The sequence below is a fragment of the Podarcis vaucheri genome (assembly GCF_965113315.1).
Source record: "Podarcis vaucheri genome assembly, chromosome: 1".
Lineage (NCBI taxonomy): Eukaryota > Metazoa > Chordata > Lepidosauria > Squamata > Lacertidae > Podarcis > Podarcis vaucheri.
The window spans coordinates 86,714,472-86,948,420 of NC_138759.1; the positions used below are offsets into that span (position 1 = coordinate 86,714,472).

A 233,949-nucleotide genomic window follows, 5' to 3' on the forward strand; every position below is an offset into this window, starting at 1 on the left:
GAAGGGGGAGACGCTTCCCTGGCCTGACCCTGCCGGTATCGGACTTGGAGGCACCTGCTAACGATCGCCTCCATATGGGACGCCACACCAAAAAAGGGAGACAAAGGTGATGTTTTTATATTGGGCCAAGCTTCCGTTAGTGTAACAGTAGTGCAGAAACTGCCGGGATGTAGTAAACTAGCCGTAACGAACCATATATCAAACGTTATAATTTGTGGATTGAATCCAGACTACGAATTTTTAACCATTATATGGGTTAATTGGCTTACCAATTACAGGACGCCTGTGTTGTCAACAACTGTTTTGTGAGTTACCACAGCTAATTGCATGATTGCACTCTTCTGCATTTGCTTTCACTCTAAACTCACGGTGTATAATTACCCCCCTTCAAACCATGTTGTACATATGTAACATTTCATGTATCTGGTTCAATGGATGGGAGTCTTTGAAAACATATGCTGTAATAAATTTCTTAGCCTTTTAGGTGGCTAGAAAAAAAACCTTGTTTTTGCTGCAAGAGACTTCGTCGGATGAACAATTGTCCATAAAAGCTGGTTCTAGAAGAAATTTGTCAGACTTCACCTGTGCTACAAGATACGCTGCTGTCAATAATGGCAACACAGTAGATGGGCTTTGAGTGAGGATAATAATGTGCTTGACCTTATGTCTGATCTGTATGTTATGGTTCTAGGTCTGTGGCTGGATATAGACTCTGTACATTCACTTGAATAAAGTATGTTTTTAAATAATTCTTCATTTAAAAATAAAAAGGAAACAGGATTTTAAAGTAAATCCCATTAGAATCAGTGGGACTTTTTCCAGCCAAGCATTCTTAGGATTGGGCTGGAAAATGTTATGTTTCAACAAGCATTTCCAAACTACAGTAATGTCACATAGACAAAGGAAACTGCTTTGGAAAACCTATCACTTTTTATTTGACCATTTATACAATTTCAGCTGAGAGTGATGAGTTAACCACTTCAATAGAAGACCAGACTATTGATCTTGTAGTATTTATTTTAATTACAGCTGCCAGTTGCTACTTCACTCATTCACATCCATCTTTTGTTGTGTTTGGCACAAAACCCAGAGATGCCATGCCTGTCAAACAACGAATTCCACAGCTATGGAAGAAACAGAAAACTAAACCTATAACCGATGCTTATAAATGCTTAATGGATTTTGGTAAGGCAGAAATTCAGGAACTTAGAGAAGTGTGGAACAGTGAATTAGAAGATATTACACAGCCTAAACAATAGAAAATTGCTTTAGAGTCTAAACAGAGTATTTCCTTGGACCTGAGATTGATTCAGGAAAAATTAATATTTTGGATGTATTGGACTCTACAACTTCTGTATCAGATTGTACTGTCTAATACAGAAGGATGTTGTAATGCTGAAAATGCCTCTTTGAGGCATATGATGTGAGCTTATCCAGTGGTCTGAAGTTGTTAAAAGGTAAAGGTAAAGGACCCCTGACAGTTAAGTCCAGTCGCAAACGACTCTGGGGTTGCCATGCTCATCACATTTTACTGGCCGAGGGAGCCGACATTTGTCCGCAGACAGTTTTTCCAGGTCATGTGGCCAGCATGACTAAGCCGCTTCTGGTGAAACCAGAGCAGTGCACAGAAACACTGTTTACCTTCCCGCTGGAGCAGTACCTATTTATCTACTTGCACTTTGATGTGCTTTCGAACCACTAGGTTGGCAGGAGTTGGGACCGAGCAATGGGAGCTCGCCCCGTCGCGGGGATTCGAACCACCAACCTTTCAATCGGCAAGCTGTTACTCACCTCAATTTTGTATTGGCAAAATCCTTTATATTTGCTGACATTTATATACTTTTTAATTATGTCCCTATAATATGAGGTTTAATGGATGGACCAAAGTAGGTTTTGCAAGCCTTTATGGTGGTTAAGAGACTTATATTTCAAGCCTGGAAGGATAAATACCTACTGCCAAATACACAATGGTCTGAGGACCTCACTCCCCAACCTGAACATATTTCATATAGGCACCAGTTTAATTTTGGACATCTGGAGGGCTTATATTGATGTATACGTTTAATTTAAGATTTATTTATTGATGGTCACTGTATCCATAATGTGAACTGATGGTGGTTTCTGTTACTGTTACTACTACTAATAACAATAATAGTAATAATTTGTTGTCATGTTGGTGTTTTGTGTTTTCTTTCCTCTTTAATTTTCTTTCCTCTTTTTCCATTTCCTTTTCCTTGTAAAATCTGCAAATTAAAATAAATAAATAAATAAATGCCATGGGAGAAACAGGTAAACATTTTATGACTGAATACTTAGCTTTCCCTGTGAGTGGTAGCAATTTACAGTCATCTTAAATAAAGCACATAACATGTATAGGTAGGCAGGCCTGATTCTAAGTTGGTGTTACTCAAACATTTCAGCAGCCCTCAGAGTTCAAATATGGGTTGCAGATTTTTTTTTTTAAATTAACATCAGTCACTGTTTACACGACAGAAAGGGAGGAGCTGGGGGGGGGTCATTCCTGAGGACATCTGTGATTGGCACGGGATTTGTTTGAATCTATCAAGTAAGGCTTATTGTGAGTAGCAAAGCAATTTCATCCAATGCAACTATCTAAGAAATCTTTATGCACAATAAGACCTCTCCTTTGTGATTATGGTTATACACTGAAAATTAATAAAACTTCTTATTAACAAATAAATTAAAAAGACCTCTCCTATGAAGTGCTTCTGTGGTAACATACATTGAAATAAATTATTCCCAGAGACTCATGTGCTACCCTGCATTGAACCTAAGGGAGGCTGATGCTGGCCCTATCTGGTGTTTTACCCTGGATGCACAGCTATTAGTCATTATAGCTAAACAGAACCTCTATGCATAGAGACAGTATATCTCTTCATACTGCATGGGGATGACCATCAATTTTATGCCCTGCTGGTAGACTTCCAGAGGCATTTGCCTGGCTGCTGTTGGACGAATAATGCTTATTTAGATGTGCAATGATCTGATCAGGCGTGCTAGGATGTGTAGACAAAAGTATGAGAATAAAAAATGTAAAAATAATTCATGCAGTACAATATATACGTGCAATAATTTAGGAAATAAGAAGAGGCCAGGATATGCACCGTGACACTATATGATTGCATGTGGAATTATTTGAGCCAAAATAGGATGCTTGATGCCTTTTTTAAAGCTTGACTGAGTTTTCATGCGCATGTAACAAGCTGTAATCTACAGAGCTGCAAACTACCTAAATGTAATGGCAAATATGCCAGGAAGGCAAATATATCTTCCAGATACCCAAAACATGACCCAAAATACAACCAACCAGACGCAAGTTGCAGCATTGTGGGTGTCAGGCACCCATAATTTCTGGATTTAGTAAGTGTTAGAATGCAATCAGTGTTTGGAGAGTTAAACTGGTAGATACACTCTTAATAGCTGGATTCATCTTCCCTTGTTCAGGCCAGCCTGATAATGGCTGAGTCATTAAACAAACAAAGACAGGGTGATGACCCATCAAGAAAGCCATAACAAAGGCCAGTAGCACAATTCAGGTTAGTTGGAGGGAAATTGTTCCAACCTGTAAGCAGCAATGCAACAGAGAAGCAATCTTAGTGGGGTGGGAGAGCTGAGAATAATGTCAATATATTTTTATGGTCAACGTTGCAGGTGGTGGCCTAGATGACCCTTGGGGTCCCTTCTAGCTCTACCATTCTGTGATATGGAGGGGGGCTCTCCCACCTCACTATATAGATGGCTGCCTAGTACAGGGTTAGGAGTCATACAATGTAGGAGTAAAGCAACAGATTACGAGACAGAGAACCCAATGGCTGGCATCCTTTAGAATCCAGGGCTGCACCTAGGATAGAAACAGTAACCTCTGGGGGTGTAACGTGCACCCTTCCATCATAGGCTCAGGTTGTATATGTGTGTAAATAAACCATATATCATAAAGACACCACAGTCTCTTCTGTGCCTCATTGTCCAAAAAGGAAACACAAACACAGGGTAAAACGTGCCTGGAACTCCCTGGAATCTCACACAGCTGTGAAGTTTGGGGGTGGTGTTTAACAATGCCTTAATGGGCATATAATAGTCTAATTACATAGCAAGAAATGGAATATGCCCCTTGGGGGAAATAGTATATCTGCCCCACCCACCCCACTAGCTTGTTCACTTCTACAGCTGCTTTTCAAGAATGTGGAGTTGTGGACTAAGATGGAAGGATATTAGGTAGGACCTGAGAGACAAAGATTAAAATCCTCCTCAGCCATGAAGATCCTTGGGCCAGTCACTGTTGCTCAGCCTAGCCTCCCTCACAGAGTTGTTGTGAGGATAAATTGGGGAGTGGAAAACCCTGAGCTCCTTAGAGGAAAGCTAAAAGCTCACATAAATAGGTATATAACAAGCAAAAAGTTAGTAGGTGAGGGCCCCCCATTACCTGAGTATAAGCCTCCTTGAATACACATGCATAGGATGAGCATCCCTTCTCACTAGGCAGGGGGCAGGGCAGCAGGAGACAGCCCCAGACACACCATAATCTCTTCCCCCATCCACCCAATACCACCCAGGAGGAAACAGTGGCGGGGGGGGGGGAGGACTTGAAGTTAAAGAGGCAATGCAAACCCCGCTGTTTCAGATTCTGCATCTCTGAAGGTGACTTTCATTTGGAAGGTATCTCTTGCAGCCATCAGATAACTTTAACATGCATGCAGTGTTCAAAACTCCCATTGTTCTACATGCATTTTGCAACAGGGAATTTCTTAGTACTGCGTCTAAGATTTCAGATTAAAACTGCAGTGTGGAAGGAAACAAGGACCTTCCAGCTACAGGGACTTCCAGCTACTCTGAAGACTGGAGAAGAGACCCTCTTAAGAACATTAAGGGGGTGGACAGGGGAAGGACTAGGCCATACGAAAAATGAACATATATTTTAGCTGCAGTTCATTCATTTCCAGATTTGTATTCTTGTTATAAAAGTGAGCCTAGACATTCCATTGCTGCACCCATAACCTAGGTTTAAGGTGCCATTTAGCTCCTAGCTTCCATATCTCAGTTTCTAACACTATCTGCTTGTGCCCATTCATCAGGACCAGCAGAACGGTTGTCGGAGAGAAAAGGCTGAAATGCTGTAGGGCAAACTATGTGTGCCATTGGCACCTCAGCTTCCCTTGTAGACCTGATTTCCTAAATTTCCCATTAGTCCAATGGATAGTCAGGCCTTGAGAAGCATGGAACTAGAAAGGGTTGGTCAGGTACAGAGATAGGCAGTGGGAAGGTTGCCTTTGCCTCTCGCTGAGGATATGTGAAATACAGGTGGGTCCACTTAGAAGCTGTCCTGGTCCACCATTGTGCCTCTGTTCCAGCCCAGGGCCTGTTCTAGCTAGTGCCTACGTTCCCAGAAGCAGGCCTTCGTCAGCCACCTGACTGGCACAATAATGCTGCCATTCTGCATAGGAAGACAGGGTGCATTGTACAGCCACAGCCGCCTAAGAGCTGTTCATGCAGCTCTTCTGCCTGAAAGGAAGTATTGTTTGAGATGACCCAGCCCTTCAACCTCTTCCCAACACCAGGGAGGCAGAGCTGCTCCCAGCAGACAGAACAGCGCCATTCAGAGTCCTCCACATCTCCATCCCACAGCAGCTGCTGGTGGCCCTGCCCTCTCTTGGTGCTGTGAGGCCCTAGAACAACAAGGACTTCAGGAGGCAGGACAGGCTGGACCTTGCCACTGAAAGCTGCACCTTCAGCCATGGAACACACAGCAGAAGGAAGGAGGATGAAATAATATAAGTGCCAGCTGCTGGTTCTGTGCCCAGTTCCAGCCAGAGATTATTCTTGTCAGGACTGAGGGATTGCACTGGTTCATGGTAGTGCTGTCTGGAATGTGTGTCATGCAGTTTAGGGACCACCCAGAACCAAAACCTGGTTCCGAGAAACAGCTCCCAGAATAGCAGAAGAGAAGGATTGGGTAAGGTGGAGAAACTGCTTTTACAGTGGTACCTCTGGTTACGTACTTAATTCGTTCCGGAGGTCCGTTCTTAACCTGAAACTGTTCTTAACCTGAAGCACCACTTTAGCTAATGGGGCCTCCCGTTGCTGCTGCGCCGCCGCCATGCAATTTCTGTTCTCATCCTGAAGCAAAGTTCTTAACCCGAGGTACTATTTCTGGGTCTGTAACCTGAAGCGTATGTAACCTGAGGTACCACTGTAATTGAGTTTTATAGTTATTTAATAACAAACAAGGCAACAAAAAACAAACAACACTTGTTTGCTAATTATAGAAGATAATAAGGGGGTTTTATCAGCACAATATATTTCTACATGTATCATGTTGAAAAATGGAGATAACCTTGCCACAAAGTTGGATTGGTCACCAGAAGGCAAGTAGGATGTCCATTTATTAATATAGCTAATAAATGGAAACCATATAAAATAGTATCAAAACATTGCCTTTTTTGCTTTACAGTACCTTGAATAACCCCTCTATCCTGTGCAAAGCACTCAGGCAGTGCTACATGATCCCATATTTTAACATACAAACTGTGTTTTGTAGGAAGTGTATTCCCTTTCCAACAGCCTGTTAATTCTACTTGAGCCATTGCCAATAACACTGCTAGTAATTCTTTATGTTTAATTTCCTCATTAAGCACACTTTTGATTGACTAGAGTGCCAACTGAAGTTTTTTGCTAGTAATCTTAACCAGCTCTAAGAACGCTTCCTCTGAAAACTTGTTTGCAAAAGGACAGCTCCACCACATGTAGAATAGTGATCCTCTCTCAGCACATCCCCAACTGCATGATGGAAACACTTATTTGCCATGTAGGGCAGTTTTAGAGGAATCCTAAAAGGTAGCTTCCTGGATTCTCACAAACATAGTGTATAAACTGGGAGGGGGAGTTAGTCCATACACTATCTGATTCACTATCTTCAAACTCTCTAAAATCATTCTTCCACACCTTCTTAATGTCATCTGTCATGCCCATTACATGCTGTTAGGGAGGATAACTTTTGGCAGTAACTACGCCAATGGGAGCTATGTTGCAGGTGAACATATTCCAGGCTGGCTGCTATTCTTGTGAACAGAGCAAGCAGCAGGTTGACAGAAACATTGGCAGAAAACAGTATTGGAATAAGTGCTCTAGAACACTAGTAGAACAGTAGAATGAATGGGAATCTAAATTTCTGCCTTTCTATCACCAACTGGCTGATTTACAGCACTTCCTGATTTACACCGCTGTCATGTAGATTTCTCAGAAATGTTCCTAAAAACATAGGATTACCAAGGATACAGAGGTCACACCTAAGATGTATTAGAAAGCCAATATATCCTGCTGAACATATTTAGCAACAGGCACTGTCCTTAATGCTCAGTCACAGCAAACATGGGGAGAAGGTTGGATGGTTGTGGGGCAACTGTTCAGGCCCTCAGCTTTGTGTTGCCCCATGCCTGGCACAGACGGCCATGGCAGGCAGTACCACTGCAGGTCCAGCCCTACTGCTTCTTACCCACCCTGCAAAGATACCCTTCTTCAATCAAAACTCTCTCTTTGAATTCTAAAATATATTTGATTTTTTTAATAAAAAAAATAACTGCTTAACTTTGGCTGGATTGTGCCCTACCATTTTGTGACCTAAACAAACTATAGCAAACTTTAGAGAGGAAATGAATGGTCCTCTTCTCTGTTGTCATAGATAACTCAAGGGCCTCTTTTTTGTAAATGTCCTAAACTACCTGAGTTGCTCCTTTTCCCATGTATTTTTTTTTTAAAATTATAACAATAAAACAACACTGAAACTCTTATTACAGTGAGAAACTGTGATACTTCTAACAACAATGCTTCTAAGCAGACTTGCATTGGTTACATTTAGGTGGAATACAAAAAAGGCCGTAATCAGGTAAAGGTGTCTCGCCACACCTTGCAAATTAACATAGGGAAGGAACGGGACCCGCGTCTCCGTGAAGCCATCTGCTTGCATTTCCCCCTTCGCTAGCTTATACCACTGAGTTACGGTAATTTTTCATCCAAGTCTGCCTGGCTGCCACTCTTTGCCGACCTGGTGCCTTCCAGAGGACTTGGACTACAACTCCCATCAGGCCCAGCCGGCAGATGTTTCGACGGGAAATGCGGTCCAAAACATCTGGAGGGGCGCCAGGTTGGCCAAACCTGCTCCATGAAATGCCCCTTCCCTATTGCGCCTGGTCTAACTGAAGCGCGGGCCGGGTCTAACTGGACGGGCGTCTGGCTGCGCTCCTTGCCCAGCAGTCGCTCCATCTAGTCTTCACAGGACAGAGACCCCCCTCAGGCCTTCCCATGATGCACCGCGAAAGCAGGCTCGGTTCGGCCGCGCCCCCTTCCCACTATCCCGTGATCCACTGCGGCTCCGCGCGCGGGAAGGGAAGATGGCGGCGGCTGTCGGGCTCCCGGAGCGGGGATATTTGGAGCTGGTGGGCGCTGAGCGGGGAGCGCGGCGCCGGGTCCGCGAGCTCGTGTTCAGCCTCCCAGGTAGCGGCGCCCGGCCAGGGAGCGGGCGGCGGACGTGGGTTGCTGGGCGGGTGTCATTGCTGTTGCACGCGTGGTAAAAGTCACGCTGCTGCTGCTGCTGCTCCTGCCGCCTGCCTGGCTGACGTGCCTCCTTTGCCTTGTCCCTCGCAGGCGGCGGCTCGTCCCTCACGCCCGTTCGCTACGCCGACAGCGCCGGAGGATTCTGGTACCAAGAAAACGCGCAGCTGGGGTCTGTGACCAGGAACCGCTTCATCCACTGGTGAGTGGCCTTGCTTCTGCAGCCCACCCGCCAGGCAGTACCACGGATCGGATCCTGCCCTCTCACTCCACTGGGAGAGGGTGGGAAGAGTGAAGAGGAGCTGCCCTCCGCTTTGGCCGGGCTTCCCCTTCTGGCATCTTCTTCTGATGCCTGATCCCGTTTAGCATGTGACTAGGGTGATATACCCAAATAAACCAGATGATCTTTTTCTTTTGGTTTTGATCTGTTCTTCACTATTGAAGTGTTTTGAGCCGTTGGCTCTTCCAGAGCAGAACTAAAGCAAGCTAACAGTCTAAAATGCCTTTTTTTAATGCATTAACCTAGTGCAGTTATGAACAGAATGGTACAACACCAGTTGTAGCTCTGTGGGAAGAGAATTCTAAAGTTGGGGTGTATGCTAAGGAAAGCATGCAGAGGAAAGGTCCACAACCAAAAATGTTGAGGCATTAAAGTGAATGACAGGTGACTTGAGCAGTAATTGACAGTAATCTTTGATAATAACTGTATGTGACAGCAAAATGGCCATTGAATTTGAAATTAGAGAGTTCTATGAATGGGTACCTCAGTGGTGCATGGAAGGTTGTATGAATTACAGTTAGGGCATGGGGAAGCAGTTTGAAGAAACAGCTGCATGATTATGTACGAAGTGAGAAGGACGAATTAGCAAATGAAGCTGTATTGAGGAGCAAAGGCCCACAAAATTCCTTGAACCACACTATAGAACTATTGTGTTTTAGTGCTGTCTTGGTGAAATACAGGGCTAGGTCAACAGGAAGCTATGCATCTAACCATGGAGCTCAGTAGCCTCATACAATTATGTTCCCAATGTGTCTATCCCTGCCTCCTAGCAACTCCTCCAGCTGTTTGTGCCTTTTGGCACTAGGTTCATTCCCAGTCTTGTATAGTTATTCAAATATTCCCTGTTCTGGCTTTGTGAAGGGGGAGAAGATTAAAGTGATGTTGAATCTCATAGTTGTATTTTGTGTTTGTCTGCTGCAGTATTAAAATAGTTTGATTGAGATGTTTTAGTTTGATTGTGCTGTATACCTTCCTGGACTTCCAGAAGAGGAAGGGCAACCTACAGCTTTACATCCTTGTGTACCACTGTACACTGGTTTGCACTGCATGCTCTTTGTATGCTTGCAAAACCTAAGGTATATAGAAATACAGGTAGCACATATATCTTGATATTTGCTTCTTGGTGCCATTGTCTTTCCACCATGCAAATACTGGGTTGAATTGTACTCTGTAAACCTATAATTCCTCTATGTATTTACTTGTTTTCTTTTGCAGGGCTACGTCAGGTGGAACCTTGGAATTGGTAGAGGAATCCCTTGATATAAACCTTTTGAACAATGCTGTTCAGCTCAAATTTCAGAATTGTAGCCTCTTACCTGGAGGAGTACATATATTTGAGACCCAGAATAACGTTGTTATCTTGATTTCAACCAATCAGACAGTACATAGGTTGATTTTACCACACCCCACTCGGATGTATAGGAGTGTAAGTAACCTTTTTTCAAAAATTCTAAGAGTGTGAATTAACAATTAACAAGCAAATTTTTAATACACAGACAAAGCTATCATTTTGGATTGTGACTGCATATACTGTATAACATGTTCAGTTCAGGTAATACACCAAACTATGATTTGGAGTGTCAGAAACAAGCCCCAGGCTTGTCTCTCACCTTGTGTTTAGATTCTTTCTTATTTAGTGTTAATCATAGATGATTATGATGTCTGAACTGGAAAACTATGGCTAACCCTTGAACCCAACTCATTCATAGTGTAAGGGTTGATTCTGGTTTGAAGAGCAATCACTAACTGCAGGCTGCTGATTTGGACATATGGTTTTATAGATTCTGAACTGACCCTTTCTGGGAATGGGCTGTGAAATATTCTGTAATTTATTTATTTTTGTAATGTATTTTTTTTTTGGCCACATGTTTGGTTGCATTTTTTATATAGAAAATTAAAGAAAATCTAATTTTCAAATGTTTTTATTGTTGCAAATTCATGTTGAACAATTTGCTGGGTAAAATTTTGGTATGGAGCAAAATATATAGATAGTATAAAGTAATCTTGTCTAAGATAAAATGCACTGAGAAGGGTCATTGACAGAGCCCTTGTTGGCATGCACCAGGTCTTGGCTTAAATCCCTGGTGTCTCCCATTAAAAGAATTACAAGAGCAGATCATGTAAAAGTCCTGTTCCTGAGATCTTAGAGAGCCACCAAAATACACAATACTGGATTAGCTAAACAAACAGTCTGACATGGTATAAGGCAGCTTCCTATGTTCCTTTGATTGCTCGGAAGAAACTGCTTTTGTCTAATGTTTCCTTTGATACCATTTTTCAGACACTTCTAGGTCATATGTTACAAGAGGAATTTAAATAGAAAAGGCATTTCCTATTTGACTTTTCCATGTTCATACTTCAAATTTATATTTCTTATTGATAACTAAGCTTATTGGGGATTTTCTTAATAGGAGCTGATCACAGAAAGTCATGTACAGTCAGTTTTCACAGATGTTGGAAAAGTTCATTTAAGAGATCCTTTTAACTATTGCGTGATTCCTACAATCCCTGGTCTGTCAACTCATTCCACTGCTTCAGCAGCTTGGCTTACCAGTGATGGAGGAGCACTTTTTGCTTTGCCATCTGCATCTGGTGGGATTTTTGTCCTTAATCTGCCACCTCACAATACTCATGGTAAGTATAGAAGCTGATCTAGATAATTTATTTAAAGTTGCTTTGCTTTTCAGTTATAAATCTCATAAACTGCACATCGAATAAGAATTTAAAGCAGGTTTAAAATATTTTCTAATGTGCATAAGGCAATTGACTCCCCATATCCGCAAAACTGTTCTAATTGAGAAGTGTGTGCTGTACTAATTGATTAAACTAAGGGAACAAAGACAGCAGCAGAACCTGCTTTTGCAATTTTGGACACCGTCAATTAATGTCTCAAATCAGTAGTCATTTTGTCTTGAATGTTTCCACATGGAACTTCTGAAAGATTATTCATCTGATTTAGTTACTGTTGTGCGCCATATATGCATGCATTATTAATAAATCATTTTTGTTTTGTTTTTAGGAATGGTTTCAACTCTAGTCGTGGAGTTGAAACAGAGTTCAGTCATGCAGCGCTTGCTTACAGGTTGGATGCCAACAGCTATCAGGCTAGTATTTTGATGGCAAACAGAGCTCTTGAAGTCTCTACAGTAGCCAGTGGCATAGTTGGAACAAGCTTCAATGAGCACTCTGCCTGTTATTCATTGGAGGATATTTCTTTTCAGCAACCAAATGAGCTAACTAAAATCTATTGTACCTAAATTTTCAGCCAGGTCTTTGTTGTTTAGTCGTTTAGTCATGTCCGACTCTTCGTGACCCCATGGACCAGAGCACACCAGGCACTCCTGTCTTCCACTGCCTCCCGCAGTTTGGTCAAACTCATGTTGGTAGCTTCACGAACACTGTCCAACCATCTCGTCCTTTGTCGTCCTCTTCTCCTTGTGCCCTCCATCTTTCCCAACATCAGGGTCTTTTCTAGGGAGTCTTCTCTTCTCATGAGGTGGCCAAAGTATTGGAGCCTCAGCTTCACAATCTGTCCTTCCAGTGAGCACTCAGGGCTGATTTCCTTCAGAATGGATCAGTTTGTTCTTCTTGCAGTCCATGGGACTCTCAAGAGTCTCCTCCAGCACCATAATTCAAAAGCATCAATTCTTCAGCGATCAGCCTTCTTTATGGTCCAGCTCTCAGCCAGGTCTAGAAGTGTAATTAATTCTTGGAAGTGTAGTGTGCTTTTTTCTTAGGTGGCTCTCTTTTCTAAACAAGCATATTAAGTTAATCTTGAAATTGTTCCTGTCGTCTCAGATCTGGACAAAGCAAAAGGAATGAACATGTTTTGAGGGAATAAGAACCTGCAGAAGACAGTCAGCCTTTTCTTTTCCATATGAAGGCGAGGGATGCTGTTGGATTCAGTACTTCAGCTACAATTGCATGTAGCAGAGGTGTTCCAAATCTGCCCATAGTCCAGTGGTTAGAAAGTGTGTACGTTTGACTGTTTTTCACAGTTCCCTATTTTTTAGTAAGAAGGTTGCATCCTTTTTATTTCCAGACATGATGGCTATTGTTCAGAGAGCCTGTGTGGCTAGTGTTAGGTTTGGAAGTAAGAAATTCTCTACTCAGCCAGGTGACTCAGCAGGTGTCATCATTATCTCTTAGCCTAACCTATCATAGAGAAGAGTTGTGAAGAGATAATTCTGATACACTGAGGAAGTGTGGAACGGAAATCTGACAAATTCATGCCCTCAAAATTTGGAGGCTAAATGGCTGCATTGTGATTGATGGTTGCTTGGAATATTTAGAAGAGTAAATGTCATAACTTTTATCTTGAAAGGGGTATGGTTTTATATGCAAAGGTAATGCTTCACCATAAACCAGGAATGGCGAACCTAATCTGACTGGTGGGCCAGATTCCTATCTCCTCTATACCTCATGGGACATGTTTGACAAGGTGGGTGGTGGTATCCACCTCTCAATCATATGATGTCACCATGAGATCAGGTGAAGATTTGGCACTTCTAACTTTTAAATTCTTGTAAATTCTGTCCTTTTTTGTTTTGTTTATTATATATATAATTTAGTTTAAATCTTTTCCAGAGGAGACCAAGGTCCTTCAGAGCTTCCTGTTAGCTTGTCTGTCCACTGTCGTGAGCATGATGCCCTCCTCTTCGCACTCTACCAGGATCATAAACTTCGAATGTGGTCTTACAAAGTGAGTGTGAAATGCTAATTTCTGATAGAATACTGTTGTCATTGCTGATGGTTGATTATTCATATAACTAATGATACTTTCCAAATGTTGGTTTTTGGCAACATGTCCCTTTGAATATGCAAGCTATATTAATTACCTTTTCTGTGGTCTGCTGTGAACGTGCACAACCTTCAGATCTGTATCCTTTACTGTAAAGGAACACATGGTAAAGTATCTGTCTAGTATATCAAGCTGCTGTTTTGGCAGGTGTGTTTAAAGCATTTGTCCCATTTGCAGATTGTGTTACTTATCTGGCTTCTTATCTTGGCAGGATCAAATGTGCCTGATGGTGGCTGATATGTTGGAATTTGTGCCTGTAAGTAAGGACCTAAGACTTGCTGCTGGGACTGGACACAGATTACAGCTGTCTTATTCTGAGACCCTGGGGCTTTACATTGGTGTATACTTGCATGCACCCAAACAAGGACAGGTACTTGAATTGTCTTACATTCGTAGAATTTTAATTTGCTGTTAAGTTGAGAGTCAGGGAACTACTAGTAGGGGAAGAAGGGAAAGGAGAATGTTAGCCGCTTTGAGACTCCTTAAAAGAGAGTGAAAGGCGGGATATCAAATCCAAACTCTTCTTCTAGTATGACCCATCAGTTTCAGAGTTTATGTGGATAAGAAAAGTTTTCTTCAATAATTTTAGACATGTTTTGTCCAGTCCTAGAAGTTTACAAAATGACATAGCTTTTGATCCTGGATTAAAAGAGCTTGCTGACAATTTCAAATGTCTTTTGCTTTAAAAACTGGGAAATAATCGCTCCTTGATACTTGATAAGATGTATTTTGATGAAGTGCTTTCAGAAGGACTTATCAAATGCATTGTTCCAGGGAAGAACAATTTCTCTAATTCATTGGTATAGATTTTTTTTTTGGGGGGGGAACGTGGAGACTATTTTTTGGAGATGCGGCATACAGGATTGGTGCATTTCCTGTCTTGAGTCCCAAACCCAATTTTCTGTATCAGTTTTCTTAGATCGCCAAGCTTTGCAAACAAGAAAGTAAGGTGAAGAAGGCTAGAGAAAAAGGAAATGGAAAGCACTATGTAGGTGTCTGCAGAGGACAAAATTACACTTTACATAAAGGGGTACTATGTCTCCTATGCCTTGGGCATGGAAGCATTCCATTTCAAATACACCTGTGATATCTCCATAGGGAACCTATTGCTCCTCCTCAGAAAGAGAAAGTCTGAAAAGTGAATTAATTGCTAAGGATGTCCTCTTCTCTACAAGTGCTAAAACAACCAACTTAAATAGCATCTGTTCAACTTGATTTTCACAGTCTAGTGCCATTACTACATCCTGAATGGTTACTGGGTATTATAATTAGAGAACTGGAATATAAGGATTGTCTAAAATAGTTTACAGTTTTATTTTCACTAATGACGGAATCATTTTTTTTGCAGTTCTGTGTCTTCCAGTTGGTCAGCACAGAGAGTCAGCGCTATAGTCTTGATCACATATCATCACTGTTCACTTCTCAGGTGGGAATGAATAAGATTTACATTAAAATGAATGTGTCTGTCAAGAAACATCAACTCTGCACTGATAGGGGTCAGTAGAGTACTGTCTTCCATTCCATCTTCCATTCTATATGAGATCAAGCAACATGATGTGATGTTGGAGAGGAAGGGATGTGTGTACCTGCCTCCTGTATATTCAGTTACTTCTGATCCATGGGATCTTCTGTGTGTAGCCCCAGTATTTGTCTGCTAGTAATAAATTAAACAATTATTAGTTTTTATAGATTCAACAAAATATAAGTTCTCTCCATTGTACTGTTATTATTTAGTTTCATTCTCTAGAGTACATTTAGGTTTGAAAATCATATTCACTTGTTCTAATCCACTCGTTGTGGTATGTTTTTAACTTAGGAGACCCTTGTTGACTTTTCCTTAACTACTGCTGAGATCTGGGCACTCTGGCATGATGATGAAAATAGAACCACTGTGAAATACATCAATTTTGAGCAGTAAGTTTTGTCCACCCCTGGTGTAACCATGAGCAGTAAATTGGGCGAGGAAAAAGTTACTTTAAGCCCTGAATCCAAATTAAAAAGGAGATTCTCTCAACACTAAGAGATGGCAGAAAGATACTTCAAAGAAAATAACTATAACCCTATGCTGGCACTTCTAGCAAGGATTTGATACCTATTGATGAAGCATGGAGTTACCATATAGTTCTGCGTAAGGCATTTCTGGATGGCTCAGGAGGTTGAAAAAAGATCAGGGGAGCCATGTTTATAATACTTAGGATGGGCTGTGAGCAGCATGCAGGCTTGCTCAAGCAGTTAGTTTCATGCTTCACACCTGTTTAAGCTAAGAGGTGGCGACACAAGGTGAAAATTGGAAAGGAGATTTCTCTGTCTTCTGGTAGACTTGACATGTCACAGGAGCTCTTAGACTATTTGTTGAAACAGCCAGCAATTATATGTGTCAGCCGTCTTGGAGAAATGGACAAGCTACATTGTCTGGGGATGTTGTGGTTTTGAAGGGTCATACACTGGACTGGCAGGGCCAGCTTCACAGAAACAGGAAGACTTCCCTCCATTTTGTAGGTGGGAGGAAAATGACTGGATTTGGAAAGCTGCAGACCTGCTGAAATACAGTCCCTTAGATATCCCACTTGGCACTGAGGGAAGGGGACGATGATAGTCTCTGTGTGTGCATACACACATGTCCATGTAGGGGAAACCCGCATCAACAAACTTTCATTCATCTGTTTTTAGTTTATAATTGTAGGTTTGTGGTGTCATGGGTCAAAAATATGGAAGATGTTGGTTATGTTTAATTGTTCATAGTTATATATATTTATTTATTCTACTTGGAAGTAATCTTTTTTGAACTATAAATGTAAAGTTGGCTAAAATAGTCCAGTCTTGTTTTAGCAATGTTGCAGGTCAGTGGAACCAAGTCTCTGTGCAGCCCCTGCCACCTGAAGAAGTGGATATTAGAGATGACCAGGACCCAAGGGTGAGTTCTTCAAATTAATTAATTATGAATTTGAATGGCAAAACACAGATGAGTAGCACTTGTATGAATCCCTAAACGTATGAACATTGCGTATATATGGGAAAAAACAAATCTGTGTGCTCAGTTGCTAAGAAGGAAGACCAGTGAAATGATGGATCTTTGAAAGAAGGCATTCTCCTTTTTAAAAAAAATTGTTAGATTAGGAGTGTCAAATATGCATTTTGTTTGGTCTGAAGTGCAAGACTCTTGGCTTTGACTAATTGATGTGTAAACGTTGTTCTCTTTCTCTGTGTGTGTGTGTGTGTGTGTGTGTGTGTGTGTTTGATATTACTCTTGGTGCTTCTTGTGTCCCAAAGTGTCTGAAAGCAAGATTCCTTTGGCCACCAGAAGCATGCCTTGTTTTTTTAAGTTCTTTTTTGTTGTTGTTGTTCAAAACTTTGTGTTTCAGAAATGAACTGTGCATCAATTTCTACACTTCATTTTACTCTTAGTTTCAAGGTTGATTTCTTTCTTTCAAGGTTTAGGCAGTATGTGTGGACCTCTAATGTATTAACAATTTCACATAGTTAATATATAGTGCACATTGGAAATTGTCATATAAACTGAAGTTGAGCAGTTGCTAGAACATACTCATGGAACAATATTTGGACGTAGCTGTTAGTGGAAGGGAATAAAATGAATCACGTGATCTGCTTGGGAAATAATTAATTATGCTGACTCTTACAGGAAACATTTACAGAGGCCATCTTCATGCCTGGGCAGTTCACAAATGCGGCTTTGCTTAAAGCTTTACAGGTGAGCAGGAACATCATCATTTGTTGGGGAGTTTCTGGAAAACCGTTACAACTTACACTAACAAGTCAATTGCACAAAATGGCAAGATTGGCATTTGAGGCAGAAGGGCAGAGCACTCCACTGCTCTGCTCTGCTCTGCCAGTTCACAGCTACAGTGGCCTACTGTCAGCAGTCATCTACATAGAACATTCTTTTTGACACTGCTTGGCATGCTGTTAGAATTCAAGTGTGAGATTTGGTAAGTCCTGGCACTATGTGCATTTAGGTTTAAGGGTGAGAAACATTTTTTAATTTTCCCTTAGATATTTTCTCAAAGAGCTGAGCACCTCACAGACCTGTCCTGGGATGAGCTGAAAAAAGAAATTACTATAGCTCTGGAAAATGAGGTAAGAGTTCCGTTTAGTCTTTGCCCCTCTTGTTGCTTCAACAGGATTACCTTCATTCTTGGATTCTTATTTCATTGGTTCTTTGTAATAATTGTGCTTATATTTATGTGTTCGTTTTAAGATAGGTCAAATAATGCTCTACTGTTGTAATGCTAGTTTTTAGGGTGGTATCCAATCCAATGAAGTATTTCTGGTAGGGTTAGGTTTTCCATGTGTGTCTCCCTAGAACAAATTATGGGGGCACATGGGGAGAGGAGAGGGAGGAAATTACCTTTAGCAGCCAACATCCTTGATTTAGCAGAACTGCTCCTTTGGATAGCTAACCTTCGGTCTGTGTTTTTGTTCTTGTTTTCCAGTTCCAAGGAAATGTGACTGAGTATGAATTCTCACAAGAAGTATTTAGACAGCTGCAAATAGAATTTTGGTCAAAATTCTATGCTTACTGTGTTCAATACCAAGAAGAACTCTCACGCCCACTTGCACTTCTCTTGAATCAATGCACTAGCATGGTGTGCCTGCTTAAAAAGGTGAGAATCAGGTTAGAAAGAGGCAAATTTCAGATATTTATTTCATAGAGCAAAATGGGCCTGTCCAACTCAGGCAATGACCCTAACTATTGTGGACTTAAGTTTCAAGAGCTCTCAGTAGTGTGTAATTATAATTTTATGCAATAAATGTGGCAGATATAAATTTATATGGTTTATTTGTTTTACATGGGACTTTTTCCTGAGCAAATGTTGGTTAGAAATTCAGATGGTCCGTACTTTCAATAAGGATCTGAAAATCACAGAAGCTGCTAAAAGATAGCTAGTTTGAGCTTTTCCTAAATTACAGTACACTATTTTGCCATTGTATCTTTGAATATTTATGATGCTGAGAATGTGGACTACTCTATGGGCATTTCCCCCCTTCAGAATGTTGCTTTGAGCTTTCCATGTAAGTAAATCATCTTTTTGTGGTGTTTGAAAACTAAATGATGAGTGTATCTTCTCCCCACACAGGGATACCTGTCTTTTCTTGTGCCCTGCTCCCTAATGGATCACCTTTACCTTTCGCTTGATGAACAACTGGTGAATGAAGTTGAGAGCACTGGCTTAGATGGTAAGAGAGAGTGAGCGCACGAACCCACTATAAGATGTTGTCGCCAGAGCAGAATTTAGAACATAGTCTTTACATTTTTTTAAAGTGTTTTTTTCCCCTGATAAATAGCCAGGATCCAGAAAGCCACTCACATCAGGCTTGCACTACTGCAGTGGAACTTCCAAGTTCTCAAAGCAAAACTTTACTTACATGGAAAATAAACTGCTTTGGTAACCCTGCTCTGTTTTAAAAGCAATTTACCATGTTAGCATGTGGAGCTTTTGCTCAAGAAGTGTAAGCATAAAGGGTCTCTGGGCTCATAGATCTAATTTCTCACCTCTTTGGATTCCTGCCCATGTTGGTTATTTTCAGTTAGTCATATCCTAGCAGGTAACAATAATCTTGGTGCATCTCTCTCCAAGAACTTTTAAGGAATCAGTTCATGATCACTTTCCTAGAAGCACTTGCCTCATGTCAGCGGGTAAATGGATAAATTGAAAGGCTGGATTGAGAGTTTTAAATCTATTGATGTTTCAAAATCATGCACTGTGGGAGAGTAACATAACTAGAGAGCAACATAACTAGGGAATTTCATTCTTGGTACTTCTTAGGTGTCCTGTTGACTTTAGTAAGCACTAATGAAGTGATTTTTTTGTGTTTTGCCCATGGATAGAATGTGCAAGCAAGAAGAAAGTATATTCTTAACTGGTTTTATCCCTGCTTTTCCAGCATAGTTGGCTTTTTATTGTGATTAATATATATATACACACGCACACTCTCTGAAATAAGTTCTAAACAACACCTTTTCATTGTAGAATCTGAATTTTCTCATGATCTTGTGAGTCTTGTTCAGTGCCTTCGGTTAATTGGTGAATCAATTTCTGTGGAGATGGCACTAACAATGGAAATGGCTTGCTGCCGTTCCCAGCCGCCAGAGAGAGCTGCAGGACAGATCCTTCATGACTTGATTGCTAATGACACGTAAGCATGCGCTATGAGCAAAGTAGGCCATTGATAAAAAATGATTTTCTCACTCCCTCTACAGCATTTAGCTGATTGGATAAGTGTGTGTGTGTGTGTGTGTGTGTGTGTGTGTGAGAGAGAGAGAGAGAGAGAGAGAGAGAGAGAGAGATTTCTAGCCACAAGGTTCTAGTACTGTAGCTGTAGTTCTCAGAAAATGGGGGCTCACTATTCATTCTCCTCAGAGGGCAGAGGCAGCACAGTTGATAACCCTCCCTGTGGAGAAATGTCCTTCCAGATTTTAGGCCCTGCCTTCTTCAAGAGAGCAGTGTTACACACCAAGGCCTAAGTTTTTTTTCTGTCAGAGCTGAGAGATTCAGCCTTCAGTTTCTTTTTTTGTTAAAAATGTCCTCAATCTCACTGTTCCCCTCAGACAGGTAAAAACACTGTATATCTCCAGCTGAGGCCCAAGACAGTTTGAACCAAGGCCACACTACAAGCAAAATCCCTAGGGTCCCTGTGCTTAAAAAGTAGCCATATAAATTCAAACGTTGTACAGTGTTTTTGTTACTTCATTTTTCTATTAAGAGTTTTTATATACTGCCTATTACAATCTGTCTCTAGGTAGTGTACCAATTACAGTCAGCTGATTGCAATAGTTTGTTCCAGATTACTTGTATCTTACAATTTCATGTTCCTCAACCCGAGGGTGTCATAGCCCATGAGACAGTGTGTGGAAAAATTAGTTGTAGGATGCCACATATAATTCTTAATAGGGTGGATAGTGTGTCTTCTGTATCATGTTTACTCCCTCATAACTGAATAAATTATCAATATATTTTATGAAGCCTAACACATTTTTCTGGTTTCCTTGAAGAGAGAATCTAATAGAGGATATTCACAGTAAATTGCAAGAGATCAAAAACCCAATTGATGCTATTGGGGTGCTTATCCGGGAAATGGACTATGAGACAGATGCAGAAATGGAAAGAGGACTCAATATTGGTGAGAGAACAGTGGCTCTACTCTCCCTCCCCCCTAACATTTTGATTCACTGAAAGCTGCTTATGTCAGTAGATACATATATTTTTGCCTTTTCTCACCTTACTTTCTACAGTCCAACCCCTAAATGTGCACATGCATCTCTCACAGCTCTATGGTAGTAGCACAACAGTAAACATGGTGTGTCGGTGTGTGTACAAGATGTCCATGACTCGCTTTTTGCTTTGTCGGGACTTGTTGATTTTACAGCAGCTCTTGCTACGGCTTGGAGATACTGTGAGTATATTGGAACAAAGTTGACTGTATGACCTCAAGCAGTACAATTCTTACATCATTAACTGAACAGCATGCTTTTTTTGCCAGAGAAAATGGGTGTTGAATAATAACGGAATGGTTACAGTGGTTGCTGAATGGACATTACTGTTTAGCTGTCAGGGTGCACTGTGTTGCTGACGCAACTTTCTTGGCAGCCAGGAAAGAACTTGGGGGCCAAAACGTATCTTGTCACAGAGCAGCATGTCTGAATCCAAGCCATTATTCTTATTAACAAGAAGGAGCTTCAACTTAAGATCAGATAGTCATGTCATGTTTCCAACACCACCTGCTTACTTCAGTTAGATAGGCTCTGGGTTGATTTTCCTTCAGTCCCATTCAACCCACTTAAAATAGCACTCCTGTCTTTGGCTGTCTTGCTTTCAATATTTGTTGGCTTCATTCCTCTCCTTTCTAGCAACTGCTTAGGGACAGCCCTGAAGATATTGCTATAGCAAAATCAAAATGGGGTATAAATGTCTATATGTTGAAGGGGAGGATAATACCACAAGGATTTTTGCATCTTTTCTGAATAATGTGAAAATACTTGGCCATTGACAGCTATTGAACAACAACCAATACTTATGTTGTGTTTTTAGGTATTGGGCGGAGGCCAGCTATACCACACTCAACAGAACTTGCTGCATCGCACGTCTCATTTGATATTATCATATTACCTGATCAGGTGGGCAAGTCAACGCTTGGCATCAGATGTTCCAGTTGATGAACTGTAAGTTCTTTACCTATAGTTTGTAATTAATATGATGGATGAAGTAGGCGTAGCCATTCTCTTTTCCTATAGCGAAAAATAGGCATTTTGTTTGATAATGGCAAGCAGCTAATTTGGACAGGTTCTGCTCAGGACTTTTCTGTCTGACAAGTATTTTTTCTTGGTTTCTTCAGGGAATGTAACCTACAGCATCTTTCTGTATTAAAACTGACAGATTCTACAGCTATAACGCCACTCAAGCTAGGTAAGAAATTAAAAGCTTTTTGTCTCTTTTTGGTTGTAAGTATGTTCAGTGACAATACAAGGCTTTGCTAAAAGATTAATCATGTTTATAGACATCAGTTCTCCAGTGCTCAGATTAAAATACTTTAAAGCAAGATAGTGCTGAAATCGTTGCTCAGAGAACCTAAACTGCTATAGCTCAGGGGCCGTTTTTAACATTAACTCAGCCACCTTTACCGGCAGTCATTAGGCTAGATTTTTATTTTAAAATTGTTGGAATTTTCCAAATTTTAAGTATCCTACGTGCCGTATTTCCTATGCCTAGATTTTTCAAACTCGAAAGTTATATAGATAGCTAGAAAATCTGGTCTTTACCTGTCAAAACAGTTGGTGTTGTGTCTAAAAATGCAAAGTACATCTTAAGTAAGCAAAATCTAAAAATAGGCATTTAAGTTTACAGCCTTTCTTCCCTGCATCCCACTTGGATTTATTAGAAGCGGAATATAGAAGTTAGTATTAGGGAAACCATTAAATTGAAAAGTCATGTACAAAACATGTTTATGGCATTTTCTCATTGTTTAGAGATATTGATGCAGACAACATCTTTTAATCTGTTTTAGTGTCCAGCCCTCAAACTATCGTGGAGCTGTTCTTTCAGGAGGTAGCCCGAAAACACATAATATCTCAACTGTTCCCACCTAACGCAGCCTTGGATGAATCAAGTTTGAGTTGGCCTCAAATGTTTTCTGCAATTTCGAGTTATCTCCTGCAGTTCTTGTATCCTTCAGTTGCAGCTTCTGCTTGAAACGGTGGACAGGAGCCACGCTTTCTTCTGTTCCTCTAGTGCGGGGATTCTTAAACTTTCTACCCCTGGGATAAAAGTTAACTGGGGCCCTCCAGACACAATGGGCAGGGGTGGAATCAGCAGACAGAGGCACAGTTTGGCATAACCAACTGACAATTACTGACATTTTATACTAATCTTTTGCAAATTTCTGAAATTCTTTGCTCCAGTGATTCCTCTATGGCAGGGAGTTACAGTTCAGTTTTATTCAAGTAAAGTACAGAAGTTAGGTGGAATTCATCACTGTGCTCATTCAGTTCTTCCTGTGCAAGCATTCCAGCTTGCCAAATGTATCCTCCCTCCCTGCATGCTCTTCTGGGGGTTCTCTAGGATCCCCCCCAAACCAATTGTGAGGGTGCCTGTGGGGGGAGCCCCGTTGGCAAGGTGTGAAGTCTTTGTGCAGGGCTTCCACTCATGGGCCTGGCTAGCCAAATCCTGCCCATAGCTGCAGAGGCATGACTTGGCTTCCTCACTTTAGGCACAATTTTATGATCTAGAGCAGGGTAGTCAACCTTTTTATACCGACCGCCCACTAATGTATCTTTGTTGATGGTAACATTTTCTTACCGCTCACCAGTGCTCTATGGAAGGAGGATTCAGCTTCTGCCGTAGAACCCCCTACTGCCCACCTAGAATCCTGAAATGCCCACTAGTGGGTGGTCGGGACCAGGTTGACAACCCCTGATCTAGAGGCTCCTCCTTGCTCTTTTTACATTCACTTTTCACTCCTCTGAGTTTCCCTATTTTCCCCCATTCCTTTCTTCCCAGTTTTTTTTTAATGGTTCATCTTACTTGCTAATCCCCCCCTCCCTCCCTCCCTTTCCTTTCAGAGGGTTGGCAGCAAGGAAAGAGGACTGAGGTATGAGACTGTGTGAGAGAAGTGGAGGGATCAGAAGGCACAGGAGAAGCCCCAAGCACTTCTCCTTCTGTCTGTCCTTCTGCCTCCCGTCTTCCTGTTCTTCCTCTTCCTTCCCTCACACTAAGCCTGCTGCACTGCCCAACTCTTGTCTATTTCCTCTTCTCCCTTTCTGTTCCTGCCCTCCAACTCTGCATGCTACAGCCTCGCTCTCCAACCAGCTCCTGCTCCCATGCATCCCTATGATTGTACATGTGAGGAGCTGCTGTTCGTGGCATTGATTCATTCAAAAGACTACAGCACAGTCAAGGGACAACCAAAATGATCAAGGGGGTGGAGTGACTCCCCTAGGAAGAAAGATTTACGGTGTTTGGGACTTTTTAGTTAGAAGAGAAAAGGCGAGGAAGACGTGATATGATAGAAGTTCATAAAATTAAGCCATGGTCTTGTCATCCATTCAAGAACCTATATTCCTTATGCAGTCTTCAGGTGGCCAAGCAATCCTAACTTCCTCTTTCCAGAGTGTTTGATGGGAGCTTGTCAGTATGCTCAACTGCAGGTGAGATCTTTATTTGTGAAATCCTTTACATTAATATTTAAAGGATAGAAGGAAAATACTTAAGTAGATCAGGTGGGAGCCTGGTTGAAAGCTAGCCCTGGTTTTGTATGCAGGGGTGTAAAGGGGCAGCTGATGGATCATTGGTACATATGGTGGGATGTTATCTAGAGATTAACTGAGAATATGAGCAGCAACTGGGGTTCATCTAGGGCATGTCTTATGAGGAGAGTGGGAAGCCGGTTTTGGAAAATTGTATTAAATTGAACTAATTTGGCAAGATTTATAATAATTTTGAAAATCTATAAAAGTAATTGGCAAAAAGAAAACTAGCACTGGTTCAAAGCAATGGATTAGTTGCGGGGAAGGATGCTATGTGCATGCTGCCCTAAAATAATCATCATCACTCAAAGGTAGCCCAGGTAAATCAGGCAAATGGATCAAAACTGGATATTATGGCAGGGATTCTCAATCCAGCAGAGGCTCCCACTGGCTGAATTGGGGAGGCCATTTTTACCGACCCCCCTCACCTACAGTTACAGCACAAACTCCCATGTTTTTCTATAGGTTCCCCCAAAGGTATGGAGCAGAGGTTTGGGGGGCAGGGGTGTTTGAAAATGCCTCTCTTCTCTCCCCACTATACCACTGGGAGTATCCTGTGAAGAGAGTTAATCTCACAGGAACAGAGGCTCCAAGCCTAAATGTCTAGATCGGAATCCAGCCTAGCTGCTTGCCTGTTCATGTTTTTTAATTGGTGTGCGTTAAACAATGTCTGTCTGAGTACAGTGGGAAGTAAGACATAACATTGATTTGTCTGATTAGTGGATGTTTGTATATTAGGAATATATTCGTTTTCTGGGACCTTGGTGCCATGTGAATATGGGGTCATGCTGTTTTATGATGGGACGCTGCTACCTTGTTATGGGAGAAGGGCACAAGGTAAATTCTTATTTGTCTAAAACAGATAAACATTTTATTGTTTGAGTTGAGAAACAAAAGGAGAGAAGTTGGTTAGACAGTAGTCATAGCTAGGAGTGAGAGATTCTCAGCTATTTTTGAGGATCTTGATGTCTGCAGAGTGCTGTAGATTTGACAGCTTTGTTCTAAAAAGGAGCAAAATATAAAATAAGTGTCAATTGTGTTACCAATTTAGGCTTTATTCAGATGAATCTGTCTACTGCTTTCCTAGAGTCAGATGCTTTGCTGTTCATTTCCGGCCTTCAGTGGCAGCTTTGGGTAGGGGGTGTATGTGTGCATGGACTGTTCCTAGTAATAGTTTTTAGTGGTATCCATGTTGAGTTATAACGTGTAGTGATTTGATAACCATAGCATGCACCTGCGTGCCATTTTGGGACTGACGCTATTGACAGTTCCTCAGAATTCCAGATGTAACCACTGGCCTAAAAAGTTTGGCAACCTCTGACATACAGTATGGAATTGATAACTGTAGCAAAACAATATGGAAGTGATCCCAGTTTATTCTGTGCTTCGGACTAATTTGTCCCAAGCCTTGGTTTAAGTTCTTTTTTTCTTTCAGGCTCTGGACTGTTTCTGTGAAGCAGCCTCAGAAGTTGGAAAAGAGGAGTTTTTGGATAGACTAATTAGATCGGAGGATGTTGAAATGGCTTCAACCCCACGGCTACAGTACTATGACAAGGTATTTTTGTTTCCAAGCTTTTAACCTTTCTTGTAGAAGGGGGTGGCATAACATGTATTTAACATTTTCACAAATAGTTCAGGTAAAACATTCTGGGCTGTATATTCCCCTCCCTAGGTTCTGCGTCTTCTGGATACCATGGGTCTACCTGAACTGATCATTCAGTTGGCTACCTTAGCAATCACAGAAACAGCTGATGATTGGAGAAGCCAAGTAAGGAATTAAGTTTTGCTGTTATGGGATGCGTGCCCTTCTCATCCAGCATTGGTTTGTGCCACCACACTAATTTTCCAGCTGGTTATAGATGGCTTAACTACCATATTTGTATTGCAGGCTACCCTGAGGACATGCATTTTCAAACACCATTTGGATTTAGGACATAACAGTCAAGCATATGAAGCCATGACCCATAACCCAGATTCTAGCAGGTAATACTTCATATATTTTAGGCATTGGTATACCTTATTTTTATGAATCAAGTGCCAACCACAGGTGGTTGGGGTTGTTTTTGTTTTGTTTTTGGTCCTTTAAAATACCCTGAAAATATTGCCAAGGTTCTAAAGAGCTGTGTTTTTCTAATTTAAGACATTTATATACTGTTTAAATGTGTACACTGCTTTAAAATGTGAAAAACCAGTCCACAGAATTCACAGTCCATGATAGCAAAGAGTTACCTCTTTCTTTCTCCCTTCTAGGCAGCTGGATTGTTTACGGCAGTTGGTGGTAGTTCTCTGTGAACGCTCCCAGCTCCAGGATCTTGTGGAGTTCCCCTATGTGAATCTCCACAATGAGGTAAATGGTCTCCTTTTGTTAGCAGTAAGGTAGTGGTATAAGGAAATCTTCAGCTATGTCTAACAGTTGTTTGTATTATAGGTTGTGGGAATAATTGAATATCGTGCTCGGGCAGTAGATCTGATGACACATAATTACTACGAGCTGCTATATGCTTTCCATGTTTATCGCCATAATTACCGGAAAGGTATGACAGATTATATAAAAGAGAAAATTGCACCAACTGTTAAAATGTCAATTCTTGTGGCATTGAATCAGATGATTATTTGTTTCCCATTAATGAGCAGTCTGTGCATGTGGTGAAAGAGTCCAGCCATGATAGCTAATCTATGCTAGAGCAGGGATCGGCAACCTAAGGCCCATGGGCCATAAGCAGCCCACAGGGGTTATTTAACCGGCCCACAAGCCGCCCCCGAACCGAGCCACCCACTCGGCGAGACCCCACGCACTGTGCTAAACCAGCATGACGCGGGGACTCACTTCTGCAACGCTATTGTGTCTGTGCATGCGCAGACGCCAGAAATTGTGGGCACACACGCACGATCTGGCCCATGGTGGGATCTCCACTGGAGTGAACTGGCCCAGGCAAGGTAAACCTTGCAGACCCCTGTGCTAGAGAATTAGAAAAGCCAAGTCCTAAACCCCATGTTTCTGTGATAAACACTAATGTGAGGGCCATGAAGGGGGGAGTATTCACAAGGGATAATGATATGTGAGAGGATGTTCAACTCTTTTGCTGCCCACTAATTCTCTACTGCATATATGCCCCAGGTGTATGATTGGAACTATATATTTACTGAATATGTTCTCAGTTGAATGGGAAAAGTATATAATAGAAAAATATCGGGTGTTTTTGAAAGCTGAACGCCACGGTGTAGGCTATATATGCATCCACGCTAAACTGCAAAACTCAGATTACTTTGAGGGAAGGCAGGGCAGTTAAACTAATATAAAGCTGCTGTACCCTGACTTCATCCATTTATTTTCTCAATACTGACAACCTTTAAAATTAGGAATATCTCCTGTTCTAGTGTCCAGCTCTGAAGCTTTACAAATTTTAATTTCCCTTTTGGTTGGTTTCTCCTCCTCTCCACTAGATTATAGGTGATTTTCAAGTTGTTTCTACTTTAAGTTCCTACTACAACCTGTTCTGACATGAAGCTGTTATATTTCAGTTGGGGAAGAGGTGACCGTTGTATTGTCTTACTTCTTTCCTCAGCTGGAACAGTGATGTTTGAATATGGAATGCGCCTTGGCAGAGAAGTCCGTACCCGCTCTGGACTGCAGAAGCAAGCAAACTGTTACCTTGCAGCTCTTAATTGTTTGCGGCTCATTCGCCCTGAATATGCATGGATAGTGCAGCCAGCTTCTGGTGCAGTGGTATGAAACATCTCCTTTTTGATTATTAGCAGTCCCTTTTTCATGAAGACCTTGGCTGCTGCTTGCAAGTACAGTGGTACCTCGGGTTAAGTACTTAATTCGTTCTGGAGGTCCTTACTTAACCTGAAACTGTTCTTAACCTGAAGCACCACTTTAGCTAATGGGGCCTCCTACTGCTGCCGCGCCGCCGGAGCACGTTTTCTGTTTTATCCTGAAGCACTTAACCTGAAGCACTATTTCTGGGTTAGCGAAGTCTGTAACCTGAAGTGTATGTAACCTGAAGCGTATGTAACCCGAGGTACCACTGTATGTTTAAGATAGCAGCAACCTCTGTCACACTGCCTGGTTCACAGATCACATTAAATCATGTGTAACTCTAGTTTGACACAGATTTGCAGTGTCCTCATACAGAAGTACTCAGAAATTCCTGTTTTGCTTCTCCCACACTCCTAGTCATTGTGCCCTGGGAGCAACAAAGTGAAAACTTTGACTTGTCATGTCATTCAAACCCAGGCCCATGATGTGATTCTCCCAAAACCAGCCTTTCTCAGCTTTGGGTCCCCAGATGATGTTGAACTACAACTCCTATCATCTCTGACGAGCTAGCTAGGGATGTGAGTTGTGGACCCACAATTGAGAAAGGCTGCTCTAAACAAACCACAAGCAGTGGGGGGGGGGGAATTAAAAAAATTGCTTACTGCTCATGGTTTATTTGGTGGAAACAAACCATGTGCCCAGCTTCAGATAAGATGACAAGCCAATCTTTGTGGTTTGTTGCTCCCACCCTGTCTGGTGGGGAGGAGCGGTGGCGATTTTAAAGCAGTGTTCACTACAATGCAGCTTGTTCACATTAAACAGTTATTAAACTTAAATTGGTTTAACATAATGTGCAAACACAGCCAGTATGTCCACTGCTAATTCTTGTGCTGACGTCCCAATAAAAAATAATTAGAAATAAAGTAGCTTGTCTAGTACAGTGGAACCTTGGAAGCCGAACACCTGTAAACGCGAATGTTTTGGCTCCTAAACGATCGAAAACCAGAAGTGATTGTTCTGGTTTTCGAATGATTTTGGAAGTTGAACGTCTGGCACGGCTTCTGCTGCTTCCTATTGGCTGCAGGACGCTCCTGCAGCAAATCAGAAGCTGTGCCTTGGAAGTTGAATGTTTTGGAAGTTGAACAGACTTCCAGAACGGATTCCGTTCGAGTTCCAAGGTACGTCTGCATTAGCATTTCATTGGATGCAGGCAAATGGTTACACAGCTATTATAAATATTCATAGGGTTATATTCAATGTAGCATGCAACAAAATGTTCCATCAGCTCAAGGATTTCTCCTTGTGCAACTGAACTTAATCCCCCCCCCATTGCCCTCCCCCACATGCCTCCTAGATCTGTTCTGAGGTTTCCCCAAACCTTCTAGAGCAGATTTGGGGACATGAAGAGAGGGGAATCGCATTGCACTAGCACTAATCTTTGCACTAGCACAACTATTCTGCCTATAGTAATGTTCACTGAATAAAAATATGCAGAATAAGCAGATATGCAAGTTTGCTTCCTTTGCTTAATTGATTCCGACTACAGAATTTGCCATTTTCGCAAGTCAAACTGAGGATGTCACTTTGTATGTTTCTGCACTGAAATCTTGGGAAAAATAGACAGAATCCTGGTGGTGCTTAAACACTAGTGAAGATGTTGTAGAGACTGAAGATTTGTATATCCAGTTGTTTAGAGTGCTTATCCTATCTCACACTAGTATGAACGTCCAGGAGCATCCCCCAAGAGAAGTCATGATGGAGAGTGTGCTGCTGCCCCAAGTGAGTCTTCTGCTGTTCCACTTTCTCAAATGCAGATAATTCCAAATGTCTACTCTTAAATTCTGATCAACCAGCTTAATTTTTCTGACTTACTCGCTTTCCAGCTTATGTTTGGTTAGTTTTGATTCATGTTTGCAGGGCATTTGCCTTTAGTCATGTCCCTTCCTATCTTCCCATATCCTCCCATATCTTGTCTACATCTTTTTATCTGTGTTATGCTAGTTATCTGGGATGTCTCCATGATATGCGAGAGTCTGGTGCACTGGTTTCTTACCCACATAGCTCAGTATTTTGAATTGATCACAAAAATTGTGCAGTAGACAGTGTTGTCTGAGCTGTTGTTGGGGGCAGAGTAGGTATGAGTTATGAAAATACAACCACTATTCTGGAGGGCCAAAAGGGCACAGGATTGCCAAGTTAAGAAGACTCCTGTATTTTCATTAGTGCTGAGTGATTCTCATCACTGTAGCACTACAGGAAGAAAGGATATAGGAACTTTACAGCCTATGATCTTAAAGGCATTTCTTAACACAGGAAGGCAGGGAAACATATGATAGTCTTTTGGGCCAGCCATGTGACCCTAGATTCCTCCTCCAGTTCTTTCCCTGTTTTCACCCTGGACTTAACCTTTTTCTTCCAGCTTGCTTCAGCCTCCTCTGGATGTAACTCTTTACTTTGAATCTGTGTGCATTATTCTTCTATTTCTATTGGTGTTAGTTTTGGAATGCCTTCAGCATCTGTCTTATACTTTCAACTAACAAAATTAAAGGAAGAGCCTTGGGTCACATGGCTGGCCCAAAAGACTATCATATGTTTCCCTGCCTTCCTGTGTTAAGAAATGCCTTTAAGATCATAGGCTGTAAAGTTCCTATATCCTTTCTTCCTGTAGTGCTGCAGTGATGAGAATCACTCAGCACTAATGAAAATACAGGAGTCTTCTTAACTTGGCAATCCTGTGCCCTTTTGGCCCTCCAGAATAGTGGTTGTTTAATTGCCTACTAGGGTTATTGGTGGATATAATCCAGCATATTTGATGTCTTGCCCTAGTTAGAACATTCATGGTAAGGGCCCAACATTCCTATTTATGATAATACCAAAGAAAATGCTGATGTCCTTGTTCAAATAGGAAATCAGGATAAATATAAATATTAATTTGCAGATGACTTTAATACATCCAGCTAATCAGCTGCCCCCTTATAAAGTTGATGATTAGTGGGAAACCTTTTATGTTGGGGTTGACTAAAAGAAAGCTAGTATAGTAGCTGCTCATCACTCAAGAGCAGAATTTTGCCTTTATATTGCCTGGTTTAACTTTAAATTCTCAACAGTAGACTCTTGAAGTTGGCACATTGTAAATAAATGATTATTTTGGTACAGCGGGAAGTCGGATTGAAATCTTGGAGCTTCAGGATTTGGAAAAAGAATGTGTGCTGGCTCGCATACGGCTAACTTTAGCACAACATGATTCAACAACAACTGCTATTACAGGTAAGCTCAGGATTTACGTTCATACTACTTGGCTTAATAACTGTACAGAGGGTGAGCAATTTAATCTCTGTGTGGGAGATCAGTAACCCACAATAAATGTATTTCCACATCCTCCTGTTGCTGTTTGTGGGATGTGGAATCCAATCTTAATTTGTGAAACACCTGACATCTTTCCGCAGGGCCTGCTAGACAGAGTTGTTCCACCAGGCCTTTGGTTAGGGCGCAGCCTGACTCCCTCCTCTGGCAACCTGCACAGAATTTTGCTTAACGGTTGCCATCAATTTGATTTTAATTAATTTTTATAATTGAAATGTTTTTAGAATGTTGGATTATTTGATTGTTTGATTACTTGATTGTTGTTAGCCGCCCTGAGCCCGGCTTCGGCTGGGGAGGGTGGGATATAAATAAAATGTATTATTATTATTATTATTATTATTATTATTATTATTATTATGCTGCTGCTACATTTGCAGCAAGAGGAGATTCTGCTAAATAGTGTTCTGTGATCTCATATCCACAGTAGGCATGGTCTACTCAATTATGAGAGAGAGGGCTTGTGGCTTTGCATCTATAAGAACTGAATGCTGCAATTACTCTGTATACAATCGTGGCAGATAGAGTTGTATTAAATAGAGTGCTAATGTTAAAGTTCCATAAATGCCCCTTAATCTGTTCTGTGGGTTCACTCATCACCCCAGAGTGGATTTGGGGGTGGCAGCACACACGTGGGGGAGGAGAAGGGGAAATCCCCTTGTGCTTGTGCTAATCCTTGTGCTAGTACAAAAAGTTATTTGAATATCGCCCACTTATATACATATGTGTGGGGTTGAGATGATGTTATTCTGTTATGTTATCTACCCAGGAAACTCATCCCCCAAGGAGCTGGTAACCCTGTTGGTGCAGGCTGGTCGTTTTGACACTGCCATTTCTCTCTGCCAGACCTACAACTTTCCCTTAACACCTGTGTTTGAGGGACTTACTTTCAAGTATGTAACATATTATTGGACTTAAGTACATAATGTGAGTAGTGAAATATCTATTGACCTTTTGGAAAAAGTATATTCAGATTTGAAAGTACGTACTTTTTAAGTGAAATCATACACTCTTGCTTTAAAACTATGTCTAAGCCCAAGTAATATGAGAATGTGATATGAAGTGGGAGTGATTATGACAGCATTGAGGCTTGAGCATTTGATGTATTCTTGCTCATAATCTTACATTTTGCCTTGGCCAACTCTCATTTGAGAGTCTCAAATATCCTTGGAACAAATTGCTGAGTAATCAAGCCCTGAAACTATTACCAATACACGTTTTCACTTTCACTTAAGCTTCTGTGGTTGGTTTATACAACGTCTCAATCATTTCCTGTTGTGTTGATGTTACCATTTTCATAGGTATCAGTTTGATTTCAACTACCTTGGTAGCAACTAAACCAGTGACACTTGTGCTGGCGGCTAAAGTTGTGGCAGGATGTTTTAAAGATGGGTGACAGTCACTGATACAGTCCTGAATAAGCAAAGATGTTCCAAGAATAGTAGAAGTGTTCAATAAGCTCACTGATCTCCTTATCAAGCACAGCCAGGTGCATACGTAGGGTTCTAGAGCACAGCCATTACTTCAGCATCTGTAACTGAAGCAAAGAGCAACTGTAAGATGGAATGTTTGGAAAAGTAAGACCAGGGTTCAATTTCCTGCTCAGGTGAACTTGATTGTTTCTCAGCCAGAGAATCTAATAAAGTTGTTAGAACAAAGCAGGGATAACTCCATATGGGGTGGGTGGGAAGAATTCAATCAGTTTTTTAAAAAATAAATTTAAAAAAGGGTTAGAATTACTATTGCACATACAGTATCTGAGTGTACCTGGTTATTTGTATTCCAGATGTATTAAACTCCAGTTTGGAGGGGAAACAGCATTAGCAGAAGCATGGGATTGGCTAGCTGCAAATCAGCTGTCATCAGTCATCACAACCAAGGAGACCAGGTACTGTGATATATTTTGCAGGAAAGGAAAGCAAGTACTTTGTGGTCCAAGAAATCTGCATGGAAATAAATATTTCTTGCTAATAAAATACCAGAAATTGCACTTCAGGATTGTGGTTGTCCTGCTTCATTTAGTCTTCAACAAACCATCTTGAAGCAGCAGTTCATTCATGCTTTCTTTTTTGCTTTGTCTATTTTGAAGGATGGTTTAAGTGCAAATGTTAAGGACATCCTGTAGTGGCTCTTGTACTTCAGATAAAACCACATGGCAACACTTTCTAGGGGTCCAGAAACTTTGGCTTAACTGAATTAAGAACAGAAGAAAACAAGTTCACATATAAAAAGTTGAGCAAGAGATTGTGCAAAGGGGATGTGTGGACTCCCCTGTGAACCATCAAAAGATTCGGGAATGGAGATTTTCACTGGCAGCCAGAAACATGCATGTATCCACCCATCTGTTAATGGTATTCCAATTGTGTTGCAGTGCAACAGATGAAGCATGGCGTCTTTTGTCCTCCTACCTGGACAGATATAAGTCTCAGAACTGTTCATACCATCGCTGTGTAATCAACAAGTTGCTGTCTCATGGAGTGCCCTTGCCTAACTGGCTTATCAACAGTTACAAAGTAAATACCTGATCTGTGCACAATTAATCTGGTGTTCAGTGGAGGATAAATGTACAATGCTGGCTCATTACTTCCCTGTTGACTGCTTAAAAAGTGTGATAAATGAGTTTCAGTGACACTTGTTTGTAGCTTGAGTAATTGTCAAATAATAGTAATTCAGGAGCTAAAATCTGCACTGTGGTGAGTAAATTGCATGTTCCTAATGTTGTAAATGGACGCGAGTGGCGCTGTGGTCTAAACCACTGAGCCTGGGCTTGTCAATCCAAAGGTTGGCGGTTTGAATCCCCGCGACAGGGTGAGGAGCTGTTGCTCGGTCCCGGCTCCTGCCAACCTAGCAGTTCAAAAGCACGCCCAAAAAGTGCAAATAGATAAATAGGTACCGCTCCAGCAGGAAGGTAAACGGCATTTCCATGCGCTGCTCTGGTTTTGGTGTTCCGTTGCGCCAGAAGCGGCTTAGTCATGCTGGCCACGTGACCTGGAAAAACTCTGCAGACAAATGCTGGCTCCCTTGGCCTGTAAAGCGAGATGAGCGCTGCAACCCTAGAGTTGTCTGCAACTGGACTTAACTGTCAGGGGTCCTTCACCTTTACTTTTTTAATGTTGTAAATGAAATGGGAACTTTAATGTTACAACTTGTGACTTTTGCATTTTACCTTATTTTTATTTTATAGCATTTTACTTTATTGTACACTGCTTTGATGCCCACAGGCTGTGAAGTGGTTTATGAATTTGTATAATAAAATAAATATCAACCAAACATTTCAGATGATAACAAAAGCCTCTGAGAGATCTGGCAGAACCAATAGCAACACACCCTGTCTGGTGTAGGTCATCCACCATGGTGCCCAAAGTCCTTTCAACCCCAGCCAACAATTTGGATTCTTCATTTTAAGCCTCTGTTAAATAAAGGAAATAATTTGCAAATGTTTAAGGGGGTGGAAATTGGAAGCAACAGAGGGATCTGAAAGACAGGGAAGCAAGCTAGCCATGGCCTTGGGTGCAAGAAATAAAAGAGTTGTGTTTCACCAAAACAGTCCAGAATTTTACAAGAATCTCTGCAATAGGTTATTTTTCAGTATGCTTTGTGTGTCTTGTGTTGGGTTCTTATAAATCTCACCAGTAATGAGGGCTACCTGTCATCCACTAAGCTTCTTAAATATAACAAGACTTTCCAGTAAGTGTCTGCTCAGTTTCATTTGTTTCTCTACAGATGGTAGATGCTGCTGAACTTCTCCGCCTCTATTTGAACTATGACCTCTTGGAAGAAGCTGTGGATTTGGTGCTGGAATATGTGGATGCCTTACTTGGGAAAGGACCTCATTACTTTGGCATTGAGGTACAATTGGGTGTTCAGTTCATTCCACTATATTTTTTACAAATGAGAAAAAGTGATGGAATGTACCTAGCTTGAAGAATTATGGAAAAACTAAGAAAAAAACAGGTTCACAGACAAGGAGTACTCCTGGATGACCATGTGGCAGCCTAGAGACCTGGCCAAAGTGACTCATGCCCTAGTTACTCCAGACTGGAGTACCACTGTATGCTGTATCCAGCCCCCCCACCTCTACCATGTCCAATGGTTTTACATTTTTTGCACTTGGGAAGTTTCTCATTCAGCTAATGTCTCATTCAGCTATATTAAAGGTTTTATTTTCTTTTTAGTTCCCATTATCAGCTACAACTCCAATGGTTTGGCTTCCATATTCCGCAATTGACCAGCTTCTTCAAGTGCTAGGAGAAAATGCAACCAATCACCATAACACAGTGGTAAGTATGTCTGATGGAAAATAGAAATCAATGTGTCCAGTGCTATGGATTGTCATATCTTACTGTATCACTTTGAATGTAACCTGGTGATGTTCACAAGGTGCTTTCAGCTCTGTGATTGGCCATATGCCTTTTGATCCTTGGCTTATTAAATATAACCTAGGGGGGTTGGGCCAACAGATTAGGTCCAGGGTGTGACTTCATGGTGTAATGGATGGTCCCTGCCATCATGAAAATGCCATGGTGTGGATACTCCTCAAGAAACCAGGCCTGGACCCAATGCTTTGACTAGCTACCAAGCAGCTGCAAATGCACTCTTCTTAGAAAACGTGGTGGATACTGAATGTGTTTGATATTAATATATAGGATATGATATGATATGAAAATGTTTTCATATATAAATCAATTATATCTGTCTCCATGCTGTTTTGGTTACTGATTATTACAACAGTTTGTGCACTCAGTCTCCTGAAAACGGTATAAGAGCCAGCACAGAGAAATGTCTATCCTCCAGCAAATTTTTACCACAAATTAAGTTTCACTTTGGAAGATTCAAAATACTATAATAAAATGTACCTGCTGCAGGTCCCCCGTCCCCCCAATTTCATGAATAAGGGAGTTTATAAAACTTATGTGTTTATCATGAGTTGGCCCTCAATTCCATCTGCTGCCCTAATGCTTTCTGAAGGGAAGAGGTTGAAATCTGAACTATGTAATCAACTGCTGGGGGTCAGAAAATACTGCAGGAATCTTTAGCATTTTCTGTTAAAATTAAATTGTTATTAGCTGCTTTGGGAGTCAGTACAGGCTGCAAAATTTGGTATAAGGCAATAAAGGGCAGTTGTATCTCTTGCATCCTCAATCCCTCAACTATACCTATTTAACTGAAACTGATTGTACTTCTGTTCCTTTCCAGCTCTATCAGAAGGTGCATGACAAATTAGAGGTCTACCAAAACCAGGTTGATAAGGCAACTCGGGATCTTCTGTATCGTCGGAACTAGCAGATGGACCTGGATTGTGTGACTTTACTTAATCACCTTGTGCCTGGTGGCCCTTCAGACAAAGCTACAAGAAAAGACTGTGCTAATGTGCATAACTGGCATGAAGTATGTGTGAAGCATTTGCTTTGCATGGATTGGCTGGAGTCATAGGGAACCCTGTGCGCTGCTGGTGGTGCTATTATTACAAATTCTATTTTTTCACAATGAACCAAACATTCCCTACCAGGGAATGATAGACTTTTTAAAATAAATATGTTGGGGACGCTGAATTAAATTTAAGCTTTTAAGCCTGTGCCAAACTGGGTGCTAAATCATTTCCAGCAATGAATCCCTGGTTGTACATTGCATGTTCCTACCATCTTTCTACTGAATTATTCCTCATACTGTACTATATATGGGAGCTAATGTTGGTCTTATTTATTGTGACAGTTTTTGAATTATCTTTAATAAAATGAAAACTTTGTTTAAAAATCCAGAGCCGTTTTTCACAATAGCTTATTGCAGTGCATCTTTATATAGGGAAAGATGTATTTTGAAGGAGACAAATAGAAAGTGTGATCTGATATTTCCATTGAAGGAGAAAATGGGAACAGATAATGATCAGTTATTTACTAGTTCTCATTGGAAGTTTCTATTCCTGACTACTGACAATTTTGTTCCAGTAGAAAATTTACTGAAGTAATGTCAGTGCTTCATACTTGTGCAATATTTCTTTTGCAACTTTGAGTGTAAATGACATCATCAACACAAAAACTAGGTGCTAGCACCTGAGTTTCAAATAGTAAGATGTCATTGTATTGATGGTTGGTATGGGTTATGTCCACGTTCTATCAAGTGACATTGAGGCCAGTGTCTTCATCTGCAGGCCCAAAGGAGTGCCTGTGCAAGCGGCTTGATACAGGGATACCAAAGGAGAATGTAAAAAAATGTGAAAATGGCCACTTCCAGTGCTTTATTAAAGAAAAGTGATCTTGCATCACAGCCAGCAGAGCCCTGCTGCTTTTACAGACTCTGAATGGACGCCAAGCAGTTGTCATGACTTGTTTGCAAGGCGCTAATATGTTAAGAATTACATATACACATACTTTTTGGAGAGGCGAACCATTGCTGGAGCTGCCTTGTCAATATGCTTGTCCAGCTCAGAAAACAAACAAAGCAGTTAGACCCCTGCGCAACTGAGATAGCGTTTGAGCATAGATGTGGGCCTAATTTTCTAGCTGCTTTCTTACCAGTAAAAACTAGAATGGAATACAAAGTGTATAACATGAAGAACTGTTTTCAGACCAAGGGCTACATTACCCCGGGGCAAAGCTGTAGAGCAGGGGTGGATTACCTGTGTTCAGCTACACCTCCCATCAGCCCTAGCCAGTATACCTGAGAGACAGAGATGATGAGAGCTCAGCAACATCTAGAGCAGGGGTCTGCAACCTTTAAGACAAAAAGAGCCACTTGGACCCGTTTCCGAAGAAAAAAAATCTGGGAGCCGCAAAACTCGTCATTATAAAAAATAACTTTTTTGTCACTTTTTATTATTTCTTTGTTTGACCCCTCAGAATTACTCCTCCTCATAGAAATAAACGTTAAATTAACAAGTTACCTTTTTTTGTGTGTGTGTTCTTCACTCCCCTTCAAAACAGTGACCAGTGTACATGCCCCCTTTCAATGCAGTGACCAGCGTACATGCCCCTTACAATGTAGCGTGCGGGCGGGAAGGTGACGTCGGGACGGTGCGTGACTAACGCACGCACCGCCCCCATGCGACGTCACAGCCAGTACAGCGCCCGCCACAGTGGGGAGTGTCGGGGCGCACAATGTGCCTCCTCCCCTCGCTAGTATCCGCCCCGGAGCTGCGGCAAAGGTGTAAACGAGCCACATGCGGCTCCGGACCTGCGGGTTGCAGACCCCTGATCTAGAGGGCACAAGGTTAACCACCCTGCTATAGAATGCCACGCTGCAGTAGTGGGCGAGGCTTGGCACAATAATACATACTTATCAGAGAGCTATTTTCCATGGAAATAAAATATGTGTATTTAGGTCAGTCACTCCTTCCATTTTCTCCAAATGCTTTTAAAAAAAGTTTATTACTTAAATAAAAAGTTTTCCCTTTATCTGTTCTGTTAATTGTGTAGCAATCCCAGCAAAAGAATGCATATGTCAATGCATAGTCTCAAACATCTAAATGCAATTGTATTTTATCCTGAAAAGTAGCTAATTTTTACAAATGCAAACAGACAATGGCAGTGTCACCAAGCACTGTAGAGGCTTAAGAGAGTTGGGCTGTGTTGCTTAGGTTCAACCCTCACCTCTCTCAAAAAAAACCATGAGGCTCATTGGGTGACCTGGGGCAGTCACTAAGAAGAGTTTCGATTTGATATCCCGCTTTATCACTACCCGAAGGAGTCTCAAAGCGGCTAACATTCTCCTTTCCCTTCCTCCCTCACAACAAACACTCTGTGAGGTGAGTGGGGCTGAGAGACTTCACAGAAGTGTGACTGGCCCAAGGTCACCCAGCAACTGCATGTGGAGGAGCGGAGACACGAACCCGGTTCCCCAGATTACCAGTCTATCGCTCTTAACCACTACTACACCACACTGGCTCTCTACTTCAATGAGAGGACAAAATGAGAGTGGTCGCATCCTCTATGCCGCCCTATGCTACTTGGAGAAAAGGAAGAACATAAATCGGAGCGGGAAGGAACCTGTAGGCATTCAAACGTTGGGTTCCACCTCCCATCAGTCCCACCCTGTGTAAGTGACAGCCTCGGTAATAATAACCCAACATCTCCAGGTCCCATCGCTGACACGTATATATATTTTAAAGGGGTGATTCTTGTCCTGTTTTGAATCGCCATTGCCCATACCATCTTCTTGTGCACTCAATTTCGCTCAAGCTTGCATGTGACAAACCTTGAAAATGAAGTTTTAACTCTTTTTGACTGTTAAGCAACGTCCGGGGCTGTAATTGTGGCCCTTTGCTAAGTCACATTATGATTTGTTTGTTTGTTTGTTTTTGTTTTATTAACAATCTCTTATATGACACATTTCATATAGCATATCTCGTATAATATATACATATGTATTGTACATCTTCTTGAGTAAACATATATATAATCCGTGTAAGCAAAAATCATATACAAGTACTATTTTGTTTAAGAGCCAGTGTGGTGTACAGGTTAAGAGCGGTAGACTCGTAATCTGGGGAACCGGGTTCGCGTCTCCGCTCCTCCACATGCAGCTGCTGGGTGACCTTGGGCTAGTCACACTTCTCTGAAGTCTCTCAGCCTCACTCACCTCACAGTGTTTGTTGTGGGGGAGGAAGGGAAATGAGAATGTTAGCTGCTTTGAGACTCCTTCAGGTAGTGATAAAGCGGGATATCAAATCCAAACTCCTCTTCCTCTTCTACTTACATAAATTAAACTGATTTGTATTTTTACTATCTTTTGTAGTCTTATCTATTTATTAACATGAATTAAAGAAAGAAAAAACCAGGAAAAAAAGAAAAAGGTGTAGTTTGACTTCCTATCATATCCCTCCCAGTGTATATAATTATATAATGAATATACCTATCATTATTGTTCTTTATATTCCTTCTACATTCTTACAACTGTTAGTACCTTTTGTTGCTTAGTCACATTATGAGTCCCATGAGGAGTGGGTGCATCCGGGGCTGCCTTGCAAGTAGCTGCTTCTTTGGCGATCACTCGTAGCCAAGTAAGGTTGTCTTCCATAAACACAGTTTTAACAGTGAGTCCGTAAGTGACTGTGGAGGCCAATTCTGGACCCACAGTCCTTCCACAGCGTTGATCACGGTGTGGATTTGCCAAGCGTGCCTTCCTCCTAGCATGTTTCTCCCTTGCGTCCTGAGTTCGAGTGTCTTCAAAGCCCATGACACCTTAGATAAAGGCTGTTCTCCAACTGGAGCGCTCGCAGGCAAGTGTTTCCCAATTGTTGGTGTTTATACTACATTTTTAAATATTTGTCTTGAGACAGCCTTTAAACCTCTTTTGTTGACCACCAGCATTACGCTTTCCATTTTTAAGTTCGGATTAGAGTCATAGCTGTCAACCTTCCCGTTTTTGCGGGAAATTCCCTTATTCCAGCGCCGTTTCCCGCTGCCATCCCGGATTGTTAGATATCCCGTAAACGGTCCCCGGGACAGGTGAGGCTGCTGATCCCTTATTTTCGAGGCTGCTGATCCCTTATTTTCAAATCTGAACGTTGATGGCTATGATTAGAGTAGTTGCTTTGGAAGAAGGATGCCGAAGGGAAGCGCTAAGAAATGTATCAGCGGCGAGCGCGCCTGCCCTCGCTCGGGGCCCATGTCAAGGAAACCGGCGCCGCGCCTGGCGGGGCGGGGCTGGGCGCAGGCCCCGCCCCGGCATCCCGACAGCCTTTGCGCTCCGCCCCACCCTCGGCGGACAGGCAGGCTTCTCTCCGCCTCGTCCGGCCTCTTCCCTCTGCCTTCTCCGGCGGCGTCTCCTTCGCGCGGGCGGAGTGAGGCTCGGAGCAGCTCCCATGGGGAAGAAGTCGCGGGCGGCGCCAGCGGGGCGCAGGCCTATTCTCCAGTTGTCGCCGCCTGGGCCTCGCGGAGGCCGGGAAGAAGCGGCACTGGGCGATGGGGACTCGGCGTCGGAAGCGGGTGAGGGCGCAGGCAGGCCGCGCGGCCTAGGCGCTTGGTGGGGGGCTTCGTGTCCCTTCGGGGCTTCCGCTGAAAGAGATACCTGGTCTTGTGACGCTCAATGGGGCGCTTCCCCACCGCGAGAGCACAGGGTTTTTTTTGGGGGGGGCCGTTTAAGGCTTTGTTTATAAGGCCGCCTCTCAGCCCCCCTCCCACCCCCGGCGCCTTTGCCGCAGTAGTTTGGTCCCTGTGGTTGATCGTGTCCCCCGGGTGTGTCCGGCTGCCCGCCTTCTGGCCCCGTTCCTTGCACTGGCGCATCGTTTCCACTGTGTCAACACCATTATCTTAGTCCTCGTTGTTTATCTTACGAGGTTCCCAAGGGCTCTTTCAAATTCTTAATCTCAGTCGCCCTTCCCACTACTGGATGACCTGGCTGTTGCTTTTGCCCATTTTGCAGACGGGAAGCCTGAGGCTGGGAGATCCTTCTTCCAGGCCTCCTAGTCAGTTTGCCTGTGTTTGTTGGTACTCGCTGTGCTTCCTCAGACCCCCCTCCTTTCCCGGGCTCTTGTTCTTCGATATGTTTAGCTAATTATATTGTCCCTTTAATCTAGTTAGCAAAAGCTGTGTAAAGAAATAAAGCTGAAATCCTGTGTGGGCTTACTTGGGAGTTAGCATCATTGAGCACAATGGAATTAAAATTCCAGGTAAATTCCCATAGGATTGTGCTGTCTTTCTAGTCATGACTCTCTCGTTCTCCAAGGTGGTGATTGTTGTATCCTGTACACAAAATACATATATAGGTGCTTCCTTTTTTTCTCTTGATCCGACCTGTGCCTGTGGGATTAGCCTACTGAACAGGAGACACAATGTTTCTGAGTTCCTGTTCAGTCTGCTGTTCTACCTAGATTGCTTGGTTCCTGTGCAACTTTAGCTTGGGCTGATGCTGCCATTTCAATAGGGATTAGTGTAGTGCTCTTGTGCATAGTGGGTATATTGTGAGGAGTATTGGTGTATGATGGAGGAGGATGCTGACTCCATGTTACTCTACGACATTAGTGGGGAATCTTTGGTCCACAGGCTCAGTGGATCCTTTCAGCCAAGCCACCCACCTGCCCTACATCTGATGTCTATTACAGACAGAGCTTGGATTAAAGGAGCTTTTTCTACAGTATTCCTTGCACAGGGCTGCCCAAGCACTGGCTATCAATGGATTGTCAGAGCTTGGGAAATTCTGTGCACAGGTTGTACACAATCAGCTGTGAGCCTGCCAAGCGTCATGCATAGTGCTCCACAAGACTCAATGACCAGCTAATCATCACTAAACCATGTAGGCAAAAATGGGTCATCTGATGTAATTGTGATGCCTGGTGATTGACAGGTAGACGGCCCCACCCACCTGTCAAACTTGGCCTGTGGGGTGGGTAGGAGAGAGAATGATCTGGACAGGTGACTGGATGCATTTTCTTTTTGTGCTCTCCAGCAATCCTGGTACCAGTACAGTGTAGTATAGTTCATATTATGTACATCCCCTTATTCTTGGGTGTTGTCATTTTTATTTATGTAATATATATTGTATTTATATCTTGTCAACTTCCCAGGTGGCATTCCAGCCAAGCACTAACCAGACCCAGATGTGCTTTAGTATGTACCCTGTAGCTTCAGAATATGGGTGTTGTAGGCATGTATAGAAACATCAGTGTATAATTAAATCTGCATCTTTTAGCTTATTTATTTATTTGCTAAATTTTACATTGTTATGTACCCCATTGTTATTTAGACTGCAAGCTCTATTTGTTTCTGTTGGGGCTGTTGTTTTGTAAAGCACAATGTACACTGATTTGTGCATGCATGTACACATTTATAAGTTTTCTTACCAACCCGTCACCAGAAACACCCATGGTTGGTTACAACAATATAATCATATAGTTATTAATACCAAGTAAAATGTTGATGGTTATAAAACATAGAACAGGAAAACCAACCCAAACAGTTTAGATTCAACAAAAGAGGAGAGTGCCGCAAAACAATATACCTTTACTGTCAAAACCTAGGTGTTTTCAGCATATGGCAGAAACTACAGTGAGATGTCAATCTCTGATTTTTGTCTTCTGGGTTTCTGGGGGTTTTCCTGTTGTTATTCTGTCTCTCACAGCTACCATAAACCTACCATTAAAATTATGAACTGGTCATTTCATTGTCAGAGGGCAAGTGGGCAAATTTAGCAGGGGATCAAATACTTTCCCCCCTCACTGTATATGACAAAAACATCTGGGAAGTAAGTTCCACAATTAGAGGCTGACTCAGGGAAAGCATTCCCCACACTTCTGAGGGTAGCAGAACTTCCAAGAGAGCCCCCTTTGCCGATCTTAGTAACCAGTATAGTCTGTTGGGAAGCTGTCTTTCAAGTATTTGGAGCCTAAGCCACTTAGGGCTTCAAACAACAATGTGAGAAGAATGTTTTGCAGCAGCAGTCCACAGAGAGTAGCTGCTATGCAAACAATGCTGGGAGGAACTGATAATATATTTTCTCAAGTGCGAAAGCCTATTTGAAAACTGTTTTAGGATTTTCCCAGGTGCATGTAAGAATGGTTTTTATTATTTATTTACTCTGTTTCATACCCTGCAATTTTTAGCCCTGAAGGCTTTTCAGGCAGCTTATAAATAAAAGCAGCAAAGAATAAAGCAGTGGACAACTGTATAATTCCATAAAATACATTACAGTATAAAAACAATATAGCATCACTACAGGTTTTCACTGCCTCTCTCAATGGTTTTCCTGAGGTGGGCATTCCAAATGATTGTGTTGAGCTGGAAAGGCCTTGTAAATTCTTGCTGATTTATTTGCTGTAGCCTTTCTCTGATATTGATTTTATTTATCTGTCTGCAAGAGTATTGCCAACCTAGCGGTTCGAAAGCACGTCAAAGTGCAAGTAGATAAATAGGTACCGCTCCAGCGGGAAGGTAAATGTTTTCGTGTGCAGCTCTGGTTCGCCAGAAGCAGCTTAGTCATGCTGGCCACATGACCCGGAAGCTGCACGCCAGCTCCCTCGGCCAATAAAGCGAGATGAGCGCCGCAACCCCACAGTCGGTCACGACTGGACCTAATGGTCAGGGGACGCTTTACTTTACCTGTCAAGTTGATTGTGTTACAGGCTATCCCCAGCTAATGGGGTCCAGGAGGAAGGACGTGCTGTTTTGTAGGGTGGTGGTAAGGGGATGACTTAGAGATGAATAGAATCAGATGAGTGATTTTGTGCTGTAGTAGCACATTTAAGGTCAGGCACAATAATTAAAACAGTGTGGAATTTGTGTCTTCTCACTTGTAACAGCACAGGAATTACCCAGGTGGAATGTCTTAACACTCAGGCAACCACATTCTACATAGCATTCAGTAACACTGATTACTCTAACTGGGCGCAAAGATTGTGCTTTTCCACAACAAAGTGTTATGACGCACGTGCTATGAAAATCAGAGAAGGTGACTAGATGTCATGCAGCTGTTTATATATTTCACAGTAAAATGAATCTTCTGGCAAGTTGCTAAGAAATTATTAGAATGGTGTAAAGATGCCTCTACCAAAAATGATGTTATTATTGTAATTGGCCAAAACTGAAGATATAGTTAGTTTTGCTCTTTCTAGCAGCATGCTGCTGTTTCTAAAACTGATTAAAAACAATAAAAAGCTAATTAGCATAGGGACTTGTGCCCTAAATAGAGAGTTTCCCTATATCTATATCTCATTCCAGTGTGTTTTAAGTATTTCCCCCCCTATCCCCTGGGATTGCTACTTAAATATGTATGCTAATTAAATTATATACCGTTTTAGCCTCTTTAAGTGTTGTTTTTGTTTTTGTTATGGTAGAATTTTTTCTATTTCTTCAAATTATGGCAAATATCTAATGGTGTTGTACTTACTGTCATATGTTTCTGCTGTAGAACTGAATTTTTGAACTTGTGTTACCTTTGTTTTAGTTATTGTAATTTTGTATTTAATGCTTATTTTACCAATTTAATGCTGTTAGCCACTTTTAGGGGTTTGTTTCCAATTGAAAAATACAAGTGGGGACCCACAGCAACTAGTGTAGTGCTTTATTCAGTTCAATAAACAAATTACTGGTTTAAAGCTTTTTAAATTAGTTAATGAATTTGTAGGGGGAACTTTAATTGCTGGAACTGTGAGTTAAAAGTAGGTGTTCATTTTTGGAGCTTTTTTGATTCACAAATGTTATAGTAATAGAAAATTAAAAATAAAGTGTTAAGAATGGCCTTTCATAAAGAACCATTTTCCCACACTTTCTAAGAATGGTTGTATTCAAATGATCATATCTTAATTTAGTGAGCTGAGATATGAAGAAAGCTTTTGCCCACTCATGTGACCCTTTTTCTCCTCTCTTCATGGTATGAGCAAACCAAGAAGGCATCGACTATAGTTTCCAATTTCATCTGTTTCTTTGCATTTGATTTTTCCAGATGAATTTGAAGTGACTGAAGAGGCTCCAAGGACAGCCCTAAACCCGCCTCAAGCTAGCATGCCTCTTGGGCCTGTAGCTGTCAAACCAACAGGTAGCACCTTTCTCAATTTCCCTTTTAGTACTAACTTAATCTGCAGTTACAAAGGTCAAGTTATTGGTATACAGTGGATGTGTACCAATCTTAAGAACAGTATGAAAGCAACAAACAAATCCTTGTGAGAGAAGGATGCTGTCATGGACTGGCTGGATGCAGAGGAGTAGTCAGAGGCACCAGCTGGGGAACGCCCAAGGGAAGAAGGCTCAGAGCCTTCTTGGTGGTGGTGGAACGATGACGAGTGGTCCGAGGGAGAAGAGGGAGCAAACTAAGAGGAGGAGGTGTGAGAAGATGAAGAGGCAGCAGGGTTTAGTGAGCAGGAAGAGGCTGTGGCAGAGTGGAGTTCAGACTCAGATAGGAGAGGAGGGGGACCAGGAGATAGAGATGAGGCAGGCTGCTGAAGAATGCAGGCAGTTTCCCCTGCCTGCTGCAAGCAGCTCCCTTTCCCCTTGGTCTCTCAGAACATGCAGAGAAATTAAGAGAGCACAGCAACGAGAGACAAGATGATGAAGCTTTAGGCTGCTGGGGGAGGAAGTTGGGGGGAACATTAGAGAGTGGTGGGAAGACAGATCCTCAATCCTTGCAACTGCTTCATTGAGGTAAGACCTACTGGGAAGGGTAGCTGTGACCACCAGGACTGAACTGTTTTGTTTCTTTGAATAGAGTTGACTTCACTGACACCATTTGCTATATTCATGGACATCATTTGCTATATTGTTTTATTGTTGACCTCTGCCTGACTCCAGCTCCTGACAGATGCCTTTAGTGTTGTTTATTAACAGGCGTTTTGTCTTGTGTTTTACTTTAGAAATACCAGGGGTACTTTACTGTGGCTTGTTGCTCATTTTTAGAGGGGGCTGATTGGATTTAGAGATTATAGAAGGTTGTAAACATTAAGAATTTTGGCCTCAATGCCATCTTTAATATGAAAAAACCCCTCAGTCTATTTATGTTTGACTGAACTTGTCTTTTCAGGACTATGGGACTACTGCCTGCTTTTTCAGATTTTTCCATGCAACCATTCCTTGAAAATTAGGGCAGATGAGCTGTTTATTCTTACAGGAAAAACTTGGAAAGCATCTTTCCAGTGTTTATTTCACATACTAGTGATAAAGAAAAGACATCAGGACTGTCTTTTGTGGATAAAAAAGAATTTAGACATTAGTGCAAGGCACTCTGATGTCTCTGACAGATAATTTATTCTGTGCAGTGAGGTGAGACTTGGGAAAGCAACACTAGTGCCAGTGTCTGGAAGACTGGTTGTATCCAACATTGCTGTTCCAGTAGCACAGCTGACTTCCATTTGCACAATGAAACTTTCTCCTCCTATCCCCTGCACCCCCCTGGACATCCTCAAAAACTGGAGGACTCTCTGGAGCAAATTTTCAGGGCTTCTTGGCCTTTTGGCTAAGATCAAGTGTAGGTTATTTGGTCACATTGACTTTCTGTTCTAGGTGGCTTATGTTTACTTGGTGCTTATGAAGACAGCGATGAAGAAGACAGTGAGATGTCTGAGAAACCAGCACAGACTACAGATGCAAATGGCAATAATTCAACAGACATTGACAGTACCCTGGCCAACTTCCTAGCGGTTAGTAGGAATTGTGTTTTGGTTCATTAAGTAATTAATCCTGTTGTTTCAACTTGGGTAGAACATACAGATATTCACAGCAATACATTACAGTTTCCATGAAAAGGTGTACAACCTTAGACTGATGGATAGATGTTTTAAATCTTTGATGTATGGGTTGACAATTTCTCTTTCTACGTTATTACCAAATATTTAAATGCTCTTAATTTTTTGAGTCAAATGATGTCCTGTTTTATCTTATTTGTATTTTTAAAGGAAATAGATGCAATTACAGCACCTTCACAGCCTGCTGAGAACACTGTTCCCTCCACTGCTCCACCTCCAACTCCTCCACGCCCAGAACCCAAGGAGTCTGCTTCCAGTCTAGTTTTGGCAACTGCAAATGGAACAGACCAGGTGGCTGAGTGGCAATATGACACTCAGTGCTCCCTGTCAGGAGGTGAGCTCCATGTAATAGCTTGTGCTACTACACAATCTTGTATACTAGAGGCATTGCAAGGGTTGATAATCCATGAATTACCATGTCTTTTCTAACCGAAAGCAATTTGGTTGTGGTGTGAAGATGAAAGTTGGGAGCCTTTTCTGGCTAATCTGCCCAGGTCTATGCCTTCAAAGGATTATTAAAGGCAGCTGGTGAATGTTGGGTGGGATAACAATTGAGAGTGATGAGAGAGGATATAATTGCAATCTTCTCTAGGTATACAGAGCAAAGCTGAGGATACTCAGATTGGAGAGGATGCTCACTGAAGTCTTGCTTTCTTCCTATAGTTGGAGTGGAGATGGGAGACTGGCAAGAAGTTTGGGATGAAAACACAGGCTGCTATTATTACTGGAATACTCAGACTAATGAGGTTACCTGGGAGCTGCCCCAGTACCTTGCAACACAAGTTCAGGGCATCCAGCATTACCAGCCCAGGTAAGAATGGCACAGAAGAGGAGAGTGAATTGGTGCTTCTTGAGTTTCCCTTGCTGAATTTGCTTTTCTCTTAGTTCTGTGACAGATGCTGAAGAAAACTGCCAAGTGGTTGCAGACCTAAGCTCCCAGGGAAAAGGTGGTGGTGTTACAGCTGCTAGCAGTGCTGGACGTAGGGCAACTCTTGTGAAGCGTGAATTGAAGAAGGTTAGTATTTGCCTGACTGGCTTAAAATAGTTGTTTTTTAATGGAAATTTAAGAGAAGAAAAAACAGCAACCCCACTTTTCTCTATTATATTTGCACTGTGTAGGCATCTGATTTATTTTTCCAGATGGCAAGATAGCAAGAATGAACTGCATGCACTTTAGAGCAAGAACTCCTGTGCAGAGCATGTTCACAGCATAAGTCATATTATCAGGGTTTTATAAATAAAATATAGACAGATCTGTCTTGTTGCATATGGATAATTCAAGAGAGTCATAAAAGGATGGGAGGCATTGGATAGCTCAGTGGAAGAGCACAGCGTTTGCATGTATAAGTTCCTCGATTAGTTTCTGGCATTTCTGTTTAAAAGGATTTCAATTACTAAGTCTGGAAAATAAGACTTTTATTCTCTGAGCAATTCTCATCATCTCATTGGAAGCTCTGATTCCAGGGCCTTTGTTAAATGCTGGGCACACACACTAGCAAACTTTGCAGAATGAGAACTAGAAACTTGTTTTTCTTTAAGTAGGTTATTTGTGTTCTCTATGACTGACTGCACAGGGACGCGGGTGGCGCTGTGGGTTAAAGCCTCAGCGCCTAGGGCTTGCCGATCGAAAGGTTGGCAGTTCGAATCCCCGCGGCGGGGTGCGCTCCCGCTGCTCGGTCCCAGCGCCTGCCAACCTAGCAGTTCGAAAGCACCCCCGGGTGCAAGTAGATAAATAGGTACCGCTTACCAGCGGGAAGGTAAACGGCGTTCCGTGTGCTGCGCTGGCTCGCCAGATGCAGCTTTGTCACGCTGGCCACGTGACCCGGAAGTGTCTCCGGACAGCGCTGGCCCCCGGCCTCTTGAGTGAGATGGGCGCACAACCCTGGAGTCTGTCAAGACTGGCCCGTTCGGGCAGGGGTACCTTTACCTTTACCTTTATGACTGACTGCAGGAAGCTAATGATTTGGTGCAAAATCATATTGCCTTCACAGGAAGTGAATGAAGGTATTCAGGCCCTTTCAAGTAATGAAGAAGAGAAAAAGGGAGTGGCTGCATCACTGCTGGCTCCACTACTTCCTGAGGTGGTGAAGGAGGAAGAGGAGCGCTGGAGGCGGAAGGTTATCTGTAAGGAGGAGGTGGATCCATTGGTGGAAGATGATGTGGCACCAGAGCAAGTAGCAACTGTTGCTGATCAGCAGCTGGAAGGCAACCGAGATATTGGGGAAGACCCTTCTCAGGAGGACCTGTGTAGTGTGGTGCAATCAGGGGAGAGTGCAGAGGAGGAAGAGGAGCAGGATACTCTTGAGCTAGAGATGGTATTGGAGAGGAAGAAGGTAAGTCATTTGCAGTGAAGTTGTGGGAACTCTTCTATGAGCCATTTGCCTCTCTCTGCTGTCGATTTGATAAATGGTCCACCACTGAAACTTTACTGAAGGCTATGCAGGATTTTTTTAAACAAATCAATAAAAGATGCAGAAATGTTGAGAACAGCAGAGGGCAAGGCAAGTTGTTTCCTTCATCCCTCATTATGTTGCAAACAACAATCATTAGCTGTCTTAAGGAGGTGTTGCTTTTTCTAGTCACAAAGTACTGTACTGTGGTTTGAGTAGTGTAACACTTTGAGAAGACTTTTTTATATTAGTTATATACCACCTTTCTGCCAAAGCATTCAAAGAAGTTTATAGTTTTAAAATACTTAAACAAATGAATTATATAAAATATAAAGTTGGTCCTGTGGTGGGGAGTGGACAGCTCGACTGCAATAGGCCCTGATCCTATCTTTGCTTGCCTGCCTCCTCAACTTGATTCTTCCTTTTCAATATATGATGGTTTAAGAAGTGTGCACAAGTAGCAATCCTACATCTGAAACCTCTTAAAACTATACAAGCAGCCTGAGTTTGTCTCTAATCAGGTGCAGGCAGAACCTTTGCATTTAACAGGATAACTTCATGAAAAAGATAAATGACTTATTTATTTTTCTGCAATATTGAAGCCTACTGCCTCTGAAGTAATCTCCGTCCAGAGAAGTTGTACTAGCTGTGTAAAATAAAAGGGGGAGAATGGACATGTAGACAAATGCAGAGGAATAGGAAGAAAAACAAATAAGTTGTTCCCCAGCACTGAAATAATGTTTTGCCTTATAGGCAGAGCTACGTGCTTTAGAAGAAGGTGATGGGAGTATTTCGGGTTCCAGTCCACTTTCTGATGGAAGTCAGTCAGAGTTAGCACGACGGTTGCTACCCAAGCAAGGAAAATGGAAGCTCTTTGGGGTTGCCAGCCCAGAATCCACCAGCCGAGGGTCTAGCAAGACAGGTCAAGAGAGTCCTGAACCTGGACAAGCAGGTAAGAGTCTCCTGCTTAGGACCCTTTTTGGCTCTTCAGTTATATCTAGTGCTACTAAGGAGGGAAACTATTGGTGGAATTTAGCATTGCACTATTATGAACATTCTGTCTGTGCAACCATTTCAGCTTGTCAGATGGAACAATCCCTCCTCTCCTCCCCCTGTGCGCTGTTCTGCACATTCTCCAGACCTCCGCCCCTGAGCCAATTTGCGGAGACAGGGGAGAGGGGAAAGCCTCGTTGCACAAGCAGAAACCCTTGCCCAGAGCTTCTGCTGATGGGCTCCTTAGGTGAATCCCACCCTTAAGTTTTTAAAGTGGGTATTAGGTGTGTCTCCCCAAGATTGAGGTAGGAAGATACTGGTCACGCCAATAATTCCAATCCAGTGTCTGAAATGGTCTCCTCTTGTGTTAAAGAAAAACATAATACCACATAGCAGGTTGAAAAGGCAGGATTCTCCTCCCCACCCTTCCCCAAGTAAGTTGCCTATCATTCTTTCCGATGCCAGTCCATTGTAAAAGGGAAGATATACTGGGCACTAAATGGAGAATGACTTACAAACACTCCCCACCCCCTCTTGTTTTCTGTTCAGCGGTGAAAGAAGAACCAGAAGTGGCTGAGCAGAACTCGGACAATGAGCCAGACACAGAGGAATTGCAAGACAAAGTGAAAACACAAGGGACTTTCAAAGCAGAAGATGAGGAGCAGGACTTAAAGGTATGTGGGTTTATGGTTCTGCTGTGAAACCTAAGCAATATTACTTGAGGCAGTTCACACAATTCCAAAAGTCTTCAAATTGAGTTGGCTTTTTTCTCCTTTTTACTTTATCTTTTCTTCAGTCAGTTGAAATTGCCACACATGATTTCCATGGCATGATTAGGTGCTGCTGTACTGATTGGAGATACCTAAAGTATGCAATTGATTATTGACTGTCTGGAATCTGAGCACACAATGAATGTGTACACATGAAGTTTATAGTTCAACTCAGTTTGAAACTGCCACCCTTCTTGTGGGTTATATTGGCCTTTAGATCCTGGCTAGGAGACTTCAAAGCTGTGTAGCTTTATTGTGCAGAGTAGTTTTGAAATTCTTCTAGGTTATTGTTCCGTAGGGGTGCTTCTGATACTGCTTTTTAGTGACGTGTGTCAGGTATTAGTAGCAAATAATGTATTTCTTGATGGGAATTAGGAAGGTGTGGCACTTAAATGCAGTTGTTAATGTCTGTCAGAAATACTTAGTTGGAAATAGCATTCAGTCATTATGTTCTTTGTGTGTTCCCTGTACCCATTATCCCTGTATTAAGTGTTGCTGTTTAGAAGATATTGGCACTGGGAAATGGGACTGTCTCTTCTTGTGTGAGAATAAATTGAAAATAGTTGCATTAGCCATATGGATTATCCATGTGTAACACTCGAGTTAAAAGTAGAGAAAATATTAGATAGCCTCAACGTATTCCTGCGAAATGGCTGCTAATGCTGTGGGCAGAGCATACTTTCAGAATTTGGCACAATTTTTTGCCAATTGTAAGTTACTGGTCAGGTCACACCTCTTTTTGTTAAAACAGATGGTGTCTTGTACACTTCAGCATTGCAATTGCCTTGTGCATTGTGACTAGCACAAAATTATTGACCCCTTGCTTGCTTTACTTCTGGCAGTTTCAGATTGGAGAGCTGGCCAACATGTTGATAAGCAAGCTGGAGTTCTTGGGCATCAGTAGACAATCCATCTCTAACTTCCACATGCTACTGTTGCAGACTGAGGTAACGAAAGTTTACCTTTTATTGAAAATTAATCATAGGGAGCCAAACAACTGGCAGCATTGCAGTGTGATAGGAATCTAGGAAGTTTTAAGTATTATGGCATGGATAACAGGCTTCCTCTCCCTCGTTCCTTCCCGCTCCCTCCCCCCTGGGCCTCAAGCAGAATGCTTTAGTCCAGTAACATATCTGAGGTTTTCTTGATCTATATGTAGTTCTCATCATGTTCTCTGTCATTAGTGCTGACTCTTGTATTAGTGCTACTAACATTGGGTGAGATTCATCTAACCAGTCTGATTTTTCCTTGTGCAACTGGGCTTCCCAGCCCTCTCGCTTGCATGCCCTCTGTGCCCTCCAAAATTGGCACAGGAGGGTCAGTAGAACCCACAGAACAGCATACATTGGGTTAGGAGAGGAGGAGATGGTTCTATCTGGCAAGCTGTCATGTGTGTGCAAACACAACAACTGACATTGAATTCCACCCACTGTGTAGAACTGCAAAGTTAAGTGGAAAGTGATGTGCATGAGACCAATTGTCTCTACAGGTTTCTCATTATCTTTCCTTGCCTGCTTGGTATAGACCCGTATTGCAGACTGGCGGGAAGGAGCTCTCCAAGGAAACTACCTCAAACGCAAATTGCAAGATGCAGCTGAACAGCTAAAACAGTATGAAATAAACGCCGCCCCTAAAGGCTGGTCCTGCCACTGGGACAGGTACGCACTCTTCTCCCCTTTTCACCTTTCACCTTTGACATCTCAGACATGATTTGTGACCATCACCACCTGCCGACGTGCCGTCATCTGTCTGGAGACTGAGAGCAGCTGCACTTAGCGGTGCTGAGCGGGCAGAGAGCCTCTGGCACATACAGAGTTTCAGCCAGCCACAAAAATTGGAGAAATATAAAGTCTGTGTTAAGTGTGTTGAAATGGATTTGATTCCGCGATTGGACAGAGCTGGTGTTTACTCTTGAGTGTAAATGCGCTAAGGAGGGCGGGCTTGGGGGGTCGCGCATGCGAGAGCTCTGTGCACATTGCAGGATCTCAGGAACTCCGCTCCCAAGTAACGCCTGTGTCCTTATGGAAAGCTCCCTCACTGAGGATCTCAACGAAGAACAAGATAACTGTCTCCTGCCAGCAGGTCAGACCAAACTATTTCTTCTTATATTTGGCTTTCTTGATTCTTTTTGTTTATTTGAAATCTTTGCTCTTTTGTTTTTCAGCTCCCAGATCCTCTCCCTCTCAGTAGCAATTCACTATGTCTGACACCAAGAGTATCATAAATGTGACTGCAGCAGTCCATGGGGGAGCAGCCATCTTTCATAAATTGGGCTGTTTCTCTTTTTGCTATTCTGGAAGGAAATGAATCCTGAGACTACCTAAAAAGTCTATTTCCTAATGCATCCTTGAACCTTTAATTGCACACCAGCCACAAGCTGCTTCAATAACCCTCTACTTTTAGAGTGGAGGGTCAGGGCTGTGATCACAGAGCCAGCAGCGCAAACAGTTTGGAGTAAGCCCATCTTGCAAATCCTTCCTCAAAGCTGTTTGTTGCCTTTGTGAACAGCAGTCCTACTGTAAGAGGTTCTTCCTGTGAGAGCACTCCGCTGTCGCGGGAGAGGACTATATCATTGTGTCAGTGCAGGGGCGAGAGCATAAAACCTTGTTTTCTTTCTTGTGATTTAGGGATCATAGACGCTATTTCTATGTTAACGAACAATCAGGCGAATCCCAATGGGAGTTCCCAGATGGGGAGGAGGAAGAGGAGGGGCAAATTCTAGAGAATAAAATGGAAGCTCTTCCTAAACAAGGACTAAAGGAGAAAATGGAGTCTGGTGCAGAATCATCTGATAATACTACAGGTACTGGACCTTGAGGGTTTGCTAAAAGAAAGTTAACCCAATTTGGAATAATGTTTTTAAGAAGGTAGTCTCCTTGTTATTCTCGTAAGTATATTCAATGACTAAAGGCTGTTGCTCAGAAATCCTTTGTATTGCAGTATTCAACCAGGTGGAGATGAACGGAAATTAGTGCATTAGTGCAGGATGGGGAACCTGCTGGCCTCCATGTGTTGAGTGCCCATCAGCCACAGCTAACAAGCCCTGTGGTCCTGTGTTTAGCAATATCCATAGTGCCACAAGTTCCTCACACTCATCTTTACCCAACTTTAGAGATATCTCTGTCAATTGTTATGCATGTGGTTCATATAGCATACCCCCATCCCATATTGACATGGGAAGCATAATTTCTTTCTGCTTGTATTGTTTTTTCATTTTGTTTTTTAAAATTGGGGGCTAGTTAGTGGGATCATTATAATACAGTGGTGCCTCGCAAGACGAAATTAATCCGTTCCGCGAGTCTCTTCGTCTAGCAGTTTTTTCGTCTTGCGAAGCAACCCTATTAGTGGATTAGCGCTATTAGCGGTTTAGCGGCTATTAAAGGCTTAGCGGCTATTAAAGGATTAGCGGATTAGCGGCTAAAAGGCTATTAGCGGATTAGCGGAAAGCGAAAAAAAATCAGAACACTTGCAAGATGTTTTCATCTTGCAAAGCAAGCCCATAGGGAAAATCATCTTTCGTCTAGCGGGTTTTCCGTCTTGCGAGGCACCACTGTACTTTCCCAATGAAGTTTTTCTTCTCTGAAAAGAAGCAGCATAACAGTGGAAGGAAAGTTTTAAGATGGGTGGATAGTTCTTGCAGGTATGGGATAATAAAAAAAACCTACATGGTGTTCGTTCTTTCTTTGTTTTCATTTTTAGGGTCTCTTCTTAAAGAGCCTCTTTCTAGTCAAACTGCAGCTACCTCTCTTGTGCCTCTCAGTCCATTTTGGACTGTGCTCCAGCCCTCTGTCCCTGTACTTCAGCCCCCTTTACCTTTGGAAATGCCACCACCGCCACCACCCCCTCCAGAGTCACCCCCACCGCCACCCCCACCCCCTCCCCCACCAGGTGAAGATGGGGAAATACAGGAAGTAGAGATGGAGGATGATGGAGATGAGGAACCACCAGCACCAGGAACAGAGGAAGATGCTGTACTGAAACCTCTTCTCCGACCAGCAGTTGCCAACAGCCAAGTAAGTTAGTGCATTTGGACCCTCTAGCAGTTCTATAAAAGCTAATATCAGGGATTGTATGCAGCTTTGATCTGTGAATCTTCTGCATTCTTGCATTTTATATTGTAAAACCGTCTTGCCCTCTTTGCCGCCTGTAGCATAAACTTTCTACTACAATCTTCTATAGCAGTCAGTAAATGAAAAGTAGTTTGTTTCTGCCATTCAAGTTTTGTGCCAAAGTCCCTTGTAAAATGTGTGTCAGAAAACGGATTTGTGTGACCCATATACAATATGGAAATACATGCTGTGATAGTGTTGTTGCAAAGTGAGAAGCCAACAGAATGATTTCAGATAGAGGAAATGAATGCTGCTTTTTCACAAGAACTAAAATTGCCCGTCAGATAATCTGCAGTGATTTGATTTGTTAGTCTAAAAGCTCCTACACATCCAAGACAATTTCCCTGAAACTACATGGAATTTTATAAGAAAAGACATGCATGTTCCAAAAATGTACAGAGACTATTTAAAAGAACCAAACTAATTGACATCTGTCTGCTTCCAGGCCAACTCTGAGGCCAACGTATCTGCACCTCTCTCCACTAAATCTCTTAAGAGAAAAGCTTCTGAAATTAGTGCTGGACTGGTGCAACGAGCAGCAACCATTGGAAGCTGTCCAGTGCTTTACGGGCAGTCAGTCATAGGTGTTGGTGAGTAACATCCACATCCTTCTGCTTAGCTGCTTGATATCCCTGGAAAAGTGTTGTGGAAATAATTCCCATTCCCCCCCCCCTTTTGTGTATACAGGCCCTCAGACCCCAGGGGTGAGTTTGCAACAGAGTTTCCTTGGAGTAACGCAGCCGGCACTCATGAACTATTCTGAGTGTAGTGTGCCTGTTGGTCTTTCTGCCAGCACCACACAGCCAGTTCCCACACAAGGAGCCGCTCCTGCTACTAGCACCGCAGAACAGCTGTCGCCGCCTCCACCACCTCCTCCACTGTCTCCACCGCCACCCAAAACACTACCTCCAGAGAAGTCAAAGAAGCTTAGAAGAGCTGGCAAGGTGAGTACTTAAATTTGTACTTCCTGTCGTTGTACATGCCAAAAATTGGACATATAGGTTGAAATGTGTATTATTTTACTCTGCTAGACTAGAACTGATACATCTAGTATGATAATAGGTACGGAATGAGTAACTTGGCAGCTTCAAAACTGGAAGCTGTTGGGATTTCAGAAACACATTAGAGAAGGAGGTGCTCTTTTTAGGTCTTTGAGTCCACCAACTCCCCTGAGGCCTAATCACCTTAGAGATACGAAGCTGGTTCTGTTTGTTTTCTTGTTTGGGGGCCATTGTGGCTTTTGTGCTGGGATGTGTGCTCTGCTAGCCAGAACACTTTTTATGATCTACTCTAATGTGAGATTAAGCAAAAAGAATGGGTAAAATCATTGTTTTCCTTCCTGTCTTGCCTACCTTATCCCTAACGAGAGTGAGAATGAAGAGTTCATGGAGGCCTAACTCTAGTCATCAGGGTAACATGCTAAATATTTCCCCGCAGAGAAAAAAAACCAAGACGAAGATGCCCTCTCTTGTAAAGAAGTGGCAGAGCATTCAGCGGGAACTGGATGAGGAAGAAAACTCCAGCTCAAGTGATGAGGATCGGGACGTGATCTCACAGAAGAGAATTGAGGAATGGAAACAGCAGCAGTTAATCAGGTATGAGAGAGACAGTAAGATACGGTCTGATAGCACCCCACTCCTTGCATCGCCCAGTGTAATTTGCTTTAGGTAAATGATTCCAGATTTCTGTGCAGTGTGAACTGTCAGCCCATGGTTGTTGGTTTAAGTGACTTGTGCCACTGCAGGGTTTAGGTTGGTCTAATTATAGCTGTTCCTTTTTAAAGGAAGATTGGAGAGTCTTGTCATGTTTTCAGGGGCATTGGGCAAAATTGAAGATGGGGAATGTAACACATGCAGAACAGAAGTGGATATGGGGGTTTCAGTAGGCATCTTGTAGGCCTAATTTCCAGAAGTCACAGCACAACCTTGGGGGGGAAACCTTGTATGTGAGGCAGAAGAGAAAGAAATGTTATGTACTTGCAGCTAAAAAAAGAAATGGATTTAATGTGCTATATCATACTATGCATTGATATAATAGTGAATGTGTGTGGTATGTAACACATCCCATCATTGCAAGCATTTATGTTTGCGCAACAGAACTCCCTTCTTCCTCCCCCCATGTGCCTGCTAAATCTGTTCTAGGGTTCACTCAACCCTCCAGAAAGATTTGGGGAGGACAGGGACAGGGGAGGAGAGAAGGAAACATTTCCATTGTACAAGCATAAATCTTTGCACTGGCAGGACATGCTAGTTGGATACATGCTTTGTAAGTAGGTATTGCGTAAACATGAAAGCAGGGTCTTTGGGGGGTCGGTTGCCTTCACAAATGGGCAGTCTGGAAAATATCAGAAATCTTGATTTCTTTAGTTCTCCTATTGCTGACTGGCAATCCTAATGCTTTGTTCTTCACAGTGGTATGGCAGAGAGAAATGCAAATTTTGAGGCTTTGCCTGATGACTGGCGATCTCGACTCAAGAGGCGGAAAGCTACTTCAAGCACATGAGTCAACTTCGTTGTTATTTTGTTTTTTAACCACACATGTACAGTTCAGAAACTTTTACTGTTGGATAAATGTAACTTTTTGAGGATACATATTTTTCAGTTGAACGACCTGACAGAGAAATTGCGTGGACTTGTGAATCCTTTTAGAGGTGTATTTGGCAAATAGGCTTATGAAATAATGAATAGGCTTGACCACTCCTGTCTTAAACTCCTCCTAATCCCAGTTCACACAAAGGTGGAATACCATCATGTCCAGTTCCTGGGTAGAGCTGGTACCAGAATTTATTAATGCACTTTGTGGAGTTGGAAATGGAACCTGCCATTTTGACTCTTCCTTGCTAAGCCCAAAAGTGTTCTTCCACTTCATGGAAATATTTCTACAAGATGATGACCATTTGCAATTGGGTGTTACAGAACATGCAAATTAAAGATGCACATTCTTTTCACAACAGACACAGTTCTGCATGATTTGAACCCCTTGTTCCATTCCTAATGTTTGCCAGGACCTTGGTTTTGGTAGCATTGCTCTTCTTGCTACATTTCATAGAATCAGTTCTTGTTTCTGTCCTAGAACCTGTATCAGACTAGCTATTTTTCCTGTAATGTTACCCTAGAATATACTTTTGGTGCTGTAACATTCTAATAGTTTCATTGGTGTGGCTATAGTGAGGTGGGACAGAAAGCAATTTTCAGCTTCCTCCACTGAGCACTTGAGCACTGCCTGGTGGGTTGTTCCTAATGCCTTCATTGGTGGGCAAAGAGAGGTAGGGGTAGCTGGCTCAGCACTTAAGTCAGCAGGAGCCAGTCAGCAGCTGTGTGCCTGCACATTGCTGCATCAGCTGCTCCTGTCTCTGAATGCTCACTGGTGAACGCATGGGGTGGATATGTTCTTCCTTGCTCACTATCCAGCACTGTTCCCCATCTCGGTAGCTGCTGCTTGGTGGATGTGTACTAGAAGCCATTAGCAGTGAGGAGAGGGGAAATTAGCATTTCTCTGTTACTTTGTTCTGAGCCCCTCTTGTCAGGTTCCAGCAAAAGTAGGGTCTTTGTCTACATTTAAAGCCAGGCTAAATATTTATCCAACCTGTCAATGTATTGTGTCTTTTCCCTTGTTTACTTTTTTAAAAACGGAATCAAGTGGTATTGATTTTCTGTAAATGAAAGAAAAGGCAGTTTATGGTTGAACGCTGTTTGTATTTCTCCAGTTTCTGGCTTTGTAAATTTGTACATATACATTAATAAAATCACTTTTTATACTTCAGAACCTTCCTTATTTTTCTTTGACTTTATTGGCAGTATTAATTGTAAAGTTCAATGACATATGCTTGGGAATGTGATGTTTTATACCGCAGAGGTGGTTGGGGAGTAGTTGATACCAAAAACATGCTACTGCTCTGCTCAGTAAAACCATAGAATTATATAAATTAAATTCCCTTCTTCCAATAATATTTTTGAAAGGGAGGGCAGTAGTAAACAGAAGCTATACAGCGGGATTTAAAGTTATCTGATGGAAGACTTTTAATCACTTAAAGCATTTTCCTCTTTTATCGAAAAGCAGTGTACAAGTATACAAAGAAATTGATTTAAAATTTCTACTACTACTGTCATCTAACAACTAATTTCTTACAAGTTCATTTTTTAAAGGAAGGAAATAAACTTTTCCATAGAAGCTAACCCATAGGAAGAAAGACTCCCAAGATTTTGTCAAAAAGTCCTGACTTTTTCGTTCATGCTGTCCGAATGCTCTTTTCTGTAATACAGCAGTTCAAACCTGGATGATTCTGTCTCATGGGAAGGTAGTCTTTTTACAATTAGAAATACAATCTAACCATAATTGCTGCTCCTCACTTTAATCTACACTCTGCTGGAAGTTTCCATAATTGCAGGGTAATTACAAGTGAAAAGTAAATAAACAGCACTCAGAATAAAATTACAGTGTTTAAATATTTCCTGCATCTATTTTTAAATGATTCTCTGCAAATTTCCTTTTTGTGTAGCTCAGTAATTGCCTTTATTTTGCTCAATGCATGGGTGTAGCCAAGTGTGGGCAGGGAAGCAGCGTTGCCCCCCCCCCAGCGCGCAATCAGTAAAAAAAGCTGCTCTCCCGTGGGTGCTTTCGTTGAGATTCCTGCATTGTAGGGGGTTGGACTAGATGACCCTCGTGGTCCCTTCCAAATCTGCAATTCTAGTGTTTCTATCCGGAGTGGAGTCTCCAAGGCAGTAGAATGGTGCCTTGTACACCTTGCAACTCTTGCAGCCAAGCTGATGCAAAAAATATTGCTCTACTTTCCATTGGACAACAGCAACGAAGTCTTGTCATCTGGGCAGACCAGGACCTCCATACACACTGCCCAGGCTTGCTCCCCCCCCCCCGGGAGTCCCTTCGGTGCTGCTAATGCTATGATTCTCCAACGGTATGTCTTCACCCCCAGCAATGCATTGGAGTCAACTCCTAGGGGCTGAGGTCCCTTCAGGCCCCCCAATAAAATATTTGAGGGGGCCAGCTCCCCCCCAAAAAAGTTGATGTGCATTGCCATTCAAATGGTGTGTGTGTGCTATTGTGATTGATTATGTGGAGCGGGGCTTAACTATCCCCCCATATATTTATTATTATTATTATTATTATTATTATTATTATTATTATTATAACTAATATACTGCTCTATATGCGGAAGTCTCAGGTATTCAAGTTGACACATCTGCTCCATTGTCTCTCGAGACAAACAGATGCCCTCCACCCCCCAAAATGGCCCCAGCCGACCCCGGACTGAGACATAAAACTGTGAAACGACAATGATCGGACAGAAGCAAGAGGTCCCTCCCCAGCTGCACGAAAAAAGCCCCAAACCCCACCAGGCGAGAAGCTGTCCTAGTTCAAGCAATGGCTTGTACCGCTGCCACTCCGCACTGACGGACCAATGAACGGCTAGTCCCACCCCCAACCTGTCTGGTTCTGGCGTGGCTGGTAGCTAGGTTACCCTGCCTCCCCCCCCCCCCCTCTGAGTAGTGGTAGCTAAGACTGAAGAGGGGAAGAAGGCGGCCGGGGCGGGGGGAGCGCTCCTGAGAGCACTGAGGGGCGGGCAGGGGGCGGGCGCGAGAGTCACATATCTGGTAGGCAGCAGGTCCTGCCACTCCCTGCCCCCCGTCCCGAGATTGGGCGAATGTTATTGGCTCAGCCCGCGAGCGAGCGAGCGAGCGGCCTCCCGTCGACGGTTATGAAAAGCAGGCGCGCGCGCCGGTCCCGTGTGCGTCTGCGGGCGTTTTGTTGTGAGTGACCAAAGCTGTGTCGCCATAGAAGCCTTTCAGCTTCGTATGGGTCGGTGGAAAGGGTTGCCAGGCGCTTGAGGTAGAATATCTTTCTTTTAGCCTGAGTCAGAGGAAGCGCAGGTCACCTTTTTAAAAGCCTGCTTTGAAGCCTCTTCTTCCGTATTTATTATTTATCCGTAATATCCCCGTCCCTTTGTCACAATTAACTCTTTCACACACATAACGCCACACCGACTTCGCGGGGAATCTCATGGGTGGAGACTGGCAGAATAATCAGCCTTTTTTGCTCTTGCTTTCTTTTTTATTATTATTAACGCCTTTTCTCCGCTTCTCTGCAGGAGGCATCATCAGATAGTTGTGCTGTTGTGCTGAATGACATGTGTCCGGCAGATCCAGCATCTGAGGTCAGTACAAAAGTCAGTCCAAAAAAGTACAGGGTTGGATGGTGTCAGTCACCTCCTAGTTCTCAACTGGTTTTAAGTATTGATGGGATGCTAGAAAACCTTTCAGATCTCTTCAGCGGAGATTAGAATGATACACTTTGATTGTGTCTGGTTCGTTTTGAGATACTGTGCACTCAGAGAATTTATTCTTTATCTCAGCATTGTAACTTACAGGGTAGCTTAGTGGTTAGAGAGTGCCGGACTAGGGTTCGAATCCCAACTCAGCCATGCAACTTGCTGAGTGACCTTGGGCCAGTCATTTTCTCAGCCTAAACCTCACAGGTTGTTGTGAGGATAAAATGGGAGAGGTGAGAACCATGTGTGCTGCCTCGAGCTCCTTGGAGGAAAGGTGGGATGTAAATGTAGTAAATAAATAGCAATGGATGCAGTGGTTTTGGTAAATGAGGCTCATAGTGTTCATTGCTCATTTTCCCTTCCTTAGCAGTTTAAAGAGCCATATGAAAGGTTCATACATCAGCATCTTCAATACTATGGCTATTTCAAAGGTAAGAATCTGATCCCAATCTGGGATTGGGTCCCATACAGATCGGTTTGTTTTATTTTATCTACCATTTTGGGCTCTGTAACTGATTGTTATAAAACATTTTCAGACATTTCTAAACGTTTTTAATTGTTTTGCTGTTTGCTGCCCTGGACTCCTTTGAGAGGAAGTGTAGCATAGAAATGTAATAAATGAATAGTCCATAAGGTGCCAAAAGACCCCTCATTGTAATTTCCCCCTTATACCCAAGTTATAACTAGCCTGAAGCAACACTTGTTGACTTTAGTGGAATTTATTTCAGAATATGTGTATGCAATATCTTAATTTATTTGTCTGCCTAATATCTGTTATGTTAGATCTCTGTAAGGCTTCAGTGAATTCAGTGAGACCTATTTCTGAGTAGACATATATGGGATTGCACTGTAGACTGACATAGTCCCTCATTATTTGGATGACACTGATAGCTATGCATACAAACTATGCTGCTGGCATATAAAAAGTAGCCCTAGTACTATAATGTTAGTTTAAAATTTTATTTAGTGGGTTTTTTATGCCAGTATAGTAAAAGGTAAAGGTAAAGGTACCCCTGCCCGAACGGGCCAGTCTTGCCAGACTCTGGGGTTTGTGCGCCCATCTCACATCTATTGGCCGGGGGCCAGCGCTGTCCGGAGACACTTCCGGGTCACGTGGCCAGCGTGACAACGCTGCTCTGGCGAGCCAGAGCCGCACACGGAATGCCGTTTACCTTCCCGCTGGTAAGCGGTACCTATTTATCTACTTGCCCCCGGGGGTGCTTTCGAACTGCTAGGTTGGCAGGCGCTGGGACCGAGCAGCGGGAGCGCACCCCGCCGCGGGGATTCGAACCGCCGACCTTTCGATCGGCAAGCCCTAGGCGCTGAGGCTTTAGCCCACAGCGCCACCCGCGTCCGCTCACTACAATAACGATAAGCTCAGAAATAAATTGATTTTGCCTATATTAGTTTGGGCTAGTTTTTCACATTAATAGTAGAATTTTTTCCCCCAGATGAAAATGTTCCTCAGAGCCCCAGTTTGCCTCTTGAAAGCTGGAAGAGTTCTTGCCCTGTGTCGAAGCCGGGTAACTTCCACAAGAAAAGTAGAGCAGAAAATAATTCAAACAAGAACTCATTCTGTAAGTAAGCTGTAAGCCTGATATGAGAAATATATTGATTGATTTGCTGTGAATGAAATGTATGATTGTGGCCTCATAGCTGCAAGGCTCCTGGGTATCTGTAAATAAACTTCTTTTGTATTATTTCTTTTCCCTTTTCAGGTTCACTTATGATGGAGACTGCACTTCTTAAAAGCAACCAGCTTATGTTTGACCATCCAGAGGTGCCTGGTATTCCGCGCTTGAGAGAACCTCGGAATCTTTTTTCTGTTCCCAATGATTCACTGTTGGCTCCACTCTGGCCAGTAGAATGTGAAGTGATCAAGGATTATATCCACCACATTGGTAATTTCTTGGATTGAAATCAATGTTTTACATGGTTGATAATGTTTTGCTTTAAAGCTTTATGGCTATACAAGGACTGTGACTGAATACTTTTTCATTTGCACAAATCCAGATAACCCACTCCAAAATGAACAATGTAAGTTTAAGATTCTCCTGGGCAGTTATAAAAAATGTGAATATATGATACTCAATCACTTTTCATAGTTCTTCCAGACTAAAACAAATAAACCATTATTTCAGTTGGCTCTATGGAGATGAGATTCCCAAATTTGTTATAAATATATTGTGGATTAAATAACCATTATGGTGGTAAGATTAAGACCATTTCTCACATTCCCTTGTTATAGCAAAGAAATCAATACTTATGTTAGGAAAATATGTATAATATAATGTGTGAAGAGTGGTATCAGTATACTGTAGTTGAGAAGCCAAATACACTGCCATTTCAGTGTTTGTCACCAGATGGCGGAGTGTAAGTTTAATATTGACTGTCACTCACTTTTTATTTAATAAGATGAGTTAATGAGGTCATAAAATTAATATTGTGGGGGGAAATCTATGTGTTAGCTGTGACTCATAACTTGGCATTATCAGCAAATCATTACTATGGTCTCTAATGAAAATGTTTATAAAATAAGCCCCAAGAGTCCGATCTCTTAGAACCTTCATTGATTTGGCTTTTATGTTGTGTGCTTTCCTTTCTCCAGAGTCTCAGGGCTGGAGAACTTGATCCAGCCGGTGGGCCAAATCCTGACATCTCCCATGGCTCCTTTAATAGGTGGGCAGGGCCACCCATCTGTTAATTCCATGACTTACCATGGCATCAGGTGACAGACCACACAGACCAAATTAGGACCACTGCTGGACCTAATTTGGCTTGTAGGCCAAAGTTTTCCTATCACTGCTCTAATTCATGTTACAGCACATATAGTTTTCAGTTTAAGTAATTAAGTAATTTTATTTGTATTCCATTATTCCTACTTATTTGTTTTCCTTGTCATACAACTAGAGATTGAGGGGAAATACTTCAATTCTTATTTAATGTCTTATTTTTTTTCTTCTAAAAGTACAAATAAGGATACAATGGAAATAAATGTCATTGTGTATTTTGTTAGAGTGGGTTCCTCCTGAACCTGAACCTTTCTATCAGCCAACAGAAAATGAAATGGCTCCAGAAGTAATGGGAGAGGATCGTGGAACTGTTGTCTATGTCATAGATCCAGGTATTTGCATATATACACTGACAATAAACTGTAATAAAAGATATAGTACATTGCATATAGTGTCCGTTCCAGTAAACAAGAATGCAGGCATGAAAAATGTAAACTCAGAAGTCTGATTTTTTAAACAGCCTGAAATTATTATAAATAGTGAAGAATTGAATCCTAAAAATAGTAGCTGCCTCAAATTTGTAAAGTTTCTAACAGCTCCATTGGTAGCCATTATGGGGAAAAGCACCTGTGAAACTACAGCATCTTTAGTTCTTTGCCCTGTTCTTAGAAAATAGTAATGGAAGCCAAATTGAAGTCATCTTTTTATTTGCAGCCAGTTTTCAGTGCTATTTGTTCATGGTTGCTCAGGACTGAGTAATTGGTTTTGCAGAATTGGCACACATACCTTCTAATTGAGACAAAACTGCAATGCTAAGTCAGTGATAGCCATGCTTCCTCTTCTGCAGCAACCAAGGGTACCTGTTTCACTGGTTCCCGAGTTGGAGGGTCGAAAGAGCCCATCAAATCAGCTGCAGTCAGCTTAAGAGATCCAGAAGACACCACACTGTTGTTTGAATCACGCTTTGAGAGTGGGAATCTCCAGAAAGCCGTCAGGGTGTGAGTAAGAGGAACTATCTGAAACTAAAAGAGGGGAAAACTTTTTAATATTATGGTTATAATGGGTGTGGAACCTCAAACCTGGAGCCACATACAGCCCTCCATACCTCTAACTGGCCCTGGCACTCTTCCTCGGCCCCACCCCTCACTGGTCCTGCACTGCTTCCTCCTCAAGTGCTTTTGTTTGAACTGTGTCCTTGGACTTTGATTATTTGTCTTGCTTGCGTGGCTGGAGAGAGATGGGGAGGGGGTGTAGAAACTTTTCTACAGGTGGAATGTAGCATACAGTGGTACCTTGGCTCTCGAATGGTTTAGTTGTGGAACAAATCGGCTCCCAAACCCCGCAAACCCAGAAGTAAGTGTTCCGGTTTGCAAACGTTTTGTGGAAGCTGAACTTCCTATGCAGCTTCCACTTGAGTGCAGGAAGCTCCTGCAGCCAATTGGAAGCCGCGCCTTAGTTTTTGAATTGTTTTGGGAGTTGAACGGACTTCCGGAATGGATTAAGTTTGAGAACCAAGGTACCACTGTATTGTACAAAGGTAAGAGTCACATTTTTTGTTTTGCCAATTTTTGCCCCTAGACTTGCCTACTCTTAGGCTGAAAAGATTCCCCACCCTGGGTCTGGGTCATCAACTGACAGTTCTCTTTAGCTTTTTCTATAATCTTGCATTGGTATATCACTTTTTGAGACTTTTTTTAAGTACTAGTGTGCCCATCATACATGCCTAGATCTTCAAGTGCTGCTCATCCATCTGATGCAATCCTAAGCAGGTCAAACAGTTTTTGATATTGAGTATCTTATGACCAGAAATTTATTGACTATATTATGGGTAAAGGTAAAGGGACCCCTGACCATTAGGTCCAGTCGTGTCCGACTCTGGGGTTGCGGCGCTCATCTCGCTTTATTGGCTGGGGGAGCCGGCGTACAGCTTCCGGGTCATGTGGCCAGCATGACTAAGTCGCTTCTGGCAAACCAGAGCAGCGCACGGAAACACCGTCTACCTTCCCACCGGAGTGGTACCTATTTATCTACTTGTACTTTGACGTGCTTTTGAACTGCTAGGTTGGCAGATATTATGGGTAGCTTGTATTTATTATGTTACATTATTCCAAATACCTTTAATTATTGCAATTCTGTGGACATATGTGGGCAACTTGACCAGCTCCTTCAATACTCCCTAAAAAGTCTTATGGTACCTTAAAGACTAAGAGATTTTTTGTGACATAAAATTTCTGTTAGTCTTTAAGTTGCAACAATCAATTCTTAGAATCATAGAATCATAGAATCATAGAGTTGGAAGAGACCACAAGGGCCATCGAGTCCAACCCCCTGCCAAGCAGGAAACACCATCAGAGCACTCCTGACATATGGTTGTCAAGCCTCTGCTTAAAGACCTCCAAAGTAGGAGACTCCACCACACTCCTTGGCAGCAAATTCCACTGTCGAACAGCTCTTACTGTCAGGAAGTTCTTCCTAATGTTTAGGTGGAATCTTCTTTCTTGTAGTTTGGATCCATTGCTCCGTGTCCGCTTCTCCGGAGCAGCAGAAAACAACCTTTCTCCCTCCTCTATGTGACATCCTTTTATATATTTGAACATGGCTATCATATCACCCCTTAACCTCCTCTTCTCCAGGCTAAACATGCCCAGCTCCCTTAGCCGTTCCTCATAAGGCATCGTTTCCAGGCCTTTGACCATTTTGGTTGCCCTCCTCTGGACACGTTCCAGTTTGTCAGTGTCCTTCTTGAATTGTGGTGCCCAGAACTGGACACAGTACTCCAGGTGTGGTCTGACCAGAGCAGAATACAGTGGCACTATTACTTCCCTTGATCTAGATGCTATACTCCTATTGATGCAGCCCAGAATTGCATTGGCTTTTTTAGCTGCCGCGTCACACTTGTATAATTCTGTTACAGCAAAGTCTCCTCTGAAATGTCCTTTGTGAATTTGGCATTTTATCTAATGCTCAACATCACTAAAGTATGAATGCTAGTTTGCTGAGGTTTCCAGTGCTTTGAAAATGTGTGTGTTTGAAAATGTCTACATGAAACTCTAGAACAGAGATTTCCAAACTGTGTGTCCTGACACGTTAGTGTGTCGGCTGCTGTGTGTAGGTGTGTTGCACTCCTCCCGGGGCTGGGAAGGGGTTAGTTTAACCTCTGGTTTGCTAGTAAAACTGTGTCATGAATTGATGCATGTCTAAAAAGTGTGGCACCAACATGGAAAGCTTGGAAAGCTCTGCCCTAGAGAGCCACTTCAAGCAAATAAAGACATTGCTGAACAAGATGGACCAATGGCGTGACTCAGTATAAGACAGCATCTTATGTTCCAAATAATCAATAAAATAAATGTTGAGGCTGAATAAGTAACATATTACGCATGCTGTGTTCTGAGGATATTTAATATTAACAGAATTTGCTAAACAGCATCAAATTATTAGGTAAGGATTTCCTCACCAGTGAGCTTGTGTGAGTGCATTGAAATAATATTTAAAATATGTACTGCACTTAGCTTATCAGTTCTTTGTAGTTTTGATAGAGCAGCCACTTTCCCAACTGCATGCAATTTTTCTGTTGAGCTTTCAGTTCAGCAGTTTTCACACCAACTCTAAACCGATTTAAGCTCAAATTGTGGGGTTCTATTCCAATCTTGTCCATTCAATGGTTATTAGCTAATGCCCAATTCATTGTCAAAGCAATCAGCTCATGAAGTTAAGGCAATTATTAATATGTGTACACACAATGGCTTGGGCTTAAACCCATACCTTAATCCCCACCTGACCCTTGAACACTAGTACAGTGGTGCCTCGCAAGACGAAAAGAATCCATTCTGTGATTCTCTTCGTCTAGTGGTTTTTTCTTCTTGCGAAGCAAGCCCATTGAAGGATTAGCGGATTAGTGCTATTAGCGGCTTTTAGCGGCTTATCTGCTGATCGGATCAGCTGATAAGCGGCTTAGCGGCTTAGAAAAAGGGGGGGAAAGGGGAAAAAACCAGCAGGAACTCGCAAGACATTGTCGTCTTGCGAAGCAAGCCCATAGGAGATTTGTTTTGCGAAGCACCTCCAAAACGGAAAACTCTTTCGTCTAGCAAGTTTTCCGTCTTGCGAGGCATTCGTCTTGCGGGGCACCACTGTAGCTATTTATTTTTTTTTTTGAAAAACTATATGCCAAAATTCATGTCTAATTTAGATCTGAATGCAGACATTGGGGCTTCAACCATCAAGCCAAGTGTTTTTCTTCTCTCTCTCTCTCTCTCCACTTCCATTTTGCTTAACTTCCATCCAGCCTGATGAAGCTTCTGTAGAACTCAAAAGTTCCTCATTATTTTGTTGGTTCTAAGGAAGCTAATGTGCATTTTGGAATTCTTCTCATAGATCAACAGGGCTTCTTTGCTTTCTGTATCTCCTATCAACCAACTATTCAGAGTTATTAGCAAGCAATCATCACTTCATTTCCCTAAGGAATTGTTGGCCAATAGCTATAACCACACCAACCCAGTTGATTCAATTCAATTCAATTAAGTGAAGTAAGAGGACTTTCAGATGCTCTATTTATTGAGCAGTTATCCCAATCTGTTTGCAGGGAGGCTAGATGCTGTTGGCTATTTATTGAGCATTCATCCTGATTTGATTGTTATACAATTTTTGATTGAGGTTATACAATATTGCATCAGGGAAGTGTTATCTCATGTTTTCCAGTGTATTTTCCTGTCACTTTCTTTATTACAAAAAGTCCAGTCATGAGGAAGTGGGTTTGTTGCTCAAGACCACCCAAGCCGCTTTGAGACTCCTTAAAGGGAGTGAAAGGCGGGATATCAAATCCAAAAAACAAACAAAAAACAATTGTAATTGTGCAATCTGAATTTTTTTTGTATGTTATTGAATCCCACCTGAAAATAGTGATAGTCTGGAATCACCCTGTAGAATTTTGATGATATGTAACATTTCCCTCCATGGACTGGAAAGTTTCTGATGGCTTCTTATGCATTTTTTCTTGATTACTGCATTTCAGAGGCAAGTATGAATATGAACTCACATTGCGGACAGATCTTTATACCAGCAAGTACACGCAATGGTACTATTTCAGAATACAAAATACTAGAAAGGATGTCACCTATCGCTTCACTATTGTTAATCTGATGAAAGCCAAGAGTCTCTACAGTGTAGGGATGAAGCCTCTCCTGTACTCTGAAAAGGATGCCCAGTCTCATGGTATTGGCTGGAGGAGAGAGGGCAGTAACATTAAATATTATAAATATAACACAGAAGATGGTCAGACCCTATATTGCCTCACCTGGACATTTCGTTTTCCACATAGCCATGATACATGTTATTTTGCTCACTTCTATCCTTACACCTATACAGATCTGCAGCACTACCTCATGACTTTAGTAAAGAATCCACTCTGTTCTCAGTATTGCAAACTTCGCCCTCTATGCCGCAGTCTAGCTGGGAACACAGTCTACCTCCTCACTATTACCAATCCATCCAAAAGTGCCCTTGCTGCTGCTGCAAAGAAGGCTATTGTACTAAGTGCCAGAGTTCATCCTGGGGAAACAAACAGTTCGTGGGTGATGAGAGGCTTCCTTGATTTCATCTTAAGTGATTCCCCTGATGCTCGACTCCTTCGGGATCTCTTCATATTCAAGGTTGTGCCCATGCTAAACCCAGATGGAGTAATTGTTGGAAATTACCGCTGCTCACTGGCAGGAAGGGACTTGAACAGGAACTACAGAACAGTACTGAAGGAATCCTTTCCTTGCATTTGGCACACTCGAGCCATGATCAAAAGGTGTGTGACAAACCATTTTATGAACTGGGTCTGAAAACCTGGAAGCAGAGTGGGTGAAATTCAGAACCACACAAAGGAAACCATTATAGAGCCTTTGTGACTAAATGTGCATTTTTAGTAATCTATATATATTTTTCAAATTGAAAAGATTATGTACATTGGTTTAAGAATCTGCACTGGAATTGTGTTTTAATCTGTTTTTATTGTTTTATCATGGTTTGTTGCTCTTGATTTGGGAATGTTGGCAAATACAGATCAGGAAGGAAAAGAAATAGTTGAATTGAATACTTGTCTTTCCTGGGAAACATAAAAAGATAGCTACTGTGAACATGAGGGGGAATGCTGTGCATGAACAGATTAGCCATGCCATTGACAATTTCCATGGCAGTTTTGTGTAGTGTGTGCAACTATAGTCCAACAGAGCATTCCTATACTTCCATTATAACTAAGGAGAGCAATCATCAGATTGAAGCACATGGTCTCTAAGCCTGCACAGTAGTGTTCATGCTTCAGTCCCTTCTCCCTCAGCATGGGAGAGAGAGAGGGAGACTGAAGTAACTGTGATTATATTTACCCCTTTTCTCTTGGGGGGTCCCATGGGAGCTCTGTGGATGCAGTGGCTGATCTTCCTTGTGTATCTGTGATCCTCATGAGCGTTTGGCCAACAGTGGCAATGGTTGCAGTGCAGTGCCTGGCCTTTGCCAAAAGAGAGTTTACCTGAGTACCTCCTGTGTGTAGGACACAGCTTTCTGCTGTTGGAGGAGGAAAGAATGTCGTAGCACATACAGTTTGCATAAGAGGATATAATATTCACATATGGAAAGATGGGTGGGGAAATGAAGGTAAATGATGTTATTTTGCCATTTGTACCAGTACCATAAGCTGTTTGGTGCTTTTCATGCATGGCTAATGTGTGAATAGCACTGGTGGGTAACATTATGACTGATGAATGGTGATAGAGTTACCCAGAAAGCTGTGGGAATGTCTGCCAGTGTTGCTGTGGTTTCTTTTGTTCCTACAGCTGTTACTGTGCTTTCTGCTTAGTTGTTGCAACTCTATGGTATTGCAACTACATTAATACAGCATTAGCTGGGAACATAGAATCAGGTTGCCTATTTACCTTAAATAATGAAGCATCAAATAGAGACCTAGCTTAAGGGATTTCATTCATTCAGGAATGCTTCTAGAACTTGTTCCAACTACTTAATTCTTACACATCAGTGGGAAAGAAACAGAACAGTATGGTTATTTGTGTGCAGCCAGCTAGCCATTTATATGTTTAATTGGTTTTGATTTCTTTGTTTATATCTTTTCTCTGCAAGGGTCCTTGAAGATCGTGAAGTTCTGTTGTACTGTGACTTCCATGGACACAGCCGGAAGAATAATATATTCATGTATGGCTGTAACAACAAATATGCACAAGAGCGATTATTCCATGAACGAATCTTTCCTCTTATGCTAAGCAAGAATATTCCTGACAAGGTGGGGTATAGTTTATAGGAAGATCTTAGTTCATTATGAATTATGTGTTGGAAATTACCTTTTGTTGCAATGTGTTTTCCTATTTCAGTTTCTTCACTCAGTTCTGAGTAAAGCATATCTCCACATTTCCTTATCTCCTGGTTTTTTTAATGAGAGTGTCTATAAATTGCCTTAAAGCTAGCTATTAAATCAGGCCTACTACTCTTCTCATGATAGGAAGATACTTTTATCTTCCTAACAATTTACATTGTAATGCCCAGATTTTTTATCACTTAGCTGAAGTAAACATTCTGGCTTATATTTTTTAGATTCAGTCATTCCACACTTGAAGTGATATGACAGCAGATGATGCATATTGAATCTAGGTTGTTTTTTCCTGCTTTGAGCTAAAATATAATTTCAAACAAACTCTTCATTTGGTTCCAATATGAGTTTAGTAAAACATTGGGTGATATCCAGCTAAGTCATACTCAGAATAGACTCACTAAAATCAATGGGCTTAAGTCCATTGATGTTAGTTTGTCTGTTTAATGACTAACATTAGATGTCCAGATTAGTTAATGTATACATAAAGTGGGCTTGGGTGATGATAATTTAGGAATTCACTGGGAAATAATATATGCTGAATATACAGGAATTTTTAAAATGCTAAGAACGGTCCTATATAGTAATGTAAATAGAGAAGATGTTCTAGTATTTCAAGAGGTGTCTGCTTGGCCACTGCAGGTTAGATGGACCCTTGGTTGATCCACCAGGGCTTGTCTTATGTTCTAAAGAGAGATAAGAAATTAGTTCTAAAAATACAATCTAATTTTACCAATCTGGATGTTTAGTTTTCTTTCAACAGCTGTAAGTTTCAAGTCCAAAAGTGCAAAGAAGGAACAGGACGGGTTGTGATGTGGCGAATGGGGATAGTGAATAGCTATACTATGGAATCTACATTCAGTGGGACAACTCTGGGTAAGTGTACATTTTTGTCCAAGACCAAAGTAGACATTATCTGTCAATGAAAAGCTGGTGGTAAACCGCAGTACAGTAGTGGGATGTAGCAAAGGAGTGACTAACTTTTGGGGGGCCGAGGGTCAACATTCACTTTTGGCCAGCCTTCCAGGGATCACATAGCAGCTGTGAGTGTAGCTGCCCCACATTATTGCAACCACAGGACACATACATGTACATGCATGCAGAATACACACAGAGGCACCCAGAGCTTTTCCCCTCAGCTGATCCATTATCACCATCACATCTATTTTTCCATTATCATGCTCTGTAATTTCTGGCTTGTCATAACAATGGATAGAAAGGTAGGAAGAAAGAAAAGAAAGAGCTTAAGTTATAACCTCTGTTTCAATCATCAATGTATTTAATAGTTTTTAAAAGACATTCAGCATATAATTTTTCCATGCTGGATGTTGTGCACTGGAGTGTAATTTGCTAAAGATTGAAGTACTACTTGTCTGTTTGTCTTTCTCAGGCAATAATAATAACTCTCATTTTACCTATGAGGATCTCAAATCTCTGGGCTACCATGTCTGTGACACCTTATTGGACTTTTGTGACCCTGACCGTTCTAAGGTAAGAGTTTCCTGTTACTGCTAAGCAGGGTCAACGGACAATGATGGACCAGCCAGTGTCTTTAACTATTTCTTGTTTTTCTGAGACCAGCCTCTGATACTGCCTTTTTTACTTTTCATATTTTGAAAAGGTGTCTATCGAAAGCCAGAAATATTTAGATTTGTAATGGAAGCATGGTCGGATACAAATTTGAGACATGCATTTAGCAAAGCTCCTAGTTTTCCTCTCGGCTGCTCATATATCTGAGATGTGCAAAAATCTTCAAGTAGTTATTATTTATTTCATAAATTTATATACTGCTTGATTGTAAGAAAGCCCCCCGAAAGTGGTTTAAAAAAACCTGACTTCCGGGGTTGACGCGATCTGGGAATGGCGGATTCCCTCCGAGCTCCGGAGGGAATCGGCTCAGCAGGGGACGGGTCTTTGCCGTGCCGGCGACACGGGGACCCTTAAAACCGCAGGCGCGGTGCCTGCGGACTGAAGACTCGGCGGGTGCCTTAAGCGCCCCCCCTGATTCGCGAAGAGCCTTTTTAAAGGCTGCGGAGGGGATACGGGGGGTGGCGTGGCACTGAGAGTCCATCGCTACCTCTGCTGAGCGAAGCCGCGAGCCATGACCGGAGAGCGCTGACTTCCTTCCTTGAAATTCGGCTGAAAAAACAACCCGTGAGTAATTTGGACTTGGCTTTTAAGAAATTTATCCACTGAATTTGAGACGATCGGGGGATGTGCTAAAAGGAAGTCCGCACCCCCCACCTTGCAGACGATCTAGAGCAACGAAAAAAGAACTAAGCTGGAGTGCCCACCCTGTAAAGGGTGAGTTTTAAAAAAAAAAGAGACAGTAACTTCCAAGATTTGGAAATTTTGAGCAGGAGAGAGGAGTGTTGGATGTTTTGTGTTCTGTTGTAAACAACCCCCCCTCCCGGGCCCGGGAGCGTCCTGCTTTGGAGCTGGTTTAAGAAGTGCAGAGTTTGACAGCTGTCAAAGCTGTCAAACGGACTGTTAATAGTGGAAAATTGCTACCTAAGTTACCTCTGGATTAAAAAGAGTTACAATTGATCTAAAATTGTTGGAAATAAAGAAACAATAACAAGACAAAGGACTGTTGGGGAAAAGAATACTAAGTAACCAGATTCCCTCTAGAGGGAATTCTGTGGAATTACAATGGCTGTGGATGGAAAGATACTGGGAGAAATCGAAAGGATGTTCTATTTGGTTGGAATCTTACAAGAGCAGACTACGGCTATGAGTGAACAATTGATGACCTTGACTTCTGAAACAAGTAGTTCTGCTGAATGTAACGAGGACCTCAATGAGAAAGAATCCACAGCTGAACCAGAAATGATAATAAAAGAAGAGGAGAAGACAAAACAAGAAAGAGAAGAAGTGATGTGGGAAAATACAGAGCAGAAGCTGACGCCTGTGGAATACAAACAAGGAGATTATTGGAGCAAATCTACTATAAATCCACGAAAGATGCAGAAGACGAAAGTGGAGGTCCTGGGAGTCTATGAAATTAAGGAATTTAAAATAAAGAAATATAATCGGGGCCTCCACATAGACTCTGACTTTGATTACCTTCAAGATTCATGCCTTGTGGAAACTCTTCAGCAGCTGTTTGCAAATATGGGAAGAGACTTTGGATTGATGGTGAAAGAACTCTTTCGAGATGTGACGACTGGCATAAAGGATTACCAACAAGACCGGCGGAGAGGGACTGAAAGAGACTGGAGGGCCTCGGACGTGAGGAACCCGGGCTAGGAACTGTTATTTTGGACATGCTTTGGGAAGGGACGCAAACCGGGGATGGGAGGGAGGGAAAAATTAAGTTCTAACAACACTCATGATTATGGGATTTGGTTAAAAAGATCATTATTCAAGACAAAATGGGAAATCGTTGGAAGGGAATTGAGGTCCAACTTAGAAAAAAATAATTTTGTTTGTTTTTATAAAAGGACTAATATTAAGACAGGGAAATGCCAATTTGCTGACATAAATTTGGAAATGGGGATGCAAGGGAGGGGGTAGGGGGAAGTCAATGACCAGGGTTAGGAAATAACATTTTCGGGAAAGTATATATGTTTGTTGTTGTTTTCTTATTTTCTTTTTTGTTTATGTGTTTATTTGTTTTTTGTGTCTTTGTTTTTGTCTATATAAAATGTGAAAACCCAATAAAAATTTTATAAAAAAAAAAAAAGAAAGTGGTTTAAAAAAACCTCGAAATGGTTAACAAATCTATTCTACCCTGAGTGCTTCAATTCTGCTCAAATGAGATATTTGCTAACTAAAAAACTGCATTATGTAAGTTTTTAATCGGCAGTTCGTCCATGCTTTCTACCCTTTCTCTTAGTTTCAGCAATGCCTATCTGAACTTAAGGAACTACTGAAGCAAAAAATCCAGAGAAAGCTCTCAGAGCTGGGCCATGTACAAAACATAGATGGTACTTGGAGTGACATCTCTCTATCAGATGTTGAATCCAGGTAACTCAAGTCTGCAAGCTTTTACTGACTCGAACCTTAGAGAAATGACAAGGAAATAGTGCTGACAACAGGTGACGTTCCAGGCTTTATTGACAAATTAAAACCTGACATATCACCCAGTCCAAATGGCATCTACTAAAAAGTTCTTAAAGAACTTAAATGTGAAATTGCTAATCTTCTTAAAAAACATGTAATTTGTCCCTAAGATCAGTCCCCATACCCAAGGATCAGATGTAATACCAGGTTTTTTTAAAAGGATCAGAGATGATTTGGGATATTACAGGCCAGTTAGCTTACCATCTGTTCCAGTACTGATAATTGATTCTTACTCTCTGCTTCCTGTTTCTTAACTAATTACTGACTCATAAGAGGATCTCTCCTCTTATTCCATGCCTGCTAAGTTTACCTAGGAAACCTTGGTCTAGGATTTTATGAAAAGCTTTTTCAAATTCTAAGTACACAATGTCAACTGGATCATCTCTATTTCACATATATTGCACAGGAGGCAGAATAGCAGTTGCTGGAAACCACAGGAGGAAAAAGTGCTCTTGTGCTTGAATCCTGCTTGCTTGTTTCCCAGCCACTGTTCAGCCACTGTGAAAACAAGATACTGGACTAGATGAGCCATTGGCCTGATTCTGGGGGTCCTTCTTATGTTCTTATGTTGCCCTGCATCACACCAATGGTTTCCTTTTCCTTTAATTAGCACAAGTGGCTCAGACAGTTCCCAGTCAGATGGCCCCCCTGCACATTTGCTCAACATGGATGAGAAGGTGAGAGTTATTCATTTTTTGGTGAACAAATCTACCTGGAAAAATATAAAAACTTCAATATCATGGTCCCTTGTAATGGAATGGGGACACTAACCTTACTACAGATTGGGTTGCTATTGATGTTAGTGGCTCAGAAAGAGACCATTACAGGAGATGTGCATTCTGTTACTGGAAAGAAAAAATGCACATATTTCAAAGGATTTAATGAAAAATGGAAAAAATTGATTGATGAGGCTTTTTTATTTTGTTGCTGTATCTGTTTTCTATAGTTTATTTTCCTCATGCTTTTTGTACTAATTTATTGTCAATGAAAAGTATGCTAGTGGTATTGTAATCTATGCAACAATGGTTTTTTTTTCCATACTAAGCTTGTTTTGATACTAGCAATTGAAATTCTACATTGTATAGTCACACTGACTGTCTTTGGAAAACACATTTCAGCAAGTTCTTTTAAACATGCCTTAAAAGGCTACGCATTTCTGCAAGAGAAGGAGGTGCTTTCCATTTGTCTTTTTCTGTTTAAAGGACACAATTAATATCCTAGTTCTTCAGTGATATAGCAAGGAATGCTCAGTCTCTAAATATTTTAAAAATCTACACACACCCCATAGTTGAGTTGATTTTGTCAGTTGTTTTCTGTCAGATGCCTTTGAGACCTGTTTCCACATAGCAGTTGCTAGAGTAAAACATGCATGAACTGGAAGGAGAATTGCATTTTCTTGCCAATAATGTAGTGTGGTTTTAGTGCTGGGAAAATGCAGCCACAGAACTTATATTTTGAATGAAGATATCTGGACTGCCTGCAACAAATAAGTAAAGCAGGCACTTCTGTCTTTCGGAAGATGACAATTTGTACAAGTCCTAAGAAAACTATGCTACTGGTTGCTATTGGAGCCTGGATAAGTAACTTATTAGGACTATGCTGTGAAAAAGAACAAGAATTATACTGTGGGTGGGACTTAAGAACTGAGCAGAAAAATACAACAAACACTGGGAGATAAGCTGTATTTTGTATGCTTGTTGACTCAGAAGTAAATACAACTGTGTCCAACAGAACGTACTCAAATGTAAGTGTGCACAAGATTACAGCCTAAATGCCACAGAGCAATCTCAATAATTTCTAAATTATTATTTATTTGGAATCTAGGAATACTTTGGACGCTGAAAGAAATAGAAATGGACTTTAAGGCCTGGTTTGCATGTCACACTAAACCATACCATAGCTTAGCATGAACATGCAGGTGTACAACCTGTTTGAGGGGAAACCATGGCTACTTTGCTGCTCCCTGGTCATTCTGCTGCTGTGCTAAGCTACGGTTTGGTTTAGCATGCTGTCTGAACCCAGGCTCATGCCTTAGCTCTCTCAAACAATCCATAAGACAATCAGTTGCAGCTTGTGATTAGCAGACCCTCCAAGTGTCCCTATTTTCCAGGGACGTCCCTGATTTAGAGAAACCACCCTGGGTTATGATTTGATCCCGGAATGTCCCACTTTTCCTTAGGATGTCCCTATTTTCAGTGGAGAAATGTTGGAGGGTATGGAGTTACCTGATCCCCCAGCCGTCTGAAGGCAATCCTGTATAGGGAAGGTTTTTTAATGTTTAATGCTTACTATGTTTTTATATATGTTGGAAGCAGCCCAGAGAGGCTGGGGCAACCCAGTAAGATGTGTGAGGTATAAATAGTCAAATTATCATTATGGAATGGGATGCCCTTATTTTCACTTGACAAATGTTGGAGGGTATGTGTTAGTCTGGAGTGAACTAAACCACAAGCCTGGATTTGGCAAAATGTTATGCCAAGCCATGGCTTAGCTCGGGACTGCAGATCAGCACAATGACTAGGGAGAAGCAAAGTTGCTGAAATCTCCTCTTGGAATCTTTATGCTTGTTTAGTTTAGCATGCAAACAGAACAATTGTTTGACTGCATTTAGGTGGTAATTGGGAACACTTTTACAATTGTGTTGTTGTTACTTTTTTAATCTCTGAAGGATTTTAATGAGAAGAAGAAAAAGAAGAAAAAGAAACAACTCAGAACAAGGAAGGAAAGAAATGAGTTGCATCAGAAACTTACTCTGAGTCAAACACCAAAACATAAGAAAGATATCCTGGTAAGAGGCCAATTAAAACAGACCAGATAAGTGCCTTTGCTGGAGGAGGACAGCCAGCTAGAAATGTTTCTCAATGGAATGCAGTTCAACTGTTTGGATATTTCACTAGTTTTCTGTCTAGTGAGTGTTGCTTTTTTATTTTTTTATTCCTGTATTGTTGAAGTGGTCTAGGTTATTCTCATGACTGACACTTTTATGGGGCTGAATGAGACACTTGCCTCAAGCCTCAGGCCATGGGTGACTGATCAGTACCTTTTCTCCCCCCTCACAGTCCCCCCCCATCCCCACAAGTGATTACTCTTACCTCCCCAGTTTTGCTCACATCATCCTCATTTTTTGTTTATTGTCCTACACAGTAAATTGCTGGTGCGCTGCCTCCATAGTCTTTTAAGTTTGGTGCCACTCCTCCTACTTCCCTGTTACTGGCCATAGCCAGGCCTCCACTGACTGACTGGTCACTTACCACGTTACTGTCCTGCAGCAAGCCTGGTCAGTGCTGCTATCTCTTGAGAAATTTAGGTGGGTCACTCATTGTCTTATGGAAAGGTCTGGCTTTCTTGGGCTGCCAGGTGGCAACAGGGGTTGCCAGTGCTTGCTGGGTTGGTACTGTCTGCTGACACAACTTAGTAGAGCTGCATTGTTAGAAAGACAAGCAGAAGCTGCTCATCTTTCTCAGTCCATCATTGACATGACTGCACTAACTAGCCTGGGCAAGACATGTAGTGGTTTGGGAGGTGCACTTTTTAGAGTGGAAGATTTTTGAGGTCCTACATGCCCCCAAATCTGGCTGTTCAGCCAGCTACCTCACTCTGTCAGTTTTTGGCTCTAGAGCCAGCTTGCTTCCTGCTTTGAACATTAAGTCTCCACACTCCTTTTCCCATTTTCTGCTGGCTAGGAGGGAGTGCCAGTGAGAAAAATGTGGAGGTGCTGGCAGCATCCTGCCTCTGTCTGTGCCTTTGGTTTTCCTGCAATTCACTCCTCCAGGTAGAGTGTGCTAGTTCAACTAAGCAGCAGAAGGGAGAGTGAATGAGCAGGTTTATTGCTGTGTTTTGTGCAAGTCCATATCAGCAGTGGAGGGAAGTGTGTGTTTCCATGCCTATACACATACCTACCCCAGTCTGACCTAGTGGCAGAAGGAGACTGAGAGAGAACGCTTCTTTCTTATTCCTTACACCTCTTCTTCTTTCCTACCTGTACTCCTTCTCTTCTTGAAGCCATTGACCTTGCAACATTGTCCAAATAAGAAAACTTCTGAGATGTGAAAGGGAAGAAGGGAAAGAGAGAGGACGAGTGTGTGCCAGAATCCAGACAATGATGTTTCATAGCTGTGCTATCCCAATAGCAGACTATATATAATCACACACTCAGCCAGTTCCTACAGACCAGCTTCAATCTTGTTGTGCGCCAGAGTAGAGCTTTCATAAATCATAGTCAGCTTCATCAGATGCAGTCTTGAAGGTGCCACAAGACTCCCCCTCTGGAAAATTTAGTGTATGAGGAATAATAGAGTGAAAGAGCTGCTGTTGTCAATGCCATGAAGAACTTTGGCAGTGGTAAACATAAGTCAGTGAGTGTGGGTATGACAATGAATATGCCATGCTCTATGTCTTTCACATTGTATCTGTCAACAGTGGGCCATGCATAACCCAGCTGTAGAGGGGTACCACTGAGCCTCTTGGGCTTGCTGATTAGGAGTTCAGCTGTTTGAATCCTCATCACAGGGTGAGCTCCTGTTGCTCTGTTCCAGCTCCTGCCAACCTAGCAGTTTGAAAGCATGCCAGTGCAAGTAGATAAATAGGTACCGCTGTGGCAGAAAGGAAAACGGCGTTTCTGTGCACTCTGGTTTCCGTCATGGTGTTCCATTGCACTAGAAGTAGTTTAGTCATGCTGGCCACATGACCCGGAAAGCTGTCTGTGGACAAACACCAGCTCCCTCGGCCTGAAAGCGAGATGAGCGCCGCAACCCCATAGTTGCCTTTGACTGGACTTAACCGTCCAGGGGTCCTTTATCTTTTTTTGTTAACCTTTTAGTGTTTGTGAGAGAATATGGGGGCAGGACAATAGATAATGTTGGAAATTAAGCAGTGTGTAGGAGTGATGGCTAATCTCTCTCCGTTTATGAATGAGAGGTGTGTGAGAGCACCCTGAATGTGGCAGAGGCACCATTTACTGCTCTGCCTCAGGTAGCAAAATATATTGGGCAGAGCCTCAGTATTCTGCAGAAACAATCACTGTTTTGTTATAATTTGTTCGTGACTTCTAAGGCAGCCCACCTATTAGCCACACTGAGCCCTTTATCTCAGGAGGTGGATCGGGAGTAGAGAATCTACGTGCTCCCTCTGGCCTGGCCACCCACCCACCACCATTTTGCCTCCTGCCACCAGCCTGCCCAGCTTCCAGCTACTCTCCTGCTGTCTACTGTGCAGCAGCCAGTGGCACCCACTACCTAGCATTTTAGGAACATCACTGCTTTGCCACTGCAGTGCTGAGTTATTCTGGAAAGTCTTTCCTTAGTGTAAAGCACCTCGGGCAAGGTGACCCCAGAGAGCATCTGTGCCTCCCCCATTTTTCAATAGCAAATGCTGTTTAAAGTTCAACTGTATGAAATACAAAAGTTTGTTAATGGCACAGGATTGCTGTGAGGAAGCAGGTAGCCTTGTTAGTGTCTGACACATAATTATTTTTCTTTTTAAGCGGCCATATGAATGATCTGTACATAAAGGGTACAGTAGGAGACCTTACACCTATTTTTTTTTTAAACCCCACAATTATAAATGTGACATTTTTAAAGGTTACAAAGCAGAGTGGGGATGAAGGTAGTTGTTCCTTGTCATCATTGATGTTATGGGCACTATCCACTATACCCTTGCAGGTTAATCATAGTTCCTTATTATCCATCTGTCCAGCACACAGCTGTTAACATTTCTTATATGCTGTGGTCTAATTAACTAGATTGTGATTCCTTAGTAGTGGTAGTAATGATGATAGTAGCAAGGGTTGCCATATTTCAAAATGGTTAGTGGATATACTGCTTTTCTTCAACTGTCAATAAGTGGCTGCCTACTCTTTTCCTAGACAGGAGATATAGCAACGCCATCCAATGCATACCCAAAGGTTGCATTCAATGGTATATCTTATAATAACAGAAGATTATTTAATCCATTGGAGGCTTGCTTTAGCCAAGTGAGGGGGGGATTTTTGTCAATTCCTTCACTACAGTACCCATGCCACCTGCACATAGTGTTTGAAAGGGTCATCCAATCCACTGGAACAGATTTTGGAGGCATGTCTGCAGGAAGAAGGTGGAATCAGCATAAATTGGTTCTATCCTCATTCCATTGACAGAAGTAGCCACTGAATCAAAGAGCTTTCCATCAGCAGGAGTGACACAGTTGGATATGACCCTAAGATTCTGTCATAATCCCCCCTCCCTACAGAAAAGCATGGGGGATAATTGCATTTTGTAGACTGAAAATCACTACAATCTACTTTGGATGTGAAGAGTTCCATATTTAATTCCTGATTATTTTCAGAAAAATAATCTCATAGCAAGGCTGAAAAAAAGATCTGCCTGAGACCAGGAAAAGTTGCTGCCAATCAGAGTAAACAGGCCTGACTCAGTTTAAGAAGGTTCATATGTTCAACTAGATACACCAAATAAAATAAATACACAAGTCAAACAAAAAACAGGAGTATTCTTTCACAAAGTGTTCCATTTATAGTTGTGTCTACACTAGGGTGTCAATATATATATGGGGCACTGTTTCCATGTTTGTGTTGTGTGTGCCTTCATTCACACGCTTTCACACTGTTCATAAGTATGACATGCACTGATACTCCTATCATTTTGGCACCAAGCGAAGATGTATTTGTTTGCCCAGGCATTTTAATTTTTTGTTTTGTTTTAATGTCTTTCTCTGGTTGGTTTGTTTGTTTGTTTGTTTGGCTACCTCTGTGCATTTTTTATGAGTTTGTTTATTATTTTATTGATATGATTATTATAGCTTATTTTCTGTTTAAGCCTGTCCTTTTATAAGAATCAGAAGGGCAGGCAGTAAATTTTTTAAATTAAGAATATATCATACACAAGTGATAAACTCAATGACATACATTTTCTTAAAATACAATATAGAAAGAACGGAAAACAAGGCAGTGGTGTAGCTAGGGCTTTTGCTGCCCAGGGCAGTCACTGAGTTTGCTGCCTCTCTCACCGTTCATCATCTGTGAGCCCCACCTCCATCAGCTACAGAGCCTGGCAGCCTGTGGGGCGGTCCCTTATGATCCAGGGGTGGTGGGTTAAGATGAAGTGCTGACTCCTCCACCATCAGCTTCAGTGCAGCTGAGGCCTGACTTCCACTCAAGACCAGCAACAGACCACATTAAGAGTCCCAGAATGGGGCCCAGTGGAGGCTGAACTGGGCAACCAAAGGATCCATTGGATCCTACACAGGCACACTAAGATTAGAGATCCAATTTGTGTTTCTCTACTGTTCCAGCTTGGTACAGCAAAACCTCAAGAAAATAGCCCTTCCCACCATCCACCTTTCACTGCAGGAACCAGAAGGAATTCAAATTGACAGTGGATGTCCTGCTCTCATCATCCTTCAGGGCGGGGTTAGCATTGTTCTGTAGGACTGGAGAAATGTAATTTCAGATATTCAATCAGCCACAAATTGACCATCTGACTTTGGGCCAGTCACTATTTCTCATCTTATCCAGTGGTCAATGGTATTTTATTTTCAGTGTAAATGAGACTCTGCTTTTGTAGCTGGTTGTATACAACAGTGCCCTCTTTATGTATTCACATGGCATAAACATGTAGGTTGTCCTCTAGATCCACACACACACACACACACTATAAGCAAGCAATACTCCAAAGTGCTTATCTTGTAACCTTGCCATTGAAATGGTTTAATCCTGATAAAAGATCCTGTTTCCAAAAAGGACAGGAGATGGTAGTCTGATCTCTTCACTACTTTTAATTGATCTCTGAGACGTTGAGGGGAGGAAAATAATAAGGGGGTTGGCCGGGTTGGCTGGGCTGTGTGCACATAACTGCTTACTCCAGCTTTGCTTGGAGGGAAGCCTTCCCCCACCCCTTCCTCTCTCCAGGTTTTCTCTCTCACACAGTTGCAAAACCAGACTGGGCAGCAGCCCATCTTCTGCTTCACGGGGAAAGGGGAAGGAGGATCTGCAAAGGAAAGGGGAAGCAGAATCGCTACGGGGCACCAGGCACCATCCTGCCAGCAAAGTGCGGCTAGAGTTAGTTGCCAGGTGAGAGGAGGCACAGCGAGGGAGGATGATGGAAGAAGTACACATCTACCCCACCAGCCAAGCACCGCCTGGGGTGGCCTGCCCCCGGTACCCCTCCCTAAATATGCTACTGAAACAAGGCAACTAAATGGCACATTATAGGTCAGCAAAAAGAGGCATCTACTTTCTTATTTCCTGAAGATTGTGGGAGGGTGTAATTAGACAGGAAGGCAATCAGCCTGTTCTGTAGCCAGCTCAGCTTGGCATGCCTGAGATTCATCACATATAAAGCGACAATTTGATCATTAGCATTTGCCAGTGGCACCGGGAGATGGGACCAGAGGTGTAAATCAATTTCTTTGGCTTTCTTGTCAGATGGTGGGAAGGGGCAAACCTTCCCTGCAGGTGTAAAAGAGTTGTTTTGAGTGGATGTGACCTACAAGTAGTTTCTGGATTCAAATAAGTTCCACTGAGGGGGCAAAAAGTGGAGAGTACTAGCTTCTTGCTGCAATAGCATCAATGGCATTAGATAACTATGACTTCATTTATTGTATCTCTGCTTGTGAAAGAGGAAGCCAATGAACTTTCACCATTGTGTCACCCTGTCCTGTACTCCAAATCTGTTAGCATTAGTAGCAGGTTGTGAGGCCCAGACAAAACCATGTTGATGTTCTTCACCAACTGCTGGTTGGTCATCCTGATCTGATTAATGGATGAGTAATCAATGAAATGACTTTATAAAAAAGATATTGGTGAAAGGACATTTTCATTATTTTGCCTTTTAAGACCATTAGCAAGGATTGTGTTTGAAGAACTCCAATTGTCAAGGCACATTATATCAATAGACCACCCATATCCAACTATTTGACTTGATTTAGAATGCATGATGTTCCAGAACTCATGTTTATTATATTGATCAGATGGCAGGCATACATATTTGCCGATATGTACAATATTAAATTGATATATGTTCACTTCTGTAACTGCAGAGACTATTCAACCTTCAACCATGTGCGAAGTATCTTGTGCTGAATGGGACTCTCTCTGTGTGACCGTTTCCTCCTCTGAATTTCTCGACTCTCCTCTGCTTTTCCTGTTTGAGTGGAATAAGGAGTCTCTGTTAAGAGACCTTGGACAGAATCCCATTGAATCCTTTCACTGTGATTTCAGAGTGAGCCAAGATACCATCTCTCTATTAAATTCCTTTAGGAAAGCTCAATTTCTCCAAGTGTTGAAAAAAATCATAGCCTTTCCAAGAGATCATGGAGAGACAACAGTTCAGAACAGAAGAACAAGCAAATGAATCAAGTACTCTGTGTGTGTCAGGTTGGTTTGTGGAATCTAATTTTCTGTTACAATTCACCGTATGCTCAGTGCCTCTCAGATGAAATTTATAAGTGTATTGGTACACTAAAGAACTGCATTACACAATTCATCTTGGAGACTGACCCATGATACGAATAATAAAGGAATGTGCTTGAAATAAATATTTGAAAAATACTTTAAGGAAATGTTAGATTGGATATAAACTTGTTCCCTTTTGAGTGCATATGTTGTAGGTGGTTGCACAAAACATATTGCCACACTAGGCATAACGTTTTATCTTAATTACTAAAATAACATGTGGGCAGTGGACCATTTCAGTGGTTATTTGGTGACCATACATTCAGAGAGCTATAACAAGAATTTAATATAGGGCTTTGGTTTTCAACCAGTGTGCCGTGGCACTCTGGGGTGACTTGAGGAACATTCAGGAGAGACAGGGGGGCTGTCCTTTCATTAACTTGTAGCTCATATCTTCCTTCATTATCTCTCTCTTTCCTTCTTAGGAACATTCAGGGGAGCTGGCAGCTTTAACTTGCAGCCCATTATCTTCCCGAAATAAAACAACAGCAAAAAAGTGGGGAAACACTTTTGCATGTCTGTTTATCTTCTTAAAATCTCCCCCCCCCCCAACAAAAATTCTCCTCTCATCTTCACTAAGTAACAGTTCCTTAGTTTTACACAGAGGGCTTGAGTAATGCAAGAAAATAGCAAAGTAGCTTGATGGTGTGTGTGCCAAGATGTGTGTGTGCTCTATAAGAAGGGATTTAAAATAACCTTGAAAATGTCTTCTGTGTTTCCCTCTCCTACCTCCAACATCCCTCCCTCCCTCTTCTTCTCTACCTCTCGCCACAGGCACTCCCCTCTTCCGTAACAGTCACCAAACTTTATCAGTACAGGGAGAATGTTGCAGAAAAGGACAGTGTCAACTTACACAACACTGTCAAACCGATAGTTACGTAAATTCAACTAACAAATATACCCACAACGTAACTAGCTGTGTTTAACTATATAATTTCCTTATACATCATATAAACATACCGTAACTCTCTTCACATTATCTAATTGAGTAGAAGAAATTAAGGACCAACATTTAGAACAGGAAATACAAATAGATCAGTTCTTCTATATGTAATGTCCAAAGAAAAGCTTTTGTGTTCCACGTATGTACAAATGAATCAGTTTTTTTAAACATAATGTCCAAATAAAAGCTTTTTGTGTTCCACGTATGTCTTAGCGAATACAAGTGTCAAACATAATAACATTAAGGAACAGGCTTGCAAAAGATGAACTTTTTTTGTAATGTTCCACCTCTGCCTTTGCAAAGTATGGTTGTTGTATGCAGCTGATGTTTCCAGGTATCAGACAAAGGATATGAAAGATCTTAACACGTGCCTTTGCAAAATATAGTTGTTGTATGCCAGTGACAAGGATTCCCGGAATAATAACAAAATATTTCTCCTTCTGATGTTAATCTTGTTTCACCCTCCCTCCCCGCATTTGCACACTAATTTAGGAAAAGGCATGCTGGGGATGCCTTGCGGGATGAATTAGCTTGGCCCTGCAGTGCAGTGGCATTGCTTGGGTTCCCATCGACACATGCGTTCCTACTTATATGTCCCCCAAAAATGGCACCGAAAAGGGGCGTGGCGGAATGGGGTGGGGGCGGAACGGGGAAACCCCCACTTATGCATGTCCTTTAATGGAACCCCAGTGTAAGTGACTTACACAGGGGAGTAGCAAAAAGAACATGGTTGGTCAAGGGAGCTGTGGACTCAGGTTAAAAACCACTGATATAGGGTATCACAAAAATGACTGACATCACAGCATATAAGAAACTACAAAGAGAGATGCTTGAACCAAGAGCTCTTTTAATATTGCCAAGAAAATTTAACAAGATTAGAGGGCTGAAAAATGCTTTGGAAAAATCCTACAGTACACTTTGGACACACCAAAGAGAGATGAGAAGATATAAAAATAACCAAACTTTACTGTCAACGGTACTAGAAACCTTGGCACCTAATATAGTTAGTGGGCATTTACTGGAAAATATGTGTGGAGGGAAATAATGAGGTAGGAACACTTACAAAGGAAGTCCCTTGGGTTTGAGTGCATACTTCTAATATGAAAACACTGAGAAAAGGATAAAGAAGGGATCACTGCTTCCCAACATGCAGCAAAACTGGCCAATGTGTGATCTTCACATGATAGATGTCCACAAGTGTACTATACTCTTTCCTATACTTATGCAAACCAATGTAAGAAAAATTCTGCCTATGAGGTACATCTAAAATAAAGTGGTGTTGGAGGCTTTGAGGTAAGTATCAGTCCATACTGAAAGGTAGCCTTTTCAGCATTGCTTAGCTTAGTTTTTGAATTGAATAAAACAAATACGTGATCAAAAGCAGAAAACAGACCCTTGCAAAAGGACAAAGGCAATCTTCCTGGTTGACTGAAGAGAAGAAAGTCTGTTTATCAACGGGAAAGGTAAAATAGGGTATGGAAATGTTTTGGTGAGCAACACCTGGACACACATGGGCAATGAATGTGCCTATGTGGTGAAAAAAAAAGACATAGGGTGCACTTTAATACTCATTATGAGGCATATATAAAAATAAGAAAGTCAGATACTGATTTATTCTCTACATTTCTTTTATACAGAACCGAAATCTAGAAAATTCACTCTCTACGTTTGTGCAAGAAGAAAATGTAGATAAGAAGTATCAAGGTGAGGAATCTATCCTTACACACATTGCAGAAAATGGCTTTATTTGGGGGGGGGGTAATACATGTCTGTGTTATGGTGAAAAGAAAGTTGTGGCAGACAGGAGCCACTATCATGCCACCATGATTAACTATTATTGCTTTATAAATATACAAACATGATGGGGACAGAAGGCAAAAGTTTACTCCTTTTCCCTAATTTCCAAATTGCACCTGTGGCTAGGCCCATGTAAATCAAGTGATAAATTTCTCTGGATTACATTATAATCAAAGCCTAGTCCAGTTCTCATCTAAGGGAAACTAAGTGTCCACTGCCCTTTTTTACAGTGGTGTACATGAGCACATATATGGATATGCACCTGCTTTTTCATGTACAGTGGTACCTCTGTGTCAGGGGGTTGATTAGCTGCTTGTGCTTAAAAGTGTGCCCCTTCAGAGTTTGTGCGGCCCCACAAGTCTCTGTGCGTGACAGAGCTCATCAGACATGTCTGCTCTAGTCACTGGTGGAGTCCGACAGTGGCTGTTTGCGGAAACGCCTCCAACAAAGAAGTTCCTTAACGGAAACACGTCTCCTGGACTCACGACGTGACAGCTTCCGACGAAGCATGGGTCTCCCTGCAGTTGCTTCTGACACCTCCCCACTATTTTCGCTAGAAGTGTCTCTCACCCCTTTCTCTCCCCTGCTTCCTGCCTGCGTTGCTGCGTCTCTCTCAGTATTACTGAGATTCCCCTCCAGAGACCCCGTGCTCCCCCTGCTGGTCCCTGCTTTGGCTGTTGAGTCTCTCCCAGTCTCTGGGAGCCCTACCACCTCCTTTCCCTCTGATGTCAGTTCCCTGACATCCACCTCCCCTCCAGGGCCCCCTTCCCCCCCGCCCCCTCCCTCTCCTCTGGGCGGTGAGGAGCTGAAACCCCGAAACGAATCCTCTTCATCTTCAGACGTCTCGAACATCTCCCTCCATCGGTCTTCGTTCCGACTCGCTGAATCCTCCTCCACCTCGGAATCAGCGAACCCCTCCAACTCTTCTTCGTCGGTGGTGGCGAAGTATTCCCTCCGGAACCTCGCCACTGGCTGGGGTTTACGAGGGAATCTCTGATGAAAGGCTTCAATCAGAACCTCGTCATCTACATCCTCTGCCCTGACCCAGGTGTTTTCCGACTCCGGTTCCCCTTCCCACCTTACCAAGTACTCTACTTGCTCTCCCTTCCACCTGGAATCGAGAATCTCCGCTACATGGTAGCTTTGTTCTTTTTCCTCCATCGCTGGTCCCCTATTGACCCTCCCCTCTCTGTCCCCTATATACGGTGACAGCAACGATCTGTGGAACACTGGGTGCAACTTCATGTGGTTCGGTAACCGGAGTCTGAAAGCCACTGGGTTGACCTGTTGCGTGACTTCAAATGGACCCAGTCTTCTGGGTCTTAACTTCTTACAACCTCCTTTAAACGGTAACCCTTGGGTGGACAGCCACACCTGGTCCCCCACCCTAATGCTTTCCCCTTCCCTTCTGGTTTTGTCTGCCTGCCTCTTATATTCCTCCTTCGCCCGGTTTAAATTAAGTTGAAGTTGGCGGTGGATAGCTTCCATTTCTTCAACGAACTGTTCTGCGGCTGGAACGCTCCAGTTCTCCCCCTCCCCCCCTGGGAAGGCTCGGGGATGACACCCGTGATTGGCCAAAAAGGGGCTCATCCCCGTGGACACGTTCTCTGCATTGTTGTAGGCAAATTCTGCCAACGCCAGCTTCTCCACCCAATCATTCTCTCTGTCATTAACATAACACCTCAAATATTGCTGGAGGACACCATTGGCTCTTTCCGCCTGCCCATTGGTTTCGGGATGACGGGCAGTAGAGAAATTGACCTCTACATGCAATAAGCCCATGAGCCTCCTCCAGAACCTGGAAGTAAATTGTTTCCCTCGGTCCGAAACCACCCTCAAGGGGGCGCCATGCAACCTAAACACATTTTCCACAAACAATTTGGCGGTTTCTTCTGCTGTGACCGCATGTGAGCAGGCTATAAAGTGGGCCATCTTGGTTAACAGGTCTACCACCACCATGATGGCTGTTTTCCCTTTGGACCTGGGCAGATCAGTTATGAAATCTATTGCCACTGCCTCCCATGGCCTCTCCGGCGTGGGTAGTGGTTCTAATAAACCTGCCGGTGCCCGCCTCTCCCCTTTGGCTCGTTGGCATCTGTCACACCCTCTCACATATTCCCGCACATCTTCCCTGACCTTGGGCCACCAGAATTCCCTGGTGACCAGCCACATGGTTTTGTGTTGCCCAAAATGCCCGGCTGTGGGGTTATCGTGCAGTTGCTTGAGTACCTTTTCCCTCAATTCCCCTTCAGGTATGTATAACGCTCCCTTGTAGTACAATGCCCCATTTCTCTCCTCAAAACCCCCGGGTTTGTCTCCCTCCCTCCTGAGACTCCTGAGTTTGTCCTGGGCGTATTCATCCTGCACCGTTCCCTCTACCAGCTCCCTTTGCCCCACCAATGCCGCCCCACACACCCAGCGGTCCTCGGGAATGACATGGGTCTCCTCGGGTGCACCCTCTCCCTCCAAATATTCAGGTTTGCGTGAGAGAGCGTCAGCCCTAACGTTCTCCGGGCCTGGTACGTAACAAATCTCAAAGTTAAATTTGGAGAACTCCTGAGCCCATCTCAACTGCCGTTGGTTGAGCACTCGCGCAGTTCTCCAATACTCTAGATTCTTATGGTCCGTGCACACTTGCACCTTCTGTTGTGCACCAATTAGTAGATGCCTCCATCTCCGGAAGGCCTCATAAATGGCAAGAAGTTCCCGGTCGTACACCGTGTAGTTCCTCTCAGATTTGTTCAGTTTTCGCGAAAAGAAGGCACACGGTCGCCACTCTGACCCCTCCTTCCCCGGCTGCAGAAGAAGCACCGCCCCTATGGCTCTGTCCGACGCGTCTGTTTCGACCCTCAGCTTTTTTTGTAAATCCACATGTAGAAGTTGTTCGTCAGAGGCGAAGGCCTTTTTCAGTTCATCAAACGCTCTCTCCGCCTCCCCCGTCCAAACAAACTTCTTTTTGCCGCTAAGACAGTCCGTGATGGGCGCCGTCAGGTGGGCGAAGTTCCGGATGAACTTACGATAAAAGTTTCCAAACCCTAGGAACCTCTGCACATCCTTCTTGGTCTTGGGTGTTTTCCATTCCAGCACCGCTTGAACCTTGCTGGGGTCCATAGCCAACCCCTTATCGGACAAGCGGTACCCCAGGAATTCCACCTCCTTGGTATGAAACTGACACTTCTCCAGTTTCACCCACAGTCTGTTGGCTTGCAGCCTGCTCAACACTTCCCTGACGTCTCTCACATGTTGCTCCTCGTTCTCCGAATACACCAACACGTCATCTAGGAAGGCCACGCAATTCTTGTAGAGCAAAGGCCCCAGCACGTGGTTCATAAAACTTTGAAAACACGCGGAGCCTGTTTGTAATCCAAAAGGCATCACGAGATATTCAAATGCCCCCAAAGGGGTGAACATGGTGGTCTTCCATTCATCCCCTTTCCTTATACGTATCAGGTTGTAAGCCCCCCTCAGGTCCAGCTTTGTAAAAATCTTTCCTTTTCGCACCCTGGTCAAAATATCATCAATCCTGGGCATGGGAAAAGCCGCAGGCTCAGTCACTGCATTTAACTGTCGAAAGTCACATACCAGCCTCGGCTTGTCCGTGTTTTTTTTATCCACAAAAAACACTGGGCTACCCCCCGCTGCCTTAGACTCCCTGATGAAGCCTCTCTTCAGGTTCTTGTCAATGAACGCTCTCAACTCCTACATCTCCCTGTCTGACATGGCATACAGCTTGCCTACAGGAAGCTGGGCTCCAGGGAGTAGATTAATCTGGCAATCAAAGGGCCTATGCGGGGGTAGTTGATCAGCTTCCTTCTCGCTGAACACATCGTTGAAATCAGCATACTGTGGTGGCACCGTCCCTTTCTCCATCACTTCAGTCCCTGCCAGGGTGGCTTGGGCCCCTGCTGAACCCCTTTCCCCCCTGCAGTGTTCTAAGCAATGTGCTGAACCGAAGGAAACCACTCCAGCGGATCATGTAGGGCTAGCCAGCTCATTCCCAAAATAATGGGAGCGCCTCCCAAGGTGGCCACATTAAACGCTATCAGTTCTGTGTGCCTTGCCACCCTCATTATCATTGGGACGGTCTGCAAGCTGACTCCTCCTCCCAACAGCTCCCTGCCATCGATTGTGGTCACCTGCAGGGGGTTGCTTAAAGGGATAGTCTGTATCTGATGTTCAGCAGCAAACTCCTTGCTCATAAAATTGCAAGAGCTGCCGGAATCCAACAGCGCCTTTATTTGTAGGGGGTGTCCATTTTGCAGCTCTAGCGACACTTCAATCACTAGGGCAGGTCGAGGAGCTTCTGGTACGGGCACTTTCACTGCTCTTGAGCCTGGTTGCAGTGCCCTGACGGCAACCAGGCGTTGGCTTTTACTTGCTCCGTTTCTCCCTGCTCTCCTCCCTCCACTGCCCCCACCATCCCTTGCCATTCCTTCCTCTGGGGGCAGACTCTGGCAAAGTGGCCTGGCTGTTGGCAGAGATAGCATTTCCGGGCTCCCTTTCCCTCCTTCTTCGCCCCCTCACTGGGCTTTGAAACTGCGCGCGCGCGGGCTGTTCCGATTTCCATCGGCTCTGCCGGCGGGAAAGCTGGCTCAGGAATGTCTGGAATGCGTAACTCCTTCCAACGTTCCCCTCTCCCTTCCCGCCTCTCCAAGGCTCTTGCCTCCTGGCGCGCTCCAATGGTCAGCGCAGACTTGGTCAGCTGATCCATCGACACAGCCCTGGGGCTCCTGGACAGCTCGTCTTTCACAGCTGAAGAAAGACCTTCTTCAAACAGCATCTGAATGGGTGCTGCCGATAAATCCCACCCCAATCTGTGAATCAGCATGGTAAATTCAGTCCAGTACTCACGGACAGATCTGCTTCCCTGCTTGCAAGCCATCAGCTGTCTGCGCACCAACCCTTCCTCAATATCACTGGAAAACATGATATCCATTGCACGAAAGAATTTCATAGTGTCCTTTAGGATATCGTTGTGCGTTGCCATCAGGGGCCGAACCCAATCACGCGCGCCCTTCTCAAGATGCCCAATTACGAAAGCAACTCGCGATTCCTCATCAGGGAACTCATCAAACTGCACATTCAGGGCATATTGCATCTCTGTCCTAAAGGCATGATAGTCCTTGGGGTCCCCCCCAAACTTCTGCACCAATCCTGGTACCTTTCTGGGGAACTGAGTGGTTCTCCCCTTCTTGTCAGCATCCTGCGCCCTCCTCTCCTCCAGCCTCGCCGTCTGCAGCGCAAGTTGGACTTCCAATGCTCGGTATCTTTCCTCCAAGCTTGGATCAGCTCCTCCTGCTCCGGCTCCTGCTGGGTCGCTCATGATGCTTTCTCCTGCACAGGCAGCGTACAAAGACTGTCGGACTGCTGTCAGGGGGTTGATTAGCGGCTTGTGCTTAAAAGTGTGCCCCTTCAGAGTTTGTGCGGCCCCACAAGTCTCTGTGCGTGACAGAGCTCATCAGACATGTCTGCTCTAGTCACTGGTGGAGTCCGACAGTGGCTGTTTGCGGAAACGCCTCCAACAAAGAAGTTCCTTAACGGAAACACGTCTCCTGGACTCACGACGTGACAGCTTCCGACGAAGCATGGGTCTCCCTGCAGTTGCTTCTGACACCTCCCCACTATTTTCGCTAGAAGTGTCTCTCACCCCTTTCTCTCCTCTGCTTCCTGCCTGCGTTGCTGCGTCTCTCTCAGTATTACTGAGATTCCCCTCCAGAGACCCCGTGCTCCCCCTGCTGGTCCCTGCTTTGGCTGTTGAGTCTCTCCCAGTCTCTGGGAGCCCTACCACCTCCTTTCCCTCTGATGTCAGTTCCCTGACACTCTGGTTATGTACTTAATTCGTTCCAGAGGTCCGTTCTTAACCTGAAATTGTTCTTAACCTGAGGTACCACTTTAGCTAATGGGGCCTGGGGCCTCCTGCTACTGCCACGCTGCCACTGCGCAATTTCTGTTCTCATTCTGAAGCAAAGTTAACCCGAGGTACTATTTCTGGGTTAGCGGAGTCTGTAACCTGAAGCATATGTAACCTGAGGTGTATGTAACCCGAGATACCACTGTACAGGCAACGGGCAACTGACGTGTGATTGCACATGCACACACAGTTCTGAACCCAAAAGTGACCCAAAAATGCCACTAAAATATCACTAACATAGTTGAATAGGGGTGGGGTGAAAAACTTTATGTAGGCCACACTAACGTGCAGGGGATCCTGAATGTAACCTTTGTGCAAAATGAGGATTGCCTGTACTGTACTGTATACATAAACAGGAATTTTAAAATAGTTTCTGTATACAGTGGTGCCTCGCAAGATGAAATTAATCCGTTCCGCGAGTCTCTTCGTCTTGCGGTTTTTTCGTCTTGCAAAGCATGGCTATTAGCGGCTTAGCAGCTTTAAGAAAAAGGAAACAAACTCGCAAGACGGAAATTTGTCTTGCGGAACGACTCAAAAAACGGAAAACTTTTTCGTCTTGCGAGGCATTCGTCTTGCAAGGTACCACTGTACTCCTAAGTACAAGGCAGAGGATGGCATATATTTCTGACAGTGGAGTGGCATCTGTAGTTTGTTAAGGGTACTGGGATTTGTAGCTCTTTGAGGGGTCAACTACAGTTTCCAGAATTCTTTGGAGGATGTTATGTGCCTTAAATGTGTGTTGAATGTGCCTTAAAATGTATAGTGTGGATGTGACCATGTTGCTGCTTTTCAGTTAATAATTTCAAGGTTACCAAAAAGTGACTTTCAGCCATCAAATACCTGGATATACAGAAACTTTTCCATCTGAAAGTTAATAATTAATTAATTAATTAATTAATTAATAATACCCCACCCGTCTGACTAGTTTGCCCCAGCAAATCTGTGCGGCTCCCAACTGAATATTAAAAACACAATCAAACATTAAAAACTTCCCTAAACAGGGCTGCCTTCAGATGTCTTCTAAAAGTTGTGTAGATTTTTATCTCCTTGACATCTGATGAGAGGGCATTCCATAGGAAGGGCGCCACTGCCTGGTTCCCTGTAACTTCTCGCAGTGAAGGAACCGCCAGAAGGGCCTTGGACCTCACTGTCCGGGCTGAATGATGGGAGTGGAGACTCTCCTTCAGGTATACTGGGCTGAGGCTGTTTAGGGCTTTAAATGTCAGTAACATCACTTTGAATTGTGCTCAGAAATGTACAGTACTGGGAGGGAGACAGATGCACCCCACTCAGAAGGGCATTTCACAAATACTGAACTGCCACCAGGGCTCTAATATGGGTCAACACCAAGTGGGCACTAGCCAGAGGTGTAACCGCCAACAGAGTTTATACTACTGGTTGTAGGGCCTAAGATGGTTGATAGTAGGAGAGGTGCTCTTTTAGGTACATGGGTCTCAATGTGCCATCATTCACTTATAACCAATACAGCACTTTCAGGACCTATTTATCAATTTTGCAAGATAGGGGTGTTTTAAAAATTCAAAAAAGAAAATGGGATTTGGCATCCACTTTATAAATAAGGCTGGCAATATTCGCTGTTGTGCTTTTGCACACTTTCTGGGGTTTTTCTTTTTTTAAGGTAAGCAGACCACCACCACCCCATGCCCAGAAAAGAAAAAGATAGTGGAATGTATGGAAGGAGTGAGTATAGGGAGGGGCAAAAAACTCAGACAGCCCAGATGCATTCTACCAAGCTCTACCCATTGGTATGGAATCACAATTAAAATTGTGACTGAAAAAACAGGGCTATTCAGCTCCACTTGGCAGTTGTGGAAGCAGGATGCCACAATTGGATTTTGTCCATATCTTTCTTTGCAGACACTCTAGGGGGCAATATTGAGCTATATCAGAGTATTTGTCACAGACATTTACCGGTATCTTGCAGTGTACTGAATTCGTAGCAGAATATAGGCTTTCTGGTTGCAGAGGATATTTTGAAGACATTTTATATTCCTTCATCTTACCTCTGTCTTTCCACTGTGTAGAACTCACTTTGGGTAAGCAGAACATCCCAATAATTGAACCTGAGATCAAGATCAAGGGTCCCCAGCCACTCCTGGTAGCTATGATTCCATCAATAGAACAGCGACAGAGCCTCACAAAGTCACCCATCAAACAGCACCCATTTTCCTTCCATTTGCAGCCTGATGAAGAACTTCATGAGAAACAGAATGCAGGTACAGGACTGGGGTAGTTAAGCAGACAAATTTACCTGTGAGGTTAAGGGACAGAATGAGCATTTAGGAGTGAATGATTCTAATAAGAAAATTCTGCCAGATGAAGAAGACAAATTTAGGTGTGAATCTGGACAAGATGGGTACTTGTTCTCTTTAATTGGAATGTCAGACACCAAATCTAAACCATTGTATTAAGTGAAACAAGACATTGAGGAAAATTCACATCATTGCTGACTTTAGTCCAGCCAGAAATGCACTACTGTTATTTAGTTTTTATTTGGCATTTGTGTTTCCTTTTACTTCTTTACAGGCACTTGTGTTTCATCCGAATGTCCTCGTGGTCTTGGAGTCAAACGACACAGGTACTACCGGGTCAGAACTCCTCCTGGGCACCATGACAGCCTCCTGAAATGGCATTGATTTAATTGTCTAACTTTAGGCCTTTTCACTTACAATTTACTTACATGATGATACATGTGCAGGAAAACATTACATGTACTTCCAGGAAGCAAGGTGGATTAGTCTTTTGCATCAAAAACAACAAAGTGTCTTGTGGCACCTTAAAGGCAAATACATTTATTGTGGCATAAGCTTTTGTGGAATACAGTATACTGCAAATAAGTATTTCATCTGTGTTTTTGGACCTCATTTACAGCCACCCTCATCATGTATACAACCCCCCTCCCACCCCAAGAAAACCATGTGTATGCATTGTTCCCATAAGGAATTATTTAGTGTTTAAGAGGCCACAAGACGCTTATGGTGTTAGGTTTACAGTTATGTGTGTAGTGTGATGTGAATGCTCTTTACATGCTGAGGCTGTGTAAAGGGCATGTTCTGTACTCATTGACTGTTGCCTGGTGTGTATGTATTATAATCAGGTTAAACTAGGTGAATTGAGGCTGGGTGGCTAATGTGTGGTGTGATGTAGTTTCTATTTCATGCAAGGTGAAACTTGGAAAGTAGCCTTGGCTAGTTGCTCATTTATCTTTGAGCTATATGATAATTCAACAAATAAAAGGCTACTCAGTTGAGACACACAAAAGTACCGGTAATCTTTGTCAGCACTCCAGCGATTGCTAATCCTGCTTGGTAAAACAACCACCACTGTATTGTATTCTCTCATCTTTTAGAACATGAATGAAAATCAGAAATCAAGGCCAAACCACATGCTTTATTATGCTTTATTGCATTTGTCTCAGGATTTTTGTTAAATGGCCGCTGGAAACTTGTTGGGATTAGGACCATGGTAGGGCCCATTTTCTACTGTGTTGCAGTCTAAATGAAATTTGCTCCTGGAAACTGCTTCTGTTGTTAGGGAGAAGCTCTTTCCCTCCCCTCCCTGTATACTGTGGTCCTGTTTCTATTCAGGGGTCCTTGCAACTGTTATTTAACAAACAAAGCCCCCCAGACATTGTTAAATACAATTGCTCAAGTTAAGAGTCTAACCCTGATAACTAACATTTTCCTGCTCTGAACTGCATGAAATGCTAATACCTTTAGGTTGTGGATAAGCCTTGGTCCCTGCTATGCCTTTGTGAAATGAATTTCTTTCACTCTCAATTTATTAATTAATTACAAGTGCTTGTATACCACTTTTTATCTACAATACAGTATTTGAAATTTAATTATTTAAAAGAACTATTTTTCTCCCCCAACCCTTTTTTTAGGTCCATGTGGTGGAATCCTGAAGTGCCTTCTGTGACTTTAATGCTGCGTCGAAGTCTTTCTTTGAAATCTCATAGCATTATTGACAACAAAAACCTGTGGAATCTGAACCAAAGCAGGTCACAGATTATTCCCTACCGAGAATACAAATGGAAACCACTCAAAATTGACTACATGGTTCTGAAGTCTGAAAATGAACATCATGCCAAAGTCAGGGGAACTCCAAACATGATTGGACAAAAATATTCATTATTGAAGAACAGAGAGGGTAATCCAAAGGCAAAGTTTGTGCACAAGGAACATCTTGTGCCCTCCTATGAAGCCATAGACTTTTAATAACTCACAAAGAGTTAACTTGTTAGAAGGAAAGCTGGCACTCTCCTGTTGCAGGCCTATTACAAATGTTTAGCACAAAGTCTACTGCATTTTGATGATGAGAGAATTTGGAGTGTTGATAAAGAGGATGGGAGATTTCAGTTGTCTTATTTTTATAGGTTTGTAGCTGAGATTAGCTAATATGAAAGGGCAAAGCTTTTCCCCCTGTTAAGACCTTTGGTTAGTACAATGCATTTCAGGAAGAACACATAATTTCCACCCCTATATTTTATTCATAAAGTGAATATGTAGGAAGTACTTGCAAGGAAGTATTGGCAGGTAGGAGGTGCTGAACCTCCTTGCCTGCAGCTTCTGCAGATGCCTCACATGGCTATTTTTAATTATTCCCCACCAAGTCAGGGTCGAAAATCAGAAGAGGGGAAAGATCCAGTGGGCATAGGATGACTCAGTGAGTGTGAGGGGTTAAACAGCCTTTCCCTCATGCTAATTCTCTATAAATTCCACTTCCACCATCAGACACGCATTCCCCAGCCCTCCACCATTACTTCCCAAATTCACATTTACTTGGGTTGCATGTCATTCTACCATTTTTTTCTTTTTGTAACCCCCCCAAAGTTTCCTATCAAATGTGTACATGAATTATTATTATTTGAATGATGAAGGGTGAATATCTGAAAACTATTACGTTGAATTAATAATAGATGATTTTGTAGCAGTGGGCACAATTATAACAGAAACAATTCTGTTGCTGTAATGTTGGAATCACACAAGGAAAAAATGCAATACTCCGGTACAGGCTTTGTAGTGTTTTTACCTCTAAAGTGGTACTGTTACTCTTTGTGAGTGAAAAGTATGTCTTGTTGAACATTAAACAGCATAGTAAAGGTACTGAAGTTGCAACTCTATTTTTTTAAGTTTTCAGTTGTCATAAAATAATTGTTAGTGTTCTAAAACACACCCAAACAGAACATATTTATGTAGAAATCTATTGAATGATACTTCATTTTGCATAATGTAGCTAAAAACTATTTCTGTGAATAATCCATCCACTCGGGTGTAAACTTTGATGACCTGTTATAAACAAGTCAGTTGTGTTACCATTAAGCTATAATTTATTCTCACTATGAAGATTTTGGATTATAATCCAGGAAGGAACGAAGAAATCTCACATTAAATATGTGTCTGAACTGCAAATGAGAAACAGACTGACAAATCTACATACATTTTCCTCTTCCTCTCTTTAGTATTAAACTAGCATCTACTACTAGCATCTGCTACAATTTGTTTCTGTCAAGTAACTCTTTCACTACCTATTTTTGTCCCCAAATACACAAAAAATCTAGGAAAAGTACAATTTCATATATTTTTTAATCAGTTATTCTGGCAGGAAAGTGTATTTGAACTAAAATGCACCTTATATGCAGCTATAATTTTACCTTGTTCACTGCCACCTCCTGCCTTTCTTCCCTATGTGTAAGTGCCTTGGAAATTTCCTTCAGTGTCCAAATAATGGGAGAGATGTGTTGGCTTCAAAACATTGGGAATACTTCACCTGTCCACTCCATTTTCCTTGTTGCTATTGCTGCTGCTGTTCTGAGAATGAGAGGGAACTAGTTTTTTTCTGTAAAAGGGCAGGCATGTGCACCAGCAACATTTTAAAAATTAAACAGTCAAGGCTTGGTTTTCTCTGGAAAGTGGGAAAGGGAGAGTTGATGAAGGGAAAATTACAGTGGGGATGGGCTGAAAGGATATTACATTTTGAGACTGCACAAGAGTCTAGGTGCTGAGCAACAATGCATAAGCTCTTCTCTAACACAAGCTGGAAGTTTTGAAATGCTAGAAGCAATACTTGCTATCGTAGTACTGCATATTAACCAAATGTGGAAAATTTCTGGGTAATAATTAAAGCACTTTAAAATGAATGCTTGATTTTGGTCTAGGCATCTTCCCTGAGAGCAAGGATGTCCAAAGTAAGATGAGAGTTAGACTTGAATTGCAAACTAAATAGAGCGGTGCTGGCGGCGGCGCTTGCTTTGTTAGTTAGTTTGACTTTCTACTAGGAGAGTGATCCTGCAAATGCTTACCGAACAGCAGGTCTGAAAGAAGAAGTCCTTTGTAGTCAATGTCAATTGTACTACAGTTCTGCCAGGAAGGCATGGAAGTAGAAGAAAAACAACAACCCTGAACATTAAAATGTTCATTAGCCACGAACATTTTAACTAGTAAGCATCTAATGGTACACAGAGCGAAGAAAACCTAACGATTGCTGAAAACCTGACGTATTGGAAAATTAACTACTGTATACTGTATTAAACACTCGTTGACTGCCCCGACTTCAATGCCCTCTACGTACTACACATCCGGCGCCTGCCAATGACTTACTTATGTAGCTAAAACTGCGCGCGGATAGTGTACTCTTCTCGCGACAGCTTCTTCCCGGCCTCTCATTCTGCAGTGGCTACTCCGATTAAAAATCTACAATTTCCTACCTCTAGGTCAGAAGATTCTTAGCCCACCTACCGTGTGACGCAAAAGCCTATTTTTTTTCCTTATTGGCTGTCAGAAACAGAGCTAAGAAGCACGTCAAGAAATGCCAAGAGAAATTCAATGGGACGGGGGGATGTAGAGTTGTGTACCACAGTAGTCCTCGCTGACACTTCAGTTCTATACTGTACAGTATTCTGATCCTTTTTACCACCGAGCTGCAAAGCTATAGAGCGGCGACCATAGAGAATCAGCTTTCGGGTTGGTTGGTTTTTACCGGAAGTTCAGGCTGCAGGTCACTGTCAATATTGCTTCCCCCCCCCCCATAGGCTAGGCCTATCGCGCTCTAGAAGTGGCGGAAACAGGGACTAGCTGGAACCGGAAGTAGTTGGAGTGGGAGAGGGAGGGAAAGGACGTGGAGGCAGCGGCTCGAGCCGTATCTTCCTCTACCGCAGGTCACGTGGAGGTGGCGCGGTAGCCTCTGCTTCCACCCCCACCCCCCTCGGCGGAGCCCGGCGCGGCTGCAGCATGGCGGACACGGCCTCTCAGATGCTGCTGGGCTCCGGCCTCACGGTGCTCTCGCAGCCGCTCATGTACGTGAAGGTGCTGGTGCAGGTGAGGCCTTCAGTTCTGGCAGGTTTTCCTCGCTCGTGAGGGCGACGAAGGGGGCGGCGCTGAGTGGGTGGGTGGGAGGAGGTCAAAGCAGCCCCAGGTTGCCTCCCACCCTCGCTCACTGGGGAAGAAGTTTCCTCCTCGCTCCCAAACGCGTTTCCATGGCAGCACCGCCCCCCCGCGCGTAGCCAGCAGCCCCTCAAAGTAGCGGAGTCGCCCTTCGGCTTGGGTCGTATCCGGGCCTTGCTTTGCTTCAGACTTCCTTTTCGCAGGGCGGTGGCTGCTCGCCTCCCTGCCCCGAGGCGTAGCAGCAGCGCCGCCGCCCCGGCGGAGGAAAAAGAAAGCCGCTCGTAGGGACGCGGGAAGCGCTACCTCACTTTCACATCATCCAGACAGCAGGCGCCGTCATTTGCGGTGCAACTTCGCTTTTGAGTCTTTCTTTATTGCGCTGCCTGGAACCGCAGGTGTTGAGGTGGGTCCGGCGAGGGGAGCCCTTGGGAATCAGCAGCCGCAGCGTCTTCTCTTCCAGAGTTGAATGGTTACTTACGAGCCCCCCCTCGAGACTGGTCGAGGGGAAAGACTTCCCCAGGGTAGAATTTCAGTCCAGTTGCGGTGAACGGCTGGGCAAGGGTCCCTGGGTCCTTTGCAGAGAACCTCCCTGTTGTAGAAAGAATGCTTCCTGCGGGGTTTTGCTGCTGTCAAACACTCCGCCAGCTGCTTGTCACACTCGCATGCCATCCTGCCGCAAATACTCATGGACTGGCATTCCGTCTCTGATCCGTTGCACGAGAGTTTGTACCGCTGCCACTTTACCCTGCGGTGACACTTTAAGGAGACCCTGGCGTGGCGGTAACAGCAGTCATGAATGAAACAGCACTGATCCACTGCATCCACGGGGCTTCCAGAACCACCAGTTCCACAGTAGCAGCCATATAGATTGAGTCCTAGCAGTGGGATTTGCAACCGGTGCCGGTAACACCAGAGGGTCAAAATCAGATCCAAGACACTGCGCTTCTCTCGCTTGCTGCCTTTGCTGTGTCCGCATTCCTGAGAGAACAAAATTGCCAGTGCTAGCCACAGAACAACCCTCATTGCAGAAGCCAGTGTTTAATTTTAGCCAGTTTCAGACTGGCGTACCTCACTCAAATGTTTTTGTGAGCCTGGCTGATTTCTGAATCTGGATCAGTTTTCTGCGCTGGTTTTATGTGTGCCTCGTATTCAAATTTGTCCTCTTCTCATTTTTATTGGTAGCGTTTCAGACACTCCCAGTAGTTTCAGCCTCAAGAACTTCTTTATTTAGTATATTTGGCTGCATGTTGCTTTTGGCCAGCTGTGGCTTTGTACTCGTATCGTCATTGGCTGAAAAGCATAGCTGCCCCAGGTACAACAGCCCTGTCTGTTAAAATATTTAACAGCCTGCATATCCACCTTCTAATAAAAAATGCAGGAATGGGAAGCACATTAGCATTTTGGAGTTTGGATACACAAATTCCTATAATGTAAGGTTCAGAATTTAAGGGCAAAGGACAATTGTGAGACTTTCTGTTATTAGCCTCACAGTGGTTCTCATATGATTCACTACACAGAGGATATGTGGAGCTATGTAGTGGGATATCTATCTCAAAAATAAATACCGCCTACCTCTGCCAAGAAAGCACATTGTCTTCTTTGGTAAATTGGACTTGTGAAACACAGTATCCAATTTGTCCGTAAAACTTTTTGCTAAATTGCAGACCTTGATAATGTGAGTTATAAACTATGGAAAACATGTTGACTAGTATGATATATTGTGACAAATCAAGTGGCTATTCACAGCATAAAAAGCAAAATAGCTCCATGTTCTCAACTAGTTGTTTAACATTTAATCACAGCAAACTTATCTTCAGGGTCACCTAGATCACATCAAGGACAAACATTTTAAAATAACTTTACCTGGTTGGAAAAAATGCAGGGGGGAATCACTTTGGAGCGAAGAAGTGGGGGAATATGGTGCAGCGTCTGTGGGGATATATGTTTGGTCTGTAGCTCCAAATTTTATTTAAAGTATTTATTTCCTGTTCTTTAGCCAAAAAGATTCCCAGAACATCTTATGACAATCACTAGTAAGACATATATATGTATAGCACTAAGAGATGGCACCTGGTATCCAGTGATCCTGCCAGACTTTCTGCTGAACTGCAGACCACCCAGACATTTAATGTGAGCTACAAACTGTTACCATCTTCTGAATATAGTGGTTTTAGAACTTTAAACTTACAGTTAGTAGCACAGCCATAGAATTCGAAGAACAAAAAATCTATCATATTTTCTCTTATGGTTCAGTTTTCAAATGTCCAGTGAGTGGAATAGCCGTAGTTGTTCACTGCTAGGGAATGTTGGGGTTATTCCTTGGGGTGCTGTTCACACTGTAGAGGTTGCTGTAGGCTGTCTCTTTATTTTGAAGGTGGGATATGAACCCCTCCCTCCAACTCTGGGAAGAAATATCTTTGGGCGACAGGTCTATCAGCTGCCTGGTCTCTTTGCTTATGGTGAGTGCATAATGTATAAGATTTGTGAATGAGCCAGAAAGACTTAAAGCAGGATTGGATTGCTGTAATTGCTGCACTGCACTTGGTGGTGCCTATGCCTTTGAAGCAGAGCTTCTCATGTGTACAAGGATTAGCTAGAGATCCTGCAACTGTTGGAACAGTGGCAGTTTATATAGGTAAAGTGCTGAGTCTCAACTCTTAAGACGCTTCAGTGCTATAGCCATGATCATTGGCTTTTGAATTCATGCAGTGAGACAGAGTTAGAATAACAGGAAAGTACAATGTTTGGGCATCTGAGCCTCTCTCTTCCTGTAGCCTATTGCCCTTCAAGTATCCTTCATGTGATTTAGCCTGTGCATGCATGTGCATGTCCCAGCAATGCCACACTTCATGCTCCAACTTGTATATTATTGGCTCTGAGCTTGCTTGCTTTCTTGCACACTGTTACTCAAACTTAGGATCATTAACAAGTAATTTGTTACTGCAACTCAGAGATGGGGGAGCTGTGACCCTCTAGATGTTGTTCAACTTCCTAACCATTTGGCAATATCTGGGAAACCTGTGACTTTCCCTCCTTGCTGTAGAGGATGGCAGAGTTTGGGAAGGGCAAGCCGGGTTCTGGTGCATGCTGACATTATTTTAAGTGTAGTCCAATGTTCAGTTAAGCATGCTGAAATAAATAGGACATGAGCATGCTTTGCTGTGCAGGAGATTATGCCTGCAGCTGTGTATCGTGACCTTTGTACTGAAGTTTCTAACTTGGCATCAGGCCCAGTCTTCTCTAGCATGGGATAGGCCGAGTTTTAAATAGTTTTGCATCCCTAACTTCTTTTTTTAAAAACACATTTTTGAGTGCTGGAATCTCCTCTAGGCAGGTGTGTGAATGCGGTGAGAGTCAATGTTGAGTATGATCCTTTAATCTGTATTGACTTCTGTTTTCAGCTAAACACATTATGAAGATTGATGGAAGGGCTGGACTCTTCAAAGGTTTGACTCCTAGACTCTGCTCAGGAGCTATCGGCACTATAGTGCACAGTAAGGTTTTACAGGTACTATATAATTTTATTCTATAGTAACATTAGTATGCTAAACATTTCACAATCTGATAAAGTCAGCCATGCCCTGCTAAGCCCTGCCAATAACGTGTTAGTTGTCTTTTTAAGGCAGTGAAAATCGTTATTTGGAACACCTGTAGAACAGTGTGCAACTTCAGGTATTATTCCCGCCTTCCCTAGACTCAAGTTGCGTTCTGTGGCTTGTCAGAGATTGGAAGGAATGCTTGCTATGGCAAATATGAGGAGGGTGTTTGTAGTTGTCTAGGATTAAGCCTTAGTAAACACAGTGGGCTGTTTCCACATGGAATGTATCACTTGAATGAGTTTTATCTGCTCCCCTCCTTCTCTTGTGTGCTCCCATTCATTAAATTGCATCCTCTTCAGTGTAAGCCCAAATTTCTAGTTGTATTCAAATAATCAGGGTATGGTATGTACTCAGCATTCACACAGGGGTTGTAAACTAGCTTAAAGCCTTGGCAGACAAAATTTGTTCTTAGAGCACCAAAGCATAGCTTGGCATTTTATGGCCCAAGCCAACAACAGTTCCAAATAAAGGTATTTGCAAGTCAGACTTTTTGGTTGCTACCAATAATTATTGTGATTGATGCTGAGAGTGAATGGCAAGATACTTGATAGTTTCATGGGGTGGTTTCCAGCAAAGTATTTTGCTAGTGCAAGGGCTTCTGGCTATGCCCCAGAACTTCCCTCCCTTCTCCTCTCCCCATGCATCCTCTAAATGTATTCCGGGGGTTACCCCAATCCTCTGAAGCAGATTTGGGGAGGGTGCACGGGTGAGGAGAGTGAGATGAAGTTCTGTTGCACTAACAGAACTACTATTTTGGATACGACACATGGTTTTGACCATACAATCAGGTCTCTAAGCATCAAAACTGTTTATTTATAGGATGCACCATTTTGATCTAAATTTAGTTTAGCCTTGTTTTCTGTGGACTGCCTGGATTGCTACTGTGGCCACTTGGTTGTGCCAACCTGTAAGTAGCAGTTTCAGTTTTTTAAGGCTCTTTCTCTGCTTTTAGTTACACCGAAGAACTAGATTGGCAGATGTCTCAAATGCACATTGCTTTCAATAATTAATTTGTGAAGAATGCTATATAACTCATAGATATATAAGTAGTGTTGTTACATCTGATACATCTTGGAGAAATCACTGAACATATTGTGGGATAATAGTTGCAGAGTAACATGCAGGTTTTTATAGGTATATGAAAATCCTTCAGAAGTACTGTATTTTTCCATCTATAAGATGCCCCCATGTATAAGAGGACCCTTATTTTTTCAGCCCAAAATTAAGAAATAAATATTTTAAACACTCTGTGTATAAGATGACCCCCAATTTTAAACTTTAAAAATTTGGGGGGAAATATAGTCTTATACATGGAAAAATATAGTATGTATTACTTTCCCCCAAAAATTCAGCTGGCTTGCAATAAGAGTACGAGAAGTAATATTTACCTTCTTTTCATTGGGAATAATTCAAGTAACAATCTTGAGGACATTTTTGAGACAAACGGCATGGAGTATTGAAATATATTTTAAAAATTTAAAAATTGTGCAGTAGCACCTTAGAGACCAACTAAGTTTGTTCTTGGTATAAGCTTTCATGTGCATGCACACTTCTTGAGATACACTGTATCTGAAGAAGTGTAAATGCACACAAGAGCTTATACCAAGAACAAACTTAGTTGGTCTCTAAGGTGCTGCTGGACATTTATTATTATTATTTTATATATTTCGACAGTGTCAGACCAACACAGCTACCTACCTGAATATAGAAGCATGGAATATTCTTATTCTTATTAATTAAATTTATTAGACACCTTTTCTTGCAATCCAATCGTGGGAATGGGAAAGTAAATGCGAAGACAATTACGTATGCTTAAAATGCTGAGAATGAGGAGATAAGCCATGGGCTCATTTTTCTCTGTTTTCCTACTTCTAGCACTGCCAGGAAGCTGATCAAGTTGAGGTAAGTAGGTTCTTAGCTTTTATTTGTTTGCATGAGTTGCTTCTCCCTTTCCCACCCAAGTGATTGCTCCTCTATTTCCCTTCCCTGAGCTCATGGGTATTGGGAGGTGGCTGCTGCCTGTATCAGATGGTATGTAGAGTAGTGCATTCTCTGGGAGTTCTGGGGTTCTCCAGAATATCTTCCATCCAGAATTAGACAGCACAACAAGATGCCTTCTACAGACAGCACTGGAAATGCTGTTACCCCATGACTTCTGATGCTCACTTTTCTCTCCAGGACCCAGGGATCAGCCCCAAGGAATCCGCGTCCTCCTTGGAGCAAGTTGTTAAGGAGGTAAGAGATGGATTCATTTGTCATGGGCTAAGCTGGGATGTATAGGGACGCGGGTGGCGCTGTGGGTAAAACCTCAGTGCCTAGGGCTTGCCGATCGCATGGTCGGCGGTTCGAATCCCTGTGGCAGGGTGAGCTCCCGTCTTTCGGTCCCAGCTCCTGCCCACCTAGCAGTTCGAAAGCACCCTAAGTGCAAGTAGATAAATAGGTACCACTTTATAGCGGGAAGGTAAACGGCGGTTCCGTGTGCTGCGCTGGTGCTGGCTCGCCAGAGCAGCTTTGTCACGCTGGCCATGTGACCCGGAAGTGTCTCCGGACAGCGCTGGCCCCCGGCCTCTTAAGTGAGATGGCCGCACAACCCTAGAGTCGGACACGACTGGCCCGTACGGGCAGGGGTACCCTTACCTTACCTTTAAGCTGGGATGTATTAGGATTTCATATGCACAGGTGCCAGGGTTGAATGGTGACAATCTGTTCACTGACAGAACTGATCAGGCATTGTGTTTTGGATAAATGAACATGGGCAGCCTCCAGGAATAGGAGCCAAGCTTGGCTCTCCTTCAAAAGAGGCACTTCCACCTACCCACTGCTAAAAGATGCTGGGGGAGCAGGAGGGTGTGTGAGGTGAATGACTGGGTGGCAAAGACAAGTCAGGCAGTGGGGAACCATTTAGAGCAGCGGTTTTCAAGCTGTGGGTCCCCAGATGTTGAACTACAACTCCCATCATCCCTGAGCTTTGGCCTTCCTAGCTAGGGGTGATGGGAGTTGTAGTTCAACAACATCTGGGGACCCACAGGTTGAGAAAGGCTGTTTTAGAATCTATGGGGCCCTTGGTTGGTGCCTGGCAATGGTGCAGAAGTGTCCCACATTGCAGCCTGCCAGTTTTGTTCCATATCAGTGAACAGAGGCCAGGATAACTGACTTTAAGCATGCAATATTGGGTTGTAATTAACCCAGCATTAAGGAGGGTTCTGCTTGCCCGAAGGAGCAATTTATTCTCTCCTCCCACTGTGCACTGTCCTGGGGGTTCTCTCAATCCTCCAGAGCAGATTTTAGGAGGATGTGGCAAGAGGAGAGGGAGGGAAAGTCCTGTTACGTGAGTGGGAATCCTTGCATTGGCTTCCAGGGGGGGGGAGGAGACTGGGGGGAAAGCACATTGTACAAGCAGAAGCCCTTGGGCAGGGCTTCTGCTGATGAGTTTGTTAGGTGAATCCCACCCAATATGACAAGATGTCTGCAAGCTGTTTAAAGGGGAGTGTACATCCATGCACAGAAGTCCTAGAACTAGAGAGATGAGGCACCTAGAAAGAGCCCTTCCAGTGTGCTATAGTGGGCAATAGGATGCACTTGGAAAGTCTGTGCCTAGCGTGATAATAGAGCAAAGCACTGTCTCTAAATGAGTTGAAACCTGTGGCTCAGCTGAAACTAGCTTTGATTAGTAGAGGAATTATAAACTCAGTTTTAACCTCCAAGTGCAGCTCCTTAGCACAAATGCTTCGAGTTGTAACTCACACTAAGTGACAGCCATTAGGTGCTTTAGTGGAACCTGGTCAGATGGGGAGTATTCTGTCATTTTAAATATTGCCATTTCCTTGGCTGGCTTTCTGCTGATGTTTTTGCCATTCCTTTTGGTCATAGACTTCTCAAGAGATGATTGCACGTTCTGCTGCTACGCTAGTCACCCACCCTTTTCATGGTAAGTAGGGGCCTGTAGCCCTTTGGTCACTGCCAGCACACAATTACCTCCCTGGAAACAAGAAAGAGGAAAGTCATTCACCAGCCTTTCCTTGTTACATTCAGGTCCCTTCATGGTCATTGTTTTTGTGCTTCAGGTATCCATCTTGCACACTGCTGGCTTTGATCAATTATCTGATATGTAATTATTTCCTGATGACATTTATACTCCATTTTTCCTAATCAGCTGAAGGTGCCTAACAAAATGAGTCAAAACACACTGGAAGCCAGTACAGCTGTTTCAGTAAGGGGGTCACATGGTCCCTGTACGCAGCCCCTGTTAACAGGCTGGCTGCGGCATTCTGCCAATAGTAGCTTTCAAAAGCAGCCCAATGTAGAGAGCATTGCAGTAATCCAAATGTGATGTGTATGAGGCAAGTGTTGTCGTGACAAAGAATGGGCATAGTTGGCACACTGGTGTCAGCTAGGCAAAGGCATTCTGGCCCCAGCTGCCACTTGGGCATCCAAGGTCATAGCTCCTTACCATGAGCCTGAATTTTCAAGGGGCATTCTATTCCATTTAACTGTGGTTGAACCCCTGTTCCCGAACCAGGGGCATATCCTGTCTGAGTTAAGCTTCAATTAGGGAGAGTGGCGAAGTAGTGTGTTCCTGTGTTGGCCTGAGTAAGGGAAGGAGAGTGGGGAGGATCCTTGCTGATGTCATTTCCCTTTTCCCTCCGTCCTTGTCCTTCAGTGATCACGTTGAGGTGTATGGTGCAGTTCATTGGCAGAGAGACCAAGTACAGGTATGTGCATATTTGTGACCAGGCGGCTTCCTTTGGACTTTAGCCCACAAGGCCAATGCCTTTTTTGTAGGAGAACTTAAAAAGAGGCCAGGGAGCAATCAGTGTGTGAGCACAGAGGTTTCCTGTCATCGTTGAAGTTGAAAATGGGGAGGGGGTCAGGGAGAGACACTTGTTTCTTGATTTCTGAGAGTAAATGAATTTCTTTCTTACTTTTCAGTGGGGTGCTGAGCTCCTTTGTCACCATTTACCGGGAAGAGGGCATCTTGGGATTTTTTGCGTGAGTACTTGCTTGTGTATGTGTGTGTGGGGGTGTGAACTTCCTTTTGTACCTGCCATGGTTGTTGGTTCATGGGGGACATGGTGAACAGGGAGGGACAGAGGGCGAGTCCAATTATGGCCAGAGCTCGTGGGAGGCAGAATGTTCAACTAGTTGAAACGTTGGTCTAATTCAGCCCAGATTGTCTTAAGCAGATTGTGATCTTTCTTGGGAGAATGTGTAACATTGTGCTTTGCACTAAAGTTTGTCAGCCTCCCATCATGGAAATACAGCCAGACTTTCTGCCTCACACACTGGAGGGAAGCGCGCATATGTATGTAACATGTTGTTTCCAGGCAGTATGTGGCCTTCTCACTTATCAGTTTTTTCCCTTTTCCAGGGGCCTTATTCCCCGCCTGCTTGGGGACATCCTGTCCTTGTGGCTCTGTAACATGCTGGCCTACCTCATCAATACCTATGCACTGGAGAATGGGGTAAGTAGACTACAGGTATGTGATGTATGGGGTGTAGACAATGGAGTGCTGAGCTCAGGTAGGCAGGTATGAAAGGTTTCCTCCCCTAGCCTTGGTCAGCTTGAAGGGTCCCTATTGTGGTCCTGTTGCACATCCTCCTGAGCAATACAGTGGAACCTCGAGTTAGGTTACCCTCAGGTAATGTAAACTTCGGGTTGTGAAAATGGCAAACCTGGAAGTGTTTCGCTGCACGCACATGTGCAGAAGTGGTCTCTCCGGTTGCAAAAACTTTGGGATACTGCTGGACCTCCTGAACGGATCCCGTTCACAACCAGAGGTACCACTGTATATCCTTTTTGTCCCCAGCCTCTGAATGTGGTTGCCTCTTGCTACCTCCATTACATCTAGTACTTTCAGGCAGCTCCTTCAGATTTTGCTCCAGTGCAGGGATTATGATGGATTTGGGAATGATTACTCTTAATTGAGGAACAGGGGTCAGTTACTTTGTTTCTCTTCTTTCTAGGTCTCCACCATGAATGAGATGAAAAGCTATTCTCAGGCTGTCACTGGAGTGAGTGTATAGTTCATTTCTCTTTCCTGTGGGAAGAGGGGGCGGGTTGTGTCCTGAGGATGTGAGCGTAGGCATGAGCACTTCATCCTGAAGTTTGGGGGTGATGCTGGTGATGTCCTGTGCAAGAAGCCTTGCAAGCTGTACACCTCAGGATCTCTGTTCAATACCTGTGAGATCCGTCTGATCTCTAGTGCTGAGCTCCTAAGTAGGTGCTGTTGCTTGACTCAAACTACTGTTCGGCTTAAGCTGAACAATTACCAGCCATTTCATTTTATCTGCTTCGTGATTGCTGTGAACTCCTGTCCTGAAACAGAATTGCGACTGCAATAACGCTTCACTGCCCTGTGGAGCTCCTTCTCTCTAGCCTAAGGCATGCTCCCTGCAACTACAGCTCTAAGAAGGTTCTGCCATTAAGAGGCCATCAGCTGGGTGGGGCTTGTGAAGGAAAACTGAGGGACTCTTTTCATTGGTGTATTTTGCTGTATTGTATCTGCAGTTCTTTGCCAGTATGCTGACTTACCCCTTTGTACTCGTCTCAAACCTGATGGCCATTAATAGTTGTGGGTGAGTGCAGAGTCTGATTTCTCTAACTTGGCTTTTGATTGTGTGTTTTCAAATGTATAATACAAGCAGTTCAGTCTCATTTAGTCTTGGTTTGTCAGGTCCCTTTCCTTCATGAAGCAATGAGAGTTTTAGCAATGTGCTGCATCTCGCATCTGTTCTCTTCATATTTTCAGCAGCTGCTTTTCAGTGTTTAGGTACCACAACCCACAGAGCTTGAAAATAAAGCATCTGACATGGAAAGTCTCCTAGAATAGCTCTTAAGGGTTTAATTTAAAAGTTCAGTGGTCGAAGAGCCATCTCCTTCAGTGTGCCCTGCCTATGTTCAAAATAGTTGTGGCTGGAGATGCAGCTAAGGATTTCTAAAAATTTGAACCTGGCTTTCAATCTTGTGGTTATATGCAAATCCAGTAAATATTTTTAAATTCATGTGGACACTACAGGTCTATTCAATAGATTTCCAATCTCAAGAGAAAATAAGGGATCTGTCCTGTTTCTCCCCGTGGTTGTCAAGCTTTTTTTATTCATTTTTATCTTACTACAGTACATGGTTTATGGGTGTTGATTTTATTAATGAATCTGATCATACAGAGGTAGAAAATTGTGATTCTTTCATTGTTTGATGGGTTAGACCAAGCTTCCTCAACCTTGTCCCCCCCCCAGATATTTTGAGACTACAATTCCCATCATTCCTGACCACTGGTCCCGCTAGCTAGGGATCATGGGAGTTGTAGGCCAAAAACACCTGGAGGGCCAAGGTTGAGGAAGCTTGGGTTAGACACTGGGATGTACCTTCTGGCCACAAGGAGACAGGATGTTGAGAACTGTGGAGTCTCTTGAGAAAATACTTAAATTATAGGTCTGGTTCATGCATCACATGAAACCATAGTTAATGTGAATGAGCATGTTATGGGCTTACTGCTTGGTTTGGAGAGAAGCAAACCACAACCCTTGTGTTTCAGACGCCACAACAAGCCAGGATTTGTGGTTTGTTGCTCCCCATGCAGACAGAAGCTGAGGAGAAGTGAAGTAAGGACTTCTGAGCCCACTGCGCTTTCACAATAAACCATGGTTAAACTCGCATTAAACCATGGTTTTAAGCATTAACCATGGCTATGTGCAGGGACGCAGGTGGCGCTGTGGTCTAAACCACAGAGCCTAGGGCTTGCCGATCAGAAGGTTGGCAGTTCGAATCCCTGCGATGGGATGAGCTCCCATTGTTCGGTCCCAGCTCCTGCCCACCTAGCAGTTTTAAAGCATGTCAAGTGCAAGTAGATAAATAGGTACTGCTCCAGCGGGAAGGTAAAAGGCGTTTCTGTGCGCTGCTCTGGTTTGCCAGAAGCGGCTTAGTCACGCTGGCCACATGACCAGCAGCTGTACGCCGGCTGCAAGCCTGAACTGCTGGTGTACAAATGCATTTTTATCTAGAAGGAACAGACCTTTTACTTTGCTCATTGATTCAGACCTGTCTCACTCTCTTTCTTTTTTTAATATAAAAGCTCAGCCTGAATGTTCTTTGAAGTAATTGTTCTAGTCTAGAAGTTGCATCTGGGCTACTGTTTCCCAAGTGACTATGAAGCTAGAAATGCATGTTCTGCACATGGGATATTGTTGGTGAGCTGTTTTGGTAAATTACCCTGGTCTCTTGCTGTTTCTCAGGCTCGCTGGTGGCCTCCCTCCTTATGCCCCAGCCTACTCGTCCTGGTTACACTGCTGGAGCCAGCTACAGGGGGAGGTATGTCTGTCTTGTCTGCCCTTTCATTAGAGGACCATAGCATCTTGCCCTTGATGTGGGTGGGAGAGGAAATTGGCAATACAGAGTCCCCCTCTCCAATTCTTCCAGGGGTTTTGGCCGTTGGGTGTACTAGCCTCCCAAGCAAGGATGCCAGACCAAGATCTCACTGTGTGGCTTGGGGTGCCCTCACCTCTTCTGGGTGCATTCCAGCTGCCACACCAAGTGTTGATGTTCCAGGGTGGGCAAGCTTCATCTCTTGGGGCTTAGTTTTATGGTTGGGAGAGCCTTGAAATAGGGAGCCGTCTCCAAGCTCTTTCTTTCTTCAGGAAAGAAGAGAGAAAGAGAGACTCTGCCCCCACTCCAATTAAAACAGATTGCCCCTGACAGAATTTGACCCTCAATGGGGGGGGGAACCCTCTGTATTTGTTGCTCTGTCCCCAAAGTCTCAGTCTCTATTCACATTCCCTCTCATGCCTCCTTTTTCCTCGTGTTTTCAGGGTAACATGAGCAGAGGGAACAGCCTGTTTTTCCGGAAGGTGCCTGCAGGGAAGCGGTATGTGTGGGAAGAGAAGAGATTTCACTGAGCCCTGGGCCTCTTGCGGCCGCTCCAGATGCACAGAATGATGGCAGTGTGTTGATTTCTATACAGTTTTTTAAAAAAGAAAAATAATCAAATTAATCTTGGGCAATGGACCTGGCTGTGAGCATGACTTAATGACAAGTGTGATGGGGGGAGTTTCATTTCTGTCTCTCAGATCGGTGGAAGGCAGCAGGGGCAAGGATGACAGGAAAGCTACCCCTGTCAGAGGAAGAAAAAAAATGACGGCTAACACTGTTGGGAATGTGGAGAGTTCTTTTCCTTTTCCAGAGAGCACTGATGTCTGTGTTGATGGGAATGCTATCTTTCTCCCCAGCTCCTACCTTCTGATGGTAACATCCCAGGACTACTGTGGGTTGCTGGGGGAAAGTGGACCAATATTTTTTTTTCTCCTGTCCCCAGACAGTAGAGCTCTTAGCCTTCTCCCCTTCAAACATTTTGTTATATTCAGGCATGAAAAGATTGTCGGCAAATTGCTAGCCCTGCTTTGCTGTGCAGGGAGTTAAGCATTATGGAAGCTGCTGTGGGCAAATCAAGCATGTATGCTGTCACCAAGCAGATCTGGAGTGTGCCTCTAAATTTCCTTGACAACGCTCTTGTGATAGCCACCACGAAGAATGTTGCTTGAAATGGTTCCACACTGCCATTGCATGGGGGGGGGGGTGTTTCAGGGCAGATGCTCACTATGTGGATTAGGCAGGCTTCCTCCCCTTACCCAATCAAGCCACTGCAAGCAGTCAGATATGTGGTGGAAATGACCCAGTCTGGCCATTAAGAGGTGGTGTGCACAAGACTCCCACACAGTGATGGCTGCCATATCGTGATACAAATTGGCCTCTCTCTGGTCACAGTAATTTGTGAATCGTGCCTCCACAGCCGAAATGTTGGGGCACTCTGAGGAACAAGTCCCTGCATCTCATCTGCTACTGTTTCAGGGGTTCTGAACAAACTGGGGGGGGGGGGGAATAGAAAGCAACTGTCTTCTGAAAGTGTTTTTTCCAAGAGGATTGAAATGTGTCAAATGCAGTCTATTGGCCATAAGAGGCTCTAGAAGAGGTGAGTTCTTATGTGTCTGTGCCTAGCAAAATTGCTCTTTGAAAGCATGACCGTGAAACCACTGGCAGTGCGGAATGTGACGTGTTAACTCAGTATGCTATTAGGAAAGTCTCTATTAGCATTCTTTGTTAATAAAGTTGTAGACAGTGTAACCAGAAGGCATAATTCCTGTAGGCTTTTGTTCTCGTACAAACCAGCCAGCTAAGGCAGAAGAGGGTGAGGTTAGCTCCCTGTCCTCATTCCTGTACGATCTGTGCTACTCGCTTTTGGACCTTCCATGATTTCACAAAAAAAGCACGGTTGCTGCTACTCACGTCACATTACCATCTCCAAAAAGAAATGCTGGGTTTGTGAGGGACGGAGGTGGTGGTTTGCCATATTTGTCTACTGCCTAAAGATGTAGCTTTTAGACAGGGGTGTTTTGTACACTCATTTGCAAACTATAAAAAAGGGTTTCCAGCCACATTTTTCTTCTTTCTTAGCTCTCATCTTACACTCACTCTAGATGGCATTTAGGGGCTTGTTGGTTTGTGGATTGGAGCAAGGCCGCCATTTCTTGGAGGATGAATGGATCGAACTGCACTAGTATGTGACCAAATAGATAATAATGAATATGAATTAGGGTGATGAACATAGGTGAACATAATGTCATGAAATGCAAAAGCAGCTGCATATCCATTATGCTGGTGGGGCCAGTAGTACAGGTAAGATACTTACATTTCTAAGAGCCTAAATTGGCCTTCATCAATATGGTACCCACCAGATATTTTGGACTACAACTCACATCACCACTGATTATTAGTCATGCTAGCTGGGGTGGATGGGAGTTGTGCCCTTCAGATGTCTTTGGATCTGGAGTAAGAAACATCTTGTCTAAATGGATAAAGAGGATAGGAGTGAAGATGATGCAGAGAATTGCCCACAAGTACTAAGAGTACGCACACACACCTGTGCAATTTTCCAGTAAACTATTAACATTGTACCAGACAATGTGTGTCTTCCCCCAAGCTTAGGTAGGACCTCTTGTTCTTGGCTCCTAGAACAGCTAAATGCATTATTACAGGGTTGTCGGGGGGGGGGGGGTTTAATGCCCCAGATAATACTTTGTACTTGCTCAAATGTAGCTATTTTATTCCTTGGTATTAGTAAAGTTTGAGTTGTTATTTGAAGCTGTCATTCAGCAATGATGAACAGGTATGAGAAATGGGCTCCCAACAGTAGCCCTTGTGGTATACTGCTGGAAGTGCACTCTTGCGTTGAATACTAGAAGCTGGGAAGAATTGAGCTTCACACTCTTCTGCCACTCTTTCTGCTTGCCAGACAGACCAATCTCTCCTCTCCTCCCACCACATGCTGTTCTTGGGGTTCTCTCAACACCTCCCACCCTATGAGCCAATTTCAGGGGGCACATGGCACAAGGAGAAAGCCCTACTGTGCTAGCAGAACTCCTGTGTGGGCTTCTTCTGATGGGGGACCAGTTCGTTGACTCTGGCCCTATGTATCTTCTGCTGGTACTCAGGCCAAACAGTGTGCATTTTACAAATGTGATATAATTTAATTGGAATTTTCTGGTGTTAAAGTCAAATATTGTATAGCACATGCCTTAACAGTTATCTGCAGCGATTGCACATAGCTTCTCCCAATACTTCATTTAAGGTTCTGTTTACAGACATTATCATTTCTATTACTTTACTGAGCCTCTACAAGAGGTCTACATAAATGTTTTGTCAGGGTATAAACAGGGAGCAGTACTGCTAGGTTAGCCAACTGGAGGCTTCAAACTTGTCAAAGGTTCTCAGACTTCCTCTGGTGGCCCAGCAACCCTGGGATGCAACTCTTCCGGGAGCACAGATGGAATCAGTGAAAATCAAATCTATCCTTCATCTGCTGGCTATTTGTTTGAGGTCTGGATCTAATCGGTGTTACCTGGAAAGGTATTGATTCAGCTTAGATGTTAACTGTAGGGCCAATGTGCTTGTGTCCAGATTATTAAATGTGAACCTAGTTCTTGAAACTTCATGCAACTTAATATATATATATATATATATATATATATATATATATATATATATGCTTTCGTAGATTTTCACGGGTACAGGAATGCAGGTTTTGGTGTCTTCGGGTGTCTTCCCGTGTAAGAGTTGGGGTGTCTGGGCGACGTTTCGACGAGGTCTCACTCGTCATCTTCAGGCTGGTGCTTTCGGCTTCTTGTTACTGGAACAGAGCAGAATCTGGTGTTTGAGTTTCTATAAATACTGTTGAGGGGTGTGGTGTATAGCCTCCAACGTTCTGGGCAGAGAGGAAGTTCCTAGATTAGTGTGCCTTTTCTTCTTTTGTTCCTTAATTACTTGAGGGATATCTTGAGTGATTTCATGAGTGATATTCTGAATACCACTGGGTGGGTCATTAAGTGTAGATTAGTTGCTAAAGCTTTCGTGTCTTGACCTCTTGAGCTTGTGAAGAGTTTTTCTGAGAAGATGGCTGTGCTGCATTTAGTTGTGCTCTGGCTTGGCTTCGTGTATAGGGGCGAGCTGTGATTTTGTGCCTTGTGCCATCGAGATAGAGAAACACCCTCACAACATGAACAAGCGTGACGACACGTCCCGCCTGCCAGACATCTGGAAATTAGCCCTCCCCACAAAAACCGACACCAGAACCAGAGGCACACAGAACGCCGTCACCAATCAACCACACCAGACCCAAACCCAGACCCTCTCCACAGACATATTACAGACTCCATCCAGTAGCCAAACTATAGTGGCACCTCCGGATGCTGCACCCCCCTGCAATCCCTACACAGATCTGGCTGGCACAAGGCACAAAATCACAGCTCGCCCCTATACACGAAGCCAAGCCAGAGCACAACTAAATGCAGCACAGCCATCTTCTCAGAAAAACTCTTCACAAGCTCAAGAGGTCAAGACACGAAAGCTTTAGCAACTAATCTACACTTAATGACCCACCCAGTGGTATTCAGAATATCACTCATGAAATCACTCAAGATATCCCTCAAGTAATTAAGGAACAAAAGAAGAAAAGGCACACTAATCTAGGAACTTCCTCTCTGCCCAGAACGTTGGAGGCTATACACCACACCCCTCAACAGTATTTATAGAAACTCAAACACCAGATTCTGCTCTGTTCCAGTAACAAGAAGCCGAAAGCACCAGCCTGAAGATGACGAGTGAGACCTCGTCGAAACGTCGCCCAGACACCCCAACTCTTACACGGGAAGACACCCGAAGACACCAAAACCTGCATATATATATATATATATATATATATATATATATATATATATATATATGAATTTTCTCATTTAAACCATCTGTTTCTGCTACCACTGGTTTGTTTTTTACTGACAGAGCTTTTGAATAGCCTGTCACAGCAGAGAAATGGGTGTATGCAGGTCGTAGGACAGAAAACAACTAGTAAAGTTGGCTTCAAGGCATTGTAGGGCTCTCTGCATTGATGTGTTGTTTTCCAGGACATCACCATAGACTGGGTAATTGAGGCTTTGTAGCTTCCTGCCTAGTGCTGCTATCACCAGCTGAATGTAGCCTTTGCCACGGTGTGCTGGCATGGTGTAAGCATGGGTCAGGCACCCAAATTGATCCAGCAGGACCCAAGAGATAGGACATCCTCCAGCATCCAGAAGGCAACTACTAGGGAAGCAGTCGATTAGCCGAGTCAGATAGCAGAGACTCTGCTCATTGCCGCCTACACTCCAGGTCTCATTCAGCAGGGCAGCATGAGTGATGTTGAGGGATGAGAGTTTCAGCTCTGATCCTGACCTGAAGAAGGAAAGAAAGGTTAAGGCCTACCTTCAGAAGTAACACTTAAGGCACAATGAACCAGCCAGCTCCAGCACCCAAGTGTCAAGCTTGAAGTCTGCAGATGGAGCTGGGATGCCTTGCAACCACCTGAAGGTTAACATGACAAAAGGTGTAACTGAGCCCTCTGTGGCTTTCCTAGATCTACGAGCACATGGTGGTGCTTGTTTGATCTCTAGTCATGGAGGATGGGAGGCCCTAGCTAGTTTATTAAATTTATTCCCTACCGTTATTAGTGAGGGACCCAGTTTTTATGCTGACTTCCTTACTTGGACTACATTTTCCCAAAATTAATTAAGAGGGAATGATGAGTGGCATTGTTATGAGACTATTAAATGCCACCAATGTTGTTTGTTTCTGTACTTGCTGCAACAGAGTTAAATCTTGAATATTTAGTACAGGCTTCCTCAAACTTGGCCCTCCAGATATTTTTGAGACTACAATTCCCATCATCCCTGACCACTGGTCCTGCTAGTTAGGGATCATGGGAGTTGTAGACAAAAAGCATCTGGAGTGCCGAGTTTGAGGAAGCCTGATTTAGTACCAGCAAAGATTTAGTACAGAGGAGCTCATTACGATGTGTAGCTGCTATTAGCCCAGTGGACTCATAATAGTATAAACTACAGCTATGCTTTTGGTAAGTGCATCCCACTCTGCAGATAAAATGTTTCAGGGATATTAACCCTATGAAAGCACAATCCTTTATTGTAATATTTATCAACAGTGATGTTACATTCTAACCTCACTGCCTGCCCAGTTGAATGTCCTCCCCTCCCCTTCCCATTTTACAGAGGACTTCTCCAGTGGCCCTGATGAACCTTACTAAGCATCTGCCTTTTGTAAAGCCTACAAATACCGTATTTTTCTCTCTATAACACGCACCTGACCATAACACGCACATAGCTTTTAGAGGAGGAAAACAAGGAAAAAAATATTCTAAACGAAACAGTGGATGTATGATTTTTATGGTTCATGCTGTGGCCACAGATATGTGATCTGATGGTGAGTTTGGGGTAGCCCAATGCAAAAATCCTGAGGATCCATGTGGATCCGTGCTTTGTAACCACGTTTTAAGTGGGGAGGGAAGGAAAAGCACTCAAGGGACAAGGAGCACGCGTGAGGTGTGTGGAGAAGGATGCTGCTAATAATGCAGGAGAGGGGTTTAAGGGGAGAAGGAACACGCGTGGGGTGTGCAGAAGGATGCTGCTAATAATGCAGGAGAGGGGTATAAGGGAAGAAGGCTCCTCTCCTCTCCCGCTTTGCTCCTTTAAAACAAGCAGGCTCTGCTTCTCTCCCTCCTCCCTGGCTCGGCTAGCTGAAAAGCTTTGCTGCTATTTAGCGAGCTAAGTGGGGAGGAGAGAGGGACAGAGAGCACGGTTGATTTAAAGGAGCCAACCAGACAGGAGCCGCTCACACCTGTGTAAGCGGCTCCTCTCCCGCTTTGCTGTTTCAAAGCGAGCCACGGAGGAGGGAAGGAAGGGGAACCATGGATCCTCTGCTCACGACTGCAGCAGATCCCCCTGCCATCCGTAGGCATTTGCTCCATAACACGCTCAGACATTTCTCCTTACTTTCTAGGAGGAAAAAAGTGAGTGTTATGGAGAGAAAAATGTATGATTTACAGAGATACACAAACACTGGCTTACTAGCCAGCCATTGTTTGTGCTTGCTCCTAATCACCTTGCTTGTGTCCTTGGGCATGTGCCGAGTACCTGGGTAAAAAACAGGGATCACCTCTCATTTGAATTATGGGGGGAAAAGCAGAAATATTGAGGAGTCTTTCTGCAGTTACAACTGCCAAGGTCCTTGTCCTTTCTTCCTGAAAAGATAACTCTGCCTAGCATAAGAGTCACCTCTTGGCTTTGAGTTTATTTCCTCTTGCACATATTTTCCCCTGTTACAGGTCTCCAGTGAGTGGGCACCATGCTCTAAATTACTAGTACATTGGCAAATGTCTCCGGCCTTCCTTGTATTGCTTGCTACCTGCAACCCCTGAGTCATAGAGTGTGACATACGTGGGTGTGGAAGAAGACAAATTCAAGGGTTTCTGCACAACAAAAACCTGGGTTTGAGTCACCAGCTTTGCGGAGAAATGCTTGGCAGCTGCTAGGTTTTGAGATGTCTGATACACACCATCCTGCAGACCTGGGTGTGGAAAATGGTGAGGGGATTATTGAGGTGCTCAGAGGAGACGGGCAAAAGTCACAGAAGCATAGACCACAACTCTATATGATTATGGGAAAGGTAAAACAGTGATCACCTCAAGTAAACCTTGCTCTGACTAGCGAAGAGGATTTCAGCAGCACCAAAACTAAGATTTTCTTCCACAGATGCAGAGCAGGTTACAATAACACTTCTCTAAATATATATGCCAATGCTGAAACAGTTTAGAAAAGTACACACACACACTTAAAACTTGTGCATGCAATATTCCTTTTTTAAGAATTCTAAATTAGTAACACTGGCACATGCACAGAACTGGATGTTGAGGTGTCTTACCCTGAAGTAAGAATTCTTGTTTCCAATCAATGGCATCAGAATCTTTCACTAATTTCTCATAGACATCCAGGTCCTTATAGAAAACTGCACAAGACTGCGTAAAATAGTTCCTTTCTGAAGGCACTTTCTAGGCAAATACAAGCAGGAAAGATGGGAAGAGGTCATTCCTTTGCACACACTAGCCCACCTAGGAGTCTTCATCTAAAGAGCAGGCGTAAAAAGCTTTAAAACAGGTGGATAAGTTTTTTTTATCATAGCAAACCCTCTGCAAGACATAGGCAACCACAGAAAGCACACATCAGATTGCTCATCTAATCAGCAGCAAAAACCCCTCTTCAGATGATGGAGGTGCAATTTGCATCCAGCCTCAGATGATCAATCTCATTTTTTAATTTCTCCCCTCTTTTTGCTCCTGTTCCCAATATTGGGGAGGTCTTTGATCTGATCAGGCCTCTGGGTTGGGTGTTTGCCACCCTTGCTTTAAAACAATTAAGTGTTACTATGCAAAATATGTGCAGTTTTTCTGTTTTAGGGGGCTCAAATAACTCCCCCCACTAACATATCTGATGTAGAGAACAGCATTTCCCTAGCATTCAGCTGACAATATTTCATTGCCAGGAAAATATGCCCTAGCTCATACCTCATTTATGAGTCTGCTGTGGAAAGTACTTGTGCAAAGGAGTTAGGCACCTGTTGGGGTGTTGTTGGCACCCTGGCAACAGAGAATTTCCTGCACCAGGAATGCTCCATCTCCCAATCCCATCTTCCCCACTATGACTCTTTGTATGTGGCTGTACTCTCCCTTGGGTAAACGTGTGCATCATCCCCCTTTAAAAATAATGGGGCAGACATGTTGCTGCTCCAGCAACAGTGCACAACACTGCCACACTATGAGAGCATAAGTACAAGTTATCAAGCTATCAGCACTAAATTGAGATTAAGGCTAACATGCAACGTTATTGCTATTTGCTTCACTTTCTGCCAGACTGGGCAGGGAATTATGGCTTTGCCTGCCTCTACCTTCTCTGTTCCCACTGGTAGTGCTTTCTTCGTCCTCACAATTCAAGCCCTTTGCTGATGCTACTCACAGAACCAAGACAAACATCCCTCTCTTGGATGTCCCATCACAGCAGTACCTCTCTCTGGAGCCGTGCAATGACCACTTGGAAGCTGGGCCAGGAATCTACCAGTATCTCCTGATGGAAAGCGTTGCCGTGACACACGTTCAGCACAGCCCCATGGACCTGGTGGAACAAGAGGGAGGGGGCACGGCACGGCCATTTCAGCTATCTTGACGTAACAGAAACAGGAGCATTAAAAGAATTCAGATGTGTTCCTGGTTTCTTTCAAATGTCACCTGTCAGTTTCGTGGCCAGCCTTGCCATTAACCTTGTCAGTGGTCAGTTGATCCATGAAGCCAACAGTGAGTCATGACATTGCCAATCCAACCTTACCTGCCATTTTCTGGAAAGCCCTTGTGCCCAGAGTACAGTTCCTTGATCTCCTGACATTTCCAGCTCTAAAGGATAAGAAAGAAACCACTACCCCCTTCCCTCAGATTCTTGGATTAAAGAGGTATCTGTCACAGACTGGGCTCCTGGTGGTGTTCACATTAAGCTTTGGGTTGGAATCATCGTCCAAGCAGAGGTTCTGCGTCTGCCTGGCAAAGAGCAGAGGCCATCTCACCTTTAGAGATTCGGGGAAGCAGCTCCTCAGCTCTTTCTTCAGTACTCGAAGCTCATCCTTGTTGACTAACACCAGCATCCTCAGAGTAGCCTGGGCCCGCAGATGCTCCAGAAATGAAGACAAAGACCAATGGTGCTTGGGGTGAAAGGATCTAACCTTCCCTTGTACTTCCCTTTCAGCAAAAATCTGCCATGGCAGGAAAAAGCAACACACATTTTAATGATGCTGGGATGTAGAACTTTGCCAGTCTCAGATTTACTTGGGTCATATGACTGGGTAAATGCCATAGAACACAATGAGCTGTACAAAATGGCACTGCTGTGCCCCCTTTCACACCCCAATCTTAAAGGTGGACTCACCTGGGTACTTGGAAATTGAAGAGAGTGATTCAATGCCCTACAAGAAGTTTTGGAGTAAGTGCATTCAAGGTTAGTAACAGCTTGATCAGTAACAGGGTTCTGTCTCAACAAAGTCAGGAGTTCCTGATGAATTCAAAGTCCAAGGCAAAATAACTATGTCATCTTGAGACATCATCTGACAAGCTAGCTTGTTCCTGAGGCCTTCCCCTTCATTTGTTTGAGAGAATCACCTGGAGCTACTTCAATGCAGGGGCGTAGCTAGCGGCTCCGGCACCCGGAGTGGCGGGGGTGCCACGGCAATCCGCCCAGGGGGTTGGCCGGCATGCTGCCCACGGAGTCTGCCTGGCAGACACAAGCCCCATGCTGCTGTTTCAGGCAGTGTGGGCTCCCGAGCCACTGTGTCACTCCCAGGAGAGACGTGTGGCTCAGGCGCGCTGCAGGCCAGGCCCCGCAGTAAGTGCTGCCCCCCACGGTGTGCCATTTTGTCACCCCCCTCAGGGATGACACATGGGGCAGGCCACACCCCCTTCCTACGCCCCTGCTTCTGTATTAACCCACCTTTCTGCAACACACCTATGCTCTGCTAGTAGCACCCTGCAGCCAACTTTCCTGCTTTTGAAATAGAGAGTAAATCAAATGGCATCTTTCCCCCCCTCAAGTGCTCTTGAACAGAAGAAAGAAGGACAATATAGTATTAAGTGGAGGAAGGAAGCACCAGATCACTCTGGAGAAATTTCAGAATTCAAGTCTTTCATCGATTGCCTTTCATGCTAATTTACACTGGCATCTGTCACACAACATTCATGCAGGAATAACATCTCTGCAGGTGCGCTAACATCGACTTCAGTGTTTCCCAAGTGCCAAGAACAGGACTTAGAATGCCCTTAGAGCTAGGGTCCTAGGCCTTTACTATTTGCACATGGTTGGGGCATGTGTGCATCAGCCAATGCGTCTTCTGCTTATCTCTCCATAACGAACGGCATCTGTCCCAATTCTCTCTTACTCAGCTGTTAAAGGTACAAGGTGCTTGTCCTGTGTGTCTCACAACCCTACACCAGTCAATAAAAGATTCTAGCTCCAGTGTGGACCCTTGGCACAATCAGATTTCTTTGTAATGGCGAAGCAAGACCCAGATATGCAGAAATCAACCTTGTTGAATATATCAAAAAGCAAAAGTATAACTTATCATATTAAAACCTAGCAGGAGAAGCAGCAGCTGTCAGTGCTAGAAAGGCAGCTTAGATCTGAACTAAAAACACCAAAATACCTAATCGTGGTGTGTGGAGCTCTGTAGTCCTCCCATCTCCTCCTTAATTGGGCACTTAGCGTCTGCAAAATGATATGAGGATGTTTCTGGATCCAGTTCTGGGGACCTTGCAAAAGGGAAAGGAAATATTCTCTTCAGCAGGGCCTCTTACCTGCCAGGTACAATGGAAAGAGCTAGAGTCCTCTTGTCAGTCTCCTACACAGTCATCAGAGGCGGTTGGGGGTGAAGTGAGAAGGCGGAGAGTCCTCTGCCAGATTGTTCTCATGCAACAGACAAATGATTCATTCCCACATTTTCTGAGCCCACAGGGGAAATGGTTCAACCTAGCTTGGAAACAGTTATCCCGTCCCTGTCAAACGTGTATTTTTATTTATTTATTGGTTAATTATTAAAAAACACACATCCCTAACATCCTAGTTAAGGTGAAGGAGACTGTAAATAACAAAGCAGAAAAAACTGAAGCTGGAGAAATGGGAAATTCATGGCCAGCAGCCATCTAGGAGAAATGAGGACCAGGACAAAATCAGAAAAAAAACAAAGGCTGCAAATGATGCAATGTAGGTGGGGGGTGTTCTCCAAAGGTCACACATGTTTAGCACAGCCTTCTCAGAAGGACCCTTTTTTACTTTAAAAAGTACACAACAATGTATTTGAATTATATCTATCCATCTATCTAGTGAAAATATCAGGCGTGTGTGGATATACAAAAATAAAAAGATCAATTTTATACGCAATCCTACTATAGTATGTAAAATGTAAATATGCAAAATTCTTACATAATTATATTATGTCTTTAGTTCACTCACTTCCCATGATTTTTGTAATCACTCAGACACTCATAATTTAATCACCACCCTTTTATTTGCAATCTAGCTATCCTGAGGAAATTGACAAAGCCTAGGCACATGTACCTGGAAGTCATTTCCATTGAACTCAATGGAGCATATAGGATTGCATTGTAAAGATGCAATGTGAAGTGCAATTACTAGGGCAGAGCTTTCCAAACTTTTCATGTTGGTGGCACAGTTTTTAGACATAAATGAACCCCTTTCCAGCCTCGGGAAGAGCATGGGGAGCGTTCATGTGACACACCTACATGCTGCAGCCAACACACTAACCTGTCACAACACACAGCTCCCTAAGCTGTCAAAAATGGTCTTCAAGGGTGTTAAGCATTGAATTCTGGATTAGAAAACCAATAGGAAGGAAAACAGATGTTGGGGAATGGGGAGAAAGGCTTCTTCCTTTAGATTTTCTGTAATTAAGAAAGGGAGTATTCGTGACCTAGAGCAGAAACAGGATATGGCATTTCTTTTTACATTTAGCCCAGCATAGAATAATAGAATCAGAGTTGGAAGGGACCCCATGGATCATCTAGTCTGTTGTTGTTTAGTCATTCAGTCATGTCCGACTCTTTGTGACCCAATGGACCAGAGCACGCCAGGCACTCCTATCTTCCACTGCCTCCCGCAGTTTGGTCAAACTCATGTTGGTAGCTTCATGAACACTGTCCAACCATCTCGTCCTCTGTCGTCCCCTTCTCCTTGTGCCCTCCATCTTTCCTAACATCAGGGTCTTTTCTAGGGAGTTTTATCTTCTCATGAGGTGGCCAAAGTCTTGGAGCCTCAGCTTCACAATCTGTCCTTCCAGTAACAGATGGGTAGCCGTGTTGGTCTGCCATAGTCAAAATAAAAAAATTTCTTCCTGTAGCACCTTAAAGACCAACTAAGTTAGTTCTTGGTATAAGCTTTCGTGTGCATGCACACTTCTTCAGATACCCTTCGTATCTGAAGAAGTGTGCATGCACACGAAAGCTTATACCAAGAACTAACTTAGTTGGTCTTTAAGGTGCTACAGGAAGAAATTTTTTTATTTTGTCCTTCCAGTAAGCACTCAGGACTGATTTCCTTAAGAATGGATAGGTTTGATCTTCTTGCAGTTCATGGGACCCTCAAGAGTCTCCTCCAGCACCATAATTCAAAAGCATCAATTCTTCGGCAATCACTTCCATACATCACTACTGGGAAAACCATCTAGTCTAGCCCCCTGCAATGCAGGAATATGCACTCATACCAGGATCATTCAAACCTGTAACCTTGGTATTAGCAGGTATCTCAGTATGTTGGATTTTGTGTGCAACGTTGCTCTGCTGTTCTATACCCACTGTATGAAGTATTAACATTTTTTGTATTACAACAGCCGATTAGCAGTATACAATAACTACTACGTGGTCTGCAGACTCCGTAGCTCCAGTTCGAAGGCAAGGAGCTCCCCCGCAGACTCGGGAGACGCAACAGGCACGTAAAGAAAAAACGCGCAGGCGCAGACTGGGCTCAGGCCGCTACTTGGGACAGGAGTTGAGAGCCCAGATCCGCGCAACGCAGCGCCGCCCGCCCCTCTGTTTACAATAAGTATAGCCGGCCGAGGCTGAGCCCGAGTCCTTCCGAAAGACTTCGGCTGCCGCCAGCCGCGTCCGAATCCGGATACGGAAATAACCGACCATATCCGGCATCCGCCGAAGGGAGCTTCGGCGGCTCATCCGTAGGCTACGGAGACGCACGAAGGTTGCCTCGAAGCAAAACTCGGGCGAGGAGCCATCATGGCGGACCAGGTCGAGCAGCTCCGGGCGGACGGCATCCAGAAGCGGTTGGTGCAGGAAGGCCGAGGGCCCCTACCAGATTACCAAGATGGTACCAAGGTGAGAGAGGACGGTTTCTCGGGGCTGAGGTAAATAACGGAACGGGGCCGGAGGAACGCGCATGCGCAAGCGAGCGGCGATGACGCACGAGGAGGCTAAAATACGCGTGCGCGGGGAAGATAGTGGGGTGCGGGGTTTGCCAGTTGAGTTCGTTACCCACGCATTATCCATCCAGAATTTTGCTAACTCGAAGCTGATGTGTTCCTGCCTTCGAGATGGAGGGATTCTTCCCCCACCCCGCCCATAAATGTGCATTTTGCAAGCTGTGCTTCCAGTCCACTTCGAATATGTGACGGGTTAATCCCGAGGGAGGGGGAGGAAATATGGGGGGTCTTATTTATTTAATAAAATGTATACTTCTTGGGGTACGCGGGTGGCGCTGTGGTCTAAACCACAGAGCCTAGGGCTTGCCGATCAGAAGGTCGGCGGTTCCCCAAAGCATCAATTGATGCAAGAGGCCCTGCCCCAACCTTCAAAACAGGATCATATTTGCAGTGAGAACAGACTTGGTGCTTGTAAACTGAATATGTGCATTAAAACAGGATAAAGCCACATCTGTGCTACCAGTAAACACTTTACAGATTAATCTGCATAATTGGATAGTGAAGACACTTGACGTGTGTGTTGCTTCTCCCAGTCGTAGTATGCGTGAGAGAAACCTTTATTCCTTTAAGAAGGGCCATAGGTGAGTAGCGGGTCAGGTGCTTTGTATGCAGATTCTGCACCAGGCATCTCCAATTAAAAGGAACAGATAGGAAGGGAGAGGAAAGGGCCTCCTCTTCCCGAGACCCTGTTGAGCAGCTGCTGCTAGTCAGAGCACACAACCCGAAACTAGGGGGCAAATAGTCTGATTTGCTATAAAGTAGCTTCCTGGGATAAAAGTCACCTAAGCCACCTTCAGCTAGCAGCAGATCTGTGTTTATAAGATGCTGAAGCCCCTTCCTGCATTTACACTTCCCAATGCAGTAACTCCCCCCCTTTATTCTCTGCCTGAGAAATTGGGGGACCGAGATATTTAAACAAGTTATTTTTATTTGCTGTATAATTCCCCTACAGCTTCATGAATATCAGTTTCTTCTGGCTCAGTAGCTTGTGAGACCTGCTGCTCAATCCACCCGCATAGCAGTATGGTATGGTGAGTGGGCTGGTACAGGCTTGTGTTTAAGTCGTAGCCATGGGTGGCCAGGACGTGCATGTAGGTGAGTGAATGGGCTAGCAGAGGAGGGAATGGCATGCTCTGTTCCTCTGCATCCAGCTTGGTACTGCAACTCTTTCTTTGCCAGCCCCCAGCTGGCTAATAAACATTTTTGCAGGTTAGGTAACTTTTCTGGGCTTGTTTACAACCCTGGGCTAGGACTTTCTATATCTATTTGCCTGTTGATTTGACCAGTTATTTAAATGGATGTTGAGAATCAAATTTGTATTTATTTAATGCTTCCCATATAAAATCCCAAAGTGATTTAGCAACATCCATATGTGTGTGTGTGTACACATGTCAAGGACAGATACAGACAGGGGGTGGGGTGGAACTCCACTTGAAAGGCTTATTGTAGAAAATGAAGGTTATTTGATAGGCACCAAAAAGATGAAAGAGTTGGTTCCTGCTTGATGCCATGACAGGGAGCTTCATAGGGTAGGTACCACCATGTTAAAGGTCTAGTTCCTACAGTGCATGGAATGGATCAGCTAATAAGCTGAAATTTCTACAAACTCTGTTCTGAGCTTGATTGCACTAACTCTGTCACTTGTATACAGTGAGGGCAATGTATTGTGCTATTAGCTTTATTCATCATATTAGAAGTTGGTGTAATACCACGTCAGTCCCTTGATCCAACCACTCTGCTTCCCCTTCTCTTCAGGTGACCTTCCACTACCGCACACTGCTCTGCAGTCCGGACCAGCGAGTCTTGGATGACAGCCGTACCCGAGGGAAGCCCATGGAGCTCATCATTGGCAAGAAATTCAAGCTGCCCATTTGGGAGACTATCCTGCACACCATGAGAGAGGGAGAGATGGCTGAGTTCTTGTGTGACACAAAGGTAATCCCTGTGGGATGATCAGCCTCATAGAATTGTTGAGTTGGAAGGGACCATGAGGGTCATCTAGTCCAATCCCCTGCAGTGCAGGAAGTGGGGCTCAAACCCATGACCTTGAGATTAAGAGTCTCCTGCTCTACCAACTGAGCTATCATAGAAACAACATTCTTAAGTCTTAATTAATGCATGAAAGGGTTAATACCACAGACTAAGCTGTCTTGCCAGGCTTAGTTAGGTCACTTCCCCTTAGGTCATCAAGCCTATTGTTCTAATCTCCACACACATCTACCTGAGAAGCTCAGCATGGCTCTCACAAACCACTATTTTGAATTCCTAGACCAATCATTTAGAAACTTTAACCACTTTGTAACTTAGCCAACTTTTAGTGTCTGTGCAACTTTATGAAGCCATTTGAAGTCAGTAAACCATTTTTAACTTTCCCAATGTGTGGTCTTTTTCTATGTTAGGGGAGGAGGAAAACTTTGGAAGGAGCTTGGAAGGGTGTATTATGAAGGTCTAACAACTTATATTTCCACACTTTATTTTGCTGTATATTTTGCTATTTTAAATTTGCTGGGGTTCTCTCACTAAACAGTACGTGTCTCAAACTTGGATCTTGGCATCCAGGTGCTCTTCTTTCTATATACCTATTTTTAACTTGAACCCAGAATCCCCACTTCTGCTGCAAGCTAGCTTGGTCTAGTGTGGGAAGTGGCTTAGACATACCAGGCCAGGAAAGGCCTCTTCCCTAACCCTGGCAACTGTAGTTTCCCTAACACATCCTTATGCTTTCTTGGTGCAGAATTGGAGTTTCCTTAGCTGCAGCTTTCAGGATTCTCCTTCCACAACTCACAACTAAGTATTTGGATCTGGCACAGGTGATGGAATGCCAGATTTGTTCTTTTTGGAGAGACAATACACCATTTTGCACGTGCACAAAATTTTATCTCATATCTTTGGGGCTGATGGTATTCCCTGGGAGAGGTTCTTCTCTCCTAGCAAGAAGGACTATGCCTGATCTTTTCTTTCTTTCTCTCCAGCATGTGGTCTTGTACCCAATGGTGTCAAAGAGCTTGAGGAACATTGCGGCTGGGAAAGATCCACTGGAGGGACAACGGCATTGCTGTGGCATTGCTCAGATGCATGAGCATCACTCCCTGGGTTACCCAGACCTCGATGAGCTGCAGCAGAACCCCCAGCCCCTCATCTTTGCCATTGAGATGCTCAAGGTGAGGGGAAGGAAAGGTGAGGTCCTCTGGGACAGTCAGATTCAGGAGAGTGATGGCTCTCTTGTGTATTTGAGAGTTTCTCCTGTATGTGGGTGTATGGATGTGCAAGAAGGGAGGAGAAAGCTGATTCCCAACAGATCTCTCTTGGTCTCCGCTTTTATTTTCTTGGCTATGTACATGAGATGATTTTGCTAGCTTTTTAAAGGTACCACACAGGGATGAAGCAGCAGCTGCCTACTGAGAACCCTCCTATTATCTCACTTCCTCCCAGTTTCATAAATCTCATCAAAGACTGGTTTTTTATTACCTGTACCCTGGGATGCGGAAGGCACACAGTCAGACGGGCTCTTACAGTGCTCACATTGCCCCCACTAACCCAGCCTGCTGCCTTTGTGCCTCGCTTAGGTGGAAGTTCCTGGCACATACCGGCAAGATCCTTGGGCCATGTCCGATGACGAGAAAGTGAAGGCCGTGCCCCTGATCCACCAGGAAGGCAATGAGCTCTACAAGGAAGGCAAAGTGCAGGAGGCAGCTGCCAAGTACTACGATGCCATCGCTTGCCTCAAGAACCTGCAGATGAAGGTGAGTGAAGGCGCGTCTTCCTCACACCCTAGTGCAGCTTCACTTTTGTCTACACATTTGTGTTAAGGGGGTGGGTGTGTCAGCTCCAGATGTAGCAGGGATCCCACTTCCCTTGCATCATGCTGCAGAGTCAGATGTGAGGTGGATTGATAAGCAGGGTTGGCACCGCATAAAGGGCAGCCCTTCTTCCTGCGCAGTTCCTCCCCTGTCTTTCATTCCATAAGGTCTGCTCTGATGGCAGGGCTTCCAGGAGGCCACTCCTTTTCAGTCAACAGGGCCCTTGGTTGTGCTGCCCAGCCATCATGGCACTTCTGTTTTCATATGTAGGGGAACCTTTGAAATCCTCCAGCTGTGCCTCATGCTCCTTTCCTTGTCCTGTACCCCAGGAGCAGCCCGGATCCCCAGACTGGATCCAGCTGGACCAACAAATCACCCCTTTGCTGCTGAATTACTGCCAGTGTAAGCTGTTGAACGAGGAGTATTACGAGGTGCTGGATCACTGCTCCTCTATTCTCAACAAGTATGAAGGTAAGGCATTTTGCTGGCCACACCATGCCCTAGTGGGGAATGGGAAGCAGCTCTGAAAATAGGGAGTTGTGGGATTTGATTAATCACACTTTGTGTTGCGAGGGACTGCATGTGGGGGCAGAAGCAACCTACTGTGGTTTTAGAGAGCCAGCGTGGTATAGTGGTTAACGTGTTGGACTAGGACCTGGGAGACCAGGGTGCACATCTCTCAGACATAAAGCCTTGTGCTATGCTAGTCACTGTCTCCTAGCCTATCCAACCTCACAGGGTTGTGAAGATAAAAGGAGAAGGGGAGAACCCTGGTGCACCACCTGGGGGATAGGTGTGATATGTGTCATTTTAAATAAATAAGAGAGTCCTTGCATGTAACGGGGGTTGAGGGGGGAGCTTTGTATTGTGCCCTGGTTGAAAGTGGAATAGAGCACTGGGTGGGCCTGGTCAGAGTGTACGGAGCCTGCCTGCATTACTCAGGTGCTGGCTCTCCCCGCAGATAACGTCAAAGCCTACTTCAAGCGAGCCAAGGCCCATGCTGCTGTTTGGAATGCAACCGAAGCGCAGGCTGACTTTGCCAAGGTCTTGCAGCTGGATCCGTCGTTGGGCCCTGTGGTTGCCCGGGAGCTGCGTAGCCTGGAGACCCGCTTACGTCAGAAAGAAGACGAGGACAAGATCCGTTTCAAAGGCATATTCTCCCAGTAGCCACGATGCCGCCTGCTGCTGTCCCACTCGGGACAGCTGAGGCTTTGCTGTCGGCGCTCTAGGGCCAGGCAGAGCCAATGGACCATGAGACTCCTTGGCTCAGGGCTAGTGCGGCCCTCCCCTTTGCACAGATATTGGGGAAGCCGCCCTTTCTTGTCAGCAAAGTATGTTGCCTCTGTGCAAATAGCAGTATTTGCCAAAGGGAAGAGGGAGAGGGAAGGGAAGGCTTTCTGATTTCCCAGGCCAAAGAGGAATGTGTCTGCCAGATTAGGTGTGAGCCTCTTATGTTATCCCTCCAAGTGACCCTTTACCCTGTTCCATTGCACACAGTGCCTTTTCCTGTGTTGCTCATGAAGAGAGAAACTTAGCTTGTGTGAGAGCTGCCAGGAGATACTGTGAGGTATGCTTTGTGTTGTGGGCCAAGGCTGAATGGGCCATTTATGATGAGAGTTGCATGAAGGTGATCAGTTCTCCCTTTGAGTGCCATTCCTCCTTGCCATGCCCTCTGTGTGCAGTAGTGCATGTGTTTGCGCTTGTACTCAGTCCATCCTGGCTAGTGTGCAGGTTATAAGGCGAGGTTGCCCTTTTCTGGCTCCTGGCTGTGTGGGATGATGCCCCAGGATCCAAATACATCTCCCTTTGTGAGGGAACCTTACGTGGTGTATTGCTGAGTAAAAAGGAACCAAACCGTTGGATGCTCCGTCCAGCAGGTCTTTTTAAAGGAAAAAGAGAGACTGCACCTACTGCATTGTGGTTGTTGTGTTGGAAACCCTTGGCTTCTTTAGTTAAAGTGTGTTGTGGTGTGATAGGTCAACCATAGACATGCGGTGCCCTGTGCTGCTTTGCAATCTAGGAGGCTCTGCCGAATGCCAGCTTCCCTGTTACTTGATGTAATGGCTGCTGTCAACATTCCTTGTTGTTCCTGGTGCTTTGTAGCTGGTTGGAGGAAGAGGCAGTTTCAAAACATTTTCTGCTAAAATGAAGAACTCTTCATTTCTTTGGGCCTTTAGTACATGACTGAGAGAGAGGAGTCTTGTGCATATTGTTTCTTGATGCCTCCAGTAGCAAATATTCCAAACTGATGCAGTACAGCAACGGGCCTCAGTCCTTCCTTCTCTGAGAGGTGAGGCCAGCCAACCAGCCCTGCTAGAATGTATATATTTGAGCAATATACTGTGCAGCATATTCTGAAACTCCGAGGGTGACTGTTGCCACCTTCTGAAATGTTTAAGCCACATCAAGTGGCACAGGTAATTGTTGGCACCAGTGATTTACCTAAGGCCAGGGGCACACCAGGAGGGCAGTGCCTCATAAGCACCAACTTTCCCTGTGAGTATAGCAGCAGCCAACAGTAAGGGGATCATGTCAAAGGCTCAGAGAGTTTTTCCCTTCCGTGTAGGAAAGATGATGGGTGGACATGCCGTCATAAGCAGCTTTTTCCCTTTAATTATTTCAGAAACTGAATCAAAGACAGTCAGATTCACTGAAAGACTTAGGATGCAAAGAACACTTGTTCAGGGTGTTTTTCCGTGAGGAAGGATCTTTGCCCCAACCCACCAAGGTTATTTGCTTGTTAGAATGGGTTATGTGCTTGGATTGCCAATCTTGGGTACAGAATCAGTGGAGTTCATACCTGAGCAATATCAGGACAACGGGCTCTTATAATGCCTTGAATTCCTGTTGTATGGTGAGTGTGATTGCAGTCTTTGCCTGGACTGTGAAACTGGCCCTAAAAGAGGGAGATACCATTTACCTACCCAGTTCAAATTGGATTACTTGTGTTCCTGCCAAATACATCTACAGAGCCAATAATAATGTATTTTAATTTTTTTTGCATCTTCCCAGTTACCTTTCCTTGCAAATCAGTTTATTTTGTTTTGTTGGTCTGCGCTGTCTCTCTTCCGTATACATCTGTACACAGTGCAGACCCTCCTCCAGACTGTTTTCAGCACCAGTGTGCATAGCACGGTCTGTATAGTTGGATTAAAAACTGTAGCTGTCAAGGTGTCCCATGGGGAAAAGGCACCTTGCTTTTTCAAAGTACTGTGTGCCTGTACTCTCCAACTTCTACTCCAGAGGGCAGCCCATTGTTGTCCTGATATTACATGCACTTGCAGAGAAAATGGGAGATCATCCAAACACCATACCAAATCAAAATTGAAATGTCATGAACCAAGCAGAAAGGAACACTTTGTTCATCCTTCTGCGGCTTTAAAATTTGCTACCCAGTGTATATTTAGCCTAGCACATGCCCCTAGGGATAAAGTGGGTGAACAGAGAATGTGGGATCGAACACCACAGTTGGCACAATCTATTATTTCTGTGCGGCTCCCATTCAGTTCAGCGGCTCTTGCACTGAGGAACTTGGCAGTAGATTGTGCTCAGTAATGGTCGTCTAAATAACCACCAGTAGAATTCAGAGTTGTACAATAAAGTTTCCTCTCTACCACAAAGTACTGCAAGAAAATGTTTTTGCTTATGTTTTTTAATGGTTAGATTATTGTACGTTGCCTGTCTTTGAGCTACAAAGGTTGTACTGCTTTTTTCTGGACCATATCTATATTTGGAGCAGGTAGGGCTTTGTTGGTCAGCTTTGAGTCTCATGCTACACCTATCAAAGTCTCTGTACTGCTAGTGCAAATCAGTCGCAGAAGACAAGCCCGGCTAACACAAAATCTTTGGGAAATAATTTTTAAAAATCATCATTGTGTTTCTGTATTACAGGTTCCAGTGTATGGTATTTGTTTATATAAAAATTAAACATATTCAAAAGCAATTTGGTGACAGTTCTGGCATCTTTGGGTCCTGGTGGAAACTAGAAAAGAAGCCAGAGGATTAAAAACTGGTGTGCTTAGTCTAGACCCCCGTTTACCTCTGAATTGCCGTCAATAAGGAAAATTGCAACTTTTTCTTCCAAGAATGAAAACAAGTAATTTGCTATAAAGGAAAGTTGAAACATCTGTATACCTACTCTCCTGTTCAATGGCTTGAACAAGGAGTTGGCTCAGGAAATCGACACAGGCACAGCCTTGTAAGTAAAATTATTGTACCCTGTTCAGTTGACTTTCTGTAGCCTAATCCCTCCCCTCAGTGATGGGATAGAAATTTTATAAAGCAGCCCAGGAAGGAATAGAACACTTGTGAAACGTGAAAAGCTTTAGCCCATGGGCTGGATACCCATAAGCAGGTTTTTCTGCTCAATTATTATTATTTGGTCATCTGTTACTAATAATTGACAGAACTCACTGTTGTGAAAGTTTACATCTGCTTGCACAACAGGACTTCCACCTTGTTTTCCTCGCCTCTGCAGCCCCTATGGTTCCTAAAATTGTGGGAAGACTGCAGGGGGAAGGAGAGGAAGATGGAGTTCCGCTATGCAAGTTCATTCCACCCGTGCACGGACTGTTACAAACAATCCAAGGAATTTGAAATAAATAAAAAATGGGAAAGAATTCTACAAAAAAAATGTCTTGTGAGCCTGTGAGTGAGGTACTGAAACAAAGAAAAACAATTTCAATCCAATAATTTATTAAACTTCCATCTTGTAAAGCCAGTTACAAATTAAACAAACAAAAAGAGCAGAAGGATATCTGCAATAGAATTAATGGAAGTTATACTTCTAATTGGGTTTAAGCTGCCTGCAGCAACCCATGAGCCAGGACATAGCAGTAGTTCAGGGCTAAGGACTGGGGAGCAGGAAGGTGTACTAAGAAGGTTCTAGTATGTATCAGACCAAACAGGGAATATCAAGTTCACTAGTCGTCTTTGTTCCACTCTGCAACCTGGTGAGGGCCAAAACAAAGAGGTAAGAACTCTTAATGTGACTCAGTCTGGTGTCTTAAGGCAATGTTTCTCTTTCAAAACTACAGAATGGTGAGACAGTCTGTCCAGCCTTGCTGATGTAACTACATAACATGCACAGGATATTTGGGTGGGCATCTTACAGGAGAAAAGAGGTGGCTGCTAAACCCTGAACTGTGGCTTTTGTGTTTTCGCTTCAATAAAAAAGAAAGCAATTATAATTGCATCACTGGATGGCTTCTTCAGACAGGTGTGACTTACTTTATTTGCATTCCCAGGGACAAAGGGATGGGAGTGTGGAAACAAGATCCCTGATTAGATAATCCATTGTAGAGGAAAAGTTCCAGATTCTTTGGGTTTTACTGAGTGGGCTGGACAAGAGATTTGAAATTCAACCTTGGTAGGTCAGAGCAGATTGGCAGCTTGATTTGCCTAGCTGAAAAAGAAAGTGGAAAACCCCAAAATAGCCTGGAATAGGGAAAAATGCTGCCTTTGTGCTTAGACAGGAAGGCATAGTTGAATATAATTCCCCTCAAATTATACAAACGTAGAAATGGATAGTAGACAAAGAATTTAGGATCCTGAGAATCTTGGCTGTATTTTTCTTTTTAAAAAATTAAGTCCCTAGCCCCATAGGCTATGAAAAGATGCTTACAAATACCTGGGTAATGGCCAGAGATGTCTCAGAAGGCAGGAGGTGGGCTGAGTAAGATTTGAACTCTTTGAGGACTGGACTTCAATACTTTATCCACCTCTTTACCCCTTTCCTACTGCTTGCAGAAGCAGGATAAAGAGACATATTTTGCATTAACTGCCTTTCATCTGTCATCGGCCAACCCACTGCAAGCTAGTAACTTTGGAGGGCTTATGTACATGGCTTTTCTAAGCAACCACAATGGACCAATGTGGCACTTAGCCTAGTGGAAACTTGTTGGTCTCCATGTGTATGAACCCTTCCATAAGCTCCAGCTAGAACAGCCCATGGACAGGGATGAAGGAAAGTGTAGCCCAGGAATATCTGGAGGGCCACAGATTCCCCGTCCCTGCCCTAGGGCTTCAGCAGCTTACAGGATAAACCCATTCTTCCCAAGTTGGCATGCTGGAGGGCTTCAGGAGAGAATGGAGCAAGTCCTCAGACAGGTGGGGATTCAGAGATGTACAGCCAACTCATCTGACTCCTTCCCGTGCCCCGTTCCTTCCCTACCTCATCAAGCACAGATGATTCCTTCAGCCTTCTGTGTTCTCAATTACCTTGACTCTAGTTGGTTTTTCTCTCTGCCGCCTTTGCAGCCAGCTCCCTCCTCAAAATCCATTCATTTAGTCTGTTTTACTATCTGTAGCCTCCCAAGGCTTTGTGTGGCATAAAAACTAGCCTATAGAAAAGGATAAGGAATAAAAGCAGCCCAAACTCCAGGAAGGAAGGAAGGAAGGGAGGGAAAGCAGCATCAAAGTGATTAGGGAAAAGGGACTGTTCTCCTTGCAACTGGATACATCCACAAATCTCACCCCCTGGACTCATCAGAGAAATGGGGTTTTTTTATACTACCAAGTGGCAAACTCTCCAAACATGCACCATGAGAAATAGCTCCTCTCCAAAGGGCTTGGAAGAACAGCACCAAAAGAAATATGTGTCGTTTTACACACAGCTGGTGGTTTCCATAAGGATCCTGCTTCGGGAGTCACAAGCCTCTGTGAGGATCTCCGTTAACAACAAACAGAGTGGTGGCCTTTTAACAATTGTAGATTTGAAAACTCTGTGATTTGGAAGTAATTAAACCTTAAACCTCTGGGGATGGTAATACTGATAACACAACACAACCCGCCCCCCGCCCCCCACGCAGCAGAGAGGCTCACAATACTATATTCAGTAGTAGCAGCTCATCCCTGAGCGAACATCATCCCCCCAAGGGTTAGTTTAGTCTTTACCATTGGAGAGCTTGGCAGCCAAATTAACTGGAGCCTCTATCTCTTGCGCACGCGGGAATCTTGCTTGGTGCATCACAGCACAACATTAAGACTCCCCACCCACCCACCTGCTGCTTTTATTGCACAAAATATTTCCGCGCCTCAATCTCTTCAAGAAAGGTAGCCACATTTGCTTCTGGTGGTCTCACTTTGCATCTGCAGTAAGGTCTTTACTCCAAGAGTGAGGCCAGAGGGAGCCTGGCCTCCAGCTGCCTTGAGTAGCTAGCCAGAGTAGTCGGGGTTGTGGTTTTGGTTAAAGAGCAAGCCCTGCAGCTGTGGGTGCTCAGCATCAGTCCCTTTTTCCTCTCAAAGCAAAGGAAAAAAGGGAGATGTTTTTTCCTTCTTACAAAAAAGGATTTTTGCTACAAATCTGGCTGGAACACAGTGTGTATCTTTCCTCAAGGGCTCAGTGCAGCGCCACAGGCCTCATCACCTCGTCCAGATACTCGCACGACTGTCCAGGCTGGTGGCCGATTTGATGCTACAACATTTCTTCACAATCATGTTGATGTAGGCTTTCATGATTTTAATGATCTCTCCCACCTAATGAGATAAGAGGGGACGGTCAGGATCACTTAACGCACTGAGCAGTTATATAGCAGCAATTTCTGATGGTGGCCAGAAGCCAATGGAATATAACTGGAATGGGGACTTGCAAAGGGTCTTCTGTATCCCCATTCTTTCTCCCAACCCCTACTGCTACTATCACTTTGGGATACGCAAGAAAGAAGCCTGCATTTCTTTGGCTGTGAACATGTTCCCTGAGCAGAATTCAACCCCCGCTTGCACGTGGGGTTTAAATTCTGCTCAAGGAACAAGCACAGGCAGCCCAAAAAATCTGTCAAATGCAGGCTTCTTCCTTGCTCCCTGCACCCTCCTTTGCTCAGGGAACGGGAGGGAGATAGAAATGCTTTGCCAGCTTTGTGACTGGTGATTTCCTAAGCCCCACCCACCTGTCAAATCTGACCCATGTGGCCAAACTGGGGAGCTAAAAGGGTTCCCCACCCCTGCAACATACTTTAAAAAGGAAGCCTTTTGGCTTATGCTTTTTGCCCACCCAATCCTGCCTCAGCACAAAAATCCTTGTGGTCACCCACAAAACAGGCTAACTTAGTGTTCCATGAAGCATACCTGGGGGGTTTCAAAGTACATCTCTCTCTCATCCACTGTCAGCTTGAAGGTATTGGGCTGGGGAGCCCCAAAGAAGACAATGTGCTCATACTGGAACGTTTCTAGGGGTTTGGGGTCTCCCCGCTTGTACACCGACACATTCTCTGTGCTGACACTAAGCCAAAGGTCGTTGGGAAAGCCACCTTCCTTACACTGCAGGAAAGAAACAAGAAGAGTTAGCAAAGGGAAGGTGTTGCTTGGGGGGGAAAGCATGCAAGTGGACGACTGAACCGAAAACTGAAAGCCCCTGGTCAAGAACCAATTCTCTCCCCCCCCCCAATCCAATGAAACCCCAGAGTAATTAGTAAAGATTCCCACCTCCAAAGCAAATAATTAAAAAATGGTGTCAAAGTAAGACCCTTAATATTTAATTTATTTATTTCGATTTTCACTTCATTCTTTAATGGGATCTGCCAAATCTTAGCTCAACCATGAACAGACTTGGTAGCCAATATTTATTTATTGTGTTTACATCCTGCTTTCCAGACATTTCAGGTCTGACTACTCTGTTCTCCTGCTTCCCTGTTTTATTCTCCAAACAATGCTGTGACTGAGCCAGGATTTGAACCTGGCTGTCCTCTCTCCTAGCCCAATGCTCTTAGCTACACCCACATTGGATCTTCAGCAATTCGCCGATTAGCTTGCACCTCCATTCCCTCCCTCACAATCCTCAATCTGTAATAGTGGGGGTAATAAAGTGCAACTGAGATAATAAACATAATCCTCCTGTAGCATCTTTCAAAAGAAGAAGGATTGATACTGAGGCTTCTTGTGTGTCTCTCACCTCCACATCAAAGACAGTGGAGCCATAGCCCGACCATTCCTTCATGATGTTCATGTAGGCCACCATGGCTTGCTGCTGGAGCAGCCCCTGCAGTTTGCACCACTTTTCTGTTATGCTGGCCCGAGCTGCCGACAGCTCCTCTTTCACCCACATCTCCATCATCTGCTCCTCTTCCACCTTTTGCTTCTTCACTGAGCCCGCCTTAAAGCTACGCTTCAGAGTGCCCTCTAGGAAGCTGGTCCGCCTTTTCTCCAGGGCATGGCTGCTGGGACCGCTACTCTTCATGGACTGCAGGATTTTGGACTTCAGCCTCTTCACTGGATAGATGTTGTCCAGGGACCAGGAGATTTTGGAAATATCCCCATAGAGGTACTGCAGCCTCAGAGCAGCCAAGTGCTGCAGTGTCTCCTCTGGACCAGGGAAATGGCCGTCAATGAGACTTTCATGAGCCTGTGAATGGCAGAAGGAGCAATTTTAGTCGTGGGTCTATAAATGTTGTTACTTGCTATTTTGCTGTTCTTTGAAACTTTGGAATTTTAATACTGTACATTGGTATGTTGTAACCAACCTTGGGAGGTAGAAACACTAAAAAGCAGGCAAATAACTTGCTAACTAAAATATGTTTTCCCCCAAAGGCTGTTTGCTTCAAGAGACCATCCCAATGCCTATGCTTACCCCTTTGGAGTTATAATTAAGTGATGTATATTGCCTTATAAGTCAAGATGAACAGCTCAGTGTCCTAATAGCAATGGGCTGTTGCAGGCAAATTCTCTACAACCCTGGCTTGACCCAGCCACCCACCTGCTTATTCTCTCCCATGCGGAGACTTACCTGCTCAAACATGAAAGCAAATTCCACCCCTTCCTTGGGAACGTTTTCAACATCCAAGAAGCAATACAGTTTAAAGTAGAGCTGCCAGTGCCCATCCTCATCCTCCTCTTCCACAGACCCAGCAAGTCTAAAAGACAAGGAAGAAGCTGGTTACCATCTGGTTCGTTGGTTAAGAAGAGCTGGCCTACACGTAGCATCTGTCTCTGAAAACAGCATCTCCGTAGCACCTTGCCATAAGGTCTCAGAGGACTAGCAAAGTGGCAGAAGGCCTTCTTGTTTAGAAAGTATCTGATTCCCCCAATGCTAAACAGCATTCACTATTCCTGTGAAACACCTACCTCTCAAACTTGGCCAGAACATCAGCTACAATCACCCGACTCTCAATGGCCTTGTCCACATGCTTGTTGCGTTCAAAAAGGGCAAACATGTTCCGACTATCTTCCATGGCCAACCCCCGGATCAGCTTCTCTACCACCTACAAAGGGAGGAGAGAGACCACATCACTCCACAAAGGATTTGGTTGCACAAGGAACCTCTCAGACAGATGCAAACAGGTTGGAATAAGAGAGAGAGAGATATATTCCCTCCACTTCCGCTAGTAGAGGCCATCTGAAGCAAGCTGAATGCCCCTTCTTCCCTGGACAACTTTGCCTTGAAAATTCTGCCTTTGTTCTTACCTCTCCAGCGCTGGTATGAGAATTGATGGTAATTTGACAGGAACCTCCTCCGTGGCAGTAGACGGTGGTGGTCATTTCCTCCCGGGTGATGAGGGCCTGTATTTCCTCCTGGGAGGGCACAAACTCCCTGCTCTTGGTTCTTTTCAGTGAATCAGTGATGAACTGAGAATACCGATCTATTTCAGTGCCTGGGAAGAGATCTTTTACTCTGGTTGAGGGAGGGTGAGGAAAGAGAAGAGGTAAATAACATATTGCCATTCTGTCATGAAACAAACTTTGATCTAGCACTGTGTCATTTGTATAGCGAGGCCCAGCCAACTCAAGAGGCTGTGGGCTACCTACGGCCTATGAAGATGTTGCATCACTTAATATAAGCAAATTTCATTCATTTGGACAGAGGTTATTTACTATTTTCTGCCTCTGAGACCAATATTTACACCTTTGTCTAAAAATATCAGGACCAGCTTGGCACTGCTGCTTAGTAGAAAGCAGGTATGAGGGACAGTAGTACAGGAAGCACTGGAGTTTTCACAAAGCAAGGTGGAGGTAAATTAGGGGTGGGTGTCCTCTGCAATGATCTCTAAGGATGCAAGTATTAGGCAAAGGGCCTCCTGTTTTGCATGCAGAAGGTTCCTGGTTCTATCTCCAGCTAGGACTGAATCCTGGAGAGCTGTTGCTCTTCAGTGGAGATAATACTGAGCTAGTCGGACTGATGGGCTGACTCAATATGAAACAGCCTTCCCATGTTTCTATATGTCTGCAGTGACTGGTGCTATGTAATGTATTCCTCAGTGCTCTGGAGTCAGTGAGCTAGCTACAATTGCAGAGAAATTCCTCCAGGATGGTTCTTACCTTCTGAGGTGGAACTTGAGGTAACGGAGGATTCCTCTGCTGGGCAGGAAGGTGCAGCTCATGCAGGTCATCAGCTGCCAGTGGTGAAGGTTCCCCGGTCTGTTGGGCTGTGGCACGTGGTTTGTCTGCTTGATCAGCTGACAGTACACCTCGTCCCGGAGGGGCCGGAGATCATGGCAGGTCTGCAGAATGCCCTGGATAATGGGGATGGGGTCAGAGACTGTCTCGATCTCCTGAAGGGAGTTAAAGATCTTCATTGCTTCGTCCTGGAGGCTGCTGTAGCCTTTCTCTTGCTGCACTGCAGTGGGAGGAGGCGGCACAAACAACAAGGCAGGGAGAAGGCAGTCAGTATGTCCTCCAACTACGGACTGGCCAGCTGGTAGTTCATCACTCCAAGAAACAGGTTTGCTCATGCCCACAACCCAGAGGAGAAAGGGAACTCCTCTGACAATTATCACTACTCAAAGGTCACTTGAGAGACAATCCAATTCCCCCCATTAGAAACGGTTACTTGATAGGGCTATGATTCTGCTCCTTTTTTAATGCACAATTCTTTGCATATCAGCTAGTGAAATCCATTCCACTGGGTAAGTTCACAGCATCTTCCCACTGCTACAGTATTTTTTTATGCATCAGAGTTCGGCCAGAGTCAACACAATAACTCTGATTTATCGTGTAATTCTATGCATGTTTATTAGGATGTAAGGCCCACTGAGACTTACTTCTGAGTCAATGTACACAGAATTCTAGTGCACACTCAGCTAAGAAGTAAGTTGCACTGAAGTTGAACCTACTTTTGAGGAAACATGTACAGTGGTACCTCGAGTTACATACGCTTCAGGTTACACACTCCACTAAGCTAGAAATAGTGCTTCAGGTTAAGAACTTTGCTTCAGGATAAGAACAGAAATCGGGCTCCGGCAGCGTGGCAGCAGCAGGAGGCCCCATTAGCTAAAGTGGTGCTTCAGGTTAAGTACGGACTTCTGGAACGAATAAAGTACTTAACCCAAGGTACCACTGTGTACTGGGTTGCACTGTAAAGCTGGATGACCTTCATCCCGGCAAGATTCTGCCTCAGTCCCATCCTCTCAAAAATTATTCCTTTTGAACCCTTGACATAGCATCCTTGAAAGCTACCAAGTCACTCACAGTTGACCCCAACGTCCCCATATGGCAGTGGTAGCAGCGGTGAGTGCAAGGGGTGCTGGGTGTATCTCAGGATAGGATTCCTCCGGTAGGTCTGTTCTACCACTTCAGGGTTCATGCTGTTCTCCTGAAAGGAAGGGGTGGGCAAGTAGAGGTTACCTTTACAGGGCTTCTCTCTTTCCCTCCAAATATCTAATTGCACTATTAAATGGAAGTGCTCCCAGTCCATTACAGAAGAGATAAAACAACAGTTAAAGGCCGTGTAATGTAAAAATGGCAATTTGGTCAGCAACAGGGGAAACCGCCAAAGCAAGTCCATAGAAGGATTTGGAGATCACTTTATATCACCAAGTATCCAGAGTATGTCAGGCCAACAACAGCCCTCTCATCAAAAGGAATTCTGAATATTTAGAAACACACCATGTTCTGACAGATTCATAATATTGCTTTTCGTTGCTGAATAAAATGTGCATCTACACCCTTCTGCCTATTTTAATCGTGTGTGTGTGTGTGTGTGTAGGGAAACTAACCAAGTGTATATGTATTTCCATCTGTCTACCTGAAAAGTGGGGGCCAAACGGCAAACTTCAGAGAGAAAATTACAAGAGGTGCTTCCTTATAGCTCAGTGGAGGGATCCCTATGATACAAACACATGAAGCTGCCTTCTGTACAGTCAAACTACTGGTTCAGCCAATGTTCTTTATTCTGACCAGCAGCCACCCTCCAAGGTCTGAGAGGTTTTCCTCAGCCCTGATACTGGATATCCTTCTTTCATGGGAGATGTCGGGTATTGTACCAGGGACCTTCTGTATGCAAACACTGTGATCCGCCACTGAGCTATGACTCTCCCATAAAAATGTGCAGCCTTTGGATTATCCTGCACGTATGAATGTGCCTTAACACACTATTCCCACTGAAAGAGGGATCAGAGTCCTTGGTAGAATACAGACCTACTACTTAAGAATTAATAGACCCTGTCCTTTGCGTATGTTACATTCTTGCTTTTGATTATTCCAACATGTGTGCAGAGAGAAATTGTATACCTAGAAGAGGGGCAGGAAGAAAGGGAAAGTGCCAAGGGACAGCTCAGCTTCTGAACTGAGTAGAATGATGCAAATAATGGGAGGGAAGCTCAAATACCTGGGTATTTACACAGACATGAGCAAATTGGCTGTATATGAAGAGAGCAAGGAAAGCTCATTTGCCTTAATATCTTAAACCTGTGAGTATAAGGAGATCCTAGTAATCTGGATATAGAGCTTATAAAGGACCCCTTTACTCTGGGGTTGCAGCACTCATCTCGCTTTACTGGCTGAGGGAGCCGACGTTTGTCCACAGACAGTTTTTCCGGGTCATGTGGCCAGCATGACTAAGCTGCTTCTGGCGAAACCAGAGCAGCGCACGGAAACGCTGTTTACCTTCCCACCAGAGCGGTACCTATTTATCTACTTGCACTTTGATGTGCTTTTGAACTGCTAGGTGGGCAGGAGCAGGGACTGAGCAACAGGAGCTCACCCCGTCATGGGGATTCGAACCGCCATCCTTCCGATCAGCAAGCCCAAGAGGCTCAGTGGTTTAGACCACACCGCCACCCGCGTCCCTCATACTCATGTGCAATTAAGAGTTAGAGGCACTTACTCTAATGTCCCGAATCAGCTGCTGCGTGGGTGTTTCAATGGGAACCTTGCTGTCAATGACTCCTTGGATGGCAGAGACCCAGCGCATGGCTTCATTCAACAGCTTTGTGTAGAGCCGATACGAGTGCTTTCTGCCATGCACAGTGATGTTCCAGTAGCCTGAAGGCACAAACAGAAACAGGCAACTACTGCCCAATCTTGGAGTAATTGAGATGGCAAATGATACAGCGAGAGAGAAAAGTGTGAGCTGGCAGAGGCCAGATCCTGATGGCAATGTTGACTGCACTCTATCAGCTGCTCATGACATGATTCAGTTGCCGTGTGATCTAAACTGGCCAATGGCACCCAAAGGGGTCTACAGAAAGCCAGATATTCCTTTGTGCACTTGATTGGCTTGGCCCATGGAGCACCAACTTAACCCCACAGGACTCACTCTGTGCCATCATTCCCATGACACAAATGCTATTTCACTCCAAAGAAACCAGCAAATTAAATGTTATGGTTTATAGGATGAACAGAGTCAGTCCAGAAATTCTCTTCGGGCCTTAGCAACTATGAATGCAGAACAGACACAGGCATATGAACATGTGATCTGCATCATACAAAGTCCAGCCATGGTCCCATCTATCCCAATACTAGCAGCTGGTCTCTCAGGCAGAGATTCTCCCAAGCACTGATGCTGGATCCTTTGAAATGAGGATTGAAGCTGGGACCCTCTACACGCAAAATACAGACCCTCCCCAGTCTGCCAGGACGGTGTCCTATTACAAATGACCAAAATGATATTCCACACATTTATAGCTCTGCACAAAATGGTAAAGAATGGCAACGAACACTCAGAGAAGGACACAGTGGCACACAAAGAACACCTTTCCCCCTTCCTTACCTGTTTCTTTGAAGACCCTTTCGTCAGGCTGGACCACTGAGCAGAGGCTGTTCAGCACCAGTGTCCCCAGCTTGGTGGCTGTGCGCTCAGACGATTTGTAGTAATCAAGGGCAGTGTTGGTCAGCACAAACCAGCGTTTCTTCACCTTCAGGGAAGAGGTCTTGCTACTGCTCTGGACCTCCTTATGAAGCCAGCCTGATGGGAAAGAGGGACAACAGGGCCCAATGGAATTGAAATTCAAGAAATAGAGTTTGCTCTCCTGCTAACGGGATGCTGCTGGAGACTTTCAAATTCCTGTTCCTTTCTTTTAAAGAACAGAGGAAGGAGGAGGCACAATTCAGTCTAAACCTTCACCTCCCCCAGCTGACTTCCTGACTTCACTATCAGAGTATGCATTGCAAAGAAAGAAAGAAAGAAAGAAAGAAAGAAAGAAAGAAAGAAAGAAAGAAAGAAAGAAAGAGTTTAGGTAACACTTCAACCACCCAAAGAGCTTTTAATGAACCATGTTTGGCGTTTGTGTTTGGAGGGAAGTGAGGGGGCGGGAGGAGACTGCTTGGGGTACAGAATGTTAAGGCAAGTGGGAGAGGGCAGCTGAAGCATGTGCTGAATGATGGTTGGGGTGGTGGGTGGGAATTTTGACAGTTGAGAGAGCGATGACAGGATCAGCATTTAATTACTGGGATGAATCACAGTCACCTCAAACTTCAGTCTGTTTACATTGTTCCTCAGATTAAATACTCTGCTGCTAACCCTGTCAGTGAAACCCACACTTAAAGGGTGTGAATACATACCTCAGTTCTTAACACTTATACACTGCTGTCAGAACATTAAGACTATGGTGGCTTCATCTTAGTAAATCCTTACAAGCATCCTGCAATGCCAATATGAACAGGTGGGGATGAGGCAAAGAAAGCCGCAAACTTGCCCATGGCCACCTAGAGAATTCCTGGATGAGGGGAGATTTGAACTGGAGGCTTTCTCATCACCGCATGTTATGAGCCACTCTACTGCATCAGTTCTCACGGTCATCATCAGCTTCATATCCCATTTATAAAGTGGGAAATGCCATTATCACTTTGGAAGAGTGAGCTGTGCCATGACTGTAGCAACTAGTGCTATGGTGAGATAGGCTGCCTTGAAGGCCAGCCAACGGCTTATTTGTATTATTAACACCACTGGGGCAAGGAGGGTACTGTTTAGGTGTTCTGCCTCAGGCACAATATATTCAGCCAGCTCTTTCATCTTGCCTTCATACCTCTCACAAGAAACTCCTGCCCATCGACCCGGGATTCGCCTTTGGGCTTCTGCAGGAGGGAGATCCAGTGGTGCATCTCTTCAGGGATGTCACTGTTGCAGTGAATGACTCTATTTGCTGTGATGATCACAAAGGAGTTTGGCCTGAAAAATCACCATCTTTCAAAATTAGTATCTCGTCGTCAACATCATCATCAATATTAATATTTTCCCAAAGCCGCAACACAAATCTGTTTGTTTTTTGCCCAGACACAAGGTGAGCAAGAAGAAAACATGTGAAGGTTAGGCTAGACACAGAAACACATTGATTTTGCTCTCCTTTTCAAGGATGCAAGTCAGATTACTGCTTCAGATGCAACTTTAAAACTATGGAAGCGCTTAGTGTTTGCCACGTCCAGAAAAACTACTATTCTGGAAGAAATGGGCATGTGTCGTGGGGAAGAGGGAGAAGTGTATGAGATGTCTGATTTGGCCACAGTGACAGATGTCTTAGTTGCATCCAGTTTGGATTACTCTAACACACTCTACGTGGGGCTGCCTTTGAACAGTACTCCGAAACTTCAACTGGCTCCAAAAGCTACAGCCAGATTGTTGACAGGGGCTGGTTATAGGGAGCAGACGACTTCCTTGCAAGAACGGCTCCACTAGCTACAGGTCTGTTTCCAGGCACAATTCAGAGTGCGGGTTATTACCTATATAGCACCACATGGCTTATGCCCAGGCTGTCTGAAGGACCTTACTGACCCATACAAACCTGCCTGGGTCTTGAGGTGAGGCCCTTCTCCTGGCATGCATGGTGGGGACATGGGTGTGGGCCTTCTTGGTGGCTGCTCCCAGTCTCTGGAACTCCCTCCCTAGAGATGCTAGACTGGCTCCTTGTTGCCTTTGCACTGGCAGGTAAAGGCTTTCTTATCCCAACAGGCTTTTGGGAACTGACTGCTCTTAATTAAATTAAAGGGCTGGTGCCATGCTGTTTTGATTGTAATTACTGGTATGCCTTAAACAGATTTTATATATGTATATAGTTTTCATTATTGATTAAAAAAAAATGTTTTTAGTGGTTCTTGTTTCTATCTGTAAGCTGCCTTGAGTCCCAGCAGGGAGAAAAGCGGGGTATAAATAAATAATAATAATAATAATAATTAACAACAAAAATGATGGTAATATATAAGGGAAAGCACCCCACAGGATGGTACTGTGGCATAAAAGCAGCCATCTCTCTGCGGAGCACACACAACTTTAGCTCATAGGGCAGGTAGTATGTAGTTGCACACACTTTCCTGAAGTATGAAACACCCAGCGCTCGAGAACCCAAACCCACAGCAACTAGACTTTATTAAGAGGAAAGCAAATGCTTCAAGGAGCTTCTGGAGCCAATGGCCAGTCACTAAAAATAAACACAGCCATTTGGGAGATATTTATACTGGCTGGAGGCATTTTAAGTAGCTCCTTATCTGTTGCATTTATATTTACTCAAATATGCAGTAGATGGATTTAAATATTTCCCCCTGTTACACAATTGTTGCTGCACCAAAAATATTTGAAAATCACAAAACGAAAAAGCACACACAAAGAGGAACTCAGCTGTCGCTTACCTGTCAGGATTGTCAGAAGCACAGACTGAGTCTATGAGCCCCACGTCCAGGGTACCCTTTAAAACAACAACAAAAAATGGAACAAACTTCTAGATATATGCAAGATCCAGTTCCTACCATTCTGTCCCAGTCCAGTTTGATCCACACATAGGCACCCACTATTTATTGCTTTTAAATTCATCTTGCTTTCCCCCCTGCGGTTTTAAACTGATTTTTAGCTGTTTTTATTATCTTTTGTACATCACATCGGGATGTTTGTGGAAGCCAGCAGCAACAACAATATACGATGTGGCTCTGCAATTAGAAGTAGGCCGCATTCGTACAGTGGTGCCCCGCAAGACAAATGCCTCGCAAGACCGAAAACCCGCTAGACGAAAGGGTTTTCCGTTTTGGAGGTGCTTCGCAAAACGAATCTCCTATGGGCTTGCTTCGCAAGACGAAAATGTCTTGCGAGTTCCTGCAGGGTTTTTTCCCTTCCCCCCCCCTTTTCCCAAGCCGCTAAGCCACTTATCAGCTGATCCGCTAAGCCCGCTAATAGCGCTAAGCCGCTAATGGGCTTGCTTCGCAAGACGGAAAAAACCGCAAGACGAAGAGACTCACGGAACGGATTCTTTTCGTCTTGCGAGGCACCACTGTAATTGTTGGTGTCACCAGTGAACATGTTGAGTCCCTAAGTGCACCCCTTTACTTTCTCCTAGAGGGCAACTTTCCTCAACCTGTGGCCCTCCAGATGCTTTGGACTACAACTCCCGTTAGCCTGAAACAGCATGGTCAGTGAAGAGAGAAGATGGGACTGTAATCCCAACATCTGGAGCTCCTGTAGGAATGAATGACTGTGTGGATCAAAAACCTCTGACCTCTATGGATGACCAGGTTCCAATGTGTGCCAGGGGTGAGACATGGCACTCCCCCTCCCCATAAGTCCTTATACCAGTGTGTGAATGAGCTCTCTTTGTATGTATGTGTGCTTACATTTATCTTATCTAGACATACACACACACACTGTAAAATCGAAGAAGCATCGGGGAAGATACCTCCAAGGGGAAAAGTACCAGCTAGCATGGGGTTAGTTTCCCGTTGCAGATTTAGAATGCGTCTCCCACACATGTCTTGCTAGATCCCAATCTGCTGTTCTGATTAGCAGTGATCAGTACAGCCCCAGTACGGCATGCAAGGGTCAGATATGCTGATTCAGTTATCTGTAACGTAACACCTTCTGTCTGGAAGCACCCTGAAACGCACCCTAACAACTTCAAGCATTCTGCCATCAAGAGTGGAATTTCAAAAGCCCACCTTCCCCTTCCATTTGCAAGCTACAGTTCCTGGGCACAGTCCACCTTTGACGGTATTCTTGGTTTGGTGTCAGGCCCTAAATGAAGACATATTTGCTCTGGCTTTATTAACAAAATGGGGCTCCCGTATCCCTTCCCCCTAAGCAGTTCTTTGAGGTTGACAGTCCTGGAGGGTTGGTCACCTCTCCAAATGACACTTGGTGTACACACTACTCCCCACAAAGATCTTCCTGGCATTGATCATAATCCCTTTGCCCAAATCCTGCTTCAGATATGTCCTTTGCCCACCACACCTGCCATCAAACTAGTTAGGGGCATTAAATCCTTCAGGCAGCCTCCCTTTTATTTCAAACTCAGTTCTGTAAAAGGGTGCCCATGAAGAACTCGCCTGCCGTTTACTGATGAACACAAGAAGAGCCCAGCTTCTGGATCAGGCCAACGGCCCGTCTAGTCCTGCATCTCGTTCTCAGTGGACAACCAAATGCCTAGGAACATCCTTCATCAGCTGCTAGGCAGCCAGAAGAGTGAGAGTTTCAGGGGTCCACTTGACCCACCACTCACCACAGCATTCTTGGGGTTGGCTTGTTCATCCTGCATCTCTCTCAGCTGCTGCTCTGTAGCACTGTGCACACGGCTCAGGACATTAAACCAGTCACTGTTAAGAAAGACAGAAGCAGAAGACACTTTAAAAAAAACCCGTATATATTTATTACTGAAATGGTTAATTTTTAATAGTTTAGAATACTATAATTAACATGCAGTTGTATACAAAGCATCATAGAGGTAATTAAATATATTTACTAATACCAATAACATCATACAAAGATTGAAACAATGACCTGATAACATGTATATCATGATTCATCTTCTACTCTCCTGCCTTTCCCTATTTTTATAACTGCTTCTCTATTTAGAGCACAACATCATGGGAGGGGTGTTGCTTCCAGCTTTCCCACCCCTCGCCTTGGGAAAAAGCAGAAACCTTTTAAGAAAAACACACACCTATCCCTGCATCCCCTACCTGGCATCCTCTGGTGATTCTGCCACTATGTGGTAAACTCGATCACTTGTCACAATATCAAGGGCATTCTCTTTCTCGTGAATATCCACAATCTCCCTGAAAAACAACAAGTGTGAAGAACCAGGATGAAAAAGCAGCTTGTCTTATGTTTGGCATCCATCTCTATTGGCCTGCCTGGTCTCAAGGAGGCTCAGCGCTTCCCTGATCTCTTGAAAATACTTGAGAACAAGGAAGCAACAGCACCCAAAGACAAAGTAAGGTGACAGGCTGGTGTGGGAATGAGGGTACTGCCTACTGCACCTAGAGACCACCTTTGGGGGCTGTGTTGATAAGGATCCACTGCAAGGGCAACATCACTGAAAATACTTTTAATGTGGGCAAAGAGACAGCTAAACCAATTCAAGTTCAATAGTACTGACAAGAGAGGCCAGGGGGAGTGCACAAGAATGTGGGGCAAAATTCGCTGCAAGAAAATTCTCAAACCAGTCCTAAGTAGGCCCATGCAGGTGGGGGGGGGAACAGTCAGTTGCACTTTTCACAGGCCTCAGAGGGCTAAACAGGCTGGGGGATACCACCAGGGGCCTGCCAGACTTAAGCTATCATGCCAAGAACAAGACTCCCGCCCCAGGCCTCAAACAAGCTCTGCATGGGCCTGGTCCTAGAGCGTCATTATGCATGCAGGACTGACACTGAAGCTTTAAAAATAGCCCTTGCACCCAGGTAAAGGGCTCTAAGGCCCCACCCTCTCTAACAGCCTCAGGCCTAAAGATGTCCCACAGGACTTAAGGAGTCAAACAATTTCCCCTCAGGCCCAGGTTGTTAAGGATTCCCCAAACATCTCCTGTTACCAATCAATATTGATACTGATTTATCCCTAGGGTTACAGACACAACAGTGTCCCATACTTGGCCTTCCTGATGTCAATCGTCCCTTTCAGCTTCTCTTCACTGTCGTTCTCAAAGTACATCAGCTTGGCCTCTCTCAGCACAAACCAGCGCCGTTTCCAATTCCGGCGAGACAGCGTGGACATGCCTCCCCCCTTCTTGTAAAGCCAGCCTGACTTCAAGGCCTCTTGCTTGGCTCGAAACCACATGAAAGCCTCGTTCTTCAGGACACACCAGCGCCGTCTCCAGGGGTTCATCAGGCCCCCTTGCAAGAAAGAGAAAAGAGACACAGTCAAAGTTACTGCACCACCAGAATGTCCCCATCCTGCACTCCACAAGCACCTGACAAAGACAGTGGCAGGTGTATCTTCCTGCCCTTGGCCGTAACAGTTCCCTGAAAAATGTGGGGCCTCCTGTAGACACAGAATGCTAACATGCAAAAGCAATGCACAAGTTTATCACAGTGGCATTAGCTGCAACGTACAGCGAGGCAGCGGTTGCCTTTTTGTATTACTACCTCCCCCTACAACCCTAAAAATACAACATCCTGGTCTGCCAGTTACCAAAGTAAAATTGGGAGTGGGGAGGTAAATGTGTGTACTTGCACAAGCCCTCACAAAACTGGCATGAGATATTTTGTTACCTGAAGTGAGGCCCAAATGGTTCCTCCTCCCACCCCACTAAGACCAGTATCTTTTTTATAAATGCAAATTTTGTAGCCTCAAGCTTTAATTTCATTTATCCACCCCCTTACTACTACCCCAAATACTGCTTCACAGTGCTGCCAGATCACTTCAAGCATATTCCACAACAGGGCCTCTGCCATCTCTAAAAACTGTTATCATCTGTACATGCCCATTAAGACCCAACACTTGGGACTGGATATCACAGCCTTTATGTGGATGCCAATGCAAAGCAACCAAGGTCCCTTCTAATCCCTCCTTGACAAAAAGCCTTACTGACTTGATCTTGGAAATGAAGAAGAACAAAACAGCAAAACAGGGAGCAAATACTGAGGGGAGATGAGAGGGGATTAGGGAGCAGGGGGAAATGGCTTAGCTTAGGGGACTGACCAAGCTGCTTACCTTTCATGTAGAGATAGCTGTGAAAATAGGCTGGGCCCGATCCATTGAGCACAGTGACCCGGCTGCTGCAGAATTCTTCATCCGTGTCCATATAAGCATCCCCTTCATCCTCACTGTCTAGAAACTGGAGGCAAAAAGAACGGTTACGCTCCAGAAACAAAGCAGCACAACCTGCCAAGTCCTATCGCACTTCCACTACAGATCTGAGTGCTGAGCTGGCCAGGCAGTATGATAACCATACAGAAGCAGGAATGATCTAAAGTGGGTGAGTGATTTCAAGGCAAAGGCCAAAACCTGCCATACTCAGTTGCCAACATGTGGACTTTGGCCTCTATTTCCATTTGGGAACTATCTGCTTTAAGAACCTCCAATTTTCTATTGCAATAGTTCTCCGATGTTCAGCCAAATGCATTCTGGCCATCTCAGCTTCTGTCTCTCTCTCATTATCCCCCTTCTGGGGGGGGGGCAGTCTAACCCCCTTCTGCAGCAGATCATGTGAAAAGCTACAACTTTACACACAACCTAACACACACATACACAATATGTCCTTATGGGCAGCACAAAGGGGTGAACTGCCATTCTACATGGGATAGCTTCTAAAGTATATGAACTCCCTTTTTAAGATCACCCCCAAAAGGTTCATACAATGAGTGTGTTCTCGGGATGGTGGCTGTTGTGTGCATGATTAATCGGGTCAAACAATATCCAGTAAGTGCCCTTGTAAATCTGGCAGATACAAATACCCATACAGTAATTGTAGCTGCAAGTAATGCACCAATACCAGGCACAAAATCCATATTCCAACATATATTAAAAACATACAAATGTGCATGAAGATGTGAAGAACAAAAGGGAAATGTGCATATGTGGGATGCATATGCAAACATATGCGCACAGACATACCAGTTGTGCAAGTAAGCTTTTAGTATCACACAGAAAAATACAAACATGGCAGAAAATGGGTAAAGTAACCAATAGCTTAAGGCAGTCAATGTGGTTTCCTCTGAATGTTTTTGGACTACAACTTCCAGCATCCCTGACCATTGAGCCGTGCTGGCTGAGGCTAATGGGAGCTGGAGGCCAAAGGCTACCCCTGGGTTAAAGGAAACACAACACAATGGATTTTAACACTTAAGAACAAAACAAAATCCTGTGCCTATATTTTATTATTTATATCCTGCCTTTCTTCCATTATATTTGTATCCTGCCTTTCTTCTATGATGGAACTCAAGGCAACACACACAGTTCCCTGGAAGTCTCCCATCCAGGCATTGCCCAAGCCCAGAACTTCTTGGCTTCATCCAAGCTATTGCATCCTGTACCTTCAAAACCACATCCTGAGACAAGGGAAGACTGAAAAAGTTCCAAGGTCAGCTTGCAAGAAGAAGTGGAGTTCTTTAGGAATTAGTCTTGGGACTTATTTTATTCACTACATTTTCCCCCTTTCTTTTTTGTTTGCAACTTTGATTGCAAACAGGAAGAGTGTGGATTAAATTTTCCAATGAAACCAAGCTGGGAGATGCCTATGAGAGACCACAAGGATTGGACAGTTATGCAAGATGAAACTAGGCAAGCCTATGGATGGGAGGGAGCAGAAATGTGTTCACAAGCATCATGATGAAATGCAATGGCTGTGAATGTGGACTGAAGAAAACAAGTGCCTTTTAACCCCAAGGAGCATGCTAACACAAGGAGTTAACACAAGAGAGCACTGAGGTGCCAAACGTGCACAGGAAAGATAAAAAGAAAAACACACTTCCTGCTTCAGAGCAGGATCTGTTTTTCACTTCAAGGCAAACGGCCCTTACCGAGTCTAAGCTGCCGCGGTTGGAGTCCATGCCGTTGCTGTGGGAATTGCGCGAGGCCTCCTCCCCATTCAGGGGCTCAGCGGACGTGCTGCCAGCCTCTCCGCTGCCATCAAACTCCTCATGGTCATAGTCAGACTCCACATCTGGAGGCAAGCTGTAAATTGGCTCTTCTGAGTCCCCATTGTCACTCTGCAGGATTTCCGAGGCTGATTGGTAGATGCTTTCCATAGGCTGCTCCTTCTGGGGGCTTGCAGATCTCTCTGTGGAAAGACACAGAGTGTTGCCCTCCTCGTTCTCTCCCTTCCTAGGCACTGGCATATTCGGAGAAGCATCTTCCTCGGAGTAATAGTTGTCACTGGTTCTGGTGCTGCTGTCCTGGTTCAGGAGACTTGGGCTGGGAACTGGTGGTCCCTCTTCATCTGCAGGAAAGCCCTCGTCTTCTTCTTCCTCAGCCAGGGGAGCTACAAGGCTGCATTCAATGTTGAGGGTCCCTTCGTTGGACAGAGAGTGCTCGAAGCCTTGCACGCTCTCATCCAAATTCCCAAAATCCAGCAGCTCCAGGAACTCCTGCGCGACCCTGGACGCCTCCTTCTCCAGCCTCTGGATCTCCTCTTCCCGCTGCCGCTTTATCTCGTTCTTGGTGTTCTCACAGGTGATGTGGTCAGTCTTCTGCTGCCACTGCAGCTTCTCAATCTCCCTCTCCAGTCGCAGGATCTCTTCCATCTGACGCTGCTCCTCTTCCTGTAAAGGCTGGTCTTCCTCTTGGGTCCTTAGCGCCTCCATCTGAAAGAAAGGGTCACCCAAAGGGGCACAGATGACAGACTTTCAAAGATCAGCCTTAATGGAGTCACAGTAACAGATCTGAGAAAGCAGGTGCGTGCATGGCGGCCAAGTGGCACTTCCCTCTGCTCCCTGCATGTGCAACATTTCTTCTAATTGTTCTAAGGCATGAGAAGAGCCAATGGCCCATCTAATCCAGAATCTTGTTCTCTCAAAAGTGACCAACCAAATGCCCATGTCAAGCCTGCAAGCAGGACTTGAGTGCAATAGCACTCTCTCACTCCTTGTGATCCTAGCAACTGGTATTCAGAGGCATACAGCCTCTAACAGTGGCTGGAGATGGGTCTTACTTAAAAAAACCCAACCTGTTTGATGAGGTACTCATGGGACAAAAGAACTAAGCATCTGTACTGTACACCATGGGAAGCAAAGGCTCTCACAGGCACTTCCAACTCGCTTAAAAGGCTATGGTCTATCTCCAAGCCAAGCCAAGTGACAATAGGCTGGATTCAAATGTGCCTTGGATGGAAGTGTCTTTGATCCACCAGAAGATCTCATTAATGAACAGGGGTCAGTGGGGAAGTCTTTTGCTGATTCCATCTCTCAGCTGCAGTCCCCTCACCATTTTGAAAAAAGGGGCCATTGAGCCTGTGTCTGGTTCAAGGGGGAAATTTCCACTGGCACCAATGCAAGCTTTCATTCAGAGACGAATAGCAGCAGCCGCCCCCTGTATTTTTTAATGGGACTGTGGCACAAAAGAAAGAGGTAAACCCGCCGTCCCACATGCCACATTGATAACCCTGATCAGGATTCCACAGCAGCTGACATTTACACATTCCGCTATATTTGCACAACTATGGGTTGTACCCGGTGTTTGCAGAATGCAGTTCTGTTTATTACAGTACTTTGAAACTGTCCTCAATCTAGATGACACTGTACCGCCGTTCCTAGGATCAAGCTACATGTAACACTCAACATCTAGGGACATATCCAACACTTTTCTTCTGCTCATGCAACAAACCTCTGCTTTTGCAATTGGACTTCCCCATCTGCTCCTTGCACCCCCCCCCAAATCTGCTCCAGAGGGTCCCCCAACCTTCTGGAGAAGATTTTGAAGATGTGCGATGAGCTTCAAGGAAGAGGAGAGGAGAGGGAAGTTCTGTTGTGCAAGTTGATGCCTGTTGGCATACAACCCTAGGTGTTTATATTACTTTATAGGAGTGGAGCGTCATCTAGACTGAGGACAGAGTCACCGTAACAGCATAGCACTGCATTCTGCAAACAGTACCTTGGATTAGCTTGTAAAGAGGGAAAGGTCAAGCAACAAAGATCACCTTCGTATTCTGCTTAGTATTCTGAAATGAGAGGCATATAATGGGAGTCATAATGGAACACACCTGAGCCATCTGCAGTGCTGCTTCAAGCTGCTCTTTTTCTCTGTTCAAAAACAAAGAACAAACTCATCAATAAAATCTACAGTCCAGCTTGCCATGAAAATTTGCTGAAATCAATAAGTTTTAAATAACACTGCTGCCTCAGTCATTTGCATTCAGATCAAAAATTTTGTGAGCTGTAACAAAGCCTTTAAAGTTAAACCAAGGGAAATTATTATATTAATGAAATGCTTGGGTTTTCAGTTCTGGTAAGGCTTCAGAACAGATGCTGACTGCTATTGAACACATATGGAACAACAATTCACACTGCAGAATGCACGTGGAGGGAAATGGAGGCTGCCTCACAGTGGATAAAAAATGTCATATGAACATACTCTTTAGTCAGAAGGTCAGCGGTTTGAATCCCTGCGATGGGGTGAGCTCCCATTGCTCAGTCCCTGCTCCTGCCAACCTAGCAGTTCAAAAGCACATCAAAGTGCAAGTAGATAAATAGGTACCGCTCTGGTGGGAAGGTAAACGGCATTTCCGTGCGCTGCTCTGGTTCGCCCGAAGCAGCTTAGTCATGCTGGCTACATGACCCGGAAGCTGTACGCCGGCTCTCTCAGCCAGTAAAGCGAGAAGAGAGCTGCAACCCCAGAGTCGGCCGTGACTGGACCTAACGGTCAGGGATCCCTTTACCTTTAAAGTAGCTGAAGGCACCCTCTTCCCATAGGACAGCCAGATTATCTCAGGCTTGGTTTAATTTGAGGTGTGCAGCTGTGTCAAGACTTCCCCGGCTCTCCCCTCTTGTGACTGAGGAACAAGCTAAGAAACTGGACAGAGTGGAATGGAGGCAAGGTCACACTGAAGACTCCTGATTGACCACAAAGCCAAGAAAAGGGAATTGGAGGCTGGACTTCTAGAATAAATAAATAATGTGGGATCCGAAACTGTGTTTTTAAAGAAAAGTATTATGCAATAGTTTCCCTCAAGAAGAAGCCTTCTAAAAATACACAACTTCCTAAAGTCACATATCATTTTCCAAGGGTAAAAGTAATAACTTGGCTGGTAATCATCACTTCATTATTATTAGAGCTGTTGACTGTGGTAACATATATGGAACAGTGTTAGGCGCATACACAATTAAAAAAACCCAATACCTATATAATGTATTTTTTAAAAAAGCTCACTGCAAATGGGTGTATGTCAAGGACAGAGAAACTGTACACATTATTAATAATTATAAATTAAATTTCTGTAGCAATTGTTCAATCTTCCCTGGCTGACCTACAAACAAGAAAATATTAAAAACATGGTACTGCTGTTTTAATGAGGTGGTTTTTCCCACAAGGTTATATTGACATGCTACTGCTGCTGTGTTATTTTATTGTTGTGCTACTTGGAGGTTTTGCGTCAAATAAAAAGTAATTTAGAAACCATACACCCTTATTTATTTCATAAAATTTATGTTTATAGAAAGTAGGATCATAGTGTTAGAAGGAAGCAGTTACTACCACTGCGTTGCAACCTGTGGCGCTCACCCTTGTAGTCCTGAACCAGCCACCTGCAATGATGTCCTGCGACAACCTCAGAGCCTAGCGCTTAGTCGTCCTTTCAGCCCAGAGACTAAAAGACATGCCCAGGTGCGCTGCTTTGAGGCTTCCAAATTCTGCAGAGTCCAGATATTCAGGAAGCTTCAGACCACCTTGGCCTACCTGGCTCACAGGGACCAGAGCAAGTTGTGCAACCTCCATAGCTAGTCTCTTGTGCCGAGTATAGGAGTGCCCCAAAGGAAAAAGTCCCAGCTTAGTGGTATCATCCAGATGAGCCCTATCATTAGCACTGTGTGTTGTACAATTCTCACTAAGCATGGAATTTAGTATCAGCTTGCAGCTATAAAGGAGTGAGGTTGGGCTCAAAAAAGAATGCACGAAGTAACTGGTGAAATCTGCAAAGGCAGAGAGGGTGTTGGGTAATGTTTCCAATAGTCAGGAGGCGGGGCTTCAGGGCCATGCATGGCTCCTCCCCTACTAGAAACATATATATGCAGACTTACTTCCCATAATTCATTTTTTAAAAGGTCACCAAATTCAAGTCTGTCTGAGCACAATTTGGCTCACCTGGATATAGAAGTTTGGTACTGTGTTGCTGCGCTTTTAAAGTGGTGAATATGCAAAACTCTGCCTATCACAAGCAACACATCAAAGGCAGAGTCCTGTTTGGACTGTTCCACTTCAGGCTACAGGGGGCTGATCAAATGGCAAGAGGGATAAAAAACACCCCCCAGTCCTCCACATAGAAAACTAAAACACCAGAGGTAGGTAAGCCAAAATCCTTATCCCTGACACCTGATTTTCTATACGCAGGGAATCCTTTACATGGAGGAACATTAAATCATGTACATCCCTCTCACTCCTGCAGTCTGAAGTGGTACAGTCCTGGCACAGGTCTGCCTCTTCAGTTGCAGTTTTGTGAAAGCGGGGCCAGGGAGACAGAACCAAGACTGCCTGGTACCTTTTCTTCTCCTCTTCCTCCTCCTGCTTCCTCCTACGCTCCCTCTCTTCTTGCCATTGTCTTTCCTCTTCCTCCTTTCTAATCCGCTCTTCCTCTCGACGCCTCTGCTCCTCAGCTTCCCGTTTCCGCTGCTGTTCCTCCTCTAGCAGGTGCTGGTAGAGGCTGCGAGCCAGCTGCCCTCGCCAGTGCTTCTGCAGGACAATGGCAGAGGCTTTCAGGCGCAGGAGGGACTTCTTCCAGAAGTGAGCACGGTAGTTCTTTTGGATAGTCACGACACTGGCTAGCACCCTTCGATACCTCTTCCTGAGTCAACGAAAGCAAGGTGGGGGTTACTGTCAATCAACGGCCCTTGCTCACTAGGTTCTCCTCAGCATCTGCCTCAGAAACCATCTGACCCAGGGGTACCAAGATGCCAGATTCAATGAATCAGCACGACCACAGCCGCTTTCTCCAAAAAACATTTCCCCAGGAAGCCACTCCTTCCATGCTTTCCTTTCTCCTCCATCTGTCACCCACCTGGTTTCTGGAGAATGCTTTAGGCATCTCCCTCTTGGGGCCACTCATTTCCTGTTTCTACACCAGCTCTGTCTTTGCTAAGCACTTTGAGTAGTGTAATGGCAAGGAACCTCCCAACCCAAGGCAAAATGGCAGATTCCCCCATCCCTCCAAACAATAAAGGGATGGTTCCTGTCATGACCTCCTCCCAGCATATCAGTCTTTTTTCCAGATGCTCCCACATAGACAGCCATGCACTGCTCTCCTAAAACAGAGGAATGGGTAGTTTTTACACCCACCCACCCACATATGGAAGCTAAGGTCCCCGTACCAGAGAGAGAGAGAGAGAGAGAGAGAGAGAGAGAGAGAGAGTTGGGGAATGCCTTTTATTTAGTAATGAGACTGTGCACTCTGTACATGTTCAGAATCTCCCTTTTCTGTAGTTAATCTGTAGGCGTAGAAAAAACTCAAATTCTAAGTCCTAACATTCCTGGCCTGAATTGAGGGTCTGGTTCTTTTATTAGTGCAATTAAGGCCAGTCCACATGAATCCAATATGGATTATATGCTTTTCTTTTTCTTTTTGAGGACCAATATGAAAAACTAGTATATTATTTCTGTGGAATAGAAGCATTATCTAGGAAATATACTTACAAGAGTCAGGCAGTTGCTATGTTTGACACTCCATGTGGCACTATGAGGTGTCTCCTGCTAAAGAACAGGGAATGTGTGTGCTCTGCAAGCCTGTGGCTGCATTGCACAAGAATTGAAATGGATATTGGCACTGAGTTCAGCATCCTGAGAATCAAAGCTTAAATTAAAACTTATTTTTTTTAAATACCCAAACAAACAAGTTTCTCACATGCTTAAAGCTGTTAAGATCCATAATATGTGCGCAAATCCTGGTGAAGCCTCAAGGTCTAACAAGACACACCAGGAGACTCATCCAGAATCTGTGGGGAATGGAAGGGGACAATTGCATGCAAAGGAATGTAAAGTGGAAGGAACCTCCCTGCTCATGCTGTTCCCCAGTATTCCACCAACCCGCCCACCCCTGTCCTTTCCTCCCACCTGAGCTCTGATACAGAAACCCTGCCAGGAGAAAAGTGGTCGAGAGGCATTTTCAGCAGGGAAAGCATGTTCATCACCCCTTCCAGTGCACTGCGTGTTTGCTTCAAAACTGTTCTGCTGGTTCTGCAGAACAATCGTCTAGCACACAGTTTGTGCTGCCATCATATCCTCTTAGGCTTCAGAAGCCGGCATGGTGACAGAACAAGGTTTCCAGTGATTGGGGGGGGGGGTTAGGAATCCAGTAAGATTCCTATGGCCTAAGACAGGAGATCCAAATAGCACCCACTCCCCAATGGCAAGCTAAATTATAATAATTTTAATAAACAAAGCAACGGCCAATTTGCTGCATGCCAATGACACACCTTGCCTGATGGTAGGGCTAGTCCTGTTCCAGTGTCCTGCATGGCTCTTGCTCTTTTATACAACTAACAGAAGCAGAATAGGTTGTGCAAAATAAAACAATCTGTATGCAAAGGTTCTTAGTTTGCAGAATTCCAGAGGGTTATTTTGGTGCAAAATTCTGGTGATAGCAGCACTGGCAGTGGCAACAATGCCATTAGCAACAATATCCCAGTTCATATGCAATGGCCTGGACCTGGGCCTAGCTCATGATTATACCCTCAAAATGCAGATGGTTTTCACAGCCTGGGAAATCCATGTTTGCAGCTGGAGCCCAGCCAAGTCTTGCTGTAGACAGCAGATGCAGCTTTGACTTCCTTGCCTGAACAACAGGAGCCTGCCTCCCCCTTGGATAGTATTGCGGGGGGGACTAGGCAAATTGCCGTTATTCTGTTCACCAATCAACATTCTAGTTTGGTAGGCCCAAATTTAAACTACACAATTTTTTTCTAAACTACTTTGCATTTTTATTTTATTTTAAGGAAAGGTATATGCTAGTTTTATTTGCATATTTTATTATGTCAATTTGCATAGGCAGTATTTCCTATGCAATATTTAGTCTTATTCAGATAGTTACAGGAAAGAGAAAAAAGCACATGGAGCCCCTCCCCCCCCGCCTCCTAGCAGTTCAGCTCAGCTCCCATCCTCCACTTTCCCTAGCCAATGGCGTTTGAGATGTCACCAGGGGCTGCTCACACATTTTCAGGCCTCTTTGCAACCTTAAAGGCTAGAAACTTTTTTAAAAATGAAGCTGAATTGCCAGGGTGCTGAATTCCTCCTCTAGTAGCAACCCCTGCGTTGTTAATGGCACGATCCTGGAATACAGGCAGCCCGTGCAATAATTCCTCAAAGCAACACCAATGTCCTTGCGGAGCACAGGTGACCGTCCGAATGGGCACACATAGCAATTTGTCAGAACAAGACAACAACAATTAACAGCAAGAGGAAAAGGCAGAGACAGATAGATGGTGCAGGTGCAGAGCCAGCCAGCTTACAGCTACCCAGAAGAGCCCAGCAGGGAAGCAGAACCTGGAGTGGGGGGCTATAAGTGAGGAAGACTGGCCTGGGTCTGGCTAATAAAGACAGAGATTGGGCTGAGGGTCTTCAGTGCAGAGCAAGAGAGGGAGAGCTGGGGAGTTTCTCTGCAGGGCAGCTTCATAGGGGGATTACAGATGCAACAGGAAAGAGGCAGGGGATAGAGACCCGGGCAAGAAAGCAACTTCGCAGTCAGTGGCCTGCATTGGGAATGCTTGGGGATTTCAAGAGGGAGCAGAGAAGGGGGAAAGCAGTGGAAGCCCAGCCAGAAGCAGCAAGCTGGAAAGGAGAGAGACCTGGCAGCAAGGAGCATTCCAGCAGCTGGGCAAAGGAGGCGATTCAAGCACTGACCTTGCCATGTAGCCCAGGACGTGGGCTCGGATGATGGTTGCCGCCTTCCTCAGCTCCTCTTCCCGGGCCTTCTCCAGTTTTTGCTCCAGAGCCTCCTTCAGGAAAACCTGGTACCCCGGGGAGGAGTTTCATCAAACACAAAGAGAGGAAACAGCAAGTCCCAGGCAGCACCAGCAGGTCCCATGCCTGCCTGCCTGCCTGCCTGCCTGCCTGCCGTAACAAGGCACACAGGGCTCCTTTTATGCTCCTGCGCCAGAGCCAGTCCCTGCTCTGCCAGCCCTTCCCCTTTGGGTGCTGTCGCTGATGGACAAGGGAGAAAGTTGTGCAGGGAGAGGAGCCAAACTCAGCCCAGCCCCCGCGCGCGCGCACACACACACACACACACACACACACACACACACACACTCTCTCTCTCTCTTCCACACTGCAGGCTCAAGGATTAAGGGGGAGAGAAAAAGGGGGGAGGAGGCTGCACTGCTTTTAACTATTAACCCTTTCTTTGGCTCAGTGACATCTTTTAAGGCTATCTGGGCCTGCTGCTCCAGTCCTGCTAATGAGGCTCTGCTGGGTATGTGTGTCAACATTCCAGGCACTGCATGCAAAATGCAGAAGGAAAACTGGCCAAACTATGACAAGATACCCATTCCAAGAAAAGAAGCTGGGGGGGGGGGGAGAGGAACGGCGGGGGTGGGGAGGGAGAGGAAGATTCTTTCCAAATATCATTTCCTGCACTGCAGATAATCCACACATATTTCCCCCCTGGCTGCTTCTTTGCATCACTGCCTCAGTGCCAGCCTGTCTCCAAGCTGTCTTGCTGGCTGGAAGATTCCTTCTCACTTTCATTGCCTTCTCTGCAATCAAACCTTCCCGAGAGGTGTGGCTCACCCTGAATGCACGCAAGAACAAGTGGTCATTCTGCTTTTGCTTTTTTATTAAAAGACACACCTGGGTGCTATTCCTGAAACCAGGAGGCATGAAGCCTGCTTTCAGAACACGCTACACTTGTGGCTCTGGTGGGTGATGCATGACAGCACACGGGTCAGGGAAACTGCATCAATCCCATTAGATATTTCAGCGGCCCCATGATGAGGTCTTGGAATTCCAACAGTGGGGTCTGGAAAACATCCATGGGCCTGGTCTGTTACTCATTCCTGTCTGGGAGGTTCCCAAAGGATGGAAGGTCAGGCCTGTGTGGCTGTCGGTGGGCCAAAAACATTGGTACTCCAATAAAGTGACACACAATCCAAAAGGTGACTCCGAGGATGCATTGTAATGCTGCAAAGTCTCTGGGGCACAATTCCTGGATTATGTGGCACAGATATTTGGGATAGCAAATGCCTTTGGTATTTTGAATGCAGCATTCTTCTGGAGAATTCGAGTGGGTTGAAGATTGCATTAACATCCCCAAGAAAATCTGTTTTCATCACCTGCATTCATGGCTAGCCTCCCACATTTGTCTGAGGTGAAGGCAATGCAACCAAAGGCTTAGGCTGCCAATGCATTAAAGTCTCCTTTCTGCACTGAAGTTCTAAAGCAGGAGTACAAAAAGCTCTTGATCACATGAATATGTGCAGAGAAAGCTATATGGAGGGCAAGGGGATCATCAGCATGTGGGTGCTGTGTGGCTTAGGGGATGTGAATGAGCAGCCCGCAAGGGGGGGCAAGGGGGACCATTTGGACGCAACCTGTGCAGACATGCACACTTATAAAGCCCCAAGTGTTGGACACATGGCCTTGCTCAAAATTGGTAGAGCAGCATTTGCAGAAATCAAATAGAAATCACAGATGCCTTTCAGAACTCCCTAGCTTGAGGCAGGAAGCTGGAGGCTTGCGGAAACTGGTGTGAAGGGCAAAGCTGGCAAGGAAAAAGTATAGCACAGTGCCTCTCTGCCTAGTTGTTCCCTGCCCAAACTCGTGCTACAAGAATCCAAACAAAGTCCAGACTGCCACAGTGGACAATCAGCAGCTGCTCCCCTCTGTCCCTAATGAGGAACACAAAGACCATCCTGCTTTCCCCTTCCTTTCCTGTGCTCTACAATTCCTTATACTAGCCCTTTTCCTTCCTCCACCAAACAATTGCTCAGTATAGAAATCCCCCCCTTGAAATATACTGCACAGGAAGCACTTCCCACCACTTCCCCCATCCTGCCCAGCACATGTGCAAGCCCACGCAGGGACTCCTTAAGCCTCGCCTGCCCAGGTTGCTCATAAAGCCTTCAGCAACACCCTGGAGGAGCAGAACAGGCCAAAGAGGCTCACTGGGCAGGGACATGTCACTAACCCTCAACCTCGGCCTCACCTCCAGAGACAAAGAGGGGCCCTATGCTTCAACGCACAGGCAGGGCCTCTTGACAGGCACCAAGGGACTGGGCTCACAAGGCAAACTCATGACTCTTTTAAGACCTATTTGTTTTCTAGGCAGCAAAGGAAAAGGAGAGCTGTGGCTCTGCGGTGGGGCGTGTGCTTTGCATGCAAGAAGGTTCCAGATCCAGTCCCTGGCATCTCCAGACAGGGCTGGAAAACCCTGGAGGAGTCACTGTAGGTCAGTGTGAACAGTACTAAGCTAGGTGGACCAAGGTGCTTGACTCAATAGAAACACAACTTCCCACGCTTCTAATTGCCAGCAATAGCTGCAGATGCTGCACCACTATAGAGCAAGAGTTTTAAGTGATCAGAACTGGAAAGTCTGCTCTGCCTAGGGCTAGGATTGCCAACATTTTTGCTCACTCTGCTCCTGTGCATATAACAGCAGATTGAGACACCACTTAGCCAGGAAAAGCTAACTTTCAGAAGACATCTGAAGGCAGCCCTGTTTCGGGAAGTTTTTGATGTTTGATGTTTTATCGTGTTTTTAATATTCCATTGGAAGCCACCAAGAGTGGCTGGGGAAACCCAGCCAGATGGGCAGGGTATAAATAAATTATTATTATTATTATTATTATTATTATTATTATTATTATTTAAAGCTAAAGGGATCCCTGACCATTAGGTCCAGTCGTGACCGACTCTGGGGTTGCGGCGCTCATCTCGCTTTATTGGCTGAGGGAGCCAGCGTACAGCTTCCGGGTCATGTGGCCAGCATGACTAAGCCGCTTCTGGCAAACCAGAGCAGCACACGGAAACGCTGTTTACCTTCCCACCGGAGCGGTACCTATTTATCTACTTGCACTTTGACATGCTTTCAAAGTGCTAGGTTGGCAGGAGCAGAGACCGAGCAACGGGAGCTCACCCCGTCGCGGGGATTCAAACCGCTGACCTTCTGATCGGCAAGTCCTAGGCTCTGTGGTTTAACCCACAGCGCCACCCACGCCCCATTATTATTATTACTACCAGCTTAATTTGTGAGTGAGGCCACTGTTAAAAGAACAGAGGCAAGGTCACTGAAATAAGGCAGCTCTATCCTTGGTGCAAGAATACCATATTACGGCAATCTAGGTAAAGGCTAGAAAATTTATCATTCTTTAACACCTTAGTGGTGCGCCTACAAAAGTACAGATTCCTCCTACCACTTCAACATTTATTTTTTTAAAGGTATGTACCTAAAAATGAAAGAATGATGGAAACATGCATTTGGACACATGTGTATACATGCACACTTCTTAGGTAGCCAGGACTGTCCGCAGCAACGTGTTGCCTTTACACTTGGTGACAAATCTTAGCTCACTGCAATGCAATGTGTGGAATGGTTCTAAGAACTTTTTTGTATGACTCCGAATCTTGCATTGCCTTGCCTTGACTGGGAACTTGCCATTATGGCCAGTAGCCCTCTCCTCCATGAACTGTACCTCTTCACTGAACCCCCAAGTTTAGCTTCTGCAAGCTTATATGCAATGAAACCCCCAATTGAGAACCCTGTGCAAATGTTGCTCCTGCCCTTCCACAGAATTCGCCCACTGCTCAAACCCGGCAACTGACTTCTCCATCTGCAATGCAGAGGACAGTACCAGAGAGTCATTATTGTAATCCTTACATATAAACAGGGCTCCATCCTCTGCCTCAGCTTTAATCCAGGCTGCGTCTCCACATTGGAGCAGACCCTAGGGTTTCCTTGGCCATTGTAGCAGCATTTTAACAATGCAGCATCTGTCACACCCAGTGATGCTGGCTAACAATGTTGTATAAAGCTTTGGCCAGTTTCTAGAGGGCATTTGACAGATCACCGCTGACACTGAACATACTGATATCTGTAAATGCCAGGCATCCCCCTATTGCTACCCAAATGGCCCCAAACAACCACCTTAATAACCAAGGTAAAAACCCCACCATTTTATTTGGATGCCAGAAAACCAATTTTGTAGCTTACATTTGACCTATCTCCTACTTCCAACGGTTTCTCTCCTTCCTTGTCATTTCCACCTTGTGGCTCACAGTAATTTTTAAAAGTGGTCTGTGTGCCCCAACAATTCTCATCTGCTTTGCCACTCTCTTTCCTTGCTCCTCCAATGTCTTTCATAAAGTTGGCCATCCTCCCTTATCTCCTGCCTCTGAAATCAATCCCATCTGGATAGGCGGCAGAGCCTTTTCAACCCACCCTGTTGCCCCTCTTCCTTGCTCATCCTGAGAAGCAAAGACTTCAAAGAGCTCAAGCCCTGCCCCAAGTGGCCCTGCTTCCCTGAACAACAAGCAAAGGGCAGTGAGGCAGCCAGTCCCTTCTTAGATGGACCAGCAACTCTGAGAGTGAGCGAGAGAGGGAAAGTTCTATTGTTCTTGGTGGAGTCAAAGGTCAGTTGTCTGCTGCACCAGTCACTTGGAGCCTGTTCTCTTTAATGGCTCCAAGGTTGATTTATTAACTCCAAGTGCTTGGTATGCAGAGAGACAGCAGTTTCCTTTCTCCTCTCTTGCTAGTGGCAAGCCGCCTTTGGTCTCCCTTGCTCGAGGACTGATGCCTGAGCTTTCCTCCCTCCCCAGTTTCATTTAAGGCAGAACAAGCTGCAGAACATAAATATAATGCATAGACTGTACATCGTGTCGCTGGGAAATGGTAAGCCAATGACACATGAAAGATAAGGTGCAGAAAAGAATCACACAGCAGCCTAAAACGTCCTGGCTGGGCCCAGTTACTTCACCCTGAATTTGGCATGCTCTAAATGTAGGGGCCTCTAAATGCAGCTGGCAATTGCGACTGGTTGCCCTTGCCTGATCAGTAAGAGTCTATGGCTCCCCATATTCCCCCCACATGTCTTTTAAGGAAGGCACATTTGTGACCTGCCGGACTACTTCTTGAATTGCTGTCCCAAGCAACTGTGCTCCCTAGCGGCCTTATTAACTCAGACCATCTAATTTATTCCTAACAAAGACACAAAGCAAATCTGGTGCAGACCCCTTGGGTGAAGAAGAGACAGCAATGCTGGTGGCTACACCTTAATGGCAGGGTGCCCTCTCACTGTATTGCTTTAGATGCTTGCTGGAAACCTTTTTTATTTCAGGAAGCCTACCCAGATATGTAACTTAGTCACCTGTATATCTGCTTTAAAAGCTTTATTGGTTTTATCTTTATTTCTCATTATTATGGTTTCACATACTTTTTTATACGTATTTTTTTATTTATGTTTTTACATATTTTTGTTTTTGTGGATTTCTGCTGCGTTTAACCTTCAATTTTATTTGTACATCACTTGAGTAGTTTTGGGTTTTCTTGATTAAGAGGTCTATATATTTTCTAAATAAAATAAATTTAATAGGTCCCTTCTCCAAATCTACATAGACACCGTCCTTGTTCTCCTGCATTATGGAAGCAGAAAAGCATACAGAGAAGCACCACTGCTGTGAATTTGCAAAGAGCATGTATTTGTTTCCATTCAATCCCAATTTATTGTGGCAGATGGCAACAAACATGGAAATTCACCAAGCACCACTCATTTGCTTTAAAGCCTATCTGTCCAGCCTTAAGAGTGAAAAACTTGCTTTGAAATAAAAAAGTCATAGAATCATAGAATCATAGAGTTGGAAGAGACCACAAGGGCCATCGAGAAGTAACAGATTTGAATTTCTGGACTCGATTCTAAACGTGACACACCCAATGCCAAATTCCACGTTTGCTCAGTATGCAGAATTACAATCACCCCAAATGTAGCACCCAAATTTCTTATCAGTGAAACAGATTTTACCCATTTGATATGCACTATAGTGATGTTAATATCTATTATCTTCTACACATTGCTATAGATACATACAGGCATGCTCATTGTCAAAGTTCCTTGTTGGCTGCGTGCCTAGCAATGAAATTACATCAGGCCTGTAATTACAGTCTGTTGATTTGGACATTTGGAAAGGGGCTGGGGTGGAGGAATCGTGGGTCCTTTTTCTTTTAAGAACAAAACAAAAACAAACCCCCAAGCTGCTTCTGTTTCATTCAGCTGGGTTTGCATAAGCACATATTTGCAAGCTAGTTATGGATCAGAAGCTACCCTGTGCCCATCTGTACCCCAGATGACTGCAACACTAATATCTGCCTTGTTGCTTAAGAAACGATGGCATGAGGCCAGCACACACAAGGAGCCGCTTTGTACCGAACCAGATCCTAGAAACATCTACTCCAGCACTGTGCTGTGGCACCAGCTCCTCAAGGTCTCAAGGAAGGGTCTTTCCCCAATTTCTTTATCTGTAGATTCTTTTAACTGCAGGTGCCATATATTAAGCTGGGGGTTCAGATCCCTTCCAATTCTGCAGAGCTGGGACCTTTTAAATGCAAAGCATGCAAGCTTCCACCGAGATTTTATAGCCTAGCCCTCACTGGGGATAGCATCATTCCCAATGGCACACAGCATGCACTGCAATCTCTTCTTCCAATCTTGGGAGAACGAATCAGCATGGACCTTTGGGGGGGGGGAGTGTTTGATGCACACCTGGCCCCACTCAGTTCAACTGTGTCTACATCCAACCCGTCAGTCCCTTCCTCATTTGTACTGCAGGATGGGGTGGGAGGAGAGGGCTGCAGAGATAGTAGGAAGATAAAGTATGCAAGAATAAAGGAGCGGCGTATCAACACAGATTCCCTCCTCCCCCCAAAAAACCAGGTAACATTTTCACAGCATCTTCTGAGACATTTTCTTGTGTTCTTTTTCCAGTGTCAAAATGCCTAAGCAGTGACACAGGAACCTCTTGAGAAGACACGGCCTGTGGCTTAGCAATGAGGGGCGTACTATACTTCGAATGGAGCTGCTGGGAGTAGGATGGGGTGGGTGTGTTTCAGTAAGCCTAGTCATAGTGCAGCAGAGGTCAATGATCTATGCAGAGGTGGGCACACCTCTCCTAGAAGCCACATCAATCTTGTACCCAGGCTACCTCTGGAAAGATTCCTTAGCACAGAGCGCTGCTCCACATGCTCTTTTGCACACAAAGGGCATACCTTGGTTTTCCCCAGCTTCCATTCTCTCTGGGTGCTGTCATATGTCTGCAGAAAGGAGGCACAAGTGGCTTTTGCACCGTCAGGATTGCCCCAGTTCTTCAACAGCATCTTGTACCTGACAGAACCAAATGAATGCTCTTGACCAGGAGTTAAGGTACAAAGCAATTTCTTTCCCTCAGCAAAGCTTCCTGCCCCTGTGAGGGGCTATTCCTCTCTCTCATTTTGCTTCTGAGTGCTGACAGGTTAGAAGCTCTTAACAGCTGGTAACTGGCTGCCCTCCACTGTCTTTTCCAGTCAGTCTGAAAGCACAAGCAACTGGCATCCAACTACAGAAGTGCAATAACTCTTAAGAGTAATCAAATGCCCCAAACATTAAAACTTAGAAAATGTAGTTTAACCCAGGTCCTGAACTGCAGCTTAACAAATGAAATATACTTCGCTTGGGAAATGTTTATTTTTTGTCCTTTCCCTTCCAACCAGCCATCTCAAATGGTTATGGATGTGCAAGTCTCTTTGTTCAGACAACAGAAATGAAAGCAGTAGCCTGCAATCATTGTCAAATTTTATAGGAGACAAAGAGACAACCTGCCCAGACTCACCTCGCGCTTTTTGCTCAAAAGCAGGTCTCCTAGCTTTCCTCTTATCCACAAGCAAAACATCCACATTGAGTCATTTATTTCACACACACACACCCCTCCACAAAGTCCCAAAGCACTGAAGGCCACATTTGACAGCAAAATTCCACCCTCTTGCTTGCACTGCCACTTTTACCTGAGGAGGAAATCTTGAAAGATCCACCGTACAGGAAAGCCAGCTCTTCGGACCTTCACTGTCTCCAGCATGCCTGAGTATCGCAGTTGTTTCAGCACCACCTCTGGATTGAAGAGATTTGGAGACTATGCAAAGCAAGGAGTGCAGACAAGCCAAGGATAGGAGACAAGAAAGAAATGATTTCCTTGTATAAAAAGTATTATATTGGCCTGAGCATTGTGAAGGGCACCCTCGTATAACGAGCCCCACTTACATGAGTGTGCAGTCACTTGTAAATACACACACATACAGATCAAGCAGATAAAAAAAAATTCTCTAGGATTGAGAGAATTGTTGCTATGTAGGATGCATCTTCAAACGTGTTAGGGAAGGGGTAGGGAACCTGTGGCCTTCCTAATGTTGCTGGACTACAATGCACATCACTCCTGAGCATTGATCATGTTTGCTGGGGTGGATGGGAGATGTAGGCAAGCTATATAGGGAGTACCACAAGCTCCCTAACCCTATGTTAAGAGGAAAGGCACTCCGTGGACTTATATGGCATAGACAGCACCACCCCTTGCATTAAGAATCCACTGAAAGAGATCCAGTCCTGGCTCAGACATCAGCATGCTTTGTTCCTCCTTTCTGTGATAGCTCTGGTCAAAAGAGGAGACGACCCTTTAAGTGGCCAGACCAGAGTCACAAAACATTCCCCTATTACCACCATAGGCCCTATTTTTTCTGCCTGCAGCTTTGGTGGGTTATAAGCTCACCATCTTTTGAAGAAAAGGGTAGAAAGTCCCCCAAAAACCAACACCACTTTCCAGTCTAGCCTAGATACCATTTAAGGTCTGGTGGCTCTCCACCCGCCTTGCCCAACTGTCTGTTGCAGCTCTAGAAAGTCACCTTTTCCTGGTTGGGCTTAATGCAGCGAATGAAGAGTGGGTTGCAAGTGCTGAGCGTGGCCATCAAAGAGTGTAGGGAGTCCTAAAAAGAAGAAGAAAAGAACACTGAAAAGGAGTCACTTTTTTGGAAAATTAAGATTCTGACCTCTCTCTTGCCCCCACCCCGCCACCAGCCAGTCATACAAAAACTTTGTGGATAGGGTGGGGAAACAGGAACCTCTGAACTGTGGATTTCGTGTGGCCCAACATTTCTTAAAGGTTGTGTACATGCGCACAGAACCTGTGGTGAAGACAAACAATCAGTACATTCTCATCACACACGCAACTTTCTGACCAGGTTGGGCTTAGTGGAACACAGTTTTGCTAGTTTGCAGTGGCTGGTGGCAATGCACAGCACTGACTGGTTAATGCTCCCTGTAATCCCTGGAGCTGTTTTATAACCTTAAAAAAACACCAACTAATGACTTTTTGAAAAAGAAAAAGAGACTGGGGGAAATGCATGTTTTGATGAATAAATGTACACAGGGCACTTTAAAAATTAAAGAAAAGGCAGAGAGTCTGTGTGAAGCATAGAGAGTAGTAAGCCTAAGGTCTAAACAACACTTCAGTGGTGGCATGCATGTCTGTCCTGTTCGTAGCACAATTCAGTGTGGAAGCTGAGCTCATCCCAGGCAAGAAAAACCCTATTGGGGCTTCTGCTGTTATGTCTGAATGTCTGCCTGACCTTTCATTGGGCCTGCTGCTCCTACCCTGAACTGTGAGCTGACAGTCGGCCTGCGCCTCTGAGTTCCCATCTTCAGTGTGTCTTCACTGCTGCAGCCAGCAACTCTTTCAAAGAGATCATAGATGAAATCCAGCCTGCAGACAAAGAGGAGCATACGACAGAGAAAACATGTATTTGATCACATCTTGCACGGGGGTTATGTTCTGGCGGTGCTGCATATACGCAAAATCACATATACCCAGATCACCACATTGGAACTGGGCCCACATGACCATCTTTACCTTCCAAGCAAGGCAGAGAGCTTTTAAGTTCTCAGACTTGCAGATCTTGCAGGGCTGCCCAAGTAAAAGAACATCCCAGAGCCTAGTAAGCAATTCTGAGAACTTAAAAGCTCTTTCCATGCCAGAAAAACCCATCACAAAAGGAGCTTTTGAGCTCTCTGCCTTATGTGCAATTAGCTTGTGAGATTTCAACTGGCTGGCTTTCAACCATGTAAAGCTGAAATCACGCAAGATAACTGCACGCAAGATGCAATCATGCTGTACTGACAAATTCTAAAGGCAGAAACGCACAGGCTGGTGCTGCCTATCTCTTTCTGAAACTGCATGATGCATTCATTCTTCCTTTTGATGAACTACAGTAGTCCAGAGCAATCTTGGAAAGTGCTGCATTATGCTGGATCTTATGGAAAGGTGGGGTACATGAAGTCCCGTGGCAAAGAGCTGATTGGCAGCTAAAGCTCCAACAGCCATGAATTGCCTCTGGGGGCTTGCAAAATGGTCCAAAGCATGTGCTAGGACTCCATACCAGTTCCCCATCCTTCTGTCTACAGTACTGAATGTCCAAGAAACAGCTTCCCTGCCCCCAATCAAAGTGTTCAGATGTTATGTACGCTCTGCAACTCTGCTCCATGCCCATCTGTAGCTCCCAACTTCTTTGAGCTTCGTTCAAATACAGTTGCTTACCTGCTGTCTTTCAGCATGTTTAAAATATCATCTCTAAAGGTGTCTCTGTTTTTCTCCAGAAAGCCCCTCACATCATAGAAGACCTGCAGCACAGAAGCAACACAAGCATTAAAATGTGCCATCATGATAATGCACAACACAGATGCATTGAACAAGGAGGAAAAACTCTTGAACTCACACACCCAAAGCTGCCAAATACCTTATGCATCTCTTAAGCCCTTTATTGATTAAGAGCAGGGGGAACTAGCCCAGAGGCCATATGTAGAGCCCTGTTCTGCTATGTTACAGGAACAATGTACTGTAGTAGCCACTAGAGTCTTGGACAACATCTAGGAAGACAAGTCCAAACATCCCCTCTCGGCCATTAATCTCACCAGGTGATCTTGGACCAATCAATACCTTTCAGCCTAGACTACCTTAAAGGGCTGTTATGATAATGCAAAGGAAGAGGGGGGGGGGTCTGACATGCCACCATGAGCTCCTTGGAAGAAGGGTAGATAAAAGTGTCAAAGATAAATAAATTCTGCAGCCCACTGCCTCTCAACAAGAGAGTTTAATTCAACCTCCCTTCAGGATTAAACCCTGCCCTCCTGCCCATCAGCTGGTTTCAGCAGTGTTATCATCTGATGGTGGGGGGCGTGATTTGAGGGTAAATGGCCTCGCAGACCAGATTGGAAACTCTGATGGGCCAAGACTGATAGGCTGTTCTAAACCACAGCAACTGTAATGTGTGTTCTGGTCCCAAACAAGTCTATCATCTGTGGGGGTTCAACAAAATAATATTTGATAGGCCTAAACCTCAAATTGGCAACTTAAAAGAGTTTTAAAACTTGGTAGAGGCTGTTGCTCAATCCCATGCCCATTCCAGAAATAAAATTCTGCAGTTTAGGCCTTTTCTTTCAGCCTCTGGCTGTGGCCTAACTGCTCACTGGCTTGTAGGCCCCAAACTTAACCAGCTGCTCAGCTATCAGGCTAAAATGCACTTACCTCTCCGGCATAGTGCTGGATTCCAAACTGAAAATCTGTTACTCGAGGCTTCATATAGTACTGGTTGTTCTGAAACAGAAGCGAGTGAAGCACTTTATACTACACAAGCACCTGAAGCAACACATCAGCAGCTGTTTTTAAATATCATGAGTGGTAGTAATTTTTTGCGCATAACCAAGCCAAACAGTGATAATAATAATAATAATAATAATAATAATAATAATAATAATAATAATAATTTATTATTTGTACCCCGCCCATCTGGCTGGGTTTCCCCAGCCACTCTGGGCGGCTTCCATAGAAACCAAAAAACACTAAAATATCATACATTGCATCATACTCTGGTGCAGTACTATTGCACTTCATAAACTGTCAGTCCCAAAATGGCCGCACAGTAACCTCAACAGTCAGTTAAGAGTATTTTGGTGGAGCCAAAAACAGGGAACCATCCCGGCAAACATCTCTGTCAGTGCTACAACTCAGACATTCTGATGAGCCAGAAATTATCCTTCTGGAAGATTCCCTGCCTCAGATTGAAGCATCCCAGCTATGTCACAAGCCACTAAGATCAGTCTGCCTACTGGAATTCCCAGAACTGCTAAAATACAATGTTCTTCACAGAGTACTGATTGTGTCTGTTAGCTTTTAGCCATTATCGAGTAAACTGAACAAGGAAAGCTATTCTACCCTGAATTGTTAACCTAATTTTAAACCTCCACCCGCTGAATCTTAGCAGCTATTCATTTGGTAAGAGACTTAGGGTCATCTGCTTAAGAGACACATTATGCAATTCTGTTTGCTTTGCTTTGAAGAGGGTTAATTTGGCCTCACAGTTTGATTGCCTTTTCTATCAGAAGACACCAAGGGAGCCTTCCAAGGCTGAAGCAGAGGCTCAGCCAAAGAGGTTCCAATAGATGAAGTGGACTGTGTTCCTCTTGCTCACTTTGTGGCCTTCTTTTAAAAATCCACAGTGGAAGTAGTTCCCATTTCATACAATGAACAGAGCACCACCTACTTTGTTCATAGATGAGAGGAAATTTAAAATATCAAGATTATGTAAAGTGTAGTTTGTGGGAACACATCCTGTGTGTTAATGTGGGGAGAAAAGAGCATGGAACAAATCCCTGAGGGGCATCAAACTATGGTTCCATACAGGTTTCTCTTCTCTTTAATCTGTACCTTGTTCCTCCTATCCCTTTGGTGTGTCAGATATATGAATCAAAACTATATACCACCACCCACTGCAATATATGCATTCTACACAGAGCTGCCCCTCAATACTGTCTGGAAGCTGCAACTGGTCCAGAATGCAGAGGGTAGGCTGCCAACTAGTGCCAACCAAGCAGATCAAATACCACTGCAATTATTTAGAATAGATGCTAATACATTTGTTTCCAGGTCCAGTTCAAAGTCCTGGTTTTGACTTTTAAATCCTTAAGCGGTCTGTGTTTCAGGTCCTTGAAGGAATGCCTCCTCCCTAAATGTTCCCCTTTTCTGCTTCATGGTCATCAGGTAAGGTTCCGTTTTGTTCCCACTCCCTACCCCCTTGTTGGGGGCTATGAGATTTGGGGGCTATGAGATTGCACATAGTCAAAACAGATTGGGTTCAGTGGTGGGAAGGATTGCCAAAGTCTTTTTTCCCAGGTGCCTGCCTGCTTTTGGCCCCATTATTATTATTATTATTATTATTATTATTATTATTATTATTAAAATAAAGCTGAATACACATGTTAAAAGCAGGCTTACTGTATTGGGATTGTAATATTTTACATTGGTTTCTATATTATTATTAGCCTGTGATATACATTTTAGAAATGCACAGATAAATGCATGCAAGTGTTGTGTATATATGCATCTTCACTTACCCCATGCTGGTTGTGCAGCTTTTCCAAAAGGGTACTGTCTGTGCCTTTGGGGAATCTACTCTCTTCATTAACCAAGGCCAGCAAACCAAGTTTCTGTAGCCAAAGAAGAAAAAGACTTGCAGTGATCATTTAATGTAATGTTATCTTGCTCAGCCTAAAGTAAGGTTGGAGGGGGTGTAAAAATTGTATGTATGTAAGGACAGCAAACACACCCACCCACACCCCTTGAGATAGCCATGATTTCTACTCATACCTCCCCCCCCTTCTTTTTCCTTACACTCTTCTTCTTTTTCTTCACAATGAACTCTTCTAACTTCTGAATGAAGCCTGTCTATTTCCATAAAAGTAACAGAAGCCAAGGTGGAGAGAGGCAAAATAACAGCTATAAACTAAGGCACAGAAACAAGCCTTGCTATTTAGGACCAAGGTCAGAGAGAAAAGCCCAGTCTACAGAGGAAGCACACTCTTGACTGCATGCTAACCCATCACACAGGAGAGAGGCCTACCTTCTCAATAAGATCCAGGCATTCTGCATTGTCCATCCAATCAATGGCTTCCCAGCTTATCCCCTCTCTGCCAAAAAGAGAGGGGAAACACAAATCAGGCACTCATATTTGCAGAGAGCAGGGGTTAAGAAACAGCAAGACGCTTTGGACAGGACAGAAGTACAAGAAAAGGAGAACAATATCCCTGGGAGGGGAGAAGCAGAGAGGAAGGTAAAACTGCTCCCAGGCAGCAAAGTAGTGGGCGACTCTTGCTTTTATCAAGCTTTCCAAGGATTTCCTTGACCCCCACATGGATTGTCAGTGATGAAATCCAAAGCAGCTTTTCTGCTAGCAGTTTTTCCTCCTCCACCTGAGAGCAGTGGGCTCTCTTGGTTGCCAGAGGCCACTACCAATAAGCAATAGCCACTGCCTCCTGAAAAGGCCACTTTTAACTACCTGTTGTACTCAAGCTGCTCCAGGGAGAATATGTGCTTGTTGAAGTACTCCTGGAGCTTCTCATTTGCATAGTTAATGTTAAACTGCTCAAAACGATTCACCTGTGCGTGTGACAAGAGAAACCAATATTAGCACCCATGTTCTTGGTCTGGGGGGGAAATCTTTTTTCCCTTGAGGGCTGCAAGGAAGAGGAAGTGCATGCGGGAAGCAGGGGAGGGTCAGCAGAAGTGCCGAGGGTCAGCTTGTTATTGCCTCTCCTGCCGGCTGCTGCCAGTCTGGGCATGCAGTGGCACAGAAACCACAGAGACTGCAAATGACAAGACTGCCCGTTCAAGGGGAAAACAGGGCACATAAAGGAAAGGATCAGTGAATGAAGCTCACTGGGTGGCCTTGGGTCAGTCGCAGTCTCTCAGCCTAATCTACCTCACAGGGCTGTGGCATGGATAAGTTGTTGCGTGGTTGAGACCCATCAGGGAAGGAAGCCAGGTATGTAATAATAATAATAATAATAATAATAATAATAATAATAATAATAATAATATGCAGTGCCACCTTAAGCTCTTTGGAGAAAAGGTGGGATATAAAGGTAATAATGAAAGAGGGGGAAACACAAGGGAGTGCATGCCCATGTAACATACGTGCCAAGAGTGTTTGACTAAATGCCTTACCAAAGTAATTTTCACAGGACATTGTCAGAGTTTGGGGAAGGGCTGTAGCTCAGGGGTAGAGCATATGCTTTGCATGCAGAAGGTCCCAGGTTCAATCCCTGGGTTCTCCAGGTATGACTGGGAATGCCCTCTGTCTGGAGCCCAGAAAAGTCGCTGCCAGTCTGTGTAGACAATACTGAAGTAGATGCCTGACTTGGTGTATTTCAACAAACAATATACAGGGTGTAGTGATATACAAGCAATTTTTGTGTGTGACTTTGACTTGGTGTGTGGCAGCTGCCTTTGTTTCCAATTTCAAGAATGAGGTTCAAGGGGCAATGACCATACCATCCCCTGCCCAACTGGCTTGGTATCGAGCAATTTATGTTCCAATGTACCTCCAGGTAATCAGCTCAGCTTGTTTTCTGCATGCACTGAAACTTCCTTTGGTCCATGCAACAATCCCCAATAGTTTAATTTCTAACCTGGAAATTCTCAAACCCGAAGATATCCAGGATTCCAACAGACTTAAAGTTTTCCTTCCCTTTTATCTTTGAGTTAATCTTGCCAATGATCCATGAGAAGCACTGTGAATAAAGGGCCATGGCGAGGGAGTCTCTAGAGTCAGCAGCCTAGGGGCAAACAAGGAGGAAGACAATGCTTGTCAGTAAGCAATGAAATGGGGGAGGGGGGGAGAGACACCAAACATCACACTATATGCTGGAGAGCAACACAGCAAACTGTGGGGAGATTGAGGCAGCAAAGGCCTGGCAAATGAACAGTATCCCTGGGAAACTAATTTTAAGTATAGAACAGCAGAGAAACTGCAGCTGAAACTCAGGTGCCTGAATTGCCAAGGATGGGATGACTGCTATCAAGCATGCCTCCCAACTCCATCTGTGCCAAACTAGGCCTTGTTCTCACCATGAGAAAATGAGGTATAAACCTGGGTCTGGACTGCAAGTGGGGGACTTACATACTATAGGTTAGACCCTTTTCTTCAAAATATGCCTATGTATAGTCTTTTACACGACATGCAAGCCTTCCATGAAGAGGAATCTGAAAAGGTCCAGTGGAGACATGTCGTTTCATTGCCTTGGTTACTGTTTGTGAGAATTAGGCCCTTGTCAGTCCACGCTTCCTCCTCTAGGAGGGGGCCTAAAGAAGCCCCTTTGCTTTCCTCCATCAGCTGCCTCACACTACCAAGTCTCTTCACTTCTCAGAGGCAGGGCCATCTTTACCAAGGGATGCAAAGGGTGTGGGCACCTGGGTGCTGAATTTGGGGGGGACACCCAGCACCCACTGCTGAAGCTCTTAATTAACTACCTGTTATGAAATAATAAAGAATTCTAATCAAGCTAGAAAAACAAAATACATATATACCTAGGTATTACCGAAATGTATACCTACTGTTTCACTAAAGAACTTTTGACTTTGTGCACTCATTTACCAAAGACGCGCTGCACCAGCGGCACTTGTCAGACTCAATGACAGCGCTTGTAATTCACAACGGTGCCGTGCACGCGAAATTAACTCTTACATCAAAATATTATGTTATGTATTGTATTGAGCTACTATGCAGCAGTGGGGTCAGCGGCACCTTTGACATGACTAATGTTTCTCCTAAGTAGGTGCCTAAACAATACTTATAAGTTTAAATGTGGTGGTGTTATATACTTAAGTATAAGTATACAGTATTGTAAATAAATGAGCAAATAAAGAAGTTTGTTTCTTTTTCCTCCCTTCTTTCGTGAACAAGAGATAAGGCATAAGCGTGGTGTCTGACATAAGCATAATAAAAGTTAATTTGGGGGCTAAACTAAATTTGGGGGCACTGGGTGGATCTTTGCACCCCTGCGGCGCATATGCTAAGACAGCGCTGCTCACAGGAAACCATAGATCAGAAGGCAGGAGAGCCATAAGGTCTCTCCTTTGGCTCAGTGACCACCACTGTCCTTTAGAAAGCCTGAGGCCTAAACCACATGTTACAAGGAATACTTGGTGGCTGCCTCCTTGCATCTCCTCAGTAATATTTAGTCAAGGAAGATGCATGATGCCAGCACACTGAGACTTTCCCTGCCCCTGCCCCTGCTCTGCATCACTGGCTGCTGCTTGCAGGGGGAAAGGAAACTCTGGGCACAATGATGCCCTCTCAAATGGTCTTTAACTAAACAGAGCCGAAAAGACATGGTGGAAAGATGCAGGTGGGCAACAGCTACACATTCCCTGCATTGTATAGTTTGGGCCGGAGCCAACTGCGCTTAGCGAAGCACAGACAGGGAGGAGCAGAACTCAAGTGGCCAGACTGCCTGGTAATTCAACATCTCTGCAACATCTTCCAGGAACGGGTGCTTGACTCAACACACCCGGGACTAGGACAAAAGCAGGGGTGGGCGGCACACAGACACGTGTGTTCTGTCAAAGGCCCCATTGACTGGCCTCAGCTCCTTCTGTCTAACACACTGGAAAATGCCAGTGCTTGGCATTATAATTAGCTCTGCGTACACTGCAAACTGACTGGCACCACATTCTCTCATGCATCTGGCAATAGTTGGCTGGCATTCCTGGAAGGCTGGGACGGGGAAAGTGGGCATTTGGCAGCAGGAAGTCTAACTAGTGAGGAAGGGCTATTGAGGAGTGTGCCACAGTGCCCTCATGTTCTGCTTGCGGGTTTCCAATAGGCATCTGATTTGCCACTGTGGGAAGAGAGTGCTGGACTGAGTGGGCCTTTGGCCTGATGCAACAGGGCTGTATCCTCTGCAGAGTGCTTGCTGCACTTATCTACAGGAGAATCCATTTAATTGCTTGTTGCTTCTCCAGAGACACCCAGCTCACATTATGCAGCATCTGCAGCAGAGATATCGGCGGGGGGGGGGGGGGGGACGGGACGGGACTCAGGCCTGGGGGCCAAATCCAGCCCTCTAAGCCACTCTACCTGACCCACAGGTTTCTACCTAGACCACACACCTTACTGGCCCCTGGTCTGCACCCTCCTTGAGAGTTTTGCCTGGCTGGAATATGTCCCTGAACTCTGCGAATGCCTCTTGCTCATCTGGGTGGAAGATACAGAGAAGTTTGAGGCTCCATGCAGAAGCTATCCTACTGTACAAGAGTCACAGTCATCGCTCTGTCCCCATTTACTTTTGGTCCCACTTGGCGCCAGCGCGTGGCCCTCAGAAGGCAGCTGAAAAAGATTCCCCAACCCAGCTCTACAGCGGTAAAGTTGTTAACAAGGCTGATTCACCCTCTCTTCCTGCCTTGCAAATGGCTTCCCTACATCCCAGCTTACTCAAATTCCTGAGCCACAGTGCACATTATGGGAAGCCCTCCTCAAGGGTTGGGGGGTGGGGGGAGCATGTCATGTTCAAATCCGAGGCATCCCTCAAGCGCCATTTCCCCTTGACAACTATGTGAGTGCTGCCACCTAGAGGCAAGTGCCCTTCATAGCCAGGCGCCACCACCATGCTTAGTGCAAAGCCCGTTGGCTACTCACTCACCTGCTCCACAGTGAGGGGAGAGCTGATCTCCTCTCCCCGTAGGAACATGGATCTCTGGGTGAGCACCTCAGACAACTGGAAGGCATCCAAGCCAAGCAGCTCGCTGACATTATTCAGCACTAGGAGAGAGGATGATAAAAGAGAGATGGCAGTAATGCTTGCAATAATGTGTTCTTATTATGTGGAAGTGATTGATGAGGGAGGGGGCCTCTCCTCAAAAAGGGACAGGAAGCCAATACAATCAAGAGGCGGGATAGACGTTTGGAGAGACCTTGCTGGCAACTCTTGATCCCCCAAGACTCCACTGATAGGCCCAGGGGGAAGGCGGGAAAATAACAGAAACACAGTAACCGTGACATTCCAAAACACGGCAAAGCTATCTCTGGCAAGCCAGCATGACAACTAGGGTAGAGGATTTGCAAGCCATAGTTTCACAACATGGTGAAGTTCAAGCCCATTCGCACACTCAAAACCTAATTTGAATTGGGGGGTTAAAAATTTACTGTGAATTTAACAGTGTCTCATATTGGGAAGAACTAGGCTTGGAATTGTCCCCCAACTCCTATAGTTCCTGGGCGTCCATTTTGTCCTGTGAACAGTAACAGAAAGGCAGTAAAGCCTGACCAGCGGATCAGCATGGTCACCAAAACGATGAGGGAGGAGAAGCAGATTCCAGGTGGGGGCGCCCTTCACAGAAGGGTGCCACTTACCAGTTTTTGTTGTAATCTGAGCTCCTCCGGCCGTCATAAATTCAATGTTTCCAAGTTGCAGGATGCCAGACAGGAGTTTGAAAATGTCTCTGATCTCTTCAGAACCAAATCCCATCACTTCGAGGGCAGTCTGCTCAAAACACATTGGAGTTAGGTTAACTCCACTGTCACCCACCACATCGGGCCAATCATAGACTTGCTATAAAGCAATCCTTACACATCAGCGCACACAAACCAGTTAACACATCCCTCTGTGAGATTTTGCTTTCTAAGGCTAGCACCCTGAACACACTCACTATGAAGCAGCTGTACTGAGGTCCATAGAACTTACTTCTGAATATGTGATTGTCCTATTTCAGTCCTTTGGAGAGACTATTCCATAGACTCACCTGTTTCCTTGATTCCATATTGCAGCTGTGATTTTTGCCACTATGAACACAGAGCCAAGAATGCTCTGGGTAATGTTGAGCCTGGTTTCAGTTAGCCTTGCACCTTATATCCTGGTGGCAGTCAGACCCAATATGCAAGAGGATCCACAACAGGGGCAGAGATCCTGTGACCTTCCAGCTGTTGCTGGACTACAGCTCCCATGATCCCTCAGCAGTATCCACATTGGCTGACACTGTCCAGAAAAATCGGGAGGACCACAGGATCTCTATCCCTGAGCTACAAGACCACCCTCTTGTACTTCCAGGCTTTTCCTTAAGCGAATCCTCTTCTGCTCTCTTCCTAGCATGCCCTTTCCTTGCCCTTATTCTACAGTCTACCTTTCAATTTTATCTCCTATACAGCACTCTGCTTCAAAAGTGCTTTATAAATAATAAATATGATTCCTATAGCACCCTCACATCTTTTCCCTCCTTCTACATTACAAATCAGTGCCCATATTTTTGCAGGCTAAATCCTTCCCCCAGCTCCTTTTTTTTTAAAGTGATGGGAACAAATGTAGTAGTGCAGAACTGCAAGAAACAATGGGGGGGGGAATACACTAGTGGGCAGACAATGAGAAGTGTCGTCAAGCTACCATTACTTTAGTCTAAGCAGCCTCTCTAAATTGCTATCAAACAAAGCACCCAATTAGCAGGCACCACTCCAGACAGGCCATCAAGAGTGAAAAATGATCCTCTTGCAGTCAGTTATTTTGCAATTTAGTCTTCATCGAAGGAACAGGCACACCTTTCCCTTTAAACACACATGCTGAAGCAGGCAGAGAGAGAGAGAGAGAGAGAGAGAACCCCCTGCCCTCACACAGCATTGCCTAATGCAGGTGTGTGAAACCTTTGTATCCCCCAGTTGTTGCTGAACTACAACATGCATCATCCCTGGCCATTGGCCATGCTTGCTAGGGCTGATGGGAGTTGTAGTTCTGCAACATCTGGAGGGCCACAGCTTACCCACACCTAGCCTAAAGTCTTGCCTGGAGTCAAAAGGAAGACTCACCATGACCTTGCTGAACATCTCTTTGTCGTCCAGGTTCTCATTGGTTACACAGCCAGACTGGTTTAAGTAACGATAGCTCTTGGGCTCCAGCAGGACCAGGGCTTCTGTAGGGAGGCAGCTCCCCAAAGGAGAAGCAAACATATTGGAGGTCGGGGTAGGAGGGTGGGGGGAGAGAAGAGGCAAACAAACAGGGAGAGATGAGCCAGGGACATCCAGAAAGCAACCAACTCTTCTTCCACTTGCTCCTTTCTCTGGGGTTGTCTATACAGCACTCCCAGTTCAACATCATAGGACCAAACCACAGCATGGCAAAGTCTCCCCCCAAAACAAAAACAACTCAAGGACAATATATTCTGGAATAAGTTGTGGGGAGCCAACACTAGCCTGTAACTGCCTTGTCCACAGCGGAAATAAGGCATTTTTAAATTGTAAGCAGCCCTGGCAACTTGCAGTTTTGAATGTCAAGTGAGAGGGGTACTTAACCCATGAGGTAAAAACATAAGAAGGATCCTGCTGGACAGCATTCTGCTTCCCACACTGGCCAACCTGTGGTGAAAGCAGCCTGGATGGGTGGTTTAGAGTTGGAAAAGAGGAAGTGGGTTAAGCGGTTTAAGTATACTCTCCTTTTGCTGCTCCTCTGCTCAAAATTAGAGGCACCCACTGCTGTTTTACTCTTCTTTTCTTTTCAAATAAACTTGCTAGGAAGTAACTTGTAATGTCTAGTTTGCCCCAATGCTCAAAATACTGGGAACTAAACAACCAATTCCCAGGCATCTAATTGCAGAAGACTTCTAAACCCAGTTATTGGTGCATCAGTAAGTACAGCAGCAATTCTGCCAAATAGATATACCTTCCTGTGGTTGCCAGCAGAAATTCCCCCTTCTCCAACCCAGGGACTGCTAAAGTGTGTGAAGATACCATATTACTCTGCTAGGGGCATTCCTGGATGCCACTGCAAATTCCCTCTCTGCCAATCTGAGATCTAGGGTTGCCATATTTCAAAAAGTAAAAACCAGGACACCCCGAAAGTTGTTGAACTTTTTTTAGGAAGCAGAGTTTGGCCCAGTTGCAGACAGACCACAGAGGAAATACCACAAATTCCACTCACTGGAATCTGAGGTCAGGGGTTTCCAGCTCCATTCCCAGGCTCACTAGGGTCCTGATAAAAGGATTATTTAAGTGGGTACCAAAGCTTTGTCTCTGTATCAAAAGCTACACCCTTTCCCTCTTAAACTAGGCCGACTGCATCAGAAATAAAGGCTACTCCCTCCAAAACAACCCAAGCAGAGAATGGCCCAAGGAAGTCTGAGATGCGTCTCCAATGCAAATTTTTCATGGCTAATTCCAATTTCAGCCTTGCTTTTTGTAGTGCCCCACATTCATCGTGGGATTTCTGGGACACAAACCCCTGAGGCATTTTCCTCAAACAATTCAACCAAAGTTTTCTTGCTTCTAGTGTAAGGTTCCCCACCCCCAGCTTTGAATTTGTGGCTACGGTTAACGTGGTGGTATGTAACATGGAAAACTAGCCATTGCTAATTCAACTGATTTAGGTCACGGACAATCCCTCAAAGGAAGAAGGGGGTTCTGGGGGAAATGTGCAAGTCTTCCTGTGTCAGGAGGGAGGGGAAGTTGAATCTGATCAGCGGCAAGGCATAGGGAGCTGCAAAAGGCGTGATGGGCTGGGAGATTTAGAAAGGGCTGGTGGAAAGAAGAGAGCAATGCTCTGACCAGCCCTCGAGAAAATCATGCCTCTGTTAACTGTCCAAGGACATGGTTAAGTACAGAAACTGGGCTATTGATTCTGTGGGTAACGCAGGTGTCTCTCTGCTCCCTTCTGCACTCGTCTCCTACAAGAGGGGCGAGTAGGCCTTAAACAGGAAATACAAGGCATCATTTAAATACACCGTCTCAAGAGTGGACTTGAGATATGATATCCCTTCTTGAAGTTGTAGGAGAAATGCCATTCACAAACTAGAATTCTGAGTTCAGGACTCCACCATTAATTTATACAGAGCAAGGGTGCGTCAGGGGCCAAATCCAGCCCTCTAGGCCTCTCTGTCTACTCTTTGGCACTCTCCCCAGACCATACCCCGCCCCTCACTGGTCCCTCAAGTGTTTCTGTCTAGAATGAGTCCTGACAGCGCCTCTCACTTGCCTGGGTGGAAGACAGAAGGGTCTTTGTGTGAAAACTGGCCTGATGTATAAAGGTATCATTTACACCTGCTGTTCGACTTGCTTTCGCCTCTGGCTCCACCCACCACTGGCATGTGGCCCTCAGAGCATTGACTGGAAAGGAATGTGGCCCTCGGGCTGACAAAAGTTTCCCACCCTGGTGTAGATTTTTATCCTTAAGATTCTGAAAGCTGGGGTATTAGCCTCTGAAAGCTGGGGTATTAGCCTGCTCTCTGAGCCACTCTGCCTACTGCAAGAGTGGGGATCCTCCAGCCCTCCAGGGGCTTCAGTTTGGTCTGCAAGGCCAAACCACACCCACTCATCCATCAGCTGACATCAGTGGTGACTTCAGCAGATGAGCGGGAGGACAAGGTTTAATCCTGCACTGCCTGCCCACATGTCCCGTTTCCAGCAGGGAACACTATCACACAGCAAAAGGCAGCAAGATTTAATCTCCACTTATCAGCTGATGGGCGGAAATTAAAGCCTTCTCAAAATTGCAGCTCGTGTGCTTCTCCAGCTAGCAGCAGAAGCAAGAGGAGGGGAAGAAGAATCAACCCTGCCCTCCCCTCTGCCACCAAGCACCAGCTCACAGGAGAAGCAGCACTTTTGAGAAGCGCATTAAGAAAAACCCCTGGTCCAGTTTCAGCTGAAATGAGACTATGGGAGCTGCTTCTCCCATGAGCAGGAGGGTGGCAACAAGGGGGAGGTGGGGGGAGGCTCTTGTCCTTTGCTTGGCTGCTGCCACTGCGCACAGGAGAAGTGCACAGAGTTCCAGTCCTTTGCAAGCCTCCCTCCCTTGTTTGAAGTTCAGTGGCGAAAGGATTTTGAGTCAAGCTTGGCTCGTCAGGAACCCTAATAAAGATCTGGCCCAAAAAGGTTCCCCATCCCTGCCTGACTGCAAGAGATTGCTCTTCTCATTGAATGAGAGAATGCAACTTTGTGAGTCCTCATTACCTTTGTGTTCTTCGCTGACACCCGCTAACAAGGCATAGAAGATATGATAATTACGTTCCTCCGGGTTCTGGTGAACAACTCTGTTCTGAAACAAAGAAGAGTGAAGGGTGTGTGACCCCAAAGGCACACACAAACTAGCAGAGCTCCTGGCAATGAAATATGTGCTCGACATAGGAGGAAGGGCAGCCACTGTGCTTAGCCCTGTTTCTGCTACATCAACAGCGTGAAAAGAATCCAGGTACGGGTGCGTCGCCACATACAGTTCTACATGCAATATGTCCTGGGGTCTATGCAAGAATGAGGGAAGTCCACACCAAAACCCATAACCAGTCACCGTTTAATCTCCGTTTCCATGCACCAAATTATATCCCTGCTTGAATGGGAGGACTGAGGTCTTGTGCTGTCTTCCTTCACTGCCATTTTCTTGTTGCTGCCTCTTCACTACTACTGGAGCCTCTCTCCCTTTTTTCTTTTTGATTAATTTAGCACCATTTCATCCATGCTCATTTGCCTACTTCACAGTCTCAGAATCTGACTACTCCCTTTTCCCTAGCAAAGCAAATCAGCCTCACTCCTCCCTTTTCAGTACTGTCTTGTGTGTGGGTCCATTAGTGCAATTGCATAGATGCAATTCCGCAAAACAGGACATTTATTAATAACAGAGATGTTCAAGGATGAGGAAGCATATGTATTATGGGAAACTCGTGGTTCTTTCTGAGACGGTGAAGGTTCATAGTGAAATGAAACAAAAAAAGGGAATATAGCTTAATGTAGTGCAGACACACCAGAGTTTCTACTGAGCAGAACTTTTAGGGGTGTTGAGACAGTACTCTACCCAGGAGTAGCCATCATAGCGTATCATCTGGACATTGTGAAGGGGCAAAGAAGAGGGGCACGATCAAAATAAACTTTACTCACCTTCTCCAATAAATCTGAGCAATGAATTAAGGAGGAAGCAATGGTACGATGGCTCCTAGAAAGACTTCCCAATGTCTGGCAAAGAATCTTTCAATGACATAGGAATCTGGCTGCAAAGAACTCTGTCCCCAACTTATATGGGCGAGGATTGTTTCACTCCTGGATTCTAAACAGTTAGAGAGCTACCCTCTTTTGCAAAGGAAAACTCAACACAGAATCGGAAATGAGCTGGAAAATGGGGAGGAAGGTCGCCTTGCCTGACATGATTATACCCTGCTAAGTCAGCAGTGGAGACACAACCAGCTCACCAGCTCCGCTTGGCCTTGGGTGTGCGCTAAGGTAATCAGGGATAAAACCACCAAAAAGAAGGATACAGTCAGTGACTCTCCCACCCTGGATATGCCCATGCTGGGAAAAGTGCAGCTGGATGAACTTGCCAAAGCGACTAGAATTGTTGTTGTAGACTGTCTTGGCATTTCCAAAAGCCTCCAGTACTGGGCTAGGAAGGAAGGAAGGAAGGAGATTAGTAGTGATGTTTGGGGTGTATAATAAGGGTAGACTGCACTTTCTTTAAATCTAGCCATGTTTACTGTGCAGACCTTTCAAATTTTGAGGAACTGAGCTCTCTCTTAACAAAAACTACAACTCCCTCCAAAAAACACAACCTTCCAAGTTTCTAGCCCTCATGTCTGCAATGACAGACTTGATATCTCCAGAGTCTGTGTTTACTGCAACTTGCTCCTCCCCCTTGACCAGCAGAAGCAGAATCAACCAAATATATGTGAACATTTTCAATTAATGTAGCTTATACATGCTGCACAATGCTGCTTTTCTTAGTGCACCCAGCAGTCCCACTTATACATGCTGGACACCTGAGGAAATGGACGTGGAAACAGCCACCAGAAATGAGCATGGCAGGCATTATCGATTTTCTATCTTTGCTCCCCTGGTTCAAAACAGCACAGACCTCTGACCTCTGAAGGGTACCTGGAAAAAGTCAGGCAGATGGATTCTCCTTATCAAGTGCAGAAATATTCCAAGGAATAAGGACTTTTGCTGGACACTCTCTATGCATTACAGCCCCCTAGCTGAAAAAGGAAGTTTGTGGGCCGTAACTAGAAGGCAGACAGTTGGGAAGCTGCAGTGCCAGTCCCACCCCTTGTCCGTGACATGGCTCCCCTGAGAGGAGACACCTCCAAACCGCACACTCACGCCAACCCTGTGCTGTGTAGGCTTGTACCTGCTCTCCATGATGGCCTCCTCCACATGTGTGCTCTTCTCTGACGCAGGGCCACCCAGTGAGGTCTGGCTCATGGCTGACAGGAACTTCAGCAGCAACTTGGTGCTCTCTGTCTTTCCAGCTCCACTTTCGCCACTGTTAAATGGACAGCCAAAACAACCTGCTCAGGACAGCACCAACCAAAGGGAATGCCAGCCTCAATGGCAAGTCAGAAAGAATGGCTCCAGAATGTACGTGCAGCACTCCCCCCAAAATCCCGACTAATCATTGGGGAGATGTTTGCTGCAAAGAGCATAAAAAGATAAGGAGAGCCTTGGTGCAGCAGGCCAGCTGTCCACCCTGGTTCAACAACTGGTATTCAGAGGCATACGGCCTTCAAGAATGGAGGTACAACACTGAGAGCCTTATCCTCTGGGAATTTGCCTGATACCTTTTAAAGATGGCGGCCATCGCTACATCCTCCATTGTTTAGCTATATGCTATGGGGGGGGGGTGCTTTGATTTGTCTGCCCTCCTGATCCAAAGTGCCTCCCTCACCTGATGAGGACGCATTGGCTGTCATGGCGCCTCCACAGGCAGCTGTAGCACTCGCTGGCTGTGGCAAAGATGTGGGGTGGCAGCTCACCCAGACAGTGCTGGCGGTACAGGTCAATGGCATCAGCATCATACAATCCAGCGATGGGCTTGTAGGGATTCACAGAGACCAAGATGGAGCCGATGTTTGTCTGGAGGAGAAAGCGGAAAGAACAGCAAAATAAACAAGTGGTTTTAGTGAGCTGCTGGGGACCAACTCCATACATTTGTACACATGCGCTTCTGTAAGAGCCGCCACTCACCGTTTGCCACAAGAGGGCAATATTCTACCTCCCTCCGGGCACTTTGAACCCATAAAATCTGACAGTGCTCAAATGCTAATAAGCTCCCTACAGGGTGATTTGTTTCAGTCACCTTCTTGCAAATATCTACATGAATTGCCATATTATTACAGATAGTTCTGTTTGTGTTCAGGCCAGCCAGAGGCCTTCCAAAAAGAGACGCAAGCACAGATCTTGTAAGATCAACAATCAGAAATCTCCCACCTATCGCACAGTTTGGCCCTCAGACCTACTTTGGGCTCACTGATATCCTTCTGGAGAGGATAAGGAACATCAAAGGCTATTATATACCTGAGGGTGGAAAGGATCCATCATTCTCAGGACAGAAATCAATGGTTTTAAGTGGAGGCCAGGTCTTGAAAGAAGGCTTAAAAGGACTGAGCCTCTTCAGCCCAGCCGAAAAAAGAAAAGAAAAAAAGGGAAGCTAAGAGGGTACATTACAGCTCTCTAAAAATAATTGGAGGGAGATAGCTATTAATGTAGAGGGAGACATGCTAATTTAGGGTACAGGACATTACTGAGAACAAGAAGAAACTATTATATAAGCTGCCCATTCAACAAAATGCAGGGAGCATTCGAATGGTCAGAAGAATTCATATTTGGGAAGAATCTCCCTAGGGGACCTTCAGCAATGAAGATTTTTTTATTAGGTTTTTTTTTTTTAAATGGAGCTAAGTACATTTCAGGGATGCTAAATGATGTACCTGAAGTTTCACTGGAGCCTACCAGGGTGGAGCAAGAATGTTCCCCTCCTATTTAGTGCCCCCCCCAATTCCTTCCTCAGAGGTAGAGATGACCACAACTGGAGATGGGACATTAGATGGACTGTACTATCGTGCTCAAGTGGCAAGGAAACTTCTATGGGATTCTTAGGGTTTCTTGACAAGTCATGGCCTTGGGCTGAGGGGAAGCCTCATTTCTGTAAGGACTGGGCAGGGAATCATCCTTGGCTGGCCTCTCTTCCCGTTCCTTTCTTTCCCTGTATTACTCCTTGGCCATGCTTTGAAGAAGCAGGACACCACTGTGCAGGCTTGTCTGAATGGGAGTCTGCCGGGATGTTTCTGGGAGTGGGGTGGGCAAAGAAAAACACCGAAACGGGGAAGCAGGATAGTTTCTCAGAAAACAAGAACAGTGCCTGTACATGTTGCCTCATGTGTCAGGTTCTACAAGATGCTAGAGATGTACTCTTCTTGAACAAAGAAAGCAAGCTGGGGAGCTGGTGGTTATGTTTCATGGTGGTGGTGGTGGGGACTGCTCAGTAGCCTTTAAGTCACTTGGCCTGGTTCACTGAACAAGCAACCACGCTGGAGCACAATGAGAAAATCTACTTCATCTCCTCCTGCTGCAATGCTGCTCAGAGCTAAGCCAATGTTACATCCAAATCCAGGCTTGTGATTTGCCTCACTCCAAATAAACCATGAACTCTAACCAAGGTTTGTTCTTGGTTCATGGTTTGTTTGAGGGAAGCAAACCATGACATAAGACCAAAGGCATACGGTGTCTTGTTTTTAGGTAGCACGGCAGGAGCAGGCCTGGTTCTGGGAACAAGGCTAGCTTCCTCCTTGTGCACCCCTCTCTTCCTCCTCTGGCACAGTCACAAGAGGCCATCAAGAGAAGCTTTCAGTTCTTGATTAAACTGCATCTTGCTATGACATCTGAACCTAGCTAAGTGTGCTTAATTTTAAATATGCTTTGTTTGAAACCCAATTTCAAACCATAGTTTATGAAGCTGGCTTGTTTCAACAAACCATAGTTAACCATGCGGTTTAGATGACACACTAAAACTGTGGCTAACTGAAAACAGAAGCTAAAGCTTCCAATTCCCTCCTCCTGGCTATGCTAGAGGAGAAGTGGAGAGTGCACATACTGAAAGCTCACTGCAACTTGCCACGCTAAACTCTGGTTTACTCTGGCAACCAGTAAGTCTTTCGCATTTCTGAGTGTAGTAGCCCCATCTCTGAGGGAAAATGAATTATAGCAGAAAGAAGGTTTTTTTATTGTTGTTGTTGGTTTTTTTTTAAAGAAAAGATCAGTTAAATTTTCTATAATCTCTTTTGCCCCAAGGTAGAGCTATGGGTCTGAAATGTGTCAGGACTTACTGTCTCTCACAATAAATCTTTAAGCGCCTCCTGGGATTTTAAAAAAATATCCACAGGCATACATCCTCCTGCCTAAATCTTCTCTCAGCCCACCATCTACAAAATGGGGATAATAACACTGAATGTACAGGGTTGTCACTGGATTACTGAAACCAGATTTTACAAGAGACTCTGAGCTACTGCTTCTGAGTGTCTTCACACTCTCCCCTCCTTGGAAAAATCCAAGTAAACCATGTATGGTGGGGGTATCATTGCACTGTGTGTGTGTGTGTGTGTGTGTGTGTGTGTGTGCTGCCTGTACCTTGCATCGCTGCTTGGCAGGGATGGGGAAATGTACAGTGCAATGACATCATGTCATATACTATCTGTCTTAGATATTACAAGAAACAGAGAGCAGGAGCAGCCATGGTGCTGTGTCTCATGTAAGTTCTAGGATGGCCCCAACACAGTGTCTGCGAAATACTCTCTGATCATTTAAACATATACTGGTATGCAAATGCTAATTATTATTCTATTTCCCTACAGCAAAGAGAGAGATGGGGGAGGGAGGGAAGAAGTAGCAAACTGAGAAATTAGGGTAGGCAGTTGTCAAAGGGATGTTCAAGAGGGTAAGATCCGATTGTAAAGGTCTGGGCAGGAAAGAGCTGCTTGCACAGGGAACACTTGAGAGGTTGCAGGGTGGAGACAGACCTGGGTCAAGAGAGCAGAAAGAGAAGGCATGTCCATCACGAGACAGCAAAGATTCATTACTATACAATACAGACTTTGCAACTTCCTTGTCTGCCCAAAATGGAGAAGATACTTCCCAGAAATCGGGTCACTTAATTGATCATTTACTGGAATACAAGATGCATACAGTCCTGTTGCCTTAGTAACTGTTGCTATGCAACACAGCCTAAGATCCACATTTCAATATCAGAATTTGAACGGGCTTGCACACAGGTAAGAAAGAAGGAGGAGCATGCCTCATGGCCCTTCTCGCAGTCCCAGGTAATCTTGCAAACACCATAAATGGCACAGAGCCCCCTGCATCTCTCTGCCTCCCATACACAAATCCTGAAGTGGGATGAAAGAGGACGTTTACTGCCTCTGGTGCACAAGTCTGTCATTCAGCCTAGGAAACCTGCTCCAGGAAGAAACACCTGGAGCATCTTCAATGCCAGCTGCTGAGAGTCCTCTTGCAAAGAGAACCAACCACTGATGGCATGGCAAACATTGCTGCATTTCTCAGCTGCAGCAGCCCAGTAGCTACTCCTGGACACTCAAGCCTAGACTAGGCATTCAGTAAAACGAGGTAGCTTCCAAAATGACAAAATAGAGTATATCACTAAGGAATGCAGATGATGGGATAGCATTTTTGAATTCTTCCTTTCGTAAAAATACCCCTTGCAAGTAGAAAACTAGTGGCTAGGGTAAAAACTCTTTCTCTGGTGTGCTAATTTTGGGTAGGTCTTTTTTCAAACTTATGGGCTTTTCCTTTTACTATAGCATTAAAAACAGCACTCCCATATGTGTGTGTGTGTGTGTGTGTGTGTGTGTGTGTGTGTGTATCACTCCCCACCTGCAATCTGAAATGGTATAGTCTATTACACACAATCTGCATGTGTAGACAGGGCCTTAGGTGTGCCTTATACTCAGCATAAAATCCCCTTGTGACGCTGTGTTCCAAATGTGTGCAGAGTGACCCAGGAATACTAACTTGATTCAGCCCAAGCACAACCAGGAGGAGACACAGACTCCTGTCCAAGCCATGGTTAAGAGAGCTCCAAATTGGGTGAGATAGAGTAAAGGACAGCCGTGCAGCTGAGCTTTCTTTTCAGGCCACTTCTGCTCTGGCTAGCAAAGAATTTGTCTGCTTTGGTCACTCACATAGATGTGGTCCTGCTGGTAGCGCTGGTGCAGATTGAGCAAAATGGCCGCCTCGTGCAGGTCCCCCAGCATGGACATGTCCTCCACCCCCTCCATACTCGACCGATGCATTGGCAGGACTTTCTCTCTGGGCACAGAGGCCCACGGGTGGCAGAACATCTGGAGGGAAGGGAAAAGATGGTACATGTAGAGATGCAGGATTCTGTGGGGGGCTGTAACTCCTGGCAGTTGATCAGTTGACAGTAAAAGGAGTGCAAGGGTATAGAGAGGTAAGTAACAGGAAATGGGAGGGGTCATCCCCTCTTCTGTATTTACCTTGTCCTTTCGCATCTATTTTAAACTTTTATTTCTACAATAAGAAAAAAATTAAAACCATGGGTGGTATTCAACCAAGTTTTACTCAAGAGCCACTGAAATTACTAGGCATGACAAAGTTTGGTCCTTTCATTTCAACAAGTCTACTCTTGAGTAAAACTTAAGCTGAATGCCATCCTACATGATTTATACACATTGAGCAGGATTTGATGAATGAGTCCTCTCAGTGAACACATCTGGATTCACCACTGGGTGAGTTCACCCAACAGTGAACTGAAGTGACTCATTGTGTTTTACAAGCAGAGGCATCTTTGTACAGATGAGCTTCTTACCTCCACACTTTGCACTTTTAGGTGTGTACCAATTATCTATATCTGTAGTTACCTATATCAGAAGGGGAATCAGAATACAAATTTTCTGCGCCTGGAAAGTTTGATAGCTAATGGCTTGGAAGAAACCCCACCCTTCTGCCACTCTCTTAACAGGCCCCAATAGTTGGAAGTAACACTATAAAAAGAACTGATCTTCATGAAGTCATTTTGTCTTATGCATATGCTATGGGAGGGTCTGAGAAAGATGCCAATCTCCCTTCCTTACATAAACCAAAGAGATTATAGGAGAAAGGGAGGTGGAAGTGGACTGACTCCCGCATCCCTACAGGGATTATCACCAATTTCAGAGGCAGCCACTTTTAGAAATGCTAAGAGGTGTGAATTGCTTGCATACAGCTGCTTCCAAAGCCTTCAGTCTGTCTGGCTTTTGCAGACGCCTCTCCAGAGCATCTAAGTGCTTTGTGGCAATGTCAACAAGCAGCGGTAATTCAAGGAAAAACCAATTTGCAAGCCTTAAGAAAAGGAGAACAAAGCCTTAAGAAAACCAGTACCTGCCAAAGCCACCTAGGGAAGAATGCAAAGAAGGTTTTTTCTTTGTAACTTGGCAACCTTAAAGGTGCTGCATATTATGGCCACAGGAGAAGGGGGAAAAGAGTCTCCTGAGCCACCAGCTTTTATTTAGCCCAAATGTGCAAGGGAATGACCTGGAAGGTTTCCTTTGGCGGCTCATGAAAATGCTGTGTTTTCATTTCACTTACCTCGCCATAGTCTGAAGTGAAGAGCACGGATCCATCAACACAAGAGCCAACCGTGCAGGGCTGCAGCCGGTCCTGCTCCTGCAGCCACACACGTGTTCCCTGAAACCAATCATAGCAGGATTCAAGCCATACGCTCTACACCTGACCACACTTATCTGTGCACTCGTGAGCATATCTACCCTAATGTTGCTTCCTGCAATTGCCCTCAACCATCAGCGGAAGCAGCCTCCCTTCCAGAAATGAAGCCTGTGGGCTGGTTCACACATGGGCATCTCTGAATGACTGCAGCAGTTAGCCATGACTGGTGTGGAGGAGCCACCAGAGAGGGACTGTCCATAGCCCAGGTGCCACCTTTAGGACAAAGCTTTTCAACGGCGTCTCTCCACATATTCTGTCATCAGATGGCACCCAGTCCTGAAATGGTGAGAAATCAGGAAACATGCATGCCTACACAGGCTCCAACTGCATCATCACAGGGAACATGGTATCTTGTGGTGGGGTTTTGTTTTGTTTAAATTTCTGTAGCAAGCTGTGAAAATGTAGAGTGTGAGACTTTACTGGCTGACTGTAATTGCCGGAAGTGTAGCTCCCGTGTTCAATTAATGCAAGAAGTGTGCACAATGGGGGCGGGATTTGGGGGCCAGGCCCTGTACCCCACCCATTACACATGCCTCCAATGCATCTTCAAGCATACACCTGCAGACAGGCCCACACATGCCATGAATGCTGAGGCCTAGTCAGTAAACAGGGCTTAAGTTCCTCCCGTTGCTGCAATCTACATATACCAGGTCTTCCCAGGGCCTACCAAGCTCCCACACTGCCAATGAAAACTAATAAATGAATAGGAGAACCTACCTACGTACACATTCCCTTCATACCTGCATTTTTGTAAACATTGTTCACTTGGGAAACTGCATAGCAACATTTGGATAAGTGTGAATTTCAAAGGATAGCTGTGCTTCAGTTTGCGTATCATTCCATAAAGTGCAGATTTGACAGATTTGGCTTTAAACGAGACCTAAATGAGACCTCTCACATCCCCAGATGCAGCCCTTCCTCTCTCCCAATCACATCTCTTACACAACTGCCCCTACATTGTTTCCCTCCCAATGTACCTCACAGGGTCTCATGTGAGGCTAAAAATGCCACTACAGTGGTACCTCGGGTTACATACGCTTCAGGTTACATACGCTTCAGGTTACAGACTCCGCTAACCCAGAAATAGGACCTCAGGTTAAGAACTTTGCTGCAGTATGAGAACAGAAATCGTGCTCCGGCAGCGCGGCTGCAGCAGGAGGCCCCATTAGCTAAAGTGGTGCTTCAGGTTAAGAACAGTTTCAGGTTAAGAACGGACCTCCAGAACGAATTAAGTACTTAACCCAAGGTACCACTGTACTACCTCCTTGGCAGAAGGTGGGATGCAACTGCAATATTTAAAAAATACTTCCCTCACCACCATCTTCCTACATGCAGCTTTGATGATCCTCAGGCAGACATTTGTGTGGAGAAAAAGATAACATAAACTGGCAGTGTGTAGGTAGTCAGCAACGGTTCTTATAGTCACACAGTGACTGGGGAAGGTGCTGTGACAATTGTAGAAATGGCTGCTGGTTGCAGCTGAGCACCACCAGTGCAATACACCTTCCCACAGGAAACACAGCCCCCTGCTTGGCCAAGGACAGGTGAGGATTGACCAGGTTTAGGAGGGGAGAGCTCTGTGAAAAGGTCCTCACACAGATGGTCTCCTCTAAATACTTGTTCCAGATCCTCCTTTTAAATGGTACATATTTTACCATCTTCTCGAAATGAGGAAATTGAGCAGAAATGGGAAACAAGGCCAAACCGAGGCGGGGGGGGGGGATGAAACCAAATGGGGGGCTTCCCCTGACCTCCAAAAGATACCACTCGATATACACACTCAGAAACATGTTTCCTAATTTGCTGCTAATAAAAGCAGCAAATGTCCCTCTCTGCAAACAGGTCACGCATTGGAGATGGGACTTTTGCTCTTCCCTCAGAGGTCAGACATGACTAGAGTTACAGTAGCAGGAAATATTGATTTAAACCCAGTGTGCAAAATCAGAACAAGCAAATTCTTACTTCTAAATGGTATTCAATGAGTTTTAACTGCTTTGCAATAATACAATGCAGCAATATCAGTGATTTTTCTGGGGGGGACGCAAGGGTACGCATACCTCTAAACATTTTGTGAATCTAAGTTTGGCCTCATTGAGGGGCGGTATTTCAATATGAGTAGGAAAATGAGAGTACCCCTAAAAATTTTTTTTAAGAAAAAAAGCACTGAGCAATATGTTCCGCAACCCCGCGGGAGAAAATGCAACTCACGAGGGCAGCTTGGAGCACAGATGCAGAAAATCAGTGAAGAGGTTAGGCAACCCCTCCATTTTTCCACTCCACGTCACTACCAAATTGTGTGGCTTCACAGAAATGTTATAGGGAGAGAGTATGACCTACATATGAATATCTTTACAGCATTTTTGTCTTTTAAAAAAAGTCTAGCAAAAGAGATTTAATATCCAACTTGATGAATATCAACATTCAAATCATGTCTAGCTCTGCACCACCTCAAAGGAGATTTCAACATTAGGCAAGAAGAGCCAGCCTAGTTTATGGGAAACCTACAGAGGAAGGATTGATTGCAAAGCCACTGCGGTTATCAGCAGAAGGGCAGCCTGGGTGGGGGGCTGGTCGAGAGCCAGGATGCTACAATGCAAGCTATGGCAATGAATGCAGGGAGCCGGCTTCCTTTATGCCTCTCCATGGTGATTTAGCTCATGTTTGTTCTTGGTTGCAGATGAGCTGCATGACTAGATGTACCAGAGGAACCTTTCTCCTGAAGACACCTCAGGGTCTTGCAAAATTCCAGAGTTTCATGGGATCCTGACTCAAGAGCTAAAAACGTGTCAGCTTATGCCCATGATGCACAGTGTACTTGAAAAGCTCAAACACCAGAAGGTGAAAAGGGTGGGGAATGTTGGGATTTTTCATTTTTTTTAAAAAACAACCACTTTCAATTTGGTGTCTGGCCTGTGACTTGAGAGGTGATGGGAAAGGCTACTCTCTGCATGCTTTTCTGTATCACATTTCAATGGTAAGCACTTTACTTTTTTATTTGTTGAGATGTGTTAAGTCACAACAAAAAGATGACAAATCAGGATACAGGGTGAAGTCACTCAGCCTTGGCTAACATGGGTAGCAGAGGCTCTCCAGAGCTCAAGCAGAACCTATTATCTGCTGCTTAATTCTTTTAACCAGAAACACAAAGAATTAAATGTGGGGCCTTCTGTGTGCTTTACAAGTGGATGATGGTCCTTCTCTCGACTCTGTTTCACCCATGGTAGAAGATGTAAAGTGAAAGACTCACCTGGGGGTACACTATCTGAAGCAGGAGATAGATCCCTGTTCTGCCGTCTTTGGTAGCAGAAGTCTAACACCCTGGGCATTATGGCGCATCTCTTGCGGAGAAATCGAGTTTTCTGAACCACTACAGTTGGCATGTGCCAACAAAGAGCCGAGAACCAAGTTCCTGCCCTGTGGTTTGATGGCCACGTTACAAGACTTTTATCAAAATTGCTAACCAATCCTCCTGGCCTCAGCATTGGGGGAGGCCTACATTCTCCACATAAGGCTTGAATCAGGTTTCAACAAATGCATCTTCTGATTGATCCAATGGATCATGAATAAGTGATGGAGACATATAAACAGAAATTAGCTAATGGAAGCAGGAGTAAGAGCACTGCCAGTGGGAAGAGCATCCACTATACCCACAAGAGAAAAAGGGGTTATCTGATCAGTCCCCAAGGAAGGTTTGGAGAGGAGGGAATCAATAATGGCTTTCAGAAAGGGAGGCCACACCACATGGGTCGTAGATGGGGACTTTCATTTATACTTCTCGAACAGCATTGCGCTTCCACAGCCTGATCTCACACCCATCATCATCATCATCATCATTATCACCATCACCACCTTGCCTTCTGGTCTTCCCCTGAACCTCGACAAGCATGCCTTCCCTCTTAGGCTGGATACCTGTTGCCTCTCTTCACACCAAACAGAGCCTGTCTTCAGCCTTTACATGCTCCCTACTGTCCCTTCTCGGAACTGGCTCAGCCACACCATTCAAAACAGTTAATAGTGTGACAAGAGAGCATGAACTACCAATCAGGAGTTGACCAGAGGAAGCAGCTTGGTGAATGGGCCAGGATGATGAGCTTTTGCAAAATGGAAAGAAGGGATATATGGGAAGAGGCAGAGATAGGAGGCAAATCAGCAGGAGATGAAGCGCTCCAAAAGTAAGGGCTAGCTAGAAATTTCATATAAGTTTCAAGGCAATAACACTTCTAATAACAAGGCAAGGAGACTTCTTAAGTGGTCAGTTTTGCAATAATGGGATGCCCTTGCAAACACATTTAGAAACCTGCAGAAGGAAAAACGGTAATGAATACAGTATACAGGTTTTATCCATTTGTTTGGCACTTCTTTTCTATTGTGTGAATACTGCATTTCATAACCACTGCAATGTTTTATTGCGTGGGAAAATCTTCTGCTATGGCTCTCTAGAGTTGCTTTGAGAGAGGGGGATACAAGAGTGTACAATAGTTAGAACTGACTCATGGTCAGTGACAGCACTATTTTTTGTGGGTGGGTGACATCTACCGTATTTTTCACTCTATAAGACACACCAGACCACAAGACACACCTAGTTTTTGGAGGAGGAAAACAAGCAAAAAAATATTCTGAATCTCAGAAGCCAGAACAGCAAGAGGGATCATTGCACAGTGAAAGCAGCAATCCCTCTTGCTGTTCTGGCTTCTGGGATAGCTGCGCAGCCTGCATTCGCGCCATAAGACGCACACACATTCCCTCTTAGTTTTTAGGAGGGAAAAAGTGAGTCTTATAGAGCAAAAAATATGGAACTTGTTTTTAGTCTAGGAATAAGATTTGTGCTGAAACAGGTACTAAGTTTGTGCTGAAACAGGTACTAAGAATTCATGATGATGGCAGAGCAATAGTCAATACCTCTATGCTTATTCATGATTATCTTCAGTTTCATATTCATTTTTATTTTCTGTATTATTTTTTTAAAATAGCACCATCTGTTAGCTTGACATGCTCGGATACTCTTTTTCCAGCATTTTCCAGCTAGACTTTATCCCTTTACATCTTTTAAGTGGAACCTACTACTTCTGCTCACATTATATACACCCAATTGTAATTATATATGTGATACTGCCATGCATAAACTAGGTTTATGGGACAGCAGGGAAACCAAGTACAAATTATCCTGCTCCTCTCTGTGTCAGTGTCATTTTTTTCATGGTAGAGAAAGGTGGGTTGCAGGGGACTGCAGCAATTCCCAGTTTGCAAGACTAACAAATCATGAGATGATATACCTTCTTCACTTTCAAGAATGAGACAACATACATACCTGCCTAAAAGAAATATGAAAAAAGGGAGGCTGCCCTATCAGCAAGCAGCAAGGAAATAACAAGGGAGATGAGAAACTCAGGCTGCGCCATCAGTGGCTGCAGGTCAGGGCGAACCAGCTGACACCGCCCTTCCTTTCTTGGAGGTCTTCCCTGCAGCAGAGACCCACCCACTCTCCTCAGCTGTGCTTAGCTTGCAAATCCAGGCAAGGTCACAGGCAGCGAGATCTGGCTGGAGACTCACCGCCCCAGGGAACAGGAATCAAGCAATGCCTTTAGACTAATCTAATTTCCAGCTCCCTGATCTACTGGTTCAAAAGTGTCCTCAGCTGTAGTAGCAGCTGCATCTACTCTTCCCACAAATGGCAATATGGGCAATTGCTTAGTAGTCGCCTTACTGGGATCTTAAAGCGCTGCAGGTGAGCTCCCATGTCACCCTTCTGCCCAGATCCACCAAGTGTTTGCACCTTGCTGAGCAACCCTGCATGTCCATTGTGTATCAAGGCAACAAGGTTTGCTGGAGCAAAGAAACTGGGGAGTTGTTTTTTTTTTTGCTGAAGAGTGGGCATTCAGGGTTCCCTTTGACATTCAATTCCACTCTGCTTCCACACAAACTCTGCAATTGCTTTGCTCTCTGTCTCTCAAAAAAAGAAAACACAGAGCAACATCTATTCAGTCACCTCACTGCAATTAACGTGCAAATGCACTCCTCACTGTTATCTACAGCGACAGCATGTCGCATGGGGTCAGCATCAAAAAAATCAAAGTAAAACCATTGCCATCTTCTTACATACGCACAAATTCTGATGAGTGGATTGCAAGAGGTAGCCTGTTTGGAAAGGAGCTCTTGTCTCCACACTGATGACTCCCCCTGAACTTTTCTTACCTCTCCACAATCTAGGTGAGAATTCAGCTTACTGTACTGTACTCAAAGGTCTGGGAAGGCAGGCTAAAATTCCTTCCATGATCCAGACTTCCTTGACAGTGGAGACTACTCAGCAGCATGGTATTAAGATGCCTGGTGCTTGATGCTACTTTCAAAGGCCCTTTGGTAGAATTCTAATATGGATAATTTATTCTAATTCGTACACTGAGCTACACCAAGCAGTTGTTCCATCACTGAAAATGAGGAGAATGTACAGATATTTGCTTCCATCTACATAGACACAAATGACAGCTCTCTCCTGGCCCATCAGACGCTCTCCCAACTGTTGATGGTGCCTTTGGATACTGAACTGTGTCAATATAGAATCATGTCTGTTTTAAGGATAGTTGACACATGAATGTTCGTTGTGTGGTTAGCTCTACATCAGCTGGTGGCCTGCATGCATGAATAAGTTGTTACAGGCATCGAATAGTACAGGCAGAATGTATATACCACTTGAAGCACAAACCAGTTTAAACCAACAGCACTATCCACATGACCAATCAGGATAGAATAAATTGGGGAGAATGGGGAGAGAGAATAGGATTGGGGGGGAATCCCTCCCTCACCCTGAATGCATTTGATTGGTTGCTTTTTTATGGGACCCCTCATCATGCACATAAACCCTACATGTGTACAAATAATGTAGTCATGCAACCAACTGAATGGGTGGGGTTTGCAGTTACAATTCAAATGCCTTAACACACAATCTCAAACTTCACAGGCTGCTCAAATCAACATTACAAGCATTAAATAATCAAGTGACATCCCCTGGAAGAGACAATCCAGGATGAAGGCAAAGGCAGACTGCCTAGCATCCTCCCTTTGGTCTGGCTGGAAAGGTTTGGGTCACTCCCACCAACTCCCCAATAGGCACTCAGAGGAAAGGTTGATGTCTAACACCTTGACAGCCTTCCTGTAGCCACCTTGCTTGCTTCATCCTCTAGACCCATGGCCATTTTCCTGGCTGTGCCCCACTCCTCCTGTTGGCTGGACAAAGTCGTCTGTCAGTCAGAACTCATTGGGGTCCAGAGTTCGAATCCCCACTCAGCCATGAAGCTTATTGGGTGACCTTGGGCCACTCACCATCTCTTAGCCTAACCCCCCTCACAGGGTTGTTGTGAGGGTGAAATGGGGGAGGAGGAGAACCATGTACACCACCTCCAGCTCCTTGGAAGATAAAGGGGGTATATAAATGTAATAAATAAAATAAAATAAATGGTGCATATGTGGGTGGTGGCCAACAGAGAGAGAGAAATAGGACGCGACACTCTGTTGCTTCCAGGCTACCCGACAGGGTTGGTGCTGGAGTCAATGGCGCCATCTGCCACAGCCTTTTCCTAGAACTGTGCATTGCAAGTCACCATAAGGCATTGCCTGAGTTGGGGAAGGCTGCTGCATCTGCTGATCTGTGGCAGGTGCATTCATGTCTTTGGGCAATCCATTGAACACATCGCCAACATCAGAGTTTTGTGCTAACCAGCTCACCTGGCCATGTCTGAAGGATGAGGGTTAAAATAAAAAAATATTTAAAAATTCTGAACGCCGGAAATGTTTAACAGCTGCTTTTTTGCTTCAAAGCCAATAGAGTATTAGAACTACATGGCTTCCTAGCTTTATATTTCTTAAAACATCTATTCACTACTGATTTCCTTTGTTAACACACAAGTGAAAGAAGGCCAGCAGTTTAATCAATAGTCTGTTCAGTGCCCCCCCTCCTTTCCCCCGTTTTTTAAATGAATGTTTCTCAGATTTGGGTCATACTCAGATCCCATTGCAGATGTGACAGAATTATTTTTGTCCACTTCAGACTTATAGGTCTTTTATTCCAATTTCGTTCAGCTTAAGCTGCTGCTGCTTTTTTCCACGCTTGCCAAAAAGAATTGTATCTGAACCTTTCTCAGCCATACAAACAGCTAGTAGAATAGAAGAGTGGGGCAAAATAAGAAACAGCAGAACAGTGTGTGTCACTGGCATTGCACTGGTTGAAGTGCAACCAGATATTTGGATCCAAAAATGACATACGTTTCTATGGAAAACTATCAAATTCTCAGCTCTCTGGACTTTTATTATTTAATGTTATATTGTTTTTGTTTCTAGAGCCTTCTCTGATGAAGAGGCTGAACACCTACTTTACAACACTGGCATGTCAAAGGAGCTTTCGATGAATCCACGTGCCTGGTTAAAAATGGCGAGTGTTCTTTAAATCCCACCCAGGGCTCCGTTCCACTCTCTTTCTTTGTGACTATGAACCAGTCATGCACTACACACTTTCCTCCATTTCTGTTACAAAGAGTAGCATTTTGACTTTGATCTTATGGGACGTTCATCATTCCAAGAGTTTTCTCTCTCTCTCTCTCTCTCTCTCTCTCTCTCTCTCTCTCTCTTGTGCCATACTAGGAAGATCTGAGCAGAGACACATCTGCATTCAGCATCTGAGCTGAGCACCATCACAAGCTTGGATGCTCTGGGCACAACAAAATAAGATCTGGGTGAATGTTCCAGCTGTTATTTTCATAGGAAGCTATTAGAATGATAAGCATTAGCAGGGAGCTCGTTTATAGGTAAACGTGGGCTTGGTGGAGCTGCTGCGAGGCAGCCACACATTTCTGAGCTTCTGCATGAGCACATTGTATGGAGCTGTGCCAAAGTGCTTTACTGAAAGACAAGGTGCATTTGCAAACTGCATCCCTCCCCCATCTCCTCGCATAGATCAGGCCAGTCACATTTTCGAAAGAGGAGGGAGCGCACGCCCATTGGCCGGTTGGCACGAAGCATCCTCGTCAGAGCTGTTGTTTTAAACACCACAACGCTACCCCTCCAGGGTGACATCAGCTCCGTCCTCAAGACGGATGGTTTTACGATTCGTTCTAGCAAAAAGGCTGGGACCAAAGTCAAGCTAACAGGTTCATGATTTGTTGGATCCTCCTTTCTCCCTTGCCTGAGAATAGATGCAAGGTTCATTCCCCCTCTTGTCCCCCAGGGAATCGCAAATGCTGGAAGAGGACACAAATGAAATTCAAGAATGACCTTGGCAAAATTCAAGCACTGGAGCTCTCTGAAATCCAAAGGAAATGAAAGCAGTAGATGTTGGACACAAACCTACCCATCCCAGCCTCCAAGGTTTTAAAAAATCCAGATGTACATCGGTGTGTGGGTGATTAGATAAGGGATAGGAACAAACCAAGGAACCTAGATTCATGATCAGCCATTGCTTTTTTAAATAGGGGTCCACTTACATGTCACAACACAGACAAAGGTTTATTAACCCTCTCCTTGCCAGGGTGAGCAGGCTCTGGCAAAGCTCTCAGGCAGCCTGGTCAGCCACTGTGAGAACAGGGTGATGGACTAGATGGGCCCTTGGCCTGATCCAACAAGCAAGCTCTACTTATGATCTTATCGTGTCTCCTCCTGGTGAACGTTAGCATCTTGGTCCAAGTCACTAGCAAAGGGCTCATTATTTATATCCCTCTCTTTGTCATGAACAGCCACAGAAACTCTACTAAACTTCTCTTGCAACTCAGCATCTCCGTTGTGTTTGCACAAACTCTGGAAGAGCTTCTGAAGGTGAGCAGACGCAAGTTTTGGACAAGACCCCAGTTGGTTTGCCTCAGAAAGAGGGGCTCAGAAGGTGCATAATAATGGGAGCACATCCCAGGGATCGGAGGCCATGGGGGATGCTATGGAGGCCAGCCTGAGCTGCTGGGCTGCCAGTTGTTTCTTCCTAACAAAAGCTGTGGTCCACTATATTTGTTAATTGTTTATTGCTAATGTGATGTGACCCTGTTGGATTCACAATGTAATAACTAACCGTACTACCCCACTTTGCAATTACCCCAAGTGTTAATAGACAAAGGTGGCACAGAAAGCAATGCAATGCAACAACATTAAAAACAAAAAGCATTCCCAAACACCTACCCTGTGTTCTTGAAGAGATATTTCTTATATAATTGGAAACTTAATTTTTCAGAATGGTTAAGTAGCCTTACAATGAATGATGCATTGGTATCTTTAAAAGGGGGTGGGGAAGGAGTTGGAAATTCTTAGGAGCTGATTCACTTCTCTGTCCTCTCCCCAGCCAAATACTCAACACTCATTAACTTGCCACCAAATTTATGTATTGAGCTGGTGTCTGGCAATATGAACCACAATGAGTGTTTTACATAGGAAAATCTTGATGTTGCACACAAGTGAAAAACACACACATGTGAATAAGAACATAAGAAGATCCTTGCAGGATTAGGCCACTGGCCTATCTACTCTATATATCCTGCATATACAGTGGCCAGGTAGATGCCCATGGGAAGCCTGAAAGCAGGACCTGAACGCAATAGCACTCAGTCTTAGATAGTCCCTTTGATTGTACCCCAATTTCTGAATGCAAATGCAATTGCTCAGCCAATCACACTGTATGCCTCCATATCACATTTAATATCCTTCAAGTGCCCCTAAGGAACCTATTTGATCACCCCTCCTGAGGCTTTTGTTTCTGGCCCATGTTCTCTTCCCTGCCATATATCCAAAAAGGTGTGTGTCTTGAACATAACAATTCAGATCTAGTGAGATATACTGGTTAGACCAAGGAGGTTCTCAGCCATGAGTTGCACTGGGTGACCTTGGGCCTATTTCTCTCTCTCTCTCTCTTTCTTTTAGTCTAGTTTACCTTCCAGGGTTGTTTTTAGTATAAAACGGAAAACCCTATACTCTCTGGAGGAAAGGACTGGGTTGTAATAAGCGAACAAATAATAATTTGTAGTGTGTAATAAGTGAAACAATAATAATTAGTCTTGTGAGATCAAACCAACATCTGGTTCAGCACTATTACATCAAAAAATGGGCATTCAGATAAGGGCAGTCAGTGCCACACTCGCCTCCTGAGTTCAGCGGGGTTGTGTGGTGCCTTTAAAATGTTGCTAGACTACAACTCCCATCATCCTTGACCATGCTGGCTGAGGCTGATGAGAGTCATAGACCAAAACATCTGGAGGGCACTACATCTCCTACCCCTAACACACACACCATCAATCACCCCTGTCTCTCAGGAAGAGAGCAGTGGGGCAACCATCTCCCTAACCAAACATGCCCCATGTACAATAACCCAACCTTCACTTGTGCTGAACATGCTTTATTCCCTTCTATGGTGGCAAGCTACTTGTTCGGGAGCCAAAAGAGTCAACAAAGGGGTTTTAGACACAGGTTGTTCCCTGCTTGTGGCTCCACCATCTTCTCAACCAAAGAAAAGTCACTTGGGAAGATGATGGCGTAAGGAAAAACGCAGCCACCTAACTCCTCAGAGAGCTAAGCGAGGCACAAAGTTTTGGAACATGCAGACAAACCCTCCAGACCAGAAATGGATGACGAGAGCAGAGGAGCAACTTCTCAGAGCTTGACCCAGGCCTCCCCGCCATTCATCCCAAAAAAGCCCTGGCACAAAAAAGGCAGAGAGCAAGAGGCAGACAAACACAAGGATCACATCCCCTGTGGTCGTCCACTTCCTGCCCACAGATATACAGGGAAAACACTGTCATAGTCACAACTCCCTTTGGACACCCCTTGCCACCATTTTCTCTCCCTGACCACCCGGTTCTTTCTCTCACACACATTCAGCTGTGCAGGAGTTTTCATTGCGATTGCAAGCCACTTTCCTCCAGGCACAGAGCTGCAGTCATCTTCCTCCCCCCTCTCCCTCGCTGAGCTGCTTCTGATTACATGTCCAGGGAAGAAGCAGGCCAGGGTGACTAGACCACTGAGGGAGATTTGGCTTCTCTGAGATCGGAGGGGGAAGGGAGAGCAAGGCAACCATTCAACCGTTTGCTCTGGTTTTCAGCCTGCAAAGGGAAGTGCCCGCGCCTGCTGGCAGGCTTCCCCAGAGAGCAGGGCAGCCTGCCCACCGTACATACAGAGGCACTAAAAGGCACAATGGGCTCTGTGCCACCCAGGACTTCCACAACACCACAGGGGATGCCCTTCAAGCCATTGAGCCCATTCTGAGTGTTGCTGTGTGGTTTTGTTTTGTTTCATATACTCAAGACACAGCACGGAGCTACTGCTTGAAGCCAAGTTATCCAGCCAGCAAATCATGCCAAGCACAGAAGTGGCAGCCAGCTGGGCAAGAGGGCAAGCAAATATGAGCAGTCCCGTGCCCACATGTCCCCCTCAGTTCACACTCTGTCCCTCCTGCCACAGTCGGCTTCCTCATCTCAGCCTCCATCCATCCACCCATATGCTTTTCTCAGTCTTGACTTTGTACATGCTCTCTTCCTCCTCCTACTCCCCCACCAAACAAAGCAATTGCTTTGGGATTTGTATCCCTCTCTAATCTTCCTCCATATAAGACTATCTGCTCTCACTGCTGAGGGGCATCTTTGAAGGTTAGGTAGATAACATGACACCTTTTCAGCCACTGCACACCCAACAGGCCTTGGGAGCCCTCTTCCCCAGTGGAGGGGGGCAGGGGGAGATGCCCACCTCCTTCCTGACCTTCCATCACTGTGGGAGGAGAAAACTCTTATGTTTTAGAACAGTGTTTCCCAACCTTTTTTGGGCAAAGGCACACTTGTTTCATGAAAAAAATCTCGAGGCACACCACCATTACAGCCCCGTGACGTCAGCGCGCAGCGTCACGCCGGGAGGGACATGAATTGCTAGCAAATTACATAATCACCTCCTTGAGGGCTGGCTCATCTTCTCCGAAGGCAGAACCCCATTAATTAACAGCACAGACTCACACCATAGCCAAGACGAGGGGGGAAAACCTCAGTCATGCACATGTGGGGGCTAAATGAGGACGAAGACCGGGCAGAGAGCAGGGTTCAAATCACCCCACCTGGCCAGGACAATCCCTGGGTGCTCCCTTGGGCCACTCGCCTGACCCACCTCGCAGGGCTGTTGTTGCGAGGATAACACGGGGAGAACCACGCACGCCCCCGGGAGCTCCTTGGAGGAGAAAGCGGGCAATGAATGCAATGCACGAAATATATGAGAGGCGACCAGGTTTTGCAGGTGAGGGGCCCCCACCAGCCTCCGCTTCCAACACCCGGCGCAACGACGCCGAAGTTTCCCCCCGGGCTCGGCTCGGGGAGCAGCGCTGCTCCCCCCGGCTCCCCTTCGCCCTCCCGGCTCTCTCTGCCGCCCACTGGGGACCCCCCTCACCTGCCAAGTCCGGAGCGCCGGTGGAAGTTGCATGCATGCATGCAGGGCGCCGCGTTGCCATTGCATTGCACTGCACTCCATGCAACGCCTGCACGCATGCATTGCCTTGCACGCCCGCCAAGGGGTCTCCCCGTGGTCCGATGCGTCCCCTCCGGCGTGGATGTAGCATTGCAAAAATAAAAAAACCCCGAAGCAGCCCTACCTGGGGGGCAGCCTCCGCCACCGCCGCTCCGCCTCCGCGGGGATCCCCGGGCTCCATCCTGCCGCCCGATCTCCGCGGGGGCGCAGGCAGGCTGCGCGGGGTCTGCGCGGAAGAGCCCCTGCCCGCCCGGCCGCCGCCGCTGCACTCATTCCATGGCCGGGAGAAGAGCGCTTCAAACAAAACGCCCGGCCCGCCAGGCCACGCTGGGAAACGTAGTTCACGCACCCCGCGCAGGCGCGGAGCCCAAGGGCGAGGGGACTACGGATCCCGGCAGCCCCCGCGCCGAGGACGGAGGGGGAGAGGCTGGGTGCAGGGATGGAGGGACGGGTGGGCGAGCGAGTGAGTGAGTGGCAGCCGCCAAGCCTTGGCCGAGAGCCAGGAAGGGCCTCCCCGGAGGAGGAGGAGGAGGGAGGCGCAGAGCGGGAGGGAGGGAGGGAACCCCAGGGGTCATCTAGTGACGGCGCCCCAATCGAAAATTTGACTTTTAAAAAAAACAAAAATCTTTCGAATTTTTTAATTTTTCCTGCGGCACACCAGGCAACATCTCGCGGCACACTAGTGTGCCGCGGAACAGTGGTTGGGAAACACTGTTTTAGAAGACTTCAGAAGAGGGTTAGTTGTTGTTGTTTGGTCTGCTATGCCTCATTTCTGTTTCTGCTCTTCTCCCCCCCCCTTCTGTTTAGTTATATTTTAAAAAATGCAGATGGCTGTATTTAGGTTTGATTTTACTCACAGCTTTAGATGAGCCGCTCAAACCAGAAATGGATGTGGAAAGAGAAGCAGCTTCTCAGAGCTTGACCCAGACCTCCCTGCTCATCCCAAAGAGCCACAGTCCCCAAAGGCAGACATGACAGAGAATCACATCCTCTGTGTCACCCACTTCCTGCCCACAGACATGCAGGGAAAGTTGTTCAACAGAAAAGTAGGATATAATTTAAAAGCAAAGGAGCAAACCTAGCCTGTTGGTTGTAGTGTCTTGCATTTGTGCTGGGCTGCCAGAATCTCTTCCAGTAACAAGCGTAGCTCTTGGATAATGTAAAAATAGATGCATAAATAAATAATATGGAAAGTGCCTCTAACCAGGTCTAGAGTGCCCTTCAGTATTATTATTTTTTAAAAAAGAATCACAAACTTAGGCATTCCAGCCAAGGGCAGCTACATGCTGCTTTGCATGTAGAAGATCCCAGTTCACCAGGGAGGACTGGCAATGTCCTCCCATCTGAAATCCTGTAGACCCATTGCTAGTTATTGGAGACATTGCTGAGCTAGATGGACCAATGGTCTGACTCAGAATAAGACAGATTTCTATCTTCCTGCGCAGATCCTTTTTGGCTACTTGACTACCCACTAGAGGTACCTGCAACTATGCTTGAAGACTACTGAGAAAAGCCCTGGTCCCTGCAGTGTCTGCCCTATAGAGCCATGCTTCTACTGAGCAGTGTGTGTGTGTGTGTGTGTGTGTGTGTGTATCTGTCTGTCTGTCTCTCTCTCTCTCTGTGTGTGTGTGTGTATGAAGTGCTGCAAAGAACTGTCATGGATGTAAAAGAAGGGCTGATACTTTGTTCTGCCTGCATTTCAAGTCCTTTCCATACTGGCTGGGGCACAGAGGGTTGAGGGGCAAGATGCTCCTTTGCGAGCTAATGGGGCTCCCTACAATTACAGCCAGGCACCAGACGCTCTGCGCAGCATTAGGTTAATCAGTTAAAGGGTGCAACAGCAGCTCCCAGCCACATTCTGTGCAAGGAGAATTGGGGGAGGGAACAGCAGACCCGGCCTGCTGTGTGAAGAGGGGAGAGGAGGGTGGAATCCATAAAAACATCTGTTCAGATAAAGAACACAAAGAGAGGGTGGGGGCAAGATGGAGCCCCTTAAACCCATTATCTGCTCCTGCTCCCTTAGTGCCTGGACAGCTCAGACACTGAGCTTAATGGCCCAGAAACTAACAGAGGGTGGGAAAACCTCAAGCATCAGTCAAGGGGAAAGCCAAAGGCCAAAGTGGCCCAAAGACCATCAACCTCCCAGTCCAAGTCACAGCTTAGCTGTGCTCCCACACAACTCTTCCGCATTATGGTCCAGGAAAACAGAATTAGGACTGCCATGGCTAGCCATTTACTGCTCAGTCATCTGGTGCTGCTTCAGAAAAGGGCAGTGACAAGCAGACCGTGCAGCACGCAGCATCACTGCTCACATCAAGGCCACTGTCAGCCCTTAGTTTTCTTTGGCACTTCTAGGCCAGAGTAAGAAGGCACTCTTGCTTGCACAGCAGTAGCCCATTGCTGCATTAATAAGACACCTGTCAGATGTCTGTACAGCTGGAGCTCTTGGGAAGAGAGGGGTATACAGGTTACAATGGTCAGGGGGAAACTAGGGCTTTGGGCTCCATCTCCTGAAGGCAGGCTGCAACAGGCCAAGTTGCCCCTGGTATGAAGGAGACTTAGCAGCAGCCACCAACGGTGCTTGGAGTAAGTGTTCTGGGTTACAAAGACCAAGCTCAAATACACATAGGCAGTAGTAGAGACCAAGTGAGGCAGCAAGTGTTTCCCAGGCAAATTGCTTCGCCCCCCTCATCTATCACACAGAAACTGTTGCTGGACCCCTGGTGGTTACTTAAAGAAAAGGTCCTTTCACCTACAGTACTGTATAAATTATAACTGAATAACAAACTGGCACATGAAATAAGTATGGATTCCTACAACTTGAAAGTTTACTCCATCAAAGTCAACAAGACTGACTTCGGAGGAAATATTGGAGACGGTTAATGTGAAATGTACAGTTATTTCTCTTTCAGGAATCAACAGGCAAGACTATTCATGACTAATTTTTTTTCTCCTGCTTTGCCCTCCCTTTTCCCCTCCTCTCCCCAGTATTTTTTTCTTCTGCTGCCTGTGTCCAGCATCCTGAATAAGGACATGTGGAAATATGCATGTGCGCATGCGCATGCACACACACACCAGCCCTCTTCAACTGTATTGACGGGAATTCCTTGGGCACAGAGCCCGAATTTGCTCATTTGGAGGAGGGTAAGGTGACTGTTTTCACTTTAAAAAATACAAAAAACCAGACACAGCAGCAGCTGAGTGCCACTTTCAATCAAGGGAGCACCCTGTCATCTCCTCTCCCCAGAGAAACAGAGGAGTAGATGCTACATGAGCGTAGCAAAAATCCAGCGTGTGAATTAGTAACACAGACAGACATAAAATCCCCCAATGGCTCATCCATTTCAGAACGAGTTCTGGGTTTAACGCGTCTGTTGGGGTATATTACTCATTCACACAGGAGGATGCACCCATCCTCGCAGAAGCAAAGGAGGAAATCAGATGTGCCAAATCTGCCCCCTGCATCCCAACAAGTCAAGGTTCAAAGCCTCCCTTGTCATCACTGGAGAGAGGCGTGGACACCAATAGACTGTACAGGCCGGCTGAAGGGTGGGAGATTCTCGGGGCCAGTTTTAAGGGTCACCCACAGCAACCAGACTGTCTCACGCCCGCCTTCCCCTCCCAGAAGGAAACTCCTGCTCCAGCGAAGCTTGACAAGCACAGCCCCGGTCTAGCAAACGGATCATCACCCCTTGCTCCCAAAAGGTCCCCACCGGACCCGGTTCTGTTTTGCACTGGAGACCCTGCAGCTTTCCCCCTCCCTCTTCTTCCCAATGCCAGGGTTAAGTGTGAGGATGGTGGGGAAAACGAGGTGCTCCTCCTTCACCTTTCATGGGCAGAGAAGCCCCCCTCTGCTCCTTGGATCTAAAGGGAGAGGAGCCCTTGGCCTCAGCCTCGACCCTCCGCCAGAGACCCTTGGATCAAAACGAGACCTGACCCCCGACACACCCACCCCCCGCCCGGGCAGTCTCGCTCAGCCGTTTGACGGCAGCCCAGCCGAGCCTAGCAGGGGCGCCTGGGGACCGGGGGGCGACCCCTCCTCTTTGGCCGGCCAGAAAGAGATTCCGCGTGCCCGCCGCCGCGCTTGAAGGAAGGCGAGGGGCGCAAAGGCAAGGGAAGAAGAGTCGTCCTAGCGTCGAGGGACTAGCAGCTTGAAGGGGGCGGGACTGTACCCTCGGGCTCGTCCTCGCCGCGCTCTCACCTCCTGCAGCTGGGGGTCCATCTGCTCGGAAGGCAACGCCGTTTCCAGAGGCGGTGGCGCTTCTCCCTCATAGGCGTCCACCTGGCCTGGTGAGGCGGCGGCGGCGGCGCCCTCGCTCCAAATCTTCAGCGCCTCCCCGGCGCGCTCGGTAGCAAGAGCCGCAGCACGAGCATCCCGCAGGCAGAGCGAGCCCAGTGGCCGGCTCCAGCCTCGGCTCCGCCCCGACGCCTGATTGGAGCCCGAGAGCGCCTTGGGTGGCGCCTGCTTCGCGCCAGCGCCGGCCTGTTGCCCCACCTTCGCCTCCGCCCTCCTCGAGGCGCGGAGGGATCAGGGAGGTCACTCCCAGGAACGCGGACCTGGAAGTCCTGCCCCCTGTGATCCCGTTTGTGGGTAGCGGGAAAGCACTCTGCACTTGCTCAGAAGCTCTCTTGTTTGTGCTTAGCGCCGAGTATATGTTCCATGGCTTGAGACCTGGAGATTCTGAAGTGCTAAGTTGGACATAGCGACGCGCAGGCTGGTAATTTTCTTTATTTTCACATTTGTCAGCCTAGCCAAAGATCAGGGATTATGGGTGTTGTAGTCTCCAAAAATACCTGGAAGGCCACAGGTTCCCTGTACCTACCTGTTACACACGGTCGTGGGCTCTGCAGACCCTCCAAGTACCCCTATTTTCAAGGAACATCCCCGATTTAGAGAAGCCGTCCCGGTTCCTGATTTGATCTTGCAATGTCCCACTTTTCCTTAGGGTGTCCCTATTTTCACTGGAGAAATGTTGGAGGGTATGGAATTATCCAACCCCGAAGCCGTCTGAAGGCAATCCTGTATAGGGAAGCTTTTTTAATGTTTAATGTTTTATTATGTTTTTATATATGGTGGAAGCTGCCCAGAGTGGCTGGGGCAGCCCAGTAAGATGTATGGAGTATAAATAGTAAAATTATAATTATGAAAAGGGACGTCCCTATTTTCAATGGAGAAATGTTGGAGGGTATGTGCCTGTTGTATTTCTTTATTCTGCAACAGCTTGTCTCTCCACTGATTTCAATACAAGAGGATTCTAATATTTTGGTTAAATATATGTGGGGTATGTGTGTTAATTGCCCTTCAGTATGTTTTCAGCATTTAAAATATCCACCAGCAGATGTAGTGTGTGAAATGACAGGCTGTGCACCGCATGGCGCCATAGTGTTCAAGTGCATGCATGTGCTCTTAAAAAACAAGAAACAGTCACCCACCCACTCAGAAATGGAATAGATGCCTTGGGACACTCTTCCCCACCTGTCTGATTTATTTTTTATTTTTGGACTACAACTCCAATTAGTTCCTGCCAGTGTGGCCAGTGATCAGGGATGCTGGGAGTTGTAGTCCAAATATCTGGAAGTCAGCAAGGGAAGAAGTGGAACCATTAAAAATGGGCAAGACCCAGAGTGACAGGATGGGTGCTTCGTGTACCTGATGAGTGGGTTGCAAGTCCATGAAAAGCGCCTGCCAAAATGCGTCTGCCACAAGAACTCCTTTTTGTTCTGGTGAAAGAAAGGATGAAAAGAGATGCAAAGCTTGCTGCTCGGTGTCTATATCAGAGTCGGGAAGTGATTGTCCGTAGCCACTAGTCATGTGGCAAACCCATTAATGGGGTTTTAGGGTCTCTGCGGGAAAATTGCGGCAGGAGTCCTCCAGTTCAAGGCGGCCTCTCTAGTGACCTAAAAGGAGACATTCACAATACCCAGTTGGAAATGGTAGCACTTTCCCTTTCTGTAACCTCTGTCTTACTTATTTCATCCCTTATATGTCTCAGTTGTTCTTTGGACAGTGGTACCTCAGGTTACATACACTTCAGGTTACATACGCTTCAGGTTACAGACTCCGCTAACCCAGAAATAGTTCTTCAGGTTAAGAACTTTGCTTCAGGATGAGAACAGAAATCGGGCTCCGGCGGCGCGGCAGCAGCAGGAGGCCTCATTAGCTAAAGTGGTGCTTCAGGTTAAGTACAGACCTCCAGAATGAATTAAGTACTTAACGTGAGGTACCACTGTATATGAGATGAAGATGGATGGATGCTTTCTCAAGGTAATGTTTGTGAGCAACAAGTACAACTCAACACTATACATGACACCCACACGCCACATGAAAAGCAGCATGAGAGAAGTGTATAGAATTATGCCTAGTGTGGATAAAGTTTTTCTCGATCTCTCATAATACTAGAATCATAGAACTGTCAAGTTGGAAGGGACCCTAAGGATCATCTAGTCCAACCTCTTGCATTGCAGGAATGAATATGCACTGTCCCATACGGGGATCGAACCTGCAACCTTGGCATTATCAGCACCATGCTCTCACCAACTGGTGTTTGGGGGCTTCCAGTGAAGCTGAATGTTGGAAGATTCCGGACATCCAAAATAAAGTACTTCTCCAAACAGCATATAGTTAAATGATGGAATTTGCTCCCACAAGAGTTCAGTGATCACCACAGACTTGGATGGGTATAAATGAGGGTTAGATGAATTCTTAAGGTGATAAAGCTGCTAATGGCTACTAAGTTCCTCATTCCTCATACCTGATTCCTCATTCCACCTCCACGGTCAGAGGTAGTATGCTTCTGAATACCAATTGCACAGGCAGTGGCAGAGGTGATGAAAGGTGCTGTCTGACAACATCTGGAGAGCCAGAGGTTTCCCATCCCTAGCATACAACAAAATAGGAGAACTAATGGTATATTAGAGCAATACAGACTCCAGGCTATATATTTGTGTAGATGAGAACAGAGTGGCTTTGTGCAATCAGATGAGAGTGTCTTTCCAAAAAGGTGCATGAGATACTGGAGATTCCACCAGTTAACACTCATGGTGATGTGTGATGAATGCTAGGAAGTCTCATAGAATTAGCCTTGTCTGGCAGCACCCCTGAGCACTCTGAGCCTAGTGGGTCAGTTCTTCAGAAAGAGCTACATAAGTGCCACACCCTTTAGAACACCAATTCTTCAAATATCTCTCTGTGTCTGCAGTGATAAGAAAGACGTTAAGGTCTTTGAGAGGTGTAAATTTATATTGGGTCCCATAGATTGAGAGCATAGCTAGTTTAGGATCTGGCTGCAAAATTTAGCACATGATTCTAGTTATATCTCAGGAGTTTTGCTTCCAGAAAAACCCTCCAGACTGTGATGCAGTTCCTCAGAACGCCAGGAATGAGGCTCTGGCACAGATGTCTTTCAGCAGGTATGGAGATGTTTGTGTGCCAAATGAGTGAACAGAAAACACTGCTGCTGGGATTCCTGTCACTTGCTTTTGCCAGCTCTGGAAAAGAACGGAAACATTCTGTTCCCTTTGTCCCACATTCCCCAGAGCTGAGACTTCTATCTGGAATCTGCTAGGTGCAGAGGCTAGTAGTATGTCAGATTGCGGCTTTAGATGGATAACGACATAAGCTACAAAACCCAAAAAGGGAAACATGACCCCCCCTCTCTTTATCTCTCTTCTGGTCTGTAAAGAGAAAAATGGGCTGTCCCCCCCCCCCCCGTGCCAAATGCCCATGAATGAGAGGGTGGGGCACACCATAGTGAAAGAACTGGAATGTTACAGTCATTGATCAGGCCATTCCCATTTCCTCCATGAAGGGCAGCCACAAAGCCACAACTGGAGGTAGCCAAGAGGACCTCAGTCTAAGTGCCTGTTGGCAAAATAGTGGCTCCCATCCAAGGCCATTTCGACTGTAACCTGAAACACTGAAACTCATTCTGTTTCTCTTGACTCTTTTCCTGTGACTGGGACTTTCATCACTGAATCATTGTGGAAATCAGACACACAGCACACCAGGGTGTGTGATGCCTTACTTAGCATAAGAGGGAAGGTCCCTCCATTCAAGGGCTTACAATCTAAAAATTAAGGGTACTGGGAATTGTGCAGAGGAAACTACAGCTCCCAAGATTATTTGCAGGAACTGCATTGAATGTGCTTTGAATGTGTGCTGTGGATCTGCTAGGAAGCAAGGAAATGACCAAGGAAGGGAAAGCTGGGAAGGGGCACAGTGATTAGGAAAGCAATAAGTGATTGTTTCAGTTAGATGTGTTTAGGCTTAAATTACAGAGTTATAGTAGTAGGGCATGCCAGCGAAGGAGTTGCGCCCTGTGGTGGCACCAGAAAAAAATGGGTGGGCGGGCATGTTGTTGTTTAGTCATGTCTGACTCTTTGTGACCCCATGGACCAGAGCATGCCAGCGAAGGAGTTGCGCCCTGTGGTGGCACCAGAAAAAAATGGGTGGGCGGGCATGTTGTTGTTTAGTCATGTCCGACTCTTTGTGACCCCATGGACCAGAGCACGCCAGGGCGGGCATAGAAGGGGCAAAATATATTTCTATGTGGGTGAGTTGTGTTCCACATATTAAGAACTCTGAAAGAAAAATAACAGTGTATGTTAATAACAGTCTACAATTGGGGGGGGTGAGCTCTTTTTTTAGGGGGGTGCGGGTTAAACCACAGAGCCTAGGACTTGCCGATCAGAAGGTCAGCAGTTCGAATCCCTGTGACGGGGTGAGTTCCCATTGCTCGGTCCCTGCTCCTGCCAACCTAGCAGTTTGAAAGCACATCAATGTGCAAGTAGATAAATAGGTACCGCTCCGACGGGAAGGTAAACGGTGTTTCCGTGCGCTGCTCTGGTTCACCAGAAGTTGCTTAGTCCTGCTGGCCACATGACCTGGAAGCTGTACGCCGGCTCCCTCGGCCAATAAAGCGAGATGAGCGCCGCAACCCCAGAGTCGGTCACGACTGGACCTAATGGTCAGGGGTCCCTTTACCTTTACCTCCCCCCCCCCCCGGTACTGCCCATGGTTCTGCCAGAGTTCTAATAAATAGGTGGCTTTTGGGGAGAGATTTGAAGCAAATAAAATGGAGGGAGGGATGAAGATGGGGGAAAGAGCTCAGGGATGGGATGGCGGGGAGGGGAGGGGGTGGCTAGATGCACCATCAAGAGCCAGGGATAGGAAAGCTAAGCCTCAGAGAGTAGAAATTGGATGCAGAGGAGACTGAAGAACTGACAAAGCAGGGAGAGCTTTGGGCAAGAGGCAGGATCATCCAGGACTCTGTTGGATCCTGTGTCATTATTTCCCAATTCCTGCCTAGGTTAGCTTTTTCTTCCTTCTGGGAGCCCCCTCCTTATCAAGCATTTTGAACACAAGTAGGCGATCCCTATCTAGGATGCTCTCCTGTTGCAGGGAGGGAGCCATCCTGTCTGCCTGGGATTGGCAAGGGCCTGGAGATGCGCCTGGTCACTGACACAGACCTATCAGCACATCAAAGGAGGGTCTGGTGAGCACCCATTTCCTGTCTTCCTGCTGCAGCTCCTTGGATGAGGTCATTCAAGAAGGGGAGGGGGAGGCAAGGGGAATGAGAGGAGAGAAGAGGGATTTGCCTGCCCGGTAGCACTGAGAGGTACTCATGGACTTCTTCCATCTCAATCCAAATGCATTCCCCCCCCCAATCCCCCATCATAGGACAGCACCTATGCTCCCCCCCACACACCCTTAGCAGGAAGCAGCCAAGAGGGAATTTCCCATTCTGCTGGGGGCTGTAGGAAGCGCAGCAGGAAATGTGTGCTATGTCTGTGCATAACCCACCCATATCTCAAGGTGTGTAAGCTTGCCAGTAGATGAGACATGCCCTGAATGAACAACTTCGATTCAATGATGTCACTAGCTCCATATGAGTCAGACCTGCTTTATCAAAATATAAATAGACAGGAGCTTCTGCCTGAGGGCAACACCTACCTTACTCATGATGGCTTCATGCGCCATATTTGGGGTGGGATCTCCCCAGATGCACAATTCTACAATTTTATGATTGCCTCTAGGTTGATTGCTCATCCTTTTCCCAGTCTAGGATCATTTTGCATGAAGCGCTCTCTCCAATTTTTGCTAGCTCTCCCATATCTCCTTTCGATCAGAGCATAGGGAATGGTTTTGTAGCGAGTCGTGCCATTATTCCATCTACCTCAATGTTGTCTGCACCAACAAGCAGCAGCTTTCCGGGATTTCAGCCAAGCTGTCCCCAGGCCTATCTGGCGGTGCTGGCGACTGAACCTGGGACCTTTTGCATCCATGGGAGGTGCTGTGCCCTTTGAACTGCAGGCCTTCTTTTCTGGTCCTTGGGAGATGTTGTCCAATCTTGAAATTCCTAATTTTGGAGATCTTAGAACAAAAGATTTATCCCTCTGCCTATTTCTTTCTTTCTTTTTGGCACACTAACCAAGCCATACACTTTCCCCTATGGTTTGTTTTGTTGATTTCTTGCATAGATTTCCCAGATTTCTTCCAAGGAATTCCAAGTGGCTTACATAGTTTCCCCTGTTTCCATTTTATCCTCACAACAACCCAGGTAGGTTTGGCATAAGGCCATCCAGTAGGCTTCGTTGTTGAGTGGGGATTTGAACCCAAGGCCTCTGCAGTCTGACATTCTGAACATAGTGATAGTATTTTTATGTAACTAAGTACAGTACTGTTTCCCTCAGACTTTGCAAAATGTATATGAAGTCTGAGATAATTGAAAAATACCAACTCTTTCCACGCCCATAGCCATATTTACAAATCCCTGTTTCCGACCACAATTCTTCCAGTTTTTCTAATGGTTTCCGATAGTAACTCCTACAGTCCACATCTCTACTGTTATGAAAGAACAACCAAGAGTCTTGTGGCATCTAGAAGATTGTAGATTTATTGTGGCATAAGCTTCTTTGGACTAAAGCCCACAACATCAGATGTGAACCCTCTAACCCATGAAATCTTACGCCACGATAAGGCTTTAAGGTGACGCAAAACTCTTTGCTGTTTTTGCTGCCATAAGACAGGGGGATACCCCTCTGGAATGTATGCTTTGATGAATCTGCCTTAGTTAGCTGTGGTGGAGAACTCATTTTTGTGTGTCTGTTACGGTGTTTCTCGCCTGTCTCAGCAAATCAGGAGGTTGTCTAGCCTTTCATGGTAATGAGGCATAAGAGTGGATTGCATTTCCTTTGGGTTTAGTTTTTGATCTTTTAGCACTTAGCAATGCACAGAATTGTGGTTGCTTTAGTTGAGGTGACTGCTCAAAACTGAGAATTGTCCTCTGGATGGTTAACATCTGCGGCGTATACCGTAGTTTTGCTTTGCAGCTGTTGCTCTAGAGTTCTGCACAAATAAGATAGATCTTTGCGTGCAGAGCCGTAGGCAAAGGAATCCAACTTATCTGAGTCATCTCACAATCCAGAGACAAGGAACTTACAACACTGCAGATGCTGCTAGGCCACATTTCTCATCATTTCTCGCATTTAGCAATGCTAGCTGAGGACATGAGAGTTGAAATCCACCAACATCTAGTTCCCCACCCCTGCCATAATCTCAGACATATTCCATGGCAGTCATGTTACTTTGAGTAAGATTTGCTTCAATATTTTATTAACCGGCTGCAGTTGTTAGGCCTGTTCACTGCCCAACATATTTCTTGTGATGAGAAATGAGTTGATATGAACCCAACCCTCTCAGTTGTTTCCCTCAAGATCTGTGCGTGGAAACTAATGCAGGGAAAGGAAGTTTTTTGGGGTTAATATCTTATGATAGACCCACAACTTACACAGGTGTTACATTCTGGGGATTGGGCCTAAAGCCAAAATCATGTATAGTCAAAACCCATTGGGTTCAATGGTGGGTGGGATTGCCAAATACAGTGGTACCTCAGGTTAAGTACTTAATTCGTTCCGGAGGTCCGTTCTTAACCTGAAACTGTTCTTAACCTGAAGCACCACTTTAGCTAATGGGGCCTCCTGCTGCCGCCACGCCACCGGAGCACGATTTCTGTTCTCATACTGAAGCAAAGTTCTTAACCTGAAGCACTATTTCTGGGTTAGCGGAGTCTGTAACCTGAAGCGTGTGTAACTTGAGGTACACTGTACATTTTTTCCAGAACCCCTCCCTTTTCTGTTCCCCTTTCTTATTTATTTAACTTTCCCTCCATGCATGTAAAGCTGAATGCATGCAAGTTGCAGACTTACTGTATTCATATTGATCAGCTTGCATGACTATTAAAATGTATCAGTTCATGAATCTCCAATGTGAGGATGGGTTCTGGTTTCTTCCAGACCAAGCATACAATGGGCAATCTGCCCAATTTGTTTCCGTAAGAGTTGCGTGAAGGTTATGCGATGTTGCCATCAAGGTGTTACTATCCTTTGCTTTTCCACTGTACTGTAGTTTTCTGTCGCTTTTCTTACCCCTCAAAAGTTTGATTTTTTTCTTTGCCAGGGCAGGCAGGAGGGAGTGGATTGTTGTGCAAGAGAGGTTTTATTTAGCTGTTGCTGCTTGTTGCAATGTGTCCACTCTCTTCATGGTGGGTTGTGAATGTGCACTCTGCTTGCTCAAAGGATGTCTACCTGAGTGTGTGTCATGAGATAAGCTCCAGCCAATCTTCAGATTTGGACCTCAGGATAAACAGATCCTGCAAATCTTTCTTATCTGCCCCAAGAGCATATGTTTGTGGTAGAAATGAATTTGAAGGAATGCCTGTGCAGGAAAGAAATAATTTCACAACTTGAACAGTTCTGCAGTCCTATACTGATGTTCCTGTAACAACTGTTACTTTATGTTAGAGACTTCTGTGATTTGCTGGTTTGCTTTTGTAGTGCTCTTCATATGAATAAAAGCAATAAAAATGTGTTGGGTTCTTATTTAAACAAAAGCAAAAACCAGTTTGCAACTATTATATTTTTATTTCACAGGATTTCTATACTGCTTCATTGCAATATAACCTCAAAGAGATTTCCAAGAGTAAAAATAAAATAATAAAATAATCAGGTTGTGTGTGGTTTTTTTTTATTAAAAAAACCCAGTTAGATACAACTACTTTAAAAAACATTCAAAAATAATAAGCTTAAAATTCTGCTAAAAGCCAGATTAAAACACATGTCAACATTACTGGACGCATTGTCTGGCTACAAATGTGTTCTGCGTTGCTCTGACAGTGCTGGAAGAGAGAGGGGCTTGGGCATTGCTCGGCTCTGGTCTTCTGCATTTTCAATCAGTGACCTTTTCTGGACTTGTTTCCACCCCCTCTCCGTGTTGCTTTTGTAGGAATTAGGCCTGGCTCCCTTGAGATAGGATCGTGTTCACACCAGCTGTGCCCTTGCTCCGGTGGAATGAGATTAAGGGGGTGTGAGAGGCTTTCACAGGATCACACTGGGGACCTGTGACACCTGCTCCCACCAGAAGAGAAGGGGATTGCCTAAAGGGCATTGCTATCCCAGTCAAAGCTGCCCACTGGCTAGCATTCCTAATGTAAAATGTTTCTGACTGCGAGCCGAGAACAAGCAAGGACAATGCAATGCAATAGCTGCCTCTTCCAATAGCTTGGGCAGTGGCTGCTGACTTTGCAGTAGATGTGGTCTGCCCTAAGTGGATATCATTTAGACCCTGGTATCTCTAGGATCCTCCTAACTCTTAAGGAGCTCTAACTTCAACCACAACAATAAAAACAGCAGTAGCAGCAGCAGCAATGTTAATGATGACGTTAGACCATGGTTTCCTTGTTTATTATTAAATGTTAACTTTATTGGGAAGACAAACTGCATAATGCCATCACCTGTCTCCATAGTTATAAGCTTGTCCCATCCAAAATGGTCCAAATGAAATGGGGATTTGATCCCCTATTCCAGACCATTTTCGGTTCACAAGCGTTTCACTCAGCAATGTACGAGCTGCAAACGTGCTTCATTCGCCCAGGATTATTAATTACTTCTCCACACCCCATTTTTATGAGAAGTTTTGCTAACCATAAGACTGTTTGAGGAATTATCTTGTACACACTTCCCCTTATTGGAGGAGGGGTGTGGAAGAAAGTGTGGTCTCCTCGGTTGTGTTGAATGCTAAGCCTTTGCTCTTTTGGTTTGGGCGTAGGATGGGGTGATGGGATTTTGTGCCTTCCAGTTTCCATTTGTGATGCCTGATGAGCTTTGGTGAGAACGTGCTTCAGTTGCACACCCTTCATTATGAGGTGATACACTTCAGCTTGTTCCTAATATTATTTTAAATATACAGTCGTACCTTGGAAGTCAAACGGAATCTGTTCCCGAAGTCCGTTCGACTTCCAAAATGTTTGGAAACCAATGTCCTGCAGCTGATTGGAAGCCGCGTTAGATGTTTGGCTTCTGAAAATCGTTCAGAAACCAGAACACTCACTTCCATGTTTTTATCGTTTGGGAGCTGAGGCATTTGAGAGCCAAGGTACGACTGTATCTTACTAATGAGTTAATATCCTTGCTTTTACCTAGCAGGGCTGAAGATCTGTTTGTGTCCCTGTAAACTCAGTGTGCAGAAGGTCTATTGGAAAAGATTCTCCAGCTTCACCATATGCTGAAGGGTGCATAGAGAGGAACCAGGTTTACAAGTGGCAATAAAATAAAATAATAATAATAAAAATGCACTGCTGAAATTGTATTCTTTATGAAGCAATGTATCTCCCAAAGTTTGGCATATTTTCCGCCTCTTCAAGCCAGCTGGGATGAAATGTGTCTGTCTCTGGTACAGTTAGAAGCTTTGATATTACCTCTTTCTGGCTTGGCATTGTTCTTTGGCTGCATAAGTTCATACTCAGAAAGGCAAGCAGAAATGAGCTGGTGATGTAATGGCTGGTTTGGGTCATGCATAGTGTGTGTGTGTTTGTGCATGGAGTAGATACCACATTCTTGTTGCAATTGCAGTTGCAGAATAAATAGAGTAGTTTGGGTCGATCTAGGGAACATTTCTGTCCTTCCTACAACTAGCGGTGGCTTTGTGCTGGCACAGGGATGAGGAACCTGTGGCCCTACAAATGTTGAACAACGGTCAATGGCCAGGAATGATGGGAGTTGTAGTCCAGCGGTATCTCGCAGGCCTCAGGTTCCCCACCCCTGGACTACAGCAGGGCTGGAGTGAGTTGAGAGTCCAACAACATCTGGAGGGACACATGTTTTCCATTCCTGGGCTGTCAGAACGCACTTTCACTGCAGAAGGTTAGGCAGGACACCCAGTTGAAATCACCGCCACCCTTTCAGTAATATGTAGTGCCTTTCTTGGCCAGGGCTATACATCTTTTGTGCTTCTGCAACATCTTCATTTCATGGCTTGCCTGCTGTTCCCCTTCCAGCAGCCTGCTCAGCTTTTTCTAGCAACTGGAGTCTTGTCTAGCAGGAAGAGTCCATCTGCACGGAGAGGTTGGTGCCCCTGAGTCAAAGCCAACAAGATGCCATCACCTTTGACCACTGGCCAAGCTGGGTGGGACTGATGGGAGTTGTTGTACAGCAACTTCAGGAAGTCATCACCTTGGCTTTCCCTGCCCACTGACCAGTTCAGGTTTTTTGATGCCAAGGGGCTACTGCCAGGGCTTCTGTGCACGTCCAACAGATTCATCAGATCAAGCCTTTCTGAGCATGGAGGATGTAATGATGGAAGAGCCTTCCTCTACTGTAGCTTTTGCCTTCCAGATTGTTTGATCAACAACTGATAGCATCCTGGCCGTTGACCACACAGGTTGGGTCTGATGTGGGTTGTATTTCAAAACATGGAAGGCACTAGGTCGAGTCTACTGCACCTCTCACTGTAATGCGGTTAGTAAAAGTACCCCCCCCAAAAAAAAAAAGTGTGAGGGGAGAAAATGTTGCAAACCTTTTGATACCTGGGACTGGCTCACTCACAACCACCTCCTTCATTGGCCCCCCTGCATTGTAGTTGCTGTTTACTACTCCCCCCACTAACAGCAGCTCTGAAGCACAGTAAGCCCTATGATGGATCAATAGGCCTCCCTTCCAATGGGCAAACCTGCTTTTGAAGCCTCATACTGCCTGCATGCCCATTATTTATACTAGATAGTAAAGTGTGCATTCCCCTTCTTGAAATCATGGTGTGGAATTAACTAGTTATTGCCTGGTCCTGCACCATGCTTTATAATTTGGCAGCACTGTGCTAAAAAGAGGATTTTCCAGTCACTAAAGGTAAGAGATAATGTGGTTCCTTGTGACACTTAAGAACCACCAAAGTGAAATAAGCATCATATTCCTCAGTGCATGTGTAAGGTAATTGCAAGTTACCTAAACACTCCCCCTGCTCCTTGCCCAGGCCTGCACCTTTCCCCAAGACTGTGCTACTAGAGCCAGCTCTGGCACTCTGCTGCCTCCTAGGGAAATTCACAAGAAGTACATAAATATAAAGGTAGCTGTTTTGGTCCATAAGCACAATCCAAAATCCACAGCTGGACAGTTCCTTTTTGGGGGACCAACCCAAAGCCAGAAAATCACGGCAAGTTTTGAGGTCTCTAGAACTCTTAATCTGGAAAGATGTTACACAAATCAGGGTGGGATTGGGGGGGGGGCGTGGAGATGGATGTTGTAGCCTATAGCCATGAGGTCAGCTCTGTAGATTCATTTCTAAGATTGGGATTGCAGGCTGAATACAATTCTGTAACCGACATAGACTTTCATAGCAGAGTAAGGCAAGAAGTTGTTGCAGGCCATAGTGTGAGGCAAATCTTCATGGCCTGTTCTGCCTTTAAAGCCAGCTGTTGGAGAGAGCTGTTTCCTATTCATGCTGCATCCCACAGAAGTAAGAGCAGACACCTGGATATCAGAGCACCTTTGCTGCTATCAGTTTTCTGCCTTCTTCTCCTGATATGAGAAGAATACATGCATAGTCAGCAAGCCTTGTAGCTGTATCAGACGAAGTGCACTCTGGTTCGCAAAAGCACTTGCCATAATAAATTTGCCAGCCTTTAAGATGTGGGGTAAGCACAAAGCTCTTTGCTGTTTATGCTGCAACAGACAGTGACCCCTCTGGAAACCATACTTAAAGTTACCCAAGAATGGGGCAAAGAAGCAAAATGGTTTTTAAAAATAAAAATGAAGGGCTGAAAAAGGATCCTGGTTCTCAAGCAGGCATCCAGTGTTTATGCTAGAAAAACGGGGATCCTTACCACAACTTTTATGATGCCCACCTAAAAAGACTAAGGGTGAAGAAACTCAGGCCCAGGAGTCTAACACAGACCTTCAAGCTCTTGGAACTTTCCCCAGGCCACCCTGCTCACCCCTCCCCTCTACCATGCCGCCCCCCCCCCCTGTGCTTTTGCCTGGCTGGCATGTGTCTTTGAACTGTGGCAAAACCTCTTGCTTGCATGGATGCAGGATGGGGAGCTGTGCCCGGGGTGTGTGTTGAGCCCTCTAACATTTGTGCAGCTGGAATGAAGCCCACTGTAGAAAAATGAGTCACATCCCTTACTTTGCCCATGTTTGCTTCTTGTCCAAGCCTACCGCTGGCACATGCACGTACGCACACACACACACCCCCAGATGGTTGCATGTGAAGTAATGTGTCCCTTGGGGTGGAAAGGTTTCCCCACCCCTGCTATAAGCACTAATCAGCGCAAGACCCTGCACTGTCCCGGGACGGTGTCTCTCCCAAAGAACGCACTCTGTGCATATTTTGCCAGAGAGCCTGCTCTGCTGGTTCTTCCTGGCTAAGGTCCCTGCCTTCCCCCTTGTTTCTCCAAGAAGGTAACAAATCCTCATTCCACAGTGCCTCTGCTGTGCTAGGATGTTGATTCTCACACAGAGAGAGTAGTTCCTCTTCTTTTCAGAACTCCAGGCATCTGATCACTTCCCTGTTACCAACCTGCCAGGGGAACATTTATTCATTTGCATGTCTGTTTTCTAAACCTGAACATTTACCCCTCTCCAGGTGACTCTTTGTTAAGCGCTAGGCAAAAGGAAGATGATGTGTGGTCCAAGGCAGCAGGGAGGTGGGGGGTCAGTGGAAGTGAAATGAGAAAAGGACCAGGTGCGTGTTGTGGAGAAAAGATTCCAGTTTAGGAAATTTCTGTAAGATTTTGAAGATATCTTCATCAGCCAAGAAGATAGGCAATCCCCCCCAGATTTCTCAGTTTGGGGGGTTACAGACTGAGAAGCCCCATATAATTTCAGTATATTATTATCCATTCTCCCTCCCAGTGGGTGGCGCTGTGGTCTAAACCACTGAGCCTCTTGGGTTTGCCAGTTGGAAGGTCAGTGGTTCAACGGGGTGAGCTCCTGTCGCTCTGTTCCAGCTCCTGCCAACCTAGCAGTTTGAAAGCACATCAGTTCAAGTAGTTAAATAAGTACCGCTGCAGCGGGAAGGTAAATGGCATTTCCATGTGCTCTGGTACTTGTCACGATGTCCCATTGTGCCAGAAGCGGTTTAGTCATGCTGGCCACATGACCCGGGAAGCTGTCTGTGGACAAAGGCCAGTTCCCTCAGCCTGAAGCGAGATGAGCGCTGCACACCATAGTCGCCTTTGACTGCATTTAACTGTCCAGGGCTTCTTTGCCTTTTTTTTAATACATCCATTCTGACCAGGGAAAGCAGACCTTAGCAACAGGGTCACAAGGTAAAGAAAAGAAGTAAGTTTCTGTGTGGCACTGCTGCCTTAGGAGTACATTTTTGCGAGTTTGGCTTGTTCCACCGGGATGAGGAAAAGCTCACTTTTAATGCTAAAGGAGCATTGTCTTCCTTGGCACCCAGTCCTTTGACCCTGTTAGTTCTGGCACAGGAATCTCCCTTTTTACGAGTACTCCCTTGCCAGCGTGGCTGGCTTATGCCAACTGCAAGTTTTGCCCCACTGATTACAGCTAAAGTTGTAAGGACTGAGTTCCCCTGTTGCAGTGCTGAAAGCGTGTCCCAACATGCTGTGTCCATGGCAAAGGGTGTTTATTTGTCCCTCTGTGCAGTGAGACATAACCTGGTTCTTCTTTCTGCAGGTGACTGCTGTTCCTGGAGGTGGTAAGTTCCCAACTGCAGAGAGTGTTGGGGGCCATGGAGGAAGTTTGAGATAAGGGGGAACTGGGTGTACTTTTCATACAGAGGGGGAGGGGTGGGGAAATGGCACCTCTTTGGACCACAGACACCTTTGTGTCTCAATACTTGCTCTGGTTGCATTATCACTCTGACATGAGGGTTATAGCTAACAGTGGAGAACAAGAGCAACAAGAGCCACAGAAGTACTGAATTTTGGTGGCCCAGGGCCCACCCTATCAGATGCTTGAGGTGTTATCCTCAGTTGGTATTAAGTGGGTCTACACAAAGGTATAAAGAGATTTTGTAAATAGTCAATTGTCACAGGCTGCAATTTTTTGCATTTCATTGCCGTTTGACTCCACTGTGTACACACCTCTTTATTTTGAGGGTTGCCTTGTTCTGCTCACAATCCTGTGTCTTTAACAACTGCAGTGACAGGGAAAGCTTTGCCTGCTGAGTTGCTTTTCACAACTTACCTAACCTTTCCCCATTCTACTTTCTCAGGCTGCTGATGGCATCGATGGAAGCCCTGTATGCTGCTCTGCAAGATCAGATCCAGTCCTTTGAGGGACACATAAGAAGCTGCCAGCAAGCTTTTGATATTGACACCCTTTACAATGTGTTGCTGCTGCTGTCCCCTGATGCAGATATCCAGAGCCTTGAGCAGCTGGAAAAGCTTGTTGAGTCCAGGGAGCAGGATGGACAGGATAGAGTGAGGATCACAGCTGGCTGTGATAAGTGTGACATTGCCAGCTACATCTCCTGGTTTGTCACCTATGTGCGGTACCTGGGCTCCTTGAAAGGGTCATTTGACACCAAGGTTGTGTTTCCATTGTGTGAAAACCTGTACGTTAATGATGACTCGCTTGATGCATTGACCTTTGGACACAGGAGAGGACATGGCCTTCGTGCCCCAGCATCCGTTGCACACACAGCCAAGCAGTTGTTCTCTGTCAGGAGGAAATGGGCTTTGCTCCTGAAAGGGGACACAATTGATGCACAGTTTTTCAGCCCCCAAAGCTGGCTTGATGTGCAGGGCTTTGGCAGCGCCTGTCCCTTTGGGAAGGTCTTGAGGTTGGTTCCTGACCTCTTTCACAAGGGCTTGGCTACTGCCCAGCTTGCCAGGCTGTGGGTGGAGCGCCATGCCAGCAACCATGGCACCCGCCCAGTGCCCTCAGATCTAGGCTCAACCGAGAGAGGCAAAGGACTGGCTGCGGACAGCTTGGAGCACCATGGATACAACAGTTCCCTTTGCCAGCCTGGGCTACCCCAAGCCCAACATGATTGCTTGGAGGTTTGGCCGCCGCCGCAAGCCACCAGCAGCAGGTGCAGCAATGAGAGGGGCAGTTCCATGAGAAGTGCCAGCCAGGGAAGGAACGAGCTGCACGAGATCCATGGGGAACTCATGTCCCTGCTGTGGCGGGAGGAACGTTCTCTGAGCTTGGAAGCAGAGATTCAGGAAGTAAACCAGAGCATTTCCAACCTGCGGCATCACCGAGTGGCTAAGGAAAGGGAACTGGAAGCCCTTGAGCAGCAACTGGAGAAGGACCATTTGAGTGTGCCCTGCCCACAGCGCCAGGCTGTTCTCTGTGAGCTGGATGCCTTGGGGAGGCAGCTGAGGCTGGAAGAATACCGCAAGAGCATCCTGCAAGGTGACTGGCTGCTAGAGTTGGAGGTCAGGCCAGTCCTTATGCGACCAATAAATACAGTAAGAAGCTAGGAAGTTAACCGACTGTGGGACCCAAAGGTGGGCAGTATGCTGCCAGCCCAGGAACAGAGCGGGCTAGATCCCCTGCAGCTGGAAGGTGGTGGGCCTGTGGCTGGAACTGGGTCTCGGGTGGAACCAAAAGGTGATGAACGCAGGGATTCAAAAGGGAGAATAGCAATCTTGGGACAAAGGATGGAAAAATTCAGTCCCCTTTGAGAGATGAAATGTGTGTCTTTTTATCTTTCTTCCAGCTGCAGGAACGCTTCCAGGGGCTTGCACAGCTATTGCAGGGTAGGGAAGAGGTTCCCCTGGATCTTCAGCTCGCCAATGAAACATAGACTCTCCCTTCTGCTTGGTTGCCTGCCTCTCAGATGAAGGTCAACTTGCTTCTGGGTGCATCACTTAATATATACCACCTCAAGCCTAGCTTCCGTTAGGTTGATTGCTGCAATGTATTTTACTTTGGGCTGCCATTCATGACTATCCAGAAGCTCCATTCAGTGTGAGACACAGTGATCCATCTCCTGTCACAGGGAGCATTTTAAACCACTGTTCCAGTATTGGTAACGGCTTTCTGTGATCCTCTGGGCGCAATTTGGGGTGTTCGTTTTAACCTGTAAAGTTCTAAATGACTTGGGGCTAACATACCTGTCAGGGGATGGTTAGCTGCTTGTGCTTAAAATTGTGCCCCTTCAGAGTTTGTGCGACCCCACAAACCTCTGTGTGTGACAGAGCTCCTCAGACATGTCTGCTCTAGTCACTAGTAGAGTCTGACAGTGGCTGTCTGCGGAAGCGCTTCCAGCAAAGAAGTTCCTTAACGGAAACGCGTCTCCTGGACTCACGACGTGGCAGCTTCCGGCGAAGCATGGGTCTCCCTGCAGTTGCTTCTGACACCTCCCCGCTATTTTCGCTCGAAGTGTCTCTCACCCCTTTCTCTCCCCTGCTGCTTCCTGCCTGGGCTGCTGCGTCTCTCTCAGCATTACTGAGATCCTCCTCCAGAGACCCCGCGCTCCCCCTGCTGGTCCCTGCTTTGGCTGTTGACTCTCTCCCAGTCTCTGGGAGCCTTACCACTTCCCTTTCCTCCGATGTCAGTTCCCTGACATCCACCTCCCCTCCAGGGCCCCCCTCTCCCCTGCCCCTACTTTCTCCTCTGGGCGGTGAGGAGCTGAAACCCCTAAAAGAATCCTCTTCATCTTCAGACGTCTCGAACAATTCCCTCCATCGGTCTTCGTTCCGACTCGCTGAATCCTCCTCCACCTCAGAATCAGCGAACCCCTCCAACTCTTCTTCGTCGTCGGTGGTGGCGAAGTATTCCCTCCGGAACCTTGCCACTGGCTGGGGTTTTCTAGGGAATCTCTGATGAAAAGTTTCAATCAAAACCTCGTCATCTACATCCTCTGCCCTGATCCAGGTGTTTTCCGACTCCGGCTCCCCTTCCCACATTACCAAATACTCTACTTGCTCTCCCCTCCACCTGGAATCGAGAATCTCCGCTACATGGTAGCTGTGTTCTTTTTCCTCCATAGCTGGTCCCCTATTGACCCTCCCCTCTCTGTCCCCTATATACGGTGACAGCAATGATCTGTGGAACACTGGGTGCAACTTCATGTGGTTCGGTAACCGGAGTCTGAAAGCCACTGGGTTGACCTGTTGCGTGACTTCAAATGGGCCCAGTCTTTTGGGTCTTAACTTCTTACAACCTCCTTTAAATGGTAACCCTTGGGTGGACAGCCACACCTGGTCCCCCACCCTAATGCTTTCCCCTTCCCTTCTGGTTTTGTCTGCCTGCCTCTTATATTCCTCCTTCGCCCTGTTTAAATTAAGTTGGAGCTGGCGATGGATCGCTTCCATTTCTTCAACGAACTGTTCTGCGGCAGGAACGCTCCAGTTCTCCCCCTCCCCCCCTGGGAAGGCTCGGGGATGACACCCGTGATTGGCCAAAAAAGGGCTCATCCCCGTGGACACGTTCTCTGCATTGTTATAGGCAAATTCTGCCAACGCCAGCTTCTCCACCCAATCATTCTCTCTGTCATTCACATAACACCTCAAATATTGCTGGAGGACACCATTAGCTCTTTCCGCCTGCCCATTGGTTTCTGGATGACGGGCAGTGGAAAAATTCACCTCTACATGCAATAAGCTCATGAGCTTCCTCCAGAACCTGGAAGTAAATTGTTTCCCTCGGTCCGAAACCACCCTCAAGGGGGCACCATGCAACCTAAACACATTTTCCACAAACAATTTAGCGGTTTCTTCTGCTGTGACCGCATGTGAGCAGGCTATAAAGTGGGCCATCTTGGTTAACAGGTCTACCACAACCATAATGGCTGTCTTCCCTTTGGACCTGGGCAGATCAGTCATGAAATCTATTGCCACTGCCTCCCATGGTCTTTCCGGCGTGGGTAGTGGTTCTAATAAACCTGCCGGTGCCCGCCTCTCCCCCTTGGCTCGTTGACATCGGTCACACCCTCTCACATATTCACGCACATCTTCCCTGACCTTGGGCCACCAGAATTCCCTGGTAACCAGCCACATGGTTTTGTGTTGCCCAAAATGCCCTGCTGTGGGGCTATCGTGCAGTTGCTTGAGTACCTTTTCCCTCAATTCCCCTTCAGGTATGTATAACGCTCCCTTGTAGTACAATGCCCCGTTTCTCTCCTCAAAACCCCCGGGTTTGTCTCCCTCCCTCCTGAGACCCCTGAGTTTGTCCTGGGCGTATTCATCCTGCACCGTTCCCTCTACCAGTTCCCTTTGCCCCACCAAAGCCGCCCCACACACCCAGCGGTCCTCGGGAATAACATGGGTCTCTTCGGGTGCACCCTCTCCCTCCAAATATTCAGGTTTGCGTGAGAGAGCGTCCGCCCTAACGTTCTCCGGGCCTGGTACGTAACAAATCTCAAAGTTAAATTTGGAGAACTCCTGGGCCCATCTCAACTGCCTTTGGTTGAGCACTCGCGCAGTTCTCCAATACTCTAGATTCTTATGGTCCGTGCACACTTGCACCTTCTGTTGTGCACCAATTAGTAGGTGCCTCCATCTCCGGAAGGCCTCATAAATCGCAAGAAGTTCCCGGTCGTGCACCGTGTAGTTTCTCTCAGATTTGTTCAGCTTTCGCGAAAAGAAGGCACACGGTCGCCACTCTGACCCCTCCTTCCCCGGCTGCAGAAGAAGCACCGCCCCTATGGCTCTGTCAGAAGCGTCTGTTTCGACCCTCAGCTTTTTTTGTAAATCCACATGTAGAAGTTGTTCGTCAGAGGCGAAGGCCCTTTTCAGTTCCTCAAACGCTCGCTCCGCCTCCCCCGTCCAAACAAACTTCTTTTTGCTGCTGAGACAGTCCGTGATGGGCGCCGTCAGGTGGGCGAAGTTTCGGATGAACTTACGATAAAAGTTTCCAAACCCTAGGAACCTCTGCACATCCTTCTTGGTCTTGGGTGTTTTCCATTCCAGCACCGCTTGAACCTTGCCGGGGTCCATGGCCAACCCCTTGTCTGACAAGCGGTACCCCAGGAATTCCACCTCCTTGGTATGAAACTGACACTTCTCCAGTTTCACCCACAGTCTGTTGGCTTGCAGCCTGCTCAACACTTCTCTGACGTCTCTCACATGTTGCTCCTCATTCTCCGAATACACCAACACGTCATCTAAGAAGGCCACGCAATTCTTGTAGAGCAAAGGCCCCAGTACATGGTTCATAAAGGCTTGAAAACACGCGGAGCCTGTTTGTAATCCAAAAGGCATAACGAGG

The 233,949-nt window shown here is 44.8% G+C and overlaps 9 protein-coding genes and 3 long non-coding RNA genes across 27 annotated transcripts; 6 read left to right on the top strand and 6 right to left on the bottom strand.

The window, feature by feature from the left end:
* Positions 1–8,391: 8,391 nt before the first annotated feature.
* On the top strand, positions 8,392–37,282 carry NUP160 (nucleoporin 160). The gene is made up of 36 exons (XM_082215520.1): positions 8,392–8,508; positions 8,659–8,767; positions 10,061–10,271; positions 11,257–11,479; positions 11,865–11,949; positions 13,433–13,547; positions 13,858–14,016; positions 14,995–15,072; positions 15,463–15,560; positions 16,476–16,560; positions 17,287–17,355; positions 17,658–17,741; positions 18,098–18,268; positions 18,743–18,842; positions 19,637–19,802; positions 20,659–20,786; positions 20,899–21,059; positions 21,695–21,825; positions 21,999–22,069; positions 22,668–22,824; positions 24,237–24,306; positions 25,144–25,242; positions 25,841–25,960; positions 26,078–26,173; positions 26,294–26,388; positions 26,656–26,752; positions 26,834–26,939; positions 27,972–28,132; positions 29,887–29,947; positions 31,325–31,435; positions 32,298–32,421; positions 33,315–33,416; positions 33,900–34,041; positions 35,252–35,377; positions 35,704–35,808; positions 36,725–37,282. The coding sequence occupies exons 1-36, from the start codon at positions 8,406–8,408 to the stop codon at positions 36,809–36,811; spliced, it is 4,206 nt and encodes a 1,401-aa protein (XP_082071646.1). The 5' UTR covers positions 8,392–8,405; the 3' UTR covers positions 36,812–37,282.
* LOC309528399 lies at positions 32,612–41,036 on the bottom strand. The gene is made up of 2 exons (XR_014217733.1): positions 40,427–41,036; positions 32,612–33,065 (listed from the first exon to the last, which is right to left on the bottom strand). It is a non-coding gene; the product is annotated as an uncharacterized lncRNA (long non-coding RNA).
* Positions 41,037–41,221: 185 nt separating this feature from the next.
* Positions 41,222–59,720, top strand: FNBP4 (formin binding protein 4). 2 transcript variants are annotated; one of them, XM_082215605.1, is made up of 17 exons: positions 41,222–41,451; positions 45,902–45,994; positions 47,452–47,588; positions 47,844–48,027; positions 48,357–48,504; positions 48,579–48,708; positions 49,685–50,026; positions 50,837–51,035; positions 51,626–51,750; positions 52,689–52,793; positions 53,371–53,504; positions 54,474–54,649; positions 55,546–55,859; positions 56,401–56,545; positions 56,643–56,899; positions 57,393–57,550; positions 58,367–59,720. In XM_082215605.1, the coding sequence occupies exons 1-17, from the start codon at positions 41,328–41,330 to the stop codon at positions 58,455–58,457; spliced, it is 2,862 nt and encodes a 953-aa protein (XP_082071731.1). In that variant the 5' UTR covers positions 41,222–41,327; the 3' UTR covers positions 58,458–59,720. The 2 variants fall into 2 exon arrangements, with proteins under 2 accessions (XP_082071731.1, XP_082071732.1); XM_082215606.1 differs by lacking the exon at positions 52,689–52,793.
* A 1,840-nt stretch (positions 59,721–61,560) lies between these two features.
* On the top strand, positions 61,561–99,617 carry AGBL2 (AGBL carboxypeptidase 2). Of its 8 annotated transcripts, none has more exons than XM_082215625.1 (20): positions 61,561–61,802; positions 62,062–62,127; positions 62,609–62,672; positions 63,693–63,818; positions 63,960–64,142; positions 65,258–65,365; positions 65,821–65,971; positions 69,982–70,761; positions 72,084–72,243; positions 73,077–73,203; positions 73,718–73,818; positions 76,166–76,296; positions 77,003–77,069; positions 79,061–79,180; positions 84,266–84,454; positions 85,643–85,759; positions 88,418–88,484; positions 96,534–96,725; positions 97,036–97,087; positions 98,396–99,617. In XM_082215625.1, the coding sequence occupies exons 2-20, from the start codon at positions 62,101–62,103 to the stop codon at positions 98,727–98,729; spliced, it is 3,096 nt and encodes a 1,031-aa protein (XP_082071751.1). In that variant the 5' UTR covers positions 61,561–61,802; positions 62,062–62,100; the 3' UTR covers positions 98,730–99,617. The 8 variants fall into 8 exon arrangements, with proteins under 8 accessions (XP_082071751.1, XP_082071753.1, XP_082071754.1 ...); XM_082215627.1 differs by having other exon boundaries at positions 84,293–84,454; XM_082215628.1 differs by having other exon boundaries at positions 84,311–84,454.
* Positions 87,611–96,624, bottom strand: LOC309528396. Its single transcript, XR_014217732.1, has 2 exons — positions 96,513–96,624; positions 87,611–88,307 (listed from the first exon to the last, which is right to left on the bottom strand). It is a non-coding gene; the product is annotated as an uncharacterized lncRNA (long non-coding RNA).
* Positions 96,670–101,486, bottom strand: LOC309528390. Of its 2 annotated transcripts, none has more exons than XR_014217729.1 (3): positions 101,250–101,486; positions 100,166–100,322; positions 96,670–96,760 (listed from the first exon to the last, which is right to left on the bottom strand). It is a non-coding gene; the product is annotated as an uncharacterized lncRNA (long non-coding RNA). The 2 variants fall into 2 exon arrangements; XR_014217730.1 differs by lacking the exon at positions 96,670–96,760 and adding an exon at positions 97,014–97,130.
* A 134-nt stretch (positions 101,487–101,620) lies between these two features.
* Positions 101,621–115,613, top strand: MTCH2 (mitochondrial carrier 2). Its single transcript, XM_082215718.1, has 13 exons — positions 101,621–101,828; positions 104,269–104,353; positions 105,296–105,402; positions 107,369–107,395; positions 107,672–107,728; positions 109,364–109,421; positions 110,154–110,205; positions 110,423–110,482; positions 110,862–110,955; positions 111,458–111,505; positions 112,002–112,069; positions 113,726–113,801; positions 114,299–115,613. Exons 1-13 carry the CDS (start codon positions 101,742–101,744, stop codon positions 114,383–114,385), a joined length of 906 nt encoding a protein of 301 aa, XP_082071844.1. The 5' UTR covers positions 101,621–101,741; the 3' UTR covers positions 114,386–115,613.
* On the bottom strand, positions 101,840–102,932 carry LOC309528386 (phospholipase A2 crotoxin basic subunit CBb-like; the record flags this gene model as incomplete). Its single annotated transcript, XM_082215740.1, has 1 exon — positions 101,840–102,932. A coding segment is annotated over one exon (564 nt), but the record flags the coding sequence as incomplete, so codon positions are not given.
* Positions 115,614–118,754: 3,141 nt separating the features above from the next.
* LOC309528342 (glycine N-acyltransferase-like protein 3) lies at positions 118,755–127,284 on the bottom strand. 5 transcript variants are annotated; one of them, XM_082215721.1, is made up of 7 exons: positions 127,195–127,284; positions 125,251–126,354; positions 123,474–123,659; positions 122,924–123,031; positions 121,788–121,914; positions 121,304–121,433; positions 118,755–119,249 (listed from the first exon to the last, which is right to left on the bottom strand). In XM_082215721.1, exons 3-7 carry the CDS (start codon positions 123,549–123,551, stop codon positions 118,838–118,840), a joined length of 855 nt encoding a protein of 284 aa, XP_082071847.1. In that variant the 5' UTR covers positions 123,552–123,659; positions 125,251–126,354; positions 127,195–127,284; the 3' UTR covers positions 118,755–118,837. The 5 variants fall into 5 exon arrangements, with proteins under 5 accessions (XP_082071847.1, XP_082071849.1, XP_082071848.1 ...); XM_082215723.1 differs by lacking the exon at positions 127,195–127,284 and having other exon boundaries at positions 123,474–123,578; positions 126,218–126,672; XM_082215722.1 differs by lacking the exon at positions 127,195–127,284 and having other exon boundaries at positions 123,474–123,578; positions 125,251–126,672.
* A 384-nt stretch (positions 127,285–127,668) lies between these two features.
* AIP (AHR interacting HSP90 co-chaperone) lies at positions 127,669–133,992 on the top strand. The gene is made up of 6 exons (XM_082215717.1): positions 127,669–127,797; positions 129,657–129,836; positions 130,874–131,062; positions 131,468–131,644; positions 132,031–132,172; positions 132,663–133,992. Exons 1-6 carry the CDS (start codon positions 127,699–127,701, stop codon positions 132,866–132,868), a joined length of 993 nt encoding a protein of 330 aa, XP_082071843.1. The 5' UTR covers positions 127,669–127,698; the 3' UTR covers positions 132,869–133,992.
* A 2,387-nt stretch (positions 133,993–136,379) lies between these two features.
* Positions 136,380–213,873, bottom strand: LOC309528185 (unconventional myosin-X-like). The gene is made up of 41 exons (XM_082215504.1): positions 213,695–213,873; positions 195,895–195,993; positions 194,490–194,648; positions 190,184–190,371; positions 189,647–189,781; positions 188,781–188,905; positions 188,407–188,420; positions 187,489–187,573; positions 184,357–184,460; positions 182,917–183,046; positions 182,207–182,325; positions 179,195–179,341; positions 178,063–178,163; positions 177,628–177,694; positions 177,122–177,214; positions 175,257–175,325; positions 174,270–174,352; positions 173,330–173,438; positions 172,582–172,662; positions 171,694–171,818; positions 170,923–171,037; positions 163,575–163,681; positions 160,225–160,527; positions 157,735–157,774; positions 155,558–156,340; positions 153,750–153,873; positions 152,686–152,929; positions 151,781–151,876; positions 151,321–151,414; positions 149,468–149,523; positions 147,874–148,016; positions 146,619–146,813; positions 145,734–145,891; positions 144,098–144,221; positions 142,949–143,246; positions 142,097–142,304; positions 141,758–141,894; positions 141,420–141,546; positions 140,589–141,038; positions 139,766–139,957; positions 136,380–139,177 (listed from the first exon to the last, which is right to left on the bottom strand). Exons 1-41 carry the CDS (start codon positions 213,713–213,715, stop codon positions 139,064–139,066), a joined length of 6,162 nt encoding a protein of 2,053 aa, XP_082071630.1. The 5' UTR covers positions 213,716–213,873; the 3' UTR covers positions 136,380–139,063.
* Positions 213,874–228,096: 14,223 nt separating this feature from the next.
* On the top strand, positions 228,097–230,581 carry LOC309528276 (uncharacterized protein; the record flags this gene model as incomplete). 3 transcript variants are annotated; one of them, XM_082215700.1, is made up of 3 exons in its annotated part: positions 228,097–228,481; positions 229,001–230,171; positions 230,456–230,581. In XM_082215700.1, exons 1-3 carry the CDS (start codon positions 228,297–228,299, stop codon positions 230,540–230,542), a joined length of 1,443 nt encoding a protein of 480 aa, XP_082071826.1. In that variant the 5' UTR covers positions 228,097–228,296. The 3 variants fall into 3 exon arrangements, with proteins under 3 accessions (XP_082071826.1, XP_082071825.1, XP_082071827.1); XM_082215699.1 differs by having other exon boundaries at positions 228,098–228,481; positions 229,001–230,204; positions 230,456–230,542; XM_082215701.1 differs by having other exon boundaries at positions 228,099–228,481; positions 229,001–230,148; positions 230,456–230,570.
* Positions 230,582–233,949: the final 3,368 nt, after the last annotated feature.

Coding starts and splice junctions, on each gene's coding strand:
- NUP160 (XM_082215520.1), top strand. CDS start 8,406: ATGGCGGCGGCTGTCGGGCTCCCGGAGCGGGGATATTTGGAGCTGGTG. Junction 26,753..26,833: donor ATGTGAATCTCCACAATGAG/GTAAATGGTCTC, acceptor TTTGTATTATAG/GTTGTGGGAATAATTGAATA. Junction 35,809..36,724: donor CCAATCACCATAACACAGTG/GTAAGTATGTCT, acceptor GTTCCTTTCCAG/CTCTATCAGAAGGTGCATGA.
- FNBP4 (XM_082215605.1), top strand. CDS start 41,328: ATGGGGAAGAAGTCGCGGGCGGCGCCAGCGGGGCGCAGGCCTATTCTC. Junction 41,452..45,901: donor GGACTCGGCGTCGGAAGCGG/GTGAGGGCGCAG, acceptor TGATTTTTCCAG/ATGAATTTGAAGTGACTGAA. Junction 51,036..51,625: donor TCCTGAACCTGGACAAGCAG/GTAAGAGTCTCC, acceptor TTTTCTGTTCAG/CGGTGAAAGAAGAACCAGAA.
- AGBL2 (XM_082215625.1), top strand. CDS start 62,101: ATGTGTCCGGCAGATCCAGCATCTGAG. Junction 70,762..72,083: donor ACTCGAGCCATGATCAAAAG/GTGTGTGACAAA, acceptor TTTCTCTGCAAG/GGTCCTTGAAGATCGTGAAG. Junction 96,726..97,035: donor TCATGAGAAACAGAATGCAG/GTACAGGACTGG, acceptor ACTTCTTTACAG/GCACTTGTGTTTCATCCGAA.
- MTCH2 (XM_082215718.1), top strand. CDS start 101,742: ATGGCGGACACGGCCTCTCAGATGCTGCTGGGCTCCGGCCTCACGGTG. Junction 110,483..110,861: donor GGCATCTTGGGATTTTTTGC/GTGAGTACTTGC, acceptor TCCCTTTTCCAG/GGGCCTTATTCCCCGCCTGC. Junction 111,506..112,001: donor ATTCTCAGGCTGTCACTGGA/GTGAGTGTATAG, acceptor TTGTATCTGCAG/TTCTTTGCCAGTATGCTGAC.
- LOC309528342 (XM_082215721.1), bottom strand. CDS start 123,551: ATGCTGGTGTTAGTCAACAAGGATGAGCTTCGAGTACTGAAGAAAGAG. Junction 123,032..123,473: donor GCTTCCCCGAATCTCTAAAG/GTGAGATGGCCT, acceptor TTGTTCCACCAG/GTCCATGGGGCTGTGCTGAA. Junction 119,250..121,303: donor TTGTCTTCTTCCACACCCAC/GTATGTCACACT, acceptor TTCCTTCTTCAG/GTCAGGATCAGAGCTGAAAC.
- AIP (XM_082215717.1), top strand. CDS start 127,699: ATGGCGGACCAGGTCGAGCAGCTCCGGGCGGACGGCATCCAGAAGCGG. Junction 127,798..129,656: donor ATTACCAAGATGGTACCAAG/GTGAGAGAGGAC, acceptor CCTTCTCTTCAG/GTGACCTTCCACTACCGCAC. Junction 131,645..132,030: donor TCAAGAACCTGCAGATGAAG/GTGAGTGAAGGC, acceptor CCTGTACCCCAG/GAGCAGCCCGGATCCCCAGA.
- LOC309528185 (XM_082215504.1), bottom strand. CDS start 213,715: ATGGACCCCCAGCTGCAGGAG. Junction 149,524..151,320: donor CCAACCCCAAGAATGCTGTG/GTGAGTGGTGGG, acceptor GTTGTTTTAAAG/GGTACCCTGGACGTGGGGCT. Junction 146,814..147,873: donor GCAGGAGTTTCTTGTGAGAG/GTATGAAGGCAA, acceptor CTTTCCCATCAG/GCTGGCTTCATAAGGAGGTC.